The following is a 228,506-nucleotide window of genomic DNA, read 5'->3' as shown; positions in this document are numbered from 1 at the left end:
CATCCTTCATGCATGTGGCCATTCAGCCTTGGGCTTGTGCTCTGCTTCTCAGCCATGTGGCTGACCTAGTAATTAAGTGAGTACTGTTGGCCTATTCATTAGTTTAACCAGATTTTACTGGGCACTTTCATATTCCAGATATAAAGTTAGTGCTGGGGATTCAGTTGTGAAGGGTAGAGAGATTCTAGTCAAGAAGGCTCCCAGAAACCCTGAGGTCATATTGTTATATAGTTCTTGCTTGATTGAGCTGATACTAACTGAGCCTTCAGGAAGACACTAAGATGAGACCCTGTCTCAAAATAAAATTTAAGGGCAGGGGTTGTAGCTCAGTGATAAAGCGCTTGTCTTGCACATGTAGGGCCCTGGGTTAGATCCTCAGCACCACATAAAAATAAATAAATACAGGGGCTGGGGTTTTGACTCAATGGTAGAGCACTTGCCTGGCATGAGTGAGGCTTTGGGTTCAATCCTCTGCACCACATAAATAAATAAATAAAGGTATTGTGTCCATCTACAACTAAAAAATTTTTTAAAAAATAAATACAATAAAGTTATTGTGTCCTACTACAACTAAAAATAAAAAATAAAAAAAGGTTGTGTTCAACTAAAAAATATATAAAAAAATAAAATTTAAGGGTTGGGGTTGTGGCTCGGTGGTAGAGTGCTCGTCTCGCATGGGTGAGGCACTGGGTTTGATCCTCAGCATCACATAAAGATAAATAAATAAATAAATAAAATAAAGGTAATGTGTCCATCTACAACTAAAAAAAAATAAAAATTAAAAAAATTTTAAGCACACCTGTAATTCCAGCAACCCAGGAGACTGAGGCAGGAGGATCACAAGTTCCAAGGCCAACCCAGGCAGCTTAGGGTGACTCCTATAATTTTTTGCTTACTCATAATTGAAGGAAATTAGGGTTCATTCATTAAGGATTAGTGAGTAAAGATGTCATTTTTTTCCCATTTAAGTTCATAGACTTCATGCATTATAGAGGTTTATGGATCCCAGATTAAAATACCATTTTCTAGATTTGGTGCTCATAAGTACAATGGAATATGCTCCATCTATTGCAATGATCCTGGGTTGTCTGCAACCCAGCTGCCTGCCAACCAGTGTATTCAGAGGTATCTCTCTGAACACATCATGAGAGTTACCACCCCAGGAGGTTCTTCCTGGATCCCTGGACTGAGCTATAAACTCCAGAGGTTTCCCATAGTTCAGGGCTTCCTTCTATTTTATCACAGAGTAATGTCACGGTCCATGTTCTTTGATCTTTTTCATTCAGCCCACACTTATTCATTGAGCCCCTATTATGGACTAAACATTGTACCACATACAAGGAATCCATCAGTGAAAAGACCAAGTTCTTACATTTTTGGAAAGAGGAGAAAGGGAAAATATAAGAAAACAAATCCCTGAGCAAGATACTATAATAAATGCCCAAGGAAATAAATAACAGGTTGTGTTTGAAATGAGGAAACAGTTGGCAGGGGAATCCTGGTAAGGAAACCCCTTTTTGAAGCTATTCAGACTACAAGAGGAAGAACTGCCCAGTCTGAAGAAACTGTGGCGCAAAGAGCCCAGGGTAGAGAAGATTCTGGTTTACTTGACAGTAAGGCTGTGCCTTAGTGAACAGAGGAGAGGACGGTGGTAGATATGAGATTGTTCAGAGAGGAAGACAGGAGCAAACACATAGTGGGTGGAATGCAAATTCTTGGAGAGTTTTCAACAAAGAAATAACATGACGTGACTCCTTTTCCTTTTTTTTTTTTTTAAGTTGTTGATGAACCTGTATTTGATTCATTTATTTATATGTAGGGCTGAGAATTAAACCCACTGCCTCACACTCGAGGCAAGTGCTTTACAACTGAGCCACAATACAGGCTGCAATTCATTTTTAAAAGCCCACTTTGGGGTTTGGGATGTAGCTCAGGGGAACAATGCTTGCCTTGCATTGAGCAAGGACCTGGGATCACTCTCTAGCATCACAAAAATAAATAAATAAATAAAATTAATAAAATAAGAATAACTCTACCTGCTAGGTAGAGAATGGCTTTAAGTGAGACAAGAGTGGAAGGAGGGAGACCAGTTAGGAGACCATGGAAAGCCACAGACGTAATTACTTGGAAGGGGAGGTGGCAACAGAGACGGTGAGAAATGGATGGATTTTGTGTTCATTTTGGAGATCTTACTACCTTGCTGGTGGACTATGTATAATTCTTGAGGGACAAGAAGATTTTAGGAAGGAAACCCAGGTTTTTGGCTTGAGGTGGAGCCATTTGTATGTGTGTGTATGTTTCAATATATACAAAATATTTCCAGAAGAATATATAAGAAACACCACAAGAAGCATGGTAGATTGCAAAAGATGGCCAGAAATTCCTCCCCACCCCTATAGACAAGGTCTTCTGCAAAGTGACTTTGCCACTCCTCCCTTTAAGAGGTGGAGCCTTTTTCTCCCACCCTCAAGTCTGGCTGGCCAGGTGACTTGCTTTCATCAATCCAAGGTACCTGAAGTGATCAGAGTTCTGGCCTAAGCCTGAAGCTTCCACTCATTTCCTCCTTCTGCCCCCAGCCCTTACCATTAATTTTTTAAATGTTTTTTTAATTGTAGGTGGACACAATATCTTTATGTATTTATTTTTATATGGTACTGAGGATCGAACCCAGTGCCTCACACATGCGAGGCAAGTGCTCTACCACTGAGCTACAGCCCTAGCCCGTTCTTTATAATTTTTTTTCATAAAGCAGAATGTCCCTACATGGGCTAGGGATGTAGCCCAGTGGTAGAACTCATGCTTGGCAGCACGAGGCTCTGAATCCATCCCCAGAGGCACAACAACAAACCCTACAGAAAAGTACACAAATCATAACAGGACAACTTGATCCATTTTCACAAAATGAACACACTTTGTGTAAATTGTGTTCAGATCAAGAAACACCACCATCAGCCGCCTTCATACCTGTTCTTAGCCACTATCTACAAGGAGTATATAAATATATGTGTATGAATTTACATATGTGTATTTGTATTGTTTTTATTTACATATATTGTATTAACAAAGTAGATTCGTTTCATTCCCCACTAAGTACATATGAATATGTATGTTAAGAGTGTCATTTTTGAGGTACACCAAGTTATCCTTCACCCACAGATCTCCATCTGGCCCTTCTGCTTTAACAGGATAAAAATACCTTGAGCAGTTCCTGGTTGAAAACAAATTTCTGCCACTGGTGAGAGGCATTACTGCCCTCTCGTGACCAAATTTGGTTGCTACACTCAAGCTAGGTACCCAGCCAGTGAAAAAAGGACTTTCCAAAGCTTTAGCCAAGGTGAGGAACTAGATAAATTGGGCTCCTTACTGGGCTGGCATTTTAGAGTGACTCTTCCGGCTGAGATGACCTGACAGTCCCCAGCTTAGGTAGCACCTATCAAGTCACTCCTATGGCAGGTCGATGATTTCCACCATCAGCCTATTCCTCCATGAGAGGAGAAGAGCAGCTGAAGAGTCCTTTGAAGCTATTAGATTCTGACTTCGGCATTCTCAAAACAGGAGGACCCTGGGCATGCTCATATGGCTGATGCCCTCAAGTCCAGCAGCTTCTCTGGAGCTTCTTTTACTTCTCAATTGGAGGTGTCATATGTGGGAAGTGTCAATAAAAGCTAGGGCAGGGTTGGGGTTGTGGCTCAGTGGTAGAGCACTTGCCTAGCATATGTGAGGCACTGGGTTCAATCCTCAGCACCACATAAAAATAAATAAATAAATAAATAAGATAAAAGCTAGGGCAGATGGCTACAAATATTCTGAATGTCTCCAGTGTGAGCAGGCATAGAGAGAGACAGGAGCAGACATATACTTGGAAAATTTGATGTGTTGCAATTTATATTTTTTAAAAATTCACTTTTGGGAAGTTGGTAGGACAGGTGATTTCTTGAGATAAGATATGGTGATAAGCTAGTAGCTGTGATGTGTGGGTGGCTGCCCATGAGCTATGTTAAGCATTCTCTCTGGCCTGGGGCCAAGGGGGTGTTGGTCTGGCATTGCACACTGTAGCTGCGTGATGCAGGTGACCTCCACTTTCCCTCCTCCAAGAAGTTTTGCTTTCTCATGGTTCTGGACCTGGACGTTATTACCCATTGGGCCTTGACTAGTCTACATCCTGCCTTATTTGATGAAGAACATTCTATCGAAAAGCCTTTGTTAATCTCCCTATAAATAAAGGGATCCTGGGAGCACACACTCTCTCACCCTCTCACTTTCCAGTGTGATAGCAGGACCTTTAAGGTCGCAGAGCCGTCTTACCCAGCTTTGTGAAAAAATTACTTTCGTATATCGTGTGTGTGTGTGTGTGTGTGTGTGGTCTTTCCCCTGCCAGCCCACACAACACAGAGGGATCCCGATAGTTCAGGGCTTCCTTCTATTTTATCACAGAGTAATGTCACGGTCCATGCTCTTTGATCTTTTTCATTTAGCCCACACATATTCATTGAGCCCCTATTATGGACTAGACATTGTACCACATACAAGGGATCCATCAGTGAAAAGACCAAGTTCTTACATTTTGGAAAGAGGAGAAAGGGAAAATATAAGAAAACAAATCCCTGAGCAAGATACTATAATAAATGCCCAAAGGAAATAAATAACAGGTTGTGTTTGAAATGAAGAAACAGTTGGCAGGGGAATCCTGGTAAGGAAACCCCTTTTTGAAGCTATTCAGACTACAAGAGGAAGAACTGCCCAGTCTGAAGAAACTGTGGTGCAAAGAGCCCAGGGTAGAGAAGATTCTGGTTTATTTGACAGTAAGGCTGTGCCTTAGTGAACAGAGGAGAGGACGGTGGTAGATATGAGGGACGTGGGCGGTAGTGGTGCACACCTATAATCCCAGCGACTAGGGAGGCTGAGGCAGGAGAATTACAAGATCAAAGCCAGCCTCAGTAATTTAGCAAGGCTCTAAGCAACTTAGTGAGACCCTGTCTCAAAATAAAATATAAAAAAGGTGGGGATGTGGCTCAGTGGTTGAGCATTCCTAGTTTTAATCCCTAGTAGTGGATTAAGCTATGGAACTTGGTCACATTGGAGAAGACTTCCTGCAGAAGATAGCACTACTAGGGCTGTAGACTCTACTCCATGACTCTCACACCTGGATGCAGCATTTGGTTCAGAGTCCAGAGCCAGGTGCCATCAGCGGATATTGACATTAATCCCTTCTAGTTTATGTCTACTCTATCATCTCTGTCTCAAGGTTTTCTTTTTGTATCACATTTTGTCATGCACACCACTAGCCCTGGTTTGGTGTGTAGAAGTAAAATGAGGTATAATTAGGAGAAACCTCCAAGCAGAGAAGAAGGCCACAAACAACCCTTGAAACTCCCATTACCCCTCTGTGCTGTGGCCAGGGTCCAGTAATCTTGAAATGGGGAAGGAACATATTTTGCTGACATGAATGATAGAAAAAGGAACTGTTAAATAGGGTGGTAGAGGGAGGGAAGAGGTTTGTGACAATGCCACCCTAAAAGCTCTGCTACAGAGAAAGTAGCCTTGTAAGAAAGAGGAACCCCTGGGACCCTGTGATGATAACATGAACCAGATCTTTCACTGGGTTAATTTGGACATGTGGAGATAGCAGTCTGGGGAGATGAAGTGGACCCTCAAAGCCATCCAGATATGCCTGCCTTTATTTATATATATATTTTAGATGTTGATGGACCTTTATTTTATTCATTTATTTTTATGTGGTGCTGAGAATCGAACCCAGTGCCTCACACATACTAGGCAAGTGCTCAACTGCTGAGCCACAACCCCAGCCTTATGCCTGTCTTTTTATACTGTAAAAAAGGATTTTTGTGTCAGGATATTTTTTATTGTAATTGAGTCTTCTTAAGAAAGGTAACTCAAACCATTAAAGTTTTATACCTCATCTAGTAGAATAGTCTTTGGATTGACTTAGTGGCTCAACCTGTCATCCAGGCCTTGCCATCTCTCTCCTCAGCCATCCTTCTTGGGCAACATCTTTCCTCAAGGTTGCATGATGGCTGCCACAGATCCAAATATCACACCATCACACAACATTGTCCAAAATCTGGAAGGAAATATCAAGAGAGCTTCCTCTCTTGTTTTTTCTCGTTTTTCCTCTTTTTTTCAGGTAGGGAAATCTTTCTTAAGATCTTGTTCCCCTTTCCCCCAGCACACTTGCCCTTTCAGCCCCTTAATAGAACTGGGGCACACAGACTCTATTAAATAAACCCCAGGGGAAAGGGACAACTTCCAGGCTGACTTGGACCAATGACTCATGCTGTTGACAAGGAAGAAAGAGGATGCCTGTCGGGAAATGACAAATTGTGTCTGCCATAATATTTGTTGTTCTTTTCTCAAATTACAAAAGTCATATATGTTCATTATAGAATATTTGGGAAATCCAGAAAAGAATGAAGAGGAAAATAATCTCTTAATATTCCAACATTGAGATTCAAGTCTTATCCTTCTTGCATTGGTTTTATTCACCTTTGCATTCCATCCTCCCCAGACCCCTGCATCCTTCCTTGTGCACCTGAGCCCTTGAAATCTGCCCACCCATTCTGAAACCACTTTCTATTCAGCACACAAAAGTTGATTGTTGGGCTGGGGTTGAGGCTCAGTGGTTGAGTGCTTGCCTTGCATGAGTGAGGCACTGGATTCAATCTTCAGCCCCACATTAAACAATAAAATAAAATAAAGATATTGTGTCCATCTACAACTAATATATATATATATAAAGTTGATTGTTGTCGGGCATGGTGGGCATGCTTAAAATCCCAGTGCTTGGGAGGTTGACAAGAGGATCACAAATAAGTTCAAGGATAGCATAGGCCACTTAGTGAGCTCTGTCTCAAAAAATAAAAAAAGAGTTGTGGGGCAACTCTGGCTGGAATTGTGGCTCACTGGTAGAGCATTTCAACTCTCAGTACCACATATAAATAAATAAATTAAATAAAGGTCCACACCACATATAAATAAATAAATTAAATAAAGGTCCATAGACATCTCTCTCTCTCTCTCTCTCTCTCTCTCTATATATATATATATATATATATATATATGTATATATATATATATATATATATATATATATATATTCAAAATAATTAAGCCAGGTGCAGGGCACACCGTCCTCTCCTCTGTTCACTAAGGCATAGCCTTACTGTCAAATAAACCAGAATCTTCTCTACCCTGGGCTCTTTGCTCCACAGGAGGCTGAGACAGGAGAATCACGAGTTCAAAGCCTGTCTCAACAAAAGCTAGGTGCTAAGCAGCTTAGGGAGACCCCGTCTCCAAATAAAATACAAAATAGGTCTGGGGATGTGGCTCAGTGGTCAAGTGTCCCCGAGTTCAATCCCTGGTACCAAAAAAAAAAAAAATTGTGGTGTATCTCAGTATAGAGCACTTGCTTAGCTTATGTGAGGCCCTGGTTACATCCCAAATACCACCAAAACAAAGTGGGTTTTAGGTCTTGGTCCCAAATTCCTCCCTCACTTGTTTTTTTTTTAAACTGTGGGAAAAAAACTAACAAATAACAGAGTTTGTACAATGGATGTGTACCATTTAAAGAGTAATGCTATAGTTGGAAAAGATTATAAATAAATAAATAGAATGTAGATGAGTGTGGTGGAGCACACATATAATCCCAGCAACTCATGAGGCTGAGGCAGGAAGATCACAAATTCAAGGCCAACCTCAGCAACTTTAGCAGATCCTAACTCAAAACTTACAAAAAAAAAAAAAAAATTGAAGACTCTGGCGATGCCTACTATGTAGGAAGTCCTGGGTTCAATCCCTAGTACAGAGAAAAAAGAAGAAGGAGAAGAATGATGTAATAAACACTCATGAACTGAACATTGGACTTGAAAACAGAGTATTACCAATATTTTGAAACCCTGTGTGCCCTCCCTGATTATGTCCCCTCCTTCCTCATATTTTCTGTTGCTTCTTGTTTTAGTTCCTTGTTGCCCCCCAAATGTCTCACCTCAAAGCTCACAGACCATTTAGCTGCTTTCCTGGTCTGCTGGCGAACTGCTGAGCAGTGAGTCGACTGAGGAGATTGGATCCAGGTCTATCCCACATATTTTCATCCTACCTGAATCAGAGTTTACTTGGGGTGTATTCTTCTCCTGGCAGCTCACTGAGGTGTGGGAGCCAAATCAAACAGCAGAAGCATACTTGAGGCCACTGTTTGTGTCATGTCTACAAACATTTCTTGTGCAAAGCAAATCATATGGACAAGTCCAACATTAACGTGGTGGAGAATTCACAGTGAATGCAAGTATCTGCTAAACTGTAATCTAAACGAAATCTAGAATATTTTTTTTAATTTTTTATTGTTGGTTGTTCAAAACATTACAAATTTCTTGACATATCATATTCCACACTTTGATTCAAGTGGGTTATGAACTCCCACCTTCACCCCATAAACAGATTGCAGAATCACATCAGTTACACATCCATTGATTTACATATTGCCATACTAGTGTCTGTTGTGCTCCGCTGCCTTTCCCATCCTCCACGAAATCTAGAATATTGCAAGCTGCAGGTAATTTTTTTCCCCCAGTACTGGGGATTGAGTCCAGGGGTCCTCTACTACTGACCTACATCCTCAGCCCTTGCTACTTTTTATTTTGAGACAGGTCCTCGATAAGTTGCACAGGCTGGCCTCGAACTTATTATCCTCCTGCCTTAGCTTCCTGAGTAGCTGGGATAACAGGCAAGTGCCATCTCACTTGGTGAAATTTTAAAAATCTTGACAAAATGTAGATAAGCAAACCTTTGGCTGCTGTCTTCATTTCTGTTTTCTCTTAAGCTGCAGCGGAGAGTAAGTACATGTGGTTCACTCTTTTGTCCCCAAGGATGTTTTTGTTTGTGTTCACAAACACATTTTTAGTCATCTAAAATTATGTCATATTATTTTTCACTGAGAATATTTATCAGAACAAATACCATTAGGTCAGTTCAATACCTTTATATTTTCTACATAGCCTATTGAGTATATTTTCAACTAATAATTTTTACTTAAATCGAGCTGCAAGTAACTTCATCTGAAAATAATTTTTCATATAAATGTTATAATGATGATTTGAGTCATCAGTCTTAGAAATCCACATCACAATTTAATAATTATAGTTCCATCTTCGTTTTGTTTTGGTTTTGTTAGTTGTAGTTGGACACAATACCATTTATTTATTTATTTATTTATATGTGGTATTGAGAATTGAACCCAGGGCCTTATATGTCCTAGGCAAGCACTTTACCGCTGAGCCACAACCCCAGCCTCTGTAAGTTATTTTTTTGTGGTCATTTGTATCTTCTATCAATTTCATTTTCCTGGGACACATTTTTCAGATCTATACTTTGCCAATATTTATTTGATTTTTCCATCAATTTGTAGTCAATAACTATTTCACCATGTGCAATTGAGCTGTTGTCAGTTTTATTTTTTCTGTTAATTATGTAGTGAGTATGAATAATATACCACAAACAGGACAGCAAAAAATGGCATATTACTTTTTTCACTTTGTGTGTGTGTGTGTGGTGGGGAGAGATAGTGGAGGTCAGACCCAAGATACTGTACATATTTGGCAAGTGCTTTACCACTGAGCTACATTCCAAGCCCACTCTACTCATTTTAAATCAAGTTAAGTAGAACTCAGCTACACCTAGACTTTATTTGGATTCCTTCCACCTTAGGGTTGTACAAAGGATTTGGGGTCTTAGGTAGAAAAAAATATTTGAGGAGTCCCCTCCCATCCTTACTAGATACCAATGCACTCCTGTTTACCAAATGCTGTCCCTTCTTCATAACCAGATTGCCCCACACACATGTCCAAACCCCAGACCTTCCTAGTTCTGTCTTCTCTCTCACCCCCTTGAAGGCATCAACCTCCCCACCCAAGCCCTTACAAATATAATACTTTCCTGTCTTTTCTGAAAAATAGCTTCTAAGGCTATCTTGGGTGAGAACCAGACAAATTTCATACCCCCTAATTCATTCAGGTTAGGATGGAAATATTTCAAGAATATTTTGAGGGGCTGGGGATGTGGCTCAAGCGGTAGCATGCTCGCCTGGCATGCATGCGGCCCGGGTTCGATCCTCAGCACCACATACAAACAAAGATGTTGTGTCTGCCGAAAACTAAAATAAATAAATAAATATTAAAAAAAAAAAAAGAATATTTTGAGTTTAGGAGTGTTATGGTTTGGATAGGAGGTATCCCTCAAAAGCGCCCATTAATGCAGGAATAATTATAAGTAAAATGATTCAATTACAGAGTCTATAAGGAGAAAACAAAATGTGTAGATGAAAACATAAGAGCTGGATGGATTTTATTTAGGAACACAGATGCTTTATCCTCTTTGAAATCATGTTTGACTTTTGACAAAGGGTGACTGTCTACAATACATAAAGACTTTCTAGCGGAGGGGGGCACAACAATGAGATTTCTCTATTTAGCTATTAGAACAGATACATTTAAGAAAAGTGATAATACCAGATACTGGTGAGAATGTAAAGAAATTGGATTCATCATACTTTGCTGGTGGAAATGTAAAATGATACATTTTGGAAAACAGCTTAAAAGCATTTCTTATAAAACAAAATGTGCATTTATCATATGACCCAGTATCTTACTCTGCCACATTGGAGAATAATTTTTCAACACATGAATTATGGAGGACATATCAAACCATAGAACCCAGCAATCAAATTCTTGGGCATGTATCCCAGAGAAAGAAAAACTTATGTTCTCACAAAAAAACTATACATGAATGTTCCTGCAGCTTTATTTATTCATCATAGCAAAAAAACTGGAAGCAAACCAAATATGCTTCAAGGAGTGAATGATTAAATAGACTTGGGTACATCCATAAGATAGAATCCTGTTTGCTATTCAGTATTCAAAGGAATGAACTATTGACACATGTAACAACTTGTATGGATCTCAAGGGCATTATGCTTAGTGGAAAAAGAAAAAAAATGTCAACCTGAAAAGGTTACATTTCTCTAAATGACAAAACTAGAGAGATGAACATATTAGTGGTTGCTATGGTACAAAGAAGGAGAGGTGGTATGACGGAGTTCTTTTGTAGAGGAGAAACATTGTTGCAATTCTTTTTATTTATTTTTTTCTTCAGTTCTGGGGATTGAACTCAAGGCCTCCAGCATGCTAGGCAAACAGTTCTGAACTACATACACTGAACTACATCCCAGTCTTTAAAAAAAAATTCTTATTTTAAAACAGGTTCTCACTAAATTTAGCAGACTGCCCTCAAATTTGCGATCCTCCTGCTTCAGCCTACCGATTAGCTGAGATTAAGGGCGTGTGTGTCACTTTCCCAGCCAGCGTTGCTTCTTCTTCTTCTTCTTTTTTTTTTTTAACATTTTTTTAAATCTTTGTTTTATTTATTTATTTATCCTGCTGAGGATAGAACCCAGGGCCTCTCATTGCTAGGCGAGCCCTCTACCGCTGAGCCACAACCCCACCCCCCAGTGTTGCTTCTTGATTGTGATGGAATTTTTCTTCTCATCAATTACCCTGAAATATGTAGTTTGCTTAGAAAAGTTTGCTTAACATAGCTGGGCTCAGTGGTGCATGCCAGCTACTTGGGAGGCTGAGCAGGAGAATCAAAAGTTTGAGGCCAATCTCTATAATTTAATGAGACCCCTGTCTCAAAGTCAAATCAAATCAAATAAAGGGCTAGGGATGTAACTTAGTGGTAGAGCTGCTTGCCTAACATGCACAAGGCCCTGGTTTAATCCCCAGTACTGATAAAACAACCAAATAAAAGATTAGATAAATCTTTGATTCTTTCCTTTATTTACCAATATTCAGAACAATGAGTTGGTTCCTAGCATTCTCCAAAGGTGATCAATGGGCTTTGTTTTTGTAGAATCATTGTAAATTCATGGATTTAAACATATTTAATATGTTTCCACCTGCAGTTATTATTCTTGGCTCCATCTACTGCCAATAGGAAGTTCTTCAATTGGTATCTGATACAATACCAATGGTCTTTGACAGATTCCTTGATTCCTGGTTAGACAAGCACTTCCAAACTCATCTTTCATTTCTTTCTCTGGATACAGAATTAATCATTTCTCTAAGAAGCTCCAGTTCATTTCAGTGGGGAATGGTATATAGAGAATATAGTCCAAATCTAAGTACTTTATTGCTATTAGTTGGTCATTGTTTCTTTTTCTTTCTTGTGTCCACCTAAAACTTAAAACTGCTGCCTAGGAGCTTCAGTTGCTATTATTGGGTCATTTCAGGTTCATTTGTGATTTACGTTTGCCCTTAACTTCATATATCAAATATTAAAAAAGAAAGAAACAACTTACATAGTAGGTCATGGTATTTGGACAGAGCCTCAGCTTTCTAGGGTGTCCTGGCCTCTCACTTTTCCTTCCTTGGAGTCTTCCTGCCTCAGCCCTGCTATCTCTGTATTGGTTAACTAACCTAGAGTATATTCTCTGAGATTTGCAGAGATCGTCATATCCCAAGACAATTCACTCTCCTGATCTTGTCCAATCTGCCCCAATGATCCCTGAGTGCCTACTGCCAACCTTCCTAGAGTTTACTGCACTTGCAAAAATCCCAAACAAGGCTGGGAGCGGAGGCGAATGCCTGTAATCCCAGTGGTTTGGGAGGCTGAGACAGGAGAATCGGTTCAAAGCCAGCTTCAGCAATGGCCAGGCACTGAGCAATTCAGTGAGACCCTAGTCTCTAAATAAAATGCAAAATAGGGCTGAGGATGAGGCTCAGTGGTCGAGTGCCCCTGAGTTCAATCTCCTGTCACCAAGACAAAAAACAAAACAATGTAAACAAAACACAAAACCCTTGTCTACAAAATTTTAGTGTTGAAGAGTAATTTACATTGACTCACATGACAACCCTATGAAGTTATGTGGGAATATCTGCATTTTGTGAAAAGATATAAAAAAAAAACTTGCCCAAGTTCATGAAACTGGGGTTCATGTGAAGAAAGAGTGAGGAAAAGGATTGGAGTTCAATTCTGACCGGACCCTTAATCTCTGCTAACTGTACCCCACTACCTCTTCAATCTCACATATCATTAAAAATTATAGTCACCTGCTGGCCTGGTGGTGCACACCTATAAACCCAAAGACTCAGGAGGCTGAGGCATGAGGATCATGCAATTTAGTGAGGGCCACAGCAACTTGGTGAGACCCTGTCTCAAAATAAAAAAAATAGAAAGGAACTGGGAATGTAGTTCAGGGGTTAGTGCCCCTATGTTAAATCTCTAGTAGAGAGGAAAAAAAAAACCCACAGAATTATAGTTTTATAGTCAGTGGATGTGGTGGTACATGCCCATAATCCCAGCAAGTCAGGAGCTGAAGCAGGAGGATTGCAGGTTTGAGGCTAGTCTTTGCAATTTAAAATGATAAAGTGCTAAGTGTAGCTCAATGGTGGAGCACATCCCCACCCTCACCCTTATCTTGAGAGTTCATGAAAAGAACTCAGTGACTCTATGATCTCCAATGGGAAAGTGACACTTTTATATTCATTCATCTTTACAGATATTTAGTGTTTCCTTCCATGCTAAATATAGGTAACAAAGTACATATAGTAGAATTAGTAGCACTACAGTTCCTGTGACTTTGTCACCATAACAGACATTTTCATGTCACATTACAGTTGTTGCAGATATGTCAAAATATGGTTTGTGCTCCTTGCTACTTTAAAATTATGGCAGTTATGGGGCTGGGGATGTGGCTCAAGCGGTAGTGCGCTCACCTGGCCTGCGTGCAGCCCAGATTCGATCCTCAACACTACATACAAACAAAGATGTTGTGTCCGCGAAAACTAAAAAATAAATATTAAAAAAATTCTCTCTCTCTATCTCTCTTAAAAAAATTATGGCAGTTATTAGACAGCCAATGAGGTCTTTGTATGTGTGTGTGTGTGTGTGTGTGTTAGTTACTGGGAATTGAACCAAGGGATGTTCTACCACTGAGCTACAGCACCAGTGCTTTTAATTTTTTTAAATTTTGAGATTAAAAGTTCAAGCTGGCCTTGAATTTATAATCGTCCTACCTGAGTTGCTGGGATAATAGGTATGTGCCACTGCCTATGGTTTTGGGCATCTTTTGGGAGGACACAATTCAACAGTGCAATTTTTATGTGTGTGTGTAACTATATACACATATATTCACGTATACATATTTTTAAGTTTATGAACTTGAGCATTTTGTGTGTGTGTGTGTGTGTGTATGTGTGGTGCTGAAGGATCCAACCCAGGCTTCACATGTGCTAGGCAAGCAGTCTACCTCTGAGCTATAATTTCCCATCCCTTGAGCAGCTTTATGCTGCTAAACTTAAACTCCAACCACTTCCTCCAAATTATTTTCTGGCTTTTTTCAGTAACAATCTTCACTCTGTCAGCTCTGCATACCTTGCAAAACATCTGTTACTTTAGTTAACTCTTTCATTTGCAGGAAGTTCTTCAAGGTTTTACAAAAGAGAATACAGGTGTAGGTGGGAAAGTGACTTGACGGAGGACATCCAGCTAGGAAATGGCAGGAATTGAACCTAGGACATTAAGGTTTTTTTCCTTGTACTGCTGCTGCTGCTGCTGCTGCCGCCTAGGAGCTTCAGTTGCTATTATTGGGTCATTTCAGGTTCATTTGTGATTTACTTTTGCCCTTAACTTCATTTGATGCGTATTTTCCCTTGCAGTCTAATGGATTCTCTATATTATCTATAGACTTGTCATGCTAATTGATTGATTGATTCATTCATTAATTTAATCACAACTTACTGAACCCTTACTTTTCAAGAAGCCCTGAGCTAAATTGAACTCTGGACCACTGAGAGCAACCAAATCACCTTGGGCTTTGTCCTTGAGGACAGTATGTAAATAGTGAATACAGGATGTTAGCAGGGCAGTGAGAGCCCACAGAAGACTCAACATAGCCAAGGCCAGGAGAAGCTTCCTGATATCTGAATGAGGTCCTAAAGGATAGGTAGAATGCAATTGTATTCCTTTAATATTGGCTAGGATGCACATTTGATACTCATGTATTGAACTAATGGTGTGTTATTAGTTTTCCAGCATTCTGGCAAGCTGGCATAGCAGCTTTATCTAACAGCCTTCAGCACAAATGGTAGTAACTTCCATTTGCCCAGTGTTGAGCCATTTACAAAACATTTTCACACTTCTTGTCTCATTTTCAGTAACAAGAAGCTCAGAGAGTGCTTTGTTTACATTCATGTAATTTCTCTTGTTTTATCTCTTAGCTAAACTCAAAAATTATATTTAATTTTCCAACAAGATAATAACACACATTTATAAATTAAATGAGATAACCTGCAAATCATAATTCAAATAGCACTGATAATTAAACAAAGACCTGGTTCTAATTCTAACTCAGCCAATCCCTTCCTCTCTCAGTCTCAATTCCCTTTCCTATAAAATGGGCAGGTAAAGAAAATTTAGGTTGATAGATTTATTTTATTTGGTAATAGGGATTGAACCCAGAGGTGATTTACCATTAAGCCACATCCCCAGCCTGGTTTTTGAGACAGGATCTTGCTAAATTGCTGAGGCTAGTTTTGAGCTTGTGATCTTCCTGCCTTATTCTACTGAGCCTCTGGGATTATAGGTGAGAGCTATTGCACAGCTCAAGTTTGAAGGATTTAAATAGATAATAGATCTTAGACATTAACACAGCACTTGGCTTATTAATAAAAATCAGTTCTCCTAACATGATTTAAAAAAACAATTTTTTAGTTGTAGATGGTTACAATACCTTTATTTTATTTTTATGCAGTGCTGAGGATTGAACCTAGTGCATCACATGTGCTAGGCAAGTGCTCTACCATTGAGCTACAACCCCACAACCCCAGCCCCCTAACATGATCTCTAATGTCCAATTTCCTGTGATCCCAGAGCAATTCTTCTTATTTTTTTTTTTTGTTAAAGAAAGAGTGAGAGAGGGAGAGAGAGAATTTTTTCTAATATTCATTTTTTAGTTATCGGTGGACACAACATCTTTGTTCGTATGTGGTGCTGGGGATCGAACCCGGGGCCACACGCATGCCAGGCAAGCGCGCTACCGCTTGAGCCACATCGCCAGCCCCCCAGAGCAGTTCTTAAAGCATACACATGTGCCAAAGCCCCCAAAGAGATGTTTTGAGAGGCGGTTTGCAAAGAAGTTCATTAACATTGCTGGGACAAAAGAAAAACACTACAAAGCACAAGTTAATCAGATAGTAATAGGCAAAGGACAGTGTTTGGACTCTGTCATTTTGACTCTGAGTTTATTTTGAGGGGATTGCAGAAGAAAATTAGATATGGTAGAAATAATCAACACAAAATAAAACTGACAATGGCTAAAGCTACATGTGGTACAATTTATTATGGATGGAGAAGCAAACTGAATAATCCCATCTTTGTTGGTAACATTGACCACAGCAAGTTTGACCCCTGGGAAAATTCCACTTAGTAGGAATAATCGACACAAAATAAAATCAACAATGGCTCCAACTGCTTTGAGGAAAAGGTAGACTTGGTGGAAATAATTATTAACAAGGAAATTTCATAATGGCTGAAACAATAATAATCAGTAAAAATCATAAAAAATAAAGGATAATTGATAAATAAAATCTTATTATAAAATTATAGAGAAAATATATCTTGATACAAATTCAATATAGAAAAAAATATAGAAAAATCCAAAAAAAATTTTAAACTTAGCACAATTAGAAATATAGAAAATTTTGTCAAAGAATTAAATTGGCTAATAGAGTTAAATCATCAAAATATTCATTAATGTTGATATAATTCTCAGACAGGAAGTTTATATGCCATGACTTGGCAGTGATTTGGAAATTTCAAATTATATGAAGGAATTAGACTGTGATGCTCTACACTCTTCAAAACACTTTTATACTCAGAGATTCTTTTTTTTTTCTTTTCTTTTTCTCTGAATAGGGGATTGAGTCCAGGGATATTCTACCACTGAGCTACATCCCCAGGCCTTTAATTTAAAGACTTTTTCTTTTTCTTTTTTTTTAGTTGTAGATGTACACAACACCTTTATTTATTTATTTAATTTTTTAATATTTTTAGTTGTAGATGGAAACAACACCTTTATTTATTTAGTTTTTTTTATGTGGTGCTGAGGCTCAAACCCAGTGTCCCATGCATGCGAGACAAGTGCTCTACCACTAAGCCAGAACCCCAGTTCACCAGGCCTTTAATTTAAATTAAATATTTTGAGACAGCATCTTCCTCACTAAGTTGCTGAGCTTGGCCTCAAACTTGCCTCAGCCTCCACAGTAGCTGGGATTACAGGCATATGCCACAGTGCCTGGCATATCCATTTTAAAAATAAATTATCCTAAAACCTTATGAAATGGCAGGGTGGGAATCATTTTTTCCATTTTACAGATATAGAAACTGAGGTTCAGAAGTGAAGAGATTGAGGATCCTCATCATGTTCATGGCAAGGTCTAACTTAGAACCTGATTCCCAGATTCCTGGTTCAGGAAGTTTCTTTATATTGCTTGATTCCCCTAACTTAGATAATGCTGAACTGACTGGATAGATGAGAGCTCTTCTAATTTTTCCCACAGATCCTCCACTTCTTGTCACTAGAAAAGTGGGGAAGAAGGAGGAAAACAAGTGAAGTCAGGGTTTAGAAGAGGCATGGTTAACAAGACAGAGGGAAGGGCTTGACACATAGACAATATATCATAGGCAACTTTTCCACTGTTGTTAGAAAAGGGAGCAGAGGGCTGAAATTTTTAAAGCTGGGAGATTAGTATGAAAAAGGAGATAGCAGTTGAAAAAGACAGTGCCTGGTATATTTGGGGAACATGGGTCCTGAGGAAGAGCAGTATAACCAGACTGGGCAGTTGGGGGAGCTAGAGAGAAAAGCTGTAGCAGAAGACTATAAACTGTTATCCTCTGAGCTAAGCAACCATGGCTTTCTCCCAGCTCTCATGAGCTTCAGTGGGCTGGAGTGGTGGAGCTCAAATGTCCTACTTTTTTTTTTTTAACAGAACACCAAGGAATAATGACATACAGCTGAAAATACTGTAATTGAATATATTATTTATGTTAAATCAGAGATATCATATGCCATATTTGGTGCTAGGGATTAAACCCAGAGACTTGTACATACAAGGCAAGCACTCTACCACTTAGTTACATCCCCCCCCGGCCCCCCGGCCTCATAGTCTACATTCTGGAAGAGCTAGACACAGGTGTGAGAAGAAAAAACAATTTTTTTAAAACTGCAAAATGAATTTATTCGTTCTGTAGAAAATGCTTTGTGTAGGTAGAACTTTGTAGACACTCTCTGTTCTTCCATCTTTACTTCCCTCCTCACAATCTCTGGCCCACGGATCAGAAAGCACTACTATAAGAATGAAGATGTAGCCTGGTGTAGTGGAGCACACTCGTAATAACAGTGGCTCAGGAGGCTGGGACAGGAGGATCACAAGTTTAAAGCCAGCCTCAGCAACAGCGAGGCACTAAGCAACTCAGTGAGATTCTGTCTTTAAATAAAATACAAAATAGGGCTGAAGTGGGGCTGGGGATATAGCTCAGTTGGTAGAGTGCTTGCCTTGATGTCAAGGTCCTGGATTCAATTCCCAGCACTACGGTGGTGGGGGTGGGGGCGGGGATGGGGGTGGGGTGGGGGGACAACAAAATATGGTTGGGGATGTGGCTCAGTGGTTGAGTGCAACTGAATTTGATCCCTGGTACCCCTATCCCCCCACCTCAAATAATCAAGATGTAAGGAAAATGAGTGTCCTTAAAAATATGCTGGAGGGAAGGTAGAATTTTGGCCCCAGTTTGAAGAGTGAGTAAGAGAGAAGGAGGAAAAGGGTGTGGAAGGACCAGAAAAGGGAAACATTTGAGAACACTGACAATTGAGAAAATTCTCTCTGCTAACTTAATGTTATGAATTGGAAGTGACTACCATTGTTTCAATAGTGGCAATGTTGAGCTCTCAGAAAAACCAGACAGTCCTTTAGCATTGCTGAGGCAATGGGGAGCCACGGAAATTTTCTAGGCAGGTGAGAGGTTGTTGGATTTGGAAATTTTACTTTTTTGGAAATAGTCTCAGTTTTTTCTTTTCTTTATTTTGATACCAGGGATTGAACTCTGGGGTGCTTAATCCCTGAGCCACATCCCCAGTCCTTCTTATTTTTTATCTTTTTAAAATATTTTGTTTTAGTTGTAGTTGTACACAATACCTTTATTTTTTATTTTTATGTGGTGCTGAGGATAGAACCCAGTGCCCCGCATGAGCTAGGCAAGCGCTCTACTGCTGAGCCACAAGCTTAGCCTCTTATTTTTTTAATCTTGAGACAGGGTCTTGCTAAATTGCTGAGGCTGGTTTCGAATTTGTGATCTTCCTGCCTCAGCCTAAGTGGCTGGGATTACAGGTGTAAGCCACTGAGTCCAGCAGTCTCATAACTTTTCATAAATAATATGTGCTGATGGGTGCAGTGGAGCATGCCTATAATCCCAGCACTGGAGAGGCTCAGGAGGATTGCAAGTTCAAAGCGAGTCTCAGCAACTTAAGAGACCCTGTTTCAAAATAAAAAATAAAAGGGTTGGGCATGTGGCTCAGCTGTTAAGTGTTCCTAGGTTCAATCCCCAGTACCAAAAAAAAAAAAGAGAGAGAGACAGGGAGAATAGTCTGGGGGTGTAGCTCAGGGGTAAAACACCCCTGGGTTTAATTTCCAGTAAGCACTCCCCCCCTCCCCCCCAATAAAAAGAGAAAAAGAAAAAAGAAATGTGTTCCTTTTCAACAATTTACTTAATATTAAAATTTAAATAACTTGAAATCTGACACCATTTTCCCCAGATAATCATTTGGGGAGAACCTCTTTCCTGTAATCTCTCTTTGCTTATATTGTCTTAAATTTCACATAAACTGGACCTGTCTAAACATAGAGTCTTGTAATTATTTTTCCCTTTGAGAATAAGTTGTGAATAGCTTTTCATGTTAATAGATCTTCATCATTTTAAATGGCTGCCAAGTAATGCATTGTATGTATACATATATCACCATTTAATGAGCCTATTGACGAATATTTGCGTTTTTCCCCATAATCAACAATCTAATAATAACTTGTCTTTTCTAAATTATTCCATTATCTTTTCAAGGTAAATTCTTAAAAGTAATGGAGCTGTAAATGTAATTAAATGTCCTTTTACATTTGAATTCAAGTTGTGGAATCGTCCTCGAATTTGCAAATACCAGTGAGGAAGCTAGCTGCCTCTTTAGTTCTGGCGTGAGTCAGGGACAACCGAGATGGAGAGTACAGAATCACAGGTGATCTAGCCCATCTAGGCCTATGCTCGGTGGGTCAGCATATTCCTTCCCTTTTTTCTCTCTTTCACTTCTTTTTCTTAACATGGAGGAAGAATCGAGAACTGCACCTCCTAGTCTTTGCAGGGACCACACTCCCTGGGAACTGTAGTACCGGGTCTGAGAAAGGTACGGAAAGAGGAGAGTGGGAGGCTGTGTGGCACGCCGGGAGATGTAGTCCAGCGGGAGGCAACCCGTGTCTGTGTAGATTGGAGACTTTGAGAGCTACGCCACCTGGGGATCGGGGTGCAGAACCGCCGACTTTCCCGACATGTGGTCTTCAAGGCTATAAAAGGCGCCAGTGTACAGACAGCTCGTTCCATTGTCGGTGGTGGGAGAGGGCACAGCACCCTCAGCGCGGGCGCGCGGCGGGAAGCAAAGGCCTTGTGCGGGCTGGAACAGGGCATGCCGGGAGTTGTGGTCCCGGCGCACTGAGTCCGTGGGACGTGTCGCGACGCCGCGGCGGCTCCTCCTCCCCCGCCCTTCTCAGCGGTCCCCCGCCCCCTCCCTCCGCCTCCTCCTCTCTCGCCTGCAGCCGATCGTCCCCTCCCCCCACCCGTCGGGCTCCTCCGCGGCTACTGCAGAGGATTCAGAGCCGAGTAGCTGAGGAGGAGGAGGCTCCCGTCCCTGCGCGCCATCCGCCACCTTACTGGACACGGGCGAGGGAGCGAGAGCGTCGCCGCTGTAGCCTCCGGAGAAGATAAGGGCATCGCCTCCTGTCGCCTCCGTAGCCGTTTTCGCCTGCAGTGGCTAGCCGGTGAGGAGAACCCCCCCCCCCCCCCCCCGCCCGCTGGTCTGGAGCCTGGGCTGGCGGCGCTGGGGAGAATGAGAGTGGGGGCTGCGGAGCCCCCTCGCGGCTTGGGGGGAGGGGGCTGAGGTCGCGATGGAACGGCGGGCTGGCGGGGGAGACTTGTCCGAGCGCGGACTGGGGGTGGGGTGAGGGTGGGACCCCAGCAGGTTGGAGGGGGGATAAAGGAGGTGGGCTTCTAATGGGGGAATAGTCGGACCTGGGACAGGAGCGTGTGTGTGTGTGTGTGTGTGTGTGTGTTGGGGGGGGATGGTGTCGGGAAAGATTTGGGATAGTCTTGGGGCGAGATATGAGACTGAAGTGGGATGGTTTTTATAATGGGGGAGGGGACTGAATGAGGGTGGTGATTTGGGGTTGGCCTGGAGCAGTTGACAGCTTGGGATCTGAGCCCGGGTGGGAGATAGGTGGATGATTTCTATACAGAGTGGGATGTAAACCGTTGAATAGGGCCCTGGGGAGTGTTTTAATTCAGGAAGGTGGAATTTGGGGTGGGACTGGAGTAAGCTGATGGAAGTGGTAGGGTGGTAGGAGCTGGGGGTGAGGGACTTGGCATGGGTTGAGACCTGAGCTTGAAGTGGGCGTTTGTCACCTGGGGATGGTGGAATTTGCGGAGACTTACGGAATTAGCATGGTTAAGATAGAGCAGAGGGGGTGGAATTTGAGATTTTCCTGGGATGGTTGATGAAGGTTGGAATAGGTGCTGGCAGGGGTGAGACTTTCAATGGGGGATGGAGTGTTATGGTGACCTGGAAGGAGGGGGATAAATTGGAAGTTAGGCCTAAAATGGGAGGACAAGGATTGAAATTGGGGGTGGGGCACAGTGGAATAGGATTTAGGGTGATCTTGGACTCACTGGAGGGGGCATGGTGGCTCCCTGTGTAGGGAGAAGGCAGAGGGCACATGCGACTGCTAGACTGGATTCACTGAAAGAATAGTGGCAGGTGGTGAGCAAGGTTGGGGGATGGTATCTTAAAGAAAATGTCCCTTGGCCAAGGTGGCAGAGGGAGTTTTGGAGAAGGAATGTCTGTGATGAGCTGGAGAGGTGTTTGTGGATGGTGAGGTGGTAGAGAGGAAATTTAAGATGTAAGAGACCTGGGGTTGTTGGTATGGATGGGACAGAGAGGATGGAGAGGTGTGCAATACTGGGAATGAGTGGGTTGGATTTTTCTGGAGAGGAAGGATTGGGATGTCCTCCAAGAGACACCAGAGGTTTAAGGGTTAGAACACTTAAAGGGACAGTTTTGGTTGCTGCGTTTGGAGGGGAGGCAGTAATTGGAAGATTGTTAAAGGGGACTTTGTAGGGAACAGAGAAGGTACATTAAAGACTCTTCTAAAGGACATTTTAAGCTTTAGTTTGATCTTTTTGTTTGTTTTATTTGTATTAGTATCTTTTGGAAGTCAGCCAAAAAGGTAAAGTTAAGGAGGGGAGGATGTCTTTTATTATTCACGTATCATAAAGAGAAGTTGGGGGGCACTTTGAAACTAAAGGTGGGAGGAGATGTGACGAGGTTGTGATAGGTATTTTTCTGTATGAGGGCTCTGTCTTTTCCTTTCCCTCCTCCCCCTGGTGCATTAAAACTAGTACTGGAATTTGGAATTTAAATAGATTTGATGAGCTTGAGGTTAAGGGTGCATTCCTTGCTTGAGAACTAATGAATGAGACTAAAAAATATGAAGCTGAATTTATTTTCTAGGGAGGCAACGTGCATATATGCAGAAAACACTTAGGCCTTTTTTTCTTTCCTCTTAAAATTGATTGCTTGAAGACTCCATTTATTGGTGTCCTGGTTTGCAAGGCAATTAGGCCCATCATTGTATTGCAGGCTAATAATCCTGAGTTGAGTCTTGGCATCACTGCTTTATGTAAACAGAAGACAGGAAATATGGAAATGTCATAAATATTCATTGGTGAGATGATGGTTTGGTACTGATGGAGTTTTTCATTTGATTCTCTTTTGACATTACTTGATAAGACTTAAAATAATTGGACTATTTCTATAGATTGAATTTTCTTCTAAAGGAATTCAGGTGATCAGAATTCTATCAGATGTTGATAAATGAAGTATAGAGAATCATTTTTATTTTTTAGGGGATGATGGTGATGTATGCATTGTATTAACTACAGAAACAACATCTACATCTATTCATCAGAAATTTGACTTAAAGAGATATGCTTATTCTTATGGCAGAATGCTGACAATGGAAAGTAGAGAGGAGTGTGAATGGAGGGAACATCTTTAGGGAAACTGTTTTCTGGACTTAATTGCATTAACTATAATATGTTAAACATGAAGTAGATGTTGATTAGAGCTCAGACTAAGGAAAAATGAGTTGTAAAGAGGATAAAATTGGCACCAATGGGATCAAAATAATTCTTTTTATTTTTGTTAAAGCCTCAGAGTTCAGCTTGAAAGCAAACCACTTTTCTTGGCTTTCAGTTGAGCACACAAAAATACCCACTTGGAATCTTTTTTTTTTTTTTTTTGGTAGTTTTCAAAATGGGCAGAATGATGGAAGGTTGAACTCACCCTTGGAATTGAAAGTCTTTTTTTATGAGGAAGCTTTCTGTATTACAATAAAAATCAGGTTTGAGCAGTTACCTGTAATACTATGAGAATGTAATCTAACTAATGCAAACATTTCGCCTCATAACTTTACTATGGGGTCCAGACCTTGCTTTTGTGCATTTGCAGGCAATGTCTAGAGGTGGGATGTTTCTCTGAAAGTCCTGGCTTTTGAAAGCTCAAAATGAAAAGTAATCACCTGAGAGAAATGTGTTGGTGGATTTTTCCCCCCTACAGCTGCAGTCATCTGTATAGTATTAATGTGAATAAAGTGTTTTAGCGTCTTTACTTCATTTGACCCTTCAGACACTCTGGTGAAAGGGGAGAGCAGGTGAAGGTATTGGTAGAAGCCTTGGTAGAATGAAGAGCTCATGAATTTAGGAGTCGAACTGGCTTCAAATCCACCACTTAAAAGCAGAGACTTCAGTAAAGTCATTAGAAACCTTTCATATTTAGTAGTAATGGTTGCTCAGCATAGTGAATGTACTCAGTGCCCCAAATTATACACTTAAATATGGTAAAACAAAACAAACAAAAAATGCTTTGTATTTCACAAAGGTATCAAGAGGAATAAATCAGTTCATGTCCTGAAATTATGTCTTGAAAACACTACACATATATGAAATATCTGTTTACTATTTATTTATTGGATGCCTGCTAAGTTCCAGGGGAAATGAAGATGAACAAAAAGCAGTTGTCAATGAGCTTTAAGTGTCATGGGAGAGAGAATTTAATGTGAAAAAAAGTGAGGCAAAATGAGTGCAGTGACTGAGTGTGGGTTCTGAAGTCTGTCCATCACTATTACTGTATGACCTTGGGCACAATGAACTCATCTTTAAAGTGGGCATAATAGAACTAATCTCATAAGGTTGCTTGAAGATTAGAGAAAATAATCCAAGAAAGCATTTAACATAGAGTGTTGCATAATGTACACTAAAACAGTGTAAATTCCCATTATTAAAAAGCTAGACAATGGCTAGAATGATGAATTGCGTTTTGTGCCCTACCAATGAGTTCTTAGTATTATGGTATTTTATTATTTATTAAAGAGGCATTATTTTGTATTATTATGATATAACAATTTATCTGCAGTTTGCATGTTTGTGCTACCTATTTGCATATTTGTAGTCTAGGAACTTTAAATAGTTATTTTTTTTTGAAAAAAAATTTTTTAGTTGTAGATAAACATATAATATCTTTACTTATTTTTATGTGGTGCTGAGGATCGAACCCACTGCTTCACACATGCGAGGCAGGCGCTCTACCACTGAGCTACAGTCCTAGCCCCTTTAAATAGTTCTTTAAATGCCAAGGAAAGTACCAAACAGATGTGAGTTGTTGATTTCCTCTTCTATAAAATAAGAAAGACTGTCAGGGATTAAATGATTGGTTTAAAGTTATACAGCCAGTAAGAGAAAGAGTCTGGATTACAGTTCATTCTTCTTCACATGTTTCTTTTAGGTGATTTTTTTTTTCTTGTATGTGGTGCTGGGGATTGAACCTAGGGCTGTGCGCATGCCAGGCAAGCACTCTACCAACTGAGCTATTCCCCTGCCCGCATCTTCCTTTTACATTGTGAAATAATTCATATGTATAAGAGTATATATAATACAAATCCAAAATTTAAACAATAATAACAGTTGAAGATGTGTACTATTACCCAGACTAACAAAAAGGAGTTTGTAGTATTTTTAAAGCCTCTTGGGAAGTGCTGCTCAATTGAATCTTCCTCCTTCCCTCTCCCTCAGGGGTAACCACTTTCCTGAATTTGATATGAATCATTCCCTTACTTTTATCAAATATGTGCATATGTCTAAATATCTAAACAATATATTTTTTTCCCACATAAAAAAACTTTTTTTTTTTTTGTAGATGAACCCAATACCTTTATTTTATTTATTTTAATGTGGTGCTGAGGATTTAACCTAGTGCCTCACACGTATAAGGCAAGGGCTCTACCGCTTAACTACAATACCAGCCCTCCACATTTTTTACTGATGCATTACAGTTGTACATAGTGATGGGATTTGTTGTTACATATTTATACATGCATACAATATAACAATAAAATTTGGCCAGTATCACTGCCCAGCATTCCCCCCTTCAACCCTTTGTAAACAATATAGTTTTCACTTGCAATTTTTTTTCTTTTTTGTGGCAGCTGCAAATAGAACCTAGGGCCTCTCTCATGCTAGGTAAGAGACATTCCTTGCCCTGTGTGTGCAACTGTTTATAAATAGTATCATAGTATAAGTGTTCTTCTGTGACTTTCTTTCTTTTCTTTTTCTTTCTTTCTTTTCTTTTTTGTTTGGTGGTATTGGGGGATTGAATACGCTAGGCAAATGCTCTACCACTGGGCTACACCCCTGGCACTTTTAAAATTTATTTTGAGCTAAGCACAGTGGTGCATGCCAATTCCAGTGACTGGGCTCTGGTGGATAAGGCAGGAGGATTGCAAGTTCAAGGCCAGACTCAGCAACTTAGCGAGGCCCTAATCAACTTGGTGAGACCCTATCTCAAAATAAAAAAAAATAAAAGTACTGGGGATGTGGCTCAGTGGCTAAGCACCCCTGTTTTTTTTTTTTTTTTTTTTTTTAATATTTATTGTTTACTTTTTGGCAGACACAGCATCTTTGTTTTTGTATGTGGTGCTGAGAATCGAACCCGGGCTGCACGCATGCCAGGCGAGCACACTACCACTTGAACCACATCCCTAGCCCAGCACCCCTGGTTTTATTTGGGGTACCAGATTTTTTGTTTGTTTGTTTTTGAGACCAGGTCTTTCTAAGTTGTGCAGGTTGTCCCCAAACTTGTGATCTTTAGCCTCTTGAATAACTGGGATTATAAGTTGTGCCACCACAGCAGACACTTTATTCCTTTTTTTTAGCTGTAAAAGAACTTTGTCTTCTACCACTAAAATATATATGACGAAAATTGGAAATTACAAAAAAATACAAAGAAGCAAAGTTATTGTCTATGGTTCTCCATCCATCCTTCATTCCTTCCTGTGCTGGGGATCAAACCTGGGACCTTGCACATGCTAAGCTCTGGAGGATAAGGCAGATATAATAATATTTTCTATTATCTGTGGATGCCATTTGCTGAAGAATATGGGTAGTGTAGCAGATAGCAAGAAGCAACCAATTTGCTTTTATTGATGATCAGATTACTTTGCTATGGATCAGAGTTGGAAATAAGGGGTAGTAACAGTTTTGTGAACTCTTATTGTTTTTGATGCTGGGGATTGAATCCATGGGTGCCTAACCACTGAGTCACATTCCCAGCCTGCCTATCTATCTATCTATCTATCTATCTATTTATCTATCTATTTATTTTGAGATAGGATCTCACTAAGTTGCTCAGGATCTCACTAAGTTGGCTGAGACTGGTCTTGAACTTACTGCCAAGTTGCTGGAATTACAGGCATGCACCACCACACTTGGCTTTGTGAGCTCTTAAAGAGCACTATTTTAAAGCACTTTTCTCACTAGTAGAGAAATTCTGCATATTTTAGATTTTTGTTGTTGTTGTTGTTATACCAGCTTGAAGCTTCATGTCATGTTTTTGCAAGCTACTTGGATCTTTTGGTCAGGGTTTTTACACCTCTTCTTTTTTGCAGAAGGCACCCTGGTACATTAGTTCTCACCTGATTGTGTAGGAGAATTTGTCATCTGAAGTACAGAGTACCACCAACAGGAAACCTCTATTATATATATCAGAAGTTTAGCAATCTAAATGCTAAGCATTTTTTGTCCAAGAAATTTGAAATCAAATTCATTAATAATTCTGTTGCGTTTTCAGTTTAAATACCTAAATTTGAGCTAATAAATAATAAATTTGAGATAATAAATGTGAAAATGCTTTTTAAACTATAAAAGACTGGCTCAGTGCCTTGCCTTGCATGCGTGAGGCCCTGGGTTCCATCCTCAGCACCACATAACAATAAATAAATAAATAAATAAAAATAAAGTCATTGTGTCCATCTACAACTAAAAAAATATTAAAAAACAAACAAACAAACTATAAAAGACTATATATGGCTGGGGCTGTAGCTTAGTGACAGAGCTCTTGCCTAGCATACATGAAGCACTGGGTTCATTCCTTAGCACCACATAAAAATAAATAAAATAAAGGCATTCTGTCCATCTACAACTATAAAAAAAATTAAAAAAATTAAAGAAAAGAATATATAAATCTTAGTTGCATTTTTTTTCTCCCTCCTAGTTTACCAGACTGAAATCAGGGCACCCTAAAACATAAATAAACAAATAAATAAACATAAATAAAAAGTTTGTCATACTTGGTTTATTGCCTCTCTGAAAGGTTCTTTTCCCAATGAAGGTGGGAATCCATGAAGGCCAGTTTATAGTTTCTCTCTTGAAACTTTATAATTGGTGAATATAGTGGAATGGAGAAAGTGCTAGTAGACTTTCTTCTAGTGAATTTATGGGACCACATTAACTGTGCTGGCTAGCTAAAAATGAAACAGTTGAGGCTTTATTGAAGTAGAGAATGTGGTATATACTATTTCCTTGCAATTATTCAGACAAACACAGCCATTTCCCTTTTAGTTTTCTACCTGTAACTTATTACAGAGACAAGTGAGAAAGATTGTTTAGTACATGTATAAGAAGGAAATATACTCCATTGTTGGGTTGATGTATGAATTAAGTGAGGCAAGGAGGTCAAAATACCTGGAATAGTGACTGGCACATATGTAGTTGATGCTCAGTATATTAGTGCTTACTGTTTTTGATATTTTTATTTTAGTTGTGAATTGTTTAGTGTCAACTTTTCTTCTAGGCTGCTGTTTTGTTATTCATTGTTGTCCTCAGCTACATCTTCCCTCAGTCAATATATATTTGGAATAAATTTACTTTGATACTATCATAAGTGAAGCAAAATAAAGAATGTAAATCTATAACTGCAACACATTCTAAGGCCAAGGAGCTAGTAGTCTTGTGCGAGACAGGTTTAAAATATCTGTTCAACAAATATCTGTTGAGTGATTATTAGATGGCACGCAGTAGGGAGTGCTGGCAGTCAGATACAAAAATAAAACTCTCTGCTTTTAAGGAGCTTACAGTCTAGTGGGGAGGTGGGATATCATCCATAATTGTAGCAAAGTAGGATTCGTACTACAGTAGGTGCATGGACAAAGCATCTGCCAGTGGAGCAGGGAGAGGAATTAGTGCTTGAGGTAAGTCCTGAAGGATATGCAGATATTCTGGGGAATGAGGTTTGGAATGGCTCATTTTATGATCACATACAGTCTTCTTTAATTGTTCTCTTCTTGTGTGCTGGTAGGCCCTAGTTTGTATCTCTTTTAGGGCTTTTTAGGATGTGTTTCTACTGTAAAATCAGATAAGCCAGTCCCGAATTAGACTGTACTATCATACTCCTATGCTTTTTTTTTTTTTTAACATTTTTTAAATTTATTTTTTAGTTTTAGGTGGACACCATATCTTTATTTTATTTTTATGTGGTGCTGAGGATTGAACCTAGTGCCCCATGGGTGCTAGGCGAGCACTACCACTGAGCCACAACTCCAGCCCCTGTACTACTATTCTTGCCATATGTTGTACCTTCCATCCGGAAAGCCCTGAAAGCCCTCTCCCTACCGAATTTCTTTTCTTTACTTCAGCCACCAGATAAGCTAGCTATATTATTGAACACAGTTCATGGTTTTTGCTCTTCCTGTTGGATGTTTAGCAGGAACTGATTTTTGAAGCTGTGAACATAACTGATATTTAAGGAGAGATCTTAACTATTCTTTCTTCTTGGGGTTGGCTTCCTGGCTCACTGGATTTTTAGATTATTTCTTTGAGTAAGTAGTCTTGCTCATATGCTGATGACTTAAATTTCTTTCTCCAGCTCAGAGGTCTCTCCTAAGCTCCATACTCGCAGGTCTCACTAGCTACAATCTACTACCTGTAATATATCCATTCTGGTGATCTCAAATTCAATGTGTGCGAGATAGAACTAATTATCCCTAAGATTTCTTATGACTTGCCCCAATTATATCCTGGATCAGTGCTAACAGAACTTCTGTGGGTGAGCTAAAGTAGGCATGTATATGGGTGTCTTGGTTCAAATGTAAGATATTTGTAAAAAAAAAAAAAAAAAAACAAAAAAAAAAAACCAAAAAACCTTAGACTGGGTAGTTTACAAATAATATGAATGTATTTCTCATAGTTCTGTAGGCTAGGAAGTCTAAGATCTAGGTACTGGCAGATTTGGTATCTGGTCAGTGTTCTTTGCATCCAAATGGTGACTTGTTGCTGCATCCTTTGGAGAGGACAAAAGCTGTGTCCTCACATGGTGGAAGGAATGGAAGGGCTAGGCAACACTCTCCAGGAAGCTTCTTTTATAAGGGAATTAATCCTATTCATGATAATGGAACCCTCATGACATCATCATATCCCCAAAGTCCTTACATCTTAATACCACCACATTGCGGGATTAAGTATGAACATGAATTTTGAAGGGAAACAACATTCAAACCATAGCAAAGTTATATGTTTACATAGAAAATATAAATTAAAATGAAATTGTATAGAGGTTTACATGATACATGAAAAAAAAAAAAACACAAAAAGTATGACCAGCACCCAGATCAAGAAAGGGAACTTTACCCATTCCTCTGAGGTTACCAATCTTTTGATTTTTGTCTGCTTATGAACTTTCATAAAGTATGACTAACTTGCTTTTTTTTTGGTTCCAGGAATTGAATTCAGGGGCACTTAACCACTGAGCCACATTCCTAGCCCGTGTATGTGTGTATATATACATTTTTTTTAAAGAAATATTTAGTCGGATATGGGTACAACGCCTTTGTTTTACTAATTTATTTTATGTGGTGCTGAGGATTGAACTCAGTGCCTCACGTGTGCAAGGCAAGCGCTCTAACACTGAGCCACAACCCCAACTCCCCTTTTTGTATTTTATTAGAAACAGGGTCTCACTGAGTTGCTTAGGGCCTCGCTAAATTGCTGAAGCTGGCCTCCCAAGTGACTGGGATTACAGGTGTGCACTACCTTGCCCGGCTTTGACTTGCTTTTTTGTTCTGACCATTCGTGTTTGTAGGAATAGTTTTTCTTACTTGTTGTATAGCAACAATTCTTAAATGAGGTGTCCTTACATTTTTACTTACCAAGGACCCCAAATATCTATCAATATTTATTGCATTAGAAATTAACACTGAGAAATGTGTGGAATATTTATTTTTATTTTTTAGTTGTAGACAGACACAATACCTTTATTTTATTTATTTATTTACTTGTTATGTGGTGCTGAGAATTGAACCCAGTGCCTCACACTTGGTAGGCAAGTTCTCTACCACTGAGCTACAATCCCAGCCCAGAATATTTAAATTACTAAAAAATAAAACTATTACTTGTTAACTTTTTTTTTTTTTTTTTTTTTGTACCAGGGATTGAACTCAGGGGCACTTGACCACTAAGCCACATCCCTAACCCTATTTTTTATTTTATTTAGAGATAGTGTCTCAGCGAATTGCTTAGTACCTCACTTTTGCTGAGGCTGACTTTGAACTCACAATTCTCCTGTGTCAGCCTCCCGATCTGCTGGGAGATCTGCTGGGATTACAGGCATGTGCCACCACTCCTGGCTGTTAGCATATATATATATATATTTTTTATTAAAGCAAGTATATTATCCCAAACCAAAAAAATTAGAATAACATTTTACATTTTTTTCAAATCTCTTTGCTGTCTGGGTTCATAACTGGTTTTGTATTCAATCTGTTGCAGTTTATTATTTTGCTATATAAAAATTTAAAAAGTATATATATACATACATACATATATATATATATATATATATATACATGTATATATATATATATATATATATATATATAAATTCCTGTCCTACCTAAGTAGGTGTTTGAGAAAGGAATGTTTAATTTGCATTTTTATATAATTGTGGATCTTCTCCTTTTCCTCTTCCTCCTCTTCTCCTCCTCTTCCTCCTCCTCCTTCTTCCTCATCATCATCATCACAGGGATTTAACCCAGGAATGCTTAATCACTAAGCCATATTCCCAGCACCCCTTCCTTCTTTCTAATTTTGAAACAGGGTCCCACTAAATTGCTTAAGGCCTTGCTAAATTGCTGAGGCTGGCCTCAAACTTTTGATTCTCCTGCCTCAGCCTCTTGAGTTGCTAGGATTATAGGCATGCACCATCACGCTCAGCTCGATATTCTTCTTTGATACTACACCAGAATTTGAAAACTGCAGTTTCTTAAGGTCTTCTGGAATTTCTTATGGAATCTAAAACTGTATCAGTGATCTTTTTCTACTGTTAGTCAACTTTTTGTCATCATGACCAAAATACCTGATTTAAAAAAACAAAAACAAAAATAAAAACAAAAACAAAACAACAACAACAAAGAAAACTAGTGAAGGAAAAGTTTATTTTGGCTCATAGTTTTAGAGGTTTAGTCCATGGTCAGCTGAATTCCTTGTTCTGGGTCCAAGATGAGGCAGAACATCATGGTGGAAGGGCCTGGTAAAGGAGTGCTACTCAGCTCATGGTGACCAGAAAGCAGAGAGAGAAGGGGAGGGAGCTGCAGGGAAGTTGAACCTTCCCAATACTCACCCTCAGTGACCCACCTCCCTGCCATGCCTCACCTGCCAAAGTTACCACCCAATAGTCCATCCAAACTAGGATAAACTGATTAGGTTACAACTCTCATAATATAACAATCATTTCACCTCTGAACATTCCTGTATTAACACAGGAGCTTTTGGAGGAATCCCTCATATCCCAATCATAACACATATGGTTATTTTAAAATTGATTGGTCTGTTTTGAACTTTGAATAGATCTTTAAACCCATGCATGATTCTGTTAGTAATATACCTAGGTCATTTGGAAAATATTGGTTCACAAGTATCTTAGTTTCCTTGGGCTGCCATAATAAAATATTAATACCAAGTGACTTAAACATTAGATACTTATTTTTTCATAGTTCTGGAGGCTCAATGATCAGGTTGCCAGTATGACTTTTTCTGATGAGGACTCTCTTCCTCCCTTATACACACACACACACACACACACACAGACACACACACACTTTTTTGCTTTATATGGGGGATTGAATACAGGGGTGCTTACCCACTGAGTCATATCCCCAGCCTTTTCATCTTTTATTTTGAAATAGGATCTCATTAAGTAGGACCTTACTAAATTGCTCAGGTTGGCTTTGAATCTGTGATCCTCCTGCCTTAACCTCTGAGTTTCTGAGATTACAGGTGTGAGCCACTGTGCCTAGCCCTTTTTTTTGGGGCAGGGGTGTGTGGGGGTACTGGGGATTGAACTCAGGGGCACTTGACCACTGAGCCATATCCCCAGCCCTATTTTGTATTTTATTTAGAGATGGGGTCTCACTGAGTTGCCTATTAGCACCTTGCTTTTTGCTGAGGTTGGCTTTGAACTTGCAATCCTCCTGCCTCAGCCTCCCAAGCTGCTGGGATTACAGTTGTGCGCCACTTTGCCTGGCTGTGCCCAGCCTCTTCCTGACTTGTAGATGGCTACCTTCTGGCTTGTCCTCACATGGGGTGGAGTTGGGAGAAAGAAGGGAGAAAGAGAAAAGCTATGATGGGGGTCAGAGATGGAGAAAGGATAAAGTGAGAGCACACATGAGCAAATTTAATTACTTGCACAATCATGCTCTCTGGTGTTTCATAATAAGAGTGCTAATCTCATCATGGTGCCCCCTCCCCCCATGACCTCATCTAAACCTAATTATAAGTAATCTAAACCTTATTTTTCTCCCAAAGGCCCATATCCAGATACTATCACATTGGGGGACAGGGCTTCAACATATGAATTTGGAGGAGACACAGTTCGGTCTATGGCACTGAGTTATGCAGATCATCTAAATGTTGATATCCTATTGCATAATATAAAAAAGTCACATTCCTTAATATTGCTACCAATCTCTTTAGACAAGTCTTCTAATTTTCACTTGAAAGCTCAAATTTTATCATTGGCAACAAATACTGACAGTTGTTTTCCTTGAAGTGACAGTCTCACATTGTTCATTTTTGAAAAAATGCCTGCCAAACATCTAAATCTGAGCAATTATGGTTTATCTGCCAGTTGTTCTTTCAAGTAAAAATGTTGTTTTATGAAAAAAAATGCAGCTAGTTCAGCTTGCAACTCAATTGCACAAGTACTTTAGTGCTTTGCCTTGAGATAATCTTGTACTTTTTTATGATGGCTGAATGCAATTCATGTCATATTACACATACAGAGCACAATTTTTTGTGGCAGGGGTCGGACATACACAATCTATTTTCACACCATTCATATCTTCATACACGCACTTAGGGTAATGATGTCTAACTCATTCCACTGTCTTTCCTACACTCATGCCCCCTCCCTTCCCCTCCCTCCCTTTTGTCTTATCTAAAGTTCTGCCATTCCTCTCACGGTTCCCCCCACCCCACCCCCATTGCCATTATTGGCATTCTCATATCAAAGAAAACATTTGGCCTTTGGTTTTTGGAATTGGCCTACTTCACTTAGCATTATAGTCTCTTAACTCCATCTATTTATTTGAAAATGCCATGATTTTATTCTCTTTTAATGCTGAGTAATATTCCATTATGTATATATACCTAAGTTCCCCTATCCATTCATCTATTGAAGGGCATCTGGGTTGGTTTCACAATTTAGCTACTGTGAATTGTGCTGCTATAAACATTGATGTGACTGTGTCTCTGTAGTATGTTGTTTGTAAGTCCTTTGTGTATAAAACAAAGAGTGGGATAGCTGGGTCAGATGATGATTCCATTCCAAGTTCTCCAAGGATTCTCGGTACTGCTTTCCAGATTGGCTGCACCAATTTGCCGTCCCACCAGCAATGTATGAATGTACCTTCCCCCCCACATCCTCTCCAACACTTATTGTTGTTTGTATTCTTAATAGCTGCCATTCTGACTGGAGTGAGATGAAATCTTAGAGTAGTTTTGATTTGTATTTCTCTAATTGCTAGAGATGTTGAACATTTTTTCATTTATTTGTTGATTGATTGTTTATCGTCTTCTGAGAAATGTCTGTTCTGTTCCTTGGCCCATTTATTGATTGGGTTATTTGTTTTTTTGGTGTTAAGGTTTTGGAGTGCTTTATGTATCCTAGAGATTAGCTCTTTATCTGATGTGTTTGTGGTAAAGATTTGCTCCCATTCTGTAGGCTCTCTTATTAACTTTACTGATTGTTTCTTTTGCTGAGAAGAAGCTTGTTAGTTTGAATCCATCCCATGTATTGATTCTTGGTTTTAATTCTTGTGCTATAGGAGTCTTATTAAGGAAGTTGGGGCCTAATCCAACATATTGGAGATTTGGGCCTACTTTTTCTTCTATTAGGCGCAAGATCTCTGGTTTAATTCCTAGGTCCTTGATCTACTTTGAGTTGAGTTTTGTGCATGGTGAGAGATAGAGAGGTTTAATTTCATTTTGTTAAATGTGGATTCCAGTTTTCCCAGCACATTTGTTGAAGAGGCTATCTTTTCTCCAATATATGTTTTTGGTGCCTTTGTCTAATATGAGATAACTGTAATTATGTGGGTTAGTCTCTGTGTTCTCTATTCTGTACCATTGGTCTAAAAGTCTCTTTTGGTGCCAGTACCATGCTGTTTTCTTACTAATGCTCTGTAGTGTAGTTTAAGGTGTGGAATAGTAATGCCGGTAGCTTCACTCTTCTTGCCAAGGATTGCTTTGGCTATTCTGGGTCTCTTATTTTTCCAGATGAATTTCATGATTGCTTTTTCTATTTGTATGAGGAATGGCATTGGGATTTGGATTGGGATTGCATTGAATCTGTATAGTGCTTTTGGTAGTATGGTCATTTTGACAATATTAATTCTGCCTTTCCAAGAACAAGGTAGATCTTTCCATCTTCTAAGGTCTTCTTTAATTTCTTTCTTTTGCGTTCTGTAGTTTTCATTGTAGAGGTCTTTCACCTCTTTTGTTAAGTTGATTCCCAAGTATTTTATTTTTTTTTTTGAGGCTATTGTAAATGTGGTGGTTTTCCTATTTTCTCTTTTTGAGGATTTGTCACTGGTGTACAGAAATGCCTTTGATTTATGGATGTTGATTTTATATCCTGCTACTTTGCTGAATTCATTTATTAGTTCTAGAATATTTCTGGTGGAATTTTTTTGGGTCTTCTAGGTATAGAATCTTATTGTCGGCAAATAGTGATAATTTGAGTTCTTTTTTTCCCCCTACCATATCCCTTTAATTTCTTTTGTCTATCTAATTGCTCTGGCTAGGGTTTCAAGAACTATGTTAAGTAGAAGTGGTGAAAGAGGGCATCCCTGTCTTGTTCCATTTACTTATTTATTTTTATTTTTTGTAGTTGTAGATGGACAGCATGCCTTTATTTTATTTGTTTATTTTCTTGTGGTGTTGAAGATTGAACCCAGGGCCTCACACATGCTAGGCAAGCACTCTACCGCTGAGCCACAACCCCAGCCCCTTGTTTCAGTTTTTAGAGGGAATGCTTTCAATTTTTCTCCATTCAGAATGATGTTGACCTGGGGCTTAGCATAGATAGCTTTTACAATGTTGAGATATGTTCCTGATATCCCTAGTTTTTCTAGTGTTTTGAACATGAAGGGGTGTTGTATTTTGTCAAATGCTTTCTCTATATCTATTGAGGTGATCTTATGATTTTTAACTTTGAGTCTATAGATACGATGAATGACATTTATTGATTTCTGTATGTTGAACCAACCTTGCATCCTTGGGATGAACCCCACTTGATTATGGTGCACCATCTTTTTGATATGTTTTTGTATTCAATTTGCCAGAATTTTATTGAGAATTTTTACATTTATATTTGTTAGAGATATTGGTCTGAAGTTTTCTTTCTTTGATGTGTCTTTGCCTGGTTTTGAATCAGGGTGATATTGGCCTCATAAAATGTGTTTGGAAGCATTCCCTCTTTTTCTGTTTCATGAAATAGTTTGAGGAGTATTGGTGTTAGTTATTCTTTAAAGATCTTGTAGAACTCAGCTGTGTATCCATCTGGTCCTGGGCTTTTCTTGGTTAGTAGGCTTCTGATGGTGTCTTCTATTTCATTGCTTGAAATTGATCTGTTTAAATTGTGTATATCATCCTGATTTAGTTTGGGCACATCATATGCCTCTAGAATTTGTCAATGCCTTTGATATTTTCTATTTTATTGGAGTACAATTTTTCAAAATAATTTCTAATTATTTTCTGTATTTCTGTAGTATCTATTGTGATATTTCCTTTTTCATCAACAGTGTTAGTAATTCGAGTTTTCTCTCTCCAGTTTTATTTATTTTTTCAAAGAACCAACTTTTTGTTTTGTCAATTTTTTAAAAATATTTTTTAGTTCTACATGGGCAAATATCTTTATTTTGTTTATTAATTTTTATGTGGTGCTGAGGATCGAACCCAGGGTCTCACATGTAAGAGGCGAGTGCTCTACCACTGAGCCACAACCCCAGCCCCTGTTTTGTCAATTTTTAAAATTGTTTCTTTTGTTTCAGTTTCATTGATCTCAGCTCTGATTTTAAGTATTTTCTGTCTGTCTTCTACTGCTTTTGGGATTGATTTGTTCTTCTTTTTCTAGGGCTTTGAGATGTAATGTTAGGTCATTTATTTGTTGACTTTTTCTTGTTTGAAGGAATGAACTTCATGCAATGAACTTTCCTCTTAGAACTGCCTTTGTAATGTCCCAGAGATTTCAATATGTTGTATCAGTGTTCTTGTTCGCCTCTGAATTTTTTTAATCTCCTCCTTAATATCTTTTGCAATCAGTTGTTCATATAGTAGTATATTATTTAGTCTCCAGGTGTTGGAGTAGCTTTTATTTTTTATTTTATCATTGATTTCTAATTTCATTCAATTGTGGTCTGATAGAATGCAGGGTAGTATTTTTACTTTTTTCTATTTACTAAGAGTTGCTTTGTGGCATATTATCTGGTCTATTTTAGAGAAGGGCCCATGTGCTGCTGAGAAGAAAGTGTATTTGCTTGTTGATGGATAATATATTCTATATATGTAAGTTAAGTCTAAGTTATTGATTGTATTATTGAATTCTATAGTTTCTTTATTTAGCTTTTGTTTGGAATATCTATCAAATGGTGAAAGAGGTGTGTTGAAGCCACCCAGAATTATTATATTGTGGTCTATTTGACTCTTGAACTTGAGAAGAGTTTGGTTGATGAAAGTAGATGCTCATTGTTTGGGGCATATGTATTTATAACTGTTATGTCTTATTGATGTATGGTTCCCCTAAGCAGTATGAAATGTCCATCTTTATCCCTTTTGATTAACTTTGGCTTGAAGTCTACTTTATTTGATATGAGGATGGAAACCCCTGCTCATTTACTCAGACCATGTGAATGGTAGATTTTATCTCAACCTTTCACCTTCAGTCTGTGGACATCTTTTCCTATGAGATGAGTCTCTTGAAGGCAGCATATTGCTGAGTCTTTTTTTTTTTTTAATCCAATCTACCAGTCTATGTCTTTTGATTAGGCCATTAACATCCGGGTTATTATTGAGATATGATTTGTGTTTCCAGTCATTTTTGTTTATTTTTGGTATTTAACTTGATTTGGTTTCTCCCTTGGTTGGTTTTTCCTTTATCATAGTTCTCCCTTTTGCAGATTTTCATTGTTGTTTTTTTTTATTTCCTTGTCGTGGAATATTTTGCCGAGAATGTTCTGTAGTGCAGGCTTTCTTGCTGTAAATTCTTTTAAGCTTTTGTTTATCATGGAAGGTTTTTATTTCGTCATCAAATCTGAAGCTTAATTTTGCTGGATATAAGATTCTTGGTTGACATCCATTATCTTTCAGAGCTTGGTATATGTTGTTCCAGGATCTCCTGGCTTTGAGGGTCTTGGTTGAAAATTCTGCTGAGGTCTGAATTGGTCTTTCCTTATATGTAATCTGATTTTTCTCTTTTGTGGCCTTTAAAATTCTATCCTTATTTTATATGCTCGGCATTTTCATTATATTGTGTCTTGATGTAGATTTGTAATTTTGTACATTTGGTGTCGTATAGGCCTCTTGTATTTGATTTTCCAATTCATTCTTCATGCTTGGGAAATTTTTTGATATTATTTCATTGAAGAGATTGTACATTCCTTTGGTTTGAATCTCTGAATCTTCCTCTAACCCAATAAATCTTAAATTTGGTCTTTTGATGGTATCCCATAATTCTTGGATATTCTATTCTTGGTTTCTTACCATCTTTACTGTGAGATCAACTTTATTTTCAAGATTCTATATTTTGTCTTTAATTGTCTACGGTCCTGTCTTCCAAGTGATCTAGTCTGTTGGTGATGCTTTCTACTGAGTTTTTTATTTGGCTTATTGTTTCTTTCATTTCAAGGATTTCTTTTCTTTCTTTCTTTCTTTTTTTTTTTTTCCAGAATCTCTATCTCTTTCTTGAAGTGTAATCTCTTGCTACCTGTTTTTGCTCTCTTATTTCTTTGTTGGTGTGAACGATGGGCGCCTGTATTTGTTCTTTTATCTCTTTGTTGGAGTGATTGATTTTTGCCTGTATCTGCTCACTTAGGTCATTCTTTAACCCCCAAATCATTTTAGTTATGTATATTCTGAACTCCTTCTCTGACATTTCATCTACTGTGCTATCTATGGATTCTATTGTTGTAGTATCTTGATTTGTTTGGGGCACTTTCCTCCCCTTTTTTTTTTTTTTCATGATGTCTATGTGTCTTCCCCTCTTGCAGTGTAGGTCTGAGGTATTACAGCTTCTGCCCTTTAAGGGGGAGATCAATATTACAGCACTCAATGTATCCAGTGTGCAGCCATAGACCTATTTTTACATTTGTAGTTTTGTTGCCATAATCAGAAATAATGAGTTTGGTTATCTTCTACCATATAGTCAATAGCCTTGCAAAATGGTTTATAGTTTCCAATGGTAGAAGGGGGTGCTGGGGGTTGTCTTGAGATGTTTATGAGGTAGGATGTGAGAATATGGAGGTCTTAGATTATATGATTAGTGAGAGGGTAATCATAAAAAGTTGGCTGTTAGTAGGAGAAACAAAGAGAGAGGTTACTCCATGCAAGACTCTCTGTTACCTCAGCAACAGGATAACTGTTACCATTTCTAGTAGAGATACCTCTGGTGCAGCCAGGCCCACAGGGACCTCGGTGATGTCTTACCAGGTCCTTATTGTTGTCCCTTGATAGAAGCAGCGATATCCTTGCAGTGTAGTTTTGTGGTGGCAGCAACCTCAAGCCCACCTGTACCCTGGTGTAGGGCTATGGAGCCACACTTTGGTGAATAAGGAACCCCAGTGCAGAGTGCCTCTCCACGAGGGCCGTGGGGCTGCGGGGCTGGCCTCTTTCCAGGTCACAGGGCTGCGGGGCAGTACTCTTGTACTTTTATATGTAGCAAAAATGCTTTATGTGTACATGTCATTTCCACCCAGACTAATTAGGCTTCCTTACTTTTAGCCTAGAATATTAACAGTAGAAAAAGAAAAAATGCAGTGTACAACCAGAGATATGAAAAATTGTGCTCTATATGTATAATATGAATTGTAATGCATTCTGCTATCATACATAACAAATTAGAATAAAAATGACATATTTTAAAATATTAATCAAATTTAAAAAAAAAAGAAAAAATGCAGCTGAAGCCATGGCCAATTAATTAATCTTGTTTGTGAAATGGCTTTGATTTTTACATTATTTTTTCCCCGTGGTACTGGGACTCAAACCCAGGGCCTTGCTTATATTAGGCAAGTGCTCTTTAACTGAGCTGTATCTTTGACTCTTTTTAATTTTTTTCTTTTTCTTTCTTCTTTTTGCAGTACTGGGGATTGAACCCAGAGGCCCTCTATGCCTAAAGCTACATCACCCCCCACTTTTTTTTTTTTTTTTAGTTTTGAAACAGGGTTTTGCTAAATTGCTGAGGCTAGCCTTGAATTTGTGATTCTTCTCTCTCAGCTTCCTGAGTCACTGGGATTACTTGTGTGTGCCATTGCAACTGGCCTGCATGACTTTGATTTTTTCACTGTGAACAGAGAATGCAGAAAGAAGTAGGCTAGACAAGTCATAGCACTGAACGTCATTTTACCTTCTAGTTATCATCCCTATACAGCCTAGAATCTTAGTTCTTGGGGTGGGGAATTAACATTCTTTGCATTAGTCCCTGTAACCTCCTCCTCCTCCTTCCCCACCCCACTTTTTGTGGTACTGGGGATGGAACCAGGAGTGCTCTACTACCGAGCTACATCCCCATCTTCTCACTAATTATTTGTATATCCCTGTTAATTGGAACCCAGCAGGTCCTTAGTACATTTTTGTTGAATAATTGAATCAGTGCTAAATGAATGAACCAGAACCAGAAATTACAGAATAGATATCACCTAACTACTCTCACTGTATGCTGGTGCTACTAAGTGTACAGTGGTTATGCACACTGGGATCTGGCCACTGTTTGTTGGTATGGGGAAAGATTCAATCTTTTTCTTTTTTTCTATGGTGGTGGTGGTGGTGGTGGTGGTGGTGCTGGGGATTGAACTTAGCACCAGGTGCATGCTAGGCAAGCACTCTACCAACTGAGCTATATCCCCAGGCCCCAAGAGTCAACCTTATTTTTGTCCTGCCAGTACTGAGAATTGAACCCAGGGTGATCTACCACTGAACTACATACATCCCCAGTCTTTTCACTTTTTAAAAAATTTTGAGACAAAGTTCTGCCATGTTGCCCAGGTAGATCTTCTACTTGCTATCCTTCTGCCTTCGCCTCCCAAGTAGTAGACTATAGGTGTGTACTGCTGTTCCTGATTTTCACATCAACTTTTTTTTTTTTAAAGAGAGAGGAGGGAGGGAGGGGGAAAGAAAGAGAGAGAGAGAGAGAGAGAGAGAGAGAGAGAGAGAGAGAGAGAGAATTTTAATATTTATTTTTTAGTTCTCGCTGGACACAACATCTTTGTTTTGCATGTGGTGCTGAGGATCGAACCCGGGCCGCACGCATGCCAGGCAAGCGGGCTACCGCTTGAGCCACATCCCCAGCCCTTCATATCAACTTTTTAAACCTTGTGGTCTGGTTTCTGATTGAAGTATTGAATTGTTCAGGAAAGTTACTAAAGTTGATAGTTCTGATTCAATTAAAGATTTCACTAAATATGAGAAACACCCTTTTATAAACTTTCTGACTACTTTAGTCATTACTGAGGAGATCCAATATTTCTCCAAAATATCTCTGAAGCATTTGGAGTTTTTTAAAAATATTTTTCTGTATTTATGTTGATGTTAATATTATCCTTATGTTTGTGATTTTTAGCTCTGACAGTACTTTTGATCAAGCTATGAAATTATGAAGCGGGAAAAACCAACTTATTCTCAGTGTTGATATCTGAAACGATATTGGTATCCTTCAATCAAATGTCATTGTACCAACACTGTTTCCTAGATGAGAGTTAGCATGAATTTTTGTTTTGTTTTAAAAATTTTTTTAGTTATAGTGGGACACATACCTTCATCTTATTTATTTTTATGTATTGCTGGGGACTGAACCCAATGTCTCGCATGTGCTAGGCGAGCGCTCTACTGTTGAGCCACAACTCCAACCCCAGCATGAATCTTGAATACATAAGATCCTTTTTTTCCCTGGTGCCAGATTGAACCCAGGGCCTCATGTGCCCAGCAAATGCTCTACTATTGAGCCATGTTCCCCAGCCCCTCAAATACTTAAAAATCTTTGAGTTGAGGTTCAGTTCCTCAGTATAGTATCTAAGTCAGTTCAGGATTCTCATCCTAACTTTCTCTCCAGAGTCATTCATGATTTTTTTCTTTTCCTAGTTTGCACATTTTATTTTCAGTATTGCTGAAATGTGCATTGTATTGTGCTTACAGTTCTTCTTACGTGTCATGCCTTTTGTCTCAGTGTCTTTACACGTGTTTTTCTCTTGGCCTAGATGACTCTTTGCTACTCTTTTTGCTTTTTTCCCCTTTTTTGCTGTGATCCTGGAGATTGAACCCAGAGCCTTCTACATGCTAGGCAAGTGCTCTAACCCTGAGCTGCAACTTGTAACCCCTTCTTTTTACTTTTAATTGGTTTACTCTGACTCAGCCTTTAAGGCTCAACCTAAGAGCTAATATTTTCCAAAAAACTTTCCTTGACTTCCTTTGTTGGGATTGGGTGCCCCATCTCTGGGTGTCTCTGGTTATAATTACCCGTTTACTAATTTTTTTTTAGGTTTCTCTGCTTGAAGTGGGCAGGGAGTATATTTGATCATCTTTTTTTTTTAAATATATTTTTTAGTTTTTTTATAGTTGGACACAATACTTTTATTTATTTATTTTTATGTGGTGCTGAGGATTGAACCCAGCACCTCACACGTGCTAGGCGAGAGCTCTACCACTGAGCCCCAGCCCCAGCCTCTGATCATCTTTGTATTCTCAGAACTCACCTTGGGACTTTGCATAGAATAGGTATCACTAAGGACTTGTCAAATTAATCCATAGTTTCAGGCTGGCTTGTTAAGCAGGTGTAATTTTCCAACCAGTCAGTTATACAGTTACAGCAATATTGCTGTAGGCTGAATTTTAGAAGAGTGGCTTTTCTGTCTTGTCCATTGTCCATTGCTCCCTGTGCGTTGTGTTGCCTGTTCTTACTTCAGTTGTCTCTCGTGCAGCTTGCCTGTATTCTTTGCCTTTAGTTGGGTCAGTGGAGCTGTGTATATACTAGACATCTAAATATTCAGAAGGAGCTTGATTTATGACAGCTCTTGGAATCTCATTTGGATTACATTGCTAAATGGAGAAGCTGGGACATTAAGATTGCTTTTCTGACTCAGTCTATTGTTCTTTTTTCCTGCTTTTGAGTTTCTCTTTGCTAACCTTGGTCAATTTTAACTTCTGGATACCATAAAATATATACTGCAGAACCAAATATTATCAGTACTTTGCTTGTGCATTTGATTTTTTAATGTACATATAGGATTTAGTTTATCTGAATGGTGAGATGACTGAGACTTTAAAAAATTAGGGGTTTTAATGATTGTCCAACTAAACCCTCAGTAATTTCTGACAGGTGATTGAAATTATGATTCTTAAAAATATTGCTGATTAGAATCTTAGTAGCAAGCCAAAGTAATCCTTTATGCATGCATTTATTTTTTATTTATTTATTTATTTTTTTAAAGAGAGAGGAGAGAGAGAGAGAGAGAGAGAGAGAGAGAGACAATTTTTAATGTTTATTTTTTAGTTATTGGCGGACATAACATCTTTGTATGTGGTGCTGAGGATCGAACCCGGGCTGCACGCATGCCAGGCGAGCACGCTACCGCTTGAGCCATATCCCCAGCCCCTATGCATGCATTTATTATACATGAGTGTCAAACTGTGTGTTAAGTTGGTTCTGGTTGATACAGATGAGTAAGATATTGTTGCTGTCTGTAAGAAGCTCCCAGGTACATGTGAAAAAAGGTGTAAATAAATACATTACTGTTAGTGTGTTGTGGATACTTTAACATGAATAGCAGAACAGAGGGATTAAAACTTTCAGGGAAGAGTTCTTTTGGAGGAGAAGCCTGAACTTATTTCTGATGATTCTGGGCATAGAGTTAGAAGTCCTGGATTTGAATCTTAGTTCAGCTACTTAATAGTTGTCCAACTTGGGTAAATTGTTTGAGCATTCTGAATATCATGTTTTTTTACCCTTAAAGTGAAGATAACTATATCTGTTTCTATCTACCTTGAAAGTTGTGAGAATTTGATACATTAAAAAGAACCTCATAAATATACATACAAATAGTATACTCTGATTTTTTATTCTTTCTTTCTTTCTTTCTTTATTTTAGTCATACATGACAGCAGAATGAATTTTGACATATAATACATACATGGAATGTACATACATCAATCATATTGTCAATTCTATTCTGCTGCCCTTCCTATCCTCCTTACTCCTCCCCTCCTCTCCCATCCTTTCTCTCTATCCAATCTAATGTGACACACTTTTTTTTTCTTTTTCTCATTACAACATTATATATGTATTCTGTATAATAATGAGGTTCTCCTTCCATCTTCCGTGCAACTCCCCTTCTCCCTCTTTTTCCCTCCCACCTCTCTTCCCTATTTAGTGGTAGTCTTCTTCTCATGCTCTTCCTCCCTATCCCATTTTGAGTCACCCCCCTTATATCAGAGAAGACATCGGCATTTGTTTTTTAGGGATTGGCTAACTTCACTCAGCATAATCTGCTCCAACGCCATCCATTTGCCTGCAAATGCCATGATCTTGTTATCTTTTAGTGCTGAGTAATATTCCATTGTGTATAAATGCCACATTTTTGTATATTCTGATTTAAAAAATAAATTTACTCATTGATAAGTGTTTTGACAGAGGTATCAGGTGGTTTTTTTTGCCCAAAACGTAAATAAGCAAGAAAAAGGTTGAGAATATTTGTGTGTAGATATTATTTATGGAGTGCTAACATTGTAAACCTCATGAATTAGGACAGATTTTTAAGTCCAGAATCCATGAAATTTTGAGTCTTTGCTATTATGGAAGACACTGCTTAAGATGAATGATTTCTTATTTATTTATTTATTTTTTTGTATTAGGGATTGAACCCAGAGGTACTTAACCACTGAGCCACATCCCTAGTCATTTTTTTATTTTTTACTTTGAGATTTTATTTTTTATTTTGGAGGCTTCTCCTCCAAAAGAACTCTTCCCTGAAGGTTTTAATCCCTCTGTTCTGCTATTCATGTTAAAGTATCCACAACATGGGCTGGGAATGTGGCTCAAGCAGTAAAGCACTCACCTGGCATGCCCGGGGCACTGGGTTCAATCCTCAGCACCACATAAAAATAAAATAAAATAAAAATAAAGATGTTGTGTCCACCGAAAACTAAAAAATAAATATTAAAAAAATTCTCTCTTTAAAAAAAAAAAGTATCCACAACACACTGACAGTAATGTATTTATTTATACCTTTTTCCACATGTACCTGGGAGCTGCTTAAAGAAAGCAACCATATCTTACTCATCTGTATCAACCAGAACCAACTTAACACATAGTTTGACACTCATGTATAATAAATGCATGCGTAAAGGATTGCTTTGGCTTGCTACTAAGATTCTAACCAGCAAAATATTTTTAAGAATCATAATTTTAATCACCTGTGAGGAATTACTGAGGGCTTAGTTGGACAATCATTAAAACCCCCAATTTTTGCTAAGTTGCTTTAGGGCCTTGCTAAGTTGCTGAGGCTGGCTTTGAACTTTGCAGTCCTTTTGCCTCAGCCTTCTGAGTTACTGGGATTATAGGTGTGCACCACCATGCCTGGCTCTAAAACATTTTTGAGTGTGTTTCTTAGTGGCTTGGAGAGCAAGAATATGAACTAGAAAGAGCTCCATTTCCTGTTTGAAGACTTAACACTTGCATCCAGGTGACAGTTTATGTTTTTACCACTACTAAAGGTTGTTTAACATTTCAGAATTTCATTTTCCCCATCAGTAAAACAGAAAAAAAACAATAGTTTTGGGAATTAAGAATGAATTAGGTAAAGTACATACCACTAGCCTTAATCAGTTAAAAGTTTACTTATGAAATATTATAATTTTTTTTCTTTTAAAAACACTAAACTTCTTCAGAGAAGCTTGCTCTAAAGAATGGGGATGGGCATTCTATCATTTATGCTGTACTGACACTGATAGCATTTTGTCTCCTTCAAGTTTATTTTTCTGAACAATTTTGCAAGTTGAATTTGAATACTAGCTGTTCTATTTATTTTAACCTTTAAAGTTACTTAATCTTTTTTAGCATATTTTCTCCATCTATAAGATGGGGCTACACTCTTTTTACTACTTATTTTCCTCCATCTGTTGGATGGAAATATAATGGTATTTACATTATATATTTTTGGTGGGGAGGATTAAATGAGATAAAGTGCTTAGTTCAGTTTTTGGCACATGGTATGACTTCTTTTAATGATAGTGCTGTGAACTCTGTCCTTTCCAAATTCACACATTGAAACCATAGTGCTCAATGCAGTGGTATCTGGAAGTGGGGTCTTTGGGAAGTAATTAAATCACGAGGGTAGAATACTCACGATGGGATTAGTGCCTTTATAAGAAGAGAAAACAGAGAGCTTGCTCCTCTGTGTTCCCCCCCAGGTGAGAATACAATGAAAGTGAAAAAAGGACGATCTGCAAATCAGGAATCAAACCGTCACCAGATACTGTATATCTTGGTACCTTGATCTTGGACTTCCCAAGTGGTATTCTTGTTTTTTTTTTTTTTTGTGGTATTGAGTTTTGAACCCAGGGTTTCTCAAGATGGCTAGACAAATATGCTCTACCTCTGAAGTACATCCCCAGCCCTTTGTATTTTTATTTTTCATTTTGAAACAGGTCTCTTTAAGGTGCCCAGGCTGGCCTTGAACTTGCAATCATCTTGCTCCAGCCTCCTGAAGCACTGAGAATACAGAGGTGTGCCACAAAGCCTAGTTTTGTGGTATCCTGTTACATAGACAGGGAGTATTGTTATTATAACTTTGATTTTATAAATGAAGAACTGGACACCAATTTAGAAACTTGACTAGATTCACTAGTAAGAATCAAGTATAGGAGTCGGTTCAGGTTTGTGTGATGCAAAAGCCTTTACTGTTTATCCTTTCTACCAGGCTATATTCTATAGGAAACATTTCCTTTGTATGAAAATGTAGTCTGATATGAGATGTTTGGAAATAATTTGTTTTTCTTAGAAAATTGAAACTTTCAGTGATGTTTTGATAATAGTTTGTATTAAACTTATGAAACTAAATTGGTTAAGGAAAGAACTCTGGCTTGGCATCTGTGTCATCAAGCACAATTTAAGGGTAGATATTTTGAGGTGTTGGTCAGTGATTAGTAAAAATAATATGTCTGTTTCCTAGTTCTAAACAGCTTTATTGTGGTAAAACTGACATAAAATAAAGGACATAAATTTAATGTATAGTTTTCTAAGTTTTGATACATGAATTTACCCATGAAATCATCACTGCAATTCAGATGGTAAACGTTTTTCACTTCCCCAAAGTTTCCTGGTACCTCTTTGAAGTCGTTTCCTGCCGTCTCCTTCATCCCCAATCTAAGTTACTACTGATGTACTTTTTAGTATCATAGATTAAGCAGTGTTTTTGAAATCTTAGTCAGGATTCAGTCACTGCATTTCTCAGCCTTAGTTGACTCATCTGTAGAATAGGAGTTCTACCACCTGCCTAAAGGACCATGAAGAAAATTAGGAATAATGAAAATAAAGAACCTAAAGGGCTAAGGCAGTGGCTCAGTGGCAGAGTGCTTGCCTGGCATGCATGAGGCACTGGGTTCGATCCTCAGCACCACATGAAAATAAAACAAATAAAATAAAGGCATTCTGCCCATCTACAACTACAAAAAAAAAAAATTAACAAAAATGTTAAAAAAAGAATTCATATTAAAAAAAAAAAAAGAGCCTAGAGGGTTGGGCATGTGGCTCAGTGGTACTGTGTTTGCCTGGCATGCATGGAGGCCTGGTTTTAATCCTTAGCAGTGAAAAACAAAAACAACAACCTAGCATAGTGCCCTCCATAGTGGGCCCTCAAACCCTGGAAGCCAGTATTATCAGGCATGTTTTCACTTGGTGGTCCAAAGTACATTTAGGAGTTCAGAATTCCAAAATGATTTTCTGTCACCTAGATCTCATGTTGTCTTTCACTGGGCTTCCAGTGTTTTTGAAATAGGAAAGTTTAGATTGAGGCAGTTTGAGGCCCTAAAGGGCTTTCTGGTGCTCCCCTCATTTGTAGTATTCCACATGATATTAATTATGAACAGATGTTCTTCATAAATAAGCAAAGAACTTCAAGTGGATTTTATGTTTTTTAGTTCTTTATGCCTATTTTAAGTCTAGTATTGTAATACAGTTGCATAAGCAATGAGCTTATAGTCAGAGTCCTAGGTTTTAATTTCCATTTTACCTTGAGCAAATCATAAATTCTTTCTGAGCCTCAGCTTTCTCACATGTGAGGCATCAATTATCACTCACTTCATAAGTCTTTTGAGAGTTTAAAGAATTTCAAAAGTGAATTTTGGGGCTGGGGCTGTAGCCCAGTGGCAGAGCACTTGCCTCTTATGTGTGAGGCACTGGGTTCGATCCTTAGCACCACATATAAATAAATAAAAATAAAGATTAAAAAAAGTGAATTTTATAATGAGGTCAGAGTCCACCTGCATCTATCTATGATTCCTTTATAGTGTTAGAGCTTTATAAAAGGTTTAGGTAGAATTTGGTTTGATATCATTATTATTTTTAAAAAAGTATTTTTGTTAGGTTCTACTAATAGCACAAAAAGCAAAAACTAAAGGTTAAGAAGGTTATAGTTTAAAGTTAGAGCCTTTAAATCAAATCTTAGTTTAGAAGGTCTGTGACTTTGTGTTATTGTTTTTGAACTTAGCTTTAAATTCTCACAGTTGATAAGGGATTTCTGTTCTACCTCAGAGAGATGTTGTGAGAATTAAAAATACTGCGTGTACAGTGATTGGTATAGAACAGATGCCCAGTGAAGGTAGTTTCATTCCTTCTTTTTCCAAATTGGTAGATTTGTGCATTCATTGAGCTGTTACTGAAAGGATTACTTTTGCTTTCCCTTTAGCATGTAGTTTAGCAAGGATAGCACCTAGGCAGTGTGTCTCAGGTTTCCCATTTTAGTCTGAAAATACAGTGTGAGGTTTATAACTTAGCAGTTATTTTAAAGGGGCTTTTTCTTTTTTAATAACAGGAGGAGCCTATGCCATGCTTTTTGCACTTTCTCATTAATTCTCATTGCGCTAGCAAGAGGTCTATTGTACTGTTGGGAGCCAAGGAAACCAGGGGCCATTTTCTTGTCTCTTCTGTGTTTATTTGGGTTGGAAGGGTGTCTAAAGGTTTTCTAGTCAATAAAGTGCATTTTCTGAGTTCAGATTCTTCCTCTTGGGTGAGCCCAGGAACAACCTACTGGGAGAGAAAACAAATAGGAAAAAGCAGGGAAAACTGGTGAGTTCTGCTTGTAAAGTTGTCAGAATCTTTTGAATGTGGGGGCTCGTGGAGAACAGTTGAGTCTCCATTTCTCCTTTCCGCTTTAGAGCACATACCCTCGAACACAAAGGGAGTTTTAAGATGGAGGTCTGCATTGTAATTTCCTAGAAATTACTGCTTCTGGTAACTGCTCATTCAGTTTTCACCTCTTTGCTGCAGTAGATGAAACAATGGGGACAATAAAGCCATTTATCTGATAGTTGTAGCCTCAATGGGATGTTTGTTTTAATAATGGTATAATTGGTAGGGCTCATAAATTGTGATTTTATTCTCATGGAAATAACTGCCCAGTGGTATTTGGATTCTCAGGTCTCCTGTTGTGGATAATTTCAATAACATTCTGGCTGACAATTCCTTTTATTCCAGACTTCCTTTTAGATTGTTCAGGTTGGTTGCGTAATTAGCCCAGTGCTGAGCCAATTTTCTTTAGTTTAGGGCTGGCAGGTGGTTACTAGGTAACTAGAGGATCTTCTGAAGGGGTAAGAAATTCTGCATAGGGATTCAAGGCAAATACTCAGGTTTATTTTGATATCTGAGATTAAAAAAAAAAATCTATCCAAAGCCAAAATATCTAATGATATTTTAAATGTTAAGTTATTTGAATATTCATTTTCCATGGTACCACACAGTTCATTATATTTGGAGTATTATGTTTTTGTGTTTAAAATTTTCATCTACATGTTTTGACTGGGAAAATCCATTGGGGGCAAAGGATGATAATAGCTGTCACACTAGATGTTGCCCTGTGTATTTTACATATATTATCTCTAAATCTTAATGAGAACCCTGAGAAGTAGGTATTGTTTCCATTTTACCTATACAAAACTTAAAATTCAAAGAAATAATTAAATTAAGGTATCCCAGCTAATTAGTGACAGGCCTGCCAGATTCAAAGCTCAAACTAGCTTTTTAATTATAGCGTTACACATTCTGAAAATACAGTCAAATTTCTACTAAACTCTTATTAGATTTTATAGCAGATAGCTCAATAATCTATTATATATGAATTAGTACCCATCATCAGATATATGTATTTGTTTTCTGTCATTTAATCTTGTATTATAATAGTAAGGTCCATGGAGTATTTTGATTATCTTAATAAAATTAAAAGCTTTTCTTTAAAAAAAATTTTTTTTTGTAGTTGTAGATGGACAGCATGCCTTTATTTTGTTTATTTTTATGTGGTGCTAAGGATGAAACCTAGTGCCTCACACGTGCTAGGCAAGCACTCTGCCACTGAGCTATAACCCCAGACCAATTAAAGGCTTTTCTAAAGAGATGTTGTTTTATGAATTCTTTGAAAGTCTCTAAAACATGACATAGTCACTGGAATTAGCCCAGACTTTGAGTTTGGGGACTAGGTTTCAAAATCTTGGCACTGCTGTTAGGTGATCTTGGATAAGCCTATTTTGCTCATCTGCAAAATAGGGATGTGATTGATACTTACTTTACAGGTATGTTAAGATTGATGTATATAGTAATATTTGCCTATAGCATAGAAGGGGCTCCATAATTTTTTTTCCTTCTTGACTATTCCCTGTGGAGTGTTATAGGATAATAGAGTGTTTCTTTGATCATTGGCCATAGAATTTATTAAAAAAGACAACAACTGCTAGTGCCATTTTATTGTATTTTCATGTTGATACTGTTAAACTAACAAGAGTTCACTTTTCTCTAGGAGCTTGTTGCTCCAGGAGGTAATTTGTTTAAGGACATTTAAACAGCTGGTTTACTGTTTACTTCCTTGGACAAGAGAGTGAGTGCCTATGTGGAAAGGACATGGGTTTGTGATCCTACAAACTTGGTTGTAGTTCCAGCTTTGCTACTTAATAGTTGAGTTTCTTGGGACAACTGACTTTCTCTGAGACTTGGGACAGCGATGATAATAAAGGTGACCTTTCCATCTGTTGTGAGGATCAAATGAGATAATAGATGTGAAAATGCCCTTTAAATTGGAAAATGCCGGACAAAGTAGTAATTATTTTATGACTTTTATCATTAGATTAGGTGGGACTTAGTGAGAATTCACTAGCAAATATTTAAAAGAAAAATGCAAAATTTCACTTAAACTATATAAAGGAGACATTTTGATAAGTTTTATTGTTATTCTTAGGGTCTGCTGAAGAGAAGAGGTCAGAATGAGGTCCTGGGTAAAAAAAGTTTTTATTGGAAGTGAGAATAGGGTGGGGGTAGGGATACAATGTGAGGCAGCCCAAGGGGACTTAGGGAGGAGCTTAGAAATCAAGTTTGGATTCTGGTCTAATCCTGATCCATAGAACAGGGAGGAGGGAGGCTCCTTGTTTAGAAAAACTCAAGACACTGGGCAGTGGGTGGAGGATTGGTTGAAGAAATAGGGATGGCTGTTAACATCTGTAGCTTCCTGAATGGGAACACTAAAGCTGAAATTCCAGTTTTAAGTCTTCTAGGAATCTGTAAAGAAGCTAATATATATTTTGTTTCATTCCTAACTCTTTACTTTCCAACATATGAATATGGCCATTTTGGGGGAAAATTGTAAGTGAATCTTGTGTTATTGCACATGAATCCAGAGGTGGCTCTCAGGTGAGCACATTGGCATATCTTCATTTAAAGATGTGCAGGTGGTTGGCAAGTGGGGGATCTGCTTCCATAGACTAGAAAGCTCAATTTTACACAGTCATATTCAGATTACTTCTCTGAAATTGATTTTGTTTATGATATTTCAGTGATGCAGATGATAGTTTTCCTCAGTGCAACATCAACCCACATTTTCATTGTGTTTAATTATTTAAGTGATGCAGTGTATTGGCTAAGCATTTTTCCGTAAGAAGAAAGCCTTCTGGCTCTGGATTTTGGTGCTGCACCGGTTTTATTCATTTTTCTTTCAGGGTGATGTTGTTTCTTCTTGACTATACATGACTGTGTTATGTTGTCTGGATCATTGCCTCCTCTATTGGCCATTAGGGTAGAATAGTTGTTGTTCAGGACAGTTTCAAAGTATGTATTTTATATGATCATAAGAACACATTAAGGTTTCATCTTCTATGCTTTTTGTCTGCTAGTATGAAGGTAGTATAATGGTTAAATAAGGAGATGGGTTTCCATAGGCCCCACTTAGATTCAGTCTTGAGTTACCTTATCATGTTAACTTTATATTATAGTGTTGACTGATATTGATATAATTCATTTTTTAAAAGCATTTTTATGTTATTTAATCTGTTTCTAATCTCTTTCTTGTATGAAACTGGTAGTTCTCAGGGCAGGACCAAATTGTTTTTTCCTCCTGCTCTTTATACTCACTGTATTCAACACAGAGCTAAGGAAGATAATGATGATGCTAACTAACTAACGTTGTACTCTATGCCAGGCATTGTGCCAAGTGCAATATTTGTCTTAATTCTCATTGACCCTATTTCTTTTTTTTTCTTTATTTGCTCATTTTAGATGTACATGACAGTAGAGTCTATTTTGACATACTGCATTGAGTATAATTTAATCTGATTAGGATCCCATTTTTGTGATTTTACATGATGTGGAGTCTCATTGACCCTATTTCATAGAAGAGAAAACTGAGTCTCAGAGAAAGGAATTTGATTGCTCAGTCTCATAGCTAATGAAGAGATGCAGTTGTGATTAAAACCCAAGTCACTCTGACTTCAGAGCCTATATAATCCCTACAACTGTATTTTCTCAGAAAGTTTCTATGCATATGTAAATATTTATGAAATATATTATCTATCTTATTTGAGCCTTAAAACTCTGTGAAATGGACATTATCCTTTTTGTGTCTATTCTATAGGTCAGGAAAAGTGAACTGCATTAATTATATAGGCTTATACATTTGCTGAGTAGCAGAATCCAAATTCCAGGTCTCCTGACTTCAAATTTCATATTTTCTCCCTCTACCTTACTTTTAGCTGTTAGAGCTTTACATCTGTTTTCTTAGGAATGCACAATTTTTTTGATATGTGGATGGATAGAACAGTTTGTGTGTGTGTGTGTGTGTGTGTGTGGTGTCTCTTTTTCGAGTAGTTGGCATAAAGGTGTATTCCATAAAGGTTGGGAAGGTGTACATATTGAAAATGTTGATGCTGAGTGTAGTATTATTAGAGAGTGATGATCCTAAAATTGCTAGTTTATTATATTCTATGCTTTCTCCTAAATCTTCATTCTTGGTCACTATTTGATTATATTTGAGAATTAGATTAATTCTAATTTTAGTGGCGTTTAACATAGTTGGGCCAGTATATGATAACTGTCTATAACCCTTCATATGAGAGAAGGGATTATACTTAAGTCTTTGTAGTACTTGAAAAAGCGAATTTTTTTTTTTTTTTTGATGTCTGGGTGAATTGTCTTAATTGTACTGATAGTTTTTGATTGCCTTGTCAGATTTCTTTTGTATTTCTAAAAGGAAGGAATAGCAGTAACAAATTATTTTCCAGTATTTTTTTCTTAATAGCATTTTAAATAAGAAATTGAAGCTATAGTGTATTCTATAAATTTTTAACATTGAAGTATTGGCATTTAAATGACAAAATTATTTTAATACTATTAGAATATTTACAAACTTTGGAATTTCATATAGCTGTAAAAAACTTATTATCTGTTCCATCTCTCATATCACAAAGATAAGGAACTGGAAACCCAGAGAAGTGAATTGATTTGTTCAAGGTCATACAGTTTGAAAAGGAAGAACCTGGGGCTAGAATCTATGTTGCCTTGTACTTACCACAGTACATTCTTTTTCTTTTTTTTTTTTTTTTTAGCTTATCACAACACAATTTTATTTATTTATCTTTTTAGTTGTAAATGAAAAAATACCTTTATTTTGCTCATTTATTTTTATGTGGTGCTGAGGTTTGAACCCAGTGCGAGGCAAGTGCTGAACTGCTGAGCAAAACCCCCAGCCCCTCAATTTTATTTCTTACAGTTTTACAAGTTGGGAGGTCCAAGATTGAGGTCCTGGCAGGTTCAGTGTCTGGGGAAGGCCCACTCCTCAGGGTTTTCAAGCTATGTCCTCATATTGTGGAAGGGCCAGCAAGCTCCCTTGGGCCTCCTTCACAAGGGTTCAGATCCCACTGCCCAAAGGCCTCACCTCTTCACAGACTAGTACATTCTTTTTCTTTTGGAAATTATTTGTTTACTTTGGCAATTTCATAGCCAGATAATGCCCTAAAGGTGATTAAAGTCACAGGCCCAAGTGTTTTGACCTTCATCCTCACCATGAGGAGAAGCCAGTTTTGATTGGTTTAGTTTCTAGGCATTCTCAGAGCCAAATAGTCCTGTTATAACCTAGCTACTTGGTTTTTCAGGTGTTCTGACCTGCATTATTTTTCTGTATGATTATAGTTCAGAAATCTGAGAATTCCAAGCTCTTGTTTTAGTCTGACATGATTATTATATAAATTAAGAATGTCACAAAATTGATTTCATTGTTCCAGATTGTAGATTTGATTTAGTTAGTAATCTGTATATTATTGGCTCTTTTAAAAACTAATTGTGGAATTTGTATGAAAAAAAATTAGAACTTTTAATCTTAACTAGATGACTACAGTCCTGGACCGTTTCAGCTCTTCTCATTTGATGTTTATAAGTAAATGTGTGTATGTATGAATATGAATGTTCCTCCCTCCAATCTCAAGCATACTATCAACATCTAGCAGATTTTTAGGGTCCTGAAATTTGTCTTGCTTATTTTCCTTGCAGATTTTTAAAGTTTGGTATAGAATTCAGGGTGGCTGTTGAAACAGAAATCCAGGCATTCAGTACCTCAAACTAGATAGACATTTATCTTTTATTAAACAGTCCAGAGGTAGGTTTGTTATGACTATGGTGGTCAGGGGTCTTGCTCCCTGAAATCATTTTGGAAACCAAAGTTACTTCTATCCCATTGTTGTCCGAGAATGACGCCTTTATCTGCATGCTCAGATACCTGATTGACACACCTACCTTCTAGTCTGTGAGAGGGGAGCAGGGAGAGTGGATGGCACATAGCTGCCAAAAAACAGGGCGGGTGTAGCTCAGTGGTAGAGTGTATGCTTAGCATATGTGAGGCCCTGGGTTCAACCTCCTTGTCCATCTAAAAGAGCTGGAAGTTGTATACATTAATTCTTTTGGCATCTCATTCATTATATTTAGAAACATGGCATACCTAATTGTAAATAATCCTGGGGAATGGATGTTTCCAGCATGTTTGCTTGTGCCCAGTTAAATCTTGGCAGGGGATTAGGATAGGGAAGTGTCTGTACTCAGGGAGAGAAAATAGATACTATTAGCAATCTCTTCCTTAGACCAATGGGTAGAGGGTAACGATTCCTTCTATCCTTCCCCCATCCATTATCCTATTTAATTCTCACCATAACCTTTATTGTAATAATTAAAATAATAATTTTTCCAACTGAGAAACTGAATTTGACATATTAAGTGACTGGTTTAGTCACAAGACTGGCTTAAAACTAAACTCATTATCTTCTTCCCCAAACCTTCTCTTTTTATTTCTTATCTCAGTGAATGACACTGCCATTTTCTGTCATCAAAGCCGGAAATTTAGGATTTCCTTATCTTTCTGTTTTCTTTCAGTCACAGAGCTGTGTAGATATTATCACCTTAACATTTCTCCAATCTGTGGCCTTTCTCTTCATCCCCAGAGCTGTTGCCTTAGCTCAGACTCTCAGCATCTCTCTTGTCTGGATAGCAGCTTTCCTTCTTCCCTCTGCTGCCACTTCCTCTTCTGAACTCAAGTCTTCCCAACCACTTGCAGTCCCCAGTATTCACCGAGTTATACTGCCAGATCTTAACTTGCCCCCCCACCCCAAATGGTTCTCTTCCCTTTTTAACTTGATAAACATGGCCTTAGGTTATTTAAAAAAAATGTGGTACCAGGATCATGTCCTTTGTAAAGCTGTACCTCTTTTCCAGGTAGAGCTGACTATTTTCTCTTATGCTTCTCTTGTGTTGATGTCTGTCAGAGAATCTGTAACACTAATTTATTACGTGTCCTCCTTTGATCATCAGCATTCAATACTGATAAAGAGCAGCTACTCAATAATTTCTTGGATGAGTTATGTTACAAACTGGTGCTTGAATCCAAATCCCGAGTTTTTCTTATCATAATGGCTCTTCCTGTGTAAATATGTATGTATTTCTCAAGAGTTTCTTCTGAATATGAAAAAATGTTCAATATCTCTGGCAATTAGAGAAATGCAAATAAAAACTATTCTAAGATTTCATCTCACTCCAATCAGAATGGCAACTATTAAGAATACAAACAACAATAAGTGTTGGCAAGGATGTGGGGGAAGAGGCATACTCATACATTGTTGGTGGGACTGCAAAATGGTGCAGCCAATATGGAAAGCAGTATGGAAATTCCTTGGAAAACTGGGAATGGAACCACCTTTTGAACCAGCTATCCCACTCCTCAGTCTAAACTCAGAGGACTTAAAAGCGGCATACTACAGGGACACAGCCACATCAATGTTTATAGCAGCACAATTCACAATAGCTCAACTGTGGAACCAACCTAGATGTCCTTCAGGAGATGAGTAGATAAAGAAAATGTGGTATAATGCATAATGGAATATTATTCAGCATTAAAAGAGAATAAAATCATGGCATTTGCAGGTAAATGGATGGAGTTGGAGAATATAATGCTAAGTGAAGTTAGCCAATCCCAAAAAACCAAATGCTGAATGTTTTCTCTGATATAAGGAGGCTGACTCATAGTGGGGTTGCGGTGGGGGGGTGCATGGGAGGAGTAGAGGAACTCTAGATAGGGCAGAGGGTGGGAGGGGAAGGGAGGGGGGGCATGGAGTTAGAAATGATGGTGGAATGAGATGGACATCATTATCCAAAGTACATGTATGAAAAAGACACGAATGGTGTGAATATATGTTGTATACAGCAGAAAGATGAAAAATTGTTCTCTACTCTGTAATATGAATTGTAATGCATTCTGCTGTCATAACAAATTCGAATTAAAAAAAAAAAGTTTCTCTTGATCACCAAATTTGGAGACCTGATTTTCCAGAAACTTACTTTGGAATTCAAGAGTAGCCCTGCTTGAAAAGGGATATTTCAACTAATGGGTGATTTTGTGGCATCATCATTGCTCTGTTACATTAGCATTCACAGGAACAATTTCATTGATATTTGTAAGAGTCTATGTCTTCCAAAGGTCAAACTTTGACCCAGGGATAATCAAACTTCTGGGAAAATTATTCTTCCATTTGGATTTTGGGGATGGGCTTTATTTGCCCCCCCCCCCCTTTTTTGTCTGGTGCTACAAAAACCATTGTCTGTAATTTGCAAAACAAAGAAGTGTTGGGTGTTTGGCTTTAATTTTTATTGCTTACATCAAGGGACAAAAGAGTAGCTTTTTAGCTTGGTGAGGTGGCTCATTCCTATAATCCCAGCTTCTGGTAGGTTGAAGCAGAAGGATAACAAATCCAAGGCCAACCTGGACAATTTATCGAAACTGTCTTAAAATTAAAAAAAGGAAAAAAAAAAAGAAGGAGAAAGAGAGAGCTATTTGCTTTACATTTTGGAGGAAAGGTAGGCAAATTAGAAAAAAAAATGCATCCCCTTGAAGATGGTTTTATTCTTAAGGTTATTTACATAGAACATGAAAATGAAAAAGGTATAACTTCAGTTTTACGAATAGGTATTATTCAGGGAAACATGGTAACATCTCAGTGACAAGTGTAAATTCACTCTGGCCATTATCATTTTTGATCACTGAAGCTCACTTATGGGTTTTAAGCCATCTGTTTTGGTGTTAATCCTTTAAAACTCAATTGGTGGATGTTAATGTGATAAAAGGTAATAAAGCTTGAAATATGGCAGTCATTTGGTCTGGTTTACATTTCAACTAATTGCAAGCAAACTTAAGTATCTTTGGGAAAAAGGAAAAGGACGAATTAATGCTGTAGTCATCTATTTTGATCTCAGCTTGAGCCCTGCACACCTGTCACTGGCTTATGGAAGTTTTCCTCCATAATTAAGAGCTTCTCTCTCATGTTATTACTTAATTGGATGCCACAAGAGCCTGGTGAAACAGTGGAATCCTTTTAATTGCATACCAGCTTTTAAAACAAATACCAATGTTTAATGTGGTATTGTTTTTATAAGCCCTCCCTGGAAACAGTTTTGATCACTTCAAGTCCAAAAGAAAATGTAGTCTCTGTGTTGTGGAGCTTTGAGGATAGTGTTCTTTATAAAAGTAGTTCTATTATTTTTTTGAAACATCCCTTCTTAGATAGTAAAGGAACAAAAGAAACATTTGCATAATATTTTACCATTTGACTAAATGTTTCCCTTGTTTTAATTCCTGTCATAGCTCCAAGACAGATATTATAATCATGTTTTCCACTTTTAAAAATGTTTTCTTTAGTTGTAGATGGACACAATATCTTTATTTTATTTATTTTTATGTGGTGTCGGGAATCGAACCCCATGCCTCATACATGCTAGGCAAGCACTCTACCACTGAGCCACAACCCTGGTCATGTTTCCATGGGTCAGAGAGGTGACTTGCCCAAGCTCACACAGTTAATAAGCTCATGGAGACGGATGCAAATTCCAAACCCTACCACCTTTTTGGTACATCATGCTGTCTCAGAGAGCATGAATTGCATGTGTGGAAATGTCAATTTATTGGGGTTTTCCTTTGATTTGTTTTGTCATAATGTGGCCTCAACTTAGCAGAGTGAGAGAGAGACTCCATTCACCAGCTACAAAGGCACATTCCCAATGACCCATCTCTTCTGTCCACGCCCTACCTACCTTCAGTTACTACTCAGTTAATCCTGATCAGGGAATTAACTCATTGATTCGGTTAAGGCTCTCATAACCCAGTCATTTCACTTCTAAGCCTTCTTGCATTGTCTCACACAATGAATTTTTGGGGCACACATCACATCCAAACCATGACAGATTCAATTAGCTGAAATTCATGTAAAATCATTGAAATTAACCATTCTCTAAAGTGAACAACCCACTGGCATTTAGTGCATTCATAGTGTTTTGTAACTATCACCTTTGTGGAGTTCCAAAATATTTCATCACCTCAAAAGGAAAAAATAAACTCTGTATCCATTAAATAGTGATTTTGCATTCCCATTCTCCCTAGTGCCTAGTGCAACCAATCTTTTTTTTTAATATTTATTTTTTATTTTAGTTTTTGGCGGACACAATATTTGTATGTGGTGCTGAGGATTGAACCCAGGGCCGTGTGCATGCCAGGCGAGCGCGCTACAGCTTGAGCCACATCCCCTGCCCAACAACCAATCTTTCTATCTCTATGGATTTACCTATTTTGGATAATTTATATAAACAAATCATATAATATGTGACTTTTTGTATCTTCTTGCACTCAGAATAGTATTTTTGAGGTTCATTCATGTTGCATATATTAGTACTTTATGGCTTCATTCCATTGTATAGATATACTATATAGTTTATTCATCTATCTTCTGCTAATGGACATTTGGACTGTTTCTACCTTTGACTATCATGAATAGTACTACCATGAATGTGTGGATAGATGTATTTGTTTGAATAACTGTTTTCAGTTCTTTTGGATTATACCTAGGAGTAGAATTACTGGGTCATATGGTAAGTCTATGTTTAACTTGTTGAGGAGCTGCCAAACTGTTTTCCATAATGGCTACACCATTTTAACAATCTTACCAGTAATGTATGAGGGTTCAAATTTCACAATTCTTGTTAACACTGTTATTTTCTTTTTTTTTTTTAATGGTCATTTTTGTGGATATGAGTGACATTGTATCTCATATGATTTTGATTATTATTTCCCAAATGATTAATGATATTGAGTATCTTTTCATGTATTTGTTGATTATTTGCATAATTTTGGAGAAATATCTATTCAGGTTCTTTGCTTATTTTAAAATTGGATGTTTGCCTTTTTTTTAAATTTTAGAGTTCTTTGTGTATTCTCAATACCAGACCTTTACCAAGAGAGTAAAAAAAAAAAAAACAACCTACAGAATGAAAGAAAATATTTGGAATATTGGAAAATATTTTTTTTTTACTCTCTTGGTAAAGTAGCTGGGATTATAGGTATGTGCTACCATGCTTAGATATAAAAGTTTTAAATTTTGAAGTCCAATTTAATTTGTCTTTTGTTGCTCATGTTTTGGTATTATATCTAAAAATTAATTTCCAAAACCTAAGTCATGAAGATTTATTCTTGTTTTCTTCTAAGAGTTTTATGGTTTTAGCCTTACATTTAGGTCTTTGATTCATTTTGAGTTGTTTTCTATATGATATTAAATAGGAATTCAGCTTTATTCTTTTAAAATATTTGTTTTTAGTTGTAGATGGACACAATACCTTTATTTATTTATATATTTTTATGTGGTACTGAGGATTGAACCCAATGCCTCACATGTGCAAGGCAAGTGCTCCACCACTGAGCTACAACCCCAGCTTTACTCGTGTGTAGAGGTTTTTTTTTTTTCCTTTCCATCTTCTTTTACAGTTTTGGAGATGGAACTTAGGTGCTATCCATTGATGTACATCCCCAGCCTGCAGCTGTATTCTTTTGTATGAAGATTATTCTTTATTTCTTTATGGGTCTTGACACCTTTGTTGAAAGTTATTTGCTCACAGATGTGTGAATTTATTTCTGGACCCTTTATTCTATTGCTTTATATGTATATCCTGTACCATACTGTTTTGATTACTTTAGCTTTGAAGTGAGTTTTAAATTGGAAAATGTGAGTCCTCCAACTTTGTTCATCTTTTTCAACATTATTTTGGCTATTTGTGGCCCCTTGCAATTTCATATGCGTTTGAGGATTTAGCTCTTGTATTTCTACAAAGAAAAGCCATGGATTTTTGCAAGAGATCATATTGAATCTGTAGACTGCTTTGCCTAGTTATAATATCCCCAAAATATTAAGTCTTTCAATTTCATAACCATGTTATATCTTTTATTAATAACTTAATTTTAAGATTTTCACTTTCCCATCCTCCCCTCTTCCTCATTTCTAGCCTTCCATATTTTGGAAGAATAGTTTAACCACTATAATAATGTAGAAAAATTCACTTTCTGGGATTTTGAAGATTTGCAGACATTCATGAAACATCAAACTCATCTTTTTAGTTTTCAGTTAAAATTGCTTTCTCATAGTCTTAGTGATTTATTGTCTTCAGTGGTACATACTGGAAATTTTGGAAGTGAATAGAGCTGGGCTGTAACCTTGGCTCTTTTGGTTACTGATTATATAACGCTGAATTACAGAGGCTATGGTGAACAAAATCAGATATGGTCTCCACATATTTATGGAGCTTACAGTTTAGTTATGATTATTGATATTGATCAATTAATCATATGCATAAACACAGTGTAAAAATTGTAACTGTGGTTAAGTATCACAAATGAGAGTTTCATGTTGCTGTCAGCAAATATCTCAGTGGGATCTGACCTAGTCTGGGAGTTCTGGAAAAGCTTCTCTAAAGAAGTGGTATTGGATGGGGAGTCCGAAGGACAAGTTAGAGTTTTCTAGACAAAAACTAGGGCAAGAATAGTGAGTAGAATCTTCTATGTAGAGGGAACAACACATGGAAAGTCTCTTGCATAATAGAGATTGATATATTTGAGAAAATGAAATATGTATAGCATGGTTACAGTACATAAAGCTTTAGTACTGAAGGATAGGAATAAGAAACATAAAGGACCAGATATTTTTATTTATACTAAGAATAATTGGAAGCCATCAAAGTGTTTTATGGGGGTATAACATGATATAAATTTGGAAAATAGCACTTTGCTATCTATTGAAAGGAATAGAGTCCCCTCTTATCTATGGCTTCCTTTTCTATGTTTTCAGTTACCCACAGTCTAAAAATATTAGATGGAAATTTCCAGATATAAACAATTCATAAATTTTCAATTGCACATCCATTCTGGGTAGCATAATAAAATCTTGTACCTTTGGTCTCAGTCCAGCTTGGGACATGAATCATCCCTTTGTTCAGCATATCCATGCTGTATACCAGTTAGTCACTTAGTAGTTATCTCAGTTATCAGATTGACTGTTGGGTACTGCTGTGTGTATTCAGGTAACTTTTATGTAGTAGCCTGATATTTTGTGTCACAATTTCTATGTAATTCACCTCTCTTCATCTTATCATAGGGGCATTGTATCATCTCACATAATCACAAGAAAAAGGTTGAATGGAGTACAGTGAGATTTTGAGACAGACCCCATTCACATAACTTTACAGTTTACTGTTATAATTGTCCTATTTTATTATTAGTTATTGTTTTTAACTTATTACTGTGCCTAATTTATAAACTAAACTTCATTGGAGATATAAATGTATACAGGGAAAAAAACAGTATGGATAGGGTTTGGTACTATTTTTTTATTTCAGGCATTCATGGTGGATCTTGGAACATTTCTTCTGCAGGTGAAGAGGACTACTGTCTAGAAGGATAACAGTAGATGCAGGGAGATTTTTTTTTTTTTTTTGTTCACAGATATGGTTCATGTGAGAGATAAGATGGTAGATTGGATGAAGAGAATGATAGGTGAAGATGATAGGTGGAAATGTTAAAGAGGTATTCAACAAATTGAATTTATAAGACTGAATGATGGATTAAATGGGGGAGGGGTAAAGGAAAAGGAATGATAACGATTTTTTGGCTCAATAAGTAGGAGGTGGTTGGTGGAGATGTCTTGCAGTAAAATGGGAATTCTTGAAAAGGATTAGTTTGGGGAGGGAATCTTGTGAGTTCAGTTTTGGACACATTGAATTTGAAATGACTTTGAGACATCCAAGTGATGATGTTGAGTAGGCAGTGAGACAAGTTTGTCTTGAAACTTACAGAAAGAAAAGGACTAAAGAAAAATTAGTTATGTATTTGGCATTTAGATGGTTAAATAAATAAAGTCATGGACATGGACATGGATTATAGGAAGAGAGAGAAGAGGGAGAAGAGAACAGGGAATAATACAGTCTTGAGGAATACATTTAGACATTGAGTAAATGAGGCTAAACCTGGAAAGTAGAGAGTGGGCTAAAACACAGAGGTGGGAGGAAAACTAGGAGAATACAGTGAAAGAATAAGGAAGAAATGAATAGTAGAGCTAAACAATGCTGAGAGATCAAATAGAAACACAGACTTAATGTCCATTGAATTTTTTTTCTTCCATTTGATCATTCACACTGCAGTGACATACAGTGAAGTGTTTAATAGGGGATTTTGCAGCTGATACCTTCTTCACTGAAAAGTTGAATGCTTTGAAGGAATATTGTTAATTTACTTTGGTCATTTTTCTGTAATTATTTTTCTTTTTTTAATTGACAAAATCATATGTATTTATCATGTACAAAATGATGTCTGAAATATGTATACATTGTGGAATGGTTGAACTTTGGGGTGAATTAACACATGCATGGAAGGGATATTAGTTGTCTAGTGGATTTTAAAAAGTTTAACCCTACAAACCTTTTCCTCCAAATGTTGCATGAAGGTTAATAACAGATTAAATGGGAACTACTCTGGTTAAGTGGGGCTTGTAACACTGCTCCTTTGTATCCCCCTCTACTTCTGGTCTTGGGTACCTTTTTGTAACCCCTAGTTCTCTGCAGAACAATTTGGAAAACACTGATTTCTGCAGTTTCTTATTGTTGAAGGGGAAACTGAGGGTTGGAGAGAGGCAGTCCCTTAGTCAAGCCTACCTAGTAGGCTTTAGATTTAGAACTAGTCTTATTATAGTATGAGTGTTCAAACTAAGGTCTTTAAATCCCCTTCTTGGGTGCTTTCCATAGACTCTGGACTCTACAGAATGTCCTTTCTACGATGGCAGTTCTTCCTGAGTTTTTAGGGACCATACATCTAGTTTGAAAGCAGCCTGCTTCCCTCATTGTTCCCTGTGTCCTAGAGGGATTGGTTGTGTGTTTGCCAGCTTCCATTCTACTCCAAAAAGTAGTTTAAATCAGTTACTCATGGTAATCCCATGCCCCTTGCCAATGAATGATTTAGGAATGGCTATGTCCCCAAAGTTTGGCTAATTGAGATTTGAGAAGAACACTATCAGAAGCTTCTGAGAAAGATTTTTGGCTTGAGAAAAAGATAAAAGGAAAGGCCTCTTCTTCTGGAAATAATCCCCACTATTTATTTATTTACTTACACCAAATTGGGACAGTTTAGTCAATGAAGATATGAATACCTACTTCTCAAATTTGTGAAGAATAAATGATTTAATGTATGTAGAAGTGTCTGAGAACTGTAACAGATACTAGTTCATTTGCTAGTAGATGTCTGTCTAGCAGGGTGGTTTAAGGAAAAGTCTACAGAATTGGGATGTTTCGAGAGGTATCTGGAGGAAGAAAAGATCTTATTTAGATAAGTTTTTTTTTTTTCTCTTTTTTTGGTATTTTATTTAGAGACAGGGTCTCACTGAGTTGCTTAGTGCCTCACTATTGCTGAGGTTGGCCTTGAACTCCTGTCTCAGTTTCCTGAGCCGCTGGGATTATAGGTGTGCGTGTGTGTCACTGCGCCTGCCTACACTAGTTTAGAACTCAGTGGTGGTTGGGATAGTATAGTTGGGAGTGGAAGAGCCTAGGGAAAATGGGCTAGGAGGAGACTGGAGTTGATAATTATTTCTAGGACTGGTCTCTGGGAGGAAAGGGAGTGAGGCTATTAACATTGAAGCATTGTTAAACAGCAATAATATTGTAGGTACTGCCAGAGGAGTGTTTGCCCTCCTGGAGGAAACACAGTTACAAATATCCTAAGTACCTGTGTTCTGGCTTGGGAAATTTGGGGTCTGGAAAACCTATTGCAGGCCACCTCTGTTTTCTCCTCAGTGGTTCAGTGCATCCTCACCTCTGACCATTGGAGCCTGCCTAATAGGGTGTTTGGTGACTTTTAGCAGAACTGGAGAGAAGGACAAGTCAGGGTCCTAGGCCTCACTAGTGGCAGAGAGCTTTACCTGGTTGGGGAGGAAGGTAGTCAGCAAGGTCCTTGTGGTCTGGTGATAGAAATGGCTCCCTCCTTGGAAGTATTGCAGAGACTCATTCCCTGATTTATGGAGTTTGTGATCAGGCCAGGTATCAGTGCTGTATTACCATCTTGAATGTTAATGCCTTTAGCCTTTTTCCTCTGTGCTTCAATTTTAGCACCTTCTCTCAGAAGCTTTCTCTGAGCCCCCAGGGTGACTTGGGTGTGCTTCCTTGTGCTCTAACCTCCCAACACTCCTCTTTTCCATATTGCTGCCTGCTGTCTCTTCTGCTGGAGTGATCTTCTGGGCTGATATCCTTGTAGATTTACTCATGTAGCTGCTTGAGTGATAAAGTAGACCAGACATTCAGGTTCTCTGAGACAGAGACTTCTGTCTGACTTCTGATGACTTTCGCAACTACATCTTTCACCCTGTCAGCCTTGAATTTTGCTCTTTAGCCATGCTGAAACAATATCATTTCCCTAAGGTACATTAAGCTGTTTTTATTTTCCGGGGTGTCCCCTTTTTCCTGGAATGTACTTTTTGCCTTTCTCTAAATTAATGTCTTTCTCTTTTAAATCAACCATCCTCCAAGAACCTTCTTTGATTCCTCTGTCTTGCCACATCCCTGTTGCTGCCTTCCATTATGTCCTTTGATATGATAATTGACAGGTCCAATATTCTCAAGGAATTTACATATTTTAGCACTAGTTCTTAGGTGGATTTCTACCATCTTCTTCACCCAGCAAGCTTCATTCCTCACATCACTCATTGAACTTGGCTTTGCTGATGACAGGCATTCTGAAAAGAAAGTGACCTCTTGGGAATCTGATGGGATTTCCTTTTTATTGCTCTTCCATTGTGTTTCACCCTTGCATTTGTGTCAGTTCTCACTAGGATTAAAATAGTCCTTTTGTACAAAAATAATATGCCTTTTATATCCTTCTCACCTAGCAGAGATTCTAATGATCTCAATCAATCCTGATGGTATTTTATATCCTCATTTTTCTTCCTTACATTTCCTTCCTCCTGTGGATTTTGGAAAAATTCCTTTTATGGAAAAAATTGAAAACTTGGCAAATATATCTCTCTCTGTTCTACTATACAGGGACTAATTTAAAATTTTATAGCATTTGGTGAGGCAGGAGGATCAAAAGTTCAAGGCCAGCCTTGGCAACTTAGTGAGACCCTGGCTTAAAATAAAAATTTAGCCAGGTGTGGTGATGCATACCTATAATACCAGCAAATGGGGAGGCTGGCAGGAAAATTCCAAGTTTGAGGCCAGCCTCAGCAACTTAGTGAGGCCCTAAGAAAATTAGTGAGACCCTGTCTCAAAATAAAAAGAAAACTAAATAAAACGGGCTGGATATATAACTTGGTGGTAAAGTGCCCCTGCATTCAATCCCTAGTACTTAAATAGGTAAATAAATGAAAAATAAAAATTAAGAAAAGATCTGGGGATGTGACTCAGTGGTAGAGTGCCCCTGTGTTTAATCTCTAGCACTAAAAACAAAAACAAAATAACTTTCAGCATTTGGGCTTTCAAAATATTTTTTTTCTATTTATTTTATATTATTAAGATCAGTCTATAGGTAGTTTTATGGAGTATTTTAAAAAAATTTTTAGATTAAAAAAATTTTTTTAAAGAATTTTTAAAAATATGGACACAATATCTTTATTTTTATGTGGTGCTGAGGATCGAACCCAGTGCTCACATGTGTGAGGCAAGCGCTCTGCCACTGAGCTATAACCCTAGCCCCATAGTGTTTTTTATTCCATTTATTTATATGAAGTGCTAAGAATTGAACCCAGAGCCTCATGCATGCTAGGCAAGTGCTCTGCAACACTGAACCACAACCCCAGCCCATCGAGTGCCTCTTAATTTAGCAATCTATCAGTTTTTATTTATTTATTTTTTTGGTTGTAGATGGATACAATACCTTTATTTTACTTATTTTTATGTGGTGCTGAGGATCCACCCTTTACTCCTATTACCCCTTATTACCTAAATTACTATTTAGGTAATAAGGGGTAATAGGAGTAAAGGTGTAATTTTTTTAAGGGTCTGGATACATGCTCTTGAATTATTCTGTTCATTGTATGAATTATTTGTTAAATGAAAGAAGGAATACTCCATAGAAGGCTACCTACTTATGCTGTCTAGAGAAGGGGATGAGTGCCTGTAACTTCCAAACTGCTTTTCGTAGTTGATTCTGTCTGTGTTCTGTCCTCATTTGTTCATAGTTAGGATTTTATCCTCTTGTTACTTTTGGATTTAATTGCTTTCTCTAGCTCAGGGCAGATGAAATCAGGTCTTTATTCTTCTTTCCCAGAGGAGAGACACTTGAGATTCATCTCATTTGGTCATGGTCCTTCTATAGCACTTCAATTATTCATTGGTGGTATCTTCTGACTCAGAAACCACATAGATTCGAAAAACTTGATCAATCCCATAGGTAACATTTAAAATATGGAGAGAGAGAGAGAGAGAGAGAGAGAGAGAGAGAGAGAGAGAGGGAGGGAGGGAGAGAGAAATATCTAGTTACAGGAAAAAAACAAAAACCTATAAATATAGCTTTTGAGAGACCAAAGGGGATTGTAGTTGCTATTCTTAGTGATCTTAACCTTTAATGTCTCTCGGACTCTGTTTATTACCTGAATATAACTCTCTAAGGTCAGGAACTGTGCAGTCAAAAATATGACAGTCCATTGCCTTTTAAGATGGGGTATAGCTAGCTCAGTGGTAGAGCACTTGCCTAGCACATATGAGGCATTGGGTTCGATCCTCAGCACCACATAAAATTAAACACCTTAGTTTATTTTGTAAGGCCCTTTCATGATTTGGGCTCTGCCTGCCTCATTAGCCTCAAATACTCTTCTTTGTTCCAGTCAAACTGAACTACTTGACACTTACTGTCCAGGTCACATTCTTATACTTCACCCATGCCATTGTGTCTACTTGGACACATTCCCATTATTTCTTTATCTCCAGCCTCTGTAATGGACTATTATATCTCTAATTTGTTCATTCAACCATTATTTATTTAGCTGGTCAACAGATATTTATTGAAGCCTATTTTGTGTAACTAATGAGGAGGAAGACAGCAATGAAAGAAATTGCATTTTAGTCTGAAACATGCTATGATAATAGTAATGAAAGCAATTAACACTTAATGATTACCTACTGTGCCAGGCACTGTTGTAAGCCCTTTATCTGAATTAATTCATTTAATCCTTAAAACAAACCTTTAAAATAGATATATAATTACTGTTAAGTACAAATTATAGTTGGATACAAAGGAAAGTGTTAACATACTTAAATGCCCAAATGTATCAGACATATCTAGATATTTTGTGTACATTTTCTTTCATCCTCACCATAGCTCTGCAAGGTTAAGTATTAGGTATTATAATTTTATACATGAGGAAATAAAGTTTCAATAAGGTTAGGAAATATGCCCAATTTCACACAATATGTAAGAGGTAGAGTTAGATTTGAACACAGTTTAGTTCAATTCCAAAGTCTTGCATTTTAGTTTTGTTGGTACAAGTGAGAAGGATAGGTAAAACTCTCTATGGTCAGGAATTGTGCAGTCAAAAATATGACAGTCCATTGCCTTTTAAGAGAAGAGGAGGTAAACTTGAAAACTTGGCAAATATACTTTTTTACTTTGTTAAAATATGAGTTGCTGGGGCCGGGGTTGTGGCTCAGTGATAGAGTGCTTACCTAGCATGCATGAGGCACTGAGTTCGATCCCTGGCACCACAAAATAAAAATAAACAAATAAAATAAAGGTATTGTGTCCATCTACAACTAAAAAAACATTAAAAAAAATATGAGTTGCTTCTTTTCATTTTCCTACATATGCTTTCCTCTGTAGAAGGAGCATGACCAACTGAGATGAATCTCAAGTGTCTCTCCTCTGGGAAAGAAATCCTTTTTTTAAAGCAGTATGGATATATAAGAGATTCCTAAGTATTGTCCTTGAGGCTGCTGGTGGTACATGGCAGTTCTGAATGCTTTAGCCATGTGCCTAAAAACTGAAAATTCATTCAGGGTAGCCACAACATGTAACCAGATGGGATTTAAAATTGGCATGTTTATATTTTTAAAAAAGTTAATTTAAAAATGTCAATTTGCAACCTGATGTTGCCATGTTAGAATTTTCCCCAACAAAGAATAGGAAATGTTTCATTAAACTCGTGTTAAGTTGTTTACATTTGTTATACACTGCACAGATGTGCTCATCTGGGTAAAGTGTTTTTCTAAAATTGTGTTCAGTGGAAAGGAGAAAAGTGAGCAGTTTTAGTTTGAAGTTTAGAACGACTATTGAATAAAGGAGTGCTGTGAAATTTTTACAGTGTATGGAATGGACTTTAACAGTTGCTTTTCTAGTTGTGTTATATAATTAAATCATGATGTTACCGCTTTAAAAGGCATAGACTAATGGAGAAAGACCATTTAAAACAGGCTGTGTTTAAAACCATAACTATTTCTATTAGGAACACACTCTCTCTTTCTTTCTCTCTCTCTCTCTTTGGTACTGAGATTTGTTAAAGATTTTACTCCTCTTTCCTTCTTTAAAACTATCAGAGATTTTTCCATAACTTAGAGGATAAAATTTAAGCCTCTTATTTTACTTTGTAAAGGTCTTGATTTGGGCTCTGCCTGCCTCATTACCCAGAAATTCTCTTCTTTCTCATATGTTGTTCCAGCCAAAATGAACTCTTTATTTATTGTCCAGGTCCCATTCCTATACCTTTATGACATTGTCTCTATTTGGGAAACATACTCACCCCTTTTTCATCTCCCAATTTCCTGATTACCCTTTAAACTTAGTTTGGACTCATCTTAGAGCAGCTTCCCTTGTGGTTCCTCCACCCTGCACCCTGTTTCCCCACTGGGTTTTATTCCTTTCCTTCATTTCTCTTTTTTTTGGCACCTCGTTTGTTTTTGTTTTTATTGTTTGTTTTTTGTACTGGGGATTGAACCCAGTGGTATTTTACCACTGAGCTACATATCCCCAGTCCTTCCTTCTTTTCTTTCTTCTTCTTCTCTCTCTCTCTTTTAAAATATCTTTATTTTATTTTTATGTGGTGCTGAGAATCGAACCCAGTGCCTCATGCATGCCGGGTGAGTGCGCTACCACTTGAGCCACATCCCCAGCCGCCCCCCCCCCCCCCACTTTTAAATTTGAGACAGGGTCTCACTAAATTGCTGAGGCTGGCCTCGAATTTGCAATCCTCAAGCCTCAGCCTCTTGAGTTGCTGGGATTACAGGCATGGACCACCATAATTGGCTGTCTTCAGCACCTAGTTCTTAATATTTCTCAGAAAATGTGTCAAGTGACTAAGAACATACTGAGGATATCTCTATCCATGGAGTCCCAAAAAGTGTAATAAATTTTGACTGGAATTTTCCTGTTTTTATTTCTGCTAAGTTGTGACATTGTTCTAGTATTTGAAAAAAAAAAAAATTCCTTTCAGAATCACCTGTAGTTTAATTACTTGCCAAACCTGAAATGAGAAATGAGCCTCTTCTTAATTAAATTTTATAATAAGTAGTGAAGCTTTAGGGGAGAGGGACTGAAGAAAAAGACTTTCTGATTTCCCTTACTATTATGGTTTCTTCTTTTTCCCACAAATTGGAAGGATGGTTTATTTTTACACTGATTCTAGCCTGTAAAGGACACTGAATTTATGGAAAAGAGGACCTGAGTGCTGTGTGATAATAAGGTAGAACAAGCTGTCTCTTACCCAATGTCATTTATTCCTAAGAAACATTTAATGGGGGCTTATCAAGGGCTGATGCTGGGGTACAGAAATGAGTTAGGCCTAGCTACTGCCAAATTGACTCCTAGCCTACACTACAGGTAATTGATGGAAATATTCTATATTGTGTTGTCCATTGGGTAGTCACCAGCCACATGTACTCTTGAGTGCTTGAAACATGAATAGTGAGACTGAGGAATTGAAATTTAAGTTTTACTTAGTTTCAGTTAATTAATTAATTAATTTTTTTGTTGTTGTATATGGACATGGAACCTTTATTTTATTTGTTTATTTTTATGGAGTGCTGAGGATTGAACTCAGTGCCTTGCTTATGCTAGGCAAGTGTTCTACCACTGAGCTACAGACCTTGCCCAACTTTCAGTTAATTTAAATGTGAATTAAAATAGCTGCAAATGACTAGTGGCTTACATATCAGAAAGTATGGCTCTAGAGGGTCAAAAAAACAGTGAGGAAACAGACATGCAGATGAGGAAGTACAGTTCAATATAATAGAGGGGCTGGTGGTGGTACTGTGTTGGACCACTTACCTAGCATTCATGGGGCCTTGAGATTGAGCCCCAGAACCCCCCCCAAAAGTCAGTAATACTTAATTCAAAGGATTCTTTTTGAGAGTTAAATGAAAAAAAATTATAAAAAATCCTATTCAGAAATACAGTAGGTGCTCCATTAAGCTTGGTTGAGTGCAAACCTCTTACAGCTTTGTTTAACCAAAGATTCCTATGAAGGAGTGGATTAACATTCTCGGAAAGATAAGAAATCTTGCAAAGAAATATGGAGAATTAAGAAATGTGGCCTAAAGATAATAAATACAGCTAACAAAATATATTTGTTATATAGTGCATCATGTTTATTTGATGGAAACTACAGAAGAGAAAAGAATTCACACTGAGGAGCCTTCACTGACCTTCCTTGAGTGTTGGGGAATGATTATGATCAGCAGAAAGTTAATTCCTCATTAGGCCCCTATTAATGCTGTTGGTACTTTATTTTGGCATAGTGTCTTTTTTTTATTTTTTAAAGCTTTTACCTTTTAGATAAATAATAAACATCATAAACAATGAGATATGGGGAAATAAAGATTTCAAGTAGAAACAAGGGGAATGTATGTAGTGTAGGGCCTGGAGGAAGTTCTAGCATCCATTAATGGGGTGGAGATGCAGAGGGTGGTTTTTGTTTTTACAGAGCCATGGGCCAAAGGAGAGAGTCCTTTGCTCAGAGCAAATATGAAAACTATTCAGAAGTTTAGAGTGACTGCAAGGAGGCTGGTGGCACTGATATCTGATAGCATTGGAGGCAATATTGAAACTGGGATGCCAGGGGCTGAGGCTGTAGCTCAATGGTAAAGTGCTTGCCTCGTATGTGTGAGGCACTGAGTTCAATCCTCAGCACCATATAAAAATAAATAAAGATACTGCGTGTTCATCTACAACTAAATACATATTTAAAAAAAGAAAAAGAAAAGAAACTGGGATGCTGGAGGCTAGGTCTTAGAAATGTGTGTGTGTGTATGTGTGTGTGTGTGTGTGTGTGTGCGCGTGCGCAGGGTCTTGTGCCTACTTGAGTGATGATCTAGAACTGTTTAGTTTGCTCTCTCTCTCTCTCTCTTTTTTTTTTCCTGGGCTGACTTGGGGCTGGTTCCAAAGGGAGATACTGTGGGGCCAGTTACATTTTTATATGTATATTTTACCCCCCAAGAACAGTCTTGATGTTTCCACAACTCTAATCACATACATTGAATGTACAATGTGTCTGCTTCTAATGTGGCTGTTTTTAATTGAAAGTTTAAATTGTCAGGATTGAATAGTTATCTTTGTCAACTTATGTCTATAGTATCTTTTTTAAAAATATTTTTATTGTTGATAGACTTTTATTTTATTTATTTTTTATTGTGCTGAGAATCGAACCCAGTGCCTCACACATGCTAAGCAAGTGCTCTACCACTGAGCTACAACCCCAGCCCTATAGTTGTTGTTGTTGTTACTAGGGATTAAACCCAGGGACACTTTACTATTAAACTACATCTTTAGGGCCGGGGATGTGGCTCAAGCGGTAGCACGCTCGCCTGGCATGCGTGCGGCCCGGGTTCGATCCTCAGCACCACATACAAACAAAGATGTTGTGTCCACTGAAAACTAAAAAAATAAATAAATATTTAAAAAAAAAAATAAACTACATCTTTAGCATCTTCAGTCATTTTTATTTTTTATTTTAACCAGGGTCTTGCTAAGTTGTCCAGACTAGTCTGGAATTAGATACTCCTTTCTCAGCCTCTGAGTTGCTGGGATTACAGGTGTGCGCTGTTGTGCTTGACCTATCTATAGTATTTGTTATGGTACTTTGTGGTGTAAGATACCAGTGGTAAAGTGCCTGGGCTTTGGAGTCCAATTGCATGAATTTGAATTCAGTTTCAGTTTTGAGCAGTATAATTCTGAGCAAATGACTTGACCTTTCTAGGCTCAGACTTCTCATTTGTGAAAGAGGGATTGGATGAGATTTTGGATGCAGATGGGTGAGATAATGTACTTGCTTATAGAAAACACTCAGTAAATGTTAACTGTTATTATCATTTTACCTCCTGTCACATTACTGTGTGTGTCCATCTTATTTATTTATTCATAAATGGATTGTGATAAAAACATTCCATAAGATTTACCATCTTAACTATTTTAAGTTACAGTTTAGTAATGTTAACCATTTTTACATTGTTGTGTAACAGATCTCTTAAATTTTTTTTTCCTGCAAAACTGAAACTATCTCATTGAACCCACTCTATTCTTTCCGCTTCTTCCCAATTTGTATCATCTGTCATTCACAATTTAAGTGGAATCATACCGTATTTGTTTTTCCATGGATGGCTTATTTCTTTTAGCATAATGTCTTCAAGGTTGACCCATATTGTAGCAAGTGACAGAATTTAAAAGCCAAATAATATCCCATTGTATGCATATACCATGGTTTCTTTTTTTTGTTAACTCCATGATGGTCACTGGTTTGTTTACACCTCTCGGCTACTATAATAATCCTGTAGTGAACATGAATGGGCACACAACTATTTCTGTGATTCTGTTTTCAATTCTCTTGGATCTATACCCAGAAGTAGAATCACTGGATCACATGGTACTCTATTACTAATTTTTAAGGAAACTCCATACTGTTTTTATTAGTAGCTCAGTTTACATTGTTGCCAGTAATGTATAAGAGTTCCATTTTTTTCACATCCTCACCAATATTTATTTTTCATTTTGTTTTTATAGTGGACATTCTGATGAATGTCCACTATAAAAACAAAATGTTGGTATTTATTTTTATGTGGTGCTGAGGATCAAGCCCAGGGCCTCACACATGCCAGGCTAACGCTCTACCACTGAGCCACAACCCCAGCCCAGGTCTTCTTTTATTAAATTTATTTTTTAGTTGTAGTTGGACACAGTACCTTTATTTTATTTATTTATTTTTATTTTTAAAAAAGTATTTATTTCTTTTAGTTGTACACAGCACCTTCGTTTTATTTATTTATTTATTTTTATGTGGTGTTGAGGATCAAACCCAGGGCCTCATACATGCTAGGCAAGCGCTCTACCACTGAGCCACAACCCCAGCCCCATTATTTATTTATTTTTATGTGGTGCTGAGGATCGAACCCAGAGCCTCTCATGTGCTAGGTGAATGCTTGCCACCGAGCCACAACCCCAGCCCTTGTATAACTTCTTTAGAGAAAGGTCTATTTAAGTCCTTTGACAGGTTGTTTTTTTTTTTTTTAGTTGTAGATGAACACAATATATTTTTATTTATTTGTTTTTATATGGTGCTGAGGATTGAACCCAGGGCCTCACGCATGTGAGGCAAGTGCTCTACCACTGAGCTACAACTCCAGAACCCTTTGCCAATTTTTTAATTGTTATTTTGTTGAATTGTAGGTAGCTCATTTTTTTTTTTTAGTATGCAGTTTTTGTTAAATTTTGTTTAAAATTGACTTGTAATAAGATTCTTTGAATTTTAACACATGGGTAGTATGTGTAACCACCACTATAGTCAAGATACAGGACAGTTTCATCACTCCAAGAAACTTTCTTGTCCCAGCTTTTTTTTTTTTTTTTTTGGTACCTGGAATTGAACCTAGGGGTGCTTACCCACTGAGCCCACCCCCGCCACGCCCCCCACTGCCTTTTTATATCTTATTTAGAGACCGGGTCTTGCTGAGTTGCTTAAGGCCTTGCTCAGTTGCTGAGGCTGGCTTTGAATTCATGATCCTCCTTCTTCAGCCTCCTGAGCGACTGTCACAGCTTGCTTTTTTTTTTTTTAATATGCATTTTTCAGGTATAGGTGGGCACAATACTTTTATTTTATTTTTATGTGATGCTGAGGATTGAACCCAGTGCCTTGTGCATGCCAGGCAAGCATTCTACCACTGAGCCACAGCCAGGGCCCCCACAGCTTGCTTTTTAAAAAAATTTTTTTGTTGTAGATGGACACATACCTTTATTTTATTTGTTTATTTCTATGTGGTCCTGGGGTTCTGTGAACCCAGTGCCTCATGAATGCTAGGCAAACGCTCTACCATTGAGCTACAACCCCGGCCCCCACAGCTTGCTTTTTAAATGGTACTTTTTTCTTGTTTTACTAAGAAGCTGCTTTACTTTTAGATTGGTTGAGGTCAGTTGTGAATTGAATGAATCTTATGATATAAGTGCTTATGGCTTTTAATTGATTTGCTGGGAAATGCTCTGCACCTTTCTTTTTTCTTTCTTTCTTTTTTTAAAAACACCCCCTGCTCCCATATAAATGAACTTAGGAATCAGACCTAGCCTCCTTTTCATGTAGGAGGGCACTGATGAACAAGTGAGATAATTGAGTTTTATAGCAATTTTGGTAATCATTTTTTTAATGTGTTCTTTTTTTTTTTTTTTTTTTGGTGGTGGTATGGCAACTAAACATGGGGCCTCACCCTGTGTTACACAAGGATTCTACCACTGAGCTACATCCCTTGCCCCTAATCTGTGTTCTTATGATTTTAAGTTCTTGCTTTATTAATTCATAGTTGCTTTTATGAACAAGTGCTACATCCAGATCTGAATTATGCTCAGTAATAAGAAGAGAGCCAGAGAGAGAGAGAGAGAGAGAGAGAGAGAGAGAGAGAGAGAGAGAGTGCTGAGAAACAGTTCTAGTTTGAGACAGTGAATGCAGCATCAATCCTGGCTTTGATAACTTCATAAAAATCTAAATCATTTAATTTCCATGAGATGTAGGTATCTTGCTTACAAAAAGGGTAAGTTGATAATTCCTGTCTTGTAGGATTTTTGGTTGTATTAAGTAAAATAAAGAAGGCGAGAGTTACCTAACATTCAGTAAATGTTAGGTTGAATATGAATGGTAATTTGAGAAAGCTTTTTTTTTTTTTAAAGTCTCAACTGGAAGTTTTTTTCTTTTCTTTTTTAGTCTTAGTGAATGGAAATATTGATAAACGGGACCCAATGTAAGCCTCAGATCACTTTTTATTTGTTTATTTGTTTGCAGTAATAGGGATCACACCCATGGCCTTGTGCATGCTAGGCAAGCACTCTACTGATGAGCTATATCCTGCAGCCCAGATTAAGTTTTTAATGGCTTTTCAAAAATAAGAGTTTTATTGAGATATAATTCATGTACCATCCAGTTCATCCATTTAAAGGATACAACTTAGTGGTATTTAGTATATTTAAAGAATTGTAGGGGCTTGGGATGTGGCTCAAGCGGTAGCGCGCTCGCCTGGCATGCGTGCAGCCCGGGTTCGATCCTCAGCACCACATACAAACAAAGATGTTGTGCCCGCCGATAACTAAAAAATAAATATTAAAAAAAATTCTCTCTCTCTACCTCTCTCTACCTCTCTCTCTCTTAAAAAAAAAAAAAAAAGAATTGTACAACTACTACCACACTCAATTTTGGAATATTTTCATTACTCCAAAAAATTCATACCCTTTAGTAGCCACTCCCTGTTTCTCCCATATATACCAGCTGTGGGCAACAAACTCATCTATTTTCTATAGCTAGATTTGCCTTTTCTGGACATTTCCCATAAATGGAATAATAAAACATGGCTTATGATGACTATTTTTTTTCCAGTTAGCATAATGTTTTCAAGGTTTATCCATGTTTTAGCATGGATCATTACTTCCTTTTTATTGCTGAATATTGTTTTATGGATATGCAACTCCCCACCTCCCCAGACTTCCCCACTTGCTCCATACTGGGGATTGAACCCAGAGTTGCTGTACCACTGAGCTAAATCCCCAGACCTTTTTATATTTTATTTTGAGATGGTCTCACTAAACTGCCAAGGTTGTCCTTGAACTTGTGATTCTCCTGCCTTACCCCTGGAGTTTCTGAGATTATAGGCATTTGTCACCAGTATATGTGCCATGTTTTATTTATTTATTCATCAGTTGATGATACTTTGGTGGTTTCCACTTTTTAGCTTTCAGTAATGCTGTGAACCCTCAGATAAATTTTTACGTGGACAAAGGTTTTTATTTATCTTGAGTATACACTTAGGAATGGAATTGCTAGATTATATAGGAATTTTATGTTTAACCTTTTGAGGAACTTCAGAGTGGCTGCACCATGTTATATTCCCACGAGCAATATAGGGGGGGAATTTCTCAATGTCCTAACATCTACTTTTTATTTGTCTTTTTGTTTTTAACCATACTGTTGATATCTTATTGTGATTTGATTTTGTGTTTCCCCTGATGGCTAATGATGCTGAGCATCTTTCATGAGCTTAATGCCCATCTTGTTACTTTTTTTTTTTTTTAATGTATATCTTAATGCTTTACCATGTAGCTTGGTAACATCTTTCTAAATTTGGTAGGATGGTACTCTACACCCAAAGGTGCTTGCTGATATTGATTTGTTAGCTGATTATAAGAGAATTTCATGGGGAAAAAAATCTGGCTTCATTTTTCATTTTTTCCTTCTTTAGTTACTTCTATCCAGTATGCAGAAAAGGGACATTTTCAAAGAATTTTTCATTCTGTTTAGGGGAAAATGAGATTAAAGACTTAAGATATAATTAAAAAATAATTAATGGCTGAAATATATTACTGGTATTGAGTGTAGAGTACTTAGAGTTTGATCTTGACACTGGGGATACAGCAGTGAATAAAATGAAGTCCCTCCTTCCAATAGAGTTCTAGAGGTAGAGAGAAAAAAGTCAATCGGTGTAAGGGGAAAAGGAGTGCTTGGAAGGGAGGGAGCTATTTTAGATATAACCAGTTAACCTAGGCCTCTTAATGAGATAAAATTTGAGTAGAGATCTAAATGAAATAAAGGAGCAAGTCATACATATAATTTGTTTGGTTTATCAAGGAATAAAAAGGGGAAAAATGTCCCTGTTGTTCACATTAATGGATCTGAGGATTGCATGTTTTTCTTGATCTTTGCTTTTGGTCATTTCAGAATGGTTTTCAAACACCATAGATGTTGGTGTTAAAATTTTAGTACAGTATGGAGCAAGGAGGAGAGTAGTAACTGTAATGAACAGAGAACAAGAAGGAGTGTTGTAGGGGGTGAGATGAGATAGGAACTACATTACATGGTGTCTTATAGGTTATGGTAATGATCTTGTATTTTACTCTGAATGAAAAAAAAGTCATTGTAGGATTTTGAAGAGAGTGGAATGACATGCTCTCATTTGAACTTAAAAGGATCATTTTGGCTACTGGGAGGGAGGAAGATGGGGTAGATATGGTGAGGACCAAAGCAGAGGATTCAGATAACCTGTTTTACAGTTAAACAGCAGTAATGAAAACTCAAGTCTGTTAGTGATAAAAGTGCTAAGAAATGGTTAGATTCGGGATGTTAAGAAAGTAGAGCTGACTGAATTTGCTGATAGATTAGATGAGGATTATGACAATAATAAAAATGCAGTCAAAGATGATTCTGACATTTTTGCTTTGTGCAACTATAAAATAGAGTTGCCATTTATAGAGATGGGAGACTGGGAGAAGCAGGTGTGTGTGTGTGTGTGGGGGGTCAGGCATTTGGTTATAAACATATAGTTTTGCACATATGATATTTTCTTCAGTCATGGATCCCATATATAGTGGTGGTCCTAAAAAATTACGTAGTGTAGCAGTGTTATAACTGTCTTAGTTTGTGTCAGTACATTGTATAATATTTATGCAGTGATGAAATCACTGAATGATGTGTTTCTCAGAATACGTCTTTGTTGTTAAGTGACACCTAACTGTATTATACTTTAAGATGGCTGGTAGATAACCAAGAAGATATGTCAGGTAAGCAGTTACATTTCTGAAATTCAGGAATGTCCAAGTTGGAAATATAAAATTGAATTTGTAATAGTTAGCTTCATGTTACTAAATGAAGTACCCAAAGCAATTAACTTAAAAAGAGAAAAAGTTTATTTGGTTTATGGTTCTGGAGTTTCTTGTGCAATATCAGGTGGTCCCATGGCTTTGAGGCTCTAATGAGGTTGGTACATCCTGGCAGGAACACATGACATAGAGTAAGCCACTTACATCTTGGGCCGAAGAGTAGAGGAAGAGAATGAGTCCAGGACTCCACAACCCCCTTTGGAGGCATGCTCCCAGTTTAAGGCCCTCCTTCCATTACACCTCATCTCAAAGTATCCACTACCTCCAAGTACTGCCACCTTAGGAACCAAACCCCATGTTAAAACACGTGGATCTTTCAAGGGCACTTATCCAAATCATAGCTTTAGTCATTAGCATAGGTAAAGCCATGGAATAGGTGTGATCACCTAGGAAATATGTGTAGATAGAACAGAGAAGAGATCTGATCATTGATCCCTGGGCACTCTCACCCTGAAAAGTTAAGAAGATCAAAGGTGCAGCCAGTGAGATAGAAGGACCAAGAGAAAGCAGAGCATGAGAGGCCATGCAGTCTGTGGCTGATAATGCTAGATGTTCTAGTGTGATCATCTGGAGTCCTAGAGTCTAATCATTGTTTGATTCTAAATAACTGTGGGACATTGGATAATAAACTTCACCTTTTTGGGTCTTGGGTTGATAATCTGAAGTGAAGGTCTTTACTTACCTCTTAGTTTTTTTCCCATCATTAAAATAAACCTGTTTCTATATTTTTTTAAATATTTATTTTTTAGTTATAGTTGGACACGATACCTTTATTTTATTTATTTATTTTTATGTGGTGCTGAGGCTTGAACCCTGCGCCTCACACATGCGAGGCAAGCACTCTACCGCTGAGCCCCAGCCCCAGCCCCTATGTGATCTATATTTTTATATGCATTTTATAGATAAGATTAAAATTTATAGACTTCCAAAGTCATACCATCATTGTTAGTGAGAGGCTTAATTGCAGGTCTGCCTGATCTCAAAACCTATGCTCTTTCTATCCTGTAACAACTACCTTATGGTATTGATATTCTAGAGCTCTGTGATTCTGCGCATGTAGAATTTGATCATTCATTCAATAAATATTTGATGGGTCCATGTTATACTAGTCACTGGTCTGTGCTGAGGATACAGTTTTGACCAAGACAAAGTGCTGGCCTTCATAAGTTTTTCATTCTATTAAAGGAGGCTAACAGTAAACAAGCTAATAAATAATATGTTAGTGCCATAATTATAAAAGAAAAAGATAAGGGAACAGTGTATATTGGGAGGATGACCAAGAACAGCTCCTCTGAAGAGATTGCATTTGAACAAAGACCTGAATGATCTGAAGTGGAAAGCCTTGGAGCAATGTGGTAGAAAGAAGTTCAGAGGCAAGAAACAGCAGGTAGAAAGATACAGAGGGTGGAATAAATCAGGTGTATTTGAGGAATGCAAGAAAGACATTGATAGGACAGAAGGTTGACAAACAAAATGCATACAGCGTTGGGGGGTCAGTTATGACTTGTATCAATTAATTTGATGTGTGACTCTGGGAGGAGTACCTAACTTTTCTGAGTTTTCTGCAATGACTATCTAACCCAATAATGGCTTATCCTTATCTATAAAATGAAGATAATAAAATAAAATAAATGAGAGAATGTAGGTAAAACACCTAGAATGGAAGCTGGCATATTACTTCATTTATTAAGCATATGCACTATTACTGTCAGTGTCCTACGCTGTCCTCAAATAAGTTCAGTTTATTTTTCTCTGTTTTAAAAATTTGTTTTAGTCAGCATATCTTAAAGTCCTAGTTTTGTGCCAAGGCTGTCCTAGGCACTCTCCCTGAGCTCACCTTCGTGTTGTGATCAAGAAAGGAGTGTTGGACTAAAAAGAAAACAATTTAGAAATTGATGAGTAGGTACAAAAGTAAGAGCTTGGAATTCTGGTAATTGCAGCCCTGATACATTCATTTATTATGGAAGAAACTGTGAGTTCATTTTTGTCATCTTTCCTCATCACTGGATACTACCTCTACTCAGGCACTTCTCAGCCAGCCTTCCTGCTGATCCAAACCTGCTTGCTGTAGGAAAATGAGATGGGAGCAACGTCCTCTATCCTTATATGACCATCTGTTTTCAGAACCACAGATGCTGCCCTTACAGTTGCAACCCAATGCAACTGGAATGATTTATTCATCTCCGGGTAACATTTTTGCACCAGTCTTCTAGCAAAATACAGTATCAGCTTTACACTTAATGAAGCATCCAGCACAGGTGGTAAGTTGTACGATAAAAAAGATTCTTCTGGTTAGAAATGACTCATGGACAGGTGGAGGTAAGCTGTTAGTCCTTAGAGTGTAATTAGATGAAGCAAGCTAACACTGACAAGAATGCCTTGTCCAGTGAATAGCATTTACGATCATTTAGCCCAACTGACTTTTTTTTTTGTACCAGGGATTAAACCCAGGGGAACTTTACCACTGATCCACACCCTTTTCATTTGTATTTTGAGACAGGGTTTTGCTAAGTTGCTGAGGCTGGCTTTGAACTTATGATCCTCCTGCCTCAGCCTCCTGAGCTACTGGGATTACAGGCTTGCACCACTAAGCCCAGCTCTACTGATTCTTTAAGTGTTGTACCACTATTGCATAGGTGAGGAAATTCAGAGCCAGAGAGGGAAAGGAACCTAGTTTAAATTGCATAACATTTTCAAACACATAGCCAAAACTAGAACTCAGGTGTTAGTATTCCTAGCCCATTGTTTACCCCAATCCCATATTTTGTTGTGCTTGTGAAAAATTTCAAAGCATTATCCAAATATAAAGTGGCAATATTATTATTTTTTGATACCTTGAACAAATCACTTTTTCCCCTTACCTGAATGACTGAGCAAGTTGGTTAATTTTTTTTAATGCTCTTATCATCTGTAAAATGAGACCAATTAACACTTGTTATAAATTGTTTTGGGGATTAAATGAGATAAAGTATATGAAAGTTGACTGGGTCATTTTTGATAATCAGAGGATAGTAAACAAATACTAATTAGTTTTTTTTCAGTTCAATTGAACAAACGTCTATCTTGAGCCAGTTCAATTTCATTTATTTTATTTAATCTTTACATTCTTTTCTGGCTCTTCTTGCTGTATTGAGGGTCTAACTGGTATAATAGTATGAATCTTTCATTCTATAGTAAAATCTCCATAATGAAAAATAATTGTTCCGGGCTGGGAATAGAGTGCTGACTTAGCATGCATCGGGCCCTGAGTTTGATCCCTAGCATTGGGGGTAGGGGGGAGTTGATAGTAACAAGTGATTCTTACTTTCAGAAAAATATAGAATATTAGTATAAACATATGGTGACATCTATGGGTAAATGCAGCTGGGGAGGTAATCTGGGTCTTGGTCTCTACCCCTCCTACAAGGTGCTTTGGAATCTTCTGTTTAGAAGGTGTCACTATTATGACAGCATTCTTTGTTACCTCAAAGAGTCTTGATTTCCCTTTTGGAATGGTTGGTTTCGGTAAATTGCTTCCTTTTCACCTTAGGTTTTAGGTTCTTTGACAAGCCATCTGCTTTTCAACACCAACTTTCCTTATCCAGCAAGGGCCTGCAGGCAATTCAGATGGAAAACAAAAGATTTTTCCAGTTTCTGGTAGTTTTTGTCAGAGTGGGAAGGCTCTAGGGAAAAATGCATCTGCTTAATGGAGTTTATTTATGATGTGCGCCTTACTAGGCAGTATTTTACCAGGTCCTCTACTGAGCTGCCTGAGGAAGAGGTAAAATTCTGGAATGGAGGTCTTTCAACGTGCAATTTGGCTATTTCACTTCTTAATAGTATCTGCTCTGAAGAGCTTATTGGAGTTGATGTTGCTGATTTTCTTTTTTAATTTTTTGGTGGTATCTGCATTTATTGTCTAAGTATTGCATTTGTTCTTTGTTTTTCTGTTTGGTTGCTATTACTGGTTGCTGACCTGTTCAGTTAGAGACTTAGTGTAATGTAATTCAACAGAATGTGTTAAGTAGAAATTCAGTAACAAATAATTAAGACATGGGGAAACCCAATACCTGTGAGGTTTAGATGAAGTGTTGGTGAACCCAAAGACATGTGGATTCAAACCTCATCTTTGCCCTGTACTGGCTCCATGACCTTGGGTAAGTCTTTCAGTCTCTTTGAGCCATAGTTTCTTCATCTCTGAAAATGAGTATAAAAATATCACCCCATCCAAAATTGTAGTAAGGATCCAATGAGAGAATATATAGGAAAGGTTAAGGCATTAAATTGGTGGTAAGTCTTCCCTTTCATCTTTTTTTTCATCTCCTTAAGAAATATACATGAGAAATCAGATATTTATGTAAGTAACTGTGTGTTTGTGTGCACACACACACACACACACATGCATGTTTGTTTAATGAAGGTCTAATAAGTGGCTGGAATTGGCCACAGTCATTGGGAATTGGAAGGTGAGGGCTTGGGGCAGATGCATGTTTTTGAAACCAGACTGAGAGGTACACTCTGATAAGGCAGCAAAGCATAATCTTCGTGTCCTTAGAGAAGATATTAGGAATTGGGGGGAGGGGGGCTGGGGAAGAACCTGAAAGTAGAGGCAGGGTTCCTCAGGGTGTAGAGAGAGAACAGTCTGCTTCATAGTAAGCTGAGAATAGAACCTGGGGTTTGTAGGTAGGAGAAGTGCTACACGGAAGGTTGTAGCATCATTCTTCCCCTTGACCCTCAAATCTGTCACATTATCATCAGAAAATCTCTTAAGATACAAATATGGTCATCTCAATTTGCTGGTAAAACTTTTTGTTGGCTCCCTGTTGCCTTCATGTTAGAATCCAGATTCCTTCCATAACATGCAAGGTGTTTCTTGATCTAATCTCTACCTGCCCTTTTAGCTTCATTTCCTATTGTTCTTGTTTATGCTCCAGTTGCACTGTACTATTTTTGAGCTTCTCAGCCCTTCCATACTCATTTATGTCTGTCCCCTTCTAGTCTTCTATGCTGTACTTCCTGTTTTGTCTGACAAATTTCTACTCTTTCTTTAAAACTCTTCTCAATCACCATGTTTTCTATGAAGTCCTCATGACCTCTGAAGGTGAGATACCATGGAATGAGTGACCTGTTTCTTCTAGGTTCATCTAGAATTTGAACTTACAAAAATATATCTACATGTTGTTGCATCACTATTTAATGGACACAGTGATGCATCCATTAATGCTTTTGTTTATGACCCATTCAGCAGATTTTATTTTATTATGCGTCTTGCCCCCGAGGAAGCAAATAACCATCAGTAAAACCATTATGTTTGAAAAGGGCTATTTTTTTTATCAGGTTGTTGGCATAGGTTCATCTGATCTGATTTTAAATTATTGGCCAACTTTGACCAAGATAAACATGATCATTATTCCTTTTCTTTTCCTTTCTTTTTTTTTAAAGAGAGAGAGAGAGAGAGAGAGAGAGAGAGAAGAGAGAGAGAAAGAGAGAGAATTTTTTAATATTTATTTTTCAGTTTTTGGTGGACACAACATCTTTATTTTATTTTATGTGGTGCTGAGGATTGAACCCAGCGCCCCGTGCATGTCAGGCTAGCGTGCTACCGCTTGAGCCACATCCCCAGCCCTTCTTTTCCTTTCTTTATCCTCTTCACCCCTCCCTTTCTTCTCTCTTTTTTCTTTCTTAATGGGGTCTTACTGTTTTTCAGGTTGGCCTCAAACTTGTGATTCTCCTATCTTGGCGTCCCAAGCAGCTGGGATGTATTTAAGTTTTCTTTCAAGTAACTTCTCATTTGTATCCCCAAATTTCTTCCCATATAAAGACATAAATTCTGTCTTTCATGTTCGGGTTTTCTCCAGATATGTGGTGATCCTTGATTGCCTCTTCATATTTAAAAGCAGGATACTAGAAAGATAATTTTTAAGTTTTAAATACATGATTGGGCTTACTGGATGTGAACTTTGCTGCATGATGATCTGCATGGGTTGTATGTAGGGGCAACTATAATGTTAGTATCTTTAGGTCTTTCCACTAGGATTCACCAGATTCTTTGGAAGAATCCCCCAGTCTCTTTCATAGAAGTTATAGGCCCGCTACCAGTGATTGGAAAGCTAAGTGAGAGAGAAAGGTTCTCAATGTTTAGTTTACTTATACTATTTATTTATTTATTTATTTTGGTATAGGAATCCTGCTTCCCTCCCTCTCTCTCAATCTCTCTCCTGATGAGATAAAAAAATACTCTTTTGGGCTGGGATTGTGGCTCAGTGGTAGCATGCTTGCCTAGCATATGTGACGCACTGGGTTCGATTCTCAGCACCACATACAAATAAATAAAATAAAGGTCAATCAACAACAACAAATATTTTTTTAAAAAATACTCTTTTATTAAAAAAGACTCTAAAGGAGCATCTAAGAAGAGGACATTTATTCAATTTATCAACTTTGTCCAGAAGTCTTTATCAGAATTTCATTCCCTGTTTGACAGTTGGAGAAATCATGTATTACTATGTTTAAAGGCAGCTGTTTGCTCTGGGAGAATGTGGGCTTTAACATTATTAAGAAACTTGAGTTTTAGATCCATTGCTAAGAAGCTTTGTGACATTAGGACACTTACCAGAATGAGATGTCAACAGGCTTTTAGGTGGCATGCAGTGTGCAGTGTCACATAGATCAATTCTATGTAGCTTCATTCAGACTTATCACATCCACAAGAATGTGATTGTCCACTCCCAGAGTATAACCTAACACAATATGCCCAGCACATAAATGTGATTTTCTTGACTAAATTACATCACTTATTCTCCTGTCCATTAGCAAATAAGTAGAGGCATCTAGTAAATGACCAACTTACCTGGACAGTTGGAATTTTTACGCACAAACACTACCCACCCTCATCACACCATTTAGTGGTATTGGGGATTGAACCAAGGGCTTTGCGTTTGTTAGGCAAGCGTTCTACCACTGAGGTACATCCCCAACCTTTTTGAAATTTTATTTTGAGACAAGGCACCTTGCTAAATTGCCCAGGCTAGCCTTGAGCTTATGATCTTCTTGCCTCCTAAACAGCTGGGATTATAGGCATGTATCACCATGCCTGCTTGAGGCTTTGTCCTTTTAAGCACCAAATTAAAAAGTAAGGAAGAAGAGAGGGAGGGAAGACTTTTGAGTAGATTTTCTTCCTAAATGCTTTATATAATTCCCTTTTCATAGTAGACAGAATATCACTGGATCTTCCTTGAGATTCAAGTTCATTATTTTGAACATCAGTTATTTTGCCATTTATGTTGTGGTGATTCCTATGGGAGCTGTTGCATTTTGCACTAAAAACACTTATGCTGTACTTAAGCCTATTGGGTGCTGTGCCTATAATTCCAGCATGCCTATAATTCCAGGCTGAGGCAGGAAGATCACATGCGCAAGGCCAGCCCTAGCAAATTAGTGAGAGACCCCAAATAATTTAGTGAGACCTTGTCTCAAAATAAAAACAGAAAGGACTGGGGATGCAGCTCAGTAGTAAAATGTTTCTGGCCCAGAAGTGCTAAAAGCCACATTCTGGTGTGTGAATACTATGTTTTAGATTTTGTCTGTGTGTTTAGATGGTGGTACCTGGTAAGCATGTGCTCCTTCCCAGTGTGTGAGGTATATCCTGTGAGCTATATCCCCAGTGCAATTTTTGCACTTGTTTTGAATTATTTTTCTGCCTTTTCTCTTTGGTGCTTATAAAACATGATAGAGAATAATGTTCTCCTTTGTTTTTGGCTACTTCTCACTCACTGTATGTGGTACTTTGAAATAACTGAGTTTGTGTATGTGTGTGTGTGCTTGCTTGCTTGCAGTGCTGGAAATCAAATCCAGGTCTCACACATGCTAGATATGCACTCTGCCACTGAGCTACACCACCAGCTCTGTTAGATCTGTTTTTAAAGGAAGAGTGAGGCCCTAGGGACTCTCCTAGTAATAGATGTGTTGCATTGAAGACAGTTATTTTGGCTTTGGAGAGGACTTTTTTGCTTGCTTCCTAGTTTAGTTCTCTGTGTGTTCCCAAAAGACAAGGTAATTGAGTTGCTGAATTCCACATATATGAAGTGTTTTGATGAAACTTAATGATTTGTCAAGTACATTGCTTTCATCCATATCTTCTCATTTTTTTTTAAAAAAAGCTTCATAGTGATTCTGTACATTAAATAGGGAAGGTAGGATTATTCCTATTTTATGGATGCAACAATTTGAGGCTCAGAGAGATGAAATATCTTGCTCATATCACATCATGAATGGTAAAGCTGGGAATAATCTCAGGTTGTCTGACTCAACAGAGAGGGTTTAATTATTTTTATTTTTTATTTTGGTACCAAGGATTGAACCCAGGGGCATTTTACCATCAAGCTATACCCCTAGCCCTTTTATGTTTTTATTTTGAGACAGAGTCTCACTAAGTGGCTCAGGGCCTCATTAAGTTGCTGACCCTGATTTTGAACATGCAATTCTGTCTCAGCCTTCTGAGTACAGGGTTCAGTTCTTTGGAACACAGGGTTTTGTTGTTTCCCAGGCTGTTCTTGAACTCCTGGGCTCAAGCAATCCTCCTGCTTCAGCTTCCCAAGTACTTGGAATTATAGGTGTGTGTACCACTGTGCATGATTGATAGGGTCAGATTCTTTAGGTCAGAGTACAGTGCAACGAGGAATAGTTCTCATTTGATCCATATAGTAGTCCAGAGGAGCAGGTAGTATTTTTCCTATTTCCTAGCTGAGAAAATTGAACCTCAGAGAAATTAAATGACTTTCCAAGTTCACCTGGAAAAATAAAAGTTGGCAGACTAGGACTCATTCTCTTCTTTTGACTCCAGTTCCTACTTCTTATTACAGTGCATGATTCGCCCTCTCTAAATAAAAAATGAGCTTCCAAAAGAAAAAAACATGCCAGCAATGTGAATATTAGACAGCAGTAGTTTGAATGTTAGTAAACAAGGTTTATAGTAATTGAAATTCTGTCTAGTTTTCTAATTCAGATAAAGGAGGAAGATAAAAAACTGTTGTGTTTGGACTTGCAACAAATTAATTTCTTTAGTAGAAGCTCTAAAGATACATAGTTGCATTGCCAGTTTGGCACAAGGAAATACTTAAGTTCTCAAATAGAAGTATTTTCTGAGTTTCTAGTGCAGTTTAATATTCTTAGACCCCAGGAGGGATTTTTCATGAATCAGGGTATGTTAGGACTCCATTCATTATTAGGCAAAAAGGATGAGTCTATCCAATTTAATAGAACAATTATGTATACTGCTGTGTACTGGGAACAGTAATAGGTACCAAGGAACAGCTTGCTTAGGAATCTCATACTGTAGATGGGAAAGACACAAATTGTATTTTTATTGTTATTGAGAGTCAGAAACAGGGACTACTACTACTAGTAGGTTTAGCCTGTGACCATGTGAATGTTCTTTTCAATCTTTGGAACATGAGTTTATCTATAAAACAGGAGGCTGGACTCTATGATCAGTATCATAACATTTATCCTACTTATATCATTCATGATTCAAGAGGAGACAAAAGTTCCAACAATGATTTGAACAGGTTAAATTCAATATAAAGAATTGTTAACTAGGTAAAAGGTATTTAACTACCAAAAGAGATAAAAGAAAATCCAATAAATGTAGTAACTGCAGAAAATGACTACCACTGCTAGGGCTGAACAGGGAAGGAGCTTAGAATAGAGTTTCACAAGGCTCAGATTCAGACCTCTGAGGAGAATACATGGTTTCTGTAGCAATGTTCTGCTTATTGTTGTGGTGAAGAAGAAACTGGCTGATGGGCACTTGCCTCAGTAACTAGAGAGTCATTGCATTGAAATCAGCCAAGGCCCACTATAAACTGACCTGCTTGCTGCCTTGTGGAAAACTGAACATTAGAAAGAGTTCCTTCTATCTCCCCAGCCTTGTAGTCTCCTTCCAGCACCCTCTGTTGGCAGAACCTAATAGGCAGTTGGCTGGGAAAAGAGAAATATAGCCTTCAGAGTCTGGCCTGGTATAACAGCAGGACAATAGAGAATTAGTTTGAAACTGTAAGACAACAAATGAATAAATTCTATATTATAATCATCTGTTTTGATATCTGTCATCTTCATTGGACCATGAGTTTGATAGTGGCTGCAACACTGTCTGATTTGTCTCTGTGTCTGCATTATCCCAGAAGGGTCTTGGTGTTAAAGAGTTGCTCAACAAGTGCTATTTGAGTAAAGGAATATCACTAAGATAGAGAAAGTTAGATATTTCTCTAGGTTGGCTTAATTCTGATTATTGTTGGAAGGGATCGAACTGGGCTAGGTATCATCTTTAGCAACTGCTTTATTTTGTAAGTTAAAGCCTTATTGAAGGCACAGGCTTTGTGCCTGTCATGTGCATCGATGCTAGAGTGAGCATGGGAGAAAATTCTGCTATTGATGTTCATATGTACTACGAAATCAAACATATCCTCTTTCCTAAAAGGTGATAATCTGAACTCTAGGGTGGATACTTTGTACACACATGTATTTCTCAGAAGGGCAATAATTTATTATGGGTCATGTACAATTAGTTCTTTTATTCCTGTTATCCCATTGTATTATCCTCATTTTTCAGATAGAGAAACTGAGGGACTTGACTAAAGTTGTACATCTGGTAAAGTAGAAGAGACATGAGAAGAGCCTGAGTTTGAATGTTTTAAAATTTAAACTGGACAGCACCTTCTCCCTTTCTCCCAGCATTTGAAGGCAAGCCCAGAGCTTATTAGGTGATGACAGTAGAAATCTGTAGAACGGATTTCTCTTTCTGTCCATTAGAGACTGGGCAAGCAATAACAGAACAGAATAGCAGCTCTTGCAAAGCTGCAGTAATAATGTTTGCTAATAGTTGGCCTTTTAAATAAGCCAATTTGAGCTTGAGCTTCCAACACTGATTAATGAGGCTGTTGCTGCCTGGTAGCAGGATCATCTTCTTCATCTTTGTTTTCCTTCTTTTCCTCTTCTTCCTTTCCCTTCTTTAATCCCACACTAGCAGTTTACAAAAGAGTTCTAATACATTCCTTACAACATTAAGCTTCTCTTTGCTTGCTCCTAAAGTTTGCTTTTCTGGGGACTGAGGGTGGACAGACCATTTAATTATCATTAGGAAACAAAATTTATGAGGCTGGCGTGTTTGTTGCTTCTGGGTCAGCATACACAAAGCCTCTAAGTAAATTATTTAGGGTTGGAAGTCAGTTAATTCTTTTTTCAAGATATCATCCAAGCAGGCAGAGTTGGAGATCCTAGTCTCATTGCTTATAGGGTTAGAGTATGTTGCTTGTGGCCTGGGAGAGATGCTATTAAGACAAGCTTTTCATTAAAATCACTGGGTAAGACCAGTAATGACAGAATTTGCCAATCAAATTATTCAGCTGCAGGGAAAAAAAGGATCTCATTTAAATAGAAGGGAGACCAGTAAGGTAGAGGAAGGGAGGAGAGGAGGACAAGGGAAGGTTCTGGGGATTAAAATCCATCAAATTATGTTATCTGCATGTACAAATATGCCAAGTGAAACTCATTATTCTGTATAATTATTGTGCACCAGTAAAAACTTATTCACCTGGTTGTAATGATCCATTGGATGGATGGCCGGGAAAATTGGCTCATTTGGGAGTATGACTTCATCACAAGAGTAAAAAGTCCTTGTATTAATGCCACCTTTCCTTTGTTTCTTTTGGAACTATCATTAGGAGGGAATCTTAAGATAGTCACCTTCCCCTTTGATTTTCTTTGCTGTAAATGCTGTTCCTTAACTGCTTTTCAGAAGTGATGACATTTATTTATTTATTTATTTTGGAAGGAACTAAAGGAAAGAGTCTGTACATGACATTTATTTGTTTTTTTTTTTTTTTTTTACCATGTTGCTCAGGCTGGTCTTAAACTCTTGGACTCTTCTCCCTCCTCAGCCTCCCAAATAACTGGGACAACATTTGTGTATCATCACACCCAGCTGTGACATGTCGTTTATTATTAACTGTGTACTTGTTGGAGTTGAAATTTTAATTTTGTTGTTTGGCATAGAACAAAAAAAAGTGGTGTAGTGTATGTAGTATGGGCTTTAGAAACAGAATTATGTAGGGCAAACCTGCATTCTGCTACTTAATAACTTAATGATATATCCCTTCTGAGTTTCAGTTTCCTCATCATTAAAATGAGAATGATATATAATGATGATAGTAATGATCCATGATTTTGAGTAAGTTCATTAATCTCTCTGAACCTCAACTTACCTATAAAATGAAGGCAATAATTCCTTAATGATAGTTTTGGTTTGAGAACAAACCTGGCTAACGGAAACAGAAGTGTCTTGTCACACATCTGGTACATAGTATTTGCATATGCTAAGGGCTCAATAAGTGGTTATAATCCATCATTTTTAGGGGAATTAAAGGAAGAAAAATCCCTAAGGTGCATATTTCCTGTGGAATGAGTCAGTTAAATACATACTCAAGGATTAATTCTAATGGGGAGCTTTTGCCATTTGCTTTAGGGGCAGTTTTATGTGGTCCTCTGGTATTCATATACTAAACAGAACGATGGAGTTGTTTCCTCTGTGAGTTTCCTTCCCAACTCTGCCAAGTTGCTCCATAATAGATAAAGTGTAGTGCAAAGGCCAAGTGGTGGTTCAGAACCTCTTGTACTCTATATTTCTGGGTCTGGTTTTCTGTATACAAGACTAAGAAGTGTCTGTCACAGGCTTTTAATGAGGTGTGATCATGCTGTAATTTTGTTATTTCTTTGGTATAAGCCTTAAAGGAGGGTTGACCAGTAAAAAATATTCATAAAATCTGTAACCTGCAAAGCTGGCCTAGGCTCTACCTAGGTTTTTCAAATCAGAGACTCTAGTAAGTTTGAATTCTACTGTTGAAATTCAAGGGTTTCATTTTTCTTCCCCAGACAGTAATAGAATCCTTAGAGGTCTTTAGAAGCCAAAAAACAGAGAGTAGAGGACTTCCTTAAATTCATCTGGTGAAATCAGAACCTGGATTTTGTCCTTTTAATTCTCTTTATGCAGTTCTTTGGGGGAAATTAGCTATTTAATTCATAGGCTCTTTAGCCAACAATAAACAGTTAAATTTTGAGACCACTTAATTGGTTTGTCTTATCATAGTATTGTTATAGGATTGCATTGAGCTGTAAAATTTACAGAGTTATTTTATGGCCAGTTTTTGTTGCATTTTTTCTTCATAATACTTTGAAGTAAACAGATTATATTCTCAGTGAATTTTGTTTTTCGTTTAAACACTGAGGAAATGGAGGCTCAGAGAAAGGTGGTGAATCAAAGTCACTGAGTCAAGAACTCAGTAGTTAGAATGAGAACTCAGGAGCAAGGAGGCCTTTTAGTTTTTAGGTTTCTGATTATCACTGGGAACATCGTCATACCTTGCACACCTCACCAACACTAGATATTATCACTGTCTATAATTTTTGCCAATCTGATGTGAGAAAAATATCTCATGGTTTTAATTTTTAAATCCCTAGATTACAAGTAATGTTGTTGTTGTTATTATTATTATTATTATTTTTGGTGGTGCTGGGTACGAGGCAAGCACTCTGCCAACTGAGCTATATCCCCAGCCCATAATGTTAATTTTTTTAAAAATATTTAAGTTGTAGTTGGACACAATATCTTTATTTTATTTCTTTATTTTTTTAATGTGGTAATGAAGATTGAACCCAGGACCTTGCTTGTGCTAGATGAGCGCTGTACCGCTGAGCCACAATCCCAGCCCCTACTACGTTAAATTTTTTTTTTTAAAGAGAGAGAGAGAGAATTTTTTAATATTTATTTTTTGGTGGACACAACATCTTTGTTTGTATGTGGTCCTGAGGATCCAACCGGGCCACATGCATGCCAGGCGAGCGCGCTACCACTTGAGCCACATCCCCAGCCCTAATGTTAAATTTTTTAAAAAATATTTTTTTTTAGTTGTAGATGTTGTACACAATACCTTTATTTTATTTTTAAAAATACTGATTTTTTTAGTTGTAGTAGACACAATATCTGATTTCATTTTTTATGTAGTGCTGGGGATCAAATCCAGTGCCTCACACATGCTAGGCAAGTACTCTACCATTGAGCCACAACCCTGTCCCCAGTAATGTTAAATAAAAATTTTTGTTTGTTTGTTTGTTTGTTTATTGGCCACTTATATTTATCCTGTGAACTTTGTGTCATTTACTGCACATTTTATGCTGAGTTGTCTCATATTTTATGCTGAGATTGTTGGTATGTTAAGATATTTATTACTATTTTGATATACATGCTGCAAATATTTTTGTTTTATTTATGAAACTGTTGCTTCCCTAGAGCACCAAAGAAAAATAGTCTTTTATATTAGGATAACTGTTTAAAAAAAAGTAATTGCTATTATTAGCAATGTTACACTTATTTTCTAAATTTTCCAAGAATTTTCATATTCTTTGTGTTTGTGCTACTTCCAAGAACTTCATGATAGGGGCTATAATTAAGATAAGACAGATTGGGATTGGAGTTGTAGCTCAGTGGTAGAGCACTTGCCTAGCATGCGTGAGGTACTAGGTTCGATTTTTAGCACCACATATAAATAAATAAAAGAAGGTCCATCAACAACTTAAAATATATATGTATAAATATTTTTTTTTTTTTTTTAATATTTATTTATTTATTTTTCGGCGGACACAACATCTTTGTTTGTATGTGGTGCTGAGGATCGAACCCGGGCCGCACGCATGCCAGGCGAGCGCGCTACCACTTGAGCCACATCCCTAGCCCATAAATATTTTTTAAAAAGATAAGACAGATTGAATATGTTCATCTTATATTATTTTAAAAACTTCTTAAAATGAAACAAAACTGGTATTAGCTCATAAGGGCTAAGAAAATAGGAGAGGAGACAATAATAAAAGAGAGGGGGCAACATTTAGAAGATGAAAAAGAACACAAACAGTGAATTGTTTAACAGATTACAGAAAGTAGAAAATTAAGGCTGCAGAGGATGTTAGTGAGAACAATGTCATTTTGAGGTAGAAACTCTACAAAGCCCTAAGTTATTAGAGATTCTTACCATCTTGAATTTTAAGTAAGAGGTAGAGAAAACAGAAAGATTAATTTAGAGATTATATAAGGAATAATTATACTCCTTTGTCCTTTTTCTGTTTCAGCAGAACACTGAGGTTTATTCACTGGAGAAAAAATCAGGGAGGATCTGCACTTGGGGATATGAAACTTAACTGAGAAAAAACATCATTCAGAGAGGTGGTGTCCTGGAAACAAGAATTAAGTGAAGGCCTCTATCTAGTTCTTAGTTTGTAGACATAGGTAAATCAGGTTTATTCTCCTCAGGTAGGAATTGGAGGATTTCTCTCTGAGAAACTGACCCATAGCCATTTGAAGGCCTCTCTCCCCCCCCAGAATGAAAAATTTGACATGGCATTTTCTTTTGCTTTACTAACGCCTAGCAGTTAAAATGCCCTAGTGCTCATATAGTGTGTCTATATGTGCTTTACTCTTAAATGTGAATGAATGGGCAAAGACAATTACTATTTGAGAAAAATCTCTTAACATGAACAACAAACTAAAACTAACAGATAAAAGGAACCTCCATCCCTTTCAAAAAGAGAGCAGGGGGCTGGGGCTGTAGCTCAATGGTAGAGTGTCTGCCTCATATGTGTAAGGCACTGGGTTCCATCCTCAGCACCACATAAAAATAAATAAATAAAGATATTGTGTCCATCAACAACTAAAAAAAATATGGGGGGTGGGGAGAGGGAGGGGAGGTGGAGTAGGGAGAAGGAGAACATGTGAGCTCAAGAGCTCACATAGGGAGCAAAATAAAATTTGTTAAAAAATGTCAGATCAGAGAAGGATTGCCTCAGTAAAACAAGAATAGGATCTTGTTTAAAAAAAGGCCAAGAAACAAGAAAGAACTTTTGGACATTTAAAAATATATTAGGAATGTATGATGTGTCAAAGTGCATTCTACTGTCATGTGTAACTAATTAGAACAAATTTTAAAAATTAGCAGAAACAAATAGTAGAAAATAAGAAAGAAAAATTAAATGATCAATTTAAGATGTATTTAAAATTAAAAGTTATTTAAACATAAGGTTGATTTAACTACTTCTTGATGATTTCCTTCTATTCAGTTTCTCTAGTTTCTTCCCTTCAGATCTAGTATCTAAATTATTAGATATTAGATCATAGAGTGAAGAAAATCATCAAATAAATAACATGATTTCTCAGAACTTAAGTTTAGATAAAAGGCCCCACCAAGGGCCCAGTGTACTGAATGAAAAAAATATATATATAGCAAGGAATTCAGTACACTGGATAAAAGCTTCCAAAAAGAATTAAGAGGTCACATACAAAGCATTTGACTTTTCAAAAGCAATGTTGGAAGCTAGAAGAAAGCCAAGGAATTGTTTATGAGATGAAATAATATTCAGCCTAAAATTCTATACTCGTTTGACACAAATATGAGAGGGGAGGGACATTTTCATGTAGCAGTACCTCAAAAGACTTATCTCCCATATATGTTATCTCATAAAACTGGATAGTTTGATCCAATAAAATGAGTTAGAAAAGGAAGAGAGAGGCATGGAATCAAGGAAATAGGATAATGTAACATAGAAAATTGAGGAGAAATTCCCAAATAATGATTAAGGAGTATTCCAGAGCCATGTTCTAAATGTACCCTAATATTAATTTAGCTGAAAGTTATGATCTAACTATGCGGGAGTAAGGGAAGTATGTGGACTTCTGTGTGGATTTGAGTAACATATGATGTTGACATAAAAGAGCGAACTCTAATCTCAGAAAGATAATAAGAAGTGACTAAAATTAAATTAAAATGACAATGTATGCATTTTTTAAAAAAATAAATAGACACTAGGAGGTTAAGCTAAAAATTGAAGTGATTGCTTTCTGAAGCAGAAATCAGGGATAAGGTAGAAGTCTCACATTTTGTTATAAGTCTTATGGTATTATTGAATTTGACCTGTGAAACTACCTATAACCTTGATTAAAAATAAAATTAGAGCACTGGGGAGGTAGCTCAGTGGTAGAATGCTTGCCTAACATATGCAAGGCCCTGGGTTCAATCCCCAGTACCCCCACCAAGAAATTAAATAAAATAAAATTAGTTTATAAAATAATTGTTATGCCCTGCCTCTCCTCAAAACCATATGAAATTAAGAGTTATGTCATACATAGAAATAAGGCCCAGAGAGTTAGAATGAATAATTAGAGAAACAGACTTCTGTCTGGCCCTTGACTCTCCCGAGTCCCTTTCTGCTCTACCATGCTTTGGAGCGTTTGCTGGTGATGTTCATATGAATGAAACTTAGCTTCTAGCAGTGTCCTCATAATATTTTTAATACTGGCCCTTATAGCCTCTGCATATAGGACACTGCAGAGTCCCTGACATAGCAAACAGGAGTCTTAACGACCCAGTTTTTGAGTAGCTGATGATGGGGTAAAATTATCATAAAACTGCTTTCAGAAATGCCAGATTGACAGCCATGCCCCCCACCCCTTGGAATGGGCTAGGAATAGCTCTTTTGAGGGGCATGGACTTATATTTTTTAATTAAAAATTTGATTGTTAGGAGGCAATCCTGGATTCAATTCCCAGCAACTCCCCCGCCCCCCCACCCAAGGCCACTTTGATGTTCTTGAATTCTATCAAGAAGCTGTTTCATTTTGGACAGGGCATCCTTTGGTGACAGGCTTGATCATCCTTTTCATTTAAGGATTATGATTTCAATGAAACATTTTGAGAACTAAAGAAACTAGGTCAAATCAGGTATGATTTATGAAATGTTCCATTAATGAGGCAGCAGGAAAGTCAGTTTTGTTTTTCTATATCCTGAAATTCTGAAGAGGTTAATTACAGGAAGGCCTTCAAACCATATGTTCCTTTATCTTGGATACAGTCCTATTTTAGCATAATGTGCTTTCTGAGTGACTGCAATTAATTATACAGTATTCGGTACCTGCATTTATTACTTGCTATTTTGTTTTATATCTAAAATTATATATAGCTAGCTTTAAAATAATATTTAAAGGATAACTCTGGGAAGTGAACCTGCTATACTTAATGACCTCTGCTTAACCCAACAGTATTGTTTCAGAAATCTATGCTCTTGTCCTTGTGCCACTTTCCCTTTTGTTTACTGGTTCTAGCCACACTCAGCATCTCTCTGTTTCTGAGTATGTCAAGCTTTTTTCTGTTTTAGTGCCTTTGTGTTTGCTGTTCCTTTTCATAAAATGTTTGCCTGCTCCTTCTTGCAACATGGCTAACTCCTCCTTGGCTGTGGCAGGTTTTAAATGTCACTTCCTTGGACTATCCTTTCTTGACTTGCCATTGTTGTTGTTGTTGTTGTTATTATTATTGTTGTTGTTATTTTATGGTGTTGGGGATTGATCCCAGGGCCTTTGTAGGCAAGCACTGTACTGAGCTATATCCCAGCCCTTGACTTGCCATATTTAAGCACATCTCTCTTTGTTTCTTTGTGAGCATCTCTTACAAGTTGTAATTATGGGATGTATACGTGTGTTCCACCTACTGTGTACCACTTTCTTCATCTAGAGTGTAAAGTCTGTGTGGACAGAAATAGTAACTGGTAGTGCACCACTGCATTCTCAGTGTCTCACATAGTGTCTAGAGCTTGACACATAGTAAGAACATGCAAAATTACTCACTGAATGCTTGAATGAATGAAAAAGAACTTCTTAAAAAATTTTTTATAGATGTTTCTTAGGGAGTATCCCAGGAGAACCAGTTAAAGCTGTATCCTATAGGTTGTAATTTGGGCTACCATCCCAAATTCAAGAGGAGGAAAATTAGGCTCCTCTTCTTCTTTTTCTCCCCCCCCCCCTGCCTTTTTAAAGGAGGGGTACTGGGGATTGAACCCAGGGGAGCTTTACCACTGAGCCACATCCTTAGTCCTGTGTATTTTTTAAGTTTTGAGATAGGGTCTCTTTAAGTTGCTTAGAACCTCGCTAAGTTGCTGAAGCTGGCCTCAAACTTGGGATCCTCTTGTCTCAGCTTTCTGAATAATGGGTGTTACACAGGTGTGTGCCAACACATCTAGTTTGGCTGTACTTCTTGATGGGTTTGTGGCAAGATCACATTATGAAAAAAAACATATGGAATGGGAGATGTTATTGTGACCATCTTTGGAAATTATAATCTGTTAGAATAAGTTGTTCTTAGTTGGGTACTGAAGAGCTTCCCTGGGAAATGGATGCAGCTCTATTATAGGCCTGTATACTATTCTGTAACATCCCTGGAATAAATAAATCATAGATTCAGATCCTGATTCTGTCACTTACTAGTGACAGAAAAAGAAAATTATCCAAAAACCTAAGATGTTCCTCTATTCAGGCTCTTAACAAATATATTTTGAATACTGCTATCTACCAATTCTTGGAAACTGTGTTAGGCACTGAGGATATTGTAGAGAACCAGTCTTTGCTCCTTTCCCTAAAGCACACAGTCAATAAATGGAGTCACTGGGACACTCTACTCTTTCTCCTAAATCCACTGTCTTTTTAAGAGACATTTACTATTGAGTTGTGACCTAGCTGAAAGGAATGGTTCCAAATCTTCTACTTCTGTATTTGACCCTAACAACATGACATATGCTTTCTATCTTATGTGGAAAAGCTATAGCACAATGCTTTCATGTTTAAAAAAAAAAAAAAAAACTAGGCAAGGTGGCACATGCCTGTAATTCCAGCAGGTTGGGATGGTGAGGCAGAAGGATCGCAATTTCAAGGACAGTGTCAGCAACTTAATGAGACCCTAAGTAAGTTAATGAGACCCCTCTCACATAAAATAAAAAAGGCTGGAGATATGGCTCAGTGGTAAAGCGCCTTTGGGTTCAGTTCCCAGTACCAAAAACCAACCAAACAAACCCCCCCCCCCCAAAACTCAGTCATATCAGGTATTTCAATTGGTATCCCTGAGTCACCAATACCAAGGTTATATAGTATAGAAGACTCTTTTGAATTGTTGTTCTCCCTGGTCCTCTTGAGGAGCAGAAATATTTATTTCTGCATGTTAGAAGCATACTTTCAGAGAACTCATGGGCAAGCCCAATTCAACAACGTATACAAGGCTTCCCCTACCCCACCCTGCCCAAATAAACAGTGCCCTTTAACTATTAACATAAGATCTTTTTCTGTTGGATTTAGAAATCTATGAACTGGGATAGAGGCAATAGTAAAGGTAATCTGGGTTCTAGACTAGCTGCATGAGGGGAGGGGTTTGGGGGTGGAGGTATAGAGATCCATAGGGAGAGTTTGTTTATTACTGACTTTTTAAAAAGTATGTAGACCCAGTGGTCTCAAAAGTACCTTACAGGGCTGGGGTTGTGGCTCAGTGGTAGAGCGCTTGCCTAACATGCGTGAGGCACGGGGTTCAATCCTCAGTACCTTATAAAAATAAAATAAAGATATTGTGTCCACCTACAACTAAAAAATAAATGTTAAAAAAAGTTTTTTAAAAAAGTATCTTACAGTTGTACTTTTTCTGTAACTACATGCTCTTGCCTACTATAAACCTCCATAACAATTTGTATTTTTTAAAATAATAATATATTTATACTTTCTTGTTCCATAGCTGTCTTCCCTACTACCCGGAAACTCCATGAGGTCAGAATCATGTCTATTCTTTTTTTTTCCTTCCAGTACCAGGGTTTGAACCCAGGGGCACTTAGCCACTTGTGCCTTTTTTACTTTTTTATTTTGAGACAGGGCCTCGCTGAGTTGTCCAGGCTGGCCTCAAATTTATATTTCCTGCCTTAGCCTCCCAAGTTGCTGGGATTATAGGCATGTGCCACTGTGCCCAATGAGATCATATCTATTCTGTTCATTGCTGCTTCTGTAAGATTCAGGGCAGTGCCAGGAACATAGAAGGCACATAATAAATACTTTTGGATAAATGAATGAAGGGTTTTCTACCATCCACTCTTTAAAGTACCAGAGGTCCATTGATTTGTTTGTCGGCTCAGACCTTTCCTGGTAGGCCCTGAATTATGAGAATTGCCCATAATCACTACCCTGGAGATACACAAGATCTATTAGAAGAGATATAGACATGGAAATATATATATATTTGAAGTTTTCATGAAGTTCTGTAGGAGTTGGATAAAGGAGCCTTATGTGTATTGTGGTGGATTGTGCTTGCCTCTGAAGTTATAGTCTTACCATGCAGAAAAAAATATTTCTGTTCCTTGAGGATCAGGAAGAACAACTCAGAAGTGTCTTCTATACTATATAACTTTGGGGGTGAAAAGGGAATGAGTAATTACATTTATAAGCAAGACTTAATTGGGCTTAGAGTTTGAGGCTTATTTATTAGAAATGTAACTGTTTAATTTCAACAATAATTTAGAAGTTAAAACTTAAGTTAAGCTTATTCTATCAATATAGGAACAGAGGGGTAGTGATCCTAAGGATATTATTTTGAGATGTGTTACTATGAATCTTAGTTTATCAGGTATTTTCTCAATCATTTCTCACTTAATTATTTTGCCTATCTAGTAAGGTAAGTTGTATTATTCCCCATGTTAAAAAGAGACAAGGTAGTTGTGATCAGAGATGTGATCAGAGTGGTTAAATAACTTAATTGAGGTAAGATAGCTGGTAAAAGACAGAACCAGGACACATATTAGGTTTTTGGACTACAAGTTTTGTATTGAACTGTAAGTTCATTTTATAGAGCTCTCAGGTGTTCCCCTCACGGACCAAAATTCTTGATGCTTTTGAGGAATTTCCTAAGATAATTCTCATTCTCCAGACTATTGAATTAATTCTTCTTTGAAAAGGATCCACACCACTGGCTTCTTGTGAAGAATAAATGTAGCAGTAAGATAGGTTATTTTGACCATTAAAAAGTGTTACAGACTGGAGGATGAGTTTTCTTTTCCTCCCAAAGAAACAAATAACTGCTTTTTCTAAACTAGTCCAAGCACAATTTGTCTTCCAGACATGTGCCCTTTCTTGATTTTGACAACACAGACTCCAGTTGGAATTTCTCAGCTGAGCATCAAGTGCAGTCTCATATTTTCCCCCAAAGGCATTTGTATTGTTCCCTCTGCTTTCATATATTTTATTTAATTTTCATAACAATTCTGAGAAGATAGTGCCACTACTTCCATTTTAAAAAGTAAATCAAGGGCTAGCAAACTGAAACAACTTGGCCAAAATAGCAAGTGGTAGACTACAGATTTGAATTCACTTATTCTAGGTTTATCTTGTTACAATTTCATTGGTTAAACTGGGCATGGTGGTGCATGCTTGTAATCCCAGTGATTCAGGAGAATGAGGCAGGAGGATCCCAAGTTCAAAGCCAGCCTGAGAAACTTAGCAGAACCCTGTCTTGAAAACGAAAAACAAATTCAAAAATAAAACAAAAACAAAAAACCCACAGCAACAACGAAAAAAAAAAAAACATAAAAAGGGCTGGAGATGTGGCTTAGTGGTTAAGCACTCTTGGGTTTAATCCCTGATACTGTTATGATTAAAGCTTCATCCCAGGGTTTCATAAACTGACTTCCAGACCACTCACGTATAATCGAATCAAGCCTTTATTGAAGCACACTAGTGGTGACTGACCAGAACATAAAGCTGTTCCCCTGATCAGCCCCAAACAATTGCAAGGGCACTCCTTATAAGCCTGAAAACCACAAAAGGGGATGTTCAGGGGTCTAGTCAATGCAAGCAAGCCAGATTACAGAAGTGGGAGAGTGCAGTCAAGCGGCGGGAAGCCAAACCAATCACAGATAGCCCAGTCACCCCAGTTACAGAAACAGAGCCCCATTACCCTAGTTACAGAAACAATGCCCAATCGTGTTTCTATAGCAAAAGGAAAAGAACATCTTGCCCCAGTCATGACCCTTCTACATGGCATTATTCCCTCTGCTTTCATATATTTTATTTAATTTTCATAACAATTCTGATAGTGCCACTACTTCCATTTTAAAAAGTAAATCAAGGGCTAGCAAACTGAAACAACTTGTTGATTTACAGGATGAAGTCATAAAACAAAATGGAGTCACATTTGCTTCTACAATCACAGTACTCCCCCCCCCCCAAAAAAAAAAAAAATTCCATATTCAGGATAGGCAGAATTACGATGATTATTTAGGCTACTTCAGTCTTCTGATGCCACCATCTCAGCATGAGATTCCAGGATGCCTTTGGAGGAGAGAGAAAGCTATGGGTCATAATCACCTTTTAAGTACTACTTCATGTATTTGAGACATATCACTTCTGTTCATAGAACATTGGCCCAAACTGATCACATGGAGCTGTCTGTTAAAAGCTGTTAGAACTGTGAGAGAACTCATGGATAGTGAGTGAATATTGAATATTTTTGCCAGACTACTTCGTAAGAGATGCTTCCCTAGGGAAATTATTTTCACAAAGTGTATGTTTCCTTTTAATTTAATTATAGTTTGTGAACATGTCTGGATGATATTTTATACTAAGTGTCTTGAAGTCAGGAATTATATTAATAAATGGCTTATTTTGCAGTTAGTTTGACTAAACATTATTGAACACCTGAAATTCAGGCCTTGTTTTCATTCTAATATCTTCTCTCCCCACCACCTGGGTCTACCTAGGGCCTCACCTATATTAAGCATGAACTCTACTGCTGAGCTACTTCCCAGCCCTCCAGTATTTATTTGTAATAGATAAATAAGATAGATGTTACCATCTTATCTGTCTCAGAGAGAGATAGATGTTAAAAAAAAAAAAAGCAACTTAGGATCATGTGGATGATAAATAGTTGAGCTGGGATTTTGGTCTGATAGCGAAACCCGCTTTTACTATTTCTGATGCTTGCAGAAGGAATATTCTGCTATTTCTCTGATATTTATAACTAAATTCTACAAAGCAAAATATATATTTTGTTTAAAATAACTTGGGATTTATTATATATTTTGAAATGTTCAACTCCTGTTGCTCTCTTTATCTTGTGTAGAAAGAAGATTTGAGGACAGAGAAACCCTGAGATGTGGTCTCAGCTTTGGGCAGGATGGGTTCTGCCCCACTGGCTTTGTCCATTGTCTGCATTGCCGGGCTTCTGGCTGGTACCTCTCCTTTTCTGGGGCATGAGTCTCCTTTGTGTGGAAAGGGACCTTGCGACTTGAATGGAGGGTTTGTGCAAAGCTTCCTGTGAATGAGAAGTGTTCCTGTGATTAGCCATGACCTCCTGGCAGCAGATGCATTCATCATCCAACCTCAATTTTCCCATCCCCCTTTGAGGTTCCACTAGATCTCCTGGTCACAGAGCAGCTTCCATTGAATGCAGAAGCTTGTTTCTGTTTACATTAGGCATTATCTATACCATGTTCTTGGCTTGCATCTTGAACAGGTAGTACTGTGGTTATTTTCCACAGAGTGGCAAAACTGAGTGGGAGGACCCTTACAAAGCACTGATTATAACCCCTGCTCATTTTTCAGAGTAAGAAAGCAGATGCCTAGTAAAGGGAAAGTACTTACCCAGATCACAGATTCTGTGGCAGAGGTGAGAACCTGTAAGGACCCTGATGCCTTACAAATTAGGGCTTTGTTTTAGAAATTTCATTTTTGAACTTAATATATGCAGCTTAGTCTGATCTTGATCTTAGGCTGATCTCAAGCCAGACTCTACCTTCTATTTTCCTACTCACATAAGATCATTAGCTGTTAGAGGGCTGAGGTCATGCCTTATGTACCTTTTTATCCCTTAGAGAGCCTAAGTTATGAGGCATGTCTAATAAACTCTTAGGTTTGTTAAATCAGTGGCTATTCGGTTTTGTATATGGAGGATGAGTTGCCTAATTGAAAGAGCTTGGTGGACCTGGATGTGAATATTGGCTCGGAGTTGATGGAGCCATGGTTACAACTCAGATATTCTGAGTTCAAGTTGTCCATATTCTTTCTAACATACTATAATTGTACTGATATGATTTTGACAGGGGAGACACAGTACTATTAGAGCCAATCTCCAGAGGCAAAGTATTAGCTAATTGTAATTGGAGAAGAAACAACTAAATTGATGTGGTAGCCAGAACACAGGTTGAATTAAGTGAAGGAAGATGAGGAAAGGCAGTGAGAAATGATGGGGGTGGGGCAAAAAGGGTTCAGAACCAGAGAGGACTGATCACTTTAATGTGGCCTTTTTAGAGAAAACCCTCTGGAGTTGGGAGCCTTGAGATGGGCCTGAAGGATGGTTACGATTTGAATTCACAGGGATGGCACAAGGTTTGTGGAAGAAGACCAGAGTGATTCATTTTGCCTGAAACATTGTTGAATAGTGGGAAGTTCTGGAGCATGGAGGTTGCAGCTAGGTTTTTAAAAGTACAGAATCCTAGATTTGGGGATTTCACTTCCTGTGAATACCACTGCACAAGTACTCCCCAGTGTATAGAGGTAAGTTGTGGGAACTCTGGAAACAGCTGGGTAATGAATTCTCTGCCTTTTTGCCCTTTACAAATTAGGGCTTTGTTTTAGAAATTTCACTTTTGAACTTAATGTATGCAGCTTAGGCTGATCTTGAACATCTTCAAAGGCCCCTTGAGCTGCCATAATTTCCCATTTTCTCAAGGTGAGCATTTGAAATGCATTTGACAAGGCAGTGGTGGATGAGAGTAATTTACTTAGCTAAAGAGTGCCTCATCCTTAGAGTCACTGGCATTTGTAAATGTGGGGGTTATTAAACCATCCCTGGAGATTTGTTCACAAATGTTAAGGTTTTTCAGATTTCCTTCCTATAAACTTGTATATTCAAGTCTACAATCAGCTTGCTCCTGAGTTCTGATCTCAGTTCTGTTCCCATGTGATTGTGAATAAGCTTCTTTTCCTTTCTAGTCCTTTAGTTCCTATATCCATAATAACAATAATGCTATTTCGGATACTCTCTAAAGGCTCTTCTGCTTCTTACATTTCAGGATTTTAGTATACTGGACACAGATCAGCCTTTTCTAGTATACTCTTCACATATGTGGATTGTAATGCACATAATTATCAGTTTATTCAACATAAGCATATGAATAGATACAATTGTTGATCATATTACACTAGCTTGGGGGTATTTTTCTTCCATTTTGTTGTTCTTATGTCCTGTGCAGCTTTCATGTTCTGGCTGTACCATCTCCTGTTACCCAGATGAGCAGGCCACAGACCCAGAGATACCACTGTGTTCTTGTAGTATCAGAAGAAAAAAAAAAATTCTAAAACAAAAACACAACTAGCTACTTCAATTTAAACTGGCTTTTCTGGTAGATGCAGATGATCAATTACTGTGCAAGCAGCCTACAAAGCTAAAGAAGGAGATATGGCAGTTTTATTTCAATTTAGTAGAAAGACCCCAAGCCTTCCCTTTCCTATTACTTGTAAGTACATTTCCACATGTGCATTACTGCAGTATTAAAGATGTTTGGAAAGAAGCTAGAAATGCAAAGTAGAGAAATAAAAGGAACTATATTTAGAGAAATGTTTAAGATAACTGTCTTTTTTTGCCTGTGTGTGTGGTGTTGGGAATTGAACCCAGGGTCTCATTCATGCTAGGCATAACACTATACATTCCAAGCCCAAGACAACTGTCTTTTTTTTTTCGAGGCAGGGTCCCAGTAACCCAAAGACCTCTCACTAGGCCCCACCTTCTAAAGCTCCCATATAATCTGTTGCCAGGGATTAAACTTGACCACTGAGCCACATCCCCAGGCCTATTTTGTAGAGGGTCTCATTGGGTTGCCTTGCCATTGTGGAGGCTGGCTTTGAACTCACTCAGCAGCCTCCAGAGCTGCTGAGATTACAGACGTGTGCCACTGTGCCTGGCTGACAACTGTTTTTTGACACTCTTTCCCTCTTTGATTTGTTCCACAATTTTGGATACTGGTATTCTAAATAATATTTAGTATTATAATTTTGGATATAAGCATTCTAAACATTTCACAGCATGTTAAGCTGAAGAGGCTTTTTTCCTCATATTGAAAATATTTTCATAAGCAACCTGAAAATGATGTTACTTTTCATTGAGTACTTACTGTGTGCCAGACACTGCATAAGTGCTTTACTTGTATTATCTTATTTAATTCTTACATCAGCTGAAAATGGTATTATCACTATTTGAAAGAGATGAAGACATAAAGACCCAAAGAGATTAAGTAAAACACTCAGAATCATATGGTTAATATGTGATAAAGCTGTGATTTTTTTTTTTTTTTTTTTTTAAGACTAGGGCTCACTTTGTTACTCAAACTGTCCTTGAACTCCCAGGCTCAAGAGTAGTCTCAGACTCCTGAGCAGTATAGGAGCTAGAACTACAGGTGTGCCCCACTATGCCCAGCTTAAAGCTGTGACTTAAATATAACACTGCCCAACTTCATAGCTGATTCTAATGATCTCTGTGAAGTATGGCATTGTATCTTTTTTTTCCTCATATTTTTTGTTACATATAATTCTACATAATACTGGGATTTGTTGTTACATATTCATACATGCACACAGTATAACAACATAATTTTGTCAGTATTGGTCCCTAGTATCTCCCCTTTTCCTCTCCTGCGTTTGTGTCTTCACCGACAGATGAATAAACTACCAGTAATCATATGGCACATATATGGTAGATAGACAATATGAATTTGGATCACTTGATTTAAATATTTGCCTCATTTGGTTTTTTAATAATAATTTTCATCTATTTAGCTATCTTTTTTTAGAGAGAGAGAGAGAGAGTGAGTTTTTTAATATTTATTTCTTAGTTTTCGGCAGATACAACATCTTTGTATGTGGTGCTGAGGATCAAACCCGGGCCGCACGCATGCCAGACGAGCATGCTATCGCTTGAGCCACATCCCCAGCCCCTAGCTATCTTATTTTTATATCTGAATAAGAGTAGATTGTCAGTATTTTCATAGGGGTTTCATGCTTTCATACAGAGAAAGCATTCATAAGAGGATTACATTTTTTTCTCCCAATCTGTGTGACTTGTTCTCTTTCCTCCTTCAGGTCTTTTCTCAGGTAGCACCATCTCAGGCTTTCTCTGACAATCTGCTTAAAAATTTTGACTACTATCTGTCTTAGTACTCCCTGTCTCCTTATCTTGCTTTATTTTCTTCCCATACCACTAATTGCCTTTACTTTTTACTATTTGTTAATTGCCTTGCTCCTCACTCCCACCTCTTGGCCACTATGAATAGTAAACATGGGTGTGCAAATATCTCCTTGAGATTTTTTTTTCAGTTATTTTAAATATATATCCCAAAGTAGGATTGCTGAATCTTATAATAATTATGTTTTCAATTTTTTGAGGAACTTCCATATTGTTTTACAATAATAATAACAGCTAGTTCTTATGTGGTTGAGCATTGTTTGTTTGTTTGTTTTTGGTGTGTGTGTGATAGTGGGGATTGAACCCAGGGTGCTTTACCACCGAAGTACATCCTAGGCCTTTTTTAAAATTTTGACACAGGAGTCACTAAATTGTCCAGGCTGTCCTTGAACTTGCGATCCTCCTGCCTTAGCCTCCCAAGTTGCTGAGATTACAGGTATATACATACTGCTGTGCCCAGCTGTTAAGTAAAGCCCTTTTTGGATGTTAACTGATTTAATACTTATAGAAACCCTGTTAGATAGTAGTATTATTACCCATCTTTTACAGATAAAGAAACTGAGGATTGGATTCGTTTAGTCTACATTACTACAATGAAATAGTTGAGGTAGGCTAACTTTATAAAGAAAAAAGGTTTGTTTGGTACACAGTTCTGAAGATTCAAGGGTATGGTACTGATGTTGATTCAACTCTGGTGAGGGCTTCATGGCAGTGCCATCACAGTGGTGGTGGCGCATGTGAAAGGAATAGATCACATTGCTAGGCAGGAAACAAGAGAGAATGGAAAGGGTCAGGATTGTTCCTTTTATAATAACTTTTTTTGAGAGAATCAACTCAGGGTCACACTAGAATGACCTTAATCCTTTCGAGGCAGGGTCCCAGTAACCCAAAGACCTCTCACTAGGCCCCACCTTCTAAAGCTCCCATATAATCTGTTGCCAGACTAGGGATCAACCTTTCAACATATGAACCTTTGGGGGAACATCCAAACCATATTAGGCATGAAGAAATGAAGTGATATTAAAAAAATACATAGGTGGTTAAAAGCGGAACCAGAATTTGAACCTCAACCCTCTGGCTCTTTTTGCTCTTAATTGCTGTATCTGCTTCAAGTTTCTGAGGACAGGGATGTTTATTTTGTTCACTGTTGTGTCCCCAGTACTTAGAATTGTACAAACCTGGCACACAATAAGCAATAAATATTTGTTAAATGGTTGAATGCACATCAGTAATATGTGAGAAAAAGGTTACATGGAGGGTTTTGTTTTTGTTTTACCATTTACTTCTCTTTTTCTTCTAGGATCTGTTGTTCCACTCCTATGCTGTTGAGTATGCTGTTCAATATGGTAGACAATAGCCATATTTCAGATGCTCAATAGTCACATGTGGTCAACAGCTTTTTTTTTTTTAATTTTTTTAACATTTATTTTTTTTAGTTCTCAGCAGACATAACATCTTTGTTTGTATGTGGTGCTGAGGATCGAACCCAGGCCGCACGCATGCCAGGCGAGCACGCTACCGCTTGAGCCACATCCCCAGCCCCTGGTCAACAGCTTTTGTATTGGATAGTGTTCAGTTGGACAGTGCTTCTCTTCTTCTTCCGGGGCCTAGATTAGCCAGAGGGCAAATAGAGTGTCACCTGAGGAGTAGCAAGGGTTAAGAATGGAATGCTAGATAGGAATGGAGTCGCAGGGCTTTGGATGCCAAAATAAAGTTTGGACTTTATTTTAAAGCCTGTGGTTTTTTGAATTTCAGAAATACCACTACCATAAATACCGCAAGAATTTTTAAAATTCTAATTCCCAGATGGTCAGGTTTAGTAGTTTTGGTGTGGAACCTAAACTGTTTGTGTGTGTGTTTAAAGGACAGATTGACATAAAAGCTACCATCTTAACCATTTAAGTGTACAGTACAGTAGTATTTTTATTTACTTTGTTGTTCAGCAGATCTCTAGAACTTTTTCATCTTAGAAAACAAACTATGTCCATTGGACAGCAGCTCCCATTTTCACTCTCCTCAGCCTAAGCTTGGTAACTACTATTCTGCTTTCTGTTTCTAAGGGTTTGACTATATTAGATGTGTCATGTAAGCAGAATCATGTATCATTTTTGGGACTGGCTTACTTTACTTAGCATGATGTCCTCAGTTAACATATGACAGATTTTTTTTAAAGTCTGAATAATATTTCTGTGTGTGTGTGTGTGTGCACGCGCAATGCATTTCATTATCTATCCATCAGTGGACATTTAGATTGCTCCCACCTTTGGCCACTGTGAATAGTGCTGCATTAAACATGGGTGTACATATATCTCCTCAAGATTTTGTTTTCAGCACTTTTAGAAATATTCCCCAAAGTGGGATTGCTGAATCTTATAGTAATTATGTTTTTAATTTTTTGAAGAACTTTCATATTGTTTTCCATAGTAAGTGTACCATTTTACATTCCCACCAAAAGTGCATTTAAAGTTCTAGTTTCTCCACATCCTCACCAATATTTGTTATTTTCTGATTTTTTGATATTGGCCTAAAGGATGAGGGGTATTGTTAGTGCAGTTTTTTTTTTTTTTTATCTTTTTTGGTACGAGGGATCAAACTCAGCGGCCCTTGACCATTGAGCCACATCCCCAGTCCTATTTTGTATTTTATTTAGAGAAAGGGTCTCACTGAGTTGTTTAGCATTTTGCTTTTGCTTAGGCTGGCTTTGAACTCGAGATCCTCCTGCCTTAGCCTCCTGAGCTGCTGAAATTAAAGGTGTATGCCATTGCCTGGCTGTTAGTGTAGTTTTGATTTTCATTTCTCTAGTTATCAGTGATATTGAACATCTTTTCATGTGCTCTTCATCATCCATTTGTATACCTTCTTTTAAGAAATATCTGTTCAAATCCTTTATTCCTTTTAAAATTGAGGAATTTAAATTTTAAATTTATATGTAAAATTATGTTTTAATGACTGGGGATATGGCTCAATCGGTAGAGTGCTTGCTTCGCATGCACAAGCCCCTGGGTTCAATCCCCAGCACCTTAAAAAAAGAAAAAAAATGTTTTAAATGAGTTCCCAGTGGTTCTGATGGAGGGTAATGGTGATTGGGCTGCAGCAGTGATGGAGAATGAGGAGACTTGGATCACTCAAGCTGCATTACTCTGTACTGGGATCTTCTTTGGCATTATACATGTTCCAGTCTGATTTTTTTGTTTGTTTGTTTGTTTTATATATATATATAAAAACAATCAAGTCTCAAATTAGAGAGGTGCTTCCCTGGGAAATCTTCACTGAGTCCTGAAATTACCCTCTCTATCATTTCCTAAGCCCTCAGCTTCTTCTAATAGAGTCTCTTTCTTTTGCACCCAGAGTGCTTTCTCATTGTCACTGTTGCTGAGCAAATGAATCTACCTCTCCATTGCTCCCAAACTCCCGTTTCCCCTCAGTTTTTCTTTAGCTTCATCAGAATGAAATCCTTACTGGTCCATTGCCCTAGCCTGCAGTCCATAGTGTTCTGGGGCCTTTGCATCAAATAGAGATTGTTCTGCCAGGTTTTTCTGAGCCCTTCTGTCCTGAGACAAAGGACTTGGCCCTGGTATTCTGCATGTCAGCTGTTTGGAATGCAGCAGTTCCTGATTCAGAGTCTTAGACCTCCCACTTCAAGGGCCCAGTAGTCTTATAACTAGCCAGTAGGCAGTGGAAATCTCTTGTACTTTGGGTAGAAAGAGCAGCTTCACTGCCACTCTTCTGGCTGAGAGTCTGGAGGCCTGAGGCCCATTTCTGGCTCTATCATTGACTTGCTCTGTGACTTTGAGAGAGTCACTTGGTCTCTTTTCTCACTGCAAAACAAAAGGCTTGAATTAAATGATCTTTGAGTTTCTATCAAGTTCTAGGTTGATCAAACTGTGTACTTACACTGTGCTTGGCTTTATTAGCCAGTGGGAAACTCCACAGGTTTATAAGATATCCGCTGCTTTCAGAACTCTCTGCCTAGGAGGGAAGCAGTTGCATAAACAAATAAGTTGTCTTTTTGTATGTGTGTGTGGGGTGATCGGGGATTGAACTTAGGGGCACTCACCTACTGAGCCATATCCCCAGCCCTATTTTGTATTTTATTTAGAGACAGGGTCTCATTGCATTACTTAGCGCCTCACCATTGTTGCTAAGGCTGGCTTGAATTCAAGATCCTCCTGTCTCAGCCTCCTGAGCTGCTGAGATTACAGGCATGTGCCACCTCCCCTGGCTAAGTCTTCTAACTTGAAGTGGGTTTAGCATGGAGCTATCACTTAGTGTGTTTGGAACAGAAGACAGGGGTTAGTTCTAGCTGGAAAGCTTCGCAGAGCTTCACCTAGGAAGTAGCATGGGAACCTTTGGACCTGTCTTCTCCTCTGTTCTGTTGTTTTTCCTCTCCCATTCCATAGGAATCCCAAGCCTAGTTCTGTCTCAAACTCTGCCACAGTTTTCATGGTAAATCATGTTCTTCCTTAAAAACAAACAAACAAAAAGGAAAGCAAAGCAACATTATGTAACACACTCTGGGTGCATAGACCCTCTAACTGATAGAATAAGAATTTGAACTCAAGTTCCCCAACACATCAGAAACCCTAGAAACCAAAAAAACACAGATGCAGTCTCTCATGGTGATCCTTTTCTCTCCTGTATGAAATCCTGTGATAGCTGTACAGATGCACAGGTTACCTATAAAATTCATTTGGCTCTTATTGTTTTGCCTTTTTAATATTATTTTAAACTGTGAGTTAAAGGCATGTGTCTGATTTTGTCTGCCATCAGGATTTTAAGCTCTGAGAGTGTAGGTCTCATTTCTGCTACTTAAGCCTCTTCAGTGTATCTTACTCTCTTATCGTCTGTCTCTTCCAAGTGATTTACAAAAGGAATATACAGAGTAGAGTGTCATTAGACATGAGTTGATTTTAAACCAAGTTTGTGGCTCTACTATGAATGCCACATCGGCTTACTTTTTCAGGATGTACTCTTTATGTTGTTAAGTGAATAATTTATAATGTGTGACAATCTTTTGTCAATCTTGATCCTCTTTCTTGCTTCAGCCATCTTCTTGGCTCCTCAAAATATAGTGAACATTATTACATGTTATAAGGAATGCTGAGCTTACAGTATGAGGAGTAAAGTCTGGGCAAAGGGCTTCTCTTCTTTTAGGCTTTTTCACTTATAAAGTAGAGGCTGATCCCAGACCTGATTCCCCTTTGAGTTGTTAGACTATGGAAATGCTTTGGAAACTCAAAAAGTTATCTGTTTGTTTGATTTTTAGTGTTTTCAATTTAACAAACATTCCCAAAGTACCTGTGGGTATATGCTTAGAGGACTTGAAGGAAGAATCAGACATGGTCTTTGCCTTCAAAGGACTGTATAGGGCTGGGGATGTGGCTCAAGCGGTAATGTGCTCGCCTGGCATGCGCGGGGCGCTGGGTTCGATCCTCAGCACCACATACAAATAGGAAAAGATGTTGTGTCCACCGAAAACTGAAAAATAAATATTAAAAAATTCTCTCTCTCTCTAAAAAAAAAAAAAAAAGGACTTTACTTACTAAATGGTCAGGCAGGTATGAATACAGAGGGACAGGAAAGTGAAGAAAGTGGGTGGGTGGGGAAAAGAATTGGGAAAAATGTTTGAATGTTGAAGTGGTGAACTTATGAAGTTCAGTTCTACGCTTCACTTATCAGATGAAGATGGGGAAATGGTAGTGTTCAACTAGTGATTATGACTTTTGTATAATATGTTATAGTACAACAATAGGGGACAGAACAGGGAACTTGAGTTCAAATTCCTGTTCTATCAGTTAGAGGGTCTATGTGCCCTGAGTGTGTTACATAATGTTGCTGAAAGCTCGCATTTGTCATGAGTGAAATAGAATAAATACCTCAAATAATTGTTATTCAATTTAATAAAAATTTATGGGAATGTTCTCTGTGATAGCTGGATTTTGAGCTTGCAGAAGTGAAAGGACAGTGTCTCAGGAATTCTCAGACCAGGGGGAAGACAATTTTACCAAGCAAGAATGTAAAATAGAAGCCATGAAAGCACATCCCTTGATTATGAGAACTGTATAAACATGTAGACCAAACATGAAATTTGCTTTCTACTGGAATGGTAACTTTCCATCATATCATCTTTCTGTTTGTGATCCTCACCTCTCCGTGGGCCATTTTTTCATCTTCCATTAGTCCCTAGCCTTCCTTTTTGCTGAAGCGCGCGCGCGCGCATGTGCACATTTTGTCAACAGCTGGTCTCTGAAGGCTCAGGATTATTATGAAGAATAAGTATAATAGTATAAATGAGACCAACCGGGATTAACATCTGACAAAAAGTAGGTAGTGACTAATGGAAACTTTCATTGTCCATGATTTGCATGTCATCTGAACCATATAGAGGGATGTCTCAAATTTTATCTGCCATATTCTGGGTACTGTTCTAACATGGGAGGCAAACAGTGAACAAAGTAGATGGGAAATTCCTATTACAGTGGAACTTATATTTTATTGGGGAAGATACCATTAACAGGGTAAAAAATAAAATATTAAGTAGCATAGTTAAGTGGGAAAGAATAACTATAAATCAAAGAAGAGAGAAAGGTTGGAAGTGAAAAACTGAATTGTTAAGATAGGGACCCAAAGAAAGCCTTACTGGAAGGTGATTTTTAATTAAGACTGGTGGTAAATGAGAGAGTGAACTGAAAGAAGAATTTTCAAGGCAGACAGAACAAGTGCCAGAGCCCTGAGGCCAAGCCCAGTATGGTTCAAGAAGGACACATGCAAAAACAGGGAGACTAGCTAGGTATACACACGCCAGTAATCCCAGCAGTTTGGGAGGCAGAGGCAGAAGGATCATAAGATCAAGGCCAGCCTCAGCAATTTAGTGAGACCCTGTCTCAAAATAAAAAGTAGAAAGGGTTGGAGATGTAACGCAGTAGTAAAGTGCCTCTGGGTTCAGTCCCCGTACTAAACAAAAAACAAAAACAGACCAATTAGAAGGCAATAGCATTAATCCTGTGCGAATCGATAGTAACTTAGATTAAAATGGTAGAAGTGGAAGTAGTAAAAATTTATTGAAAACTGGATATAATTTAGAGGTAGAAGTAGAATTGAGAAAAATTTGTTGATGGACTGGTCATGATGAATGAGAATAAAAGAAGTCACATGTAACAGCAGACTTTTGACCAGTGCAGTTGAAATCATGGAGTTGCAATCCATTGAACTGGGGAAGACTTTAGGAGAAACAGATTTCCGAAGGCTGGGAGGTAGTAAATATTAAAATACAGTGGTATTTAGTCATGGAATTAGATGAGGTGACCTTGAGAATGTATGGAGGTAGATAAAAGGCTCAAACTTGAATCTGGATCATGGCAAAATTTAGAAATTGAAAAATTGCTGTCAGAACCAAAGGGAGAAAAAACAAAACAAACACGCCAAAACCCAGGTGAGTGTAGTGTCTGGAAGCCAAGTAAAGAAAGTATTTAAAAGAGCAAGGAAGCTGGGAGCGGTGGCACACATCTGTAATCCCAGTGACTCAGGAGGCTAAGGCAGGAGGATTGCAAGTTTGAGGGCAGCAACAGCAATTTAGCAAGGCCCTAATAAGTAATTTAGTGAGACCCTGTTTCAAAATATAAATAATAAATAAGTAGGACTGGGAATGTGATTCAGTGGTTAAATCCCCAGTACCTAAACACACACACACACACACACACACACACACACACACACTACAAAGAGTAGGGGAAAACATTTTTTAAAGGAGAGAGCAGGCTGTGATGTATCTTAGTGGTAAAGAATATGCATGAGGTCCTGGGTTTGTTCCCTAGTACTGGAGAAAAATAAAGAGGAGATAAAAGGATTATGAGGGTCAAGTACTGCTGATATGTCAAGGAAGATGAGGGCTGAAAATTGATTACAAGTTTTTGCATGGTGGAGGTCACTGGTGACTTTGATAAGGATGGTGGTGGTGGGATGGTGAGAATGAAAATCTGGACAGAGTGTGACCAAAAGAATGGGAGGCTGAGACAGGAGGATCACAAGTTCAAAGCCAGCCCCAGCAAAAGTAAGGCACTAAGCAACTCAGTGAGACCCTGTCTCTAAATAAAACGTAAAATAGTGCTGGGGATGTGGCTCAGTGGGTGAGTGCCCCAGAGTTCAATCCCCTGTACCTGTCCCCTACCAAATGGGAGAAAAGATGAAAGAAAACAAATAAAACTAGCTCTTTGTAGGAACTTTGCTCTGAAGGGAAAGAAACAAAGTTGTAGCTGGCATGTTAGATGGAAGCAAGAAAGCATTTTTTTAGTTTATCTTAGGTATGCAATTTTTTTTTTTAACCCCAAGGGTGTTTAACTTCTGAGCCATATCCCTGGGCCTTTTTAAAATTTTATTTAGAGACAGGGTCTCACTGAGTTACTTAGTTTCTCACTGTTACTGAGGTTGGCTTTGAACTCACAATCCTCCTGCCTCAGCCTCCTGAGTCGCTGGGATTATAGATGTTTGCCACCCCACCTGCACCCAGCTTATGTATATGCTTTTAGATGAGACAAGTAACATGTTAATATGAATAATCCTGCAAAGAAGATAATTCCTGATAATGCTTAAGAAATAGGGGAAGTGACTTGAATAGTATCCTTCAATTGGTGAAGAAATTGAATCTAATATATCACTGGAGGACTGAACATGGATTGTTCATCTGTAGTAATAGGGGAGAGGTTAGAGTTTGTGAATACAATTGCAGTTTGGTAGGTAAATCTGGAGAAGCTTGAGAAAGTTCTCATGAAAAGCAAAAATACTATTTGAGAAGGAAATTAAGAGCAGAGAAGCATGCAATATTCTAGGAAAAGGAATGGACCAGGAAAATATAGGATGATTGTCAGGTAGCATTTAAAGCCACATGAAAATGATGATCATGAATTTAAAACTTAACTTTAGTAAGCATAAGTGGTATGTTTTCTTCCTTCCAACATTTGTACCAATGTGAGCAGTGAATAGATGGTGAATTGGATTTAATGAGATTGGATTTCATCAAACTAGTGTTAATACAAGTGGTAAAGGGCAAAGGAATGTTTATAAAAAATTGACTAAGGAGTTTAAAGTAGTTACAGTTCTAAGGGATATGAGAATCTGAGGAGAATGGTGGGTAATGAAATGCAGGTAGAATTAGTAGAGTTGAATGTCCAGATAGGTTTAAGGATTGTTAGAGTTGAAATGCTATAGTGAGCAAACTAAAGATAGAAGATGGTTACAGAATGAGATATTTGATATTAACATTATAGAAAGTGGGCTGGGAAAGTAACTCAGTGGTAAAGCGCTTGCCTGGTGTTTTAGTCAGCTTTTTTAGCTGCTGCCACCAAAAGACCTGACAAGAACAGTTTTAGAGGAGGAAAAGTTGACTTGGCACTCACAGTTTCAGAGGTCCCAGTTCATACATGGCTGTCTTCATTGCTGTGGGCCTGAGGTGAGACAGAATACCATAGCAGAAAGGTGTGGCAGAGGAAAGCAGCTCATCACAGGATATCAGGAAGCAGAAAGAGAGCCTGACAAAACATATATCCCAAAGGCACATCCCTATTGATACACCTCCTCCAGTCACACCCTTCCTGCCTACAGTTAAAATCCAGTTAATCCTTATTGGGATTAATGCACTGAATAGGTCAAGGCTCTCATAATCCAATCCTTTTACCTCTAAACTTTTTTTCATTTTCTCACATATAAGCTTTTGGGGGCCACTCAGATCTAAACCATAACATCTGGCATGCATAAGCCCCTGGGTTTCAGCCACAGTACTGTCTCCCCCCAAAAGAAAAATGCTCTAGAAGGTTACAGTTATTAGTCAAGGACAAGGTCATAACCATGGAAGTGAGAGGCTGAGGTAGGGTAGAAGTCAAGATCAAAGGAAGAGAGCAAATCAAGCAACTGAGAAGGCAGTTATAAAAGCTTATTCTAAACATTAATCTTAGGGCTGGGGATGTGGCTCAAGCGGTAGCGCGTTCGCCTGGTGTGTATGCGGTCCTCAGCACCACATACAAACAAAGATGTTGTGTCCGCCGAAAACTAAAAAATAAATATTAAAAAATTCTCTCTCTCTCTCTTAAAAAAAAAAAGAATGAATAAAGCAAAGGTATTGTGTCCGTCTACAACAAAAACGTAATTTAAAAATGTATGAATTTATATGCATGTGTATACATATATACAAAGACATATATTCAAAAAATCTATGGATAATTAAAAAAAATAAATAAACATTAATCTTATTTATTCAAACTTGATACCATGTTCTCTTTTTTATTGGGTCATTTGACTTCCTAATGAATATAGTTAGAACTTATTTTGAGAGTACTAAGATGCTCCATCTAAATTATCTATTTAGAAATACTTGTTCTAGATTAAATATAAGTTTGGAAATGTCAATGGCACTGAAGGGGTTTTATCTGGCAATGTTTTATAACCATTATTTATGTAGTTATTGACATTATTATGAATTAATGACAAGAATGATTAGAATGACAGTGAGCCCGGAGCCACAATCTTTAAGGTATTAGCAGAGAGTAACCGGAGAGTAGTAAAGAGCTAGGCATGTGTGATGGCACGCCTGTAATCCCAGCTACTTGGGTTGAGACGGGAAGATCAAAAGAAAAAGGGATGTAGCTTATTGGTAGAGTGTTTACCTAGCATGCACAAAGCTCTGTGTTTTATTCCTAATTGCAGATAGGGGCAGGGGTAAGAGTAATAAAGGCCTATAAGGAGGAATGATTCTGAATTTAAATTCAAAGCTAGATGTTTGTATGGAGAAGGAAATGGAAGCAACAGTAAGTTTCAAGGTTCAGTGATAGATGGGGAGTAGAGACAAAACCAGCTCATTTGAAAGGACTCCAAAGGAAAACATTGTCATGAGAGATAGCCAGATTTCACTTAAGGGCAAGAAGGTGAAGGGGACATTCACAGAAGAGGTTGAAGTTACAGAGGATTTTGCTAATCTTGAATTATAGAGAGTGTGGTGGAAAAGATCAGGAGGAGATGAGAGAGAGATGAGGGTCAGAACATGCAGTGTACAGGGACACATGGGATTCAAGTTTGGGAGGTGAGGTTTGGGGAGAGGTGGGAAAGCAAACAATAAATTATATCTCTGAGAGTGAGGAAGTATTTTCTGATTATAGTAAGATCATTCACACTTTTATTCACATTGGTCTTGCTGGTTAAAGTATAATTCTTGGCCCATCAGTGTGGATAATAAGAATTTGTTAGCAATGTTAAAAAAATATACTACTTTGGAATAGGAAATGGTTGTAGAGGTATTATATGTAAAATAATCAGATGCATATTTATTCTCCTGCAAGAAAATTTTATTGATATCAAAGCAAATGAATATGGGCTGGGATTGTGGCTCAGTGGTAGAACACTTGCTTAGCATGTGTGAGCCACTGGGTTCAATTCTCAGCACCACATATAAATAAATGAATAAAATAAAGGTCCATCAACTACTAAAAATATATATGAAAAAATTTAAAAAGAAGCAAATGAATAGCTTATTCTAAACATTAATCTTATTTATCCAAACATTGATAACACATTGTCTTTTTTATTGAGGGTCATTTTACTTCCTAATGAATATGTTAGAATTTATTTTGAGAGCAGCAAGATGCTCCATCTAAATTATCTATTTAGAAATATTTGTTCCATATTACAAATCAATTTGTAAATCTCAGTGGTTATTGGAGGGGGAAAAATCCTACAGTGAGCTTTTGATTTTATCTTGAACAGCTAGTAAATGATGATCTGTCTTATAATTTATGGTCATCTTTATCTGAGACGGGAAGTCTGTAGTGTTTTGTAATGAAAAAACCAGTGTTTTTCTGCTATGACATGGATAAACCTTGAAGATATTATGTGAAGTATCATTCACACAAGCAAAAACATTATATGATTCTTTAGAATACTTATTAAATTCATAGGGACAGAAAGTAGAAGGGTGGTTGTCAGGGTCTGGGTGGGGAGGGGCAATGGAGAGTTCTTGTTTAATGGATACGAGGAGTCACACTGGGAAGATGAGAAGCTGTGGAGATGGATGGCGGTGATGGTTACACAGCAATGTGAATATATTTAATGCACTGTATTAAACTGTATACTTTAAAATGGTTAAAGTAGTAAATTTATGCTTTTGTAAATATTTTACTGCTAAAAAGGCAAGACAAACAAAAAATAATAAATTCCATTGTTTTTGAGTATCCAGTGCCTACAAAACTGTCTAAACTTTGGTCAGCTTTACTTGCATTATATCAGAAACTATGAGCCCCTTTCCCTAACACTTGCATTTATGTAATAGGTAGATAAGAAAAAGCACCGGGCAGGTCAGGGACAGAGATAAGTGTATAGACCAACATGGTCTAGTTCCTGAAGTTCCTTGAACATAAATACAGAGGCTGAAAACTTAAAGCAAGTAGGCTTTGAAGAATAGAGCCTTTGATTGTTCTGAAGCAATATAGTTTCTCCAGCAAAGACCCCCTTTATTAGAACCCAGAGGCAGAAGAGTTGAAATCTTCACTGCTAATTTGCACATGGGGCTAGCTTGACTCTAAAACTTCAGCAGAATATGCAAAGTAAGTAGCTTCATTACACCATCTTCAGTTTGACTGAGTAAAATCTATATGCCTCTCATTTTTTCCTAAAGAGAATTAGTTTAAAAATTATAAGCTGAGCACTGTGGCATGTGCCTGTAATCTTGGCTACTTAGGTGGCCAAGGCAGGAGGATTCCAAGTTTGATGCCTGCCTGGGCGTAGAGACCCATTCTTTTTTTTTTTTTCCCCACATCTTCATACATGTATTTTGTACAACGATGAGGGTCTCCTTCCACCCTCCATGCAATTCATCTTCTCCCTCCCTTTTCCTCCCATCCCTTTTCCCTATCTAGAGGTTATCTTCTTCCCATGCTCTTCCTCCCTACCCCATTTTGAGTCACCCCCTTTATATCAGAGAAGACATTTGGCATTTGTTTTTTGGGGGGATTGGCTCACTTCACTTAGCATAATCTGCTGTAATGCCATCCATTTCCCTGCAAGCCATGATCTTATTATTTTTTAGTGCTGAGTAATATTCCATTGTGTATAAATGCCACATTTTTTTTTAAAAAAAAGCACTCTACCACTGAATCACAAACCCAGCCCTTTGTTATGTTTTGATTAGCTAAAAAGTTATTTTTTTAAAGTGATTTTAATGGGTTAAATGCTCTGGTGGTTGAAACTTGACCTTTTGCTGATGAGCATCTCATTTTCAGGCACGCCGAAAAGCTGGTTGTTGGGCTTTTGCATGTGGAAGCCTTTCAGATATTGAGATTCTTAACAGATTCCTTTAAGTCAGATTTTCCATTTCATCTTTAAATTGAAACCTTTTCTGAAATGAAATGTTATGTACAGAATTGTAAAATGCAAAACTCTAATGTGCACTTCTGATTACATTGGGCAGACAGGATGAAGAAACAGATACTATCATAAAAAACTGTGCTCCTGGACTGGGGTTGTGGCTCAGTGGTAGAGTGCTCGCTTAGCACATGTGAGGCACTGGGTTCGATCCTCAGCACCACAATAAATAAATAAATAATAAAACAAAGGTATTTTGTCTGTCTGCAACTAATAGAAAATATTTAAAAAGAAAAACTGGGCTTCTGTGTGGGGTCTGGATTGTCTCCTGGATAGGAAAAGGACATTGGGCAGTGAAGCACTGGGCAAGGACAGCTGGTGAAATCCAACACAATCCAAAGTTGAATTACTGGTATAAAGCCCATGCTAACAACTACTACTACTTCTCCTCCTCCTCCTCCTCCTCCTCTCTCTCTCTCTCTCTCTCTTTTTTTTTTTTTTTGGTACTGGAGATTGAACCCAAGGGCACTTAACCTCTGAACCATATCCCCAGCCCTTTTACAAATTTTATGTAGAGACAGGATCTCCCAGAGTTCTTAGTGCTTCTTTGAATTCGTAATCCTCCTGCCTCAGCCTCTCAAGCCACTGGGATTACAGGCATATGCCACTGTGCCTGGCCTGCTTTCTTAAATTCATTTGGAGGAGGATTACGAGTTCTTATACTGTTAGAAAAAAATGTTAATTTCTATAATGAAATTAAGCTCTTGGATACCAATAAATGCTTTCTTCACTTATTCATCTTTCATTAATTCTTTCATTAATCTAGTTAAAAAGTTTTTATAGAAGTTTTCTACTTTTGTACCAGGCCCTTTCTTTAGTAATTTAGTACTAAATAAAACAGATACAGCCCCTTTACCTCTTTGTGTTTAAAATGAAGCAGGAAAAAAAGAATAAGGCAGACAAATTACAACCTCAATGAGTATTTAAAACAGAAAAGTTCATCCATCTCTGGGGTCATGAAATGACCTGTAGCCATGCTATATCTGGCATTTTGATGTCCTTTGAAAACTTGAGTGGACACTATTGAGAAATGGAGATAGGAATGATAATATTCTTTCCATATTTCCCCTTAGGTTCTGTGCTTTAGCTTTCCAGAACTGCTTGATGTTCTCTGTATGTCTCGCTCTGTGCTGGTATAATCTCATAAATGGCCTTTCCTTCTTTTCTTTCTGTAGAATTCGTGTCATCCTCCAGAACATATCTTTTTTTGAAACCTATAGTTTCTCCCCTATTAAATAGGTTTAGCCACATATAACAGAAATCTAAAATAATAATGGATTAAAAGCATAGAGATTTATTTTTCATGTAAAAAAAAAAAAGTAAGAAGTCCGTAGTCCAGAGTTAAAATGGTTGTTCCATGAACTTTATCAAAGCTGCTTCTGCCATTCTGGGTTTAAGGTTTCCATTCTTCAGATTACATGGAAAAGAAGACCACTGAGCTCTAATCATCATGTTTAATTCTAGATGGTGGGGAATAGTCAAGGGAAATGGAAGGACAGGGAGGAAGAATATCTTTTCCCAAGCTAGCACAATTCCTTTTATGCAGCCTTCCCAGAAATTCTGCCTGTAATTTCATTTATGCCTCACAGAACAGAACTTATCAGATAGCCACCCCTAGCTAACTTGGAGGCTGGGAAATAGAATCCTTTAACTGAGCATATTGCTGCCAAGTGACAGCACAGCATTTCACTGTCCCCTCATTTTAGTTGTTCTTTCTTTATATTCTAACAGTATAATAACTGTACTAGATTGCCATTAATTGCCAGTTTCCATGGCTATCGGAAATTTTGTCCCATCGACCTCTGAATCTATAACACGTCACACAAGGCCCAATACAAGAACATTAGTTCATGTATATAAAATGAAAATGTTGGGGCTGGGGTTGTCACTATAACTTCTTCTTGAATCAATAACTTGTATTTTTAGCAGCTTTATTGTGGTATAATTTGTAGATGATAAAAACCACCCATTTTGAGTTTATAATGCAATGTTTTTAGCAAATTTACAGAGTTGTGCAACTGTCACCAAAATCTAAACCATTCTAGGTCCAAAGAAATCTCTTTGATTCTATCTGTTGTCAATCTCCATTTCTTTTGAGTTCCAGACAACCAAAAATCTATTGTCTGTCTCTGTAGACTTGCCTTTTCTGAACATTTCATATAAATAGAATGAATAAAATACATGTTTGTTTTGCTTTGGCTCTTTTCCTTTGGCACAATATTTTCAGAGTTAATCCATATTGTGACATGGATTAGTAGTTTATCCCTTTTTATTTGCTGTTATTGTTGATCCTTAAAATTTTTAAGTTTATTCTTCTGGTAGTTACTTTGGGTATTAAAATATACATCATAACTTATTATTATTTATTGTATTATAATATTTCAGATACAGAACTAATGTCAATAAAATATAGAAAATTTGCTCTCATATAGCTCCATTCCCATGCTCCTTTACTTTGTTTATATTATATGTTTATATTATAGCCTTACATATCCTAAAGCTAACAATACAATTTTATAGTTAAACAGTTAAGAAAAAAAATACTGTACTATTATATATCCTATCTATCTGGTTACCTTTACTGGTGCTCTTTATTTTTTTGTATGAATTTGAATTACTATTATCACTTCCTTTCAGTGTTAGTATTTCTTTAGTGTATTTTTTGAAACACAGGTTGCTAGCAGTGAATTCTCTCAATTGTTACTTGTTTGGAAATGTATTTATTTTGCCTTTGATTTCAAAAGGTAGGTTTAAGATTCTTTGCCAGGTCTGATTCTTGGTTGACAGGTTTTTCTTTCAGCATATTGAATACATCATCCCCATCCCCCCTGCCTTCTGGCCTCCATTATTTCTAATAAGAAGTCATCTGTTAATCTTATTAGTGTTGCCTTTTATCTGGGAAGTTGTTTTCTCTTTCCATTTTGGAAAATCATTGATTTTCAGTGGTTTTACTGTATATTTTACCATATATAGGTATGGATCTTTTTGTGTTTATACTGCTTGGAGTTCATTGTGTTTGTTGGATGGGTAGTTGCAGTAGCCTTTTTTTTCTTTTAATTTTAGTTATACCTGGACATAATGTCTTCACTTTGTTCATTTGTATGTGGTGCTGAGGATCGAACCCAGTGCTTTACATGTGCAAGGCAAGCACTCCGCCACGGAGCCACAACCCCAGCCCAGCCTTTAAAAAAAAAAAACTAGGAGGCAGCCTGCTTATAAGAAAAAAGGTTTTATTTAACTCACCATTTTGCAGGCATGGTACAGGTTCTTGTAACACCCTCCCCCCACCCCCAGTTGCAGCCCCTCATGACAAATTTCAGTGGTAGTAGCATATGTGAAAGCAGGAGATCACATCATTAGACATGAAGCCAGAAAGGATGGGATCCCATAATCCCTTACAAGGTCAAGTCTCTAGTGGCCTAAGGACTTCCCACTAGGCTCCACTTAAAGGTTCCAGTTCATTTCCTGGTACTACCACCCTGAGTACCAAGTTTCCAACGCATGAACCTTTTTGTTGTTATTGTTAAGTCAAATTTGGGAAGTTTGGGGCCATTATATCTTAAAAGATTTTTTTCTTTCTACTTCTCTCCTCCTTTTGAGACTCTTATTACTTGTATGTTTTTGTTTTTTTTTAATATCCTGTAGATCTCTGAGACTCTTTTATTTTTCTTCATCTGTTCTTTTGTTTTTCATATTGCATAATCTATATTGCTCTGCCTTCAAGTCTAGTAATTCTGCCAACTCAGATTTGCTGTTGAGCCCCTCTTTAATGTTTCATTTCAAAAAACAATTTCAGTTTGGTTCTTTTTGCTTTTGTAAATTTTGTTTATTGATATTCTGTGTTCCATGAGTCAAATTATATTTTCATTTTAATTATTTAAAGTATGACTTTCTTTAGTTCTCTTAACATTTATAAATGCTGCTTTGAAGGTTTTATCTCCTGGTATCAATATTTTGATTGTATAATATTTGGATCTAACATTGCCTGCCTTTATTTCTTTATTTCCTGCCTTTATTCCAAATAGGCCATGCTTTGCATTTTTCATGATTTTTGTTGTTGAAAGGCATATGTTTAAAACACTATATTGTTGCAACTCTTGATTCAGATCTCTCACCACCGAGGGGCTATTGTTGCTAGGGTTTTTGTTTAGTGACTTTGAGTCTTCTGTAAATCTGTCATTTTTTTCACTGTGTGACTACTGGTGTCTCTGGTCATATTTCTTAAATTTTGGGGGGGCAGGGGATCCCAAGGATTGAACTCAGAGGCACTCAACCACTGAGCTACATCCCCAGCCCTTTTTGTATTTTATTTAGAGACAGGGTCTCACTGAGTTGCTTAGCACTTCACTGTTGCTGAGGCTTGGCTTTGAACTCACGATCCTCCTGCCTCAACCTCCTGAGCTGCTGGGATTACAGGTGTGCGCCTCTGCATCTGGCATATTTCTTAATATTTTTATTTTAATTTTCAAATTTGGCTTTCTAAAGACCACTCTTGGGCATTGATTAGTGGCCAGCCAATCATTGGTCAGGGGTTGTGCTTAAATCCTAGGCTTGGAAGACTTTTATTTTACGCTTTGCTGATGGATCTGTATGTGGTTTGGGGAAATGCATTCAATTTATGACTCTGCTCTGGCTTTTAGTTTTGGTGAGTTCAAGGCCTTTTTATGTTCACTTAAGGTCAGTAGTTAGGATTCTCTCAAGTGTTTCCTAAATAATTGTTATGCCTTTTGGACCACTAGGGATCCCATGAAAGATTATCAACACTCACTATACTGGTTTTTTTTCCCTAGAATCTTTTTAAAATTTTTGGTTTATCTCGGGTTTATGGTTTGTACCAACTAGTATTATGGCCTCAGGGTAGCTGAAGGTAATGGCCTTCCTGGATTATATGCTATTGTTCTCCAGATTGTCTCACTGTTGTATTTGAACAATGACTCTGGGCCTGGCATTTTCCATGCTCAGCTTCAAATTAAATTGTCCTACTCTGGTAGCAGTAGTTCTCTTGGCCTAGTCTGTCCCCTCCCCCACCATCCCAAAGAATTAACCCCAGGGAGCTGGGGGCCTTGGAAATAAGGATAGCTCCAGGCTAAAATGTCATACACTTTCACCAGTATTAATATGGTTCAGTGGTTTTTCTCACTTTAATGTATGCATTTAATTTTCAGAGAACTGCCTGGTATGGTGGTTCATGCCTGTAGTCCCAACTACTTTGGAGGCTAAGGCAGGAATATTGCTTGAGCCCAGGAATTTTGAGGCCAGCCTGGGCAGCATTGTGAGACCACATCTTTTTTTTTTTAAGTTGTAGTTGAACACAATATCTTTATTTTATTTATTTATTTTTATGTGGTGGTGCTGAGGACTGAACCCAGAGCCCTGAAAGAGCTAGGCAAGCACTCTACCGCTGAGCCACAACCCCAGCCCCTGAGACCACATCTTAAAAACAAAAACAAAACATTTCAGGGGTTGGGAGAATAGCTTGGTAGTAAAGTGTTTGTCTAACATGCTTTATGCCCTGGGTTTAGTTTCCAACACCTCAAAATAAATAAATAAAGGAAGAACTGCCCCCAGCAAAACCCCAGAGGCCTGAAAAGGCTGTAGTATTTTTTTTTTCCTCTTTTCTTCTTTTGTGTGGTATTGGGAGATCCAGCCCATGGCCCACACATGCTAGACAAGTGCTCTACCACTGAACTACATCCTCAGCCCTTTATATTTTATTTTATTTTGAGACAGGACTTCACTAAATTATTGCCACCTAGACCTTGTGTCTTCTCTCATCAGCCTCCCAAGTCATTGGTATTACAGATGTGTGCCACTATACCCAGCTTGAAATGATTGTTTTTGATCATTTTGTCCCATTGTAGTTTTGCTTTTTGGGGAGAGAGTTTGCTGAGCACTTTGGCTATTTCAGAATTTTCATCCCCTTGTATTATTATTATTATTATTACTACTACTTTTTAATTTTCTTTCTTTTTTTGTTACTGGGGATTGAACTCAGGTTGCTTTACCACAGAGCTATAACCCCAGTCCTGTTTATTTTTTATTTTGAGACAGGGTCTTGCTAGGTTGCTTAGGCTGGCCTTGAATTTATCCTCCTGCCTTAGCCTCCTGAGTCTCTGGGATTACAGATGTGTGTCAGTGTGCACGGTTTTGCTGCTGTTTTAAAAGAAATAGCCCACAGTTGTTTTGAGGGCAGCAGCAAGCCACTTGTAGAAAGAACAGTGGGCAGAAAAATCTTAGGGTACAAACCAGCTTCATCAGCACCTCTATTTTATTTCACATACATTATATTACTTCTGGGTTCACCTTGACTTGTTCAGCCCAAGATGAATCTCTTTGAGAAGTAGGTCATGGAGAGACCATGGAGCAGAGTAGTTGACTAGAGCATGCCAAAAAGTGCCAAGTGCCTTAAAGCTTTTTTAAAGTTGTCTTTGGAGAAGCATGAAAAATGGCTCATTATTCATTCAACTATTATGTACTGGTGATATAAGACAAAAGAAACAGCACCCTTATTTTCATAGAATTTACTCTAATGAAGGAAAGAATAAGCAAATAAGAAAAAAAAATAGATAATAGTTGTTGCTTTGAATATTTTTCCCCTTCAAAACTCATTGAAATTTAATTGCCAGTGTAACAACATTGGGAAGTGAGGCCTTTAAGAAGTGATTAGGCTGTTGGGTGGGGTGGCACATGCCTGTAATCACAGTTGCTCTGGAGACTGAGGCAGGAGGATGACAAGTTCCGGGCCAGCCTCAACAAATTAGCAAAATTCTGTCTCAAAATAAAAGGTCTAGGGATATAGATCCATGATAAAGCACCTCTGGGTTCAATCCCAAGTACTACAAAAAATTTAAAAAGTAAATAAATAAAAGAAGTGATTAGACCATGAGAGCTCTGCTCTCGTGGGTGGGTTTAATGCCTTTAAAAAAGGGCTTTCAGTAGGTTTCAGTAGGTTCTCTTTCTTGTCCTTCTGTCTTCCACCATGGGATGATTTATCATTAAGGCTCTTTCTAGACGCCAGACCCTTGAGCTTGGGTTTCCCAGCTTCTAGAATTGCAAGAAATAAGTTTCTGTTCAATATAAATTACCCAGTCTCAAGTATTTTGTTATAGTAACACAAAATGGGCTAAGACAGTGTCAATAGGAAAAGTAAAGCAGGATGAGAGGACAGAGATTAACATCATTCGGAGGAGCTATTTTACAAAGGTTGGTTAAAGAAGGCATTTCTGATTGCCAAGGTGATGTTTGAGCAGAGACCTAAAGGAAATGAGGGAACATTCCATTTGCATATCCAGGAAGAAGGGCATTTAGATGTGGCAAAGAGCAAGTATGAAGACTTTGAGGCACCAATAAGTGTGGTGTGTTCAGAGAAGAGCAAGGAGGTCATTGGCATTGGAATAGTGGAAATAAGGGTATAGTTGTCGGAATTGCAACTAGAGAGGTAGTTGTACAAGGCCAGATCATATAAGGTCTTACAGACTCTTATAAGGACTTTAGATTTTTTTTCTGAATAAAATGAGAAGCTGGCATAAGTAAAGTAGACTTTATGGTGGTTCAACCCTAGGGAATAGGGACAGCTGCATACTTGACTCTGGAAAGATAGGTGGGCAGGACTTGCATGGTGGGTACCCCCTAAGTTTGTCTTACTGTAAAACTGAAATCAGATCGGATGGGTAGTGTATGGCAGCTAAGATTCTAGTCAGCTGGCAGGAACAGAGAGAGAGGCAAGGCTTTATTCTCTTGTAACCGCCCATGTATGCCCAGCAGGGACCCAGCAGGTGGTGGTACTATAATGGATATGAACTGCCTCCGTGGTGGGATTTATCAGGGTCCAAACAGAGCACCAGGACCCCTGAGGTGTAGGGGGGTTGAAAACCTGGTATTTCAGAGGAAAATTTAGTGCAAGGCTAGGAGACAGAGGAGCCTGGGAGAGTTACCTAGCCTAATGGAAGTAGCATAGACATTGTAGTCAGTTTGAAACTGACCTTTTCTCACTTCTTATTTGAGACCTTGGGCAAAGAGACTTTCTCTTGGCTTAAGTTTACTTATCTGTCATATAGTAAAAATAAAACCTATTTTGGAAGATCTTCGTGACCTAATAAGACTTATAAGAACTTACTAAGACTCTAGCACAGTACCTGTTACATGATAGACAATAAATGGTAGCTGCTGGTAGTAAAGTAATATTTAAAGTGGTACTAATGATTAATCCTTTCAGAGTGTTGTGTATCAATCATTGTTCTTTTTTTAAAAAATATTTATTTTTTTATCTTTTTTTAAATTTTCGGCGGACACAACATCTTTGTTTGTATGTGGTGCTGAGGATCGAACCCAGGCCGCACGCATGCCAGGCGAGCGCGCTACCGCTTGAGCCACATCCCCAGCCCCTCAATCATTGTTCTAAGCAGAACTTTGGAGTAACTACAATTTAAGTCCAAATCTAAATTTTTATTCTTCACCCAAACCTGCTCCCCTCATAGTTTTCATCCCAGTTAAATGGGATTTTTATCATTCCAGTTCCTTAAATCACTACTGGAGTCATCCTTTGTCTTCTTTCCAGACCCTATATTCAATTCATCAGCAATTTCTGTCAGCTTAATCATCAAAATATGACTTTCCACCACCACCATCACTACCACCAACCATTCAACCACTACCATCTTACTTTCTTTCTTTTTTAAAAAAATTTTTAATAGTAGTTGGACAAAATACCTTTATTTTATTTATTTATTTTTATGTGGTGCTGAGGATTGAGCCCAGGGCCTCGAACATGTTAGCAAGCACTGTATCACTGAGCCACAACCCCAGCCCCCCATCTTTCATCTGTACTATTTCAGTAGCCTCCTAATTTATTTATTTATTTATTTTTTATTTGCCTCCTAATTTATTACCCTACTTCTCTTGCCTTTTTGCCATCTGGTCTTAGCACCACAGAGTAATTGTCTTCAAATGAAGTCAAATCATGTCATTCTTTTGCTCAAAGCACTGCAATATCTTCCAATTTGTATTAGTCAGTGTTCTTCAGAGAGACAGAACCAATGGGATACCTATTATAGATTCATGAGATGGAATTTATTAGAGGAATTGGCTCACACAACTATGATAGCTAAGGAGTACATGACAGGCAGTCTGCAAACTGAAGACCTTGGGATGCTGGTAGTGTAGCTCAGTTCAAGTCTAAAGGCCTCAGAACCGAGAAAGCTAATGGTGTAACTCTCAGTCCAAGGCCAAAAGCCTGTGAACCTGGAGAGCTGATGGTGTACGTCCTCGAGTCCAAATGCCTGTGAGATGAGAGTACTGATGTTCAAGACAGTAAGAAAAGGCCTATCCTCAAACCCACATAAATACAGTTATCTCACACTAGACAAAGGCATCATAAACATACATTGGAGAAAAGAAAAACATACATTGGTGCTGGGAAAACTGCAAATCCATATGTAGTGAAATGAATCAGACCCCTATCTTTCACCAAGCACAAAACCTAACTCCAAGTGGATCAAGGACCTAGGCATTAGACCAGAGACCCTGCACCTACAAAAATAAGAAGTAAGCCCAACTCTCCATAATGTCGGCTTAGGAACCGACTTCCTCAAGAAGACTCCTAATGTGCAAGAAGTAAAATCAAGAATCAATAAATGGGAAAAGCTTCTTTACAGGAAAGGAAAGAATCAAGAACATGAAGAGAGAGAGTACAGAATGGGAGAAAATCTTTGCCACCTCAAATACAGCATTAATCTCCAGGATATATAAAGAACTCAAAAACTCAACACCAAAAACCAAATAACCCAATCAATAAATGGGCAAAAGAACTGAACAGGCACTTCACAGAAGAAGAAATACAATAGATCAACAAATATATGAAAAAATGTTCAACATTTTCTAGCAAATAGAGAAATGCAAATCAAAAGTACTCTAAGATTTCATCTCACTCCAGTCAGAATGGCAGTTACTAAGAATACAAGCAACAATAGGGTACACTCATACCCTGTTGCTGGTGGGACTGCAAATTGGTACAACACTATGGAAAGCAGTATGGAGATTCCTCAAAAAATTTGGAATGGAACCATTTGACCCAGTTATCCCATTCCTAATGTTATACTCAAAGGACATAAAATCAGCATGCTGCAGGGACACAGCCACATCAATGTTTATAGCTGCTCAGTACACAGTAGCTAAGCTATGGAACAAACTTAGATACTCTTCAACAGATGAATGGATAAAGAAAGTGTGATATGTATACACAGTGGAATATTACTCAACCATAAAGAAGAATGAAATTATGGCATTTGCTGGTAAATGGATGGAACTGGAGACTATCATGCTAAGTGAAATAAGCCAATCCCCCCAAACCAAAGACTGAATGTTCTGTCTGATATGCAGATGCTAACACATAATGGGGGTGGAGGAAGAATAGAAGTTCATTCAATTAGACAAAGGGGAATGAATGAGAGGAGGGATTGGAATAGGAAAGATAGTAGAATGAATTGGACATAACTTTCCTATGTACATGTATGAATACATGACCAGTGTAACTTCATATCATGTTCAATTCCAAGAATGGGAAATTATATTCCATGTATGTATAAATATGTCAAAATATACTCTATTGTCATGTGTATCTAAAAAGAACAAATAAAAATTTTTAAAAAGGGGAAGGTCTATCCCAGCTCTTGGAGCAGAGACCAATTCACCTTCCGTATTTATTCTGTCCTAGCTGGCCAATGAGAGTGGTGCCTGCCCTCTCTGAGGGCAGATCTTCCCCACCTCATCTGCTAAAACTCAAATGCTAATCTTCTCTGAGAGCAACCTTACAGACAAACCCCAAATAATTCTTTTTTTTTTTATTGGTTGTTCAAAACATTACAAAGCTCTTGACATATCTTATTTCTTTGCCAAGTATTTCTTAATTCAGCCATTTAATATGCTAAAATTTACCGATAGGGGGTGGGTTGTAGCTTAGTGGTTGAGCACTTACCTCTCATGCAACAACAACAACAACAAAAAACCATTACAACCTAGCCTACAAAGTATTTCTCAAACATGTTTTCACTTCAGGGCATTTTTGCCTGGCGCATGCTGGGCAAATGTGCTTTATCACTGAGCTACTCTGCCAGGGAGTTTTTATTTGCTATTTCCTCTGCTTGGACAGTTTCTTGTTAAAGTATTACATGGCTCTTTCGATTTTATTCGGGTCTTTGCTCAGATATTACTCTGACATTTTGACTAATCATCATATTTAAAATAGAAACTCTTGTCCTAGCATTCCTAAACTCACTCTAAGTTGATTTCTTTATAGCATTTATTGCCATCTAATATACTGGTAATTCAGTTTTTAGAAAATTCTGTCTCCTCTTCCCCAGTTAGAATATAAGTAGAGATTTTTGTTGTTCTTGTTCATTGCTGTTTAGTTTCTTTATGTATGGAAATTGCATTTGGGAAAGAGTGCTCCTTAAACTGTTTGGACATCAAAATCTTTTTTGGAACTTAAATACTTACTTAGATTCTATCATAAAATACTGACTGTAATTTGGACACTGGGAATCCTGTCTGCCCTTAGGCAGCTTCCCACAAGTGGCTGTCATAAGCTTATTTCAAATTTTTAACCCCTGACAGATCTCTTTTCTGTCAGTCATTACTTGGGATTGGAATTGATGCTGATATGAAATACTGCCCCAGGCATGGTCTCTTCCTGTGCCAGTTGCGGTCATTTTGAAACAATAGGAGACCAGTTCCTTTGATTATGAAAAACAATTTTGTATTTTCTCCAATCAGCAATACAGAGTGCTTTCTCAATAAGAGGGTGCCCTGATGTTTATAGGCTCAGTTGTGCTGCCCAGCACTTGTCTTAGTCATTTTGTGCTGCTGTAAAGGCATTCTGTAGCCTGGGTAATTTATAGTAGATTTATTGGGGCAGTTTGGGGAAGCTAGGAAGTTCAGTATTAGTGTTCTGGGATCTGGCAAGTGCCCTCTTACTGTGTCATCCTGTGGCAGAAGAAGGGTAAAAAGAAGGTAAAAGAGAGCAAGAGGGAGCCAAACTCATTCTTTTTTTTTTTTTAATATTAATTTTTTAGTTGTAGTTGGACACCATACCTTTATTTATTTATTTTTATGTGGTGCTGAGGATCGAACCCAGGGCCTCACACGTGCTGGGCGAGCATTCTACCACTGAGCCACAACCCCAGCCCCAAACTCATTCTCTTATAAGGAACTCTCTCCCATGATAACAGCTTTAATTTATTCATTCATGAGAGCAGATCCCTCATGGACTAATCACCTCTTAAAGGTCCCACCCCTTAATACTGTCACAATGACCAGTAAGTTTCCACAAGCTTTTTGTGGATCCATTCACCATAGCAGCACCTTAATAGTCTCCCTCATGCTGGCTTACTATGCAGAGAACTGGGTAAATAGAAGGGAGACACCCAAGACAGGAAAAGTATATAAGCAGTCCTCTGTGTTGTCATCCTCACATTTGCACCATTGTCATACCATCCTTGTTTACTCTGCATGTCACTTTATAGTTTGTGACATAATATCTGTGATCTCTTGTAATTTTCAACTCTGGTTGTGAAATTTCCTAAGTTGAGCTAAAATATACATATCTTCTTTAACTTTCATCTTCAAGTTGTTGTGGTTTTAGTTTATAGACAGATGGTAGTTTTATCTAGGCTGTGACCCTGAGGTGGTTTGCCAAGGCTGCATATTGGATAGGCTTTGGGAAGTTCTGGCAGCATTATCCCTTTTGCCTGTCTGATGGCCCTAACTTCCTCTCCTTGGGAATCTATCCTTTCTCTACCTCTCATTTCAGATTCCTGGACAGACTGATTAGTCTCAGAACAGTTGTCATCAGGCCAGCTGTTCACTGCCTGCCTTCAACATTGAACTTATTTCCTATTCTGAGGTGTTAGAAAAGTTAATGACCTAAAAAATTGCCCATCTATCATATGAACCTAGTTAGGATGGAATATTTTGATTTTTATGAAGTGTAAATAATATATTTAGGGCTAGGGCTATAGCTCAGTTGGTAGAGTGCTTGCCTAGCATGTGTGAGGCACTGGGTTTGATCCTTAGCACCACATAAAAATGAAATAAAGGTATTGTGTCCATCTACTATAAAAACATTTTTTTTAAATAATATATTTGTAGACACATTTTCAAACATGTGTCAGCCTGTGTGTAAGAAATGGCTACCTAAACAAGGTTGGAACAAATTGGCTGGTTAATAGAACTTAATGACAGATTTTCCATTAATCAGAATAGAAGAATGTACTTCATTAAGATAATGTGCAAGTGACAGTTCCTGCACACAAATTTCTAAGTTTATTTTTTCTCTTGAATGAATATGTAAAGAAATTCTGGCTGTTTCCTTGTGTACATTAAAATGTTCGATGGGGGGGCTGGGGTTGTGGCTCAATGGTAGAGTACTTGCCTCGCATGGATGAGGCACTTGGTTGTATCCTCAGCACCGTATACAAATAAATAAATAAAGATATTGTGTCCATCTATAACTAAAAAAAAATTTTTTTTAAAATGTTCAATGGCAGTGAACCTCTCTTCACCTTTTTTTCTTTAAAGCTATGTAACTGGTATCTTGTCCTCTGCAGGTACAGGGATAGGTAAGACACTTGCTGCTCTTCTTTCCAGCAGGCTGTTGTGTTCATCATCAGGCACCGGACTCCCTTAGTGAACCATAGAAGTATATAATTTTCCAGCATATAATTTTGAGCTAGTATCATTAGAATTAGAAAGCACCTCAGAGATCCTAAACTAATTCATTTTATATCAGGATATTAAAATGTAGAGAGAGAGAGAGTGACCTGGCCAATGCCACACTAATGACTAATGACAGAGCTCTCAGTAGGATAATTAACACTGCACTGAGAACCTGAGTTGACATTAAACAAGTTGTATCACTGCTCTGCTTCTCAATATCTTCATCTGTAAAATGGGAAAAGTATTTTGTATAGTATGTTGTTTAGTTCTTTTTATTACTAAACTATGATTCTTCCCTTGGAGCATAAATTGGAGATTTTAGAAGAAAAACTTATGTCAAGGAAAATGAGCAATTAATAATTAATTCTGTTTTCTTTGTTTTCTCTGTAGGATCCTCAGTCTTCCACAATGAACCCTGTTTACAGCCCCGTGCAGCCTGGGGCTCCTTATGGCAACCCTAAGAACATGGCCTACACGGGTGAGTGGTGTGAGAAAGGCTCTTGTGAGAAATGGGGGTTGATGTCATTGCAAAATAACTTTCTGAGTGACTTGGTGTGCTGTGCCTTCAAAAGTCACTTGGGAACTTGGAGAAGATATATCTGAGGTCAAGTAATGAAGAAAGTGTGACATTCTTCACTGAGAGTCATTGAATTGTTAACAAGTGAGAAGGTAGGGAGGTAACACTGGGCACCTATCATGGGTCTAGCCTATGCTGGGCACTTCCATATACCTTATTTCACTTCATTCTTAAAGCAAATTCTACATAGTAGAGCTTATTATCACCATTTTACAGATGAGAAAAATCAAAGTCACATAGTCAAAAGTACAAAACAAAATTAGATCTTCAAACTTGGCTCAGATGATTCTGAAGATATTAACTGCAGACCAGCTGTTTCTTACTACTGTACTTTTATTTATGTTGTCTCTTTGTCTTGAATGCTGCTGTTCCCTGACTGCTTTACTTTATTCCTTAAGAAATCAACTCTTATTTTGGACAGTACTTTTCCAGAAAGCATACTTTCCTTTACTCAACTTTAGGCAAGTTTTCCAAACTTCTAGAGCCTCGGTGTTCTCATGTATTAAACAGGGACATTACCCTACTTTATAGGGGTGCTGAAAGAATTACAGGAGCTAGTGTAAAGCACTCAGCACTTACAAAGTAAGTGTTTAGTAATGATTATTATTATTTACAAACAAATAAAGTCAGAGAGAACTTATGGCAGTAGAAGCGAATGAGAAGATGTAAGTTGTCTAGCATGGTGCTTAGCACATCACAAACCTTCAAAAACATTAATAAATATAAATGAAGGTGGAGGTAACAGTATAAACAATCACATGGAATTGAGATAGTCTGGTCAGGCCTGGGGCAGCTCAGTGGTAGAATGCATACTTAGCATGCATAGGGCCCTGGATTCAATTCCCAACACCAAAAACATAACAACAACAACAACAAAAAAGAATGTGTGATCAATACTGTCAATCCTCAAGCTTAGATGGAGTATATAGATTAGAAAAGAAATGGGAAAGAAGGAAAGATAGATTAAGGTCTTGGTAGCAAGTTTGGAGTTGGGAGCATTGAAGAGTTTTGTCCCAGAATGAAAATAAGTAGAAGTGGTGGCATGTATCCGTTTCTCAAACTCCTTACGTACTTTTTTGTGTATGGTGTACAGCCTCCTAAGACTGAGAGTGGAAGGATCTCAGAGAACCCATTGTTTGCTTGTGTCTAAATTTTGTCTTATAAGAACACTATGAGAGTGTTTTGGTATCCTCAAATATTTGATTTTTTAAAAAAGATTAAGATCTGTTTTTATAAAGCATGCATACATATTTTATTATCATTGTTTTAAGGGTCTAAGACTGCATGTTAATTTAAAACAAACAAACAAAAAACTGCTACCATTTGCAGCTTCTCATCTTTGTTTTCATTTTACTGTGATGCTTGGGATTAAACCAGGGTCTCAAACATGCTAGGCAAGTGCTCTACTGCTGAGCTATACTCCCAGCCCCAGCTGCTTATGTTATTAAATCAGAATTGTCTCAATACCATGCCACCATACATTTTGAAATATATTGGAAGTTAAGCCAGATACAACTGTAGCTATTATCCCTAACTTTCAATTTCACATGTTTATGTTATCACAACTGTGTACATTTTCCTTATTATTTAACCTTAAAAGTAAATATTTTCTATTTGAATGTCTATTGTGTATTTATTCTAATAAAAGTAATTCTAGTAACTAAGACCCATGGGGTAGTACCCCACATCTATCTAGCTGGTTGGTTTTCCCCTTCCCAGTTGAGAATATGCTAGCAACCTAAGATCCTTTGCCAGAGGGCAGAGTTATTTAGCAGATAGAGTCCTTGGGAGCCCTGTGGGGCTTTGGTTTCGTAATTGCTGTGATCCTGGCTGTCTTCATTCTTACTGAGTTGCTAAGCTTGAGAAGGAAGGAAATAGTTGCATTTATTTATTGATTTACCCCCCAAAATATTAGGCAGTATGATATATTGGAAAGGGAATAGACTTTGTCTTCCTGACTCATAACAGAACTTGGTAATGTGTTTCAGTTGAATGAACAACCAAGTACAAACCTCAGCATGATCAGGTAATAGCTAGGTAATATTGGACAATTTGGTAACCTCCCTAAATTTAATTTCTTTTCCTTTTCTTTTTAAAATATTTTTTAATTGTCAATGAATCAATTATTTATTTATTTATTTATTTATTTGTGGTGCTGAGGATCAAACCCAGGGCCTCACACATGCAAGGCAAGCACTACCACTGAGCCACAACCCCAGCCAAAACTTAATTTCCATTATAAACTGGATAATATTTTCTATTAAAAAAAATATATATATATATGGTCTATTTCATAGGACAGTTGTGAGAATTAAATAATTTGTACTTCTCTAGAAGGAGGGGTTTTGTTTCTTTCTTTCTTTCTGCTAATCACCAAGGAATATTATCAGGATGGAACTATGTTTAAAGTTCATTTCCCTGATGGAGATTCTAGGACCACACAGGTAGTATAAACTCCACAAAGTTTTATAAATTCAGGCTTCATTCAGGCCAAAGTTTCAAATTCATAGGGAGATTTTTTTTTTTCTTTTTTAACTTGAGTGTCCCTGTTTTATCTCTTCTCTCACTCCCTCCCCTTCCTTTCTTCTCCCTTCCTTCTTTCTGTGGTACTGGCAGTTGAACCCTGTTGGCACTCTACCACTGATCTACATCCCCACAATCCATTTTTTTTTTTTTTTTTTTTTAATTTCTTAACTTGTCAAGGCTGGCTTTGAATTTGTGATCCTCTTGCTTCAGCCTCCTGAGTTGCTGGGATTACAGGTGTGTGCCATGACTCTGGCTCATGTTGTATCTCTGTACTTTTGGATACAGAGATATTTATTAATTTTTAACTTACAATACAGCTCCTTTAGGGTCCCAGCTTTATACAGGGAAATTTAAGTTCCAGCCCTTGGCCTCTCTAAGATCCATAGCCTTATGTCCTATGCCTGCTGGCTATAGAATGCAAGCCCTTTGGTTGCTAGGACCCAAACCCTAACCAGAGCAGATGGACATCAACTTACTATTTAAACTTCCTGATTTTTAGTTTCACCTTCGTTTTTTGATCCCTGAATAATTCATTTCTTTTTCTTTCTTAAATCTCAGATTTACCTAAGAATAAGATATTTGTTATACTTCATCCAAATTTTCTAGGTGTCATTCAATAGGCATAATTTTGAGTTATTTTTTCTTTTATATTGCTGGAAATGGAAGATCCAAATGAGATAATTAGAAACAAATGGCAAAAAGTAGTACATTACAGTATACACTTATTGTTACTAATAGTAATGGTTATGTTAACAAGTATTAATTGCTATTTGGTGGACACATTCTGGGTTTGTTCTATGTATGTATGTTTGTGTGTATTGATTATGATTAATCTTATTAATCATAAACTTCACAGTACTCTTTAACAGATTTTTTTTAAAAACTGATAGTTTAAATCAGTTCATTGACTTGGCTAGTATATCTAGCATCTAAGGAATGAGGAAAAATTTGAATTTAAGTCTTCATGATTTTAAAGTATATGTGCTCTCTGTTATGTCAAGTTGATCTGTCTTAAAATATGTGCCCCTTTCACTGCTCCATGAATAATCTAAGGGAGAATCCAGGACTAGGGAACCTTCCCTTTGAGATGGTACAAGCCTGCTGCTGACCAGTAGTTTAGGTAGGTACAGCAGGGCAAAAATTGAGGGAGTCAAGTGCATTGTGGTGTTATCTGCTTCAAAGGCCATGGGGTGATGGCACAGGAATTAAAGGAAAACACTCCCAATTTGAAATTCTCTCTGAAGTATTAGATGGGAAATGAAATACATTTTGTGATACAGTGTATTCCAGTAAATAGCTATCTTCTATCCAATTGACAGTGTTTTTCTTCTCTGTCTCCCTTTCCACTCCTCCCCTCTTTTAAAGCTCCTTTACTGAGTATTTACTGTGCACTCAGAACTGAGCCCAGCATTCTGTACACAAATTGTATTTTTACACCTGCAACAATCCTATGGCATTGTTATTGCTACCTCCTGTACATCTTGAAAAAGTGAATTTAAAGAATGTAGTGTACCATATACTTTAAAATGTATACAGATTGTGTTATGGACTGAATGTTTGTGTCCCTTTAAAATTCATATGTTGAAGCTCTAATCCCCAATAGGATGTTAATTAAAGACGGGGCCTTTATAGGTTTACATGAGATCATAAGGGTGGGGACTTCATGATGGGATTAGTGCTCTTAAAAGAAGAAGAAGAGACATCAGAGCTCTTTCTGCTTTATGAAGACACAAGAAGGTGGCCATCTGCAAGCCAGGAAGACCTGTCACTAGAACCCAACCATGCTGACATCTTGATCTGGACTTCCAGCCTCCAGAACTGTAAGAACTAAATGTCTGTTGTTTAAGCCTCCAGTCTGTGGTATTTTGTTATGGCAGCCCTGGCTGCCTAAGACAATAGTAAGTATAGTGAACGCCTGAATACCTGTCGTTTTGGTTAACCATAACAATGAGCTCTATACAGACTGGGACATTTCTTTTTCTGAAGGCCTCAGATAGATTTCTCTGCTAGAATTCTGGAATGTAGTTAAGACGTAAACATTATTCTGTTTCTTAAAGTGTTCTGATGGTGTCAATATCCAGGCATCACCCAGAGGTCTGATAGGTGGTCTGGGAAGAGGACAGGTTTTGCTAACAAACCTGAAATAAAAATATAGAGAGATGAAGCTCCATGCAAAGAGTTTATTTGGGAATGTGCAAAAGTGCAACTCAGGATACGCATGCTACAGTGAACCATAGGCACACCCAGGAGGCCTGGAGCAAAAGGGAAACTTTTAAGGAAAAAAAGTTCATGTAACTATTATGAAACAAAGACCTTTGGTTAAAGGGGCTAGTTGCAGGATTTGGCCTGAGGTCATTGTTGCTAGGCAGGCATCTTTGTACAAGTGGCTTATCTGGAATACTGTGGTCTTGAGGAATTTCTTGCAATAAATCCTATAATAGGCACATGTGAAGGAATTTCTTATTATAAGCCCTATTACAGGCATTTGTCTATAAAAGCTCTTCTTCATGACGTCTTGACATCATTTTGTTAGGATTTGACATAAGTGACTATTTTGATATTGATAACTTTGTTTTGTGTCTTTCAGATCTGGATTGGAATCTAGGCTCTCCCGTTATTTAAGTGTGGCACATTAGTTATTTAGCCAATCTAAATTTCAATTTCCTCAACTGTAAAATGGGGTAATGACTCTAAACAGATGGTTTGGTTAGTGGGTCCCTAAATTTGTTGATTGAGCCTATAATAACATGCCTGTCTCATAGTTGACACTCAGTTAAGGGTATTATAAAGCTCAGCAATGAACATATCCCCTGTAAGGGAAAAGAGTATGGTATTTAGAGATGGTGACTTAGATTACAATTTCATCTGTCACTTATGTTCTGTGTGATATCAGATAAGTTATTAAGGTTTCCTACTTTCAATATATCATTTGCAAAAAAAAAAAAGATAACTTATGAAAAAGAATTAGGAATGCTTTTTTCATAAGACAGCTGAATGTAATAGGACCAGCCATTTACTAATTCCCAAAATCTAATTAGAAAAGAATTTTGAAATGTGAGAACAAATGAAGTGAAACTAATTCATCATTTATAGGTGAAAAGATGGAGAATAAGAAGTATTTTACTGAAAGTGCTGGAGCTGAGTCTGAAACCTAAGGCTCCCCACTCTGGGCCTGTGTAATCATTGTCTCTCTACCACAAAATAATAAGCAAGGTTTCATCTTCCCTACATCCTGTCCTGACCACTTCCCATTAGTCTGCTGGCCCATATCAGTCAAGTGCCCTCCTGACTCCTGTGGTAGGCCCTGAATGAATTTCCTGATTTCATCTTGTATCAAACCCATGTTCAAAAGCTACAAATACATAAATAGAAGATATGACCCCCAAATTTATAAAGCTAAAAAATTGATGTGTTCAAAGATGTCACCATCTTTCTAACAGTTTTTTTTTTCCTAGACTACTTCTTTTACTTAAAAAAAAAAATAGTCAATTTAAGAAGCAGATTATATTTGACACAGTGATTTATCATCTAGATGATCTTGAAAATTAATGAAGCTGATGGCCTGCAGATATAATGAATAACCTGATATATCAGTAAGATTAAAAAATAAAGTCTTCTACTGTCATGTATAACTAATTAGAACAAATAAAAAATAAAAAATGGTGGTCTCAGCAATGACCCAAGCCCTACTCAGCTCATTCTCTTTTTGTAAGGATCATATGTAAGATTAACTAACATTGGTGCATTTATTCTTTGCAAAGAACTTTTGTGGGAGTTTTCCCTCATATTTGTTTTTTATAACAACTCTGGGGAGATAGCCATTATTTTCCCCATGAAATAATTGGAGATCTGCTTCCGCAAGGTCACACTGTGTTGCAGAACCCGTACTACAGATTTTCTGAATTACAGAGTGAGTGCTTTTACTGCTGTGGCACATGTGGCTGTAGCTGTATGTTGGACACCACCATGGTTAAGGTCTTAGATGAATCTGGAAAATAGATTCTAATTTCTGAAACTGCTCCAGCAAAACCCTCTTTGATGTTCAAACTTATTTCCTCTGCTCAGAAAAGACCTCTCAGGTCACTTTTTCACCTATAGTTGAAGAAGAGCTTCAAGAGACTTCTTATGAACTATTCTCACTATAGTTACCAATCATCTCCTTCTGGTTAAATACAATGGATCTTTTTCAGCCCTCATTTGACACCCCTGATGCCCCTTCCTTCTTGAAGCAAGCTTTTCTTACTATTAAAAAAAAATGTATATTTTTAAGTTGTAGATGAACACAATATCTTTATTTTTTATTTTTATGTGGTGCTGAGGATCAAACCCAGTGCCTCACACATGTGAGGCGAGTGCTCTACCACTGCTATAACTCTAGCCCCAGCTTTCCTTACTTTTATTTTTTTAAATTAATTAATTAATTAATTTTCTGTCTTTCCCTCCCTCCCCCCCCCTCTCTTTCTCAAGGAATTTTCCATTGGCTCACCCATTAAAAGTTGGTGTTGTCCAAGGGCCACATCTCTCTTGCTTTGCCTTGGCTACTATCTATAGATTGATGATTCATTTACTGTAGCTTTGTGGCAAATCACTCTTCTGATCTACAGACTAGTTTATTCCAGCTGTCTTTGGAACATCCCTTCCATGAATGTCTCATACTTTGCACAGACTTAACATATCTAAAACTGAGCTTGTTCACTTTCTTTCCCCTGTAACCTCTCTTTCCTTTTATCAATTTGTGGTTTGTATTTGATTTAAATGGAACCATACAATCTTTATCCTTTTGTGACTGACTTATTTCACATTGCCTAATGTCATCAGGTTTTGAAGACTGAATAATATTTCATTGTGTATATATACCATGTTTTGTTTCTTTCTGTCAATTATCACTTGAGTTCCTTCTACCTTTTTTTAAAAAAAAATATATATATATATTTTAGTTGTAGTTGGACACAATACCTTCATTTTATTTATTTTTTTTTTTATGTGGTGCTGAGGATTGAACCCAGCACCTTGCACATGCTGGGCGAGCGCTCTACTGCTGAGCTCTACTTCCACCATCTCAGCCCTCCTTCTACCTTTTGACTGTTGTGAATAATGCTACTATGAATATGAATATACCATGTATCTTGCTTTCAGTTCTTTTGGGCATATTTCTGAGGTGGAATTGCTGGATCACATTGCTGGATATTTTTAATTTTTTGATGAGCCATCATATAATTTTCTTAGCAATTGCATCATTTTTCATTCTACCAGCAATGTATTAGGGATTCCAGTTTCCACACAGCTTCATCAATGCTTGTTATTCTCTCTCTCTTTCTGTTAAAAGTAATAACTATTTTAATAGTTATTTCATAACTCTTAATTTTTTTTTTTTTGTAGATGAACAGTATGCTTTTATTTATTTCTTTGTATGTGGTGCTAAAGATCAAACCCAGTGCCTACACATGCTAGGCAAGTGTTCTGACACTGAGCCCCAGCCCCAGCCCCAGCCCAAAATAACTTTTTAAAAAACAAAAATGTTCTTTACATTTCTCAAACCGTCATTCCTCATCTTTCTCATCCTATATTCTGATATGATCCTATATCCTATCATTCTGATAATGGTCCTATAGCCTATCATTCAGGCCATTATTACTCTTTCTGGGATTTTAAAAATTGCCTAACTGGTCTTCCCAGTTCCTATCATAGGCTTTCTTCCCAACCCATTCTTCTTTCTTTTCTTTTTCTTTTTTTTATAGTGCTAAGGATTGAACCCAGGGCCTTACACATGCCAGGCAAGCACTCTACCATTAAACCAAACTCCAGCCCCCCAATTTACTCTTTACATAGCAGCCAGAATCATTTTTCTAACTTGAAAATTTGACCACATCACTCTAGTGCTTAAAACTCTTCAATGATTCTTCATTATCCTTCAGATAAAATCCAAACTCTTTAGCTTGTAGTGGGTAGTTTTAATGACCTAATCATTCAGATCTCTTCAGCCCATCTCCTGCTCATCTTTTTTTTTTTTTTAAATCCGTATTCTCCTGGTGTCTGGCATTAGGTTTTTAATTCAAATTATAAGGAAAGCATTTATTGATATTTATAATGAATTCAATACCTGATTTACTTTAGTATCTCTAGTAACCAGCATAGCCCCATGCCATGAATATTTACTCAGTAGTTTTTGACACATGAATAGACAGGGAAATGTGAGAGCTACAAGTGGAACCCAAATATTTTGGCAGCCAATGTGGTTCTCTTTCTACTTACCTTATGCTGTTTATCTTTTCTTTTTTTTATTTTTAATTTCTAATATATTTATTTAGGTTTCTTTAAACAAGGTAACTCTATCATCTTTTCAGGTCATTTCCCACCTCTGAGTTTCCTGTTAAAAACAGGGATAATAGGGGCTGGGAATGTGGCTCAAGCGGTAACGCGCTCGCCTGGCATGCGCGCCAGGGCGCTGGGTTTGATCCTCAGCACCACATAAAAATAAAATAAAGATGTTGTGTCCACCGAAAACTGAAAAATAAATATTAAAAAATTCTCTCTCTCTCTCTCTCTCTCTCTCTCTCTCTCTCTCTCTCTCTCTCTCTCAAAAAGAAAAAACAGGGATAATATTATCTACCTACTTCAAAAGTGATTTGAGGATTGACATAATATGTGTAAAGCATCCAGTATGTGGTTAAGTCTCTTATTAGGTACTAAAGAATGAGTAGCCATTGTTTTCTTCTTAGTCATCCTTATATCCGCAGTATCTAGCACAAGGAGTGGTGCAGAGTTGGCTCTCAGTAAATTTTGAAGGAAGAAAGGGAAGGTGGGAAGGAAGGAAGGAAGGAAGGAAGAAGGGAGGGAGGGTAGGAGATGGAAATCTGAGTGAAGGAGATCACAGCAGAGAAGTATACATTGGGTTTGAGGAAGAGATGTCTGTGACCTGGTTGTTCTTGCTAATGAGTAGCCTTCCAATGTGGCAAGGAGAGTTTGGGACCAGTAGCCAGTGTGGGAAGGTTTGTTCATGCTTTGTACGTGAATGAAAATTTCACTTGGATGTTATTTTATGATTGATCAATTCCTCTAGATGGAATAGGAAGATTTTTATTACTTCTGAGTCATGTAGTCAAAAGGATCCTTTCCTCTGACCTACTGGATTTGAAAGAAATGTTCTTTTTTAGAACAGTAATAATTAACATCCAATGATTCCATTGAGCTACTTACTTAGCAAGAGTTGCTTTCAAGCTTCCTGTATTATCTATTCAGCCCTGGACTGCCTCACTTTGAGGAACAGCTTCTTTGCTAACAAAGACAGAATGGACCTTGACTTTGAAAAACAAAATTTAACTCTCCTATGAAAAATTTTCTCTGAAACATGAGAGAGCAAAGACCCACAAAACCCATATAATAAGAAGTATATTACTATAGAAATTAAAACTACCATTTGTGAAGTCATTTAATTCTCAGAACAGTACAATATTTATTCCTATTAAAAAATCCTATTCATAAATGAAAAAAGACTCAGAAAGATTAATAAGTCTATACAAGGTAATACAGCTAATAAATAACAAAGCCAAGATTAGCATTTAGGTTTACCAGACTCCAGTCTTTTCCTTCCACCAAGGTATCAGGCAAGGTCTCTGTGGATTTTTTTTAATAACTTTATTATTTTTTTTAATTTATTTTTTTATGTGGTGCTAGGAATCGAACCCAGTTCCTCGTACATGCTAGGCCAGCGCTACAAACCTGGCCCTCCCTGTGGATTTTGGAATGAATACAAATTGTGAGTGTGTACCTAAAGGTACATGAATTAAATCTTGTCCCACCAAGAGCCATATACATTAAACCACATTGCTATTTTTCTGTGACCAATTTTCTTTCTAGCATCACAAAATAATTTCCCACCTCTGTAGAAAAGAACAGCTTATTCTCCCAAAGAAAGAAGTACTAGTGTTGTTGAATTGTTATTCTAAATCCATGCTTCTAAGTCTTCTTGTCTTCCTTTTCTCAGGAGTTGTGCAGTTATTTGGGTCTTTCTAGACTGTGAGCTCCTTGAGGGAAGGAGTCATGGACTTCCTTTGCCTAGAACAGAGTGTGGGCACTTATTTACTCATTAAATATCATTACCATTATTAGTTTGTATTAATTTTATTAACGTTGCTCTTAATGTTAAAGTAATAGCTACAATAATACTGTCACTAGGGTGCCAGGCACTTCAAAAACATTGTTTCTAATTCTTGTGATAATCCTTCCAGTGAGAGCTGTTTTCATTTTACTTCTGAGGGAAAAGAAGTTTCAAATAAGTTGAATAACTTTCCCAAGGGTATATAGCTTATAAAGTCACCGTAAATGAAATACAAACATGCTTTAAAAAAAAACAAAAACAAGAAACGTTTATCATGGTAAAATGTATATTACATAAAATTTACTATGTTAGTCATTTTTAAGTATAAAAATGGCTAATTTTAAATTCAGTAGCATTAGGTACGTTCATAATGATGTGTAACTGTCCTCACTATTTCCAGAACTTTTCAACATCCTAAACACAAATTCTGCACCCATTAAATAATAACTCCCCTTTATCTTCCCTCCAACCTCTATAACCCCTAATCTACTTTGTGTTACTATGCATTCGTCTATATCACTCACTAAGTAGAATCATGCAATATTTGCTTATTCATTCATCTGTCCCTTTACATATCCTGAAATCTTGATTCAGCCAATAGAAGTTGAAACTGGCTGCCAGCTTTTGGGATGGTCTTTCAGTGATCAAAACCTGCAGTCAAAACATATAACCCTGATATTTGGAAGACAGAGTCCTTATTACCATACATATTACAAAATATCATCATGTCTATTTTTTTTTTTAAGTCCTTCTTGCCCACCCTGGCTCCAGCAAAGCATACCAGAAACTAGGGGATGGCAGCTACTGGGCAAAATGCTGAGATTTACCAGTGTTTTCATCAAGCTCTCCCCTGGATGCTATAAATATTCTGATTAGAAACCAGAGTTCCAAAACAGTTACCTCAGATACTTTCTGCCGGTAGTTGTCTGGGTGGAGAAGTAGACTCCTGGAGTTTTCTATTCTGTCATCTTTCATGACATGCTCCCAATACAGATATTCTTTAAATGCAACAATGAACCTTTGGTGTCATATTTTAAAAAGGTCTGTCAACATTGTATCATAAAAAGTATCAAGTCAGAATTTGCTTTTTTCCCTCCAGATACAGCCTTGCTGTATTATAATATTCTTTGTAAATAAAGAGTAGCCATCAGCCTGCAGGATTGATGGGATACATGCTTTCTGTGTACCCATTCACAAGGACAGACAGAGTCTCTCAATTAACTGAAATCACAGCAGTGTATTCAGTATGTTTGTCAGCTTTTTGTCATTGTTGTCAAAATACTTGAGATAATGAACTTATGAGGAGGAATTGTTTACTTTGACTCAAAAGTTTTGGAGTTTTCAGGCCTTGGTTGCTTGTCCCCTTGCTTTTGGGCCTGTGGGAAGGGAGAACATCGTGGTGGCATGGGAGCACACCATGGAGCAAACTGCTCACCTCATGGCAGCCATAAGGCAAAGAGAAAAAGAGTGGAAGAGGCTAGGGTCCTAATGTCCCCTTCAAGGTATGCCCCCAGTGACCTAATTTTCTCCCATTAGGTTCTACCTGTTAAAGTTTTCCCACCTCCCAAAAGCTCTACAGGCAGTGACTAAGCCTTTAACACGTGGACCTTTCTGTAACATTCAGTCATGGGCATATTTCTATAAAATGATGCAAAATTGTCTGATAGCTCACTGTATTACCTTTCTTCTGCCCTAGCGTGGGAAAAAAATCTGTATCATCACCATTCTGAGAGCTTTGACTGAAGACTTAAGGTGCCTGCTTTTATCTGGAGAGATTTCATTTAGGGTTTTGCATTAAGATGCTTTATCCCTGCCTTTCCACCTTTCCGTTTTTGAGATCTTTATGTATTCTGGATGTTTATTTCTGCCAGAAGAGAAACTGGCGAAGTTTTCCTTCCATTCTGTGGGCTTTCTTTTCATGTTCTTGTTTCCTTTGCTGTGCAGAAGAAGCTTTTAATTTGAAGCCCTTCCATTTGTTAATTCTTGGTATTATTTCCTGCATTTAGTGGTCTTTTTGAGGAAATTGTTACCTGTGCCTGTATGTTGGAGCATTGGCCCTATGTTTTTCTTCTAGCAGTTGAAAAGTTTCTGGTCTAATTTCTAGGTCTTTGATCCATTTTGAATAGACTTTTGTGTGGGGTGAGAGATAGGGATATAGTTTTATTTTTCTACACAAATTGTTATATTCTTTATTTTTCAAATTATATAAGTTTGTGAACACACACCTAAAATGACTGTGTTCTTTGTGTACATTCATGGCCCCTGCATAGACTCTCTTTATTAACCAGCACAGGTCTGTATGACATAGAAAGACACGGGTGTGTAAGGACACAATTTTAGTACACTGAGAGAAACACTATCTCAGAAGGAGGTGCCACAATAGTCTAAAAGCCTAACATAATAAATAGATGCAAAAGGTGTACGTGGGGTCAGAGAATGGTGTCAGAAAAGCATTCTGAAAAAGCAAGCATGGAACTAGATTTTTGAAGCATAAGAAGAGTCTGAGTTCTAGGTCTGACTGCACTATAAATGACTGTGTGAAACTGGGCAATTCCTCCCTATTTCTCTTGTCTTCACTTTCACATCCATGCTACCAGGGGCTTGAGTTGCTCGGTAGCTCCCTTCCAATTCTAACATTCTGGGCATTAATCTTTAAATTTTTTATTAGATTTTTTTCATTACAATTCCTTTCCTTAATCTATTTCTTTTGCCTCTTCCCCCATACCTCTCCCCCCCCGCCCCCGCATTGGGGATTGAACCCAGGGACTCTGTAAAGTGGTTAACACTGAGCCACATTTCCATCCCTTCTATTTATTTTGAGACAGGACCTTGTCAAGTTGCTGAGGCTAGACTGGAACTTGAAATCCACTTGTCTCAGCCCTCTGAATAGCTGGGGTTACAATTGTGGGCCACTGTACCCAGCTCCTTTTGCCTTGGAATCTGAGATGTAACTGAAGGGCTCAGAAATAGGTAAGGACAAGTAAGCTCAGTACCCCACTCAGAACCCATTCTGAGTACGGTGACAACAGCTTCTGTCAGCCCAGGGTTCTTTCCCTACAGCTCTTGATGGATTTGGGCAAGATCAATAGGAAACCATGAAAGCCTTTTTTCACAAGTAGCTTCTTATGGAAGATCACTTAGGTATAGTCATCACGAGTGACTGAGTTCCCTTTTCCTGCTAATTAAGCTTATGCAATTTAATTTTGTTTTCTATTAGTTACTTATGGTTGTTAGTCAGTGCTAACATAATTTTTGTGGCTGTGAGTTGAGTGCAGATCAGTGGGATGGATGTTAACAAAGGATTTGAAGAGCTTTGGGCTGTGCTGCATAAATTCTCATTAGAATGACCTCTGTTGCTTAATGCAGATGGCAGAGCCTGCACTTAAAGTCAGAAGACCCAGTCTGCTTCAGCTGCTTCTAACTAAAAACTTGAGTAAGTCATTTTATTTCCAAAGGCCTCAGTTTCCTTCTCTACAAAGGTAATAATAATAATAACCTACCCTGTCTATAATTTGTTTCTGATATTTTAAGAAGATAATTCATCTGTCAGAAATTTTAAGATGGCCATGGATGGAGCTGGATTAGACTGACTGTTCTTATCCTGGAGGTTAACTGCTTGCATATGCTAGGCTCCCAAAGCAGGCCAGGAAGTCATTGAGATTAGCAACTTTATCAGCTAAAATGTTTCTTTTCTGTGTTTAGAAGAGAATTTCCTGGCATTTGGAGGCAGAATTGGCCTGTTCTTAGCATGGAATCGCTGGGCTTTGGGGCAGGACCTGGAGAGGTCCCAAACTTGGAAAAAAATACCATAGAGGGGGCCTCCCCTTATGTTCCAAGCTATATAGAGTAAATTTGTTTCTCCAGTGGGTGGGCTAATAAGAACAGCTATCTATTACTAACAACAATGGTTTCTATTTGTAGAGCATCCATTATGGACCATACACAATGTTTGGAAACTTACTACAGTGTACCTGACATTTGAGGACAATGAAGTTTGTCTTGTCTTCAAAATTTATATGAATTTTGCCTGAAAACACCATTATATAGTCAGACTTGTTTTCTATAAAATACTGTATTTAGTATCTGGTAAAATTAATATCCCAGGAAGGTGCACTATATTTATTTATTTATATATATTTTTATGTACCTTTCAGCATATTGTTGAGTAACCACAGGGGTTACTGAATACAGTTTAAGAACTGTTATTTTACTTAATCTTTATTTTACAAGTTTTAATATTTATAGACACAAGAAAGATGGAAAAAGACTTGTTCCTATCACAGACCCAAGAAACAATAAAGCCAGATCCAAACACAGACTGGGATGTTCCATGCTTTTAACCACTGAACTACATGAGTCTCCCATATCATTGTACTGCCGTATTTATATATTTAGTACCTGTTACCCTTGCAGGCAATCTGTGTGTCCTTTATGCTCAACAGGGTGCATAACACAAAGTAAACTCTCAGCAGGGTGCTGCGTCCTGCACCTATGATCCAGCAACTTGGCGGGCTGAGACCAGAGGATCAAAATGCTGGGGATGTGGCTGGGGATGTGACTCAAGCGGTAACGCGCTTGCCTGGCATGTGTGCGGCCGGGTTTGATCCTCAGCACCACATACAAACAAAGATGTTGTGTCCGCCGAGAACTAAAAAATAAATATTAAAAAATTCTCTCTCTCTCTCTCCCACTCTCTCTTTTAAAAAAAAAATGCAAAGAAACAAATAAACAAAAAGTAAACTCACAATGAACACTGATTGGTTGAATGAATAAGCCCCTAAAATGAAGTCATTTCAAGGGTTCACACATTTCTAGCAAATTGATCTCAGAGTTTTTTTAAGACCTTTTTTTGTCCTTAGGTTCTTCTGTAACAATGATTCACATTAAGCTCTAAGCCACTGCTTATGTGCAGAATAATTGATATTTACAGGGAACTCTGGATAAATAGAGAAAGCTGCCCAGGAGCACCTATGTCCACCTCCTTCCCAGACACCATTAGATTATCTTAAAAAATCAGTAAAATCTCAAGTCACAACCCATGAACAACTCCTAAGCTACCATGAAGGAAATCTCAGAATTGTGTGGCTTATGTTTGTCTCCCTATCCTCCCACTGTATACTGTATTCACACATCCCTTTCTCTTCTCTGTTTTGTACCCATATATTCCTTATTATTACAGTGATGAGAACAGGTGTGTTATATAAAACACTGGATGTTTCCCCCTAGTAGTAGCAGCTAGTATGGGGTGTGTGTGTGTGTGTGTGTGTATGTGTATATATATATATATATATATATATATATATATATATAAACTTTGAAAGGTTGGAAAACCTCCTCTAGAGACTTCTCCTTTCTTCCAGAGTGAATCTCTTCTGAATTTAAAATATCTATTTTTCTTTTCTTTCCCTTTCTTCTTTTCTTTTTCTGTGCTGAGTTGAACTCAGGGGCCCTGTGTATACTAAGCATGTGCTGTACCACTGAGCTATAGCCTCAGTCTCAAAGCATCTTAAGAGAGAGCTTTGCCTTAAGAAAACCCATAGGCATTGCACAGTGTTCTGAAATTTTGGAATCCATTTGATCCTTAAAAATCTATGGAAACCTGTTACTATTGGCTTTCAGATTGGTAGATGTTAACATTTTGGATCTGGAATGTCCCCCAAAGGCTTATGTGTTAAAGATTTGGTCCCCCGTGCAGCACTGTTCAGATGTGAGGCTTTTGGGAAGTAATTGGGTCATGAGGGCTATAACCTTATTGGTGAATTAATATGTTGATAGATTCATAATTTGATGGCATTATTGGGAGGTAGTGGAAAGTTTAAGAGTTGGACCTTAGAGGAAGTAATTCACTGGGTGTGTATCCTCAAAGGATATATCATGTCCCCTTCCGTGCACCAGTGCCCCCTCCCCCAATACCCTTCCTGGCTGCCAATGAGGTGAGCAGCTTTCTACCCTCAATCCCTACCCTTCCGCCACGGTGTTTCAGCCTCATCACAGGTCTGAAAGCAATGGAGCCAGCTGGCTCTACACTGACAAATTGACCTCAGAGTTTAAATAGACCTTTTTTTTTTTTTGTCCTGGGGCTCTTCTATAACAATTATTCACATTAAGCTCTCATTCAGTACTCAAATACATCTTTCCTCTTCTAATCTGATTTTTCAGGTATTTCTTCACAGTGATGTAAAGCAGTCTAGCGTGATGTGTATGTGTGTGTGTGTGTGTGTGTGTATGTGTGTGTTGCTTTGTTTAATAAGTTAAATATTCTGATGTTGAAGAATCTCTTCTTAGGAATGAGGAGACTTTTCCAGCATCTGGGTTTGCCCAATAGTGAGTAAATCCTCCAAAAGGCCAAAAGTCTCTGTGACTAATAAAGTGATTTGCACTTTATAGCGGTGATTCTCTAAGTGTAGGTTCTAGGAACTTGTTTAAAAATGCATTCTTGGGCCCCCACCCCAGACTCACTGAATCAGAAACTGGGAGGTGGTTCCCAGCAAATTGTATGTTTTTCATAAACTCTGTAGACATTTCTGATGCACTTATCTGTCATTTAGTAAATATTCAATAAATAGTCTCCTCTTCCCTCCCAATTTGGTGATCTTGTCTAGGAATATTGCCATTGTGAATACCATAATTACTTTGAGTTCACAACAGATTTATAAACAGGTCATGTGTCAACTATGATGGGAGGGGCAAATGGGAGAGACAGATTGAGAAGTCTGTGGTCAGGCAACCCCAAACCCTGGGCACAAGGATGAAAGCTACAGTTTCCAGCCAACAATTTTATCGTTTTCCTTACACATCTTTGGGAAACTAAATAATTGACCCCCAACATTGGCTTTAAACGGACTCTTATTGGGTAAGATCAAAAGTGTGATTACTTGAAAATTGCTCAGCAGGTGGGGAAGGTACTTGATTTTAAGTGTCTAAATCAGGTTTTTGCTATTACTGCTCTCAGCAGGAGAAGAGGCAGAAAAATCAATAGTCTTGTTTAAGCTGTAAAATCACACTTCGTGTTATCTCACAAGGCCTTTAAGTGCTAGAGAGAAGCTTTGACCTTTACTGTTACAAAGGCTGTCACAATTTGTAAGTTTATGGTGAGTTCATTGAACTCTGTGTTGTCTGGCATCTGCATGGCATGAGACTTGGAATCTTTTTGATACCTTGAGTACAGGTGGGCAGAAAACCAAAACCCAACTCCAGACCATCTCTCCCTTTTTCCTCTTGAGAGTGAACCTGAACTGGGAGAACTGAATTGAAAGTTAGACAAGAGAGCTGGACATATTGTCTAAGGAGAGGGCGGGCAGGAGAGGGCTGTTCCTGAGCAGCTCTGTTGTAATTAAAGTTACTGTTGATCTTAAGTTTCCAGAGGAGCATAGAGCTTTAAGGAGGTGGGCTGAATGATTGATATTATCATCACTTTTATTATTTAAATACCCATTCCCTACCGAATTCAGTAAAAGGTGATTCTTATGTAACCCACCAGTTAAGATTGCCCAGGTTTGGGCTGGGAATGTAGCTCAGCTTACATCTCAGCTAGGTTTGAATCGCAGCTCCATCATTTATATCAGTTATAAACACCAGAAGATGCTTCTGGAAGACTTGACTAGCAGTAGCTTAACTAGGCATATGGGCTTAACATTAAAAGAAGTCTAGGGGCTGGGGTTGTGACTCAGCGGTAGAGTGCTTGCCTAGCACATGCGAGGCCCTGGGTTTGATCCTTAGCACCATATATAAATAAATAAATTAAATAAAGGTATTTAAAAAAAAGAGTGGATGGGCTGGGCTGTAGCTCAGTGATGGGGCGCTTGCCTGGCATGTGTGAGGCACTGGGTTCGATTCTCAGCACCACATATAAATAAAATAAAGGTACATTGACAACTAAAAAATTAGGAAAAAAAAAAAGTCTGACGTCAGTAGCAGGTGGCATTGATTTATTAGATAAGTGATTTCAAGATCCCCATGACTCTTGTGGTCTTTGTTGATCTAAGATGGTTGCTATGGCTCTAGGAATTGTGTCTATGATTAAGGTTGGAAAAAAGGGATATAGGAAACATCAGTAATGTGTATTTTTTTTTGTTATTTTATTTTTAGATTTTATTTATTTATTTATTTATTTATTTATTTATTTATTTATTTATTTATTTATACGTAGTGCTAAGGATCGAATCCAGTGCTCCACACATGCTAGATGAGCGCTCTACCACTGAGCTACAACTGCAGCCCCCAGTAATGTGTATTATTTTACCAGGAAAGCAAAGACTTTCCCAAAGTTCCTTTTGTAGACATTTTTTGAACTAGACCACATGGTTATTATAAGGTGTTAGGAAACCTGGGAAATGAGTAGTGTCCACCCCCACCAAGGGCAGAGGGGGTTGGGAAGGAGTATTCAGTGAGCCAGCCCATTGTATCTACCACAGTGACCTCTAGGTTTTAATAGTAAAACCTACTATTTATTATATATTATTCTAAATAGTAGAACCTACCTCATGAAGGTATTGTGATGATTAAATGATATTAACATAAAGGGCTTCCTTAGCATAGATAATATCAGCATTATAATTATCTCAACTCTGCAAAGTAATTATTACCCATTTTACATAAGAAGTATGAACTGGGAAGATTCAGTGGTAGTATGTCACACATATTTTTCACCTGCTTCCTTAGGATGTCAACAGTGAGTTGACAGTTTATAGGAACAATAGTGCTTTAAATTTGTAGGACCCAATGAAAGTTTTTGCTACATTTTTACATACACATAGCATGTGCAAAGCCCTGGGTTCAAAACATGTCTGTGCACGCGTACACAGTAGCTGAAGCTCAGTGAGTAGAAATAACTTTACTGAATTCATATTTTGAAGTAGCAAAACTGGGGTTATAGCCTATATCTGAATTATAATCCATGCTACTTTTTTCTGCACTAGAAGTTGAATAAGCACAGAAATAAATTTTCATTAGTTGGTGTGTCTGTCTTTGCCAGACGTAGGGCTTCAGTTAAGCCTTGTTAATTAGGGAACAAGAGAGACCAAAAAAGCATAGGTATGGGTGATGAGAGCCCAAGCAGAAGCCCCCACCTGGAGCATATAAAGGCAATCACAAATTAGGGGGTCATCCTTGAACTGACCCTAGATCCACAAAATAGAGGGATGACTATTTGAGAAAAATGGAAATGTGTGTGTGTGTATTTTTTTTTTTTTTTTTTTTGAGAGAGGGTCTCACTGTGTTGCCCACTCTTGCCTCAAACTCCCAGGTTCTAGTAATCCTTCTACCTAGCCTCCCAACTAGCTGGGATTCCAGGGAGTGCTACTGCACCTGACTGTAATTTTTTTTTTGGGGGGGGGCAGGGAGTACCAGGGATTGAACTCAGGGGCACTCAACCCCTGGGCCACATCCCCAGCCCTATTTTGTATTTTATTTAGAGACAGAGTCTCATTGAGTTGCTTAGTACCTCACTTTTGCTGAGTCTGGCTTTGAACTCTCAATTCTCCTGCCTCAGTCTCCTGAGCTGCTGGGATTACAGGAATGAACCATCACGCCAGGCTCGCTGTAATTTGATAAGCACTATAAGAAAAAACAGTTATGATAGCCTGGAAGAACCTCTGATCTAACCTGGAGGGATGAAGGTCAAGGAAGACTTTTAGGAGAAAAGAAGTGAAGGGCAGAGGAAAGACTATGTATGCATAAGGACAGCCTGAACAACAACATGGATATAGAACAGGACTGCGAAGAATTGTTAGGAAAGTTCTGTGTTTGATGTTGGTAAAGTGTAAAAAGCCAGGCCAGGCTTGGCAAGGGAAGTAAGCCATTTAGATGGATAGGAGGCAGATGTGGAGGATCCTTATGCTATGCTAAAAAGTTTAGGGCAGTGGGGTGCCATCAGAGTGTTTTAGGCATGATGTATAGATTGGCATGTTTAAAAATGATCTCCCTAAATGCAGTGAGGTGGATGGATTGGAGGGAGTGGGGGAGAGAAATGGAGGTCAGAAGACCAGTTAGGTTTTTAAAATGGTTTAGTCAGGAGACCTGAGTTAGAGGTGGTGTCTGGGATGAAAAGGAGAATAGATTTGAGTCATTGTTAGAGAGAAAGATATCTGACATACAGTAGACATTCAGCATTTGTGGAATATACATAAGAGCTTGATGTTGGATTTGGGGAGTGAGAAAGGGGAGGAACCTGGACTTATCCCAAGCTCTCTCTGCTATAAGTGACAGATAGCTTGCTGTGCCATCACTGAGTTCTCAATAATACTGAGACCAGTGAGTGTTTCAGGGAGCTTTCCTTTTAGATATTTCTCAGATAATTGTCTCATAACTTTTCCCCTAGAACTGGACATTTCTAAAGTTAACATATCTTGGTAATTATGGGGCAAGATAATGTTATTTCCATTTTACAGATTAGAAATTTACGTGCTGAGTAGTTAAGTAGTTTGCCTGGTATCACCCAACTGCTCAGAGTAAGAAAATATTCTTCCTCCACAGCATGTTGCCTTTGTGCAATACTTGGACTTTCTGTTGTAATTTCAACTGATTATAGGCCATAATAAACCAAGCAATAAAATTCGGAAGATTGATCTAATTACTCAGCTGTTAAGATAAGGCCATGAGTTAATCGTAATTCAATGCACCTTCTAATTCAATCCAACAGAGTGCACAGTATCATTCGCATTATACGAAGAAAGTTCTGCTGATGCCTCATTAATGTTAAAAGAAAGAAAACCTAAAATAACTCACAGAAATATTCAGACATTCCCCTACCCCCATTTTCTTTTTTCAGATCTGATTTAATTCTTATATGTCATTTAAGTAACCATGAGAAAATTATGAAATCTCTCAGGGCCACAGTTTTTCACCTGTAAAAAATATTGGATGGGATGGGGATAGAACTCAGTTGGTAGAGAGCTTGCCTCACATGCACAAGTCCCTGGGTTCAATCCCCAGCACCACAAAAAAAAAAAAAAACAAAACAAAACAAAAAAAAAAAAATATATATATATATATATATGGGAGATGTTCATTTAAGAGTAATTATTGTTATTGTTTTGCAGACAAGAAAACAGATTTAGAATTCAATAAGGAGCATAAGGATCTTACCTATGTCCATATAGTAATTTAATGATAGCTCTAACACCTGTCCCCTGCCCTCCCCCCAAAAAAAGTGTTGAAGTGGTGTTTTCTGAGGGTCTTTCACTTAAGACATATTTCATGTTTCATTTTATTTGAAAACCCCATTCTGGTTTGGATGTCACACATATTTTCCACCTGCTTCCTTAGGATGTCAACAATGAGTTGAGAGTCTATAGGAACAATAGTGCTTTAAATTTTTAGAACCCAATGAAAGTTTTTGCTACATTTTTACATACACCTGGAAATCTGGGTTTTTGGATTATAGTCCTGACTCTTTCTGAAGGATGAGTAGCAGTTATTTGGAACATATGAAAGAAATGTCTAACAATAGGAAATTAATTGAACCTACCTAAGTGTCCAATAACACAGTTATTTTATGGTTTCTCTTGTTTTTCCTCACTTCCAAAACAAGTATGTTCATGATAGTGTAGGGCTGGGGTTGTGGCTCAGTGGTAGAGTAAGTGCTTGCCTAGCACACGGGAAGCACTGGGTTCAAACCTCAGCACCACATAAAAGTGAAATAAAGATATTGTGTCCACCTACAACTAAGAAATAAATATTAAAAAAAAAGAAAAATCAAAGTGTTGACAAATGAGAAGAACATAAAAAACGCCCATAATTCCCCTGATCTGGAAACAATCACTATTAATTCTTTGATATATCATTTTTCTAGTTCATTTTAAATGAACAGACAGACATTCTTTTTCAAGAAAAATGAGATTATATGTTGTGTACTGTTCTATAATTCACCTTAATTAGTTAATTAATTAATTTTGGTACTGGGAATTGAACTAAGTGGTGCTTTACCACTAAGCACCCAGTTCTATATATCCCCAGTTCTATACCATTTTCCATTTTGAGACAGGACCTTACTAAGGTCCACCTCAAGCTTGTGATCCTCTTGCCTCAGGCTCCTGAGTTGCCGAGTTTACAGGTATGGGCCACCACGTCCAGTGTTACCTTAATTTATTTGAATTCTGAATTGGATCATTTAAATTTATTTCAACTAATGTTCTATTGGTAGATGTTTTGGTTGCTTAAACTCACTATAAACCAAAAAGCACAAAATAGAAATAATAGACCGAGTTGAATTAGAAATAAAAATGCGAAGATGTGGGATGCTTTAATTTACTGGTTTTTTGTTTTTTTTTTTTTAAGGGGAACAAAAATGCTTTAAAATGTCCAGAAAGGATTGGGAGTATAGTTTGGTGATAGAGGACATGAGTCCCTGGATTAAAGCCCCAGCACAATGCCCAAAAGATTATAATCATACAACAATACCCCCCCAACACACACACATACACACACACACACACACACACACTTTTATTCAGTGTTTCTACAAAAAACCAAGCTGACTTGTAGCTTGCTTTTGTCTAGCCAAACAGTAAAAGGCCTGACTATCTGAACCATGCGAGGGTAAGGAAAAGGTGGGAGATAAGGCACATGATTGAGGACTTGGAGGATTTTGATTAAATAGTGTTAAAATCCATGGGCCATTTCCAAAAAGGAGCTTTTAATGAAAAGATTATGGGTGGGGAGACTAACATTTAAGTACCTACCACTCTGTGCCAAGTATTTATGTGAGGTATTTTGTGTAAAGTGTTTAGAATTTCAAGTATTCTTTTGATTGTCTTACCTGTAGTATAGGACATCTCTGTGTTCCTAAGGATCAGGTAAAGGGATTTGTCTTAAGATTTCATATCTGAGTAAATGGTACAGCCAGCTGTTGAATCCTTATTTGCCTGCCTTAAGAGCCCTTGTTCGTTTCAGTGGACTGATGGCTCCTCTAGGAGGGCCAGAGAAGGAAACTCCTAAATTACAATAGGAATACTTGGATGGATCTTTACAAAGCATGTTCAAGGACTCCCCTGTCCACCTCCCCAGCCAATCCACATGCAGAAGGAAAAAGGATACTGATGCTGACATGGAATTGGTAATAAAAAATAAATATTACAGATTGCGCATCTATCTTTTAAAATATCAAAACCCGGTGTTTTAATCAGCTTTTTCATTGCTTGTGACCAAAAGACCTGACAAGAACAACATAGAGGAGGAAAATTTTAATTGGGGCTCATGATTTCAGAGGTCTCAGTCCATCAGTGGCCTACTCCATTGCCCTGGGCCCAAGATGAGGCAGAATAACATCATGGCAGAGAAAGCAGTTCAGTACTTGGCAACATGAAAGCAGAGAGAGAACTCATCTCACCAGGAGTTCAAAATATAAGCCCCCAAAGCATGTCCTCAGTGACCTAACTCCTCCAGCAATACCCTCCCTGCCTACAGTTACCACCCACTTAACTCTTATCAGTGGATTGATCCACAGATGAAGTTACAACTCTCTTAATCTAATCATCTCACCTCTGAGTGTCTTGCATTGTTACACATGAGTTTTTTGGGGTCACCACATATCCAAATCATAACATCCAGGCTCTGAAAGTTGAAGTGAGTTGCTCAAAGACACAGAGTTTGTAAATATGAGAGCTGGGATTTGAACCTAGGTCTGACTATGAATGAAGTTTTTGCCGTTACATAACACTGTATAGTTTGACTTTGTTTTACTCCTGGACTCAGTGTGCACAATCCTAAGGGAGGGTCCATGGCCTGACCATAAGTTAACACACTATTTAAGGTGTTCTTGTCTTTAACTTGTAGTTGCTTCAGCCTCTCCAAAGCCAGAAGTCAGACAGAAATTCTCTTTTTCTTTCCTGTTCTCTCCCACAATTCTTTGAATTTCCCTCTGCCACAGCATTTACCCAAGGTTGGTATTACCCAAGGCTAATACCAGCTTATTTATGTGCTTGCTTGTCTCTCCCATTAGATATTCAATTTATGCACAGCGAGGATTGTATCTTTTCTTTTTACATTCACTGCAGTCCCCAACACACTTAAGTGTTTAAGTATTCTTCTAGTTAAATTGACCAAAGTTTTTTGTTTGTTTGTTTTGGGAACTTACTTTTTTATTTTATTTATTTATTTGTGTGTGTGTGGTGCTGAGGACTGAACCCAAGGCCTTGAGCATGCTAGGCAAGTGTTCTACCACTGAGCCACACCTCCAGCCCATGTTTTGTGTACTTGACTCACTGATGAAGGCAATGATGCAGGTGTTAACATTTAACATATACACAATTTTAAAAACATGGATTTTTGGCTTCCAGCCAAGAATTAATTCCCGCACTGGGGTATAGACTTCAGGATACTAAAATGAGTATGAAAGTATTAACAAATATCATCATAAATGAAAGTGTATTTAGATCTATTCCCTAATTTTCTTCATTTTTTAAGGAGAAGAAAAGTCTTCTATTTAAAAAAAAAAAAAAAGGAATTTCCTTTGGATCCTTCTACCTCCTCAAGCTATCATCACTTCTCCTTTCCTTTATTGTCGGCATCTTTACTCACTCTTCAGCACACCCTATTGTTCTGGTGCCTTCATTCAATCTTCCCTGTGTTGACTTTAAAGGCAGATGTTGTCAGACTGTATTAAAAAATCAAGATCCAGGGGCTGGGGCTGTGGCACAGTGGCAGAGCTTCTGCCTTGCACATTCGTGAGGCATTGGGTTCAATCCTCAGCACCACATAAAAATAAATAAACAAAATAAAGATATTGTGTCCATTTATAACTAAAAAATATTTTTAAAAAATCAAGATCTATTTTGCACAATTACAATGCACCAATTAAAAATTTTTGGAAAAAATAAATAAAAAATTAAAATACATGAAAAAAACCAAGATCCATCTCTTTGCTGTCCACAGGAGACACACGGTAGATTCAAAGCTAGAGATTATTTGAAAGTAAAAGGATGGGGAAAAAAATCATGTAAACAGCAACCATTAGAAAGCTAGAGTAGTTATGTCAAACCAAATGGGCTTTAAAACAACAACAAAAATGTTGCTAGAAATAAAGAGGGATACTTTATAATGAGAAAAGAGTCAATTGAAGATACAACAATTACAAACATATGCACCTAACAATAGGGCCCCCAAATACATGAGAAAAAACTGACAGAAATGAAGCATGAAAGAGACAATTCAGTAATGATAGTTGGAAACTCCATTACCTTCACTTTCAATAATAGATAGGGTTAGGTAGAAGATCAGTGAAGGGGCTGGGGATGTGGCTCAAGCGGTAGCACGCTTGCCTGGCATATGTGAGCCCTGGGTTCGACCCTCAGCACCACATACAAATAAAGATGTTATGTCCGCCGAAAACTAAAAAATAAATACTAAAAAATTCTCTCTCTCTCTCTTTCTCACTCTCACTCTCTCTTAAAAAAAATCAGTGAAGAAATAGAAGACTTGAACATTGTACACCTAATAGACATCAGTAAAATACTCTAATAACAGAATATAATTCTTAAGAAAACATGGAATAATCTCCAGGATAGACCATATGCTAGGCTAATAAACAACTCTTGATACATTTAAAGGATTGAACTTAAATAAAATGTTCTTTGATGGAGAACAGTGGAATGAAATTAGTAGTAACAGAATGAAATTTGATAAATTTGTAATTATGTGAAAATGAAACAAAACACTGCAGTGAGTCAAAAAACAAATCACAAAAGAAATTAGGAAATATTTTGAGGTGAATGAAATATAACACCAAAACAAATAGGATGCAGCTAAGCAGTACTTGGGAAAAGGAAATATATAGCTGTAGATTCGTACTTTAAAAAAGAATAACAGGCCAGGCGCCACCTGTAATCCTGTGTCTGAGGAGGCTGAGGCAGGAGGATTGTGAGTTCAAAACCAGCCTCAGCAAAAGTGAGGTGCTAAGCAACTCAGTGAGACCCTGTCTCTAAATAAAATACCAAATAGGGCTGGGGATGTGGCTTGGTAGTTGAGTACTCCTGAGTTCAATCCCCAGTTCCCCCTCCCCCCACAAAAAAAGAAACAAAGATGAATGGTCTCAGCTTAATAACCTGACATTTCACCTTAATACATTGAAGGAAGAAAAGAACAAAGGAAACTTAAAGCAAGTAGAGGAAAGGAAATAAAGATTAGAGCAGAAGTCAGTGAAATAGAGAAAATAACAGAGAAAATCAGTAAAACAAAAACTGGTTTAATAGTATCAAAATTGAGGTGATCAAGACTGATCAAGAACAAGAGAGTAAATTCCCATTTGCTAAAATCAAGAATGATTTTATAATATATACTTATATATACTAGATACTTATCTTTATCAGATATATGATTTGCAAATATTTTATCTCAGGCCACAGCTTGTCTTTTTATCTTTTTCACATGGAATTTTGAAAAGTAAAAGTTTCTAGGTTTTTTTTTTTCAGTTAAAAAGAATGATACAGGGGACATTACTGCTGACTTTATGCAAATAAAAAGAAATATAAGGGAATACTATGAACTATTATATGCAACATATTAGAACATACAGGTACACTCATTCTATGAGGCCTATATAACCTTGATACTCAAACCAGATACAGATGTCACAGACAAGAAAACTATATGACCAATATGCTATTTGAATATAAATCCAAAAACCCCCAACAGAATACTAGGATTATTTCAGATCCTTCCTTCCCAACTGATCCAATTGCAGTGGTATCAACCTAAGACAGGAGGCTGACGCCTAAAGGTAAGAACCATATGTTGAATTGGACAAACCTAACAGGCACGGTCCCTAGCCACATTGCTTGTTGCTTAATTAAACAGAAGGGGGGAGATGCTAAGAGCCACAGCCAAGTAATATGATGCATGGCATTTTTGGTTGAAAGGTGATGCCAGCAAGCCATTGAGATGATATGATTATGTTAAGATTTGCATTCATATGGATATTGGACTCCTGCTGTTCACCTTGGCCTGCTACAGGACTCCTGGAGAGTTCCCATTGGTTGGGGAAGTGCGATAGGAGGGAATTCCGGAGGAGGAACTTCCTCTTGGGATCCGGGAGAACGCCGCGGTGCGTCGGCAATCTTCCCGGGAGCTTACGGGGCATTGGCGGCAGTTTCAAAAAATAAAGTTTGTTCCTGCTTGAGTGGCTCGTGATTTTGTGCCCAGCCAGACTGTGGAACCCAACACTTAAAATTTTTGCTAGTCTGTTAAGTGTAAAATGATAACACATTCCATGTATTTGCATTTTGTTGATTACTGGTGTAGTTAAACATCTTTTTCTTTTCTCCTCCTTCTACCTAGTCAATTGAATTATTTCATCTGCAGATTGTCTGATTAGAGTCTATTGAATTAATTTCTCATTGACTAATGCAAGTTTTTAATTTTTTATTTTGGACAGTAATCCTGTATTGTACATCTTACAAATGTCTTTTCTCTCTGTGTACTTGTCTCTTAACTTTGTTTATGCATCTTTATTATGTAGAGCTTTATGTTTTGATGAGTTAAATTTATCATCCTTCTGTGATTCTTCTTTTAGTCTTATCTAAGAAATACTGTCTAAACTGGGTAAGGAGGCACACACATAACTGTTGTAAACCCAGTGACTCTGGAGGCTAACAGAAGGATCACAAGTTAGACAGACTAGCCTCAATAACTTAATGAGATGCTGTTTCAAAATAAAAGTGTTTGGGGATGTAGCTCCATGGTAAAGTATACTGGGGTTCAATCCCTGTCCAAAAAAAAGGAAGGAAGAAAGGAGAGAAGAAGGGAAAGAAGGAACAAAGGGAGGGAATGAGGGAGAAAGGAAGGATGGAAGAGTCTCTCTTATCCTAGGGTTTTCGAACCCTAGGGTCATACCAGTGTTTTCTTCTTTTTCTTTTAATAGTTTCAAAAATTCTATTTTATAGTAAAGTGTGTTTTTTTCTAGAATTGTAGAAGTGTGAGTGGGGGTCTGATTTTTATTTTTTTTTATATGGAAAGCAAGTGTCCCATATGTTTTATCGAATATGAACTAGATTCTCCCCTTTGCTGCATAATGGAATGAAAGAGTGAGTTGATCTGGAAGGGAAAGGGATTCATGGACCAAATCATTAGTTTGCAAAATCTTACTTTGCTTTTTAATCTGTATTTAGAAGATAAATGCACAGAGGACAGAGACCATTCAATCAACATAGGAAGTGTTGGGTACTTCCCAAGTGCCTTATAGATACAGTGGGGGAAAAGAAGAAGGAGAAGAGAAGCAGCAGCAACATTCTTTTGAATAGGAGATTGAGACAGAATAGGCCATCTGCTTTCTATTAAAATCTCTTCCATTCCAGTAGATAAGAAGAATCTGGAGAGATACAGTGAGATTTGTTAAAGAATCTTTTCTCCCAGAGGAACAGCACACACACCTGGCCTTATGTACTTAAGAGCAATTATATTAGGAACATCTAAGCAGCCTGTTTTCCTTTTTTGTTGTTGTTGGTATTGTTTCTACACTAATGACATGCAAGTTAAGCCTGCCAAGGTTTTAGCAGCTCTTTCTGCTGGGACTTTCCTAGGTGAATGGCCTAGAGGTGGCTGCCCTTAACCTGGATAGGCTTTCCTTGCAGATGCAACACAGTGCAGGTGAGCACCAGGTGTCTCCCTTCTTGTTATCTCAGGGGAGTTACCTTGCCCTGAGAACAGTGCCTCTCTCACAGCTTTACAAAACCTTGGGGCACTCCAGTGCTAGACTTGGTGGGTGGGCCTTAAATCCAATATACAGGCTGCCTCAGAGTCAGGCCTGATGGGCAGGCCCAAAGGCAGCACTCCACAACTACCTCCTGCTTAGGCTGACCTACATTCTCACTAGTCTAGCACTCTCAGCGGCCAGGCTTCCTAGAGAATAAAAGGAATTCAGATTTAGGCATTTTTCTGATGCTAACAGATTCAAGGACCCATCTAATTTATTTTCTTCTATTGAAGAAGAGAGAGGCTGGAGTTGTGGTTCAATGGTAGAGCTCTCATAGCGAGGCCCTGGGTTCCATCCTCAGCACCACACATAAGCAAACAATCAAACAAATAAATAAATAAATAAGATAAAGGTATTGTGTCCAACTAAACTGAAAAAGAAAGAAGAGGGGAGGAGGAGCCTGTGTACTCTGTGTTAGAATGTTTTCCTTACTTTGTAGCTTCTCAGCCTATAGCACTAAAAATGGGGTTTTATCTATCAGGATCAAATTTTGTGGGTTATGTCACCTAAATATCTTTGCAGTTCCTTCCTCTTTATCCCATTGCTATTCTTTTAACTTTTTCTTTGGGCTACTGCAGTAATTTCTTATTAGGTCCCTCTGATCTTGCTCACTCTGAACCTCTTCCTACGCTGCTGCTCTAGTGGTTTTTGCAAAACACAAATCTGAACCACCCCCCCACACACACCCCCAGTTAAAAACCCTCCAGTGGTTTCCTTTTATTTACTAATAAATTCTGTCCTTTAGCCTGGCATTCAGTCCCTTCACAGTTTGCCCCTCAGTCTTTCTTTTTCCTTCATTTCCTTCTATTTTCCCCTATGTGTAATCATACTAAACTATTTACCATTTTCCTAATAAGGCAAGCATTTTCATCCCATACACCTCTGACAAGTTCTTCTCATTCATTGTTCAAGGCCAACTGAAATGTTTCTTCCTCTGAGAAGCTATTCCCAACTCTTCCAAATCTGTTTTTCATAATCTCCTTGGCATTCTGATTGTATATTTTATGTAATACCTATAGATTAATTTAAATGACCTAAGTTATTTCCCATTGGACTGTAAACTCATATGTATAGAAGGTACTTAACACCATGTTTGGCACAGAGAAAGCGTTTGCTATATGCTAACTATTATAATGATGATGAAGAAATCTGGATTAAGTCACTTTAGGCCTTCACTGACCACCATCATCAGAGTCTTATTATGTCAGTTCAATTATTATTATTTTTTTAATCAGGGGGAAACCATCAATGGAAGAATGAGCAAAGCAGGAAGAAAATTGAATTGTTTAAAGGAAAGGGGATTTGTATAGTAAAGTCTGATCAAAGGTGAACAATCAGGAGGGGGAAGCTAGAAGGAATTGGATATATTAGATTTGTACAAGAGAAAATTAAGGAAGAATAACTGATGTCTTCATATCTCTGGAGGGCTGTCCTGAAGCAGAAGAAACTAGCATGTTCTGTGAGGGTAGAACTGGGACCAGTGACTGAGGAAGAAGATGTCAGATACAATTCCTCATGAGGCTGTTTTTTTTTTTTTTTCTCGAAGAGAAGAATTTCCAACCTCCAGTGCTCTCTAATATGAGCTTTGACTGACTGAAAAGATTCTGAACATACTTCTTTGTCTTACTGAGCCATTAGAAAGGGGTGCAGCAGCAGCTGTTGCCAGGCCTGTGGATCACTGTAAAGGATGGCAAATTAGACTTAGTCACCTCTTAATACTTCTTCCAATTCTAACTCAGTGTCTGTGTGTTACTTTCAATATCGTGAGCATGGCCTATATTAAGACACTGAGCAGGAAAAAAAATAGCTTTTTTTTTTTTTCCTTTTAAACAGACCATATTTGTGTGGTTCAGAAGATGAAATAAAAAAATCTTGGCCAAGTTAATGGCAGCCAAATCTGGAGGTTACGTTGAATAGACTCATATTTTGAGAAGAGGTAAGGAAGTTGGTAGGAATGGACTAATTTGCTCTGGTCAGAGTTTTGTCTCCACTTTCTACTTACTTTGCAAGACATGTCTCAATGTTCTCATCTCTAAAATGGAAGTCCTAATGTATTTTATAGAGTTAGGGTGAAAATTAAATCAGATTAAACACTTGCCTACCACAGTGCTCAGAATATAATACAGATTCCAAATTATATCCTTTCTTTTGCCCTCTTTTTAGTTGGAGAGAATAAAGACTTTTGTTTGTTTGGGGTCACTCTGACATTTGGAGAAGGGTGGTTTACTTTTTCATTGTGAGTGTCAGACCTAAAATGTCTTTATTCCTAAGTATCCCCTGCTCACAAAGGAGTAATCTTCTTTGTGTTACTGAGCCAGAGAGGTGGTCTTTCATTAGTCTTTTAATACTCTATTATTTTTAGCACCTAAAAATCAAGTAGTTTCAGAAATAGTTCTCTGATTTCTGCTGAGAGTAATTCCTAATTTCCATATTAATCAAAAAATAACTTTATATTTTTTAGTTTTAATCCCAGTAAGAACAAGAAAAGAGGATTAAATTGTATTGACATTTACAAAGAAATTAAAATGTACACATCAAGATCTCAGGAAACCCAATCACTACTATAGCCTTTGGACTGTAAAAGAGAAAATCTCGCTTGTATCCATTTATTTTCTTCCCTCTTGACCTTCAAAAAATATAAATACAGCCAAATACAGTGGTGTGTTTCTTTAATCTCAGTGGTTCAGGAGACCAAGGCAGGAGGAGCACAAGTTTGAGGCCAGCCTCAGCAGTTTAACAAGATCCTGTCTCAAAATAAAAGCTAGAAAGGGATTGGGATATAACTCAGTGGTAAAGCAGCCCTGGGTTAGTCCCTAATACTGCAAAAAAAAGAAAACACAGACAAACCCACAGAAGGGGTACATTTGTTTCCAAGGTCCCAGTTATAGTTATTTGGAAGGTGTGGAAAATGATTTTGGGGTACCTTTCCCAGTTTTACCACTGAAAAACTGGATAATCTTAGTCAAAAAGTTACTTCACCTCTGAGCTTATGTTTGCTTATCTACAAAATAGGAGAAATAATATTAGGGTTAATTTTAAGATCAAATGAAAAACAGGTGTGAAAAAAATTTTTTTGTATGAGCAATGGGTGAAATATACACATATGTGATTTCAATTCAGTATGCTTTACTACTGATGTACCTCAGCAGATCCAATCAATCTTGGGGACCTAGGGTCTGTAATGTACTACACTCACAGGGCTGAGACTGAGCCTGTAGGGGGAGAGCCTTTGGAGTGTGGTAAGAGGAGACTTTTAGCAAGGAATCCACAAATTAGCAAGCTTGACTGTTAGCTTACATTGTAGTGATGGGAGATGGACAGTGATCACATAAACAAGCATATATGATGTCAAGTTTTAGTACTACAAAAAAAGAAAGAAAGAAAGAAAGCAGATCAAAGAGCATAGAAAATGATGGAATGCTGTTTTAGAAAGAATGTAAGGTGACCTTTGAACAAAGTTCTAGGAACAGGGAGCACCAAACTTAAAGGCTCTGAATTGGAAAAGTGCTTGGTGCATTTGAGGAATGTCAAGGAGGCCACTGTGGCCAGAGAAGATTAGCAAGGAGGCAATAGGAGAGGAGGTTACACAGGTAGCAGGGACCCAGGTTGTTGAAAGAGATTTGGCTATCATTGTCATGTGGGCCACTTTGGGACTTAAAGAGAGGAGTTCTGTGACCTGACTTATTTTTTAAAATATATATTTAAGTTGTAGTTGGACACAATATTTTTATTTTATTTTTAAGTGGTGCTGAGGATCAAACCCAGGGCCTCGCACGGCTAGGTGAGCACTCTACCACTGAGCCACAATCCCAGCCCCATGACTTAATGTTTTAATAGGATCACTTTGGCTACTGTATGAAACAGACCATATGGGATCATCTAGGGGACCAGCTATGAAGCTATTACAGTAATCTAGGTGGGTATTAATGATGATTTGAATTAGGATAGAAATTGTGTAGACAGTGAGATATGATCAGATTCTAAATATATTTTGAAAAAAGGAGTTGAAAGGATTTGTTAATGGATTGGATGTAGATGGGAAAGAAAGAATAGTCAAGAATGATTCTAAGACTTGCCTTGAGAGTTGGAAGAATGAATTACCATCTAATGCTATAGAGAAAACCATGGAGAACAAGTTTGGGAAGATAAGATGCAAACATTTATTCTGTAGTCTTTTATGTTTGAAATAATAATAGCTAACTTTCCTAAAAGGCTTAACTATGGGGGCTGGGGTTGTGTGCTTGCCTCGCATGTCTGAGGCACTGGGTTCAATTCTCAGCACCACATATAAATAAATAAAATAAAGGTCCATCAACAACTAATAAAAAATATTTTTTAAAAAAAGGCTTAACTATGTACTTGGCCCCAGCACTTTGGGTCTTAACTAGTTTAATACTTCTAGCAACGTATTGTATTATCTTGGATTTTTTATTTTTGTAGATATTGTGAATGGGATTGCTTTCTTAATTTCATTCTCAGCAAGTTAGCTACTGATATATAAAAGTACTACTTACTTTTGAATGCTGATTTTTGTATCCTGCTACTTTACTGAATTCATTTATCAGTTCTACCAGTCTTTTGGTTTTCTATTTATAGAGTCATGTCACCTGCATAGAGGGATAATTTGACTCCTCCCTTCTTGTTTAGATGCCTTTTATTTCTTTCTCTCCTAATTGCTCTGACTTGCAGTGCTGTATTGAATATAGCAACAAAAGTGGACATCCTTGTCTTGTCCCATATCTCAGAGAAACACTCTCAGCTTTTTCCTGTTTAGTATGGTATGGGCTATGGGTTTGTTTTATATGGCCTTTATTAAGAAGAGATGCATTATCTTCTGTAATTTGTTGAGTTTTTATTACAGATGTTTGATTTTATTGAATGCTTTTTATGGATCTATTGATAATCATGATTTTGTCTTTAATTTTCCTAATATGATTGACATGTTTGTTCATTTGCATATGTTGAACTATCTTTGCATCACTTGATCATGGTATAAATCTTTTTTAGTTCCCCCTCTTTCAAGTTTTTGAAGTAGTCTGAAGTAGTTTTTGAAGTAGTTTCTGAAGTAGTTTTTGAAGTAGTTCTTTAAAAGTTTGGTATATTTTAGCAATGAAGCCATCCAGTCTTGAGCTTTTCTTTTTTGGGAGACTTTATTACTGGTTCAGTTTTATTACTTGTTACTGATTTGTTTATGTTTTCTACACCTTCATGGTTCAATTTTGGTAGCTTAGATATGTCCAGAAGTTTATCCGTTTCTTCTGGGTTTTCTAATCTGTTGGCATATATTTGTTCATAACAGACCTTAATGATTCTTTAACTCCTGAGATATCAGTCTTCTTTTTATCTCTGATTTTATTTAGTTGCCTCCCCCATCTTTAGTCTTGCTAAATGTTCACTGATTTTCAAAAAAACAGCTCTTTGTTTTATTGATCTTTTGTAGGGTGAAAAATGAGGGTCTAGTTTAATTCTTCTACATAGGGATTTCAGTTTCCTCAGCACCACTAAAAGGCTGCCCTTTCTCCAATGTATGTTTTTGGTGCTTTTTTAGAAAATCAGTTGGCTATAGATGTATGAATTTATATCTGAGTTATGTATTCTGTTCCATTGGTCTATGTGTCAGTGTTATTTTTCTTTGGGGGAGGACACTAAGAATTGACCTAGGATCTCATACATGTGCTTTTATCACTGAGCTACACCCCCAGCTACTAGGTGTCTATTTTTATGCTAGTACCATGTTGTTTTGTTACTATAGCCTCGTAGTAGGTCTTAGGAGCCAGTATCATGTTGTTTCCAGCTTTGTTCTTTTTACTCAAGATTGCTTTAGCTGTTTGGGGTCTTTTATAGTTCCATGTGAATTCTAGAATGCAGTTTTCCATTTCTTTGAAGAATGACACTGGTATTTTAATGGAGATTACATTAACTCTGTAAATCACTTTGACATTTTAACAATATTAATCAATTCTGAACATTTTAACAATATTAATTAATTCTTCCGATTCATGAACTTGGGAGGTCTCTTTATTTTTGCCTTTCTGTTTCTTTCATCACTATTTTGTAACTCTTATTGTAGAGGTCATTTACTGTCTTGGTTAAATTTATTCCTAGGCATTTTAGTTTTTCTGTAGATATTTAAAATTATTAGCCTCATTTTACAGATGGGAAAACTAAAGCACAGAGAGGTTAATTAATGTTATTGTTGGAGTTCAAACCTAGGCAGTCTGGATCTAGAGCCCACACACAGTTTTTATTTATTCATTCATACATTTATTCATTCATTCATTTTTTGTATGAGGGATTGAGCTCAGAAGTGCTTAACCATTAAGCCACATCCCTAGCCCGTTTGATTTTTTATTTTGAGACTGGGTCTTGCTAAGTTGCTTAGGGCCTTACTAAGCTGCTGAGGCTGGCTTTGACTCTGTGATCCTCCTGCCTCAGCCTCCCAAGCCACTGGGATTATGGGTATGTGCCATTGCACTCAGCTCCACTCATTTTAAAAATTTTCTCCCTCCTGCCCTTCTTTTCCCTTTCTTTCCCTGCCCTGCCCTTCCCTTTCCTGAGCTCATTTGTATTAGGCAAGTGCTCAACTACTGACATACACTTCCAGCTATCAGGGGCCACTCTTTTTTTTTGGTACCGGGATTGAATCAGGGGCTCTCAACACTGAGCCAAATCCCCAGCCATCTTTTGTGTTTTATTTAGAGACAAGGTCTCACTGAGTTGCTTAGCACCTCACCATTGCTGAGGCTGGCTTTGAACTTGCAATCCTGCTGTACTGCAAAGCCTTCATATCTAGCAAGCATCCAAGAAGAGATGTCAAGAAGGCAGTTAGATACTATATGAATCAGAAGTTCAGGCAAGAAGTATAGCAACATAAAAAGCCAAGTATAATTAGTGGACAGATGAAGTCAGAAAGGAAGGTTAGGGCAACTACCATAAAAGGAGACATGGTCACAAGAAGGCAAAATTTTAAGTTTAAGTCCTTGAAGACAAGGGGTTTGGTTAAAACATCAGTTCTACCTCTCAGAGCCAAGGAGGGCATAAGTAAAGCCAGTGGTGGATGACCTCAAAATGCTACTTTCTTTTCTTTTCTTTTTTTTTTTTTAAAGATAGAGTGAGAGAGGGAGGGAGGGAGAGAGAGAGAGAGAATTTTTTTTTTAATATTTATTTTTTTTAGTTTTCGGCGGACACAACATCTTTGTTTGTATGTGGTGCTGAGGATCGAACCCGGGCCGCACGCATGCCAGGCGAGCACGCTACCGCTAGAGCCACATCCCCAGCCCTCAAAATGCTACTTTCATCTGGAATGCCCTTCTTTCTCTTTTTAATTTACATCCAGGGACACTTTGCCCAGGATAATTCCTAACAAACAATAGATCTAAATAATGGTGATTAATGAAAGTCTCTTCTCTGACCAGTCTATCCTTGTCATGGCACATTTTAGACTATATTCTAACTGTCCACTTATCTCTGCCCCCTCCCACAACTTTCTATCCTCTTATCTTTCTCCCTCATCAGTTGGTGACCATCTCAAAGCCAGAGGCCCTGTTGAATTTGTTTCATTTGTTTTTAAACCACTCAGGCTAGGGTTATAGCTCAGAGCTAGAGTGCTTGTCTAGCATGCATAAGGCCCTGTGTTCAGTTTCCAGCATCACAAAACAAAAAACAAAAACCTTCACAAAACTCATGGAGAAAAAAGGGCTGGGTATGTAGCTCAGTGATAGAATGCTTGCCTAGTGTGAGAAACATGCTCATCTGCCCAAACCCAAACAAGGGGCTCAGAAACAGAAGGTACAGGGGGAAAAAAAAACAAAACTAAAAACAAAACATAACAACAACAACAACAAAAAACAGGCTTTGATGGAAAAATCAGGTGTCTGGTTGAGCAGGCATACCCAGAATGGTTACGATTAGCATTTTATCCTCTAGTGTGCAAGGTCCTTTATTGCCATCTATCCTAGCTGGCGATCTAATGCTGGGTTCACAAAATCTGACTATTCCAATAACTTAAAAAAAAAGACAAAGAGGGGCTGGGGATGTGGCTCAAGCGGTAGCGCGCTTACCTGGCATGCGCGGGGCGCTGGGTTCGATCCTCAGCACCACATAAAAAATAAAAATAAAGATGTTTGTGTCCACCAAAAACTAAGAAATAAATATTAAAAACATTCTCTCTCTTAAAAAAAAAAAAGACAAAGCATGCAAACACACAGAAGTACCTTTTCAAAATCCGTGATGGCTCTCTGACCTTAAGGGTCCGTGGAAAGAGAATGAGCACTGGAATTCGTTATTCTTATATGGGAGACACACAAGGGGAGGTTCCATGGAATATTCTCTCCCAAAAAGGGCAAAAGGGTAGGATTACTAAGGAACAGGTAAGTGTAACTCAATTCCAGCTGGTGATGCCTACTCCTGGAGCCACACCTTGTTATCCAGCTGGGGGTAACACCCAAGTTACTGCTGAGGGCAACAATTGTTCAGTGCCCCTGGGTATCAGGACTTAAAGGCGTGTGCATCCAGGGTAGCTCCTGACAGTCCTACCGCCCCCCCCCCACACACACCCATTCCTCATTGGCTGAGTATTGTGAGGTACACAGTCTTCTCAAAAGTTGCCTAGGTTTTACTGTCTCCTATTGTGTTATTTAAAGAATAAATTTATACCTTAGCTGTTCCCATCTCCCTTTGTTCTCTTGTGGGGAGAAAGTCTTCTTGGATTGAGTACCTTTTGGCACATATACAAACTCTTACTTTTTTACCTAAGTTATTATTTCTTTTTATTTTTGAGAGGTGGGTACCAGGATTAAACTCAGGTGTACTCAACCACTGAGCCACATCCCCAGCCTTATTTTATATTTTATTTAGAGATAAGGTCTCTCTGAATTGCTTAGCACCTCGCTGTTGCTGAGGCGGCTTTGAACCCACAATCCTCCTGTCCCAGACTCCCCAGCCGCTGGGATTTCAGGTGTATACCACCACTCCTGGCCTAAGTTATTATTTCTTAACAGATCTCTATCTCTGTGGGTCAGACAGACTCCTTTTCCCACCTCCTGTTTTGTCAAGGGGCTGTTTAGGTACATGGATTTTGGATCTGTCACAGTCATTGACTGTGGTGCTGTTGTGAGTTAACTGCTTGAAACTTTCCATTCTGCTCTATTTCCCCTCCAGCTGCCTTTCCTTTCTTATGTCCTAATTTTACATATAAGGCTAAATATTGTATTCTGAAAATGGACCACTGGACTTTCTCACACCTACCATGCATGAGGCCCTGAGTTCAATCCCCAGCACACACACACACACACACACACACACACACACAGCCACTCATCATTGCAGAAAACAACCCCTTGATAATCTCTTCATTGAGTACCTATACCTATTCTTTGCCTTATCTGTGCTTGGCATTAAAGATGCAGATATCATCATCAGTAGAAGAAGCAGGATGAAAAATATCAGTTGAGACAAGGAAATGAAATAAACAAAATGAAAACCAGAAAAGAGTAGGGAAGGAACCCAATTTATCTGTGATTTCCTTTTTGGACAAAGTTGATAGTAGGGAAAGGATATTCCCTGCTGGCCACGCAGGCTGTCAGCCACCCAGCATTTGAGAAGCTTGGAGCTTACTGTCCAGGCTGAGAGGAGTGGTGAGTTGGTGAGCTGAGTGGGAAGTGGGAAGGGGGACTGACCAAGAGGTATTGTATACAAGCAAATGAGGCATAGCTGTGCCTTTAAGGAGCTTACAGTTTGGGGAGAGGGGAATGAAAACAAGGCTTTGAAGTGTACAGTGTAATAATTATAGTGTGAAGTACAATGTGTTAAGGCAACTATGTATCTTCAGATTTTTCTGTTCTAAAAAGTAGATGCTACAGGTAGTCAGACTTTAGTGCAGTATGAGAAGGCATTTTTGGACAGAGTGGTCTCACAGTGGAGTAGGGGATCTTAGGAAAGGAAGGCCTTTACTGTTAGTAAAGACGTAAGTTTGGGATAAATGATTTCATTGAGGTTATTGTAATGGAAGCACTAATTCCTCCTAATACAAGATTGGGCTAAAGGGATTTTAAGGTGCCTTCTAACCACAGCAGTCTGTGATCCTAAAAGTCCCTTCCCTTTTCTGGGCCTATGAACGTCACCCATAAAATGAAGAAGAGTCAACCAAAATAAAACCCCCTACAGTGCTGCCATTCTATGTGAATTAAAAATAATTCTACTTGGAAACATTTAAGGAAGATCCTATAATTGCCCCTGAAGTAAATAGCATATGAGGTGACAGAACAGTGATTACCCACGCTGCAGTCTCTCACTTGAAGCTGAGTATAGATTCCATCCATAAGATTGATCACTTAGCTTTCCAGCTTAGACCCTGACTTTCTTCTGCAGAGTGACATACCTCCTGATTGCTAATTAAATGACAAGTTGGTTACTTCAGTTCCAAAATCAGAAATGATCAAAGATGAATTCAGAAGTGCATTTTCTTTGGAGTTGGAAAAGATTTAGGGAACAGCATATTAACAAAGATATATTATTAAAGCTCCAATATTTACAAATCCCAAAGAAGCTTTTAGGGATTTAGGGATTTAATCTTTGACTTTTAAAACCAGCTTTTCATTGTCAGTCAAAATACCAAAGAGCATTTAAAAACTGCAGGGAGTAAGTAGTGAGACAGGCACTTTTACACTGCTAGTGTAAGTTCAAATTGATAGTTTTTCTAGAAAGCAGTGCAGCAAAGTATTTGAAGACTTAGCCTGTCACTTCTCATCAGCTGCACTGCCGCTGTCCTGGTCTGAGCCCCACCTTCTAGTGCCAGGAGTTTGCAGTAGCTCCCTGCTGGTCTCCATGCTTCTCTGTCCTTGCCCCCTTGTACTCTCTTTTCAGCACAACCATCAGAGTGACCCTTTTCACATAAGTCAGATCATGTTATTCTATTCAAAACCCTGTGACAGTTAGAATAAAAGTTGTAGTCCTTATAGTAGCCTGTAAGGCCATACATGAACTGAATAGCTCTTTATCTTTCTTACTCCCTCTGCTACTACTACTGTATCCCTTATTTGTTCCTCTGCTGTGTCCCTTATGCTCCCCAACTTCAGCCCTTTGCATTGATTGTTTTCTTTGTCTGGAATGCTTTGGCTTTTTGTTTGATTAACCATATCATTTCCCTCAAATTTGTGGAAATCTTACCTTCTCAGTGTCTTACCCTGATTATCCTATTTAATATTGCAGTGCTCTCAACCTAGACAGTGGCAATTCTGGTGTTTTTTCATCCTCCCTTTTTTTTTCTCCCATAGCAGTTGCTAATGAAGTGACACTTTGATTATCTAAATTCGAAAATCAGAAAATGATTGAAGATGAATTCAGAAATGAATTCTCTTTGGAGTTGGAAAGGGTTTAAGGACCAGCATATTAACAAAGATACATTATTAAAACACCAGTACTTAGAAATCCCCCAAATTTTGTTTATATTTCCTATTTATCCATTGCCTTCTTTCCCCTGCTTAGACTATAAGTTCCACAAGGGCAGAGGTCCCTAAACCAGTGTCTGGTACAGAATTGATAATCAAATATTTGTTCAATGGATGAATTATAAAAATAGCCTTAGGAATCTCACTTCTAGTACTAATATTTTTCTAAGCTTAAGATTAGCTTTAATTTATTATTATTATTTTAATTGTACAAATTTAGGGATACAATGTGATAATTTAAACACATACCAGTATGCAAAGATCATATCAGATTAGTTAACATTTACATTTCATTAAGCATTTAAAATTCTTTTTTAATTAACACATAATAATTGTACATATTTATGAGGTATATGTGATATTTTAGTACATCTATACAATATGTACTGAACAAATGTGATAACTAATATTTCCATCTTATCATTACTTGGATTTGGAGACTTATGAAGAGATTACTTGTTTTGCGGTATGAGATGGAAGTCAGAGCTTCTCTAATTCTAGGTAAGGGCTCTTAGCACTGAGCCCTACCTATGAAGAGATTTGGGTTTCTTGTATGGGAGGGTACTAGGGATTTAACCTAAGGGCTGATTTAACCTAAACACTGAGTTGCATCCCCAGCCCTTTTTATTTTTTATTTAGAAAACAGGTTTCACTGAGTTACTTAGGGCCTCACTGAGCTGCTGAGATGGGCTTTGAACTCTCCATCCTCTTGCCTTAGTTCCTGAGCCTCTGGGATTATAGGCGTGCACCACTGTGCCTGGCTTCTATGAAGAGATTTCATAAGATGATTCTTGGAAACTCTCTGTAGTGGCTACAATATTCATTTAATATGTCTGTTGATAGATAAGGACATTTAATTTGCTTCTAGACCTAATTTTTAAAGAAATAGAGTTGCAGCCAAAGGTTTATTTAGTTTACTTGATGTTGTTAGCTATAATAAAAATGAAAATTTTCAAACAACCTAAACATCTAAAAGCAGGGTAATGGTTAAGTGATTTGATATATCTGTGTAATGGAATAGTATAAAGATATTAAAAATAAAGTTTTTGAATAATATGTGATTATGTGGGAAATGTTTATGTTTAAATGAAATAGTTATAAAACTATATATACCTCTACCTCATACCATACACAAAAATTAACTCAAAAGCCCCCAAATTATAAAACTCTTAGAAGAAAACCAACATCTTCATGGCCTTGGTTTTAGCAATAGATTCTTGGATATGATACAAAAGCACAAGTAGCAAAAAAAGAAGTAGATAATTGGACTTTAAAAAATTGCATTGAAAGGATTATCAAGTGAAAACCCACAGAGTTGGAGAAAATATTTGCAAATTATTTATTTGGTAATGGCTCAATATTCAGAATATATAAAGAACTCCTACATTGTGTGACAGCAAAAAGATGACCCAGTTACAAAAATGGGCAAATGATTTGGGTAGACATTTCTCCAGAGAAGATATACAAGCCAGGCCCAGTGGCATACACCTGTAATCCCAGCAGCTCAGGAAGCTGAGGCAGGAGGATCAGAAGCTCAGTTCAGCCTCAGCAATTTAGTGAGACCCTGTCTCAAAATAAAAAGGGCTGGGAATGTGGCTCAGTGGTTGAGGACCCCTGGGTTCAATCCCTGGTTAAAAAAAAGGAAGATGTATACATGGCCAACAAGCACATAAAAAGGTGTTCAACATCATTAATTATTAGGGAAATATAAATGAAAATTATGAGATACCACTTCACACTAACTGTAAAAGCTATAATTAAAAAAAAAAAAGCATTGGTGAGGATGGGGAGAAATTGTAGAGATAGGAAGTGAATTAGAGATTACCAGGGTAGGGGTTGTGGGGAGTGGGAAATTATTATTAACAGACACAGAGGTTTTATGTGGAATGATACTGATGATAGTTGCACAACATTGTGAATGTAATTAATGTCACTGAATTGTACATGTAAATGGTTAAAATTCCAAATTTTATATTTACTTTGCCACAATGGAAGTTTTTTTAAAAAAAATAAAAAACAGAACTGTATATGATATGCTATGATGATCTGGCATTGGTGTACATGATCTTGAGTGCTGACTGAGCATTTCTTCCCAACTACTCATTTAAGTGATATTGGTAGCTTGAAATTGGCCACAGTGAGATAATTTACATCATGGCAATTGGCGTATGCTAGAAAAGCACCCCACTCCTAACGTCTTCAAGCCAATTGTTAAATACTTGCCAGTACACCACTGAATATATGTGTATAAAATCCATAGAAAGCTATCTAGAAAAAAATAGATGCCCAACTGTTAATGTGGTTACCTCTTAGAGCAGTTTTGTGGCAGAAAGTGAAAGTAAGCATACACGTTTTATCATAAGCGCTTTTAATTTTTTTCTACTTTTTTTACAGTGAAAATGCAGGCATATTTTATGTATTGCTTTTTAAAAGTGGGCCCAAAAATCTGCATTTATTGGAGTTATGGTATTAATGACTTTTCTCTTGAGAGTCTGAAAGCTCTGTGAAATGGCCTGTGAAGAAAATGAAAGCTAAGCCTGTAACTTGAATTTGTTTCCTTAGAAGTCTTCTTTGTTGTTAGTGTTGTTGTTTTCCTTGCCTAAGTAAGACTTTTCTTGTCTTTATGTAGGTTACCCTACAGCCTACCCGGCAGCGGCCCCTGCCTACAATCCCAGCCTGTACCCAACCAATAGCCCCAGTTATGCTCCAGGTAAACAGAGTGGGGGCATCAGTGGTGAATGGGGTGGGAGGTGTGGGAAAACAAACCCACTTGCTGGCCTTTCCCTGTCCTTAATTGCTCTGGGCTCAGCCTATCCTGGTTTGAATCTGTGGGAGTCCATACCTTCTGGGAACTGAGGCAGATCAGCCTCAGGGTGGGGGTTGGAAGTAAAATCTTCCTCATTCTCCTTGGGTCTTAAGCTTGGCTTATTTCTCCTGTATTAGAATGTATGAGACATGCATCCTTCTTACAGAACCCTTTCTTCTCTCCCAAGCAAGATCCAAATCCATTCTTTGCTCAGTTTCCCCTGAGGCTGTCGCTGGGAAACACATGAACATGTACACACACACACACACACACACACGCACACAGCCAAATACCGGGGTATAGATTTGGAAGAGAGTAAGAGACTTGCCATCAGAGGGTAAAAAAGTGGTTTTCAAGCTTAGAAAAGCTACTTGTTTTTCAAAAACAATAAATGTCCAATACTTCTTGGATAGAGGTTAAAGTGGATATGAAAATATTAAAAGGGTTTATTCTAATTTGGGCAGATGCATTGCAGAGATCTTACACTGATCGTAACCCCTTGCTCAGCCAATACTTAAACACTCAAGAGCAGGAAAATTGGGCATGGTGTCCTAACTACTCAGGCGGCTGAGGTAGGAGGATTGCAAGTTTGAGGCCAGCCTAGACAATTATCAAGACCCTTTCTCAAAATAAAAAATAAAAGGACTGGGGGTGTGGCTCAGTGGTAGAGCACTTGCCTAGCATGCATGAAGCCCTTTAGATTGCTAGAACTGGGGTAAGAAAAAGAGCAGGAGAATGTATAGGTTCTGTGGTTAGAAAATCCTGGGTTAAAATCCAGATTACCCAACTCATTCATTAAAGCCTTGGGCAGTTACCTCACCTCTCTGAGATTCAAATGTAACTACTTACCTCAGGGTTTAAGTTGTTTAATGGAAACTCTTCTTCATTTATTCAGCAAGTATTTATTCGTTGACTGTCCTCCATACTGGGATAGAAAAATTAAAACATGATATCTTTCCCTGAAGTAGCTTATAGTCCATTTTGGAGCCTAACATGTAGACAAATTCATTGCAGTACAATACAGTAAATATTATAAAAGGAATACATATTAAAAGAGAAGAGGGAACCACAGTCTACCTGGGGGTAAGAGTATAGAAGAATAGAGACTTGAGGGAGAAATAGAAAGTCTCCCCCACTCCCAGCTGCTGGGGATTGGACACAGAGCCTCATGCATTCTAGGAAAGTACTATACCACTGAGCCACATCCCCAGCCCTAGGAGGAGTACTTTTAATCACACAAAGGAGGACTGGGCAGTCCAGGCAGAGCAAGCTTGGTAAAGACATGGAAATGTGGAAACATGACACTATTAGAGACTTAGAAGTGAATAGGAATAGTTGAAGCATGGGCCAGGGTGGGAGGTGGTGATGAATCTTAACTAAAGATGTGAAAAGGTGATTTGGAAAGGCCTTGAATATCCTAACATCCCATTTTCTTGTTTAGTGATATTATTATGGAATTTAAAAGCTTGAAAAGATTCCAGAGGTTTCTCCAGTTAAGCCTCTTCTCTTGACCACAGAAACCCAGAAACAGTGTTTAGTTCCACATTATCCAATGAATCAGCAACAACTTATGAACTAGAACCCTTGGCAGATTTCCTGTCTCTCAGTCCCATGCTTTTTTGTACTAAACCAGTATTCTTTCTACTGTCATTCCCCTTTGTGTGTATGTGTATATGGTATTAGGAATTGAACCAGGACCTCATACAAGCTCTGTAGCGCTGAGCTGCATCCCCAGTCCCCTCATTCCCATTCTTCTGGGATATTTAAAGCAGAAATGAATGTGGGCTATATTTGAAGATCTCTGTTTGAGCCCTGGAATCATATCCTTACCATACCCCCCACCTCATCTCTCTCTCTCACACACAGACACACATCATGAAGTTATCAGATAGGACCCTCTTTTTTTTTCTGCAAACAAGAGCTATTTTATGCATATGACTAATGATAACCCCTAAAGTGCTTACATAAATGTGACATTACACAGATATTCATTTTGGCCCTATTATGCCTGAGGCAGTCAGGAAGACACTGTAGGTAATTCAAACTTGAAGAAGCTGCTGTCACTGCCTTAAGAGCTTATAAGGGAAGTGGTGATACATGGACCAAAATCTACATCTCAGCATTGATTTTCTGTTTTCTTTTAATCAATAAAATATATTTCCCAAAAAATCTATAATAGGAGGCAGAGCAACAATAAAAGCTGCAGAAATTCTCTCTGAAAAAAATAATGAAATTTGGTAAGTTTTATCTTTAAAAACTATGGTAGCTTTGGTTATTAAATCTATCACAATAGGTAAGTGATTTAAATCTTCATGAGATCTGTGAGTCGGCTTTGTAAACTAGTCTAAAGCAAAGTGAAACAAGTTGTAGCAGAAGCTGAGGTAGGAATGAGGAATATTGATTGTCTTGATAGTCAGGAGGCCACCAATGACCTCACTGGCAGCAGTCAGGTAGGTGGTGAGACTGGAAACCAGACTACGGTGAACCAGGGAGGAGAGAAGTAGATTAAGCAGGTGGAGGCCATGCTTACGAGAAGCTTGGCTACCAGGGAAAGCCAAATAAAATGGCATTGACTATAAAGGGTGCTTGGGGTTGAGAAAGTTTTGGGAGTATAGGCATGATTAAGCACTGATTGGAGGAGCAAGTGGAGGGGACAAGTCAGATATGCGGGAGAAGCAGTGCCACACAGCTAGGCCTGCACAGAGGCTGCATTGGGGGTGGGAAATCGAGAATTCAGTTCTCTTCCTAGTTTGGGGGAATTGAGTGGCAGGGGGAAGTGGGATACCTCACACAGGAGGGCAGTTCTTCCTTTCAGATCATAGGAAAAGTCACAGGGGATGTGTTTAGAATCAATTGCCCAGTGGAAAGTGGAGACTTCTGATTTAATGGCCTTGATTTGCTGACACAGAGGTGATGAGGGATAGAGGAAAAATAAATGTCAAAGTGTAAGAGCCTCACATGAAACAGTGGGAATGGAAACTACTAAACGATAGCACAGAGCAGGGTAACACTAGAGGCTGAGTGAGGTGGAGGCAAGGAATTGGTCCAGGCTCTAATTCCCAGCAGTGGGCTCTTTTCAGCACTTCTGGTGAAAGATTATAAGATTGTTTGGCAAGAAAGAGGAAAGACAAGGAATAAATAGCTATTATTTATTGAAGGGTTCCTTTGTGTCAGAGACTATTTTAAGCTCTTTACAGATGTTAACTTGTTTTATAACACATCAGAACTTTGAGGTGAGTACTATTGTTACTCCCATTTTCTAAATGGAAAAACTAAAACTGAGAGAAGTTGAGTAACTAGCTCAAAGTTCCACAGCCCAGTATCATGTCACATGGCTACGTGAACTCACTCTAAACCACTACTTTATTGTTGAGGCAGTTGGCAGAGAGAAATTGAAGTGTTAAACTGGAATAACCAGGGTAGAGAGGAAAGGTGGTGCAGAAAGGAGGAAATTGAGACTGTCAAAGAAAAAAATGAACTAAAACAAACATGGAGAGATTGGAAAACTGCTGGTAAAAAATAAAATAAAATAATAAAATCATCACCTAACATGATTTTCCCATTTTATGGCTTTTTGTTTGTTTGGTGTTTAGTACTGGGAATTGAACCCAGGAGTGCTTAACCACTGAACCACATCCCAGCCCCTTTTATATTTTATTTAGAGACAGGGTCTTGCTAAGTTACTGAGGCTGGCTTTGAACTCATGATCCTCCTGTGCACCACCATGCCCAGTCCAATTTTGTGTTTTAAAAGTCAACATATTTTCAGGAGCTAATGGAGGTAACCTAGACCATTTGCTCAGAAACCCACAAAGTACACAAGAAAGGGTAATGCTACTGCATTGTATTAGAAAGCCGCATCCTGAAAGTTGGAAAACCTGGACTGTACCACTAACTCTTTTCTGATTTTGGTGTGACCTTGGGGAGACACCTTTGCCTTCTGAATTTTACACACACACACACACACTCTCTCTCTCTCTCTCTCACAAACTGGGTCTGCTTCATATTGTGGGATGCTGGCCTCTGTATTCATAGGTTTCCTGATTGCAGTGGGGAAGTTCTTGAAAAGGAGGAGCTGGCTCAAGGTCAGAGAGGACAGTGTAGGTTACTCTCAGCTTCCTGCCAAAGCCAGCCATTTGTGATGCAGAGAGGTGCCTGCATCACAGGAGCAGATGTCTGCAAAGGAACCAGGCTCTCAGGTTTAAATATCTTTTGGTTGCTTCAAGGAGACCAAGAAGTTGCTTTAGACAGATCTATTTTTAGCACCTAAGATATCATCTGTCTAGAATGCAAGGAAGTTCTTTGATTGGTTCTGAAAGCAATGTTGGTACTTGGAGCTTTTTTCCAATTTCTTTATGATTTCAAGAATCTTAATTTAAAAACTATTTGGCCCCACAGGAGGCAGAAGCTATCCAAGACTAGGTTTTCAGAATCCACAGAGCAAAGAGTTTATCATATTAATGGTAATCTGACTTGAAAATGAAAAGGGAGGGTAAACAGGGTAACTAGTATAATAAAAATATAATACCGCCTCCAAGAATCTGTATACAAAAGTATTTTTTATCTATTATCTCACCTGGTTTCATAATGCCTATAAAGTACAAATATATTATTCCTATTTTGCATATGACAAGCCTAAAGAATAGTAGGGGGAAGGAATTGTTTTCTGAACACCTGCCTCCTTCCAGGCACTATGCAAGGCATGCTATAAATGTTCCCTTTTATGTTAGTCCTGTGTGTTGGAACTGCTTGCCTCAAATTTTGTTCAGAGGTTAAATAAGTTGTGCAAACTTATACAGTTAAAAAAGCAGCAGAGCTGGGATTCAGACTTATATAGCACCAACTGTCCTGGAGGCTTGGGCCTAGCTCTCTGGGATTTTACAAACAATTCTAAAGAGTCCTATGCTGATGGTATTGTCCCTGAACTTTCACTTCCTCTAATACCTATCACATGTTCACCCTCTCTGGTTCTTGGGAGGATTGAAACATGTTTTTATCATGAATGAACAAAGAGCAAGAGCTTGGTCTTGTTCACATCTAGGCAGCTTCTGGGTCAGCTATATGGAAGATGCCATAGCATCCAGGGAGATTTTTCTCTGCAATGATTAAACTTTCCTGGATGGCAAGTCTGTCACCCTCTCCAGGGTAGAGGTACTTCACACCCCATATAGTCACCATTTTTGTGCGGCCTGGGGGAAACTGCTATCTTAAGCCAAAGAATGTATATGTAACTGCAATATGTAAAACTTGCACAAATTCCTAGTGGTAATTTCAACTAACATTTCTATCCAACAGAGTTTCAGTTCCTGCATTCAGCTTATGGTAGGAGAGCTATTTTTCCTCATCTGTATTACGGCCTATGAATGTGTTATCTTGTAACAATGGTAGAACCCCTCTCCTTTCTTCCCTAAATCCCATCCCCTAGGCTTGGGCTCCCCCCAGGTGGCTCAGCAGCAGTTCCTAAAGCATGCAGGAACATGTCTGATGGTGCAAAATCATGGGTTGGAGACACACATGAACCATTTCCCTAGGGCAACAATGAAGGATCATGGCACTAAAAGGCGTCTCTCACCCTAACCTGGCTGCTGAATTCAAACAAATGAACCAAAATTCCAGGGTCTATATGTGGCTTTTCTGTTGGCTTTGTGGCAGCCTCTTTGAAGGAGTCCCTGGATTATGCTAAAACACCAGTCTGCCCCAGGATCAGATTTCCTGTCTCCATCAGCAGTCTGACATGTTTGAAGACTTGGTGACTTTAAATACAATCTGTTCTCTTAGCTCAGATCTTGAGCTCTGGGCTCATTATTGGGGCATTTTCCGGGATGGTGAAAGGTGGGAGCCTAGTGTGCCAATGAGTTGAGGGATCAAAAGCTGAGTTCTGGGGCAGTGTGGACTCCAGGCCCAAGGCACCACGGGAACTTCTGGGCACCTGTGAGGGTCCTAGCAGTGTAACTTGACTAGGTCCTTTTTGTCATAGACAGGAAGGGACCATGGGAAGGACTTGCCACTTTAACGACCCTCAGCTGGGCTGCTGAGGACAATGTTTTTGTAAAATCTCTGCACACTTTCTCAACTTTTAAACCTGATCATCTAGTTGTCAGAAATTAATTTTTTGTGTTGCACATCTTTCAGAAGATGAGCTGTGAAATTTCTTGCCACTATTGTGGGCTGTGTGATCTTGGGCAACTTGCTAATGTTTCTAGGCTATAGATGAAGTTTTATTCCACATGGATATTTTCATATCTTTAATGCTAACACCCCATCCTTTTACAATTTTATTATTTCAATTTTGCAAGCCACAGACCTATTTCTCTCTCTCTCTCTCTCTCTCTCTCTCTTTCTCTCTCGGTTGCCCCAGAATATATGAACTTGGACAGAGGTTTCCATAAAAAGTTAGAGAAGGTCTCAGACTTCTTCACCCTTCCACTTAAAGCATCTGAAATGAGGATGCATGAGTAGTATGGATAGAACACTTAACAAAATATTCTGTGGCAGGCCCTAAGTGGCCCTTTGAAGATACAAAGACCAGTAAGACAAGCTCTCCAATTCTCAAGGAGTGTGCAAATTATTGGGGAGACAGATAAGCCAGCCAAGTACAGGAACTTCTAAGAATCACAGGAATGGTGAGGGTGGTCAACTACATGGAGTGCATGCAGAAGCTGTGGTCACTGGGTGGAGAGAAGAAAAGACTTTGTAGTACATGTGCGTCTTCAGCTCATGATTGATGAATTAGTCTAAGTTTACCAGGTGGAATGTGAGAAGAGACATGCCAGAAGAGCTAGCAATATGGACGAAACCACAGATATGTGTAGCTCCTCTGCATATTCTGGGAATGATAATCAGTGGGTGTACTGTAGTATAGACTGGAGACTGAGAGACTAGCGAGATCATCGAACTAGATCATGGGGCCTTGAATGCAATAAGGACTTCAGACCAGCCTATATGCAGTAGAGAACCAGGGAATATTCTTAAGAAAGAGGGTTTTCTGATTGTGTCTTAGATAGGTCGCTGTAGCTGTAGCTTAATGATTGGAGGGGACAGGTTTAAAAACAAACAGAACAGTGAGGAAGCAGTTGGAGCAATTCAGGTGAGAGATGCTGAGAGCTTGAATTAAAGCCCTTTACCAGTATGGAGATGGAAGAATAGATAGCTACCAGAACTTAAACTGGGTGACACTTTATTTTTTACCCTCATGTCAATACTATGAAGCAATCAGTGAATGGTAGTTATTGCCATTTTGAGATAACCAAAAAATTAAGTGACTTGCCCAAGATCCCATAGCTAATAAGTGGCAGAGCCCAGGATAGAAGAATGCAAATTTCCTGACTCAATACATTGTTCAGGATGATGGTCCCTTGCTGCCTCTCCTCTTTGTAAGTGTGCTTAACAGATTGTTCAAGTGTCAGAGGGTGTGAAGGTCCCATATCCAGGGAAGTGAACAACCCAGCACCTGGATGTGGGCAGCCTGCTGTGACTGGCCATGGCCTTCACTGCCAATGGTTCTCTCTTTTGTTCTGTCTTTTTGACTTGAAGGATGGCACATATACTATAGTACACTGATCTTAAGTATACAGCTTAACAACATTTTTCACATGTAATACACACACACACACTGTAATACACACACACACATATACATATATATACACACATATAAATATAGCAATCGCACAGTTCAAAATATAAAACATTTCTAGGAAGTGGTTTCTTTCTTGCACCCAAGAATATGCCCTCCTATTAGAGCAGCCTCTTCCACCACTATACTTCTAAAAAGCTTTAGTTGGGTTTGTTTTCATTCCACAACTAAGCTTTGATCAGCACCACCAAAAGAACGGGTGCCGTTAGAATTGTACTTAGAAGAACAGGATTATCTAACTAATGAGGAGGTCAAGTTGATATTTGGTTTTAAGTTTTCACATTTATTCAATTATTTAGTATTCAAATATACAGAGGAGGCATAGAAAATAATGTTTGTTTTCTTTAATGAAACCAGAAGAAAATGCCCCTTTATTCAGGAAAATGTATAGTTTAGCTAAGGGTTCACTTAGGGAAGACAATCAAAGGCATAATCCCATTTGCTTTTTTCCTGATTAATCTGCAGCATTGTTTTACTGGGTATCATGCTGTCTTGTTCACTCCCTGGTTAGCGTGTGGCTATGTTGCATCCCCAGCTAGATTGTAAGTACCTTGTATGCAGTGACCGTGACCCACGTTGTGTTCCTGTCCACGGTGGCGCTCCCCTCAGTGCTGAGCGCAGTTAGACCTCAGTACTCTTTGGCTAATTTTGATTTACTTTGTCACACAGCCCTTCAGGCTAATGTCAGACTTTTGGCTAATGATGCAAATTATAAGTATGTGCCACTTGGAGGAAAAAATTGGAATGAATCAGGACCTCTAATTTCTCCAAATTTATACAACCAAATTCAGTGCTCCTGCTCACTGGTGGAGTCCCATGAGGTTCTTATGGGCATGGGCTTATTCTTTCTGACTCCTCAGAACTTACTTGTTTAACCTTTCAGGTAGTTGTGTTGGGTGGCCTCAGCTTTCCAGCCACATGGAGTATCAAGTTCTAAATTTGGAGACATTTTCATAAGCTTTTCAACACTAATTGGATCCTTTGTTAATCCCCTTCATACCAGCCCTCTGCCCCCATAAAGAACCCAAGATGATTGCTTTAAATGGACTTTTCTCCTCCTGTAGTATATGCAGAGCCATGTCTGGATATCCAGAAGAGGCCCTGAACTATACTTGGGAGTTCCTCTAGGCCTCCATTTCTCTTTGCCAGAATTCTCCTTTTAGTGTCACTTTCCTGCCCATGATTTCCTTCTCATTCTTCAGCATCTGCTGTATATATTGCGGGCCATTAATGCAAGCAGAGTCAGCATATATCAGCTGCACTCCTAGCCTTAGTTTAGTAAGAACAGTAGAGTCCCTGACCTTTTCTAACCTTAGCAGTTCTGTGATTGAAGGAACAGAGACATTTGTTATTATCCAGACAGTCAGAGGAAGATATGAAATCTCTCTGAAGGTAGAATATTCTGGTGAAATTAGAGCATATATAGGCATACTTTCTTCTCAGACTACACTGACTTACCTTAGCCCCTTGTGAAAATGTTTCAATTATATTTGACTGTTGTCAGTACAACCCCATCTCCTGCTAATATGCTTTTAAAAATTCCATATCAAAGACTCCCAAGACCTTATTTGAATGGAATAGAAATTTGGGTAAAGGATGTTTCTTCTCTAGTGTTTGAAAGTATAGTAAAAAGTTGGGCATTTCTACCCTTTGGAGGCCTATTTCCTCTCTCCTTCCCCTCTGGGTACCATGAAGGTAAGTTTTTTGAGTCAGTCCCACTTCTAGAACATATAAAGGATCATCTTTCAAGCTTCTCAAGCTGAGCTTTGAGTTAGCCAAGGAAGTCTTTACAGACCTCAAACTGGGCCTCATCTCTATTTCACACCTACCCCAAGTTGGCATTTACTTTTGGGATGGCCTAAAGGATCATTTCTAATTTATGAGCTGTCTCAGGTGGGACACCCAGTAGCACCTCAGCAGGATATAATTCAGGGATATGCAGAGGTTTGTTCATCTGACCTTGGATGGGTGTCCAGGATGAGTTAGCAAGGAGTGCCCCACTGGATAACTAGGAACACACCCACAGGGCCCTGTGCCTTTTAAGCTTGCATGGCTACATCTCAGTCCATTTAGAGGACATGGTATTCCAGTAAGAATAAAGTTTTTCCACAACTTATTAAATACACCTCCTGAGGAAATTTCAGACAAAAAGGAGGGGGGCTGAGTTGATATAGCCTAGTACACAAAGGCTCCCAACTTGATCCACATTATAAAGTAGCTGAGGAATATACCAGAGCCTTATGCCAGAAGGTCAGGTAGAAGGAAGCAGTATTCATGGACATGTTCATGGTTTTAGTAGTACTTATAAAACCCTGATGCTCTTAGTGTAAGTGCAGATTTCCTCAGTTTTCAACCATCTGGAAGCTCACTTCAGCACTGCTCCCACCCCACTAACCCATCTCAGAAAGGCTGAATCATTCTGTGTGTCTGAACAGGCCCTTTGGGTTATATGTTTCTGTCCAGCACAAAATCCTTGCTTTGTGTCTGTGATTGGTGGTGCCCACTTCTTATTTCTGCCTAATGCCATTCTTGTGTCTTCCCTTAAGCCACTCTGCTGATGAAACAGGCCTGGCCACAGAACTCGTCTTCCTGTGGCACTGAAGGCACCTTCCACCTCCCAGTGGACACCGGGACCGAGAACCGAACTTACCAAGCATCCTCTGCGGCTTTCAGTAAATACAGCCTGTCTCCTCCTTTCCTTGTTCCCCTTGGTTGGGACTGATTTGTTTCTTAGAAAGAAAGGAAAGGGGATTTTTTAAAATGATCTTTATTATATAAATACTACTTTAAAAGGTTCTCCTATCCATGCAAAAAGTTGGCCTTCCTCATTCAATAAAGATCTCATTGATCATGCACCCTGCTTTAGGGAGACACACAACAGTGAGGGAGGGAAAAGGAGTACTCTCCTTCTGGCTGAGAAATTGGATTAGGAAAAGACTATTACTGCATTTCAGGGGAAAGAACAGAAGGCACATTTTGAAGACCTGTGTGTGTTTGGACAGAGAGGGATTTCCCCTTAGGCAGGATTTCTTAACTACAGCACTATTGACTTCTGGGCCAGATAATTCTTTGTTGTTGGGGACTGTCCTGAACATTGCAGGATGTTTAGCAGCATTCCTGGTCTCTACACCTAGATGCCAGGAGCAAAGCACTATATGACAACCAAAAATGTCTCCAAACTTAGTAAATGCCACCCCACCCCACCCCCTTTGAGGAACATTGCTCTTGTGGAAGCTATACTATGGGAATAAAGTACATATATTGACAAAAGCCAGCCGGCCTTGTCAGATTGGTCATGATAATCTAGAGGCTCAGTAGGGTAACTAGTGCTATCATCTCTATATTTCTGATTTTTTAAAATATTTTTTTTGTTTTAGTTAGACACAATACCTTTATTTTATTTTATTTTTTTTATGTGGTGCTGAGGATCGAACTCAATGCCCTGCACATGATAGGTGAGCGCTCTACCACTGAGCCACATCCCCAGTCCCTATATTTCTGATTTTTCACACAGTGGTTCCACTGAGGAAATGAGACCCAGTGATTAGAAATTACTGAGTGGCATTTTGATTCTATATAAGGAAGAACTTGGTGCTTCATGGGAGCTTTTAGATGAATGGCTGACTTTGGATATGGTGAGGACTTAGCCTTGGAGTTATGCCAGCAGGGGTTATAAGCCTTTAGTGTGATGTTACAGTGAATTGCTAGTCTACCAAGTAAGTAGATTAGAAGAATTCATTGTATTTTCTCTTCTTTAAAACCTCCAATGTCACTTCTTATCATTTGCCCCTAAATGTCAATATCAGCTTACAGAGTATAGCTTGTCTTTTGGATAATGTGCTTTCATAATCATCCTCTTATTTATTTATTTTTATTTTTTGGCAATACTAGGCATTGAACCCAGGGGTACCTACCACTGAGCTACATCTCTAGCCCTTTTTATTTTTATTTTTTTTAAAATAAGACCTCACTGAGTTGCTTAAGGCCTTGCTAAATTGCTGAGGGTAGCCTTAAACTTGCTGTCCTCCTGCATCAACCTCCTGAGTCACTGGGATTACAGGTGGGCCACTTTGCCCAGCACCCTCTCATTTAGCCAACACTATGGTCTTAAAAGTCATTTAGGGGGCTGGGGATGTGGCTCAAGCGGTAGCGCACTCGCCTGGTATGCGCGGGGCGCTGGGTTCAATCCTTAGCACCACATAAAAATAAAATAAAAATGTTGTATCCACCGAAAACTAATAAATAAATATTAAAAAAATTCTCTCTCTCTCTCTCTCTCTCTCTCTCTCTCTTAAAAAAAAAAAGTCATTTAGGTGGATTTTTCATCCTAGTTTGAAAATTAAGGCTCAAAAAGGTAATATGCCCAGTGCTGCCCAACTAATAAGCAGCAAAACTGGAAAGAGATATCACCCAGGGTTAAGATTTTATTCCTAACTCTTTTCATGAGGTTAATTTTACCCTTTAAGAGAGAGATACCAGCTATGGAGAGTTTTTCCACATATCTCAGGTAGAATTGAAAGAACATATATAAAACTATGTATGTTAATTGGCTTAAAACTATTCTCTCATACAGCTGCACATACATAGATAAATACATGAAGGCATACCTACTGTAGTGCAGTAAGAAGAGGCCTGGAGTAGAAGTCCCAAATTGATTCTAGACTTGGTTCTGAGTAGCCTTAGATAATTCATGTCCATGCTTTGGACTTTGGTCTTTTTTAAATGAGGCCCCTGAATTGGTTCATCCTAAACATTCTCAATAACCAGTAGACTCCTGATTCTCTCACGTTGCAGCTCTGTATCAATATCCTCCCCACCACAGGGACCTCCTCTCCAGCAGCTCTCACCAGTAGTTGCCATCAAGCCTTTGCTCATATCTTCAAGATCAGCAATCTATTTTCTTCCAGAGGCAGCCCTTTCCACACTTAGGCAGTCCAAGTATCAGAAGGCCTTGCCTTGTACTATCTGAAGGCTTCCTGAAACTCCATTAAAATGTCCAGTAACCATGTCCCCTCCCAGACAGGCTGTCATAGTCCCTGGGAAGGACCGAAATGTATCCCTCTCTTGTAAATAAGTAATGTTTAAACCTGTATAACTCTTTAATGGAGTTGGGATTGACTGACCCACTAATTGCCACATTTTGTTGCTTCTAGTGCCATAGAAAATTCAGGGGGGTGGGGCTGGGGATGTGGCTCAAGCAGTAGCGCGCTCGCCTGGCATGCGTGCGGCCCGGGTTCGATCCTCAGCACCACATACAAACAAAGATGTTGTGTCCGCCGAAAACTAAAAATAAATATTAAAAAAAAAAAAAAAAAAAAGAAAATTCAGGGTGCTTTGACAAATTCAGTTTGGTTTCACCAGCACTTGCTAAGCCTGTTTGTAAATAGGTCTCCCTCCTACTTGTTCAGTGCTCAGTTTAGCTACCAACAAGGAGAGTCAGAGGTCAAGGCAAGACTCAGACATAGAGCTTTGTTTTGTCCAGACGTATAAACCCATTGATCAATAAACCTATTAGTCTAAAAGGCACCTGTGATGTGAGGACCAATACCTTTGAAAGTGGTAGGGCTTCTACAACTGAAAGATTTATAGCAGTGAAGAAGGACTGAAGAGAGGGCTGGAAAAGTTTTACCTTGCTAACATACACACTCTCTTTATTATCCTGTTTGATGGAGCCTAAAATTATGGTTAGGAACCTGAGACAAACAATAGATATCATAAAGCTTCTTTTATAAGACAAAGCTGGGACTTCTAATGATCAAATTCCTCTTATGATTTTGCCCTTAGTGAAATTAGGATACAAAGACCAATATACTAAATGCCCAAAATTGAACTGGAGAAACCTTTAACTCAGAAAGAGCTCTGTCCAAGACAAGAACTCAAGCCCTGAACTCTGGACACAGCTTTCATTAATTTGTTATGCAATTTGGGGGAAATTGAAATTGCTGTCCTTTCAGGCTCTAGATTCTTCCTCTGAAAGGGAGAAGGTTGATTGAAAGCCTCTAATGTCCTTAAAGCACAGCATATCGAAGTCCTAATATTATGACCTTCAGATTCAGAATTTCTTTCAGGATTGCCAGGCCATCAGTGAGCCTAAGTTCACTTGGGTAAAAACCATTTTTTTTTTTTTTTTTTGCAAGAAGCCCAGTAACTTTTTTTTTTTTTTTTCATGGTACCAAGGATTGAACTCAGAGGCACTGGACCACTGAACCACATCCCCAGCCCTATTTTGTGTTTTATTTAGAGACAGCATTTCACTGAGTTGCTTAGCGCCTCACCTTTCCTGAGGCTGGCTTTGAACTCCCAATTCTCTTACCTCAGCCTCCTGAGCCCCTGGGATTACAGGTGTGTGCCACTGGGCCCAGCCCCAACAACTTCTTTTACTTAGATTCACAAACTAAGAAACCCTGACTTTTGTGATACTGTAACCCAGACTACAACAACAGGAATTTTCAGACTGGACCACCAGTCTGTTGTAGAAAGTCCTCTGTAGTAATGTTCTCATAAAAGTCCTACTGAGATACTCAGAAACTCAGAATATCATCATCTTCAGAAAGACCCTCTGAAATTATCCAGTCCAAATGAGTACATTCCCTGAGAGAAGTGAGCAGAACTCTCTGAAGGAGCCTAGGCTGAGGACCCTGGGTAGCTTCTGTAGCCTCATATCTTCCTGACACAAATGGTAACCTTGATTACCACTGTGGTTAGAGAAAGTGTTCCCATGAGCAGTCATTCTTTTTTAGTATCTATTTATTCTCTCACCTGTGAAATGTTTATGTCGGTCTGGGAGATCTCTAAGACCTCTTCTAGCTCTGCGGCTCTGCTTCTCCCATCCCAAACTGTCTAGACAGACAAGCAGGGCCTTCTAGATCAGCATCTCTTTGGTTGCCAAGGATGTTTTAGTTACTTGTTTGTATTCTGAGTATGTGTCTCATTTCATAACATGAAGAAAGGGAAACATTCTCAGAAAAGGTTGTTCTTAGATGTGGAAAGCAGATTCTACTGCAGTCTCTGAGAGCCTTTTCCTCAAAGGGAGAGTCCCTGCACTTTGTAATCTGGTTGTCCTTGTGGCATAGAGGGGTTGCGGAACCTTTCCTGGTGAAGATAAAAATTCCAGAGCACATTCTCTAGGAGCATGAAGTAAAGTAACCAGCAGTGTTGTCCTGTTAACTCTATAAAGAATCATAAAATCATAGTATTTCCACCATAAAATTTTAGAATATTAGAGTCCTGGAGTCTTTGCTCCAAGTTGGAACAAACCATACCAGTCATAATTTAACTTCTTATCTTTTGTATTCATTCAGACCAGACTTGGCTTTTATGCCTCCAGAATAGGAAGTTTACTATCTTTATGCAGTGAGAGAGAAAAAAATAATAACAGCTACCCTGTTTGAAATGTTTATAATATGTCCAGCACTGTACTAAGTGCTTTGCACTTATCAATGTATTTATCACAGAAACTTTATGAAGTAGGTGCTGTTACTACCCCCATTTTACAGGTGAGAAAATGATATATTCCACAGCTATTAAATTGCAGGACTGGGGTCTGGCCCCAGACTGTCAGTCTGTCTTCAGACTGTAACCACTGCTCTGTGCTGTAGTACCTTCAGAGACAGCCATCTTCCGATTGAGGATGCCCTCTTCTGCATAGAAACGAGATGTCTATCCTGGCAGGACTCTCCACACATTGTTTTGTATTGTTTCCTTTTCTTTCTTTCTTTCTTTCTTTCTTTCTTTCTTTTTTTTTTGAACGCAGGTATCAAATTAGGTAGAAAGCCAGGCACTTAACCACTGTGTAGCATCCCAAAACCTTTTTTTATTTTTTGAGACAGGGTTTTGCTAAATTGTTGAAGCTGGCCTTGAACTTGAAATCCTCCTGCCCTCAGCCTCCTGAGTTGCTGGGATTACAGGTGTGTGCTACCATGCCTGGCTTGTTTTGTTTTTAGAAATAAGCCCTTCCTTTTTTTTTCTGTACTGGAAATTGAACCTGGGACCTTGTCCTTGCTGGGCAAGCACTCTCCCCAGGAGCTACATCCCCAGCCTTTGTTTTCTTGTTGTTTGCAATGCTCTGGGGCCTGAGTCCTGTGACCTCACACATGCTAGGCAAATGCCTTATCACTGAGCTACATCCCCAGCCCCTCTACATCTTGTTTTATTCCTTTTTTTTTTTTTAACATTTTTTTAGTTGTAGATTAACACACAGTATTTTTATTTATTTTTATGTGGTGCTGAGGATTGAACCAGGACCTCACACATGCAAGGCAGGTGCTTTACCACTGAGCTACAGCCCCACCCCTTGTTTTATTCCTTTAAATCAAGGGTCGGGAAACTTTCCTATAAAGGGCCAGACTTTAGATAGTAGATACTTCAGGCTTTTCAATCCATATGATCTCTGTAACTACCATTGTAACAAGAAAGTAGTCATTGCAGGTATGTAGTTAAATTAAAGATTTATTTACCAGATAAGTTGTAATTACAGAAAACCACAGACTGGAATTATTATTATGAATAAAAGATTTCTGTGGTCCTACCAGGTGTGGTGGCACACATCCTTAATCCCAGCTGCTCAGGAGGCTGAGGCAGAAGGATCACAAATTTGAAGCCAGTCTCAGCAACTTAGCAAGACCCTGTTTGAAATAAAAAATAAAAAGGGCTGGAGATATAGCTCACTGGCAAAGTGCCTCTGGGATCAATTTCTAATACCACCCAAAAATAATAATAATAATTCTATGATAATTTTAGGGGAATACAGTCCCTTATATATCCCCCCATCTTCAGAGATTCATAGCTCATTGAATTATTTTAAAGACTTCTCAGGGCCACAAAATTAAAACAAAACAAAACAAAAAACACCTATTTATCTCTATATTACATTGCTACTTCACTAATTATGGGACCTCAAAACTCATCCCCTTCTTTTCTCTTCTCCAAATACTATTAAGATTCCCTGGGGGACTGGGGATATAGCTCAGTGGTAGAAAATTTGGCTAGGATGTGCAAGGCACCTGAGTTCAGTCTCTGGTACCATAAAAGAAAAGAAGATCCCCTGGAATCAGCCCATTTTGAGAATCCCCTTTGTTTCTTAGAGAAATAAACTGTCTCCAAGGTGAAAAGGTGAAGTACCCATCAGATGGCTCCTTCTAGGTTTCTGCAAACCTAGACTCTGTCTTCTCATGTGGTATCTGCTTTTTTTCCTGTGACCACATCTCAGGTTTAGCTCCATAGTCTAGAAACCTTAGGGAATCTGCTCTATAATTCCCTTCCAGTTAATTTCTACTTCTTATCAATTCTGCCTTTTCTTTAATGTATCTTTTTCACCGCATCTTCTTTGCTACTTATTTCCCAAACAAACTTGAGGACAAAACAAATTTTTCATGGAACAAACTCTGTAGATATGCAGGTGGGAAAATAAATAACAGTTCCAGGGGAGATGACAGGACATCTTTTGTGCCAGCTGAGCAATAGCTCTGATATCCTGTTGAGTCATCAGGGCAGAATATACCAAGCCAAAGCTGTGGTGTAACTGAGGATTTGTGCCCATGTGGTAGCTTGCTTTTACTTGGAGTTAGGATAGAGGAAACCCATAATCTTAGAGCCATGGAATTTTAGTTTAGAAAGAGATTTTCATTTTTAATCTCCTATTTTACAAAATAAGAAACTAAGGCCCAGAGATTTAGGCAGTTGACATCCAAGTTAGGCAGAAAGCCAGACCAAAGCCTAGATCACTTCTCCTCTAATAAAGTTCCTTGCTACTCTGACCCCTAGTCCCTTCTTTCAGACACAGTCCCTTGGGGCTTAAAGGTTCCTTGGTGAACATCTTATAGGCAAAAGAATGAAGCCCAGAGAGGTCCAACGACTTTAGCTAGACCCACCTAGGACAGGACTACAGGGCAGAAGCCACCCTAGCATCTTTCTACAGGGGCTTCAGAGCCAAGGTCCTCTGACACTGACCCTTCAACTCAGAAGGAAAATTTTAGAATCTTAATTTTTTTTTTTTTTAATACTGGAAAATGAACCCAGGGGCATTCTACCACTAAGCTACATTCCCAGCCCTTTTTATTTTGCTAAGTCACCCAGGCTGGTCTTGAACCTGTGATCCTCCTGCTGCAGTGTCTTGAGTAGCTGGGATTACAGACCATCATGCTTGGCTAGAGTTTAGAGTCTTTAGGAGAAGTTTCTAAAAAGACTTGTCCTGTCTGAGCCTCAGGATCCCCTCATATAACTCAGAGGACTGGGGATCAGTTGATGACTACCTAGTTCAATAGGATGATTCCATTTGGTGATTTTATAAGGACACCTTGTTCCTGAGTGACTTGTATTTGAAGTCCTTCCTGTAAACATAAGATCTGACTTTTTTCTGGAGGTCTCAAAAGAAGCACAGTTTGTTCTCATAGCCAATTGTGAACTTCTTGGGGCCTGAATTCACAACCCCCAGCTGTTGTCTGGCCTGCTGAGGTGCAGACATGGCCCGGGTCTGGGTCCTGACTTCAGGCCCATGGGGCAAAGATGACCTCCCACAAGTCACAGGAGGGGAGGAAAAGCCAGCTCTGCAGAGCAGTGTTTTCAACATCCCAGAAGATGAGCATCTGAGAGATGTTTCATGTGGGTTTTTACCTTCAGACTTGGTGCGGAGGAGGCAGCATGGTTAAGGAGAAAAAAAATAGAACAAGAGTAAGGAAGAAGGCAGGACCACTAGCAAAAGATACTCTGGGATGCTGGGATAAGTGAGGAGACAGAAAAGCAAGAAGATGGGAGTGGGGGTGTTAAGGGGCTTCCATCTGTGTGGACCTACTTTTCTCAGACAGTGCAGGAACCCAGGCCTTCATAGCTTAAAGGGTCCTATAAGAGACCATCTGGTTCTGGCCTCTTACTTTGTAGATGAGAGTCCTTGAAACCTAGAGAAATAAAAAAATCTCTAGAAACACACATGTTGCCCTGTGCACCAGGACTGAGGGAGCTGCCTCTAGGGCTAGGGCTCTCTGGGTTGAGCCCTGTTCTCTTGTTTGTTCTCATTTGTGTTTCCAGCCTGGATTCAGCCTATCTTTGTCTGGGGAATTGTGACTGGGACCTGCTGCCTTCTAGCACCACTGTTATGCCAACTAACTGGTAGTCTCTCTTATTGCCTTGGTACAGGATATACTGCAGGGACTCCATACAAGGTCCCACCGACCCAGAGTAATACTGCTCCACCCCCCTACTCCCCATCACCCAACCCCTATCAGACGGCCATGTATCCAATCAGAAGTGCCTACCCCCAGCAGAATCTGTATGCACAGGTAGGTATACATGGAGGTCTGGGCCTATTTCTTCTGCAAGTAGAGGACCCTCCAGACTGAGTATGGTGGGTGGGGTAGGGTGAAAAAGAGTGGAGGGTTCATAATTCTGGCCAGCCATCACTGGTGCCATGGAAGCAATATCCCTGAAGCCTGCTTTCTCCTTCCCTCTACCTCAGTCCCCAGAGGGGTGAGGCATGAACTCTAATTTAGATGAACAGAACTCAGAATATCTGGGGGGCCCGGGCTGAGGCCTTTAGTGATCATCTAGTTGAACTTCTTTGTTAAACAAGTGGGGAAACAGACCCGAGAGGGGAGTGTCTTGTCCCAGGTCACACAGTGAGCTATTGGTTGAGTCAGGATGATGAGATCCCATGTCTTAGTCTTCCCTAACCCCACATCTACTCTTCCTTGATAAAGTCTGTGAACCAAGTAAGAAGGAGAAAAGTGCCCAGGCTCTGCCACCGGTTCCCTATGACCTTGGGCAGTTATTCTATCTGTGCCTCAGTGTCCTCATTTGGACTCTTTCAAGGGAATAATTGTGTACACTCTGAGGATGTGAGTTAGAGACCATATGATTTCTCTGGTGTGCTCATGGCACATTCTTCTGGAGGTTTAATTGGCAGGGGAAATTTTTTTTTAATTGAAAAACTATATTGCCAATTAGAATGCAGAACTTTTCAAAAAAAAAGAGACTTGAGATTAATTTTTCTCATTTATGGAAAATTGTATTAGACTATCCTCTCAGACCTTTGAATCCCTTGTCACTATATAGTGGAAAGATACGAAAATTTTTGGATTAAAATGATTGCAGGGGCCTCTCTCTACTCAGCAGGCATATGAGTGGTAGTAGCAGGAAGCAGCCATGTGATCCAGACACTGGGAAGTCACCTCAGATCTCTGTCTCCATCCTTATCTTTTGGTCAAAAGGAGAGAGATAGTAAGTAAGAGACATCGTGGAAAACGCTGTTGATCGATGGCACTTTCTCAGTGTGTAAGCTGCCAACACGCACACCAGTCTGGTAACCTCTCAGCATATGTGCGTAGTGCTCTGGGATTCACCAGCCCCATTCACATGCTTAGAAACTGATTGATTATTGTTCCCACCTTTAAATTATAGGAAGCTTTTGGAGTATAGTTCAATAAAATACAAACATTTTAAATTGCTAATACTAGGGTTAAAGGAGTAGAGCTCTTACCCCATTAGGGAGCAAGCAGCCCTAGGAGCAAATTAAGATAGGTGTGGGGGTGACCAGTAGCTGAGCCAGCACTGAACAAGCCACAGTCATGGTAAGACAAAGCAGGGCTCCAGCTGGGGCCTAGGCCTGTGTCGATGGGTCAGTGCTTCTCCCCTCCGCATTCCTTTGGGTCTGAGAGGAACAGAGTCCCTATCCCAACCATTTCCCTCCATCCCCTGCCACCTCTCCAAGAGCCCTTGTGACCTCAGCCTCTTTTCCCCAGGGAGCCTACTATACACAGCCGGTGTACGCTGCCCAGCCCCATGTCATCCACCATACCACGGTCGTCCAGCCCAACAGCATTCCCTCTGCCATCTACCCGGCGCCTGTTGCTGCCCCCAGGACCAATGGCGTGGCCATGGGCATGGTGGCCGGCACCACCATGGCAATGTCAGCAGGTGAGGGCAGTATCTGCCTTAGCATCCCTCTTTCTCCTCCGGGAACTCCTGACGGAGCAGAGAACAATCATGGAACTGATTGCCACACAACATAAGAAATCCTATGCGGAGATGTTCCAGGGACATAGAGGAAGGACCTTCTAAATCTGTCGCAGAGATGAGAAAGATTTCACCAAGAAGGGGATATTGAGCAAGGCTTTAAAGGGTGAATAGAGGCCAGGCAGAGAGGTGACAGAGGGAAGAGCAATACAGGCTGAAAGAATCCAAGGGTGGCAAGTTGATAGAATGGAGGTGGCTGAAGGCGCTTCGGAAGTAGGTGGAAGAGTGGTGGCACGGCAGCCAGGGTGAGACAGGGAAAAGTTTGAGAATCTTAAGGTGAGGGAGCTGGCAAGGGGCTTCAAGTAGAAGGACAGGGTTGGGTTTAGATCTCTCTGGCGACAGGCTGAAGCAGGACCAGAGGATAAGGGTTGGAAGCAGATAGGCCAGTGAGGAGGCTGTCACTGCAGATTAGGGGAGAAATGATGACATGAGGACTCTGGTATCAGTAGGGGGCCCAGAAAAGAGGGCACAGGGCAATGCTATTTTAGCAGACAGGAGTATAAGGACCTGTGGTGAGAGAGAAGGGAAGCAGGAGTCCCCGAAGACCCTTGCAGAGCAGACCAGAGCACTGCCCTTAATGAACCTTGAAGATGGGGATGGGGAGTTCAGCTTTAGGAAGGTCTAGGGTGAGTTGACACTGAGGGAGAAACTGGGCTTTCCCATTAAGGGTGAGAGAAGACCAGGGTCTTTGACTAGCTTGTAGAGACCGAGGCTTTAAAGAGCCAGCGAGGTCCCCATCTGAGGAAAGAAGTGCCAGGGGTAGAGTGGACATTCGGATTTTATTCTGTCCTTTATACTAGCAAGCTACTGATGCCTCTCAGGCCCACCCTGTTGTTTAGGTCCTGGGTACCAGGAATCACTAGGTCAAACCAGAGCCCTTCCCTTAAAGAACATGCAGGTTAGTGTGAGAGATATAAACACAGACACCAACAATTACCGCTTGGTGTGTGCAACAAGAGAATCCCACAAAGAAAAGCGAAAGGAGGCTTCCAAAGAATAGTGGTTGATTCTCTCCTCCAGCATCCGAAAAGATCCTCCTAAAGAGGTAAAGCTTGACATGGTAGAGAAGGTTCCTTAGGCAGGGGAGATGGGGGACTCACTCAGGGGGAGCACTAACTTAAAAGGCATGGTTTCCTCCTCTTCACCCCTGACCCTGGTACAGACTTGTCAGGTTTCCTCTTCTCTTTGCATGCTCAGGTACTCTGCTGACTACACCCCAGCACACCGCGATTGGGGCACACCCTGTGTCCATGCCAACATACAGGGCCCAAGGAACCCCTGCGTACAGCTATGTGCCCCCGCACTGGTAAAACCTTCAGCCCATCCAAGTGAGTGGGGCCAGGGCGGGAGAGGTGGGAAGGGAATGCATTTAGAAACTGCCACAAAGCCCTGACCTGAGTCTGGAGCCTAGGTGTTGTTTTCCTGTTCCAAGATCTGTAATTTCACTCTTTTTTGTGTGTATATGTGGTTCTGACTATTGAACCTATAGGCTCTGGGTTATCTCATAATACTCACAGTAGCTCTGTGAAATAAGAATCATTAGCTCTGTTTTGCAGATAAATATGTAGCTCAACACCATTCAGCCAGTAAAAATTGATCTGAGACTTGAACTCTAGTCCCCCAGTACCAAATTCTGTGTTTTTAACTGTATGGCCTTCAGACTTCCGTGAGCCCCATTCTTCAGATGAAATCTTCACCTAAATTGGATGTTAGCTATGGTTTGAGGCAAGTGGAAACTTGGGATTGACCCTGACCACCAGCCCTCTGCTGCCCTACTTCTGAAGCAGTGCCTGTGAACTGTAGGATTCCAAGGCTCTCACTTGGGAATTTGCCCTATAGCAGCATCTCCCTTGCCCTCCACCTCCTCTGGGGGAAGTTGGTGCTAGATAACAGCTTCCATGGGCAGGGAGAAACAGCTCCACTAGGAGAACACAGAGGGCTCTGGTTAGGGCTCCCAAGTTGAAAGGAGGGGGTTCAGAGGCTTCCTGAAGTGGCCTGTGGAATATCACTGTCACTGACGGTTTCCCTTCCTCCTCCAGATCTGGAGTCACACATTGTATGCAACTACTCAAGTCTTACACCGGTGCTGGAGCAGCTCCCTAGCAGCACCACCTCTATTTTCAAGAAGAGACAACAGAAGTGCAAGGGTCACTTTATGCATCTTTAATGATTTTGGTTTTTATTTTTGGTTTTTGTAAAAGCTGCTTTTTCTAATCTCCTGCCTTTCCCCCTAGCCCCCCTCTTAGCTGCTGCCCTTTCAGCTGTACCCACTTCTACCTGATCAGGCCACATCCCCTCAGCACTACTTTTTTCCCCCAAGCATCTAGTCCCCAAGATCCCAGTCTAGTGGCAAGCAGAGCGGGGTTTATTGCAGTGGTTCAGCTGAAGGCTCAACTTCATTTGAAGAATATAAACAGATGTGGCCCTCAAGTCCTGGGTCAGAACTCAGAGCTGTTGAGCAGGCAGCATCTCTGGGTAATTGTTCTTTTTCTTTCTTTCTTTCTTTCTTTTTTTTTAAGCAAAATTAGTTTTAGGACATTTCTACACAAATGAAATGTCTTCTAAGAACCATTGCAGCAGACCAAGAACAAAACCACCTGATTATGTAGGAATGTTATTAGCAGCTCCATGAGAACCTGGGGAAACCAGAGTCTTTGGGAGAATTGGGAGAAGGGTGGGGGGAGGGGGCATTGGGGAAGGAGAGGGAAGAAAGGGGAGAGAGGTGCTTGCCTGATGGCTTTGGTTTGAAAGGTCTCTGACCATATTTCTGGGCCTGGACCTTCTGATTTGCACAGTGATGATAACTGACCTGGCACTTCCTCAAAAGGGGATTTTGACCTCAGACCTGCCAAGCAGCTGCAGGGTAGTGGGATCCCAGCATCCTGAGGACTTGAAAGGCCAGGTTCCCTGCATAATCCAGACCTTGGCCTCTGAGCCCTCACAGACCCACTCTGATGAGGAGCTTCCTCCTGATTTGAGTGGGAACCTGTGGCATTTCTCTCCCTTTCCCTTCTGCCCTTCCCAGTACCAGGGCTCACCTGTCTGTCTATGGGGCTGGCAGACGGGCCAGGCTCCTGGTTACCTTGCGCCATTCATGGCCAAAGTGAAGGAACCACATTCCAGGTGGGTGCTGGTGGCTCTGAAGGTCAGGTTAGTGAAGGAAAAGCAATAGCAATAAACATTTCATAGACTCATGGAACTTAAGGGACCTTAGCAATCATCTCATCCATTTCCCTGTTTGACAGATGAGGAAACTGAGGCCCAGAGAAGAAGAAAGGACTTCCCTAGACCTCGCAGTAAATTAGCATTAAATGCAGCCTTCCTACCTAGTAGTATGTTGCCTACAAAATTTACCTAGGGATGGATTGGCTTGGTTTTGTAAAAATTAAGTCAGCAGCGCTCACACCTGGTGAGCTCCAGAATGCTCTCTGGGCTCTTGTTTCTGCTCCTTACCCTCACGGACTCCAGAGGTATGGGTTGAAGACTGATCTGAGGCTACATGGGGCAGATGGCAGGAACAGAAATTGCAAATGAAGAAATAGCATTTGGAAATTCTGTGAAGACATCTGGAACTTTCGTCCTGTGCCTGACTCCACCCCTAGGAAAAGGAGCAGGTGGGCTGGCTGAAAAGGAGAGGCCATGCTTTTAGGACAGTAGCCCCTCATCCTGAGAAGAGAGGAAGAGAGTGGGAGCCATCAGGAGAGGAGGACGAGGATAAGGCCCAGCAGACATGGGCTCACCTGGGAGAAGAGGGACCCCTAGGACAAAGAGGCCCCTGCTAGTCTCAGCCAGGAGCCTGGATTGCCCAGCACCATCCTCTTGTACCCAGCAGCCCCTCTGGGGTGGGGCAGGAACATTTTACTGTACAAAGTGGGATCATTGACAACATTTGGGATTTTTAAAATAACTTCATTTTAAATTCTTGTAAACTTGGACATATCATTGCCCCTATCTTCCATTTCTCCCCTCAAGGAGGAAAAAAATCAGGAAACCCTTGGGTCAGAAAGACCTCAGAAACCGTCTAGCTGTTCCCAGGAGATCAGAGCCCACAGTGTCCTTGGCCCAGTGCCAGGAGTTTGGGGGCCACCTTCCTGACCTTCCAGGGAACTTCAAGACTAGAAAGAGAAAACCCAGCTATTCTGAGAGGTCTGTTCTGGGGTGCTTGATGAGGTTTTATTTTAAAACAACAGAAAGTTTTCCAGTGTTAATCCATTTTTTGCAAATACTTCCTCCCACCCTCTTTGGTTTCATAAAGGTGGGTGAAGGCTGTTCTAGATTATGTCGTATGTGTTTGGAAAATGCCAAAATAATAATAATGATAATAATAGGAAACATTTGTCAGGTGCTTCATAGATTTCAAAGCACTTCACAGCCTTTAATTTACAGGTCCAGGGAGAGACAGGGTCAGTTATTCCACCCATTTGACAAATGAGAATACAGGTTGTAGAAGAAAGGGAATGGGCCTGAAGTGAGCTGAATGCTGGGGTCCTGACAGGCTTCCATGACCCTGTCGCCTCGTGGGCTGGGTGGAACTACAGAGAGGAGGGGGGAAAGGAAGAGACCTAGGAATGACCTTATAACTTTTGTTCTTTCTACACCCATAAGTAAAAACTAACATCTGTACCTCACATTGCACAGAGCAGTTTAATATATAGCATGTGGTTAACCCTGAGAAATGGTGATTATGCCTCCTATTTGATCCATAAGGAAACCAAGGCTCAGAAATAAGCAGCAGAACCACTTGAATCCCAGGCTGTGTGCTCTTTCTCTTCCAGCCTGACCCCCACAGGCCCATGTACTGAAGTGTCTATGCTCAGCACCTTATCTTGTACCCCCGGTGTACAATTCAGGATCAGAGAGAAGCTCTGAGGTAAAGATAAGGCATTGAAAAGCTATGGTCTGGAGGGCCCAGCCCAGAACCCCTTTGTCAGTATAAGCAGTGGAGCCACAGCTGAGCTGGCCTTGCCCTCTTTGTTTTGACAGAAATCCATAAGCCTGGCCAAGCTTAGGGAGTCACTACAAAGGGATCTAGCCCTGGAGAACAGGGCAGTGTCTGCCTCTGATTGGATGAGCCCAGCTCTGGCAAAGGTCACAGGCTTCTGGCAGGAGATACTGTAAATATCAACCAAAGATTCTGGATGGCCCCATGGTCAAACTGGACAGAAGGTCAAAGCTGGAAGGGTCTTCTTGTCACAGGAAGGCAGGCAAACCAGACAACACAAGGGACATGCACATGTGACTTAGCCATGACATGCAAGCCCTCTCAATCCCATGCTACTGCCTCTCCCCAGCTAAGCATTTTGGTGGCCAGGAGAGGAGGACGAGGAGTGAAATTGGTTCCAATCACCAGACAACACTGTGGTTTCCCCTATTGCCCCCTGACCGGCCTGGGGCCCAGGAAGCTCATCTAGGAGCTGGGTTCCCCAAATGATGAAAGCCTGAAACTTCATTTTTTTGCCATGCTTAAAAAAAACCAAAACGTGTTTCTGTGAGATAGACAGTTGCTGTCCCTTCAGGCAATGAACCTAAAGTACATACCCTCTTCCCTGAATATTCAACAGGGATGCACACACCTGTCCAAAGCTTTTTAGGTATATAAAGTACTTTGATGTTGATTGCCAAAACTTCCATTTTATACATGAAAAAACTAATGTTTTTCGAGAGTTAAGAGAGGTTAAGAGACTTGCCAAATGACACACTACACAGGGCTCATGAGCGAAAGAGCCAAGGTTCAAGCTGTTCAAATCCTCTGCTCTTTCTGCTGCCACCTACTGGGTCTTTCAGTGACAGGCTAGAAGAAGGCAGGGGCTCCCTGTCTGCCCCAAGCAGAGGAAACTTTATGGAGGCCTGGGAAGCTCAGTGCTCTCACAGGAGCAGATTTTTATGAATTTCTGCTTTGAACCAAAATCTGTGATAGGCCCTGGGAACCCAGAGGTGTATCCAGCTGGTAGCACAGAAAGGATGAGAATTTGGATCACACGGCTAACTTGAAAAAAGCACTTTGCAGTCACAGTGCCCAGGACTGAAGACATGTTCAAGGATAGCTCCAGGCACCTTTTTCTATTGAAAGACCCATGTCTCTCGGAAACCTGCAGCACCCTGGCTTTGTGACCCCTGAAAGCCTGCCCACTATCCAGATCCAGCAAGTTGGCACTTCTAGGGGGCCTGCCATAGCCCTGAATAGCCAAAAACAGATCTTGTCTGGAGTCCTGGGCTTGCTTTTTCATGGGTGAGACCAGGAGCAAGCACCAAATGAGTAGGCTCTGTACATCCTAGTCCTTTCCCTTGCCACCCAAATTTTTCCAAATTTTGAGGTAACCTCCTTCCAGAAATCTGAAGGTGTTTTGGAGGGCTTGGTTTGTCTAAATGGACTTCAAAAATGAACCACGTGAGACAGGATGAGCCCCTTGGTCACCAATTTCTTGTATACTGTATATAGACTGGACGTGTCCTTGCTGACTGAGCAAGACCAGCATATCAAATTCTTTGAGTCTGCTCTTTTGCCAGAGGGCACAGGCTTCACTGTGGGTGTCATCACCACCACCTCTGGTCTTCGTCACCATACAGTGACTCTAAAGTGGAGTGGAGTGAGGTACATGCAAGCTCTGCTTTTCTGCCCCATATCAACATGTCACCACTGGTTGTGCAGCCCCTAGCTTCTTGTCATCTTGGGATTCCAGAATGGGTAAAGCAGGCCTGGTGCTGGTGTGCAAGCCCCACCCACCGCTGAAAGCCAGGGTCTGTGGGGAAACCCAGCTACTCTAACTGGGCAGATTCCACATCCGAGCCTCTAAGCGCTTGTGCTTCTGTTGGGTGTGCCAGGCTAGCTTCAGGATGTGTCCTGTACCCATCCATGTCCCCACTCCTAGAAAACGCTTCTGAAATTCAACATTACATGATTCCAGGACCCAGCCTTCAAAATTCCTGGCAGGCTAGCTTCAACATTCCATGGCCTGCCTTGCCTGGGCCACACTTGGGTCTCAGTCCTTCAGTTTCTCCCGTGGGTATTTCCTATCTTGCGTGTTGTTGAGTCCAGCCCGGCAGCCAGCCAAGGAGCACAGGAGATGAGACTGGCCGCCACAGGGCCAGGGAGGGACACAACAGCCCCCGCTTCACTGTGGCTGCACCGATAATCCCTAGGTGTCCTTGCTGTGGCAGTCCCTTTACCCATTCCAGCCCCCAGAGGGGGAATTTTTCTTCCTGAACAGAACAGAGGTAACAGCTTGGCAGATAAGTACCAGCTCATGGAAATCAAATAGGTGAAATCAGCTTTGGGCTGACCCCAGCAAGATGAGCATCCTCCAGGTTCCGACCGCTCATGCCTGAGAGTCACGGAAAGAGTGAGACTGGCCCAGAGGTCTCCTCGGGTCAGCCAGGTTGCCCAAATCTGTGTGGTGGCTCAAGCTCCTCTTAGCCAAGGGGAGGCAAGGCTATGCCTAGCACCTTGGAGTTGTCTGTGATGATCTTAAAAGGCCCGGACCAGTGTCAGTCCCCTTCCTGACTTCAAGGCATCTGGATCCCTTTCATATCATGACAGAGAAGCCTGTTCTCATGGCATGTAATCCCTGTGAAGAGAGCGTTGTATATGATTTTGTATTTTTTAATTCATTTTAATCTACAGGTTGGAATCTAATTTTTAAATTTTATTGGAACTCACATTTTAAAAACAAATAAAAACATTTAAAATAATCATAATAATAAAAAACTTTTGACCAGTGTCTTCCAAGTAGTTTGATCAAAGAGTTATAGGTGTTTTCAAAACACAACGTGGAGTGTAAAGATTGGAAAGCCCACCGGCCTCGCTTGTGCGCGTATGAAGTGTAAATCTGGTTTTGTTTCGTTGTTTTGGATTCCTTTGGGTTTTGTTTTGTTTTGTTTTGAAGATCAGATAGTGATCATTCTGAAAGATTGAAGCCAAGAGTTTGTAACTATGATATTTACTGTAAACTGTAGAACATTCAATAACTATTAAAAAAGTTTCCAAAAAAAAAAAAAAAAACAAAGTCCTAGGTGACCAGACTGAGTGGTTCTTGGGGGAGGGAGGCACAAAAACCCACCCCCAGCCAGTGAATTCCCTGGGCTTCTCCCCAAGGTGATTCACAGTGAAGGAATGCACGCCTGCACAGCAGGCCCAACAGTGCCCTCAGCCACTCTCAATTGACAGGGAGCTGTGCAGTGGCGACTTTAGCACCTGGAATAAGTTATGTGACTGGAGCTCGGTGAGGCCATTAATTGCTGACATCTGCAGGGCTGGGGTGTAGCTCTGTAGTGGAGTGTGCGTAGCATGCATGAGGGCTGAGTTTGATGCCCAGCACCCGCCCTTGCCAAAAAATCTGTGGAGTGCCTCCTCTGTGGCTGGTGCTTGCCACTCTACACAGTCTTCACAGCTGACGGTGAGGCAAGTCCTATCCCTGTCTTAAAAGGGGAAGCCATGGAGGGTAAATGCACTTACAGAGCTGGTGAGGGGCGGAGTTGGAACTCATGCTGGGTCTGGCTCCAGAACCCAGACACCAAGGCTCACATTCTCCTGCCCATCCCAGAAGGGAGCTTTTTAAAGGGTGGATTTATCAGATGGGAACCAAGAAGGCTTTGTGGTTTGTAGCTACAGGACAGTTGACAGAGTGCACATGATCTATCCAAGCAGTCATCAGGTCAGTTTTACCTTCAAAACATCTGAATCTCTTTTCCCCTTTCTGGGTGATGATACTGCCCTAGGGCAGGCCCAGGCTTCTCTCCCTGGACCACTGGGCCTTTCCAGGGCTTGATCAAGATAATTTATTCTCCACATGCTAGCATCCACACCTCTAAGAATGCAACCTTTACAAATGGAGGAAGAAAACAGGCCCATTAGAGTGATCACTTAGACTAAAACCAAGCATTTGTGTCTATGCTATTTATTATAAGCTGTGTAACATTCAATAGTATGCGAGGCCCTGGGTTCAGTTTTGGGGTGGGGAGGGGGAGGCAACCAGACTTTGTTCTCTCCAGTGCTTTCCATCAAACATCCCACACTCCCATGGCACTCCCCAGTGTCCCTTTCTGTCCTTGACTTAGCTTGAAAACCAGTGGCTGGGGAAGGCACCTCTGGCCACTAGTATTGCTGTATCACAGCACTCAGATTCTCCAGGGCAGGACGGGATTTCTTGGGCACTCAACTCCAGGTCATAGTGGCAGAGCTGAGGCCAGGATCAGGCAGGGAAGTTGAGACCTGGGCCCCAACCTCCACCATTCTGGGGAGGAGGTGCACACTTGTAATCCCAGCCACTTGAGAAGGTGAGTCAGGAGGCATGCAAGTTTGAGGCCAGTCTCAGCAACTTAGGGAAATGCGCTCTCAAAAAAAAAAAAAAGGGCGGGGGATTGGTTCAGTGGTTAAGTGCCCCTGGGTTCAATCCCTAGTACCAAAAAAAAAAAAAAGAACTAAGAGGGTTGCAGGGACTTGAAGTGAGGAGCCAGGAAAACTTCCGGAAGTGGGAGCTGGAGCCCAGGAGCATCAGGCACACCCCTACATACCCCTTAGCTCTTCATCCCACTCTTGAAGAACTACCCTCAACCCCAAGAGACAAGCCACTCCTCTCAGTAAGCAGGAGGCTGGGCGGGCAGGGGAGCACAGTACTCCCCTGTGATATGGGTGTCCCTAACACCCTGGGGAGCCTGGACACGGTGTCGGTCTGTACCCTGGCTGGCATCTATAGATGCCTGTGGTGGGAAAGGACATCAAAAGACCACAGTGCAGCCTTCCCCTGGGGAAGGAAGCCAAAGCAGGAGAATGGGTCCATTTTCTCATCCTCACGTACCCCCAGAGTGGGCCATGTGTTACCCAAGCCCTAGGTCAAAAGGGGTAGTTGGCTGGCTGAGGGGACAATCAAGTTCGAGAATCTGAACAGCTGGCAAGTAGAAATGCCAAGTGCACCCTGCAGCCCCAGGGAACATTTCCTTTGGTTCACTGGTTACATCGGCTAGTCATCTATCCTGCCCTAGATTGTGATTGGCAACCTTTGCTGTCCCCCAAAAATTTCCTTCTGCTGTCCATCATTCCTGTCTCCTTCCTTCCTATCCTAGTACAGGTGAAACCTTGTCTGCCGCTTCCTCAGGAGCACCCCATCCCTTTCCTTCTCAACTGAGAAGCCCCAGAGAGAAGCCTGTGCCCTGGTAGCTGGGGAGAAGCCAGGGGAAGTGGAATCTCAAAGCATATCTGCCCATTTTGTTGAGGGTGGGAGTTTTTGTCTGAGGCCACCAGGCCCCCGCCTTGGCTTCTGCCTAGAAGCCTCTGCCCTCTGTGAAGCCAGGATTCCTGCAGCACCAGCCTGGTCATTTATGCCTGCTTCACAAGAGGCCCAATTCATGCAGGCTGGTCCTCTCCACACCTCCCTGGTTCCATTCAGGGTCTCTTTCTAGCTCCTCAGCCTCTCCAGGGGTAGGTCAGTAGTGTTTACTGTGTCATCCTCTTTCGTTCTGTTTTGCTCTGGGATATTGGATTGACTCTAGAGCCTCTTGCATGTGAGGGCAGTGTTCTACCGCTGAGCTACATCCTTAGCCCTTTTTATTTTGAGATGGTCTCACCAAGTTGCCCAGGCTGGCCTTGAACTTTTGATCATCCTGCCTTAACCTCGAGTAGCTGGGGTTACAGGCATGCGCCACAGTCCCTGGCTACTTCTTCCCATCTTCTGACAGAATAACAAACACCAATGAATTCCCAACTTGACTAAAAACAATCTGTCCCAGAACCTAAGGCCTCACTAGCCATGGCCTGACACAGCCAGGCTTCTGCATGGAGCTGTCTCTCTCAGTCCACTTGGACCTGGCCTTGCTCCACTGCTCCCCTGAGAGGACTCCCTCTAAATCCATGTCTACTCAGGCAGCATCAGCTGGCCCATCAGCAGCACCTGGCCTTGTAGCCCATCCTCTTCTCCACCCCCTTGCCCTCTCCCAGCTGCCAGGACACTGTCCTCTCCTGATTTTCTGCCTGCTGGTTCTTTCTCTGCCAGGCCCTGGAGCAGTCCCAGGATCTGCTCTGGGCCCTTTCCCTGAGACATGTCCCAGCTCAGACCTGGCATAAATGTTCATCTATGTGATTTTCTTGTCAACCAGGTCTGTCTCTTTAAAGCTCCAGACTTCCATGTCCAGATGCCATTAGGACACCTGTCAGGGCTGTCATAGGTGCCTCCAGGACTGCTCTTGCCCCACCCAGCTGGCCCTAATCCCTTGCCCCACATCCCTTTAAGGAGCCCTCGCAGGTCTGCCCTAGGAGTCCCGTGGCTCCAGCTGTTCCTCTCCATCATCTCTTGCCTGGACAGCTGCAAAGGCTCCTTCAAGGTACCCCTGCTTCCACTGACCCTGCACTCTGCACACTGTGGCCAAGAGGGTCAGGCTCCTCTAATGGGTCAAGCTCCTCTCCTTCATGTTTTGGTGGCCAGTTTCCATTTGGCCTTTGTGCTGTTCCCTCTCCATGGAACTGTCTCCCCTTTCCACACTCCAGCTCCCAGTGTCTCCCTCATCCCCATTCATCTCCAGGCTCCACGCCACTGCTTCCTTTAGCGCTGTGCTGTCCAATAGGATGATCATTTGCCTCATGTGGCTCTTGAGCCCTTGAAATATGCTAGTTCATATTAAGATGTGTAAAATATATAACACACTGAAAAGCAAAAAAAAAAAACCTCATTCATAATTTTTACATTGATTTTATATTGCATTGAAAATATTTTGGATATACTGAGTTTAAAAGTATTGATAATTATTAAAATTAAATCCACCTATTTTTACTTTTTGGAATGGTTATTAGAAATTTGAATCCCATACGTGGCTCACACTGTTTTTCTGTTGGACAGCCCTCTAGGGGCCTTCGTGGGAACCAGGTGAAGTTAGGGGCCTCCCCGGCCCATATTCCCCCACCGCTGAGGTGTTGTGAGGGGAGGGACCGCCTGTCCAGCACATGGAGCCCAACACAGTAGGGCTGAGGAGGTATGTGTTGAACAGACAGATGACCTCGGGAAGGGGCACAAGGAAAAAAAGGTCCTCATACACCACTTTCCCACCTTTTATTCTTCGACAAGTGGATGGGGATGGAGATGCAAAGGTAGGACAACAGCAAGTTTTAATAAATAAGAGAAACGGGGACAGGCAGTGGGCCTGCGCCTGCACGGCCCCACATAAATAACGAGGTGGCTGAGCCCGAGTGGAGACAGACAGGGCTGGGCCAGCAGTCACCTGCGCTGTCCAGGGCTGGGGGCAGACATGCTGCACCACAGGGACACAGAAACCACTGATGCCAGAAGTGCTCTTCAGCCCAGCCAGTGGTCCTCTCCCTGAAGTTCCAGAGATCTGGGGGGTGGCAGGGTGGGCTGGGGCTCTGCACTTCAGCTTCACCCAGGTCAAGTCATTTTTCAGTTTCATTAAAAACAGCGAAGTAGGGCAGGCACATGCAGTAAACCTCTTCTGTAGGCAGAGCTGTGGATGGGCAGCCCCATGGGGGCCTTGAAGGCAAAGGCCCCGGAAGCAGCAAAAATGGGCCAGATAAAGCTACTAATGGGAGAGGTGGCAGAGTCAAGCACCCCCTCCACAGGACCCATCCCAGAACCTCCAAGGAGCTGGAGAGGTCCTGGGCACTGAGGCGTGATTCTCTCCTATTTCACAGATAAACTGGGACCAGGGATGTGCCCAGGATTAGATCCCAGGAACTTGGCCTCCCAGCCCAGGGCTTTTATATTGCCCCTTCCTTTTACAGAACCTGCTAGAAAAGGAGGAAGAAACACATCTGCTCTAGGGCCCGGTACAGGGGCAGGGTAGCTAGTCACCAAAGTGTGGGACTGGGGCACCAAGTACAGGCGCCACCTCTCTGCCAAGCCTAGACCTCTGGTGGTACAGAGAACTCTCGGCTCCTAGGATGTGGCCAGGGCAGGCACAGGGTTAGGGCATCCTGCAGGGGAGAAACTGGGGCAGCAGGGTCAGGGGCCAGGCTCTCAATCTGCTCCTGCACACAGTGCCCGCCAACTGCCTGCCTCCTCACTGGGGCGGACGGTCCCACCTCCAGGCCTTGGCCTTTGCTGTTTTGCCTGCTGGGCCATCGCTTCTTGGTCCTCACAGTCCCAGCTGTAGCTCTTCCTCATCCAGGAAGCCTTCAGACCCTCCCAAGGCAGGTTTGAGTGTCCTCAGAGTAGGCAGCCCCTCAGATAACCAGGTTGCTCTCACTTAGCCGGACCACATAGCGGTTCTCCTGGGAGACAGGGATGAAAGGCCAAAGCTGATTCAAGGGGCTTCCGGGCGCTGGGTGAATGGCTCCTTTCCAGGGACCCTGCACTTGTGCCCCTGTCCTGGAGCCCCAGGTACTCACAACCCTTCTCCAGCTCTCACCTCAGCTTTGTTCTCTGCTGGGGGCTTCAACCACTTCGTATGGCTCCCACCACTTCCCAGCAGTGCTTGCTGCTCTGGCAGGAGGCCAGGTTGTGGGGAGTCGGGGAGATCACCCCCCGAAGGCCCAGCCTCTGTGATGGTCTTCACCTCAGATGCTGCTGAACTCGTCCGCTGCTCAGGAATTCGAGCCACACGGAACCTGGGAGAAGAGGTGGTGTGACACTCTGGGTGCAGAGTTTGATTTCAGGGTCAAACCTGTGCCTGAGCATCTTCCCAGGCCCTCCATAGATAAGGCTTCCCTCCGCTGTTTGTACCTAGCCCAGCACCCCACCTCTAGGTGGCAGGTAGACACCCTTGGCCTCAGAGGCCCCAGATGCCACAGGGGCCAACACATGCCCTGAGAACCCAAGGGCTCCATGTGAGATGTTGCACAGCTGGGAAATCCTGATTTCTCTCTGCCACCCACCCTACTAGAGAGGCCCACAAAGGGTAGGGCCACCACTGAGCAGAGTACCCAGGGTTTAATCTAGGACCCTGCCTCCACTCAAGGCTGTCATATCTCTCCATCACCCTGGTGCAACTGTGCCAACCTCACCTGCCCACAGACAAGATGGTGATCTCGCCCTGACGTCCTGTCTTGGCCCCAGCCTTGGAAGCCCTGGCTGGGTTGGACAGAAGGCTGGGAGCAGGAGTAGTAGCAGCTGCAGCCTCAGGGGACAGCAGTACCTCGGGCCACTTCTTCTGGCTACAACGGGAGCAGCAGGGGCCAGAGAGTGAAGCTAGGCCCTGCACGGTGTGGAGGTGGTGGCGATGAGGGCAGACGTGTGGCATACTGGGGGAGGCCGGCGGCAGCCTACAGAAGGGAACGGGTAGGAGCACTCATCAGGGCAGCCCAGGCTTAGGGCCAGAAGACCCAAGCAGGTAGAGAAGGGGTAGAGGCAGCATGTGAGGGAAGAGACCCAATCGGTAGCCCCCAGGAGGCAGGCTGATTATCTGAAGGCCCTGCCCCCCTCACCTGGGCACAGGCCTGTGGCTTGTCTGCACCAGCTGTTTGCTGTGGTATTCTTTCAGCAGCTCCTCCAGGGCCGCCGCATTCTCTGTGGGCAGCTATGGTCAGAACCCAGCTCCAACCGTAAGGGGTGCCCCCAAGCCCCAGCAGAGCCCCCTACCTACCCACCACACATACCCAAGCTGGGCTCTGCACCTTTTCCTCCACCCCTCATCAATCAAGACCAGAGACACGGGGGAGCACGGCATCTGTCTGAAGCACCCAGGCGGGGAGGGCAGAGCAGGGCAGTACAGTGACCTTACACCGCCTCATAGGCTCCAGGAAGAGACACTCCTCTCCTGGGCACCGGGATGGGTCAGACTGTGTCCTTACCTTTCTTCTCTGTGATCAGACGCACCAGGACCCCAATGGTGTCCTCATTGGCATCCTCAGTCCTATAGGCAGGGTTGAGCCCTGGGAAAGAGAAGAAAAAGACCTTGATCCCAGGAAGCTGGACACCCAAGCTACACCAGGATCAGCCAGCAGAGGGCACCCTGGGCCTTGAAGCCAGAGCTGAGCTTGGTTAAGGTGACAGTAGATGACAGAAGTATCCCAGGGCTGTGCACCTGTGGGCTCTCGGCCTCGGCTATGGCTCAAAGTAGCCCACCATCGCCGTTACTACTGAACATTCACTCCTTCTGTACCAGCAGCCCCAGGTACTCAGATTTCGGGGCCATCTGAGCTGCACATCTCTGCAGAATGCGGGTGAGGGGCTGTATTGGCCTTCTCTGGGTCGCACTGCCTCTCTGCAGTGGATCCTTCTTGCCCAGAACTCCCAACGTCTACCACAAACTCTGCCCCTCCAGGCCCATTACTTCCTGCATACCTCCCTGTCCGTGGCACTGTTTAACTGAGGTCCTTGGTTAGCTTTGGGCCCAGACCTCAAGGGTGTGGGAATGGGCCAACATGATCAATCCCAAACCCAGCAGCAAAGAAAGCTCCTAGGCAGCAGCCAGAGGTTAAAGGAAGTCACTAAGCTAGGAAAACAAGTGTAGTCCCAGGCAAAATGGCCCTCAGTCGCCACCTTCCTGCCTGCCTTCCCGCCCCCTCCAGACTTTAGTGTCAGGAGTTAGAAGGGGCTTTGGCCAGCCCCAGGCAGTCTGGGACACTGGCATGGGAGGTGCTATTTCACTCTTGACTTGGCCAGAGGCCCAAGGGTGGCGTATATGGAAGTGGTGCCCCTGTCCTTCAGAAGGCATTGGCCTAAGATAGGGGAGAGAGGAGACCCAGGCCCTGGGGTAGGGGTGGGAGAATGTGCCTCTTCCTCTTTCCAGAACTTGTAATTCAAACCACAGCCGCAGTTGTAACCTGAGCTCCTTGTGGTGTCTGCCCAGGACAACTGCCCCCTTCCCACTGGACATTCCTCCAGCTACAGGCCAGAGGTCAAAGGTCACTTTGAGTACTTAAAAGGTCATCGACCCTGGAACCACACACACAATTACAGCCTATAGACCCGCCCCCCCCACCCCCCAGGAATCCAGACCTCCACAGCTGGGCCCCGCTCAACGAAAAACCACCACTTGACCAGCTCTGCTGGTTCTGCCCCTGTCACCGTTCCTGGACCCTCACCTTCCTCCCAGCAGCAGCACCTCTGTAGGCGTCTCCCCTGAGGCTGGCGCGCACCACCTCCAGGAGGCCCTCCCAGTTGGCCCTCCACAGGCCTCTCCTTGCCAGAGCCCTCAAGGCCAGGGAGGTTCCCTCTGGTGGCCCCCAAGTTCCCTGTCTCCCACCTGGACCCCAAGCTCGGCCTCACCACTGCCTCCACCTCCAGGGCCGGGCCCGACCTCTTTGTGCGCCGTGCAGTGATAGCCCTTCCGCTTGAGCAGGTTGCACACCAGGATGCCCAGGAGCCCCATGAGGCAGAAGATGGGCACAATGGCAATGACCGCATACTGAGCAGCCGTCTCCTCAGGGCCACCAGCCCGCGTGCCGTTCCCCGGCTGCTGAGTCTCACCACCGCCACTGGACCCCGCTGCCACCTCCACGCCACGTCGGGCCCGCCGCCCCCACTCTGAGCACAAGATGGAGGCAGAGGAAAACACAGAGAGGCAGAGAGGCCCAGGGCCCAAGTTAGTGTGGGTGGGGTGGAGGGAGGACTGATGGTCCAGGGCAGCCCACGCCCCACCATACTGGGGAGGCAAAGGCCAGCTCAACCCTGCCTTTCTTCCGTTTTTGGCCAGCCAAACAGGGGTCCTGAAACAGGCTTCCTCGGGCCTCAGGATGGGCAGCCCCCCGGCACCCCCATCACCCCTCATGCTGGGTGAGGAGTGAACACATAGCAATGTGGCACATGCCTAGGCACGGGGACGCGGAATCCTGCCTCCCTAAGGCAGGCCCTGTGAATGAGTCACCTGAGAGGGTGACTGGCTCAGCAGTGTGAGGTGTGTCCATGTGTTTATGTGTGTGGACACACCAGTGCTCACATTCACTTGCAGGGTCTCATGGAGAGGACAGGCATGGGAGACTGGTCAGGATGTGAACCTCCTAAGCCCCTAATTGTGGCCTCCACCCACTGTATGGTTTCTGCCACTCAGAAGTAAAGGGAGGTGACTGGCCACATTCTGCTGGGCTCCCCCTGGCTGGCTGTCCTCCCAGGGGCTGAGAGGACCCCAGTGCCCCACATGGACAATCTGGGGCTCCTGGGCTCAAGCTCCTGCACCCATTCCTCACACACCTCCAATCTGCCACTCACCATTACAGCCAGGAGTGTTCAGAGATGCCCAGGAACATGGTTGACATGGAATGTGGGGAACCCCCCGAGGCCCAATCCACCTGCAGGGAGAGATATCACTGAGGTCCAGAAGTTTCCCCCAAAACTGTCCGTAGGCTGGATTCCTTCCTATCAGTCACCCTCAATGGTCTTGTTCCATCCCATTTCACAGATGGGAAGACTAAGGTCTATGTAGGGTGGAAATAGGCTGGAACTCCAGGATCCATAGTCCTGGCCTCTTAGGCATGAGCTCCCACCATCCACCCCTTGCTCACCCAGGCTGGCAGCCTCCACATAGTGTATCCTGGGTTGCAGTGCCAGCCCGGACCTCCAGCCTCCTTCGAAGGCTGCAGCGGTCATGAGGCTGGCATGGGCTGGAGCCCCAGGAGATGGAGAAGGTGCCTGAGGGGCAGGACCTGCATAATGTGCCCTGACCCTGGTCCTGTAGGAAACAAAGGGTGAGAAGGAGGCCAGGAGTCAGGCCTGAGGTCCCTGGGGAAGCCAGGCCTGGGACCCCGCCCCTTGCCCTAAGATGTCTTCCGAGGACAGGGCAGATGTGCAGCTCAATGCTCACCAGATCGGGCTCCTCCCCAGGTGGGCACTGCCAAGGGGTTGTTGGTGTTGCAGTGGCCAGAGGCCAGGGCAGCAGCTGGAAGCAAAGCAAACAGGAGCATATTGAGGGAGGGAAGGAGAGAGTACTGGGCACGGGGTCTCTAGGGTCATCTGAGCCCATAGGAGTGGAGATCGCTGACCACATAGGGCCATCCCACCCAGGCTTCTTGGACACTCTTCTAACCTTGATCCCTCACACTGCAAGGAAAACCTGCCCTGTCCCAGACCTGCTTCATTACCAGTGCCTGAGTAGGGAGAAAAAATCACATCTGCTTCGGGAAAGTTCTGGAAAGCCCCAGACAGGGGATCAGGACCTCAAGCCCTTGGATCTCTGAATTACACCCCTTCCAGCTAACAAGACCAATGAGGAGGAGGAAATGCTTCCGAATTCCTCTCTGTTTCTGTCCCTCTTCCTGCTGCAACCCCTGCCCCCCAATCACAGCTGGACATGTCATTAGCCTGCCTCTGTTTATCATTCCTGGAGCCAATTTTGCAGCTGGTGCTTACTATTCTGGGCCCTGGGCTGAGTGTCTGAGACCACATCTTCCTCTGTGACCTCCCCCTGTGGCAAGGCCACTCCATTCACCCAGGCACCCAAACAGAGGATGGCACATTCAAAGGAAGGGTGTCCCAGCGCCTCCCACGGGGAGCTCCCACTGCCTCCCACTTTCAGGTGTGAACCATCTGGCCTCAACTCCTGCTGTGGGGAGACCATGTCCGTCATTTTAGTCCAACACTGATTTGGGGGTACGAGGCATAGAGCAGAGCCAGCTCCCTTGGAGGCAAAATGTCACAGAGGCTCTGGGGATCTCCTCAGGCTCCAGACCTGGCTCCGGCACCTGCTTGAGGCCAGGTATCACACTCAGGAATTCCAGGCTCAGAAAGAAAGACGACTCCAAACCAGACGCCAAGACCTGTCTGGGGCCAAGTCTGGCTGGATTCTCTCATTTCCAACACAGATCTCAACTCCAGCATCTGAGGTGCCCCAAATCCCAGGCGTCTTTGGCCCAATTTCCTCAGGTTCCCACTACTGGCCACTGTTCCCACACCGGCTGCTGACAGGCACCTGCCCTTAGCCACCGGGCCTTGCCTACAAATGCAAGTCCTTCCTTCTCCTCCCCCTGCCCCCTGCAGCCTGGGTAGGCATGGTCTGCGAAAGCAGTGTCTTCTGCCTGGGTAGGGGAAGCCATGGCCTTCCCTCCTGGGTCACCATTTCATGCCAGGGTGGGTCAGGATAGGCTACCTGGGGTTGGACAGCCCCAAATGCTTCCCAGGAAGAGCTGAATATTCAAGCCTCGTCCCAGCATGGGGTTCCTGAGCAGGCTCACTCCCTCCTCCCTGGAGCTCCTCCCCAGCCCGTCCCACTCACCACGAGGAGGCAGGACAGGGGCCAGCACAGTCCGCTCAGCTTCATCATCAGACCCTGCGGTGATCTCTGGCCTAGGGTAGATGGAGGGAAGACTCAGGGGCCAGCCGGGATAGAAAGGCAGCTGCTATCCCCCCAGGCACTTCAGAATGACAGGCTTTCACAAGGAGTTGGGAGGGTGCCCTAGATCCCCACCCAGGTCCAGTCTGAGCAGAGGTGGGCTGCACCGGGCAGGGCCAGCCTCACTGGAAGAACAGAGGGCCCTGCAGGCTGGGGAGGCTTCCCAGAGGAGGAAGGGCTTCCTTCCCCTTCCATAAACAGCCAGGTGCCCTGCGGCATCGCAGGGGAGCACAGGAGGAAGGAAGCGTGGGGAGGCCACGCCAGGCAGAGAAGGCTGCAGCCCTCAGCCTCGGCCTCTGCAGCTTCCAGGCTCCTGCCAACCGCAGCCCACAGGCCCACGGCCTCCTGCCTCACGTTCCTCTGCCTCCACTCTCACTGGTTCTGCTCTAAGGAAGGCCCTGTCCCCACCTTTCAAACACTTTTCTTTCTGGAAGCTTCTCTAGAAGTTTTCCCCAAAGCTGAGTCTGGCTCCTATAACTCCTGTGCCTCACTCCATCACAGGCCTGGAACCTTCTCATGGTCACTGTCCACGTGTCCCTAGGGAGGGCCAGGACATGTCTACTTACATCTCTGCCTGCCTGGCTGCTGCAGGGGACCTGAAGGGGTAGGTGGCCATGGCAGCAGAGTTCAGCCTCTCTTCCTCTCTCCCCCATGGGCCAGCCACTGCCCTCACCGGGGAAATAGGACCCTGTCCTCAAGGATCCCCATCCCCGGGGACCCCATACTGCAGAGATTGAGAGAGTGGTTCCCCTGCCAGTCAGTGGGAAGTGCCAAAAAACAAAACAAAGCAACGTCAGTGGTGCTGCCCAGCCCCCTGGCCAGCCAAGACTGAGGCCCCAGGGCCAGACTGCGGCTGCCTCTGGAGACGCCCCCAGCCAGTGGACAAGTTGGAACAACAGGATTCAGGATTCAAATTACACAACTGAAGGGACTGTTGCTGAATGAGGAAGCTCCAGGGTGTGCCCCAGAGGCCTGCTTTCAGGGTTGTAAAGGTGATAGAAACAGTGTTCATGGGACCTGGACACAGGCCATGTGCAGCCTCTGAGGTCCAAGGATGGCTCATGGGACTTAGAGAGCCCAGCCACTGTCCTAGGGCACTGGCAGGCAGAGGAGCCCCAACCTATGTGATGCCAACCCTCCGGGAGACACACTGCCTGTGGCAAGTTCCAGGTCACACGGAAGACCCTCTCCCTGTAGGCAGCCCGGGCTTCCCGCCTGGAAAAGGAGCCCAGGAAACTGATCCACCCGCCTGACCTGGCCAGGCACAGACCTCGCAGGGACAGGGGTTTGTGTTACACCCAGGGGAGGGGGAGGGGAGTGGTCACATCATCCTTGGGACTCTCCAGGTCACTGGCAGCCAGCCACTCTTGGCCCTAGGCCAGGTAAGGGGAAAACCAGGGACAAGGAAGCCCAGGCCACAGGGTAGGTGAAGGCTGAATCTGGCAGCCAACACTCAACAGACAGAGCCCCCTGACTCATCTCCCGACCTGCCCGCCTCAAATCTGGTCACATGTCTTCCTTTCAGGGTCTGCCTCACAGCGTCCCTTCCCCCTACCCTGCTCTGCCAAACTCCCCGCTCAATCCCATCTCCTCGTACCCCCTCCCGGTCCTTCCAGGGATCAACCCGCAGACCTAATCACAAGCCCAAGTCCTCAGGCTGTCCCCACAGCCCGCCCCTAGTCCCAGCACCTTCATGTCCCCAGATGGGCCTATAAGGCTGGGGCAGGGGATGAAAAGAAAGAAGCAAAATAACTGCAGAGTAGAGAGCCCCAGAGCCACCCCCGACCCTGGGTGGCACCCACTGGGTGACCTGAGCGCGCGAGGAGCCAGTGTACAGATGCTCATCTGCAGAAAGGCGTGGAGCTGCGCAATGCGGAGACTTCCAGGAGGAAAGCAAGTGTCCAGAGGCCCAGCCTCCAAGCCAGAGAGGGCCCACTCAGGCACATGCACAGACATCCGCCGCCTGCTGCCCTCGTGCCTTCTAATTACACTCCCTCTAATTACCCCAACCCGGCACTTACTCCAGTCTGGCTGCCCTGGCCCCCACACTCAGCCCAGTCTGAGTCCCAGCTGGACCTGCCTGGTCAGGCAGAAAAGCCCTTATGCACACGTGTGCACACCTGCTGCTCAGGGGCCCCAACCTCCACCCCAGGTCTCCAGCACAGAGCCCTGGAACCATGACCAGAGAGCAAGTTCAGAGAGAAGCCCCACCGCTGGGAGGCTGGGAGGGGGTCCGTGAAGGCCTCATCCCTACCACTCTGCTTTATCCAGAAGGCCACGAAGTTCCAGCATCTCCTGAGGGCTTCCTGAAGCACAGCTGTCAGAGATGGAGAGACTGAGGCCCAGGGAGGGCAGGGAAGGTCCCCGGAGCCCTCTCTCCAGCTCCATGTGCCTGAGAGAGAACCCCCCAGCCACACTGGGCAGGGGAAGAGGAGACCCAAGGGTTTTAGCAGAGAAGGAAGTTAGCTCAGAAGCCACTCTTCCCCCAAGTCTCCTAGCCTGGGGCCTGTCCCTACTGCCACCAACCCCTTATAGGACCTAAGCCCCTCACTTCTCAGGGCTCAGTCTCTTCATCTGCAAGATGGGCATGTTTATCTCCCATGGGAAAGCTGTCAGGAGACCTGTGAGGTAATCTGCCCTAAAGTGGGTCACGCGGTTTCCTTCCAGCCGCCCCTCCCCCACCCCTGTGCAGGTTTGTCGTTGGTCTCGGCTGCTTACTTGCCTGCACCCCCGCCAGACAGCAGGAGGGCACAGATGTCTGCTTTATTCACCACAAAGCCCAGTACCCAGCCCCAGGCTAGAAGCAGGAGGCCTCTAACACACAGGCTCAGGTCAGAAAGGTTTCCTCCTCCCCGACCCTCCAGAAAAATGCCCCAACAATTAGAACCAGAAATTCCCTGGATAAAAGCCAGCCCGCATCGCCATGACAGGGCCCCAGACTGCAGAGAGGCTGGAGGTAGCAGAGCCCCAGAGAGGAGCAGCCTGGAGGCCTCAGAGAAAGAGGAAGCTGTGGCAGCTTCCCCTTTCCCAGAACTGAAGCCAATGGGTCACACCCCTCTGTTCCCCAGCTGGGCCCTCCCCTCTGGTACACTCCCCAGTCTCCCTGGGCCTCAGCCTGACCCTTTGGCCCCCTCACCCAACAGCCTAGATGTTCCGTCATGGAGCCTGGCCCTATGCGCCAGCTCCCGCCACCCTCAGAATGGCGTCCTGACGCACCCCTGCCAACCCTTACACATCCGCATGCTCCAGCCACTTCGACCTTCTTCCCAAGACACACAAGACACAGTTACCTGCCATTTCCTCTGCCCAGAAACCCCTCCCATCACTTGGCCAATACCTACTCTTCCTTCAGAGCTTAGCTCAAAGTCATTTCCTCCTGGAAGCCTCCCCCAACCACCACCTCCCCTCCGGCATTAACCACCCTGTTTACCCAGCCCCGTCCCTGCCACCAGCCGTCTTCCATGCCCAGTGCCACACTGGGTAAGTCTGCGCTGCACTCAGGATGGGAGGCAGAAAAGTACTTCTACTCTCAGTAGAAGGCGCAAGGCCCTGCTGGGGTAGTGAGGGCCCCGAAGGCTGCAGGGCAGGCAGGACAGCTGAGGCCGGACTAAGAGGAGAGGGTATGAACCTGCATCTGAAGCTCCAGGACCACCTGGGGCCACATGGTGGAGTGTGTTGTCCTGCTCTGCTCTTCACTGGCTTTGTGGCTGTGGACGCCTGCAGAGGACTGTCAGGAGAGTGAAATGAGAGGATTCACACTAATTTCTCAGTGCTGGGCTGGCACAGAGTACACCCTCCACAAGCACTCACTACTCACCGTGCCTCAGTTTCCCTCTGTGGAGGGGGAAGGGGCACATGCTTGCCACGCCAGTGTGAGCACACTGAGATTCTCCTTTTACATTTATGTTCAATGCTTGGCACACAGCCAGGTACATAGGAGGTGCCTGAGCAGCTACATGGAGCCTCTGGGGAGGGGAGGGTGTGGGAAAGGAGAGGAGGCTGGGAAGACAGATGGGCAGTGCCCAGATCACACCAGCCTCAGCTGCAACTGAGAAGCCTGCACTTTTCCCAGGAGCTATGGGAACCTTGGAGGGTTAAGCAGGGGAGGGACAGGCACGGAACAATTTGTGTCTTGCCAGGTGCACTGGACTACCTTTCAAGCGAGGGAGATGTGGGTACGAACAGGTGCCCACCAGGAGCAGGGTCGGAGGAAGGCGGGCTCTGTTTCCCAGCCCATGCTCCGAGGCCTACAGACCTCCCTCCAGCCTCCAGAGGAGAGGGTTGCCAAGGGTTGCCTAGAAACACAGCTGGACATGGGCCTCCCTCAGTGGTGGCCGCACCAGGCAGGAAGACAAAGGCTACCCATCAATAGAAAAATCCAGGTTAGCAAGGGACCCAGTGGTTCCCTGGCAACTGGGGCTGAAGTAGGGCAGTGCCCACATTGGGCGGTGCTGAGGGCAGCGAGGAACTGCCTGCTGCCCTCCTCCCCTACAGGAGAGGGGGACTGGCCCCAAGCTGGGACTGGCCCTGGCTCTGGGTCACCTCTACTCCTCACAGCAGAAGTGAGCATTTCTGTTTTACAGCTGGAGGTCAGAGAGGTCACTTGGAGGTCACACAACCAGTGTGTGACTGAAGCAGGGATGGAGCCCTGGACTGCCTCATTTCTGCCTCCCCCACCCTGAGGTTTAGCCCAGAGCCTGGCAGGTGGATGTTCTGAGTCTTTGCCAATCTGATGGCAGAGTCTAGGGAAGCAGGAACACAGTAGGTGGCTCAACTGAAGGTCTAGTACAAAGAGCCAGGCAGGCCCCAGAGTAGTTACTATCCCCGTGTGGCAGTCTCAGGGGCCTTCGGGATTTGCCTGTGCTCATATTCATTTGTGTATTGTCCCAATCTGCCAACTCTGAAAGAAAAGGGCACTGGAAACTGTAAGAAGTAGGAAGGCTGGGGAAGTCTGGGAATTCCCAGAGGGAGGAAAAGGTCCCGGAGTGTAGACCCAGTTCTTGAACTGGGGGCCCAGATGTGCAGAGGTCAGCACAGGACTCCTCAGTGAGAAGGGTGCCCCTCGACCCAGCCCTCTCCCAGCCTCAGGTAGCCAGGATCTCCAGGGCACCACCATTGAGTGAGTACCTCTCCAGCGCTGGACTCCTAATCCTGCACCCCTACACTGCCAGGCAGCAGCTGCTGCTACCTTACCAGGAGCTGGGCAGGGTTCTGCCCCTCAGACCTCCCATTGCCCCTGGGTCTGCACTTCAGCAGATCAGGTGGTGAGGTGGGCAGGTGGAGCTGAGGGGGCTAATTGGCTCCTTGAGGCTTAGGAAAGGGCTGAGGCAGCCAGATCGGGCCCACCCAGCTCCTCCCAGTCTGGGAAGGTACAGATGCAATCTCTTCCCTCCTTCCTGCCTGAGACTAGGACTAGGGGAAGGGGTGTCTGAGGCCAGACCGTCATCTCTGGGGCAGAGCTGGGGCTCCCCAAGAGCCCTCTCTCTAAGTGCCCACCACATGCCTCATAGCCTCTCTAGGTTGGGTCCCAATGAACCCCTCAGAGACAGGGTTCCATGTGGAAACTGAGGCTCAGAGAGGTTAAGAAGTAGCCTTAATAACCCAGTCTCAAAAAAGATAGGGCTTGCCTACCGTGGAGTAGGGGTGGGCAGCAGGCAGCCTTTGCCAGTGTCTCCCAGACCTGGCATCCCCACTGCCCCCACATGGCCTGTTTCTAGTTTGCCATCAACCTCTTGGTACCATGGGCCAGCCCTAGAATACCTCCCCTCTCACTCCAAAACAGGACAGCAAGGGACCCAGGAGGGACTGGAGGACACTCCCTGCAGCCCCCACTCACATTACTGCTACCTCTTCCTCCAAGAAGTTGCCTTGACCTCCCACCCTGGTCATATGCTTGGTACTGAATCACTATGCCCAAGCTTCTCCACTGTGCTCAGCATGGGCCCTTCCCATTCCCAACCTAGCTGACTTGGGCAGAGGCTTTGGGAGAGGCTGAGGGGAGACCACACCCCTCCTGACCTGTTATCCGATTCTCCCAGGCTCAGGGTGTTAGAGATAGAGGCTCCCCCTAAGGCCCTACCCAACAGAGCCTACAGTGAGAGTGTGCGTGAGAATGGAGTTAGGAGGGCGTGAGGCTGGTCTCTGGAACATTCCAACTGGGCTGAAGCTCTGGCGGTCTTGATTAGTGGATCTGTGACCTTGGCAGGTCACTTACCTCTCTGAACTTTGGGGTCCTCCTCTGCAAACAGAGGTGCCGGTCCCTGCCTCATGGGATGCTGAGGGAATAAGCAGAGCCACTGTTTAGTGCTGTTTGGAAATTACCAGTTCTCTTGAAGGCCAGAGAAGGAACCCAGGCTCAGAAACAGCCAAGGTCATCCAAAAAAACTTGGGTGCAACAAGGGTGCATTGGGGAACCCAATATAAATCCCAGCAGCATGGGTGGTGGCACCGTGGTCTCATTGAGAGGACCCCGGGTGCCCATTTCCCAGCTATCCAGGCCTGCGCCCACCTGCTTTACCAGCTGACACCATTGTCAGGAAGGTGGAGGTGCAGTGAGCAGTCAGTATGCCCACCTACCTGCCCAAGTCTCAGTTTCTCCTCTGTAATTTCGGGCAATTGTGCCTATTCAGCTAGCCTCGCTGTGTGGCGGGGGACCCGGAATTCACAGGCAAATGGTGATTCTTATAATCAGGCGGTCCAGGTGCCTTCTCCTGCAGGAAGCTCCTTGTTGGGAGGGCCTCTGGGCTATCCGTTCTCAGTCTCCTTTAACTCCTGCTAAAGTGGGGAGGCTCTCCGAAGGAGGTAAGCAGTGCACATGGGAGGCTGGGCACACTGCAGGTCCCCCTTGCTCTCACTGTTCCTTCTCACAGTATTTGCTTGGCCAAGCTTAGTCCCTCCTTCTAGAAACCCTTCTCCCTTCCCTCTCCACCATGCTCAGACCCTGCCCCTAACTGGCTGTAGAGGCCCCTCCATCCCCTCCGTCTATGCCAGCTAGCCAGGGACACTCACAGCCACACGAGCAGTTTATTTATAGAGCTCTCATCTTTCCCGGGGTGGCCCAGGAAAGAACTCTGGCCTTCAAGACTGACAGACCTGGTTTTGGATCCCAGCAACAATAGGGTCTTGCAAGGGTTTCTACTCCTCTGAGCCTCGGTTTCCATGCTTGTGCCTCGAGGATTGACACTCTCAGCATGAGGCAGAGATGGGACAGTCTGGGAGCCTTGATGGCAGGACACTGGGCACAGAGCAGGGACACAGCACTGGTTCCTCTCTCTCTGCTAGCCTAGTCCTACCCAGAAACACCAAGCCTCTGCCTACATACACAGGAGCACCGTGCACTGTGGGTGCTAGATCTACCCAGAGACCACATCCCAGGACCCATCAATCTATAGTTGGGGAGGGGGGTGGATGGGTTCTCCTGGATGATCTTAGGCAAAATCTCTCCCTTTTTGCTCCATTCTCCTACCCACTTGGAGAAGGCTAGCTCCATAACAGGCCTCCCCTTGCTAGGTGCTGAGAGCCCCACCAACATTTCCTACTCCTGCTTTGGGTAGGCCAGCCTGGTCCTTATCTGGAAGCTCATGCCGGAATTATCAGACAAGCCCCAAACCCTTGTCCCTTGCCTGGAGACCAGGCCAGAAGTTAGGCAAGAGCTGGTGTGTTAGACTAACCCTAACCCTAACCCTAACCCTAACAGGGAGGATGAAAACTGTATGACTCAAGCTAGGACTGCTCCCCCCTGCTCTGAGTCTCAGCTCCCCCATAACAACTCAGGAAGGAGGGGCCCCCACCAGTGCCACTGTGGGAGATGCTGAGCCCAGGGCCCACACAACAGGACATCAACGGGGACAGTTTCCTCTACTGGCCTAGAATGAGGGCCTTGTCTGAAGAGGGCCATGGTTAGCACCAAACTTGTCCCAGACCCACAGAGTGGCCTTGAGTTTTGGGCCCTAACCCCTAGTATTACCTCAGGCCATGGTGAGCCTCAGAGACCACAGATACAAACACTGCCATGTATCCAGGCACCCAGGGGCTGGGATCTTAAGTGGCTGCCCTTCCTCAGGAGAGACCTCGCCAGCATAGATATGGTAGTGGGAGGGGGCAGTCTGCTGGTGAGGCCAGCCACAGAGCTGGGTGAGCAGTGCCTATAGGTGCCCCACACCTGGGCCTATTACCCAAAGGCAAGGGGAATGACTAGAAGGTGGATCTAACAATGAAGACAGACGGAGGCTGGGCTCAGAAGCTTCCTGGGTAAGGTGGGCTGAACCCTAAATGATTGTGAGAGTTCTAGAAAGAGGGACAATAAAAGCAAAAGCAGCGCCGACCTGAGGCATCTGGTAGGGAGGAATATGGGTGAAGATGCAAAGTTAAGAGATCTTAGAAGGAAAGGCCTCAAGACCAGGATGAGGCATTTAGACTTTATTTTGCATGCAAAAGACAAGAGTCACTTTAGGGAGGTCACTCTGGCAGTATGGAAGGACTGGAAATGGAGGCAGACAAGCTGGGAACAAGAGTCTGGGCCTAGAGGGCAGGACCAGAGCCAGAGTGTAAGAGCAGCCTAGTTTTGTGAAGGTGTGTTTTAGGACTGCTTCGCGTGCTGGCTGGTGTCCAGCTGGCCTGGGAACAAGTGGTAGAGCAGAACGCGAGTACCCTGTGTGGAACGGGAAAGCCAGAACAGCAAGGTTTAGGGGCCTTGGGTAAGTCCCTGAAATTCTCAGAACCTCAGTCTCTCCCTTTGTAAAACAGGGCTGGGCCTGCTGGCTCTGACTCCTACCCTATGAGCAGAGGGGATGCTGCTGCTCCTCAGTGTTTCCCATGCTTGGCCAGACACAGCAGCTTCCTCAGAAACTAACACACTAGTCCCAACCGGGGTTACAAGTGGAAACCCAACCTGGCCCCTCTGTCATCCCAAGTTCCCAGAAAGGTCTGGCTTGGGCAGGGCACAGGATGGAGCTGGGGGGCCTCCACTGAGGCTGGGATGAAGAATGGTTCTCCTCTCTCTTCCCCTCTAGGCCCCTGAGCTATTTCCACCTCTTTGCTGGGGATGGAAATAACTCGGGCTCAGCCCCTGGAGACCAAGACAGCTATTTTCATCAGCCCCAAGAAACAGAGCTCCAGTCATTCCAGAGAAGACCAAAGGACACCCTGATGCCCAGACCTAGCTCTAGGCCAAGCAATGGCAGTGGTCAGAACTAGAAGGGGCATCTGGGAAGAATGGGGAGAAAGGCCCATAGAGGGCAGGGCACCAGTTCAAGGTCACTCAGTCTGTTCCCTCTCACAGCAGAAGGGAAGTGTAAGGAACATGCCTAGAGCAACAACAATGATGGGGATGGGGGCCT

General features: G+C 40.2%; 2 protein-coding genes across 17 annotated transcripts in view; one reads left to right on the top strand and one right to left on the bottom strand.

Moving 5' to 3' along the window:
* The first annotated feature begins 20,896 nt into the window (after positions 1–20,896).
* Positions 20,897–207,683, top strand: Fam168a (family with sequence similarity 168 member A). Of its 10 annotated transcripts, none has more exons than XM_046441926.2 (10): positions 20,897–21,137; positions 135,577–135,664; positions 140,017–140,109; positions 179,149–179,229; positions 184,620–184,646; positions 189,507–189,632; positions 198,091–198,233; positions 199,692–199,866; positions 201,163–201,293; positions 202,005–207,683. In XM_046441926.2, exons 2-9 carry the CDS (start codon positions 135,595–135,597, stop codon positions 201,273–201,275), a joined length of 828 nt encoding a protein of 275 aa, XP_046297882.1. In that variant the 5' UTR covers positions 20,897–21,137; positions 135,577–135,594; the 3' UTR covers positions 201,276–201,293; positions 202,005–207,683. The 10 variants fall into 10 exon arrangements, with proteins under 10 accessions (XP_046297882.1, XP_046297885.1, XP_046297887.1 ...); XM_046441929.2 differs by lacking the exon at positions 140,017–140,109 and adding an exon at positions 149,754–149,820 and having other exon boundaries at positions 20,898–21,137; XM_046441924.2 differs by lacking the exon at positions 20,897–21,137 and adding an exon at positions 82,090–82,234.
* A 4,300-nt stretch (positions 207,684–211,983) lies between these two features.
* Relt (RELT TNF receptor) overlaps positions 211,984–228,506 on the bottom strand; it is an 18,905-nt gene continuing 2,382 nt past the window's right edge. For 2 of the 7 annotated variants that reach the window (XM_046441916.2, XM_046441912.2), the window contains exons 2-11: positions 219,052–219,122; positions 217,645–217,719; positions 217,346–217,512; positions 217,053–217,132; positions 216,114–216,371; positions 214,694–214,774; positions 214,328–214,409; positions 213,908–214,165; positions 213,313–213,511; positions 211,984–213,175 (exon numbers count right to left, since the gene is read on the bottom strand). In XM_046441916.2, the coding sequence (XP_046297872.1) occupies positions 213,128–213,175; positions 213,313–213,511; positions 213,908–214,165; positions 214,328–214,409; positions 214,694–214,774; positions 216,114–216,371; positions 217,053–217,132; positions 217,346–217,512; positions 217,645–217,719; positions 219,052–219,099 (1,296 nt within the window). In that variant the 5' untranslated portion in view covers positions 219,100–219,122 and the 3' untranslated portion in view covers positions 211,984–213,127. The other 5 variants (XM_046441913.2, XM_046441917.2, XM_046441915.2 and 2 more) reach the window with 5 other exon arrangements.

The sequence above is a fragment of the Marmota monax genome, unplaced genomic scaffold (genome assembly GCF_021218885.2).
Source record: "Marmota monax isolate L192 unplaced genomic scaffold, Marmota_monax_Labrador192_F-V1.1 WCK01_AAM20220418_F8-fsc00068, whole genome shotgun sequence".
Taxonomy (NCBI): Eukaryota; Metazoa; Chordata; class Mammalia; order Rodentia; family Sciuridae; genus Marmota; species Marmota monax.
The sequence above is the reverse complement of the archived record's forward strand: the minus strand, read 5'-3'. Positions and strand labels throughout refer to the sequence as shown.

What these genes read in the sequence shown, in the direction of transcription:
- Fam168a (XM_046441924.2), top strand. Translation starts at nt 82,214, where the DNA reads ATGAAGCATCCAGCACAGGTG. An exon ending in TGAAGCATCCAGCACAGGTG is followed by an intron (nt 82,235 to 135,576) that starts GTAAGTTGTACG and finishes TTTTCTCTGTAG; the next exon opens with GATCCTCAGTCTTCCACAAT. An exon ending in TAGCCCCAGTTATGCTCCAG is followed by an intron (nt 179,230 to 184,619) that starts GTAAACAGAGTG and finishes TCTATCCAACAG; the next exon opens with AGTTTCAGTTCCTGCATTCA.